The 288358-nt window shown below is 38.2% G+C and overlaps 4 protein-coding genes and 1 long non-coding RNA gene across 9 annotated transcripts in view; 1 reads left to right on the top strand and 4 right to left on the bottom strand.

Moving 5' to 3' along the window:
* Nucleotides 1-113548: 113548 nt before the first annotated feature.
* LOC113970944 lies at nucleotides 113549-118635 on the bottom strand. The gene is made up of 3 exons (XR_003535392.1): nucleotides 118621-118635; nucleotides 116733-116735; nucleotides 113549-115432 (listed from the first exon to the last, which is right to left on the bottom strand). It is a non-coding gene; the product is annotated as an uncharacterized LOC113970944 (long non-coding RNA).
* A 25486-nt stretch (nucleotides 118636-144121) lies between these two features.
* Nucleotides 144122-221504, bottom strand: EIPR1 (EARP complex and GARP complex interacting protein 1). The gene is made up of 9 exons (XM_027690380.1): nucleotides 221373-221504; nucleotides 211474-211557; nucleotides 207002-207134; nucleotides 183933-184089; nucleotides 168998-169097; nucleotides 158470-158606; nucleotides 154961-155128; nucleotides 153582-153749; nucleotides 144122-146405 (listed from the first exon to the last, which is right to left on the bottom strand). Exons 1-9 carry the CDS (start codon nucleotides 221412-221414, stop codon nucleotides 146231-146233), a joined length of 1164 nt encoding a protein of 387 aa, XP_027546181.1. The 5' UTR covers nucleotides 221415-221504; the 3' UTR covers nucleotides 144122-146230.
* Nucleotides 221493-269865, top strand: TRAPPC12 (trafficking protein particle complex 12). Of its 3 annotated transcripts, none has more exons than XM_027690378.1 (12): nucleotides 221493-221576; nucleotides 222379-223595; nucleotides 226790-226906; nucleotides 233974-234087; nucleotides 234930-235068; nucleotides 244904-245016; nucleotides 251653-251725; nucleotides 255441-255514; nucleotides 261804-261902; nucleotides 267132-267232; nucleotides 268016-268103; nucleotides 269501-269865. In XM_027690378.1, the coding sequence occupies exons 2-12, from the start codon at nucleotides 222384-222386 to the stop codon at nucleotides 269741-269743; spliced, it is 2373 nt and encodes a 790-aa protein (XP_027546179.1). In that variant the 5' UTR covers nucleotides 221493-221576; nucleotides 222379-222383; the 3' UTR covers nucleotides 269744-269865. The 3 variants fall into 3 exon arrangements, with proteins under 3 accessions (XP_027546179.1, XP_027546178.1, XP_027546180.1); XM_027690377.1 differs by having other exon boundaries at nucleotides 221576-221606; XM_027690379.1 differs by lacking the exon at nucleotides 221493-221576 and adding an exon at nucleotides 221929-221948.
* An 8805-nt stretch (nucleotides 269866-278670) lies between these two features.
* ADI1 (acireductone dioxygenase 1) lies at nucleotides 278671-284069 on the bottom strand. 2 transcript variants are annotated; one of them, XM_027690384.1, is made up of 4 exons: nucleotides 283888-284059; nucleotides 283519-283638; nucleotides 281806-281985; nucleotides 278671-280105 (listed from the first exon to the last, which is right to left on the bottom strand). In XM_027690384.1, exons 1-4 carry the CDS (start codon nucleotides 284005-284007, stop codon nucleotides 279983-279985), a joined length of 543 nt encoding a protein of 180 aa, XP_027546185.1. In that variant the 5' UTR covers nucleotides 284008-284059; the 3' UTR covers nucleotides 278671-279982. The 2 variants fall into 2 exon arrangements, with proteins under 2 accessions (XP_027546185.1, XP_027546187.1); XM_027690386.1 differs by having other exon boundaries at nucleotides 279996-280105; nucleotides 281763-281985; nucleotides 283888-284069.
* A 3019-nt stretch (nucleotides 284070-287088) lies between these two features.
* Nucleotides 287089-288358, bottom strand: part of RNASEH1 (ribonuclease H1) — a 7578-nt gene continuing 6308 nt past the window's right edge. Inside the window, exons 8-9 of one of the 2 annotated variants that reach the window (XR_003535390.1) lie at nucleotides 287671-287800; nucleotides 287429-287545 (exon numbers count right to left, since the gene is read on the bottom strand). Coding sequence is in view for 1 of the 2 variants with exons in the window: in XM_027690382.1 (XP_027546183.1) it covers nucleotides 287459-287545 (87 nt within the window). In the remaining variant the exon portion in view is untranslated. Of the gene's footprint in view, nucleotides 287546-287670; nucleotides 287801-288358 lie in introns of both variants that reach the window. The other variant, XM_027690382.1, reaches the window with a different exon arrangement.

The raw sequence follows: 288358 nt of genomic DNA, 5'->3' as shown, positions 1-288358 counted from the left end.
CAACGCTGCCTCCGTACAATCCTAAACATCCACTGGTCTGATTATGTGACCAATACATCTGTTCTTGAACAGGCAGCAATCACAAGTATTGAGGCCATGTTGCTGAGAACACAGCTGCGTTGGGCAGGGCACGTCTCTAGGATGAAGGACCACCGCCTCCCTAAGATCCTGCTTTACGGTGAACTTGCCACTGGCTGCCGCAAGAGAGGAGCCCCGAAGAAAAGATACAAGGACTCCCTGAAGCAACAACTCAGCCTTGGCCATATTGATCAGCATAGCTGGTCTACTCTGGCCTCCAATCGGGAAGCCTGGAGACAGACCATTTATAACGCTGCTGATGCTTTTGAGAAAGCACGCAGGATCACTCTTGAGGAGAAAAGACAACGCAGAAAGAATCGTGCCTTGCAGAGTATACCATCTAAGGAGTCTTTCTGCTGTGTCTTTTGCAACCGGACATGCCTTTCTCGTATTGGCCTTTTTAGCCACCAACGCGCTTGCAAGAAACGTGGGTAGAGCCCTTCCCAAATCTTCGTTCGCGAAGCCTAGCCATGACTAAAATTGGTAGGGTTAGAGTAAATTAATCTATAGGGTTGTGGCACAAAATTGAAAAAGGAGCACCAGACTATCAGAATATTGCTCACATGATGTGGTTCTGACAAACAGAGACAATCTAGAACTGAAGTCTTCACCCAAATCAGTCATGCTGTTATAATCTCACACCTGTAGGAAAGATCAGCACCCCATTTTCTGTGCCATGCTGTGCTGCCAGTGTAACAGCAAGGATTGCTGTGCAGCAGCAAGCACTGGGATGTATTCAGCACTTCTGACCTAGGAAGGAGCTTTTTGGGTTTTAAAATGGTTGAAGACTGGAAGTTCTGGGAAGGTTTTGGGCCTTCAGTAAATGAGTTGTTTTAGATGCATATAATTTAAAGATGTGGAGACTTTTTTTTTCCTTATCTGAAGACACCTAAGCTATTCAGAATTTTTCACACCTCCAGATGGATACCAAAAGTTCAAAAGATGGACAGCAATTCTTGGTTTATTGTAAAAGGCCTCAAAAGAAACTAATTTGTGGAATAAGAGATTTTTGAGGACTGTAGAAAAGAACATGTTTTATGCTTCATCTTTATGGCCCTGATATACGGATTGTATTCTCCTAAGGGCATGAAAGTAGATACAAAAGGAAGGTGAGTTAATTGCCAATATAGGCAGGATGCTTTGAGGCCTGGAGAACTCCTAACAGTCCTTCGAACACTCGATTATCATAAGTGTTGTAATTATTTGGGAAGGGAAAAGAATACTTAATCTGCAAACAAAGAAATGTTGGTTACGTATTGTGATTGCCTTAAAAACCGTTTTTGTTTCTAGACCTCTATGTTCCAGCCACTGAAGAGCTGGCAATGGGAAATTCAGAAGCAATGAAATCAATTTATCAAAATTATTGATCTATATATATAGTGATCAGAATATTTTGAAAACAAACACATAGATCAGTAAGTGCTTATTTTCCAAATATTTTATCTCAGTCTCTGTTCTTTTGTCTTATTCCATTGATCTTGAAACCATGATAATCAATATCTCTACTTTTAAAAACATTCTGTATGAGGAAAATGACTTCCATTTACTTTAGATGAGTAGTTTTGCCAATGGGGAATCCTCTGGCATTGAATTGCCAGTATTAGTAATACACTCCAGCATAGACCAAGGGTTAATGAAGAAAAGAATATGCAACCAAATCCAGGAAATAGCAGAGCAATAATTTCAAAGTAGCAAGGTGGAATATTAAATCTCATCCCAATTCTTTGAATCCGAGGGTGGAATTATTAACACCCTGGGGGTTGTTAAAGCATCTGGAGAAATGATCAACATGAAGCAGGAGTATGCAGTATATCTATATGCAGTATATAGATCTGTGGAGTGAAATGTTTTGCTTCTGTAGCAGATCTTAAAAAAAACCTCATTTTTTCCTTTACAAATAGTTTCAGGCTTATAGTCACCTTGAATTGTGCAGGTTCTGAGACTGTTTTCCAAATCAGATGCAATAACATACTGTAACTAGAGTCTCTGTTTTTTGACTTGCAGTAATCAGAACATAAGACAAACAAGAGATCAATGGTCCATCAGGAATGCTCACATCCAAAACCTAATTTAAGACACTTGTTCATGAACTAGATTCAGAGACCCCTCTCTTTGCCACTCCCATTGGGTGTAGAGTTGCCTTTTCATTGAATTGGTGGAACCCTATATTCAGCTGCTGTATATCACCTCCCAGAGAACTGAATTGTCTCAACCTTGGGGTGTTCGGCACTTAATTCAGCATGTTGAATTTCATGATTAGAGGCGGATGTTCAAAAGTTATTGGTGAGCAAGCTCAATGTTGTCATTCATCTCCTTGCTTCTGCGTTATCTCTGAGGTCTTCCCAAAATGAAGAAGTCCTCTAAATTTCAATACATGTGACACAAAGATATATCCTGTCATTGGAAATTATGCAAAATTATACTCTTGTAACATAAAATACACTGCTATACAAGTCCTTTTGCATTAATGAAATATCAGTCACAAGAGTACAGGTAAAGGACAAAGGGTTACAGCTTCCATATGCTCTGGAAAGCTGGAGATACAGGTTTCCTGTATTCTCAGGACTGTTTTTATTCACCTTAATGTTTTTATGTGACACAAGTAGGTACATCATCTAAAAAGACCTATTCATGAGTGTAGCCCTAAAAAGAGGTGGGAGCTGCTGGAGAATATTTCAATAAATTACTTCACTATATTGTTAGTTTTATTTTTAATAAATTTTATTGAATAAATTATTACCTAAGTAGCAGTGCCTAACAGAGAATCTTGATTCAGACCTTGAGTTCTTAATTGCAGAAAAGTGTCACTGCCTTGACAATTTTGTTATGTCATCAGGTTTGAATGAATTATAAAATCATAGAATCATAGAATATCCCAAGTTGGAAGGGACCCACGAGGGTCATTGAGTTCAGCTCCTGGTTCTGCAAAGGACAGCCCCAAGAGTCACGCCATGTGCCTGAGAGCATTATCCAAACACTTCTTGAACTCCGTCAGGGTAAGTTTTCACATTAGTTTCCACAAAAGTTCTATAATTTTCCTATATTGTAAACGCTGCTATGATTTCCTCTTGCTGATGAGGTCTGCAAGATTTTAATCAAAATCTCTTGACAAAGATTACAAATTAGAAATCATTCTGGACAACACTTCTGTAGTCAAGCTTTCAAAGCAAATTCCACCTTAAAGACAGAGTAGCTTCTTTGGGTCTGTGAAGATACTTGTTCATCTTTCAGTTGAGAAATTTTGGTAGTTAAAGGCTGTCATCAGAATTTCTTGGGATTTAAACACTGGGATAGACTAAGCTCCATTTCCTTTAGCTCTCTTACTTTTTAGAGGTATAGCTTGAATTTTCACATACAGGTGTTCTCAACTATTCAGCCTGTACTGATCCTAGCTAATACTTCAAGAATCAAAAGAACTTGAAAAACAAATGTAAAGTCCTTCAACTGGATAATCATGTGATTTTTTTTCTATCTCATATTTGCATCAGTGGTGACTTTTTCTTTTATGTAACTGTACGTAATTTTTTAATCCTCTTTTGTTCTTTCTTCTCTTCTTGTATGCTGAAGCCATGTGCAGACAAGTTCCACAGGTAGTGGCATAACTGTGTCCTTTGTTCATTTTTCACTTTATCCCTATCAATTTTGCTAGTAGACACTTTTTAACTTTGTTCTTATGAAATAAAGGCTAAACAGCAGTACTCAATTTACTTTATATCACAGTTAAGATGCCATTGAGATTAATAGGAACAATTCATATCCTTTTGGAAGTATTTTATCTCAATCTCCAGGGATTTGTTCAAATGACACAACATTCTGTTCCTGTTAGTAACCACAAAAATGAGAAATTTAGATTTAAGTGACAGTTAAGATTTTGCATAATTTTCTTTTTCCTGAGTTAGGAGAGAGATTTGTCAGACAAATAAGACAAAAATGTGGGGGGTCATACAGGTAATCACAGCATTATAGACATACAGTCATACTTAAGACAGCTATGTTTTGATATAACCTTGGGTATCAAAATTCCTAGCTTAGACAAAAGGAAAACCAACCAATTTTAATAATCTCTTGAAACAAACTGTCTAATACTTCAGGATTAGGTTCTTTTACTTCTGAAAAACTTCCAGTTAAAAAATGAAAGTGTGACAAAAAAATCATTCTCAGTTGAAACATCTGGTTTCTACCTATTCCTGCCAAGGACCTTACCCACTCTCTTATCAAAGTCTTCCTGTTAATCAAAAATTCAAAATCATTCTGAAAGAATGAAAATATTTAAAGAAAGATTACTAATGGAAGCTCCCTTATCAATGTTGTCCCTTAAAAATATTAGATGGCAAAATAAAAGTTGTATACTAAAAGCCTACTATACATGAGACAGAGAAGTTTTTTTGTGATGAAAAATTAATGCTTTTGCACTTGATAGAAGTAATGCATTTGTTTATGATGGGAGAAGTGTAAGGATTTATTATATTAATTTCTTTGGTTTTCAGTTCTTAGCTTTTGTAAAAGGTGTGATACATGCATAATCAGTCAGCAGTTTCATGTGCTTTCAATTAAAATTTGTTGTTTGTTTTTATAATTTACTGAAGATTTGAAAAGCAGAAATACAAAACTTAGCAAAAGCTAACAGCATTTCTTCTCTTTTAGCAGGCAAGCAAGGAAAGGGGGACATTCTTGCTACATTGAATTCAAGGGCAAATTTCCTGGCAGTTTCAAAAGAGCTACAATTTCACCCATGGTGTCCTGCAGTGATGTGCTCTACTGCAGCTATTTGCACATACATTTCCCCTTCTCAGTAGTTTTCCTGGACTTATGGTTCTTGCAGTACCATAGTGGTCTCCACCATCTAATGCAGGTTTCACTCTCCAACTGCCCATTCCCTACCTCCATGCTCAATAGCTCCCACCCTGACTGCAAATCCTGCCCTCAGTCAGCACCTGGCCCACATCTCCTGCCCAGCCTCTCACCTGTGTGAGATCTTCACGAATGTATAAAACTATATAAAGCACATGAATATTGCAATAATGGTATAACATTATATAGAACATTTACTGCATCATCAAAGTTATAGTTACCTGTTAGGATATAATAATTATAGTTACAGGGAACTAACATAAAATGTGTTATATTCAGCCAGTTAAGTGGCCTGTCACAGAACACTGGATTTCTTGAGCTTTGCCCATTTTGTTAGTGCAAGGTTTCTCCAGTTTGCACAGCACTGGGGCTACTATTGGTCCTAGTCCAATTTGCTTGCCTGCTTTTTTTCCAAAGACAAGGGATATAAAAATAGGTATAGATGTGGATCCTTTTTTTCTATCCTTTTCCTGAAAGCTGAAAATAATGGTCCAGCTGCCTGTCCCTTTTCCTACTTCATATCCTAAACTCTCACTGAGATTTCCAGGCACTCATGGGGACTGCTATCATTTCGCCCCTTAGGGACTTGTGATCAAAGTGAACAACCTTCACATAAATCTAAGAAATGAATCTACATTCTTCACTTAGAACCACAAGAAAAATGCAAAGTTGTTAAGATGTTTCAATCCATACTTCACTGAAAATGACTCAAATCAATGTCAAGAATATAGGCTAAACAGAGCAAGATAGGTGTAAGCCCAACTAACTGTCAGCCTGGGAATATCAAGGTGAAGTAAAGCCTGTCAATGAAATGTTTGCTGTTTTTTGCAGATATGTTGGAAATTGTTAGCGGGGAAAGAAATTATGGGTACATGATTATTCACCTTCAGTTATGGCCAGCTCAAGTTTCAAATTTTAATTTATTCAATAGCTCACAGTAAACCATCTCACTTTCAACTGTTGTATTTAGGTAAAGTGAATTGGATCCAAATAATCCAGCTGGAGACCATATCTTCCAGGAAGTGATTCTCAGCAAAGTAAGAGGAGTAGCTCAGAACAGGTACAACATGATGGGGGTTTGAGCATTGTGGGAGGTCAGTTGAAACTGATTGATTTCCTTCACTTGACTTAACTCTGGGTCTTTCAGAGTTCTTCTGCACGAATGAGGTATCCCACAACACCCATTAGGATGGAATTTTTTTCATTTTTTTTTAATCATCAATCCCAGAATTGAAAAATTGATGATATGACCCCAACCTTCCCCTAGTTTTCCACCTGCAAGTCCATTGAAATTCTCCATCTTTGTTCCTTGTGCTTGGAAAGTTTCAGGTTAAATGTTCTCCATTGTTTTTAGTCTAGTGAATAAGTCTTTCTTACATTTTTAATTTATTCTGAGACATCTTCTACTATAAATAGGAACACTTCCTTGATATTAGTATGTAAAAAGTGAATGAAAAAATGCCCCAAATCCTCCCATCAGGCACAACCCATTTCTATTACCAACTAATCATACAAGACATAAAATTTCCCTCCGTCCCCTTTTTTTATCTTTGTGATCACATCTCCTGTTTACTTTAGCAAGCTCTGCTTTGCCTCCACTACAGGTCTCCTGAATGACCAGTCCCAAAATCTTTCTTAAACTTGCTGCTACTGGTGCCTTTGCAGGTAGAGTCTAAGAAGTCACATTCACCATCCTTCCAGAAAATTCTGCAGGAGTAGCAATTGTTCAGCTGGGTTTCTCTGGTGCAGGCCATCCTCTTCTTATTCTAGAGCATGAATGAATCCAGATCTCTCCCTTTTCCAGACTTAGGTGAGAGATGGGAGCAGCTGGACAGTAAGAGTGGAGGCAGGGTAGACAGTACATGGAGTTTTTGCCAGGAGACAGATTCAAGTACGGCTGTAGGCAGATGCAGTGAAGGGTACAGTGTACATCTGTGAATCTTGAAAGTGTGTGTGCAGCAAGGAGAGAATAAGAGAGGATAAAGCCCTGAACTTCAATTCTTCCTTCTTAGCTTCTGCTCTGAAAGTCAGTCGCTGCCCTGTGGTTTCCCAGTCTACTTTTCCCTTCCTCTCCTAAACCCTGTTGACTTCTACTCTGTTTTGCTAAGTCCACAAAACAAGTTCCACTAACTTGGAAGAGAATTAAGTTTTATTCACAATGCTGGGATGACTCTGATGGGATCTAGACACTGGTGTGAAAAAGGGCAGGATTTAGCCTTTTGCCATTATCATTCAGAATCAAAAAAATATAAATATCATCTGTCATGCTACGACAGCTGTTTGCTGCCTTATTGCCCTCTATGCTTATTGTTTGAAAATTTAGAGGGAAAGCTCTGAACATATTATCGCTGGAAAGAACCCCAAGGCCTTGTGCTGCACTGAGCTCCCATAGGCAGGCTCCTTCAGCCTCTCTATAAAGTTTAAGCACACAATACCAGGCACTGCCCATTGTTAACTTCCTGGATAGAGCTCTTGCTTCAAGCATTCATACTTGACGTTATTTTTCCTTCTATTGACTTTTCCTTTGCTATTTTGTTTTCCAAGAGGAAAACCCTTTTTATTTTGCAAGAATTGATGATAGTTCTCCCTTCTCTCCTCTCGTTACTCAGACTTTGAGGCTCTGGAGATAACTGTTCTTATACCTGTTACTGCTGTCTATGGTTCACTGTTGTTACCAGAGAGTAATTTGAGAGAGTTAAGCTTATGTGAAGCTTTTCCCATTTGCTGTTATTCCGCCATGTGATTCACTACCATTCCACCCCACCCTGCTAATGTGAAAGAGTGCTCCTAAAAGATTCTTCGTATTTCACTTAACCATACTGTTAAACTTTTCTTTTTCTTGCAACCCAGCAGAGAAAAATGGGAGAGTATCAATTAATTAATATCTAGCCATAAAATTTCACAAAGCTGGACTCTTCAGGATCTCTGTCAGGTCTGGTTGAGGGATTCAGAAACTTTTGGTAAGACAGGGAGAGATGGATATTTGCAATACAATTGCTTTGTTTCTCCCTTCAAGGTAATCAAATTCATTAGACTTAGTTTAAATATTAGGTCTTTGCTAACCTAGCTTATTTTGACTGAAGTGGGAGAGTTTCACAAGTAAGCTCCACCAGCAGATTGGAAGTTGCAATATCCAAAAGAGTGGCAGTGAGAATAAGCTAAAGACAAAGAATTCAAGGCAGCATAGCTGCAGCTATGAAAAGATACATGTCCACAGTCAAATATAAAAATATATCATGAAACACACACTACACTGAAAGGGATAGATACACACTATTCTGAGACATTTGAGATACTACATTTTCAGAAAATCACAGAATATGATGCCAAATTGGAAGGGACCCACAAGGATTATCAAGTCCATCCCTTAGCCTTGCATCAGACTATTCCCAAGAGTCACACCATGTGCCTGAGAATATCATCCAAATGCTTCTTCAAGTCTGTCAGGCTTGGGGCTTTGACCCCTTTCCTGGGGAGCCTGTTCCAGTGCCCAACCAGGGTGAAGAACCTTTTTTCTAATAGTCAACCTTATCCTCCCCTGACACAACTTCAGGCCATTCCCTCAGTTTCTGTTCAACACAGAGAAGAGATCAGTACCTGTCCCTCTTCTTCCACTCACAAGGAAGTTGTAACTGCAATGAGGTCTCCCCTCAGTCTCCTCTTCTCCAGGCTGAATTGACCAAGTGACCTCAGTCGATCCTCATATGGCTTCCCCTCAAGGCCCTTCACCATCTTTGTTGCCCTCCTTTGGATACTCTCTAACGCCTTAATATCTTTCTGATATTGTGGTGCCCAAAACTGCACACAATATTCAAGGTGAGGCTGCCCCAGAGCACAGCAGAGCAGGACAATCCCCTCCCTCGACCGGCTGGTGATGCTTTGCCTGATGCCCCCCAGGACAGGGTTGGCCCTCCTGGCTGCCAGGGCACTGCTGACTCATATTCAACTTACCATTGACCAGGACCCCCAGGTCCCTTTCCATGGTACTGCTTTCCAGCATCTCATTCCCCAGTCTGTACGTACATCCAGGGTTGCCCCATTCCAGGTGCAGAATCCAGCACTTCCCCTTGCTGAACTTCATGTGGTTGATGATTGCCCAGTCCTCTAATTTGCTGAGGTCTCTCCGCAGGGCTTTCCTGCCTTCAAGGGAGTCAACAGCTCCTCCCAGTTTTGTGTCATCTGCAAATCTGTTTAGTATCTCTTCCAGTCCTGTGTCCAAGTCATTTATGAAGATGTTGAAGAGCACAGGGCCTAAGATGGAGCCCTGTGGGACCCCACTAGTGACAGGTCTCTAGTATGATGTTCCCCCATTCACTATTACCCTCTGTGCCTGACCCATGAGCCAATTGCTCACCCACTGCATGATGGGTTTTCCTCTAAACTGAAAAATTTTTATTCTCTGTGTGTATGTTTGAATATAAAGCGATTAGGCAAACAATTTGACCCATATGGTTATAATATGATTACCATTTGGCTGGGAGCCCACCTGGCTGATGATTTCTCTTTCTGTTTTGTAAAGTAAAATAACAAAATTCCTAACCCTTTGAAGGCATTTGCCTTTTTCTTAATTTTAATAATCACCTATTTATTTTCTTATCGGGGCAAGCACCCAAACTCTGATCTAGTTTTCAAATACTGACTAATAAGGGCAAATAAACGTGTGCTTTTATTCTGGCAGAACTTTAATGGATAACAGAATATTAAGTAAATAAGGTCCCAATACTGTCATGTAGAATAAATGCTTTATCATTAAAAGAAATGACACTATTTGTTAAAAGAAATAATATTCAAAGTGCACATCTGACAGATTCTGTTTCAACATGACAAAAATGAAATACAAGTTAATATTTCAACATATATTTTACAAAGGGTTGCACGAATTTTCTATGAGAAAATCCTAACCAGAGAAACATGCTGAAAGGAAAAGCTTTGGCATTACTAGCGAACTGAGTTAATGACTAGTGAGTTTTAATCAAGAAGATGGACTGAAATCAGTCTCTGAAAAGTTGTGTATGAACATCTAAATTACTTACTAAAATTCTGACTATGCAGGTACCTATAGCCAAATATCAAAGCGTATGGAAGGTGTCTGAAAATTACTAGCATACTCTGAGCTGCTGATTGCAATCAAGTTCTGTATAACCTTTTAAAAGCAAACACTTATCAAAATTCAGTTCATCTTTTGGTGCTATCTAATGTTTCTGTCTTCTTAAATGAATATAACCTGAAGGCAGCCACTCTGCACCAAGAACAGGATCCAGGCCAAGGTGCAACTGATTTCATTGGTAATATGCTCAGCACCTACAGAATAACTTGGGAAAAATGTTTATTGTAATTTTTGTGCCAAGATCCCAGTTTGCATGCTGTCTACTTTCCTGCTGTTTGGCTTTTCTTAAACCTTATCAGGGATGTTCTCATTTCCCTCAAAATTCCCATCTACTATAGACTCGCTTTTTTCACTCACCTTTGAGGTTGATTCCTGATCCTTTCTTATTCTGTTTGAGTCAGAGTCTGGCAGCTTTTGACACTCACTACTACATCTAATTAAAACTATCTCTATTGATCCAGCTCAATCCTTCAAGTTCTTTCTAATCAAAGACCTGGTAGCCCAAGCCAGACTTTGCAGCAGCATGTTATCCTACAATTATGCCTATGAAGGGAGGCTGCCTATAGAGGACAATGCAGAGCTACATCTGTGGAACAGTTATTGTCCACATAGAGCCATTTTCTGCCTACAAAGAAAACCTGAAGATTTTTGTGGTGAAATGGTAGCTTTTTATGGTCAGCTCTTTCTTTTTCCTATATGAGCTTCCTATTAAAATCTGCTGAATCCAAATGTCTATGGCTATCTAAATGAGCACTGTCAAGCAATATAGTTAAAATAATATGCTGTACATAAAACCATATCTTTTTATTCAATTGAACCACTTCCCTGCCTACATATTCAGAAAATACATAGGAATGGACTGGGAAGACCAACTGGCCCGTGCGTTCAAATTGAAGCAAACAGATAATAAACAGATAATAAACAGATAATAAACTGTTATCAACACAGTAAGGCAGGCTCTGATTTTGTTTATAGCCCACCAATGTCAATGTGAGCAACATAGCTATAAAACGTGAATTTAGGATATGGACAGCACTATTTACTTGTTGGTTTCACAGCATCTCCTTCACTAACTTACCACTTTTAAGATTTGCACCTTCCAGAGACAAGAGCCTTGTGTTTACCTTTAGGCAGAACCAGTGTCTGTGTATGTCTGTGTGTCTGCTATTTAGGTAACAGGTGGATTTTGTTCCTAGCAGCTTTTAATTTGACGCTTTCCTTGTAAGGTTAGTTGCCTCTCTTCAGACACAGATAAACGTGGATTTTTGGAAATATCCAGTAGATCTCTTGAATTATCATGCTTTTTAATCAGCCACCATCCTGATTCTGCAGCACATTATCACAGAAGCAGTTGAAGAGGTAAGTAATCTCAAACTTCTCCCCTCCTGCAGCACATCCCCCGAGGCACATCAATCCATGTCCACAGGTAGACAAAATAACCTGTCTGCTGCTGATCTGGGGCTGATGAAATAACCTGGAGGTAGGAAGGCACTGCCTGGAGCTGCTTTTTCTTCCCAGACGTCCCCCTGATTGCTGCTGTTCTCTCAGTACCTCCTGTCCTTCCAGACAGGCCTGCCTGCACTGGCTAAGTGAGCTGAGTGAGGTGGGCTGGCTTAAAATCAAAATAACTATACTATGAAAAGGTGGGTTTGTTTGCTTTTTAACTGTGTCAACGAATCCAGACTGTGCAGACAAGCAAACCGATAGAAACAAGAGTGCAGATATCTCCTAGAAAGCAGTCAGAGGGGCAGACCTGTGGGTCTGCTGTAAATGATGCTCCAAGTACATGTGCTTTAAGCACCAAGAACATGAAGGAAGAGCTCAGGTCATCATGACCCCAGAACCCATGGTGCAGTCACTCCCTACACATCAGTGACTGACTCTAAGAGGGCTGAGATAGCCACAAAAATGCAGTAATATGGAAGATTGCTTCTTTCCTCCCCACTACCAGTTTGTATGCAGGCCCCACATAACTGCTGTGATGTGCAGGAAAGCCAGCACACTGGCTGCAGCATCACATCCATTAGCATCCCAGCTAGCATGTACCTATGCATGATGCAGCCATCTCTCAGGTTGACCCAGCAAGTACCTTCTTCTTTGACTCAGGAGAGGTTTTGATGACTGCCCGTTACACGGAGTAAAACCTGTCATTCTGCACTCAGCCCAATGCCAGCTAGAGCTATCCTCAGGATGATTGAATTCAATCACTAATGGCCCATTAACTTGAAGGAGGTCATTCTGCAACTCAAAAAGATATCTTCCCTTCAATGAGATGATTTTGCCAGGGAATATCTCGATAGCTCCTTTTCTCTTGATACGCAGTAAGAAAAAGTAATTTCTAGCACTGAGACTAAGCAAGCTTACATAGCCCTCTACTTAAGTGTTACATAGTGTCTGGCCACATCGTTACATATTTTAAGTAACTGCAACTGCTATCAGCATTTTCTCATTAATGTTAACAAGACAATGAAAGCCCATGACTTTTCTTCTATTTGCTGCTTTCTAGATTGTTCTACAATAAGAATTCTGCAGTTTGTCAGTCCATTTTCTCTCTCCCTTCTCTTCACTTGCATGTTGGTTTATTTATATGTTGTCATCTCATTTCCAGAACAGAAGCTTCTTATATTAACTGATAACCTTTTCATAACTTCATACAGGATCTGGTGTTCTAGAAGGCAGTCCTGACCCTTAGAGGCTTCTGCATGCTTGAACAGTTTGCATTCCTGGTCTGAGTTAATCCTGCTGGATTCAGATGGATTGGGAACCACCTGAAACTAAACCCCTTCTTTTCTGACTTTTAGGGCCAGCAGCAGATAACACAGGGCAATAACATTTCAACCACTGCGGGCAGTATCTATTTGACCATGGCATAAGACACCCCTCTGGTTTTTGTGCTTTTGAAAATTTCTAGCTTAAATTTTACTCCAGACTGCTGTACGAAAGCTTTCTATAAAGTGATCCCTCACAAGGCCAGGTGCAGATATAGATTGAAAGGGAACAGGGGAGAAAAAAGGAGAAAAAGCAATTCAGTAAAAAGTAAGGAATGGGGGCAGAGAAAACAGTTCAGTAGTTAAGTCACTGATGGGAGGTAGAAATTGCTGTGCCCTTCCCAGAATGACTTCTATATTTTTGCAGGAAGGGAACTACATTAGAAGTTATGTATCAACAGGCAATGAAATGTAAAGTGACCCCTTCTGCAAGCCAAGTAAATTTCTTGCCTATGAGATGGGTAATTCTTGCTTACCCTTAGAATCTTCCTTCTTCAATCTCTACAGCTGGTGCAGCCCTGATGAGCAGGGAAACACCTGCCAGGCAGCTGGAGTACTTTTTTTGGGGGGGGGGGGAGAAGTGACCCTCAGCTTCTAGCTCTCTGGGTAAATGTTGTAGCTAAGAGGCTACTGGACAGGAAGCGCAGCATTGCACCTTGCTCTGCTGCTCTGGCGCTGGAACAACACAAAGCCCCCGCTTGGCACCAGCCACAGCCCAGAGCCCCAAGGACACGAAGCAGAAATAAAATCCATGCTCACAGCTCTGGGAGGGGGAGGATGGGAGGAAGGATTAAAGATTAGACTCTATCTCTAATTTCAGGAATCTGATTTTTTTTTTAGGAACTTGCACCTACTAAATAACCTGTGATTAGTGCTAGTACGCTAGAAAACAACATACTAAAGCAAAATCTAAGAGTTATCTCATGGCAAACTGTGATCTGAAATATTCTGAAGTCTTGCCTGCACAAAAAGCATTACTACAGGGTTTCCCACATGGCAACAGAAATAGCTTTACTTCCTCCTCCCCTCCCCCCAGTAAAAATAAATAAATAAATAAACACATTCCCTGGGTATCTGACAGCTTGACTAATTGCAAACAAGTTTTCAAATGAGGAACAAAACAGCAAGATTTTCAATCAAGTCTCTCCCCAGTATATCATTTTAATTTGAAATTTATTGGAAATAAATTAATGTAATTATCCCCTGAATCTAGCATTCATTGACAGTGAGAGAGATTTTAGGCCAAATAATTAAAATTTAGTCTTTTAGAACACAACACTTCCTGTTCAAAGCTGTAAAATAAGTGAATTTACATTAACAATCAATAGTGGCCTTGGGTTTAAGCAGCTAATGTTCCTAGGATCCCTCACTACACACGTACATGACTTGTTGTTTGGCCACAGCCTTGATCTCAAACGCATTGACCTTTTAGATATCTAACCTAATAGTCATGGTTGCAGCCTGGGGCTAAGATTAAATCCTGCTTTGCAGCCGCCTCTGTCTGAGAAGCCCAGCCTCAGCCCTTCTACCTGGTTTGTGAACCAGCTGCAGTCCCCATAACATTTGCATGACATCTGGGAGTGATAAATACATGTGAAAAACATTACTAATGTATCAGCCAGCACATTAGGAGCTGATGAGGCACTGAAACTAAATAATGACGGTAGATCACAGCTTTCAGCAAGTTGCCGAGCAGCAACATGTTCCACACCACCTAAATTAAAGCTAGTAGCTCAGGTCAGACAAAACAGGTCCTTAAGAGATAAGAGTGAGGGGAGAGGGGGTCAGGCTGCAGAGGTCTGAGGTCTGTTCAAGAGGAGCCTGGTAGATACAGATGCAAACCAGTCCTGCTTCTGCCTGGTAAATCGTGCATTAGCCTCATTCACAAAGCAATTGGGACTGAATCTGGTCTCTCCACATGCATTAAAAATTTCCAGTGAAACCCAAGACGACAGAAGACACCCGTGACTCAGAAGGTGACATTCTCCTTTCTGAGTCAGAGCTGAGCAGACACAGAAGCATCACGCTGGAGGACATTGCTGCTGGACAAGAAGCACTGACAATCCCATGCTGCAGTTTTAGGAGACTGTTTGCTCAGCTATCCTCAGCTATCCTCACACTTCAACCAGAAATTTACATCCTGCAGACCAAAGTCCCCCTTGCAGTTCTGCTGCAAATGACATTTGTCATAATGTTCTCTCTAAAAATTTATATAGCAATGCTAAATCTTTGCTGTGTTTCAGTCTAAAGATGACTGCAACTCTGCAGAGAGTGAAGCAATTCCTGTATGTTTTTTCAGAGCTTTGGGGACCCCTAAAAGGTGAAAGAAGCTATACTGTTAAAATTTTATTCTATTATTCCTAGAAACTAACAGAGAAATCATATTCTGCAATAAGTTTGATGATGATAAGATCTTTAAACAGACAACAACTGATAGTAGCACTTCATCTCAGGGTAACATTTACCTTTAAAAGCTTTGGACTCTTGCATGGCCAAGGAGTGATGTAAAACTTATTATTGGAGGGTCGTTGGTGGTATCAAAAAAACAGATGGGATTAGGGACCCTTTTCCTCTCTTCTTGACATTCTGGATACCTGGATATTCTCCCCTGTGGAGCTTACTTTCTAAAACCAGCCACTATGCAGTGGGCAGAGGAGAGAGCAGAACTGGGAGGGCCAAATGAGTGTCACAAATTGAGTAAATACCCTGTTAGTTTTCTGATACATTTGATTTGAGATTTTGGAGGTTAGGCTTAGATAAGAGAAGCTAAACTAATATAAATTCTTAGTTTCCCCCAAGAGGACAAATAAGCCCACAGGCACTAGCGCTGGCCCTTCCAGTGCTCTCGGCTTTAGTGCGGAGCACTTGGTATGTGACGGACAAAACACTGACAGAAGCAAACTTGCAGCCCAGACTTTCCAGCCTCCAGCACTAGCAAACATCCACCTCCAAAACCCCCTATGCTCTCTGACATCACATTCCATTATATGGCTCTTCAAGTGCAGTACTTGTTTTGCACAGACATACACCAATTAACTTTTCTCATGATCTGTGGATTTTCGGGTTGAAAGAGTAACCTTTGCAATATCTGCTGTGGTAAGGACTCCCATCTTCCAGCAGAATAAATGGGAATTCTTGCTGCAAAGTCACCGAGAGAAGGGTATGACAATGGGGTGACACCAGAAAGAGGCTTCTGTGTGTCCCAGCAGACAATGGGAAATTAAAGAGCGGCACAGCAAAGGGATGTGCCAGCTACAAAGTTTGCATTGAAGATGCCTCCAGGAATTGCATAAACTCTGAAATTACTGCAGATCTGGAGCATATATCCTATTGTAAATGAAAGAAGAATTAGAGTCTTTAATAGAGAATGCCAGAAATGAAGATAGGGCAAAGGAAGTGTTTGTTTACAAAACAACTAAGGGAAATGGGTGAGCACAGTTAAAATGAGACCTCTGCTGAATCAGAAATGGCATATCTAGCTTTCTCAGTTGCTCAAGACAGAGAGAAATCAGGTGGGAAAACTACAGAGGACAACAGAAGCAACTGCTATTTGTTAAGGAAGATGAAAGGCATCACGGAAATCAAGTTTCAACTTAGCTGAGAGGTGGGTGGAATAGGAGCAATATGTAAACCTCAAAGAAGCTCATGATTCAGAAAACAGGCCAAATCCCTCTATGAATTCTTTCCAGACAACAACCTAAACGCAAAAAAGAAAGTGGGTTTTTATGTAATCTGATAAGAGCTTGGTCCTTGTCTTTTTCTAACGAAATATAAGCCCAAACTACTATTCTTCTCAGTATCACAGTTAAATTGCTAATGTTTCTTACATAAATATTTGCTTGGAAGATTTAAGCTCTCGCATCAGAGATGCCATCCCATCCTGAGGACGTGGAATGAATACTAAAGGCAGTTAAACTGATTGTAGTCCAGTGTAGTGTGTTGTCAATGAGGAATGAGGGCTCCAGGACTCTGCTCAGAGCTCCATCTCCTTCATATCCAGGTTTAAATTTGTGTGTGACTCAGCATGTCCATGTAAATGTATTCAGTAAAATTACTGCATACTCTAGCTACTTTGTAAAGTGTTCACTACATTTATGATGAAAGTGCATAATACAGAAAGGACAAGTCATTGTCAAGAGAAAATAAGCACAAAATATTTTTTTCTCCCAAATTTACGAAAAATCAGCTATAGTGTTAAATGCGGCCGGCAGATCATGTACAACGAATATCAATACTTCACCATAACATTATGTTCCTGTTCATCCATGACTTGTAGTTCACAGTTGAAAGTGGATTATTTTTAAAGTGATGTTGCTGTGGGGTTTTTTCCATTTACAAAAAAAACAAACAAACCAAAAACAAACCAAAAAAAGAACAAAAGGTTATTATACAAAAACCCAGAAAATTTTTGTTTTGATCATTATGTCTTGTGCCTATAATGGGCAAAATTTATAGGATCTCTTGATTGCAGAAAAATGACCATATGACTTTGAAAATAATTATGTATGGTGTTTTGGACACTTTGTTTTTAAATAGCAGACTGTCGATGCTTGGATGTCAAGCCAATGATGGAGAACTCCGCTGTTGAAAGAACTGACCTGCCATGAGGCAAGAATTAACTGACATACTAAAACATTATGAAAACCAGTAGTCATTGCTACAAAATCATTATGCAGAACTTCTCAGGATTTTTAATGAATCCACCAACCTTAGAGAAATGCAAGCCGGAGACAATATTTCCCATGAGTAATGTAGAGGATCTCAGGGTACTTTGCAAATCAGATGCATGCTCATTGTAGAAGCACCAGTGCTTCTACTGTTGAAAATATTCTGTGAAAAAGTCTGCCGCTTAAAAACACGCCACACATTACACAGACATTTTGGGCAGGAAATTAAAAATACATCCTATGAGACTGCTAAGGCTAACCAGTTAAACTTAATATAAATGCACTACTCAATCAGGCTTTGCTCTGGCTTCCAGAGAAAATCCTATTTCTTTTGAAAAAAGTGTTTTATTAACAAAATAAAATGCAGACTCACAATTTTAGTTCAGTCATTCATCTTCTTCATGATATGTGCAGCTTAGAGCCTCAGAGACCTGTGTCAACTTGCGGGATCCCCATCAGGAGAACATACAGTAGTAGCACAGAGGTGGAAACAGCACATCTGACTGCTTCCAGCTGCCATCTCCCCAGTCTTTTTGAACCTGCCAGGACCCACTGAACCATCCTGAAAGCAGCTGAATAAGTCACCATTAAGCAGCTTGAGGCATGGGGAGTTGCTGGGGTAGCAGAGTAGCCCAGGGCTCTCCACCCTCTGCTACTCAGGCCAGGCCCCTGGACAACCAGATTGCAGTAATGCTCTTGAGGAGGGGTCAGTGTAGAGGTTATTATTACCAGGAGGAGGAGAAGGAACAGAAACTACAGCAAGTTTTACCCTGAACTGTTTGTAAGTAGCAGGGACAGCAAGTGTCATTCTTTAGTGTCCTCCCCAGCATCCCAGCTCAGTCTCATCCCTCTACCTCTCCTTTTCCCATGGCAGCAGATAGTTCTCAGAATGAACAGGACATGCCTATTTGCATATGTCCATTAAAAAGACTTTGGCAAATGTCTCTGTAGCATCTATACTCACATTTATTTTTATGTTATGACATAACTACATGGTCAGTTGTGTGCTTACCTGACATGATTCACTTTGTGAGCAGTGGTTGTACTCTCCCACCAGCACTATTCTAACTCTCTAGCCTGAGTGCAATGAAGCAGGCAAAGGTGTAAAGGCAAGCACCAGAGCTCCCATGTTCTAATCTAACAGATGCGTGTGGAAGGATTTTGGACACCTCTTTCAATTTTTTAACTCAAGCTAACAATAAATAAACCTACTTTATTGTGGAATATGAACCAACAGTGATAAATCTAATCCACTTATGTTGCAGAATAAAAATAATTGCTGTAATGTCTTTGCTTCCACTGCTTAAGGAAAAAAATTCATTACTTTAAATAGCTGGTGTAGCAGAGGCTTAAGGTCTGTTAATAATTTATATTTCATAGTGAGAGAAAATTGATAACAGATTTTATATGGGTCACGAGGGTATGATCTGATTCTGGCAGTCAGGGTACAGAATGTGAAAATCATGCAGAACCACATTAGCTAGGAAAGGATGGCTCATGGTGGGAAGCAAAGTGCACTGCTTAAGAGCTAGAGAAACAGCCAGTGGTGGGAAAGAGACAATATCCCCTGAACAACAGTCAAAGCTAAACAGTCTGTATGAACAAATATTTCTCTATGAAAGTGTTAAAGTAATTCCTTCCTGACACATCAGTGAACTCTGGGAACAGCTGGAACTTGGTATTTAAAGGATAAAGAAAGATTTTCTTAGTAAACAAAGGACATTGCAGGGTTGACTATGGTTTTGGGTTTTTTTTCTAGAAATTCAAGATATTCATAGCCTAGTTGGAGAGAAAAGCAGAAGACGAGATTCATTAAATGAGATGTGCAACATTAATTAGGGAGAGGGTTGTTGCATAAGCCATCCATTTTGGGTTACTATCACTATGTATTTTGTGTTCTTAGTGGACATCCTACTTGCATTTGTGATTATATCAAAAGAAGTCAGTATCTTCGAGCACTCAAATTCAGTCCTGGCAAAGCAATGTAGTAGGAATGCTAAGCCTTGATGCCCATTTCATAATTGTGTCTAAGCAACAGTCAACACAGTGCAAGGACACCTAAGCTAGCTCCATATCAGAAGAAATATATTGATGGCAACTCAGAGCTTCCTCTCAACAATATTGCCAGGCCAGAAACCTCTCAGCATCTCCACACTGCAGCAGTGGTTTGCTATAACCATGACCTCCCTGAGATGAAGGATGAGCAGAGGAAGGAGTCAGGAAAGTCCGAATCCCATGAATGCAAAGAAGAGTCTTACAGAGAAGAAAGTGAGTTGGATGGATCAAGTGGCATCTGGAATACAGCTACACATTTTGGCATCCATATCCTTCCTTGTGTGCACTCAAATAAAGTGAATAGCATTCTTACTGGTTGACATGTTAATCACACATGTAAATTTAACACAAAGCATTACACCTTTGTGCTTCAGGTCTATTTCTATGCATATTCATGATGCCAGGGAAGTCAAATTCCTAATGATATCAGCACAAAGACACCAGTGATACAATTCAGAAATTCAGCCTTATATACCAGCAAACCCCTATGTCCTGTCCTACCACTACACACAGTGGTGTTTTGAAACACACTTCCTACATAAGGAAGACAGGTGGTTAGCATCAATTATGTTTAGATCACCATTGTTTGAGAGATGGACAGACAGTTTTGCCCCTACCAGGTGAACATATAGTGCCTATACTGGATTAAACAGATATGTTGGAAGACTCTAGCAAAAAGCAACTCATGACCTAAATCAGCTCACCCGTTTAAAAGTACAATATTTTGCTACCTGCAGCGTAACCTCTATTAGCAGAACACAATGCTACAGCTATTGTGCCTCAGTTTCCCTTGATGGACTTGCCAGCTAGACTAATAATTTATAATGGAAACGTCACATAAGACCACTAAAAAGATCAAATCTCTGCCAACATCATAAAGAGACATAGTCAAACTCAAGGTAAGAGTTCCTCTGGGTCAGGTGGGCTAGGCTTTCATATTCTGGAGTGATTTATATCGCTGCTATATTGTTTCATTACTTTGATCCCATTTTTTCCCTTCCAGTCCTGGTGCGGCTCTGAGCAGTTCTTGACAGCAGCCCCAAGCATGAATACTTCACCAGCATCCCTGGCACTCCCAGTCCCAAAGCACCTTCTGGCCACTCTGTTTCCACAGCCCTGACACTCACAGGCTCAACAGGCAAAGCCAACAGTGCTTGCCACACGCCATTAACTCAAAAAGCATGTACAAAATTGGTGACAAAACCAGGCCTTTGTGTGAAATGGAAAAATGAATCTCTGCAACCACTTGAGGTGACTAGATATGGTGGTGGAAAGCAGCAGATAAGCATCTAGAAAATATTGCAGTTACATAGCAAAAAGTGGTGTGTAAGTGGAGAAAAATGCACTGCTTTGGGATTTGGGTTAGGGTCTTCATTGTAACAGTATATTTGTGCTCTAGGTATTTCCAGCTTACATTCAGTCGGCCCTAGACAAATGTGATGTTGCAGACCTGGAGCCTCACTGGTAAGTGTGATTACAGCTTGAGCCATGTCACACAATTCCCTGTTGCCCTGAACTAAAAAATTAACCCTGTTACAGCAAGCCTGCAAGGGGTCAAAGTGCCAGCACTAGAACAGTAACACCATTATTAAAACACTGAGAGCAGGAAGTGTTTATGAGGTATCTTAGTGCAGGACTACATATATCTAAGTTAATCTAACACTACTCAAAATGGAAAAGTCGAAAAAGAAAGAAAAAGAAAAAGAAAAAGAAAAAGAAAAAGAAAAAGAAAAAGAAAAAGTCTGCTTGAAATAAACATTGTTAATTTGCTCAAGAGACCAGAGGAGAAAGTGGATCAGCCAACACATTTTGGGTTTTGTGAGATTTTATAAAACTCCTGTTAAAAATCTGTTTCTAAGGACAATTTTTAAATCTGACATTTGTCAATATTAAGATGCTTTCATTTGAAGAGACTGAAATAATGCAGATTTTTCTGAAGAGATATCTTCCTTTTTCTGTTGTTTTGTTCAACAATGGCTTATCAAACCCAACAGAATTTGTAAATATTTTTGGTTTAAATCATTTTCTGGTCAGTAATATTTTTGAGGGAAGGGGGATGTTTGGTTCTACCTTAGAGCTTAGCACTTGACAGGCCTTCTGCATTTGTATCCAAACTGAAGGTTTGCAGAGCCCTAAAAAAACATCTACCAGGAAGACATGCCAGGATGATTTTAGCAACATTCTGAAAAGACGTGGGTTTATTACATATCAAAGGAGACCAGGAAATAAGAAAACACGGACCTAAGAACTCAGTTCTAGACACAACATAGATAAGGTCTGGTCTTTATTTCATCAGCTTCCTCTTCTACCCACCTCCTTGTCTTACCTCTGCCTATATTTTGCTAGAGTTTTAATTCAGAAGGCAGTTGAATGCCTTCCAGAAGTGCAAAGCTCAAAACAGCCATAACTCCAGTCATCATCGTTCAGCTGCCTTGCTGATACCTTCTTGGATAGAATTAACTCTTGTTCCAACTTTCTCACCCACTACCAATGCAAATAAGACTGCATTCATAAAAAAAAATAAAAACAAACAAAAAAAGAACCCCAAAGATAAAAGCCCCACATGGTTCATAAATGCTTTGTCATATCACAAAATTTCATTCCAGCTCAGTGTGGATAAGAATAGTTTATAAAGTGCCCTAAATAGGCCATTATTTGGCAGTCTAGAAACTTATTTGTTATTTGTATTTTCTGTAAGTTCAATACAAATTGACTTCTCCAAGAGTGACAGCTACTACTGGGTCTCTGTGCACAGACTTGGTGAGAGTGGCAGCTTTCCTATGAGGTTTCCTCTTGATAAATGCAACACAGTGGGTGGCCAGTAGCTTTGGATTCTGTGACCTATAATATTTTCTGTCAGGGCACATGTTATGAGATCAGTTAGCACTTACTTCCTTTGGTGGTCCTGACATATGTATAAAATAAGTACAAATCAGCTAAGTCTGACTGCATGCAAAAAAAAAAAAATTAACAAGCACTGATGTTAGATTTCTACCACAACCTGTGAAATATGCTACTGCTTTGAATAACTTGAATAACTCTCTATTTCTTTGACTGGAATGGAAAAAAAAAGACAGTCTTTCTTTTGTTATTTTTGACATTTAATATTACTGTTAATATCACTGGCAACATGGGATTATCACACTGAAATTCTCAACCACATTCCAGCTCTGTTTCTGAAGAATATCAAAAGGCAGCTCAGAACATCTGAAGATTTACACAGACAGGAGGGAACTAAAGGGCTCTATTCTTCCTTCAGTGTTCACGTTAACTGTGCACAGAAATCCCACATGTATCACCAAGGGCCTTCTGAAAGCTCTAAACGAGTGTAAGAAATTTAGATACCATGCTTCAGAAAATACATAATAGAACTCAGGGAGGCCCAAAATGCTGCTGTGCTGAAAACATTTTATCCAGTTGCTTGTGTTATCCTGATATTTATCTTATTTAGGTTAAATATTTTTCATGTTATCAACTGAAGCAATGCAAAATTTCGTGACCAATCCAAATGGCTGGGGAAAACTCTGTAGTTAAACATGTTCCTGTGTTTTTGCACAGCCTTACAAATCTCTTATTAGTGTCAAATTTAAGGCAGTCTTTGGGGAAGAGGGAAGACTAGTGTAGTAGCCACATTGTAGGAAAATCCCGGGATAGATGCTAAATTGTAGCAGATTGATGTAGCTAATGCAAAGTGCACACAACTAAAGATGTTATTTTAATAGTGTGTCTGTATAATTAACAACTTCTCCTGATGACAATTCAGGGTGTGACCTTCACTCATGTTGTGCTCTGAATTGCCCTTTGAAGGCAACTTTCTTCTCCATTACCTATGTAGAGAATCTAGGGATTCCAGTATTTAACCTGGTGACCTAAATAAGGTTGCTAAAGTTAGGTATTGCTGAGCTCTCATACAGAAACTACAGCCATCCTGTCTTTGATGGACATTTCCGAGACTGCTTATGTTTTCTTTCCTGTTACCCTAGGACTGCAGCATCTCTGAGACTTTGTGCAACCCTACATGGGTCAGATTGATAATTCCACCCTTGTTTTACAGACGTGGGTCTGAGTTACTGAGAAGTAAATATTTGCCTGAATTAACCACGGGTTCTAGGAAGAGCATTGCCAGCAGGTCAAGGGAGGTGATCCTGCCACTCTACTCAGCCCCAGAGAGGCTGCATCTGAAGTGTCCAGTTTGGGCTCCTCAGTACAAGAGAGACCTGGAGCTCTTGGATTGGGTCCAGTGGAGGGCTACAAAGATGATTAAGACACTGGAACATCTCTCTTACAAGGAAAGGCTGAGGGAGCTGGGCCTGTTACGCCTTGAGAAAAGGCAACTGAGAGGGGACACAATGAATGTATACAAGTATCTGAATGGAAGGTCTCAAGAAGATGGAGCCAGGCTCTTCTTGGTGGTGCCAAGAATAGGACAAGAGGCAATGGACAGAAACTCATGCACAGGAAATTCCATATGAATATGAAGAAGAACTTCTTTACTGTGCAGGCAACCATGCACTGGAACAGATTGGCCAGAGAGGTTGTGGAGTCTCCCTCATTGGAGATATTTAAGAACTTTCTGGATGCAATTCTCTGCAATGTGTTCTAGGATCACCCTGCTTGAACAGGGAGGTTGAACCAGGTGACCCACTGTGGTCCCTTCCAACCTCACCCATTCTGTGATTCTGTGATCCTACTACTGTCTTTCATGTCGCACCCTAATAATACAGGCAAATATTCAAGCCCACATGGTCATTACTAGAGCTGTCCAAGCTCTTTTGTCCTGTGTATGTGTTCATAAGAGACTACTTGCACAGGTGAGCATTTAAGATATCTCAGCCTAATTACTTTCATATACACTCAGTTTAGAGCCTCCTTGATAAAAAGAGTAGAAGATTTATTTATCCCAAAGGTGATAAGGAATTATTCAGTGAGTGTGTTTGATGTGGTATCAGGAGGGGGGAGTGCACAAGTAAATATGAATTAAAATAATAATTGCATTTAATTAAAAAGTCAAGACATAACTACAGTTTAAGCACAATGTCTGATCTTCAGAAAAACAGGAGCTTTCAAAGAGAAAGCTCCATGATACTTTGTATTAGCCTTTCTCATAGTCATCACCAGGCTGCTTCCTGCACATCTTTTTATGCCTCTTCCTCTTATATGTCAATAAAAATGGATACACAACTAGCCCTGTCTTCAACCCCATTTCTGTTAATTACTATCTGTCCATGGAATTTCACGAAGTGCAGAGTAAAGAATGTCATACTTTCAGAAGGAATCAGCAAATTTCTGATCACTACACATAATAAATTCTGGTTTATTCAGTTCAAAGTCTTAGGCACTGTCAGTTTACCCAAGACTCTTCCACCTTCAAAACCAGAACCTGAATCTTCAAAACAGATTTAGGCAACTTCAGAGAGCAACTAAGCACATAAATCTGAGGCTGTGGACAAAATGCATCTTCTTGACACAGAACTTGAGAGCACTTGACTATATAATGCACAATGGGGCACTGCCCTTATTCAAACCAGAAACAGCATAAATACAGCCAACATCAGGGCTGATTGACTCAGCATCATACCATCTGCACTACATGGCTTTCAACCATCTTCTAGGACTGGCAGAAAAAGCCAATGTTTACCTCCAAATTTTTGTGTAGGTATATCATATACTTTTCCCATTTAGGTAGCAGCAATGCTAAGCTGACATGTCTGTTTACAAATTTCTGTTTTCTTTCTCCAAGCGACTATTTCTCTTCTAATTCTTATCTTCCATAAACAGGAGTGAAAACCAGAAGGATCTTTTTCATTCACTGATGGGTCTTATTTTCCTGGAAATCAACATTTACAGGGTAAGGCTATTTTACATGAGGGACTATTCTACCAAATAAGACTTTCTGGCAGTAATTTTTCTTTACCTAAATTTAGAATACATGAAATTTTGAATACGTCTGAATTGTTAGGGAATTCAAACATCCATGTACAGGTAATTTTTTACACAAAATTGTGAAACAGAGCCTTAATGAAACACCTGAAATATAATTCACTTCTAATATAGGCTGGTGTCTAAAACTGAAGCAGAGAGCCCAGACAGAGAATAATGATGGCAAAACAGTGTTTACAGAAGTTGTACTGCCTTCATGGAGATATCCACGTGGGGTACTGACTTTCTATTTGTCCTTCCATGAGATGGGAAAAAAAAAGAATTCTGAGCTGCTTTTCTCTTGTTCTGGGCACATTTGGTGTAAAGACAGATAGCTACCACACAGAATGGAGAGGAAGGTCTTACTTTATTATTACCAAGAGTACTGATCCTGCATTGTATTGCTACTGTCTCAGACTGTCTCCTCATTTTACTTGTTCTTACTTGATGCTCAAAGAGGTTTCACTTTGACTCTGATGGAAGTTTTCATATGATCAGATTTTTCACTGCATGAATATACATGAACATACATAGCTGAAGTATATGCCCAACATAGGTTAGTCTTTGATTCACATGACCTTCCTGTTTTAAATAACCCACATATATGCTTATTCAGCATGACTCTAACCATAATTCCATATTAAGAACAATCTTACAAAAAGCAATGGAAAAAATAAGACAAAATAAATAGAGATACAGGTAGGCAAAGAAGACATATGGCCAGATAAGGTGAATCAATAATCAGAAGCAAACCTCAGTAAATAATTTACCTCCCACAAATACATAAAAGTTATAATTGTAAATTTTTAGCTATCTTATATTTCTCACGTTATAAGCAAAAAATCTTCTAGTGTAGCGTAACATTCTCCTTACCATTCAGCTTTAGTGCTTTTCTGACCCAAAATACTCCATTCTGCAGGTTTGTATTGGCAATCATTCCTTGTTGGTACATTGATTAGCCTCGAGAAGACATTATGAAGCCTCTTCTCCTCTCCTCTTTAGGTCAGGTACATTCTGAAAAACAGAGTATAAATCTGTGACATCACCAAGAATTTTAGTGCCTCTAACTAAGCAATTAGACTTTGGCAACTGCTGATTGTGTAAATGGAAATGACACAGGCATATGGAAAAAGGTATATCTTCAAGTGAAGTACCCAGGATTTGTGATCATTCAACACAGATTTTGTGTTCTCACTCATTACACCTGCCAATTAAATAAACTTTAAAGTTACTGAAACAGTTGAAGGAGGAAGAGGGAAAGTAGCATAGAAAAGATAATTAATGCATAGGAGAAGGGTTTTTCTGTGAGATTTCATAAAACAATATCACATTTAAATTATTTTCTTATGTAAATTATTCTAAATCATATGGCTAAATGAGAAGGTAATTGCAAATAAGAAAATAGCATTTCATATTGCACATTGTATACATATATACACACAAACATAATAGATTTACATCTGAAGTTAAATACAGGACACTGAAACATTTTAGGAATCCGAAAAATGGGCTTCCCTAAACTCATGTGTAAATCTAAACAACTCCTACAGATTTCTTTTATGCATGTTTCAGCCATCCTACCTTTTTGATGGGCAATACTTAGTTTATACACATGCAAAGAAGGCAGCCAAAGTGATCTCAATTATCTTCATTAAAATCTAGTTAAGTTTAATAGAAAAGACATAACAACCTTTTTCCTGGAGAAGCTGTGGATGCCCCATCCCTGGAATTGCTTAAGGCCAGGTTGGATGGGGCTCTGACCAACCTAGTCTAGTGAAAGGTGTCCCTGTCCATGTCAGGAGAGTTGGAACTAGATATTTTTTAAGGTCCCTTCCAACCCAGACCATTCTATGATTCTGTGATGTGATGATTCTCATTAAACACTACCATCAATTATTCATTGCTAAGTAAATGCAAACAAAATGTAAAATCAAGCAAGTTTCAAACCATATCCAAGTTCATATCACAGCTCAAGTACAGATTTGATGTCTGATGTCTTCTGGTAATAGGAACATCATCCTTCATCCAAATGCTAGGTGTTGAATTTGGAACTGTCTCTCACCCCCCTTCACCTGCTTGACAGTATCCCAATGAAGATGTGACTTTTCTGTTTTGTGAGTTTATCTCTTCATGAAAATGTGACATAATATAACAGTAAGTTCTGCATTTAAAACACTCCTACTTTCCTATTTAAGTCAGTAAAGGTCTGAACAAAAGCCATAAATTATCATTGATTTATTTCCTTCAGGTTTCTCCCTCCATGCAAATTGTATTTGTGGATTATCTTGCTCTTGATCTCAAGAATAAATTCAGCGCCCATTGTCACATGAAAATGGGAGATTTCTTCGACCCTTAGTGTTTGATTTGTCTGTCAGTGCCGCAGGAAAGCCGAGACCCTCATGCCTGACCAGTCTGTCAGTGTCCCGTTACGGGGACCCGTCACCGAACAGTCCCACTGGATCGGAGGCGATTTGACTGCCCTTGTCAGGGGACTCCCTTATGCCAACAGCATAACAGAGACCCCTCAGTGGGTCTTCCTACTTTATTTGAGTGTGTTACCCTCTGCTGCCCAGGAAGGACCACCAATAACACTCTTTATTAATATAAAATTGTGACAGGTTCAAGGGTTGCTGGTGATAGTATCTGACTGCAAAAGCATATTCAAGGCAGAACAGAGACAAGCTCTAATCCCAGTAAAAGTATTCAGCATGCGTAGAGTACAGTTCTTACCCAAGAGGTGACCCTATGGAGGAGAAGATAGGTTCAGCCCATTGAAGGATCCCAGCAGTTACTATGGAGTCTTCCCTCACTTTCCCCCCATTCTTGGCCTACTTTTATACTATTTCTTTACGTTTAAGTAGAACTTGAGTGACTCTAGTGATAAATACCTTTGTTACTGATTGGTGTAAAAATTCTCTCGCTTCACTTTTAAAGATACAGTCAAAAAAATATAGAGCACATGCCCAGTGGAAGGTGGTCACACCTTGGAGGCAGGAAACTTTGGGATGGAGGTGTGTGTTAATATTACAGTTAGGCTTCAATGAACCAAGTTCATCTGAGGAGAATGATTTCACCACCATTGCTGGCTCAGAAGCAGGACATCTCCTATTTCCCTTGGTTGACAGGTACTGTGCAGTTTATCAGTTGCAAAGTACCATTGACTTCCCCTCCCTGTAAGGATTTCCACAGAGCCTGGCTGCTGTGTCTCCATTCCAATCCACCCTCTGTTCCATCCCCCTAAGCAGGTGCTTTGCTATTGTATGGGGAATGATCATGGAGCTGCCAACCGCATTCCATCCAGGGAGTAGTAGCTGCATTTTACCCTAAAATTTCTGTACCGTTATAACTTCTGTTAGGATGTGAATACAACTTCTCAATTTCCTCTAATTTTTACCCCAGCCATATTCCCTCACCCATACTATCTACTATGAAAATGTTTTTGTCTGTTTTCTGCTTTTTCTGTTCTCTGACCAGTCCCAAAATCTGGTTTCTTTGTTCTCCTGCTGGAGTGGAACATCCTTAAAGTATCAATTATTACCATTTATCAATGGTAAACAGGTCAGGTTTGTTATTTTCCACTAAGCTAAATACTAGACAGGTAAACAAATGAGGGATTCTAAAATATGGCAATTGAACAGCAAACCTGAAACTTTTTTAGAATATGTAGCTAGAATGTAAAATTCCCAAGTCACCAGCATCTAACTAAACACAAAACCATTAAAGTTTAGATGAAGGAGAAACACAAGGGACTTTTTAAAAAGGAATTATAGCTTTATTGACTAGGATGGACAGGATAAGTTAGGATAGGATAGGTCCAGTTGGAGAGGACCCACAACAATCCTCTAGTCCAACTGTGACACCAGTTTGGGCTTATCAGAGCTAATAGTAAAAGCATGTTATTAAGGGCATGCTCCAAATGCCTTTCAAACACTGGCCGGCTCCTCTCTAGGAAGCCTGTTCCAGTGTTTGACCACCCTTGCTCTAAAGAAGTGCTTCCTAATGTCAAGCCTGAACCCCTTCCGATGCAGCTTTGAACCATTCCCACACATCCTGTCACTTAATACAAAGGAGAAGAGATCATCACCTCCCTCTCCAGTTCCCCTCCTCAGGAAGCTTTAGAGAGCAATGAGGTCACTTCTCTCCAAACTAGACAAATACAAGGTCCTCAGCCACTCCCTACAGGACACACCTTCCAGCCCTTTCACCAGCTTTGTTGTCCTCCTCTGGATGCACTCAGGTTCCTTCACATCCTCCTTAAATGGTGGGGCCCAAAACTGCTATATCCAACAATTCCTCCATTCACTAGACAGGTGACCTTATCATAGAAAGATGTCAAAGGAGTTAAACATTTTGTTCTCAGATATACAGACAAGAGCTGATTCTGGAATTTGAATTAATTTCATTTAAGGGGTACAGAAATTATGCAATCACAGTTGTACTTGAGTGCCTCTGGAGTAGGACTAGAAACCAAACTCAAAAGAGAGCAGAAGGCAGGGGTGAATACATGTAGTTCAGTAGACTAGTGGCTCAGTTTTATCTCTTTTTTGATTCCCCTGGCAATAATACTACATAATTATCACAATGCACAGTGTTATTGGACATAATCAGTGGCATGTCTGATTAATGCATATCTTCTGGACATGTATCTGAACTTGATGCGATTGAAATGGCAACGCATCCATTTTTCCTACTGGTTTGATCCACTTGCTAATCAACTACTGTGATAATACTGTGCCTCATTTCCCATTTTAACCTGCGTGGTTTAAATTTTCAGTCAGTCAAACTAAAGAGTCTTTAATATCTAATATTTCTTCCCTATGGTGGCACTTATCCCTAAGGATCAAGTCACTTCTCATTCATTGTTGCACTAATGGAGCCTGGGTAGTGACAAACTGTGCCTTAAACTGAAGCCAGGTCATCCTCTGTGGAGTTCAAAGGAGTTCTGCTGTTCAAACAAAACCAAAAATATCCTTAGGTGAGAGCAGATGATCTGCAAAAAATATAGGAGCCACTTATGTGACCCGTTCAACAGCACCAAACCTAACAAGAGAATGATATTTTGAACTTTCAGAGAGGTTTTGACTCTCTACCACTCTGCCAGAATAAACCCACTCTTACCCAAATTAAGTAAGATTAGTGTAATTCAGTCAAGAACTGGCCCCTCCTGATATCCTCATACTCCATGAAGTACAAGGACAGATGAGCATCTCTTTCTGCTTTATCCTAGCTGGTAGCACTACGTGTCTCCCAGGAGCAGTTCACGGAGATCCTTCGTCCCCTTGTAAATAACCACTTCCGAGAGCTCAAAGGAGTCATTCTCCATAATTAAGACCTAATTCAATACCCACTGAAATCAATGGAAGTTTTTCCACTGACTTCAGTGTGCTTCAGCCTGAGCCCTGAAACCAACAATCATCTGGTGACATTTGTGTTATATTAACCCAGCCTTTAGGAACTATATTGAGGTCTCCAACTTATTTCACATGAGCCACCAAACAGTAATAATTTTCAGACAGTGTCAACCTGACCCAGATTTGAACTGGCAATCTGGAGCTAGAAAGAACTATAATCCATTACTAGCCCTGTGAACCATCTGGTCACAATATCTCAAGCAACTTATATGGTACTTAGTAGCTGAGTAGCTCACTGAGACTTGTACAATAAAAATCAGAATTTGTCTATGCACATACATGTATGCACTTAAATATAATTAAGAATTTTCTCTCATCAATATAAATACTGATAACAGACACTGATTTTCTGTTCACTAGTGAGTATTAAACTAATTAATTTACAGTATTTGTATTGGAGTGACAATCAGCAGGAAAAACATAAGGACCTAGGGTAAAATCCTAATAAAGGCATTGTGATGCCCTAGTCAGGCACATAGATGTTTTTGCAAGAAATCTCCAGCACTACATGTCTGTGTTTCTTCTGAGTACATAAACACTTAGCCAGATACATTGCTTCTTATGATTATAGAAAGAGCTTGTTTTGCTTTTACAAACGTGCCCACTAAGAATTGAGCTTGCTGCTTACACCCGGAATACACTAATTTCTGCCACCATCTCATGTTTATATTTCACAGAGAAGACAAGGGATGCAGTTTTCCTGTGTTTTGTACCTTAAACTCTCATCTGTATTTAAGTGAAATGAGTGTCAAGGGCTTCTAGGTTAAGTGATGCCATTTTAAATCCATTTTGCAGATGTGGGAATGACTAAAAGATGCAAGAAAAAAGAAGATAAAATAAAAGCTCCAAAGGGAGTTTTGTACACCTTGGACCATAAGTTTCCTCATTAAAGGTCATCTTTCAGACAAAAAGTATTTGGTCTTGAAATATTAGCAAGAAAGATATTCATATGATTCAATGTATATACCTTAATATTTTAATAATCTGCCTGGTCTCAAAGCCACACTTCATTTAAGCTACACTTTACAGTAGCAGTCAGGGTCAATTTATAGAAGAAAACTCATTAACAAAGTGATAGACATATGAATATAAATGCACCACTCAGACTAGAAAAGGCAGTATATTTACTGAAGTCTTGTATTTATACTGACCGTTATAAACTTATTTTACTAGTGTTATGATAACAGTTTAAAATTAAAGGCCGATGCTGCTTGGCACTCAGAGGGTGAACATATACCTGCATATTTTACTACAGAAATTTTAAATAAAGCATACGAATTTCCGTCTTATATAAAAGAAGATCTTAACATCTGTCCAAGGTCCTACATTAGCCCTCTTGAGTCCTTCACGGTAATGCCACAGTAAACTGCAAGCATGTTATCCACAAATACACAATATGCTGTGTCTGACTTACAAAATAGTTCCAGTGTTAATATACTAATATTTCTATTCATTGTTCCTGGAAAAAAAAAAGGAGAGGCAGGAATAAATCTCTTCATTTACCCCTTTACCACTTGTAAATTCTCTTTGTGGCTAATCAGAGGTATTTGATATTCATCTGCTTAATTCTGCAAATACTATCCACGGCAGCCATCTCTCTCCATTCATTTCCCATCCATCTGCTGATGACAAAAAGACCCAGTACAAACCAAGCAAGGTGAAATCTGTAGAGAGAAAAGAAATAACACTGTAACTAGAATAAATTATGGCAACGGGAAACATTTTTGCTGACAAGTCATTCTTCAGGGCTTACTGAAGGAAAGAAGCAAGTGAAGACTCAGATTCAAGACCTGACTCTTAGGTGGCAGAAGGGTAACAACTTTGTGTTACACCTCAAATACCTGCTCATAAAAAGCAAAAAAAAAAAAATTATATGTTAGAAAAGATTTAAACACATCTTGGCCTCAAAAATAGAATGTCATTAGAATGTTTACCTGCTTCCTGGTCAGATCTCATTCTTAACAATATTTGAAAGCATTATACACAGTCATAGTGAAACTAAGAAGGCACCAAATAAAATAACCATGCACTGGGATACAGTGGAAAACAAAAAAACCCCACATCTTATTAGATAATTTCTGAAATAAAAATTCTGCTTCAAGACTCTAAGAGAGTGGTTGATATAGGGAAGCCTCATATTTGAAGCCTCAAAGATTGCTAATATGCCTCAATCAGCCTTAGTGTGTTTAATTCTGTGATAAGATTTGGTAAGATATTAAATAGCATCCCTTTATATTACAGCTTTAAAAATATTTCAAAAATCAAAAGAGGGAGAAAATTAGCATCTTCCTTTTCTTAGGGTTTGTCATTGTTTTAGTACATACACAGAAATTTCAATACAGCATTGGGCAAGAACCAAGTTATTTTTCACTATCACATGCTGTAGTATTTGGTTTTATCTCCATTTTTATTATAAAGGCAAGAATAAGGCACTTTTAATGTAAGGTAAGGATAAGAATTATTCAAAGATAGAACACCTGTATTCTACAGATCAGCAAATGCTTTACAAATTTTAATGAATTAAGTTTCAAATCTATTTTACAGCAAAAAAAGAGGCAGAACAATCTGAGATGTCTCACTAAAGTTCACCTCACCCACCATGCCAATGCCCTAGCCAGAAATAAAGGCTCTAGGTAACCTGACTTCCAGTTATTTATGCTAATCACTAGGCAAAATTCTGCCAAGAGATTCAGAGAACCAGTGAGAGCCATGAGCTTAGCAGACATGCCACCTACTAAGGCCTGACTTCTGTGGCATTGCTGAGTCAGTCAGAGTTGCATCCCTGAAGCTATACCACCTGGACCTGTAGCCTTGGAAGAGAGCAGCACAGCTAGTCATTTGGTATGCTTTGGTAAAGGAAGATAGCTTTGCCATTTTGGTACCAAACATGACTTTGCTCATGTAGCTCTCTTTACTTTCAAAACACCTTTTTTGGTTGTAGTGGGTTGACCTTGGCTGGCCTCCAGACACCCATCAAGCCACTCTATCACTCCCCTCAACAGGTTCAACTTCATTTATAACTCTTCTACTCCTACACGAAGGAGAGATGGGTAATGGGAGTTATGGTCAGTTCATACACTTGTCTCTGAAGGTCTTTCCTCCTCGCACTCTTCCCCTGCTCCAGTGTGGAGTCCTTCCCATGGGAGACAGTCCTTCATGAACTTCTCCAACATGGGTCTTTCCCATGGGCTGCAGTTCTTCAAGAACTGCTCCAGTGTGGGTCATTTCCATTGGGTATAATCCCTCAGGAATGGGCTGTTAGGGTGTAGGTCCCCTGCAGGCCACAGATCCTGCCAGAACACCTGCTGCTGTGTGGGCTCTTCTCCATGGGCTGAAATTCCTGGCAAGAGCTTATTCCAGTATGGGGTCTTCATGGGCTGTGGCTTCTTTCAGGGCACATCCGTCTGCTCTGGCATGGGGTGTTTGTTCCAAGTGCTGCAGGGTGGATATCTGCCCCATCATGGACTTCTGTGGGCTGTGTCTGTAAAGATCCATTTTCATGAATGAATCCTGAACTTGTTTGATTGATAGTATGCTAACTGTTAAGATTTTTCTATCCTTCAGTTACCTTGACCTACAATTAAAAATCAGGTATGAAGGGTATTCTGTATCTTTTATTTAAGATGACATATATCAGTAATACCTGTCTATCTATACAGATATATGGAATCATTCAGGGTAGGCTTTGACCTGCCAGAATTAAGCACACAATATAGCAGTTCAAGGTACATCTACAGAAGGGGCTGCCAATGGTCACACTTTCACTCTGTCCCATTTCAGACCCTTCCAGATACAAACCAGTTCACATCAAAGTACCAGCTATGTGTTAAAAGCACATAGTTACAGCACTAATTAGCCAAGCTTAGACAATGATTTGACAGTCTGAGGTCTGCATAGCGCTTCTTTTGAAGACATTTAATTATTCTTCACTGGTTTCCTCCCCAAGCTTTGTCTCTTGAACTACTCTGGACACTTACCAGTATGAAAACCTAGACTCCTCTGAAATGCATTTGAATTTTGACACTGATATTGTTCAATAGAAAACAAACAAACCCCAAAACCCAAAACAAACAAACAAAAACCCAACAAAACACAAACCAAACAAAACACAGACAAAATGGAAAGGAGGAGAGCGAGGACAAAAGCTGTCTGAAAAACTCAAGATGCCAGTTTTTGTAAGTTTTCAGATGTAAGCCTGAACAAATTACACAAACATCAGTATAGTTAGTTGATTCTGAGTTCTGGTACCAAGATCTCTACATCTCTTAAACAGCTGAGGGAGGGGATTGCCCCACCCTGCTCTGCACTGGGGCAGCCTCACCTTGAATATTGTGTGCAGTTTTGGGCACCACAATATCAGAAAGATATTAAGGCGTTAGAGAGTGTCCAAAAGAGGGCAACAAAGATGGTGAAGGGCTTTGAGCGGAAGCCATATGAGGAGCAACTGAGGTCACTTGGTCTGTTCAGCCTGGAGGAGACTGAAGAGAGACATTGCACTCTACAACTTCCTTGTGAGGGGAAGAAGAGGAGCAGGCACCGATCTCTTCTCTGTGGTGTCCAGCGACAGGGCCTGGGGGAATGGCCTGAAGTTGTGTCGGCAGAGGTTTAGGTTGGATATTAGAAAAAGGTTCTTCACACAGAGGGTGGTTGGGCAGTGGAACACGCTCCCCAGGGCAGTGGTCACAGCCCCAAGCCTGACAGAGTTCAAGAAGCACAGGCACATGATGTGACTCTTGGGGATGGTCCTGTGCAGGGCTAAGAGTTGGACTTGATGATTCTTGTGGGTCCTTTCCAACTAAGCATATTCTGTGATTCTGAATTGTCACACTGGGACCTCTGAGATAGACCTGAGGTAGTGCCCCAAGACTGAGCTCAAAACTGGATTGGACAACAGACACTAGTCCTACAAAATTCACTGCAGATACTACCGAACAAGAAAACAGGACACCTGAACAAGTCCAGAAGGACCGAAGTAAGGTGGAAATCTAAATGGGTCACTGTAAACAGCATTCTGCATCCACACGTAATGCTGGCAAGTGAGAGAGGTTGAAAAATTGGAAAAGTTTTTGATTAGAGGTTAGATGATCACAGTAGTCCTCTCCGGCTTTAATCTTTGACTCTATGAATAAACAATGAGAGTATTTAGAGTGCAGAGGGAAACAGGGAAACCTTACCAGCAGGTGCTCAGTTGGGTTCTCAATAATATTCACTGCTGGATACCCTTGCTGGTTGGGGTCCACTATTAATTGGATGGTGCTGAGAACACAAAGATGGGCAAGAAATGATCACATTTCCCTTGAAAGCCTGTGGAGGGCTATCACCCATTGCAACTGGGGCATCAGGAAATTTTCAGCAGAGTTTGCAGCCAGAGCTCTCAGTTGACAGCTTCGGTGTTTTTGGGAAGATTAGTGGAGATAGGCATGTGCTTTTTTTGGGTCTGAGGGAAAAAGGTGAATAGTACTACTGGGAAAGCTGTGTGAAATGTTTTTTGCTGCCGATGCTTATTATGCTTGTGATTGCAGTACATGCTCCTATTTATTAAGATTAAGCGAACTGCATAGCTATAGAAATATTAGGCAAAGGTCATTGCACGGGGGATGACTTTTAGGATCTATGAACACCAAAATGCAAAACCACTTAAGTGTTCACTTATTTTCACAGTGATCTTTGTTCTCCTTGATGATGAACTAAAAAATTTCATTTTTATAAAGGTGCAGCTCTCTTGTATGTCCAGCCTTTGCACTGGAATCACAGTAATGGTGAAAGAAATGTGCAGTAGGAGGGAAAGATGTTTGTCCTATATTTTCCCTATACAATGTCAGTCTTGCACAAGAAAATGACATAGAGAAACCCCATACCAATACTATCTGCTTAAAGATATACTATATATTACTTTAAAAAGTACATGCAAACAGAGGCAACTTTTTGGAACAAAGAGATGGGTTAAAACAAAAATGAAGTGTATTAACCATCTTTTTGGCATAAGACTGCACCCAGACTGACTCTGAGTAACTATATTTCAAAAAGCCTCCTGCATTATTGGCCTAAGTGTCCTCTGAACTAGGATATGTACAACATGTAGAGAAAGAGCAGCATCTGCTTAGCTTTCTTATCATCCCTCATCACAATAATTTAAAAAGTTATTTTCAAAGATTAAAGGCTTTATTACAAATAACAGTATTAATGAACAAGATACAGTTTGGTTCTTCCATCATCATTTCTACAAAAGTACATACCCAAATGAGGTGAAACACTTCCCTTTGATTCTATCAAAGCCTTTTCTTAGTGTCCTATTAACCACTTTATCTTGGATTTTACACATCACACTAGCTGAGATTTAGCTTTCACAGCCAAGCATTTTAATACCTTTATGAGCTTGTCTATAAACAAATGACTGGGCACCTTCAGTTGTTAAGGTCAACTTTATGATTGATGAACATAAAAATACTCCCAGGAAACATACTATCTAATTTTGGAACTGAACATTAAAGGACCACTGTATACAGAGTGTTAACGGAAAAGGAAAAAAATGCTGCCATCAAGTGCTGCTAGCTGCCTTTTTTTCTTCTTTAACTCACCAACTCAGTCAGGGGGAATAACCCTCTGTGTGAAAATAAGGTAGATACAATATAGCACAAATTTAAGTAGCTTTAGCTTGAGGATTACCCATAGCCTGTTTCCTACAAATGTGTTGAATCACAGGTCTGAGTTTTATTAAGCAATACATCACTTATAAGTTCCAATTTATTAAGAAGTAATACATCAAAATATAATAAAAACAACTATGGGATTGCTCAGCTACTTACTGTAGGGGATACTTGATTTTATGCATATATGTAATCGTAGGTAGAGCTAGTCAACTCAGCCAAAAATACCAACGTATTGAAATTGCAACTTTCCACAGAAGTCTACTAGTTCAGATGAAACTTTCATTGAGAAAAGTTCTTGCTGTAGGACATAATTTCTGATCAAAATGAAAGAGAGAGGAAAGAGAATAGCCTTGTGGTTATAACAACCACAGGAATCCAAGATCCCTTAGAAAGACCCACATCAAGAGTCTGATTCTCTTGCGGTCCAGGTTCCCCACTGGATTACTCTAATACCGTATCCCCTCTTTCATCTTCAAAAAGTTGTGGCTTTATCTTGTGAAATAAGTAAAGTTTTTAAGCTTCACCAAACTGGAAAGTTGTTTCCTACATTATCCTCTTGTTTCCATAGCATTTCGTAAAAAAATCTTTGTAAAATGAGTCCTGAGATCAACAAGGAGTTCGGCTAAAAATAGTTTCATGTATGAATTTAACTAACCAGTTACTAAAATAGCTATTTAGTTGTCAGATAACGATCTATCATAGCCATGCATTCTTCAATACATGTCTAACTGTGGTACCCAGTTTTCTTATGTTTTCTACTTGCCCAATATTAATTTACACACAAAACATTATCTAATTAAAAAGAAAACTCCTATATTAAGATGTATTATTCCTGTGACAGATAACAGAGTTTAAGCAAAATTATTCTTTTTCTCCATTGGGCTACATGTAGAAAACTCATGACGACTTTCTGATTTCACATCTTCATAAAAATTGTGTTTCCCATTACATGTTTTAATTATTATATTAATATAAAGCTTAATTCTATAGTTTAGTACAAGGGAATTTAAAAAAGAACAGATTATTTTCCTTTTTCAAACTTACTGGGAGTTTGCTGCTAGTAGAACAATAGAAGCTTGGGGAGAAGAGGCAAGCAGAGACCTGCCATTTCCTATCTGAAGCCTACAATGGAAATTGACACTCTATGCTGGAGAACTGCTAACAAAATGTATTATTCAGTATGTACAGGTTCTTAAAATAAAACAATAAAAAAATCAAAAAGAAAAAAGAATGCAAACAAATATACATTGACACAAAAATAACTTCTCTTTGATTTACATAATCTGCTGGTACAACACTATCACTGCCTTTCACCATACAATTATGAAATTATGACTAATGTTATCAGTAAAAATTACTGAATTGGAACAGACCCTTCAGGATCATTGAGTCCAACTCCTTCGAGTAAAGGACAAGGTGTATCAAAGGAAAGCAGAAATATGTTTTGGCCAGAAAACTGGGAGAGGTAGGGGGTAGGACTGGGAGCCTAGGTGACATCAATTATTTTTCTGTTCCTATTCCAACTTCAAATTCAGCTAGTCAATAAAATAGCTCTAACTGCAGAAGCTCATCTCTACATTGAAGACCAGATGTCCATAGTGTGTCTCAGGCATGACTCTAGCTTTTCCCTCTTTGCAGTACCAAATTTACTACTGGGCTTAGTATACTCTTCTAGATACAAACACTTTATCTCTTTTATCCTGTTGACATGTTGAAGACAGACAGTCTTAACTTTTTTCTTTGTCTTGAATAATTAACAATGCTGGTACAATTTCCAAAAGCATCTTTCAAAACAAAACTATATTCTCTGTGATGGTGCAATTACTAGCCATCAATAAAGAATCTATAAGAAAACTATATAAAATATTTAAATTGGAATTAAAATTGAAAGAGTAGGCTAGGTACATATTTAGGCTTCTGCTTCAATAATTTATTATAATTGCAGTAATGTAACAGGGGAACTGCTGTGGCAAACATAGCTGTAGAATTACTAGTAGAAAGTAGCAAGAGTTTATGTAATAAATATGTTTCTTAAATACAAATGAAGCAAAAGAAATTGTAAATGTTATTTATAGTTTCATTGCAAGCCATGCAACTGAAATCAGATGGTGCAAATGAAAGATGGTGACTGTTTTTCCTTTCAGAGAAATGTCATTTATCTCATGATTTTGGCTGAGGCCTCTGCTTGCAGATTCCTCAGGAGCTGGTCAAAGTCCAGAGAAAGGCAGGATGAAGTGGCTGCACACTCTGGCCGGGAGGAAACCCACCTGCAGTTCTGTGACACCGCCCAAAATATTCCTGCTATCCCTGCACCGCAGCAGACACACATGTGCACCCGGGGCTGCAGACAGAGCTGTGGCAGAGCTGTGGCTGCCTGCCTCCCTCTGCAGGGAACTGCCACTGCAGGAACAGAGATGATCCAGAAAGAAGGAAAGCAAAAGAAGGGAAAGATGGGAGGACAGAACAGGTGTCAAAGGACAGTCAGTAAAACAAAAGCAAAGGCCAGAAAACAGAGCTTAGCTCTTCTATTTAGCATAACAAAACAAGAGCAAAGCTGAATTACCTTTCTCTTTTCTCCAGCACAGTCAGAAAATCAGGTGGAAAATAGAACCGTGCTACGATGACACAAATTTTCTGGGCAAACAAAACAGGAAAGGTCGCACAACTCTTCACTGAAAAAGCTCTGCTTTTTATCTCATGTAATGAATCCACACTACTTGTCTTCAGGTAAAAACATAACAATGGTACAGTACTCCAGTTTTAAACACAAACTATATCCAAATCACACACACACACAGCTGTGGTGTAACTAAATGGACCCTGAGATCTTCCTCAGATGGCATCACCCTGAAGCTGCACAGCTATCACAGGGATAAAATGCATTACACAAGGAACCCGAGAAAGTCTGTATTTAGGCTGATTTCTGTGTCAAATCCACCGAAATTCACAGAGGCCACTTGGTCACTCTGGAGGAGGAAGAGCGAGGACTTGAGATGTCAGCAGCCAGTGATTTCAGTGTTCAATGAGACATCCACCACTGGAGACTGGCTCATCTTTATCCAGCCTCTCACTTCCATCACCAGAGTAATTACTAAAATAAAAGATGTTCTCCAATTTATAGCTATGCATCAGAGATCAGAATTTTGCCCAAAGAATCTATGATAATTTAGAGCACAATCCAGCTTCCACTGAATCCAATGGTCTTCCAATTCTCACAAGCACTTCCATACTGTTCAGAGGAATCTAAATAAAGTCTGTAGCCCTTTCTGAAATCATGGAGAAGGTAACTCACTCAGCTGGCTTCTTGCAAGTGCCAAACTGAAGGACCGAAAACTTAAAAAAATATATCTTGCAAAATAGCTGCCTTCAAAGTAATCCCAACTGCCAAACATTTTTAAAACAAAGTAAATTAGCTTGCAGACCAGGAAGCCATCATCAGCTCATTCTTACTCTGCAATGGGGTGATGGGCGGTGCTGAGAACACACTCCAAAAGAAAGGTCTGTAGACCCAAGGTAAGGAGAGCAGCAGGGGAAGAAAGGGCTCTCTGAAGCATCCTGGTTTCAACTTGGTTTGAAGTGACTGTGAGACAGCACCAGGACAGAGATTAAGATGGAAAGAGGGAGTATTAGTTTTCCTTTGGGAGCTCATACTCAGACATTCCATTTGGGACTGGAAAGTACTTGATTTCAACTGGTCTTAGAATCACAGAATCATTTAGGCTGGAAAAGACTAAGATCATTGAGTCCAACCATTAACCCAGCACTGCCAATTCCACCACTAAACCATGTCCCTAAATGCCACATCTACACATCTTTTAAATACCTTCAGGGATGGTGACTCCTCCACTTTCCTGTTCTAATGCTTGACAATCTTTTCGGTGGAAAAAATTTTCTAATATCCAAACTAAACCTCCCCTGGTGCAACTTGAGGCCATTTCCCCTTGTCCTATCCCTTGTTACCTGGGAGAAGAGACCAACCCTCACCTTGCTACAACCTCCTTTCAGTTAGTTGGAGAGCAATAGTGTCACACCGAGCCTCCTTTTCTCCAGGCTAAAGACCCCCAACCTGCCTCAGCTGCTTCTCATAAGACTTGTGTTCCAGATCCTTCTAAGGAAACAAAGTTTACCTAGTTCGCATATCTGAGTTCCACCTCCCTTCAGTAACTTGTGAATCATTGTGCGCATTTTAGCTATCAGTAATGCAGTGTTGGAGGTATGAAGGATGTAAATTCTTGCAAGCATCACAAAAGTCCACAGCCAGGTGGGGACTGGCAGGAGCTCAGGTGTCATTTGCACACCAAAACCATCAACAAGACAAAGCTTTTAGAAGTGCTTCAGCCATAGGGAAGTTCAGCGCTTGTTTCTCCTATTAGCTATCCAACCACATCCAAGGCAAATCCAAGGCAAAACCAAACTGAGCACCACACTACATATTTTTTGCCATTGCAAAAGTGTGGTTGTTTTCCCCAGAAAGCCCTTTGAAGCCTTAGAGCTGGTAGTCTTCCCTGGCATGTAAATCTAATGAAACACCTTGCAAATTCTATAGGACATAATACTTTATTTTCTCCAGTTGGTTGTTCCAGAGCAGGAATTGAAATTAAATGCACACATTTCAAAAATTCACATTAGGCAATCCTAATCTCTATGTATTTACACAAAACATAATGAGTTTCACATCCCCAAGGGTTACATACTCTACAAATTTAGTTCCAGTAATTATTTATATTAAGAAGGTAACTTCACAGCCAGAAGAACTAGAAGTAACTTAGGTTCTGTTCAAAACTTTCTAACTGCTAGAAAACAGATTCATGACCCTAAAATAAAAAAAAAAATTAAAAGTACAAATACGTAAATAAAAATCCTTACAGTTTCAGATATTAGTTTAAATGACATTACACTGAAATCTGTAACTTCTCCCAAAACTTCAGCAGTGCTTCTCCCAGCACAAGCAATAGTGACTGCATTTTAAAGTACTGTACTTTTTCCAAATTATGGCTTAAATAAGAAATTCAACATGAAATTACAAGTTTATTACAAGACATCTTACCTGGACATATTTAGGGCAAGCAATAGAAAAGAACAGCTATTTTTTTTCTTACTACTTTATATGGTATTATGCAAGAACAATTTCCCTAGATTATCATAATTAAGCAATAGAGATTGTACTTTTGCTTCAGCAATAAATATTTTCACATTTCCATTTGCACCAATAAGTAGCTCAAGAAATATTTACATTCTTTGCACTATGCCATGTAAAAGCCATAATGAGAGTAAAACAAATTGCTGGATCACTTTTTAGAGCCATAAAAGCTGACAATATTATTAAACAAAAAGTACAATTTTCTAGTAGCACTCACAGAAATCTGGACCAGAATTTCGAAATGTCACTCTGGGGTTTGGGTGCCCAATTTGCACAATTGTAAAGAGACATGAACTGGTGGTTTCACATTTTACAAATGCACATTTATTAAACAGATATCTCAGCTCTACACATCCAAAAATGGTTATTACAAAACAGTGGTATGCTGTGCATTACTTGTACTTAACACTCTAATGTAGAAAAAACCAAGTCTTTCTGGTATATTTTATTTATTTCACTGATAGGCAAAATTTGTCATCCCTTTTGCTTAGAACTATTTTTGGCTTTTATTTTTTACTTAAGTAGATGATGGTTTCCTGTGCTGTTTTAATCACCTGTTCTAAGATGTGATTTTTTTTGTTGGGATCATTAACATAATGTAAAGACTGTAGCACAGGTATACCCCTTACCAAATTAATACTTTCCACCTGATATTCTAAGGCATAATTATGGTTTTCCTCCTGAAAATGTACTTGCTCACCTAACAACAGTTAAACATCCTTCAAAAAGGCAATTGAGTTACTTGTACTTTCTTATCTTTTCCCTTTTGCCTTTTTTTTCTTCACTGATCACCTTAGAAAGTGGTAGAAAGTGTTACTTCTTTTTGCACAAATGGTCAAGCAAAATATGCAGATTTCCAAGAGAAGCAGTTGATAATAAAATTGGGCATTATTCTTTATTTACAGAAAATCCACCCCTTTTCCATAACAAAATTAATGCCAAAATAGCAGAGAGATTTTTTCTTGACATAGAGATTCAGGTCTTTTGAGGCAACCTCTTGCCAAAAGCTTTTTTTTTTTTTTTTTAGTTCCTCAAGACCACACTGGAAGAGCTTTCTCTCTGTGCTCCTGTTGTGCTTAGCTGTCTCGCTGTCTCACGCAAAGCCTTGTCTCTGTATTTTTTACAAAATCCTTGAAGAAAAACATGCAACTGAATGGTCTGGCTCATTTTCCAGATTTCTGTGTGGGTTATGGTTTTCCGTTATTTACCAAAACAGCATTTCATTTTTCCTGGTTTTCAAAAGGTCGTTCAGTGCATCTTCATCCTCTCTCCTCCTCCCCAAATATCAATTTTATCCTTTGCCTTCACAGAAACGAAAATACCAATTTCCCCTATTGTGTGATGAGAAAGAAAGCAATGATTTCCATGTGATACAACGTAAATATGGATATAATTGCATGGGGTTTTTTACATCAGGGCATTTTTACCTCAGCCCAAATTGTTTTTGTGGCTATCCAAGCCTGCCTCACTGCTTCCCATCCAATTTGCCTTCAACCACCCAGGACAGGCATCTTTCACTGAGCCCCCAAGGAATGTCTGTTGGTGCTGTGAATTCTGCTGACTGAGACAGGTCTTACTGATTTAGTTCTAATGGAAAATTCATCTCTGTCACAGGAGTACCCTGCCATCAGTCTGCGCCGAGAACTCGCATCGACATCAATGGGAGCTTTGCACGTATTGTGCAGGTAGGGTATCATCATCGTTATTTATTAAACACTAATGGAGTCCCAGACCCAGATCATTAAAAGTTACAGCTGAGATGCAGTCAGTATAAGACTGGTGATTCTTTAGGAGTGGTGGTATTTTCTTTTATTCTCTGTTTCTTTGCTGTGTTTCCACTATATTTAACATGGCAAGTGAGTGGTTTTTTGCTTCAACGTTAGTCTTATGTGTGACAGTGAACTACTGAAACTGTAGGTGCAAACAACTATAAAAGTGTATTATAATGAGTCTTCTAGAAGAAAACCTGCATTAAAGGCAGATTCAAGTTAGTCCTGTGTTGATAGCTGTACATGTTTGATAGTGATCAAAATGTATAACTTTTCTTGTATATCTCATATTTACCTCTCCTAGGATTATGTTGACTTCTGAACAAACCACAAAAGTCTTCCAAGTCAACCAGGCTAAATGAGATATCCAACATTTATTTTATTAATCTTATAAAAGTTACCCACCTCGCCATCTTGTACAAATAATTTTTTTTCTTATTTTATTTCCTTCCATTTAAAAACCAAATCAGTCTGTGAAGCTCCTGATTTGTTCTCAGTTTTCTGAGCTTAACTTCAGCTGCCTCGGTGATCACAGGACTTGACTAAGGTGAAAATGGCAGCATGTGGAATTATTTCAGTGACTGTTTAGCCCAGAAATTAGTCTCCTGAAACACCAAGCGGTTTCATTCTTAGCACATTGCATTTGATCCAGCCAGACCTCCTTTTTCTTTTCCTGTTATTAATGAGGAAAACCAGACCTGAAGCCTTATTTTGTGCTATTGATCACGTTTTGCCCCACAAATCACTCCTCCTGCACAATCCTTCAGATGCCTCCTGTGAGGAATTCAGCAAGTACAGAGTGAATTTCTAATCAGCTGCGACTGTTCAGCACTAGGGTTGGCAATTATGCTCCCAGTGCCTGTATCTGCAAGTGTTATACATTTGTATTTGCTTCTTGCTGAGATCACACAGTTGGGAAAGCAATCATGCTCCATTACTTCTGGTTTTGACTCCTGGCCCATATGGCTGCTTGCGGACAGTCTTTCAGCGCTTTGCTTCATTTATAGCTAACATGGTTAATGACTCTTTGCTTTCTGCAAGCCCTGATCTGTTGAAATTTGCACCTGCTCTTTGTTAGTGGGGAAAGCTTTCCCTCTCTTACATTGCAGATTTCTGCTCTACCTAATGACAACTCTTTTTTGGAATGTGAGGAAAGGAAAGATGAAGCAAGTGGTTGCCCTTTTACTACCAGCAATTTTATCCAGGAATGGTTTATATGAGAGGTTTCAGTCTGGCTTCAGGGAGTACCACAGTCCTGGGATTGCTTTACTTAAGGTCACAAATGATTTATCACCAGCTGCTGATTCAAGTTAAATTACAGTACTCCTGCTGATGGATCTTTCCGCTGCCTTCGATACAGTAGATCTTGGAACTTTGTGGAACTGTTGAAGCAATTGTTTAGATCGTGAAGCACCATCCCTGATCGGTATCATTCAGAACGGATGGTGCATTATCAGGTTGTAACCTGGCAATTGTGGATCAAATTCTGCCTCACTGGTCACATTGGTCCTCAGAATATAATATCCTATAATCCTCTCTCTTTGGTATTCGCTCCAGATGTATTTGTCTTTTACAGTTTAGCTTCTTGCTGGAGTTTGGACTGCACTGGTTTGTTTTACCAAAGCATGATCTTGGATAGTCACAAATGGTTTGAAACCACACTGAGATAAAATATAATTGCTTTTGGCAAACCCTCACTGTCTCCTAGGTAAAGTACGCATGTGGAGCTGGTCAGAACATTTTCATTAAATGAAATCTCATCAAAATATGCTGCTTTTGGAGCCAAAACATTTTGCAGAAAATGTGACTGTTTAGATGAAGCTTTAATCATAAAGGTATTCAAGATTCAAGGCTATTGCTAACTTCTGAAGGCAAAAACAGGGAAAGCATACAGTCCAGTTTGAAAACCCAAGATTTCTCATCTCAAAGCAATTATTTCTGAAAAACTTCCAGGAGGTTCTGGTTTTGTTCCCATGTGAACTGAAAACAATGTTGACACCACAAAAGCTGCCATGAAACAACTACCACCCTCTGAAATGGATGCTCACAAAAGCTGTACCTGGACCATCTCTTCAGCTGCATGGTCCATCTGCACAGAGCACCACATGTAGTTTATGTTGACTTCAGAAGCTGAAGGACTGGAACAGCGTACAGCTCTGTCGTGGTAATTGGCAGTTCACCAGTGGTCTTTCACTGCCTGGGAAATTGTAACCAACAGAAACATCTGCTTTGTGATGAGAGATTACAGGAAAAAAAACACTTTCCATCCCTGAAAAATTAATTCCTAGATAGAGAAAAGATAAAAATTCAAAATCTAATATTTTTCAGAAACTAAGATGAAGGAAAATTATGTGGTCAATTAACATGCACAAGTATGTAAATATTTTGAATATGTTTTTGATATTTCAGGAGTTTTAATTGCTCAATTGAAGTTTTAAAATTTGTTGATATAAACTCTTAAATGAGAGAAATACGCATATAAAAATGATTAATCTCTCAAAATCTCTACCAAACTTTATAATTTGCCATCCTTTAGCATTTACTCTTATAGGGTTTTCTGTTTCCTAATCCTAAGTGTAAGCCCAGCTGAATTCTCTCAAAGAGAAGACACTTGTTTCCAGGAGAGGGGTCTAGCCATAGGTCATTTACCCAAGCTCTGGACAAATGGGAGTCTTCAGAGACATTTCTCTTTCTGCTGTTCTTCATGGAGCCCAGCTTGGTGATCGAAGGGCACTTCACCCTCCCCAGATCCTGCAGTCGCAAACATGGACCCTGTAAATCCATGTGCTGGGGCCAGGCACCACCGGGTGCTGGGGCTGTGCAGCTCTGCAGTGCTTTGGGAGCTGCAGCTCCATGTCTGGAAACACAGCACCATCTGTTTCAATAGAGCTCTGAGACCTTCAGGTCAAGTGCTCACCTTCAAGCAAAGGAGGAGGACGTCTGTTTCCAAGTGTTTTAAGTAGATTTATCTCCTTTAGAAATGGCAGGGAGTGCTTTTAGCAAGGCCACTTGAAGATTAAACAGTGAACAAGAGAACTGTGCAGCAGACAAGGGTGGACGCACTCGCAGTTTGAATGGCAGAGCTGATTGCTTCCCCAGGCCAGTGCATGGTCTTCAGACAGGGACATACAAGATGTCCCTTTTACCCCCACACTGGGTCAGTTCCCTGAGGTGTTTTCCTTGTGGGACGGAAGGATATGTTGAGAGAAGGGCAGGAAAACCTATTAATCCCCATCCTGCTCCTTCTCTGGGTTGAGTAGAAAGTGTGTAGGTGATTTGCTTTGTTGTAAACAGTTTGGTAACAAAAATAACCATATATCAGATTAAATCATGTAAATAATTGCCATTTGGTGTGTGCCACACAGCAATAGGCTGCTAGGACAAACAGCTCTCAATTATTTCATAATGCAAAAATTGCAGAGGCATGTTCCAGTGCCCTCTGTCTTCACTGTTTGTTGCCTTGCTCTGGTTTTACACTCTATTTTTCTATTTCTGTTATTGCATTTGCCTAAAACTACTGCAGAGAGAGCAATATTCTCAGTTCCAATGCTTCATCATTACAAAGTTTCCTATTGGAATATATAGACAGGATTTTTCAGAAGCATTTAACATTACAGTATCTTTGGCATCATAATTCGAAAAATTAATAATCTTAGCTATGTACTTATGGGCATGAATTGATCAAATCTGATTTTTGTCTTTTGTCTTGCATTTTGATACTCCAGTTAGGTTCTCTGCTGATAATGGCTTGACGTGCTTATTTATACAAATGACTTCTTACAAATTTCTCAAAGCCATTTACAAAGGCATCAGGCATTATCATGGTCTCTGTAGATGTGGAAAGGAGCTGGTAAGAGCTGACTTTGTTGCGCAGTGCCTGAGTAGGAGACTCCAATGCTAGTGCCAGTCCAGTACTTTAAAAACTTTTGATCCTAATTTGAAAAGGCCTTCCCAGCATTTGAGTATGTTGAGAAAAACAGAAATTCTCCAGTTTGAGAAGAATATATCCAGTTTATTTTTGGGAGGGCTATGTGAGCAAAGTAATTTTCTAGAAAAAAACTAATCATTGAAAAGCCCAGTGGAAATAAAGTCCACATAGGATGTGTGAAATTATTTTTAAAACCCCATACAATTAAGACTTACATTATAACCGTAGCTGTTCCTCTGAAAAAAATTCTCAAACATCAGAGTTTACAAATCTTTGAGAAAAATTCTAGAAGCAAAAGAATCAAATTCCTAGTCTACTACTAGTCAAACTTCTCCTGCTAAATCTTCCCTTTACACCCTGTTTAAACCTAACTGTTTTATAAGTTTTGGGGAATGGTCTTTGGTTCCGGAGTTGGAGTTTTGTTTTGCTTTTAGTGTTGTGTTCGAGGTTGTAATGCAGGGGGTTTTGTCTATTTGGACCAAGCCAGATTCTCACTGAAACTCTCTCCACACTATATGTGATGAAGTTACTTAAGCCACTCACCCAACTGCTCTTCTGAGATTTGTTTCAGGTTGCAAAATTACTTGCTATATGTAACAGAGCTCTTCATCCTGGAACTGGTCAAGCAACTCAATAGGACAAACTGCAAATCTATCAGCGGTGGGTTGAGAGCCAGTCTAGGTCATCAACCCCAAATCAACATACTGGTAGTGGGGCAAAGATGTAGCAGATAAGCTGCTAAACTAATCTGGAGACATGTGACCGACAGTTAATCACTTTATACTATAGAAGTCCAGTCCACTTTCATACGATCAGATTCTTCTAACATACTCTTCTTGGAGTGTGTGAAGAGTCTCCCTTGTAGTGGGATGCCCCTTCAAGGATACTCCTCAAGGTTAAAAGAAAGAGGTCTGTCCACAAGTGTTGGTATGATGAGTTACATCAAATCTCTACTTAATATCTCTTAATTATCTCTTTTAGTAGCTTTAATATAATTGCTTTGATATAATTGCTTTAATATAGTGCACTATACTATACAGTACTAGTAGTTCTTAGCTTTTATATTGAATAGTAAATAGTTCTGATTAAGATCTTTTGTCTGATAATTTGTAATACTAAATAATTCATTCTATATAAATATTCCCCGTTTGCCATCTTTAACCCTGTGGAACAAAGTTGTACTTAAAATTTTGTTGACAAAGTCTAGGCCTAAGATTGGATGCAGCCACACCTAGACTCCTCTCTGAGAAGGAGTTTAGAAAGCAAGGGTGTCCTTTCTGCACCTCATGACTCAACAGGAGGGCTTCTCCAATAAACTTTGTCTAAAGCCCCACTCCCACCCATGTGTACCAGTCTTTTTTGCTCCACGTCATTCGTGCTCTCATCAATTTGCTTCTGACAGTTGGATGTTTCAGCACCCCAGCTGCTGCAATGGCACGTGGAGTTGCTTAGAGAGAGGTTGGGGTGCTGTGTAGGAACCCAGCGAGCCCTGGCATAGCTGTATGGATTTATAGATTGTGGATCTGTGAGTGCTCTGGCAGAGATCTAGGACCTACTGTTATCACCATCCAAAAGCACTGAGGGGAAACACTAATTTGTGACTCAGTGCATCCAGGTTTGTGACTTGACCTGCCTCGTGGGTACCCAGGGCTGAATGGCCCTTCGGGAAATCACCACATGCCTGGCTTGGAAACCAGCAGCCCTGCAGCACTGGCAGAGACAGCACAGCATTAACAGCTTCATTCTCAGAGATTAGGGCCGCTGAAGATCACTTGATCTGAACTCCTGGGACTTCAAGACTGTAATTAGCCTGATTTGCTACCTTAACCTTCCTCCCTGCATATTCCCAGCTAGTGAGCCTAATTAAACCTCCTGAAGACAGGAAGTTTCAGACTGGCCTGCAATGCCTACTGCAGCTTTCCTGTACCTATCAAGCCCTAGAAACACTGGGGTAAGAGAAGACACATATGGGAAGACCCAACCCTCCTCTCATCTCAGCAGGGCTGGCAGCAGATTGTCCCCCCTCCAGCTCATTTAAACATGACAGAATGGAGATGAAAAGCACAGCAGGAATGAGACCTACAAGGAAGCAACACAACTGCCAAAATGTGCAGTACTGGGATTGGAGGGGATCATTTAGTTGTATTTTGCTTGATATACACTTGCTTGAAACGGGACATGTTCTGTCCATTTTTTGCAAGTGTGTGGTCAAGTGAAGAGAGGAAGGCAGTAACTGTTGTACCCATCTGCCACTATGGGCCTATATGGCTCATCCAGCTGCAACAGGTTAGGCGTCACTGTCCTACACAAAAGGCACAGGAAAAACCCATCTGACAAGCAGTTTTCCATACTCTTTCCAGTACTGCTTAGTAAAAATAATTACAGGAGAAGCATAAGACCTGAAACTAAGCAGCACTTCACTCCTTTCTCCTAGATACTTTCCCCTTTGGGATCTTGACTTAAAGCCCAAAGCAGCACAGGGCACACATTGCTTTAGGGCAATTCTAGTATTGTAATAGCACTAACAGCTTGGAAATGAATAGCATATGCCTGTCTGGATCAGGCTGGCCAAACAGCTTTGAACATTGGACTACACGACCCTTGACACAAGACAGGTTGATTTATTACACTGTTAGCCCTCCTGACAACAGGCACTGTGGGCTTGGCACTGTCTGGTCATTTTTCAAGCTCTTTGCACATTACTGGCACCCATATCCTCTAACATATTACATCAGACAGCTCAGCTACAGAATACTAAAAGCTCCTCTCTCCTGCATCACTCCTTTCCTCTCTCTCTTTTTTTCTCAGGTAGTGGATGAATATGTGAATCAAATGCAAAATAGGAGGGTAGTATTTGTATCAGCAGAAAGAATAAATATGTACGATGTAGGTAAAGTCAAAAGGATGGAGTGAAGGGTGTTATGATATTAATGCGTTTGCAATGATTCTTATTAAGTGATGTCCAATTACCCATAAACATGTTTACTGATCCAGAAAAGCATTCTCATAAAAAGTTCTACCTTTTCTCTGCCAGGGAATAATCCAAGCCAGGAGACAATCCTAGAACAGAATTCAGAATAGAAGAGTCAAAATATCCTCTAAATTTCAAAGGGTTAAAAACTGCTACTGTTCTGTAGTAGAAAGGAACTATATTTCTTCAATGCCCACAGCCAGAAGCATCAAGTTTGTAGACCCTAAGGACAATCAGGCTTACCTCTACAGCAAAGATACATAGCTTATAGTTCTTGAACTACATGCAGCTTGTGAATGTAGTTTCAGCATTCATCATATGCACCATGTTCATGTGTTACATCACATGCAGGGCTGGCATGGGGACTGCTAAAGAATATCAATGCACAGCAGTGGGAGGAAATAAGTCAGATGCACTGTTAAGACAACTATCATTGGACCATCTTTCAAGGATGACCAGGAAAATTGCACACCACAACAGAGTCATTCCTTGTGTAACCACCGTTTGGGCAATAAACCAGTCCAGAGGTCATTTCCTGTCCTCGCTCTCTGAAGCAGAGTTTGTAACAGTCATCTGACCAAACACTGTCATCAACTGAAATTCTGGCCAATGCTTGCTACAAAAAAGACATAAATCTTATTGTGGTCCTGGACAAGGCATACAACTCAGCTTAGGGAGTCACTGCCCAAGATTTATTGTATAATACCAGGGTGAACTTCAGCATCCTTATAAGAGTGAAAAAGAAAATAACTACCCTCAGTCGAACAGCATTGAGATTAGAAATAGGGAATTGCATAGAAATAAAGAAGTCCACTGAAGGCAAAAAAAAATTAAGCAGCTAAAGGATAAAAGGCTTGTAAATGGCAAAGAGGAGTGTTTTAAGACATCACAGTGAAGGCACACTAAAAATCACGAAGATTGGTAAAGACTTTTCCCCTCAGCCCCAACATGTACAATCACAGACGGGAGGTGAGAAGACAACCTGCTGAAAATAGAAGCTTTGTCTGAATACGGAAATAAGGAAAATGGGAAATAGAATAAACTAGAAATGTAAATGTAGAACAGCCATAAAGACAGTCAAAATGATCAAGGATGCAACCAGTTAATGGCATAAAGAGCATGAAAAAACACCTCCTTCCTAACAGGGAAGTAGTATCCTTGTCGGTGGTTACTGTCAGAGACTGAAATGGTTAATGATTTATGCATTCCAGGAGTTTGCAGGCTTTTGACTTTTGCATTATACCTCTGATGGGCAGTTGGGCCTGCCCCTCCCTCCAGTGAAGAGCGGAGCTTGCAGGCTTTTGACTTTTGCCTTACACCTCTGATGGGCAATTGGGCCCATCCCCCCCTCTGCCAATCTTGAAAGGCGGGAACCAGCCCAGACTCAAAAAAACTCTGCGCAGGCCCAGGGAGAGCTTGGAGGCTCGAGACATGGCCCGTGACACTAACCATGGATATAATAACTCATAACTTCTTGGAGTGTGAGGGCTTCCCTCCTTCACCCCCAGCAGATCAAGGCCACCACTTCAACCGACAGACATGGAAGCGGCAACTACCAAGTGTCATCGCTGGACCCCGTGGGCGGTGACTATATGCATCTTTCCACTCCCATATTTTCTTTCCCTTACTCTCCCTTACCCTTACCCTGTCTTTCCTTTCTCTCCCTTATGCATTTTCCCCCCCGAAGTTATCCCTATGCCATATTGCAATAAATGATATAGATGACAACACCCAAAATGGTAACATACCTGTTGAAACAAAATTGTTAAAATGAACCCTACCTATATATGTTTAAAATAAACCTTACCAATATATGTTTTCAGACACCGATTATTCAGTGTCGTTTCACTCTAATCCACCCCAAGGGAATTATTGATAAAAACCTGGGTTACCCCCCCCCTCCCCTTTTCCTAGGGCAGGTCGTAACAGTTACCCAGTGGTCACCAAAGTGCCAGGGCAAGTTGAAAGAAGACAAGACCAGACTAGTTAGATGAGTGGTTCATATTACTGCTGATTATACAAAATGTTTTCATCTTTCAGCCCTTCTCTGCAGGGGGAATAAGCTAAAGAATCACTTCAAGGAGGAGCATCAGCAGAGGGAGTCCCAGAAGAGACCAGCTCAGACGATACTCATTCATGCTTTCTTCAAAATATGGATACTGAGTTGTAATTTAATATCTACATTAGCTTTGGCACCAAACCATGATGCTAATTTTTTTAGAGCTCTCAGAGGAACTGGAAACTACACATACAAATTTTCATGCCAGGTAAAGTGGTTACACTGAGAAGAAAGCAAAGAATTAGAACACATGTTCAAATACGATATAATGGGTAAGTGTCTAATTGACTTTTGTACTAAGAGTCATGTCTCACAGAACAGTTAAAGTTGTTTGAAGGGACAATGAGCAGATGGAGCAAGATGATACAAAAGGACCAGAAGACACCCGTCTGCAGAGTCTCTTAAAGAAACTAAACTGTCACACATTACAAGGGAATGTTCTCACATACATAAATTATTTTTTAAATTATGGGTGAAAACAATTAGGAATAAAAGGTCAGTTACACATGGACAAATTTCAGTAAGACAGTCTCCCTGGGAGCTACAATAGGGGCTGCACTGCTCAATATACATGTAAATGGCCTATATATATATATATAGTGACAAAGGTTCAGGATGAGATAGGATAACTAACCCTACAGCAAAGGCTTTCAAAAGGTCTCCAGTCTTCAGCAAATGGGTTGTCAGCTGAACTCAACACTGACAAACGCAAAATCAGCATGGGAAAACCAGCACTAACACATTAAAGGGTTATGTATTAACTACTGTTGCTCAGGAACAAGGCATAACAAGAGCCTTTCCGAGCCAGGTCCACCCAGCATGAAGTTCTGCCTGACTGAGGCCAATACCAAAAGTTTAGAGAGAAGATTGAAAAGGCAGCTAATGGTCCTTTCCCAGCATACTCTCACATCTTCTGACAATCTGTGATGCCTGAACATCCTGAACCGGCAACATTCCCTCAATTGTTTAATAGCCATTGATTAATTTTTCTTTCACGGATTTCTTTAATTATTTTTTTTTAATCCATGTAAATTTGTGGTATTTGCACTATGCTGTAGCAACAAGTTCCTCACTGAAATACTGCATTTTATGAAAAGAAATTATGACAGTTCTCTGAAAATTACAGTTCAGTGGCCTGCAGTCATCAAATGAAGAAGCTGCTACCAAAAAGGGAATTCATTGGAAAGGTGTAGCAAGCAAAACAGGAAACATGATAAAGCCACTGTGCTGATATGTGGTATGCCTGCATTTTGATCACTGGACCCTGTACTGGTCATCCCAAGGAAGGTAAGTTGGAGTCTGTAAAAGAAGAATGTAGGGCAACAGAAAGATTACCGTATGGGAACTCTTTTATAGGGGGATGTTTTAAATAAAATAAGATACTCTAGATTGTAAAGAAATAAGGAAAGAATATATCAGAGCAGTTTGAAAAGGAAGAATTCAAATGTAGGAGTGTGAAACATCTCTGGTTTCTGTAAGTTTTCAGTTTTCACTTCTCCTAGGTAACATCCATAGAGATTAGATTTTTTTTTTAGATTTTTCAAGAAGAGCTAGAATAAGAGGAAGACAAAGCTGCAAGTAGTTGCCCTTGACATTTCAGGTTTTACTGCAGGTGTGGTGGGGCATCCCTGCCCCCCAGCCCCAGGCTGCACTTTGATCTGAGAAATGCTCTTTAGGTTTTGGCCTTGACAGCACCCAGTCTGAGCTCCTCCCAGCTTATCAGAAACACTGTCCGTTTCCAGGAGTTAAGTGTGGTCTGATGAGTTTCTTGCTTTTTTCATGAACAGCCTTGGAAACTTTTTTTTTTTGTCTGAATAACAATCCAAGTGGAGCAATATTTTTTGTTCTCACACTTTCAAAGTGTGAGAACAAAAAAGTGCAGCCGAGATGAAAGGTTATTATGATTAAAGCCCACTCTCTTGTGACCCTATAAACAGCAGTCCAAGCAAGACCAGTTGAGCTCTCCTGGGCTGCAGTGGGCTGCAACCACAATCTCCCCCTTAGTGAGGCACCTCTGAGAGTTAGCGACTCTCATGTTCTCTATCTCTCGGAGGACCCAGACTGACGAATCCTGGGCTGACATCTCACTCCTCAAGACTCAATCCTTTGCCCATTGAGAAGAATGCAAAAATATTCCAAGTGAGTATTTCATGGAACTTGAGAGAAATTTTTCATAGCTACCTTGTACAGACTCTTTATGTCTGTGTGCATATGCTACAACAAATGTGCTAGGGATTCTGGTTTCCTAAATTCTTAAGTACTTTAGATTTATAAGTAAGTTACTGCTACAGTATAGGAAATCATACATGGATCCTTTGTTAAGTGTTGCCAGGCCTTTTTGTCCTTACCCTTTCTATGCTTTTGTCTTTCCTTCCTCTCCCCCCATCCCCAGACTCCACATAGATGGTCTTGTGTTTATTTTGGTTCAGACTGATATTGATTTTAGATTTCTGAGTGGGTTTTTTTTGTATATTTTAACTGTCTAGTAAGTAGTAGAGTGAACCTTGCCAAGAACTCTGTCACGCTGTTGCTTTTATTTAAACCTGCTTTTGCTGATACCTTTGCTGGTGATTTTTTGAGCGACCTTAAAACACTCATTTCATGACAGCAGGAATTGGGAAAAATGGAAAGAAATACCAGCTGTAGCTTCTGTTATTCCAGGAAGTTCACAGTGAGACACCTTCTGTGGCCTTAACAGCATTTGAGACAGGCAACTGTACTCTTTAAGTTATTACATCCTGCCTGAGCAGGGAGGTTGGACCTGATGACCCATTGTGGTCCCTTCCAAGCTGACTCATTCTGTGATTCTGTGATTTTGTTAAACCGATGTAATCTGCATTTTTTATGTGGCAGTTTATTTCAAAGAATTTGTACAGAGCTCAATTCTGCAACAGAGTATGTGCTGCCCTTGTTTTTTAGAGAACACCCTCTTGATCCTTTAGGAAGAGAAAGGGGGTTGGGAAGTGGAAAATGAAATACCCATATAGAACTGTGCTATGAAATAAGGACTTTCTGAAACATCTCTATAATCCATCTGTCCTCTAAACAAACAAATGTTCAGAGAAGAATTACCTAAAGAATACTGTAGCATTAGTGTGATGTAGCAAGAGAAATGCTTATATATTTGAAGAATTTTTTTCAGTGTAAATTTAGTATTAAAGAGGTGTGTTTCTGATTCATTGCAATATTGCAAGCTCGAAGCACTTGTGTGTAAACAAAAGGGTTTTTTCTGCCCTTGCTAATTTAAATTGCAAATGCATTTAGAATCTCTCTATAAGAGTGCAATATGGTCAGTAAAATACATAAGGAAACATTTGATCAGGATGTGACTTGAAGATGTATATGATGTGAACGTTATGTATCATTTCTGATGTGTATCGTGTGTGATGTATGACTGCGACTCTTCTCCAAAAGCTTACTCCAGTAAGTGTTACTTACTCCAGTCTCATGATGCTTTTCAAAATGATAAAGATTTGTGTTCAACAAAGAATTTGATTTTTTTATTAAGCAACTACCAATTGGCTGAAGGTCCTTTTCATGTTTGTAAAGGTTAGATTCTCCCCATATGTGTGTTGCGAGTTACAACCTATTTTTTTGTTTCACTTTTAACCTGCTGTTACTTGGGAACTGAAAGAAAAAAACTCTGCTGCAGATGAGCCACAAATGGCAGCTTTGAACACCGGCTGTCATTGAACAAGCTATTCATGTGCTAACATTATAGCAAAGCAAGTAAGAAGAGTACAAAGAGAATTTATAATGCCCAATTTCCATTAACTAAATCTTAAACTTTCTATACAAGTCTAAAACACAATCCTAAACTATGGCGACTCAGCACGCCTCTGAACCCTTCTCTATACTACTTCATCCTGACAGTGTGTGTTAGGATGGGGATGGTCACCATCCCTCTGCATGCCTTGACAGAAACACAGGTGTCTAAGTTGGAAGCAACCTGTGGTCCACCAAGGAAAGATCCACCGATCCAGTAGGATTGCAGGACACACATTCCACAATCCTTGAAGAGCTGGCTGATGTAATCACAAAACCTCTCTCAATGACTTTTGAGCAGTCTCGGGAATCCAGAAAGGTTCCAGCTGACTGGAAGCTGGCAAATGTGCCCAAAGGGTAAGAAGGAGGACCCCAGAAACTACAGGCCTGTCAGTCTCACTTCAGGAATGCCTGGTAAAATTATGGAGAAGATTATTCTGGAAAGTACTGAAAAACACCTGAAAGACAACACAGTCATTGGTCACTGTCAGAATGGCCTCATGAGAGGACAGTTCTGCTTATCAACCCACCTAGTTGATCAAGGGAAGCCAGTTTATGTAATCTCTCTGGATTTCAGTAAAGCTTTCTCTACTGACTCTCACAGTATCCTTCCGGAAAAAATATCCAGCATAGAGCTGGATAAACACATCATGTGGTGGGTGAGCAATTGGCTCACAGGTCAGGCACAGAGGGTAATAGCGAATGGGGGAACATCAGACTGGAGACCTGTCACTAGTGGGGTCCCACAGGGCTCCATCTTAGGCCCTGTGCTCTTCAACATCTTCATAAATGACTTGGACGCAGGACTGGAAGGGATACTAAGCAAGTTTGCAGATGACACAAAACTGGGAGGAGCTGTTGACTCCCTTGAAGGCAGGAAAGCCCTGCAGAGAGACCTCAGCAAATTAGAGGACTGGGCAATCATCAACCACATGAAGTTCAACAAGGGAAAGTGCTGGATTCTGCACCTGGAATGGGGCAACCGTGGATGTACGTACAGACTGGGGAATGAGAGGCTGGAAAGCAATGCCATAGAAAGGGACCTGGGGGTCCTGGTCAATGGTAAGTTGAATATGAGTCAGCAGTGCCCTGGCAGCCAGGAGGGCCAACCCTGTCCTGGGGGGCATCAGGCAAAGCATCGCCAGCCGGTCGAGGGAGGGGATTGTCCTGCTCTGCTGTGCTCTGGGGCAGCCTCACCTTGAATATTGTGTGCAGTTTTAGGCACCACAATATCAGAAAGATATTAAGGCGTTAGAGAGTATCCAAAGGAGGGCAACAAAGATGGTGAAGGGCCTTGAGGGGAAGCCATATGAGGAGTGGCTGAGGTCACTTGGCCTGTTCAGCCTGGAGAAGAGGAGACTGAGGGGAGACCTCATTGCACTCTACAGCTTCCTTGTGAGTGGAAGAGGGACAGGCACTGATCTCTTCTCTGTGGTGAACAGAACCTGAGGGAACGGCCTGAAGTTGTGTCAGGGGAGGATAAGGTTGACTATTAGAAAACAGGTTCTTCACCCAGAGGGTGGTAGAGCACTGGAACAGGCTCCCCAGGAAAGGGGTCACAGCCCCAAGCCTGACAGAGTTCAAGAAATATTTGGATGATACTCTCAGGCACATGATGTAACTTGTGATGGTCCTGTGCACGGCTTAAGGGTTGGACTTGATAATCCTTGTGGGTCCTTTCCAACTCAGCATATTCTGTGATTCTGCATATCTAGCAGACGCCAGAGAGAGGCGGAGATAACCAACCCCCTGAAGTTATTTCTACATAACAATTACTATGAAAAAAAAAGTAGAAAAGAGTCAAGACTTTGGAAATCTGGAAAGTCTGAAGTTCCATCATATAGGGAGCCTACAAGAAAGATGGAGAGAGACTATTTACAAGAGCATGTAGTGACAGAGTAAGGGGAATGGCTTCAAACTGAAAGAGAGTAGGTTTAGATTAGATATTAGAACAAAATTCTTTACTGTGAGAGTGGTGAGGCACTGGAACAGGTTGCCCAGAGAAGTTTTGGATACCCTATCCCTACAAGTGCTCAAGGCCAGGTTGGATGGAGCGCTGAGCAACCTGGTCTAGTAGAAGGTAACCCTGCCCATGGCAGGAGGGTTGGAACTAGATGATCTTTAAGGTTCCTTCCAACCCAAGCCATTCTATGATTTTCTTCTATGATATTAGTGCTTATGGTAATGATAGTAGTGCTTATGGTACTAAGCATTAGAACAGATATTGCTGTAAATTGTACTAAATGATATCAAATATTTAAAGAACTGACCCATAGAGACATTAGCATTTCCTTCTGAAACTTTTTTTAGTGATTTCTCACATTATATAGCAATCTCTGTTTCTCTCACCCCCAGCCAACCTTTAAAAAGAAATCACTAGTTATATTTATCCTTCCTGTCACATAAAAAGACTAGTCAAATTACGATGGTCAAACAGGGTATCAAGACAATATTCCATTAAGTCGCCAACAAAGAAATAGATAGAAAAGTAATGATGATTGGAATGAAGCCTACTATTTTTCAAAATAATTACAATGTTTTTGTTTTCAAGTAAAGTAGAAACAGTCATCTAACATATATGGACTTCAGTATCATGTGGGAATTTTTTCTAGAAATTGAAATATGTATGTATGGATTGCTGTGAAGTCTGTAAAGTTGGTCAACACAATGATTTTACTTCACCTGCATTTTCTCCTAGGTTCATTTGAAAGGGATGCTACCAAGCTTCAAAGAGAGAGGGAACAGAATTCGCTAAGGGTAAATGTATTTTAATAAGAGAGATCCTATTTATTATATTCATAAATGGCTTTTACAGGAGAAAAAAAAAGGAAGATAGTGATCATCAAATTTGGTGATTAAACAAAGGTAACAGACACCATGGAGCAGAAGAGGACAAGGAGTGATGGTGGCTGGCATAGTAAAAAAGTATAACAAAATGTAGAAGACTAATAACAATTTTTGCCATTAGCCCATCAGATGGATGCAGCAAAGAAAGAGCAGGGTAGTGACATACTGACTGATCACAGAAGTATGAACCATCAGACGATGCATTTCCATCACCTGCAATCTACAGCCATATTATCTCTAGGCCTGATGTCCACCTTCCTTCTCATCCCACACAAGCCCTGCTAACTGCAAACCCAGTGGAAGAGCATGGAGAGACCACACAGGTACTGCACCATGTTACTTAGCACTCTTCAGAGACAGAAAGAGATATGGGACATAAATTCTCTCATCCAAGCTAAAACTGAAACCAAGGCTTCATTTCCTTGGCAAGTTCCACATCTGTAAGGCTCCTGCTCATAGAGGGTGAGGAGGGCAAAGTATCTGAAAAGCATCTTTGTAGATATTTTTTCTCAGGCAAGGACTAAGACCTGTCAATAGCAGCACAAGATGTGAACGGGCCCATCCATCCTGTGTTTTGCTGCATTTGGCCTTTCACATCATCTCGGATGCTGAGTGACATGAAGGTACAGAAGCAGTCTCTGTGCTGAACAGTGCCTGCAGCAGTATACCCTCCCAGCACCTACCTCATGGGACTGTGATATGGGCATCCAATTAGTCAATAGGAATCATTGAGTGCAGGAAGAACTATCATTTCAAGCTCAATTCTATCAATGGCAGACCTAAGCTGGCAGTATACAGATGTATTCAGAGGATTCTCTCTGCTGTATGGTCCACAGTACCTGTAACATCCAATTTATACCAGTTCACAGAATAACCTCCTCATTACCAGAGATAACAGAGATTGATGATCCTTGTGGGTCCCTTCAACTCAGAATATTCTGCGAAATTTCTGTGATGGTATTGTTCAAAGGACATCAAACAGGTTTTGAACTTACTGAGAAGTTGAAAAGAATGAGCATGGCAAAATTTGATACACGTGATGTTAGGATATTATTTATTTCTACAGTATTGCACAGCTTTCCTTACCAAATTTTGGAGAGCTTATTTATTCCTGGTTTACAACATACCAGAAAAAACCCGCATCTTTTAGTGTATTTGATGACATTTATTTGACTGATGAACTGATAGCTGGATTGTAGTTTTTAATACCAAAATAATTTTAAAAATCTATAATTTCTAGTTTATCTAAAATGGGAAATATAGAGCTCATATTTCATTTGATAATCTAACTGTCTACTGCAGTCACTGTACAGAAACAGCATGTGTTCCAAAAAAGAACAGTGAGCATCCATTCGAGGTCTCTGCAAAGGAGATGCAAAAGGTGTAATTCAAACTGTTATAAACCACTGAGATTGCTTTTCAAGAGGAAACTTCTTGTTCAAGGCTTTGCTTTCAACCTTAGTTTTTGTAAAGTGTTGAGATTCCTAAGTAGCTAAAGAGAATCCTGGCCCTTCTATCCAAAAATGTGTCCTCAGGGGTCACAGTCTCTAAAGATGCATAAAACCCCAATGATTACACTTCAAGCTGTTTTAGGACACACGGATGCCAGATTAACAAAGACACACCAACTTCTATTCACAGGGATTCACAGCTGATAATGTGGTTTGGTATTAAAAATAATGGACCTCTATGACAGTGTGTCAGATCATTTTACATGCATATTGAGCAAGGAGATTAAAGAGAGTTCCCACCTAACTAACCAGTTTTGAAACTCCTCTTTAAGGCTGTAGGTTTCACAACCCATAACAATACTCCAGCACATGTAACTCTTACATTAAGTAAAGCTCATGGGAACTTTTTTTTCTCTTTTGTCTTGATGTAGAGGGAGAAAAAAAAAGCAGATTTGTCAAACCTGGAACATTTTGCAGAAATCTTTCATTCTATTAAAAAAATTCTTGGCCTGAGGATAGACTTTCTGTCCTTGTGGCCCAGAACATTCCCTTCTGAATGGCATGGGCACTCAAACACCACAAGTTTCATGGAGTCCCACATCCAAGTCCCTGTGCTATCAGATCATCCCTAACTGAACTTTTTGAACATAAAATATGAAGTTACTAATTTAAAGCTAAACAGGACTGACAAGAAAGATTTGGAAATTATACATGGAAAAAACAGAGACACTTCAGAGGAATGTTCCTCTGTGGAAATATTATTCTAATTATCTCATAGCGAGGTGGCAAACACAGACCAATTTTTAAATGTGTATTTTATTCCACTTCAGCACCAGTGATAGAGTGGGCGATTAGATTAGGCTAGATTTTTAACCAGTAGCCATCTTACTGATGAGATGTCAGTCTTAGGTAGTGGGATTTTTACTCAGTTTGGAATATACTATTTACTTTGACAGTTAGTTTTAGATGTCACTCAAATGCTAGACTGGGAGTGGTAGTAGAAATTTAATTTATTTTTGAGGTATGCCACAGCTACCCTTATCAGAGAAAATTTAAGTCAGAATCACTTGTTTTTGTTTAGAAACAGAAGTCTGGTTAACTCTTTTAGGTTTTAGGCAGAATAGCTTCCACTGACACCATTTAGTCTGTTTTTAAACCATAATAGGGTTTCATTTAAACCATTTCACCATCATAACCTTACATTGTAATGGCTTCATAATGGCACTGTCAAAAAGGCCCTTATAGACTTGCTGTGAAATAGTTTTCCCATAATAACTTCATATCTCTGACTTCATTGTAATGATTTCATCATGAGGTCATGGACTAGCAATGAACCCCTTTTGCCACTGAAATCTTATCGGTTCCTCATTATAGCCTCAGTCACCACAGCATTGTCATAGGGCTCCAGTGGATAACAATGAAACCATTTCCTTGTGATACATTAGGCTTAAATAACATTACCACCCTAATGATACAGTCAGAGGTTAGGAAAGAGTGAGCCATCCCCCTGCTCATTTCAGAGTTTCAGTTCAGCTTTTGATTCCAGGGGCTGAAGGTGTGCAGTGTGGCTACTGAACTGCCACCCCTTCTCTGTAATTAATGTGAATGGTGGCTACACACCCTGCAGGAGTAGCCAATTTTAAAAGAATGAAAATAGTAAAAGAGCTTCTTTACTTCTTCTGGGCCCCAATTCAGCAAACACTTAAGTTCATTCCTCTTGAACAACAAGTCTAAGTATGTGATTAATTTTAAACCTGAATTCAAATCTCCTTAACTCCAGTGAGATCTAAATACTTGGGCAGGTGCTTTCTAGTATGAAGAGAATGGCAATGTGAACATCGCCTGCAGCACTGAGCTCAAGTTCTCACATGTCAGACTTCTTGACCTAGCTGGTGCAAAACAAATGCTGAAAAGGGATGCAGGTTACCAGGTTCAGTGGAACTATCAAACCCTACAGATGTGAGTTTACAGGGAGTGCCCTGCAAAAGCCTCAGCTCTCCCACCAAATTCACAGCCCCCCAGTCCCACAGCTCTCCAGGTCTACAGAAATTTGTACCTACTCTGTTTATTCAGATTTTTTATGGCAGAATGAATACTCCTGGCACAACTTTAATCAAACTGACCTAATGAAGCAGACTATTCCCTCTGGCCTCTGTTCTGCCAGAACAGGCTATGTTCAGGCTATGTTCTGCCAGACTCCTGAAATCCTCACTGTCATTTTCCCTTCCTTGTGGACTTGGAATAGTATGTTCTTGACAGACTTGCACTTTAGGCTACTGAAACCTTGAGTTACAACGATTCTGCAATGGTTCTACCACAATTCTACACTGATTGATGTTCCTTGTGCTGCCAACTGCCATTGCCCAAAAATCCTCCTACCTTCACATTACTTGCTAATGCTGACTACCCTTAAAAGACTAGGAAAACCAATTTCCAAGTTAAAACAGAAGTTATCCATGTTATCTGCTCCCTCAGAGAATAAGAAAGTAACCTAGGGGAAAGCTCCTTAGAGCTAAGAAGGAAAATTGGAACAATGTCATTGCCTTAACATATCCTCAGCTTCTTTAAAACTGATGACATGGAAGCTGGGCAATGAGGACAAGCACAAGCTCAGCCATTCTTGACATTGCCTCTTTCAGTTTGACACAGATGTACTATTAATGGAAACTATAATGGTAAATATAGGCTAGATGTTTTTTCTTTTATTATTGCAGCCATTTCAAATGTTATTTTTCTAGATGTATACATGACTATGTGAATATGTCCAGAATAACTGTGTAAACTTGTGAATGTCTTTACACCTGGCATCTGCTAAGAAGTGATAATCTGCAGAAAACAGGTGAATAGGAAACTTTTTAGTTAATTACAAATTGAAAAATAAAACAGACTCAAATCAACTTAAACTTTCTTTTTTTTTTTTAACTGCAAACCCTTACTCAACATTTTTCTTAAAAAAAAGATAAAGTGGATATCCTACCAAATATCCTTATTGTCCCTTTTGCAAGTTGCAAACTTCCTGAAAAAAACAAATTCATTTGCCAAAGACAGTGAGTCATACGTACCTTCCAGAATAAAAGAAGAAGCAAGAAAATTAATATTTTTCTTGCGGTTTACTGTGATCTACTGGCCCACTTATAAAAAGATTATTTTAAATAAATTGTATGTAAATCCATAAAATAAACAAAGCTTCTTTTCATGAGCTCCAGTCAAATAATCTGAAAATAATCCCATGAAGATTTTATTTAGAAAGCTGAGCACCTCTCTGAAAAAAACCACATACTGATACAGACAAGTGACTTTTAGTTACAAGGGTGTATCTATATGGTTTTAATATTTATATTGACTCTATAGACAACAAACTTAACTCTACCCTAATATTCAATAACAATAGCCAATACTCTTCATCACCACATGAAAATGGTCTTCCTGAGCCAATATCTACTTAATATAAGCTCTTATTAAACCCAGTTACATTTGGCTGCATAGCTTTAAATATATATGGTTTAAATCTTCTCCACTATAATTTAGAGTCAAGTCAAAATGGCTATTACAGAATTGTTATCAGCAATGCCGAAAAAATTGGACAAATGAAGTCTGAAGCACAAAATCCTTCTGATTTAAGTGAAAAGCACTTTCTCTTTTTAACTGTACACAGTTGTATTAACTCAGGTGTTAGCATTCTTCACCTCTGCCATTTTTATGGTTCTATATATTTTTGAACAACAACAAAAAGAATATAGCCCCAGCTGAAAAAAATCTGGAATGTTAAGGTTCAAAATAATGCAAGAGGTCCAAAATCTGGAAGAGGTAAAATGCGTTTAAAATGGGGACTACAAATTCTGTAATATTTCCACATCTAGAGAGAATATAATACACTGCTAGACAACAGCATCACCCAAAGAATATTACACAAATGACTTTACGGATAAAGCATCTGCATTGAGGCTTCATACCCGCCTTTTCTACCCACCCCATGGTATTAGCAAATTGTGGGGGGGAGCAGGGGGACAGGAGAGGAGAAATGACCTGTAGGCCAGAGTACGGGAATAACTAGATAAAGAATAGTTAGATAAGCAAGACATCTTTAAATAAGCTGCATTTCTGCAGCATGTTTAGGAAATTCCAGTGCCTTCCTTAGACTACCTGCAGGGAATATCACTTATGTGTAATTTTCCTTGAGTGTTTACTATCTCTGAGCAAAGCACGCAAGACTTACGAGCATCTCCAGGTTACTAATTTCTCAACCAGCGGAAGTTGCCACTGGGAAGTGCCCTTTGATACCACCAAGCAATGCTCTGAAAAAGCACATTCCAGAAACAGAAAATATTGGAGATGGTGTCAGTAGCTGACATTATAGTCCTGGAGGAATGATATACCAAAGCCCTGCTTCAATTTGAGCTAAGCTACCAGTGAATCCAATATAAAGAATCCAATATAAACAGGCATATCAAACATGCTTTAGCAGCCTAGAAGCACAAACTTCTCAGTTTTTCAGGGACAGTATATATCTTAAATCATGCAGTGCTTTTAAAAATCTCAACTAAATAGACTTCCTAGAGGTTTATATTGAGGTTAGATTTGTTGGTTTTGTTTTGGTTTTGTGCTTGCATTTTGTGGGGTTTTTTTCAAGCATAGACCAAAGAAAGAACTGTTTTCTTAAATACAAACCCAAAAATGTTTTGTGCTTTTCCACTCTTCTGTCCATATATGTGTACTTCAGCACATTGAGAGTGGTCCTTTACTGCAAAATCGAAAGAACTGTGTCTAAAGTCATACCACAATGAATTGGAAGTGAGTTCACTGACCATATAAAAGTAGCTTATGGGGGGGAAATGACAGTGTTGCAGGGATTTTGAGCTCTATATTGCATGTATGCACAGCCACCCTTAATTCTGCACCTTTTACTGAGAATACTGTGATACTTCACAGGGAGGAACAGACACCGCAAACCAAACCCTCCATATCTCCCTTTAAGCTTAAGTAAAGACATGAATTTACTTTACAAAATTCACATCTAAGCAGCTCCAGTTCTGGCAGGTTCTTCTATTCCATGATGGCTCAGCTATTCCCTTTCTTCACCTCTGATTTCAGCACCCACTGGGATGAGATGTAGTGGACATGAGCAGAGGTTGCAAGGGCAAAGTATGCTGTGTATGAGAAAATTAAAAATATTCTCTCCTGTCTTTTCTACCCCAAACAATCCTCAACCTCCCTTTTACAGACACTCAGTAACTATCTCTGCTCTGCTCGAAAAGATGGTTCAATGTGTCCCTGCTGGGTGACCAAATGTGGTGCTATCTCACACAACCGAGAAGAAGCAACTTGAGGCATACATACCTTTCTCCTGTTTTAGGAAGCAAAAAAAGCTGGAGGGAAAAAAGTGAAAAATCTCCCTGGGCTGAAATTGCAGATCAGATCCCTTACCTGTACTAAGTATACCATGTGAATGCAAATCATTTCTAGTAAAAGAGTGATCACCAAAAAAATCCCACCCCACCATAATATCTTAAGAAAAAATATAAATATTAGACAGAGTTGCCAAATGCCCAGTGACATGTGGCTTTGCAATTTCTGCGAAGTCATGAAGTTTACCTTCTGGAAGGTAAGTGTTAATTATAGTATGCAGACAAAAAATAATGACTGGTTTTGGAGTTAATATTCCATTTGAAAAGGATTGCTGTTGTTATCAACCACATCAAGCAATTAATGGCACCCATAATGCTTAAAAAATTAACAGTGGCAGCATAGTTGAATGACTATTTTGAAAAACTGGTCATTCCTTGGATATTAATGAGCAATTTTCTGTCAGAGTGCAGGATGCACTCTGGTAGAAAACTGACAAAAGAGGCACCATCCTCAGGGGATTATTTTTAACAATCCATTTTGTTGCACATATTTAAAAGGAAATTTGGTAGATATCGCTGCCATTCCAGAAGTATATTCTCATTTATTTTTCCCTTTAAACATTATAAGCCAATATATGACAAGTTACACTGGACTGGATATCTAGAATCTAAACCAACTAATTACAGGGGAATAACCAGCAAGGTTAAACAACTGCATAAGGATTTTTTTCCAACTGCTTTCATTTAGGTTTGTTAGACAAATAAGTATCAGCTTTGTAGGCAATCAGATTTCACTTAAATCAGTCACAATTGATTAATGTGAACTGTTTCACTATTTTTGCTTAAGTGTCTCTAAGCTGGTACTCTGTTTTAAAGTAAAAAGTTTCAGAAGAGACGTGTCTAATTAAACAAATTTAATTAGAACTATAATGAGTGTGATTATTACCAGGAAGTTGAAGTGTGATTTTTAATAACATCCATATATTCTATCCGTAAAGAATTGCCCTACCTTAAATATTTCATTTTTTCTAAACCAAAACTTAGCCAAGATTCTATTTTGTTTTCCCATTTATCAATTTGGTCATTGACTTACACCTGTACAGAGTAAGACTGATCAGGTGTGTAGTACCCAATAGACTTAGCAAAAACTATAGAATGGGCTAGCAGTTCCCAACTATCCCAGTTCACATTGATATTTCATATGAAAAAGCTGGCTGTGTACCACAGCTTGTGGGCTTAGAGTTCAGGTCCAGGTCTGAGTCTCTTTTTTTGCCTGAGGGCTGCTCCTGCTCCTACCTTATTTCTCTCACACAGCTCAGCGAGTTCACCAGCTACAGCTCTCCAGTCCACTTCTAATAAAATTATACATTACCACCAAGGGCATCCTCTGTGGACCTGGAAGAGACTGGCATATATAACCAGTTTATAGGTAGGAGGGAAAAAGTTTCAGAGAGAAAATATTGTAGATTGATTTGTGTTGCACAGAAGTCTGCACAAACTAAGCTTCACTTCCAGAGGCTGCAGAATTGTTACAGCTGTCCATGATGTACCCCTGAGCAGATCCCATCCTGCCAATGAGCCCAGATGACAGGTGAAACAGTAAAGAACTCGCTTCTGGAGAAAGGGGAGCAAGGGTGGAAAAGGTGAAAAAAAGAAGTCAGGAGTCGTTCCCTCAGATAAAATTCTGCAGTGGTCTAAGCATTCCTGAGAGTCATCAGAAAGGTGAAAAAAATTAAAGCATATGGGAGTCAGCTAAGTTTTAACAAGGATGTTCAGGGCATCTTGGGTAAATGATTTTCCTTTCAAAGGACCTTTCTGAAAACAAGTAATTTTTCCTTCTTTCATTCAGAATTTACACATTGCAGTCTCTAAAAGTAACCAAGTGCAGGGTCCCTGACAGCGTGTTTCTGAATAGGCTCCCTCCACCCCTCGTCTTGGCTGCCATGGCTTTAGCTGCAAGGCTTGGCAGTGGTCCACAGCTTTGTCCCAGTGTTCTGCCAGGTGTTCTCCAGCATATGGTCTATTCATTTTTTCCCCAGCTGTTACTCAACCAGGGAGACTGTGCTCTCTCCCAGCTACAGAACAGGGAATCAATTTTTTCCTTATTAAAGGGGCATGAGGAGCAGAGGGGAAGTTGGCAGGTATTCACATCAACCTTACACATCCTAAGCTGAGTGGTGGTACAGAAGCTCGGACTCACTGAATAGTCAGTCAAGCCTTCAGAGGGTGATTCAGACTCTTTGGTGTGGAGCCCTGTTTAGGAGTATGTGGCAATCAACCTCTTTCTCTCCCTACTATTTTTCCAACTCATTTATCCTTCACATTTTTCTTTCTTCAGGTTGTTCTGGAGGCTCCAATGACTCTTCTGGAGCTTAGATTCCTTATACATTAAATTACATGGTGCCTATGCCAAAATGTGTGCTCCTGGTAGAACTTAAAGTAAAGGGAGTTTTTGTGTCTTTCAGTAGTGGGCAAGGTCAAATGACCAGAAACAAAAAATTGCTCACCTCTCCTTGAATTGGTGGGATGTGATTTGACTAAATAGTCAAGCTCAAGCCATGCAGAAATAGTGTTGCAATTTTATCAGACCTTACCTATGCATTGCCTTAAGTTCTCTGCAAATAAGGACCAACTAGTTAAAATGCATAAGACCATTTGACATGTGGAAAAGGTGCATTAAAAGACTGTCACTGATCCACATCTCAGAAAACAAATGGAATAAAACTCCAAGGAAGAAAAGACTGGGGATGAGTTGAAGAAGAAGAAAAGGCTGGTGCAGCAGAGAAACCAGATCAAGTCTGGAGTAAAGGCGATTTTTACAAACTCCCATTAAGGAAACAATTATCTACGTGGAAGGGAGATATTTCAAGGCTTACACACTTGGCAGCTTGCTGCCCAATGACCAAGACTAGTAGATACTGGAGTTGTTGGTGCCTTTTTCCAACCAAGAACCTTATTGTTTGTTTTCAGTTCCTTCTAAATAAAATAAAACAAAATGTGATCAAACACAAATAGCCAAATTAAAAAAAAAAAAAGGTAAAATTTGCACACAGAGATGAATAGGGTGCTGAACTAAGGAAGAAAACTTACAAGCAAAAGAACAAATCTCCTTCCTCTCTCAGCCAAATAGGCAGAAAACAGAGGGTTCTAAAGTACGAAAAACATCAAGAGACATTTTCATTTAGCACAGTTTCCATGTCTTTTTTGTCTGGGACAGTGTCTTAAGCATAACAGCATAAAAGTCTGCTCAAATAAAAGATTTATGACCAAAAAAATGCAAAGGAAATGGATCACAATCTTCACAACCAGTTCATATGTAGCTGGAGTAAACTTGTTTGAGTAAATTGAGTAAACTCAATTTTTTCACATGTGTAAATCTGTCTTGGGTTGTACATGGCAGAGGTTGAATGGGAGTCAAAGGAAACCCGTAGTATCTCCCTGCAATTCCAGCTGAGACGGCCCAGAATTTAACAGTACAATAGTTTTTCTAGCACTTCTTATACTAATTACTATCTTGGAAATGTTCCCACTCTTGCTGCTGTTGCTTCCATAACAGTCACAAAGATAGTGGCAGTCTGTGACTTTGATTCTGCTGCTTCTTTCTACCATATATTAACCTTCAGTAGGTCCTCAGTATCTTGCCCAGCATAACTTCCAGGTCATCAGATCATATTGGGTATTTTTCTTTTTCCTTCCTCCTTCTGTTACAGGATTCACCAATTCTGACTCCAGACTTTCAACTGAAAGATGGAGCGGCCCCAAAGTTTGTGGATGGGGTTCATGGAACACTAAGGAACAACTGCAAACTCTTGCTGGATGGTGAATTGCCAGACTGCCCCTTTGCCTCAGTTTTCAGAATTTACACCAACCCCTATCTCTTTTGTCCTGAACTAAATTGAAGCCCCTTTACCATCCACATACATTTGTGTGCTCTCACTGAATACATGCATTACCATGACACTAGGCTTTGCTTTGAGAGTTCAGAGAGATAAAACAAAAATATAAGGATAAGAGAACAGGACAGGTCTGTGTGAGTTGAAGCGGCAGTGAATAAAGCAATAACTCCAGATCTGAGCGCGTGCTCTGAAAGGACACTTTGCTCTAGTTTTCGTTATTACAAGACAGCAAGATGAGAAGAGCAGTGACCAGTAGAAAGTCAGTGGGGAGGAAAAAAATCCTCTCCTTGGAGTGGCAGAATACTTTATATTGCAAGAACCACATCAGGGTCATGATTCAATAGATAAGGGGTTGCTAATTAAAAGTGTGCTGGCCTTTTCAGAGGTGTCTTGAAACCCTTGGCAGAATGCACAGGGACAAATTTTGCCCAGGTCCCTACTTACTGAATTAGGAATCATGGCCTCATATTCAAGACGGTCCAGAGGACAACCCAAAACATTTTGCTATGAAATACTCTGTGGAAGTAAATCACATCACTTACTTTAATCAAAAAGTCCTTTCTTTCCCCCTGTCCTCTCTGTCACTCTTTTTCTTTTCTTCCCTCCTCTGCCTCATTTGCTGCTCATGTTCTTCTGGACTTTCTACTCGAGAACTCAGGCTTCCAACTCAGCTTTCTAAATTAGATGGCATAGATAAGATACTTCAGTATATGCTTATGTGTGCCTAGTGCTCAGACCAATTTTATCTTTCCTTCAGAGGTGAAAAAATTCATTCCCATCCTCTACCTATGAATATTATCATGACTGACTTAACAGTGTTCTGGTCAGCAATCACCAACTATAAACAGATTTTTTTCTTTTTAAATTTCTGGGCTGAGACAGATTCTGCTGGTCAGATACGAGGCAGAGCATCTGAAATGAGGATTTAAATGGTAACCATACACAAACACATATGCATGTAGTCTCTGGTGCAGGAGGAAGGAAAAGGGTGAGAAATTCTCAGATATAAAATAGAATTGGGGAAACAAGATGAGTTTCACTCACATGCTCACTACAAAGTAGACAGGCTAGAACTGTTCTTAAGGCACAGCACAGACTTTATCCTATAGCTATGTCTGACCAAATATGCCAATTTTCAGTGGACAAACAGGCAAGGATTTAAGGGGATGTGAATAGCAGGGTGGGATTTGGGGTAAATCTCAGATAAGAATGAGAGAGATTTCTCCCCTGCTGTACTTTGTTATGGCTCCACTCGTTTTCAAACACGATTAAATCTAACTACCCAAAGGGGACCAAGACAATGGAAGTCTCATTGAAATGAGTCAAGACTTTCTCAAGTAATTCCACTGGTCTTAGTGAATCTGTCTGCAGGAGCACGTGTTTGTTAGCAAGAAAAGGGATTTCATAATCTGAACTCTACTTATTGAAAATCAATCTGCTGCCAGGATTATTAGAATCCCTGCACTGAGGATCCAGCACAACATTGGACCCTAGAAAATCCATTTCAGTTACAGAAACAACAAATATGCAAGTTCACAGGAGATATATGAACCAACACAAAGGTTTGTTTGACCTCTTTCAGACCCAACCACTGTAGTGGTTCAAAACTTTCAAACTTGTGTATCTACAATTTGGGGGTATATTTCCTGATTTTTCCCTTGTAAGCTAATCAATTAAATCTATTATCACCTCTTTAACCTTCTCCTTGTATATCCAGAAATCCCAATAGTAAATATACACAAATGATCTGGAATTCTGATTCATGTCCAGCAGAGTCCATCATATCTATGAATCCCGTATATGTCTACTGAGGTATTAAATATCTGGGTAGGAATACATATTCAGCAACATTGCTTGCTTTCATGCTCTACTTACAACTACAGTTTGCCATGGCCTGTCTATTTGCTGAGGTTTGCTGCTAGAGATATTCTAGATTAGGAATCTCTGACATACCCTTGTTTTACTGTGCACCATAATAGTATGCTACTATATCAGATCCCTCCCCTAGTTCTACCATTCCAACCCAATCCCTTGGGCTTTAAAACAACTCATTGAAGACCATCTTGCTCATACTCCTCTGGAGAGATTGCACTTAACAGATTGCTTCTCAGTTTTATCAGAATGAGTACAAATACAGGCTATCTCAACCCAGCAGCCTAGGTGTTCCTTAAAGTACTGAATTATCTCTGCTGTCCACTGTATCAGCAGACTGAGAGATAGCAGCCCTGAGAAAATGAGTCCATCTTGGTATAACTTGTTTCCATGAACTCTTGGCTCCTTGTATTTTGAATTAAATTAAAATACACTGATTGATACTGGCATACTGGAAAAAATCAATATTTGACCCACATACCTTCAACAGTAACATGTTCAAGTGTTACAGTGATTTCCTCTTGAGAGAACAGATTAGATTTTGTATTCATTTAGTCCAGAAATGACAATATTAATGGAATATAAATGTTAAGAGTTGAACCCACAAACGACAGGTAGATCAGAAATAAAGTTCATGTCCTTGCTTTCTGTCAGATGTTAGAGTCTGAGAGCATGTAACCACAAACCAACAAGCACGGTGTTCAGTACAACTCACAAGCAATAATTGGTCTACCAAGTGAACTGGGAGAAGATATAGAAGTACTTCTTGGGCTAAACAAGTAAATTATCGTAGAACGATCCCTCCCTGACTGCCACATCATGTTGAAGATACAGGAGGAAACAAACACATCACAAGAGAGGGAGGATGGAGGTACAGAGGACCACAGTGTGGCGAGACAGAAACAAATCCATCCTTCAGTAAGGCTCTACAAAAGTCCTTCACCTCCTTTGCCTTGCTCTCCATGCTGTTTTGTCTTTGTTAGGAATTGTCGTCCTTTTCCTGGTGCTGTTCTTCCTCTTTTTTTCCCTTTCTGCCAAAGCACACAGTCTAACAAACTCCACACACGTGAATATGGAGTTTGGAGCACATATTTTTCTTCTACTGCTTTTGCATATTCAAAAAAAGGAGCTGAGTTTGGAGCTTGGGGTTTTGAGTATTCAGCCCAAGTGGAATATGCATTCACATAGCATGTGATAGATCTACAATTTACATCCTTTCTCTGCCTCATACAGTCTCTCTCTCTGAAGCCTCATCATGGCTAGGCTACGCGAACGAAGATTTGGGAAGGGCTCTACCCACGTTTGTTACAAGCGCGTTGGTGGCTAAAAAGGCCAATACGAGATAGACTAAAAAGGCCAATACTATGTATTCTATCACAGCTTTGATAGAAGATAGGAAGATAGTGAGGGAAGCATGGTCTGCAATAGGAGCAGTTGCATTATTAGGGCTCTTGTTTTACCCAATGCGCATATCTAACTCAACCCAGAGACCAAGACAGTCCCAGTCATCACTTTTCACACTCACAAGTTGAAATATTTTTAAATTTTGATTTAGATAAAGAACGTAATTTTCATTTTTTAAAGAAATTAAAAAATTAATGACCAGCTCTATTCACAGGAAGAACAGAAAGGTAAATTAACTGTTGCTTTTTGGAATCTTGTCTGTTAGAGAAAAGATTAGTATAGATATCAACCCCAATGTTGTTTTTTTTCCCTAAAAATCCTCTGTGATTGGCTGGTGTGCTAGAGAATTGAGAACATCAGCCCATTATAAAGAGATAAAGTGGTCTTGAAGCAATAGTCTATCACACTGGTTTTGTTATCAGAATTACTTCACTAAATGTAAGTGATTACTTTACAAGTGGTTAGTAAACTTTTCTAACATAATTAAATAAAGTCAAGTTTCTTAAAAAGTTTAAGTTCTTCAAATCAAAGGTAGGCACAGACATCTTGTGAACTTCTACCCAGGCTGCTTCACTGAGGATTTCCACAGAATCTAAACACTATGTGTGTGTGTCTGTGTGTGTATATATATATATATATATATATATATATATACAAATGATTGCATATAAACAGTAACATACATTACTACACATTCTATACATTACTACATATATAGTATGGTAATGTATAAGTATGTATATTTGTAACCTTTATGCCTTCTAAAACGTTAGGTTTGCTCACATACTTATGCTCTGTTCAAGAACCATCCTATCTGTGGTATCATCCAGCAAACACACATTAGTTTGTGTCCCCTATAAAATGCATCACTGAACACTTCTTTCTTTTACAGAGTGTTAGTGACACAAGAGCTATTATGCATTTGCCTTTCTTTGGGATTCAAAGCCTGGCTACGCTGTGATCTGTTAAGTGAGCTTGGTCAATTCATCTCAGCTCTCTGTGCCACTGAAAAAGAGGAGAACGGCATCTTCCTGTACAAACCATTTGATCAAAGCGGTGTACAACAATGGGAATTTGAAAGTCATTATCATTGGAAAATAAATAAGCAAATTCCACTTAAATATTCATTTCCTTTCACAAGAGCTGCTCCTCACCCTTTCATATAATGGCATGAGGTTGAGTCAGGGGACATTTAGGTCGGATATCAGGAAAAGATTTTTCACCCATAAAGTGGTTGGGCACTGGAACAGGTTCCCCAGGGAAGGAGTCACAGTACCAAGCCTGACAGAGTTTGAGAAGCATTTGGACAATATTCTCAGGACAATATTCTCAGGCAAATTCTCAGGCAGGACTCTTGGGATGTCCTGCACAGGGGCAGGAGTTGGACTTGATGATCCTGATGGGTTCCTTCCAATTCAGCATACTCTATGATTCTATGATATTTTGGACTGTATTGTAGTAGTGCAATCTTTGACACAACTCAGATGGTTTTCCAAAACTCTTGAAGGCTTCTCTTCCCTACTGCTGGGGTGATTCTATCTGCTTCTTCGCATTGTTTTGTCACCCTGCCCATTGCAGTTCATGATGATAGAAAGCCTAGAGCAGTGGCATATAAATGCTATTGGTGAATAGATCCCACCAATATGCTTAAGTGCATCAGTAGATCAATGCCAAAGTATCAGCATCGTGGGGGATCACATTCAGTGGGCTTTAATAATGCAGGAATACTGGAAGCCCATGGTGCAACTGATAACAGGAATGCCTTCACTGACTTATAAAACAGACACTTCTGCACCATAGAAAGCAAAGGGAAAGTTTTTGTTGTGTCTAGAACTGTCCTCTGAGCAGTGCATTACTGAGCTTCCTTGTTTTTCTGAAAGTCTTTATTCTTTAGGTCACTGCTGCTTCTGATGCATGACAAGTAATGAGTGATCAGCAACCTATCATTTGTATATCTGTGTGAGAAATAACATCTGCCTCTTGATAACTTCAGGATTTCAAGAACTGTTCTGCATTTTAGGGACCTTTATTTTTTCCTTATTTTTCTATGTACTCCTTCATCGCTAACAGGCCAGTGATTTAAGGGGATCACAAACTGAAAAGGGAGGGACACCAATACTTTGTGTCCTCAAGGAGATCTGGAACCTGCTATGAGTGTAGCTCAGCATTCACACATGTGCCACTATTCTGAACAAAGAAGAACGCAAAAGACCTACTTGCACGTTTGAAATCTTATGGTATCAATAAAGTGTAAGGATCTCTACAGTTCTAATGCAATAATATTGCAAGCAGCACTTGTATTGTTTTTGTGCAATGTCAGTTTTTTGGATATTCCTGTAGTGCTGCTGTTCTTGCAGCAACAGGCAATATAACTTCCTCTTTAGGAGTTTCTGAGCAAAAAGATATTAATAGCACCAGTCTGGCTCAAAAGTACAAGGTCATTCAGATTTTTTCCAAATATATTCTTCACCAAGGGCAACCACTACTAGAAGCAACCCCTTAGGTTGTTAAAACAGTAGTTCATCCCTCATGATATGTTAGAGCTATAGACATTTGTAGGAGGAAAAAACAAAAAAAGACAACCTTATTATATTTACTTGCATGAAAATCACAAGTCTTTCCTTTATGCTTCTAACAGATATTTTTTCAATTTGATTAAAGGAATTGCATATAGCATCTGCATATTTATCAGCTCTTGTCTGTTGTCCCGTTTTAGAGACAAGGTAAGTACTCAGGGTTACTCCTAATAGTCCATGGAATCTTTGCTACCACCTCACAAAATTATGAAAACAAACTATGAAATAGTATTATGAATGCTAATTATGAAAAAAACACCTCTTACCTTGTTTTAAGCAAGTTTGGGAATCAACAATAGTCCTTCTTTACTTTAGTTCTTCTATCTGTAAAACAGAAAAATGAAAACGACATCCTTTAACACAGGAACTCAATGAAGTTATGTTAATAAGCAGCCAAGAAGCACTAGGACACTTGGCAAAACTACCATAGAAAGTATTTCTACACTGACAATGCCAGTATTTCTACATTCAGGATTAGGCTTGAATCTTGCAAAAGGAACAAAAGGGAAGGTCATGTCTCAAACAAAGAAAACTAAAGTAAATATCAAATTACTACTCATTTTCTAGGTACCAACCATTCAGGTGTTAAATTAGGCAGGGACTGTGACAAAAATTATGTGAGATCTTGTCATTAAAGGCACTTTTGAATTGCATACAGTGAACGGGGTCACATTAAGATTGCAAAAACTTCTAGCATTTTCTATCATTTATGGTTTTGATTTTGCATCCAAAAGAAATCTTTCATAATGCTAAAGGATTGTTTTATTCTACTTTTATAATTTATTTCAGAGTCCAACACAGTCAACTTTTTTCCACTGATGGGGATCCCAACTCTTCACAGGAAGTTTCTATGCTCTTACATCTCAAAGTTAGTTGAGAGTATTTTGATATTCTTTATTGCATGCTCATCATGTTTTTGTCATAGAACTGAAACAACTCTGAATCAACAGGTATAAATATATTCCATCATACCATGAATAATGCCAGCCAAATTGGGCTTTTGTACTCTATTAAACAAGTAAATATACTAATGACAAAAGAGGTACAAAGAGTAATTTAGTGGAAAATGAAACTCTATAGTCTATATTCTCAAAAACATTCTAGTTTCTACTTCTCAATGGAATAGTTTTGCAGGGGTTTTGCACCTGAATAACTTGGAAATTTTCTGCCTTTAAACTTTTGTTTTTATTTTGCATTTTATTTTTGAATGAGTAACTCAGACTGTGAGTCAGGAAGAGGATGTTTGAGAGGTAACATACTATTTTCTGTATGCTGTGAAATCAACATGTGATCAAATATCCTTTTTGTTTACCATAAACTTTCTGGAAGGACAGAGGGGAGAGGAAAACAACTAGTCTTGTAAATAAATACCAAATTTATTTTGCAATAAATTGCAAAATACCTTTAGAGGACAGAGGGAATTAGTTGCCTAGCACATATGGCAATCGGTTATTTCCTGAAGGATGGTGTTTCATACATTGCCAAGAAATAAAATAGTATTGGTGGTAAAATTATCTATCCTTGTTACTCATACTGGTTCTTTACCAGGCTAATCCTTTCAACAAAAACGGTCTAATACATTCACAAATATTTTAAAATTCAAGTTTCTTTTGCACCACTACTATCTGTCAATGTTCTGTTATTTTAACCATGGCTTACGTCAGTAGTTGAGGGTCTTGCAATCTTCTGTTTCTAACTTCCAAGAGATAAAAATATTTCAACTTTATAGACCAGCAACAAAATATATTGAGAAGATTAGAGGGGCAAAAGAGTTAGGTGCCCTACTACTCATGGAAAATCATAGACCAAAGTTTGGCACTAGGCTTCTAAACAATGCATGGAAAGTGCCTTTGTTCCCATGCTGGGATTTGTTGGGCCAATGTTGTAGTCAGGACTCACTTTGAGCTAGCAGAGGTTTGGCAAGCCCTGATGACTGCATGTCATGGTCCCTTTGCCTTCTCCTAGAGTAAAATCAGCCTTTTCTCAAAAATTCAGTCAGAAGAGAGGCGTACAGCGTCTTCTGCCTCCCTTACTCCAATGTCGGTGGTTAAAGCACTCTGCTGGCCTGTGAGAACATACCTGTAGTTCCATTCTCTAATTGTGAGGAACTTGCAATTCTCAGTTAATTATTTTACTACTAGGCTGCCTACTGTTGAAATTGTGACTTTTTGATTGGCAAAATACAGAAGGAAATCGTAAGCATGAGCATGGCTGGTTAGGTGCAATCATAGGAGGAAAAGCTATGAACCATTTTCTGCTCCTCTGAACACTTAATACGCGAGACTTAAACATTAATTGAATTCAGATAATATTTACTTAAGCCATTAGTCAATATTTTCCTCATTAAGGATGGCAGGATTTGACCCATTTCACAATCAATCCAGTGGCACCATGTAAATAACATAGTTTTTAACTCACATTTTTCATACAGAAGGTTTCCTTAAGCAAATGGAATGAAATTTACAGATACAGCACACATAATATTTAGATGTAATATTAGCTCTATCAGGAAGAAAAAATCCTGAAAGTTAACAAAAATTGATTGATGTTCCCAGACTGGAAGTGTCTGTAATTTTTTGCACGATAGCAATATGGAATGTGTTAACTCCATGAACACCAGTGTCTCATTTACAACTGCTGTTGCTATTCTAACCACATTATCAACCTCACACATGTTTACCTCAGGGATATTTAGCCAGCCATAATTGACTTTTGCACAAAAACAAAGCTGCAGGCAAGGTTTAATCCTTTTGGGCTTGCCTTCTCACTAAAATAAACAAGTATCTAAGAGAATTGTCACTAGATCAAGTATAAAATCAGAGCATGGGGTGAACCTGTTCAGTCTTTTTCAATTTTATAATTCTTAAAATTTTAATAATTGAGATTCTGGAAATTAACAATATCTTCTCATGTAAGATATTACAAGTAAACAGAGAACTCAGCATTTCCACTTCCAATAACAGCAATTTCTCAATAATTAAATTGGTTATTTAACCATGTCAGATTCCTTCATGAAGGTGGAGTTTAAAAAAGCCTCAGTGCTGTACTAATATCACACTAAACTTCAACTGATAAGGTTAGTGCCAGGTAGTACTGATTGCACATAAACTCTGGGTGAGATTAATCCTGCTGCATAGGGTAGTTGGTGTCATGGTTTAACCCCAGCTGTCAGCTCAGCCCCACACAGCCATCCACTCCCTCTCCTGCCCAGGAGGATGGTAGAGAGAATCAGTGGGGCAAAAGTGAGAAAAAGCATGGGTTAAGATAAAGAGAGTTCAGTTGGTAAAGAAAAGCTGTGTATGCAAGCAAAGGCAAGAATTCATTCAGCACTTCCCATGCTCAGGCAGGTGTTCAGCCTGCCAGGAAACCAGGGCCCCATCACACGTAACAGTGACTTGGGAAGAAAAATGCCATCACTACAAATGTCCTCCTCTTCCTTCTCTTTCCCCCAGCTCATATGGCTCCCCCAGTTCATATGGTGAACATGACTCCATATGGTCTGGGATATCCCTTGGGTCAGTGGGGGTCAGCTGTCCCAGCTGTGTTCCCTCCTAACTCCTCACTAGTGGGTTGGGGTGAACAGCAGAAAAGCTTTTGAGTGTGTGTAGGTACTGCTCATCAGTAACAAAATCATCCCTGAATTATCAACACTATTTTGGTCACAAATCCAAAACACAGCCCCATACCAGCTACTGTGAAGAAAATTAACTCTGTTCCAGACAAAACCAGCACAGGCGGCTTAGACTGGTGTTCAGGAGATCCTTTCACCTGATGCTACTGTGGAAAGAAAGCAGGCCTGCCCTGCTTTTACTCACACTCCCTATTCCCAGTCCTGCACATATTTCTCTCTTGTGCTAATACCTACATTTGTATGAATATATGGTAAATTGTTCAGGGAGCTGATCTGGCTGAAAACCAGCCCTTTTCCCCTGAACTTAGTTTTTGCACAGATCCACTCAGCACACAGTGCATTCTCACACTTGGTGATGAATACATGAAGAGGGGGAAAGACTCCAAGACTGCTTCTTCTGACAGCAGGGCCAGCTTAAACTAATAATTCATCTTTGTCCTCAGATAGTTGGAAAGAAGATTATTCTGGAGTTGCATCTCTTTTCTTCACTGACAGCAAAAGAAGCTCAAAAAACTAGCTTGAGCTTAAATTTTTAATTGCAGATAGTTGAAGTGAGAGGGATCTCATCCATGAGCACAGCAATCCATACTAGGATAAAAATCTAAAACAAAGTCAGGTCAATCATCTCAAGTGTAGGTAAAGGCAATCAGCCCTAAGCTATGCAATAGATAAGAAGGTAGGACACTTGGGATAAGATTGTTGCTTCATAAAAATGAACAGCAAAACTTCCTGTTGATGGAGAGCGCATAAGAATTTTATCCTCCTGTCCTATGTTTGAGCCTGTTTTTATCCATTTCTTGGCTCTTAACAAATCAATTAATATATCTCTCCTTTCTCCAGCTGCAAAATGGACATTGCTGGGACTGTATGTAAAATGATTTCTAATAATATGTATGAAGGAATTATTTAAGTGTTGAGTATATTATTATCTACTGACAAGTCACCTGCTCTGCTAGGAGAGCAATTACAGAAAATGTTCTATATATTTATATGCAGATAAATCTAGATTTAAGTGAAAAGGTTGAAGGGGGGAAAGAGTGATTTCCTTAATTTACCCTTTCATATTTAAAACTTTGTATAAAAGCTTTTGTAAACAGTCTCTGACCTATGTTACAAATTCTATTCCCCGCAAGAAAAAAAAAGAAACACTTAACTCAGGCCATAAGCTTACTTAGGTATATGGATAACTTTCATCACTACAGTCAAGTAACTGGTCCAACTGAATGCATATGTGGAAACAAGCAGCAGGTTTTAACCAAAGAATGATATCCTACACTTAAAGTGATAGAGTTTGATTTTCCAACTATAGCAATTTCAGGTGTTCCTAATTTTTTCAGGTGTTCCTAATTATATACAAATGTGTGTGTGTGTTGGGAGGTGGTGTAATGAGTCAAGCATGATATCACTGTTTTACTCAAAAAACAACAATCATGGTATGAAAGCCTATAAAGAGTTCATAGATACTGTGGCCTTTTCCTATTTCACTTGTTTTCCTCTGAAAATCTATGAAGATGTCATTGATTATAAGATCTTTGAACTGGACGCCTTAAAGTATTACTGTAGCTTTGAAAAATGAAGCACAACTTTGCTTTATCATTAGTACATTGCAGTCACAGACAGTGTTAGAGCAACTGAGTAGTCTTGGGAGAGAGAGCAAAATGCCAGTCTCATGAGAAGTCCATGACAAAACTCTGCCTCCCTTTAAGGAATTCAAACACTACTCAAAGCAAGACAGGAAAGGGTCACAAACATTTGGATATGTAAGGCTGGAGATGACTGAAACTAAGATGGAAGCAATAAGAAGGGCAATAACAACTGCACTGTGGTTCAGAAATAGAAATCTTTTCTAAAGGATGTAAAGACATATAAGAAATCCAAAACGTGTAGAAAAAGAGTTCAAAAAACAGTATTCTGTGAGTACAGAAATCCATAAGAATGTCAGGTTTAATAAAATGTGCACCTTCAATATGTAGTTAGAGCTGAAAGCTCAAAAAAGTACAAAGCTGAGTCTGGTTACATGTTAGAAGAAAATCCATGTTTCTCTCACTGACTGTATTCTGTAGCAATGAGAATCTCAAACAACCATATTTGATGAATAAAAATAAGTGTTCTGTGAAACGTATATCCACGCACATTGTAATTTCTGTCATCAAAGTAATTAGAGGACAGAATGGTTGGGGTTGGAAGGGACCTCTGGAGGTCATGTGGCCCAACCTTCCATTCACGAAGGGTGACCTAGAGCTGTTTGCCCTTGACCATGTCCAGATGGCTTTTGAGCATCTCTGAGGACAGAGCAGGGAATTTAATACCACAGCTCCATATCTGTCTCTACAGATACATTGTCATACCACAGAAAGATGAGGAGGACTTCTGAAATTTCCTCAAAATCTTCTTATAGACCTCAGAAAAATCTGGAGCATATTAAACCACCAGGTTAAATGGTGTTGGGATAAGTTCTTTCATTAAGGGTGCAGCAACCCCTTCTGCAGACGATGAGTCTGGAAATAGAATGCTGTAGGACATATGTCAGAAATGTGAATATATCTCAGTTCAAACTCTTGTATAAAAATTAGACTAGGTGTATTGAAACTAGAGAGATTGAAAATACATAAAGTTGAGCCTGCTTTGAAACAAACACTTCATAGAAAATATAAAGAGTATATAAATACATGCATTAAAGTTAAAGACATTATTATTCATCACCAATTTTAAATACATCGAGATTTTTCTCATATACTTCTGTAGTTTCAGACAACTAGAAACACCTTTTGCTCAAATTCTTAAAAGACAGATTACTCCTATGTTGGAGTGTTATAGGCCATCACCAGGTTAAAATCATTAAGAGGTGGTCACCTGTTTCATCATATTGTTTCTAAAGCAGCCCAGAGTACTTGCAAAGCTAAAATTTGTTTTCTTGCATATGAAAACAAAAAAATCTTTTCACTGTATTTTAAATCACATGTGAAGTCAAATTACATTTTGAGAATATTAAATCAAGTCACGATTGGTTGTACAAGTTCTCATTCACTACTGTTAATTAGGAATGAAAATGCAGAAAGCAGCAATTTAACTAAGTAACATATAAGATGCTTTGGGTTTCGGAACAATTCTGCAGGTCAGTAGGTTAGTAAATTAGGGCCATTTTCAATGTAAGTTTCTAAACAACATCAGAAATTCGTGCTGGTTGTAGCACACAGTGGCAAGCAATGTAATGGAGTGGAGTACTCATTCTACTCAGCATCCTCCAGCAGAGTAAGCCAGGACACAATAGCATCTAGAACATCCTCTGGAGCAATCCACAAGGCTTCCTCAATACTCTACTAAAGTCTGTCTGCTGCCATGCCCATCAGTTTATTAATAGCATTGAAACTGAGGACAGCATGGCAGCCAGTTATTTCATTTCTTAGGGAAATACACTTTTTAATGAGTAAATTCTTCCCTCTCCAAACCTTCCCACTTCAATTATAACATTCATATTTTGATCTTACATACCCTATTTTCCATGTAGGTTGTAAAATGTCTAGTCCATTGGGAACTATTCAGTGTATGAATAAATAATCAATTTTCTGTATGCTACAATGTATGTCTGTTAATGACACCACAAATATATTAATCTCAACCATCTACTTATCAAAATGGTTGTCTATATCAACATGTCTGTAAAAAACTGCAATGGACAATGGCTGGCCAACCATTTAGGACAGAGCAAGGAGAAACCTGTAATTCAAGATTGTACCAGAATTTGTATAACTACAAGCTTCACAAAGAGGTAAGTCTCCTGTCTCTGCTTCTCTTTTAAATTTCTGCCATGTAGCATGATCAGGAGGTTATGCATCTGGTTTCCAGTTTTCCCATATGCTAGCCAGAGTTTATCCATTTTTTTTCTGGGGTTGCTGCTGGCCTTTCCCTCCCCATGTCCTTTATTCTACTTCCAGCTGCCCTGAACTCTGATTAGTAAGTTACCAGTCTATGCTGCAATCAGTTTCCTTGCTCATTTCTACTCCTACCAAAAAAAAAAAAATTCTTATTATTTTTAAATTTTTTATTACCCATATCAATACAATCAGAGTTCTGCATCTGTCTCACCTCCACTCACCAGAGCCAGCCAGTGTGGGGACCAGCTAGTTTCTCAGTAATGTTCCTCAGTAATGTTCATGCCAAGAGAGTGACTTTTTTCCCCCCACACTAAGTTCATCTTAATGACTTCCTCTGAGATGCCAGGGGTAGCCTTCCTTCCCTTTGCCACAACTCTGTCTCTGTCCTGCTTTATAAAATTATGCCTTCCAATTTTAGGCCCATATTTTTTCCCACAAGTAGTGAATGCTCTGTTAATCCCTAGGAATGAGCCTCCCAAGAAGGCTGTAACTTCTATTTTAAGGAAGATTTCAGTCTGGGTGAATGAGTTTTATGACCGCAGTTAGTACTATTTCTAATCTGCCTTTGTTATCTAAGGTTTGGTAGAAGGTCATGGAGGTTTGAATTCTGGACCACCTTGCTAGAAATCATCTGCCTGAGGAGTTTTCAACTGCCCATCCTGTTAGAGAGCTGACCCTGCATTACTCTGGGTGTTTTCTGGGTTTACAGAAGTCCTCATATCAGTAAGAGAATTTTCTGTTAATATTTCATGTATTCGTCAGACTTGACATACTTCCTTCATCTCCATGTGTTTAGAAGAGCTAGTTTTTCATGACTCCAATACAAGAGTCTGCCTAATACACGACAACAACTGAGAAATATACTTCTAGGCATTCAACCCAATATGTACACTGCTTTTATTAGGGAAACTGTAGAACTATAAAACCAGCTGAAAAGAATCCATGGTGCTTCTACTGAAAATATTCTGGAACAAAATCTCCTCTTCCTCTCTTCCAAAGAATCCTAATATTCAAAGAATCCTAATATTAAGACTGGGAAAAATTATTTAAGTGTTAAAGGCATGTCTCAACGAACAGTAAAATAATCAAATAAAATAAGTTTCATTTTTGTTAAACCATTGTCAAGATTACTTCCACTAATATGAAAACCAAGTTCTGAAATTAGAGTTGAAATTTAATCAGGAATAGAGAGTATCATTTTCCCTGGGAAAAACCATGAATTTTTAGTCCACACTAAGGAAGGGAGGAAGTAAAGTTAAGATATCTACAAATTAAAAGGAATCCTCTTTGAAACAGGATCCTGGATTTGTAGAATCACCACAGTTTCTTAAAATTCGAGTCTGATTTTTCCCAGCATCAGCTTATTCAATGAATTATAATTCCTTTCCTGTATAGTACATTTAAAATCACTTGATCTGAAAAATTCATTAAAATAATATTTTTAAAAATGTTGGTGTTAATATGCCAATAACATATCAAACATATTTTGTATGTTTTTGCTTGCTGTATTCCCAGATTGACCATAAGGCTATAAAGAGTAAATAGCTCATTTAATGTTCAGCTTTTCTTGTTTAAACTTGATGAGATTTGAATTATATTTTAAGGAAACTCATTGGAAACCCTACAACTATCTTAAAAAAAATAAAGTACAATTCAATGTGTAATAAAAGGCAGAGCACTATTTCAAGTTTAGGAGATTAAATCTACTGGACATCTGAATCTAACCCAGTATTTACATGATTAAAATGGATACCCTGAAAAAACAAGCAATAATTTAGGTACATAACTTTAGGTAGCAAAGTTTGAAAAATTACCTAAAAATCTATGCAAAAGGATGAAAAAAACTCCAATCAGTATGCATAAACCATGGCTGCCTCTGATAGATGACTACGATAAAATAAAGGCACCAAGTCAGGAGAGTATTTTTGCCCTGAGCTGCCCACTACCAAACTGAAAGCCCAGGGGGTAGCTTGAGGATCAGGAGGACAATTTTTTTCCATGCTAAATGCAATTATATATTGTACAGGTATTCTCGTATATGTTAATCTTGGATTAAAAAGTAATTGATTTTGAGATAAAAAGGGGACAGTTACCTCTAGAGTAGCACAAGATCATTGTTTACTGCATGTCACTGTGAGCACAGGTAAACACAATTCAAAAAATTACTCTTCCAAAATCACCTAGAATCAATCTTTGAAATCATGTCACAGGAAAAAAATTTCTCACGAGAAACTAGACAGAATTTCCTCTGAGATTTATGTAATGAAAAGCAACAACTATACCTATCTTCACAAAAGTGTATGTCACCATACAGGAGAAACCCACATCTAATTATTCACCAGAAAACGGCTTCTCTGACATAAACAGGGAAAATTGTTTCATAAATCAATTTTGCACTAACCTTCTAAACAAAAATGCACCACACATTTGAGATGCAATTATTTTGCCTTGTACATCACAGGATAAGGTGACTTGCTATTCAAGGGAAGGAGAGGTGAGAGTTGCTCTTTGTTCCCTGCATTGTACGTGATAATCTATTATCAGAGAAATTATAAACATTCACAACAAATACATGGTCCTCGACCCTCACGCACAGGCTCATCTGCAACCCCTCCATGCAGCATTTCTTCACACCAGGGTCAGTGACAAGCTCAGCACCATCCCACAGCAGCAACTGTTGTCTGTGCCTTGTTTATCCCCCTCCCACTGAGCACACCACATAAATAATTTAGACCCAGCCTTTTTTGTTGTATATGGGGTTAGTGGACATTTACATCTGCTTTCCAGAAGCTTCTGGAGTGAGGAGTACTTAAGTCAGAAGCCCTGATTTTTACTATTTTATTAATATTTTTATATTATATCATCTTCTTCAAATAGGAAAATAATCATAAGGATGAATCAGTGCGTGCTTCTAAAGAAAGAATGATGCAAGCACTACTATTTATACTGTCCTAATACTGCTGCACTATTTTTCCCACTTCCTAAGATTGCATTAGGGAGTTTACAAAGAGTTACTAAATAAAAAGCTCTTGCCTGGATTTCAGGGAGTAGTATGAAAAGACAACCATGAATGGGAGGTGGTAAGTCAAGATGGTTTTGGTTGAGAGAATTAATTTTCTTCATAGTAGTTAGTATGGGGCTGTGTTTTGTATTTGTGACCAAAACACTGTTGATAAAAGAGATTTTTTTAGATATTGTTGAGCAGTGCTTGCACAGGGTCAAGGCCTTTTCTGCTCCTCATGCCACGCCCCCCCAGTGAGGAGGCTGGGGTTGCACAAGGAATTGGGAGGTGACACAGCCAGGACAGCTGACCCTAATTAACCAAAGGGATATTCCACACAATATGGCATTTAAACCTAGAGGAAAGTAGGAGAAAGGTGGGAGATATTTGGAGTGATGGTATTTGACTTCCCAAGTCACCATTACACATGATGGATCCCTGCTAGGGATAGGTGAACACTTGCCCATGGGAAGTGGTGAATAAATTTCTTTTTTTGCTTTGCTTGTGAATGTGGCATTTGCTTTACCTATTGAACTGTCATTAGCTCAACCCACAAATTTTCTCACTTTTACCCTTCTGATTCTCTCCCCCATCCCATCGGGGGAGTGAGTGAGTGGCTGTATGGGCCTGGGGTTAAATCATGACACAAGCTAATGGCTTGTGGCAATCACACCCTTCAAATTCAAAGGGGTCTGTAATGCTCCTACTTCTACATGTTCAGTTCAGACACATTTGTTTTCTGTGAGTGTGCTCTAGCCATCAGTATTAATTTTGCCCCTTTACTGTACTCGTTTCTTTACATCATACAGAAATTTTCTTGGCTTGGCCACTGCCCATGACAGGGATGATTTGGCTGAGGTTATTTAAAACCTGATTTTCTCTCACAGTACCAAGAGCACGCAAGAGCAAATTCTTGAGCTATCCATGAACCCAAGCACAGCAAGTCCAAAGATGCCTCAGGAAGAGGCTGCTTTTTATCAACATCTTTTAGTCAACAGAAGTGAAATAAGCTGCAAGGAAGTGTTTTCTTGATGAGACAACTGTAAATCAATAAATAAGGGATTAGAGGGATATTCAAAATGAAGGTGTCAACATGGGAACACACAGACAAGTCAGCATGAATGAAGGAAGCTAGTGGTTTTACCAGAGATGAGACCATTTGAATAATACATCAGTTTATACTTTCATAAGGATAAACATAAAGATGAAAATGTATTTGCTTAAATCTGAGCTCATTAAATAGTAAATATCAAATTATTAATAGTTATCTTAGGCAATCTTTGTGGGGGAGGGAATAAATTTACAAAATTACTCGGCTTCGCCCTGCCAAATCTGACACCGACACACTAACTAATAACTTCTTTACTTCATTACTAATTTTGGTTTTAAATCCTGAGGCCATGGTTTCTTTAGTGCAGTGTTGTGAAAAATTCACCACTGATTTAAAATATACAAATCTGCATTTGACTATAATATTTACAAGTTATAATATTAATACTTTAAACGCTGACGATAAATTAATAAATACCATTGCTGGCATGAAATACGTGAATGACAAGGGTCAAAATATACAAATTGTGGCCACTGCATCATCTCATGTCAAATCAAAAAGCATTATGCTTTTCTCCATCACATCATCCTATTCCACTTTCGTCTTCATATATATTATGTCCGCTTTTTTTTGGCACGTGACAGGCATTCAATTAAGTAATAGCACTCCAGATTTGGTAAGTGGTCTGCTCTAGTTTTACATCGCAGCACAATGTGCCACATATTAGCAAACTAGACAATGATCTGATTTACAATGTGTATTACTCTAAATGTAAAAACACTGCTCATAAATTGTTGGGGTTTTTTCCTATCACTTAGTCTTCTACCACTATTACCTGACTTTAAAAACTGTAGCAATTACACAGTGAAAACAACTTGAAAGTTCACAGCATCCTGCAGGAGATGAGACATTGTAGTGCGCATCCTCAATTATTTGCAGGATTCAGCAGACTGCAAATCTGTCAGGGCAGAGTCTGTGGGGAAACTGTACTTTTCTCTGTTGTATATAATCCACATAATACAATGCAATAAGATATAAAATTGTCAGATGAGTCCAGAGTTGCTCTTTGTTTAAAGTAATATGTGCAAAGACAGGAAGACTAAAATAGAATTTGTATGTTTTTGGAGCTGAAATTATATTGACAACATGATGTATCATACATTTTAAATCATCAGCTGTCATGGCTAATCTTATGCAGGTGCTGAACAGTAAGTATTTCTGCTAAAATAACAACAGATTGTATATCACCTCTGGTAAGTGTTGGTCCGTGCTTTTATCTAGACACAGTAAACAGAAATAAATAAAAAAATATACAGTATTGTGAACACTCACATGTAGATACAACTTTAAATAAATGCTTGAAAATAAGATCTTAACAATACTGACTCCAGTAAATCAACAAAGAACTTTACAGATCCTGGGCAGATGGTATTGTCCTACAATATTTCTTCAGAAAGTACACCAGCACAGCAACATCTCCAGATTTTGGCAAATGCGCATTGTGACAGCATCATCAGTCCGGCTGCAATTCAGATTTCCCTCCTTTCCCAACTTCCGCCCAAAATCCCTATCTTAAGTTTTTTTTGGTGGGATCATCTCTCACGCTCCTTGGAAACCTGTCAAACATGAAAGCCCACAGAACAGCTACCCTTTTGTACAGTGGGAAGACAGCTGGGGGTAACAATTAAAGGAAACTGAGAAGTTATATTCATATTCTAATAGAAGTTATAATGGTAAGGACATTTTAGGGTAAAATGCAGCTGCTACTCCCTGATGGAATGCGGTTGGCAGCTCCACAATGATTCTTATACAACAGCAAGCACCTGCTAAAGGGGGGTGGAACAGAGGGTGTATTGGAGTGGAGGCACAGCAGCCAGGCTCTGTGGAAATCCTTACAGGGAGGGAAACTCAATGGTACTTTGCAACTGATAAACTGCACAGCATCTGTCAGCCAAGGGAGACAGGAGATGTCCTGCTTCTGAGCCAGCAGTGGTGGTGAAATCATTCTCCTCAGATGAACTTGGTTCATTAAAGCCTAACTGTAATATTAACGTGCACCTCCATCCCAAAGTTACCTGCCTCCTCTGTCAGAAAAAGAACTTAAACCTTGAAATAATGGGAACCACATGACTAAATAGATCATTAGAGGTAACCAACTTGTTGACAGGTGATACGGCTGGGGGAGATATGTGTAAAACACACATAGAGAACGGTGACAGTGCGTTGGTTTTAGTGGAGTTAGCATATGTTGCACTTCAAATAATGAGACAGAAAAAATTAGGATTATATTGAGAATTTAATTAAAGCAAGAGTATGCTCTTTAAAAATGTATTCTTATCTAATCACGACCATGCTCCAGTGCAGAGGCTTTTCAACTTCTTTTTAACATTGCTGAACAACAGAACTTCTATGTATTTATAGCTTGACAGATGTAAACTTTTAATTTGATGACTTCACATTTTTGGTCATTATTTGAGGGCTAAAAGTGCAGAGGCCAAAAGGTGACAACTTCTTTTATGTGGTTATTACCTGCAGCTCATGCTGAGAAAGAGGCTCCAGAAACGTGAACTTCAGGGCCACACTTCACACCTGACCATAGGATAGCTGCTACTGCTCCCTCCCACAGAAATTTCTCATGCCATTAGTACCATACATGATTTATAACATTGGAACCAAAGGAAAATCTCTACTTCTCACTCTTTCCTTTTAAATGTTTAATAGTGAATTCAGTGCTTGTCAAAATTACTGGAATCACAGCCCTTGTCCTGGCTGCAGGACTCGCAGAAACCAGGAGCTTCCACACTCTACCCCAGTCACTTTGACGAGGTGTAAGGAATGGCCACAGGAGTAGTTGCTTTTCAGGCTGGTCCAGGATAAGTGTTTATATTCCCTGCACTGAGCACCTTTGCCTTGTTGCAGGTCAAGGAATTACAAACTCTCTCATCATTTAAGAACTAACCTCTGATTTCACAGAAAGCAATGATTATTTGGCTGCTCTTGTAATAGGACCAAGGTTTAGTCTTAATAGATTAAGCCACAATCATTAACTCACTGACATCCATAACAGAAAAAACCAAAGGATGGTAAGGCCAAGTGGGTGATTTCTTACTTTGATTTATTCCCTGGAAATAGGTTGGAGCTATTACAAGAGCGAAGGAAGCAGATTTGTATTTGTAGATCCCCATCAATCCCAGTGCAGATGAAGCTGTGCTGGCTGCACAGGTGGCTGATCCCAGCCCCACCTGCCAGTCCCACTGCTGCAGCCCACCAGCTCCTCCAGCCTGCTGGCAGAAAGGTTTGGATGGCCATCTCCCCACCATTCCTGGCAGATCCAGCCAGATTAGCCGATACTCTTAGGTTATTTGGCTCATTTTAACCAAGATGTGTTTGGGAGCAACTACACCAGCAACTCGGCAGCAGGCCTGTGGCAGAGGCAGCCCTCACATCAGCAAAGGGAGGGTTACAGGTAGCTGGGGCTGCCTAGGGTCATCACCTCCTCAACTGGCTCCAGAGCACCTGGAAAAGGGTGCACAGACACCAGGTGAGTCTCACTGGGGGAGCCCAGTTCAAACTTATTACTTCACAAGCAATCAAATAATCATCAGCTGATAACTACTTTTGGATATCATGGATCTGACTGATTCAGATGAGAGACCAGAGCTGAAACTCTCTGTAGTTGATAATCAAAGCTCTGAGCCAGCTAATTCCCTTCTGTTAACACTGCCTACACTTGCACACATGTAATGTTTTCTCTCTTTTCCCTTTGTCTGCCACCCTGAGCTGTAGCTGCAGATCTGAGACAGGGCAGGCTGAGCATTCTGCAATCACTCTGACATGCAGTGAGACCCACCTCTAGCTATTAGGCCCTCGAACATCACTAATGGTAGCAAAGTAAAAAGGTTGATGTTATATTTGTTGACCCAGGCAAGGCAAAAGTGCTTTTACAGTAAAAACCCTTACAATATATAGCATCAATGAGCATAATATATATTATATTGGTAGGCTTATTCTGTTAAGATACAAGCACAGGGGCTCTTGTGTGTGTTCACAAAGCAGAGTGCTTAGCATAAAAAGATTCTGTTCTGTTTGTGCATGAAGAAATGAGCCATTTTTTACTTTCCTGTGGCATTACAAATTCCAGCCCTAACTGTCTACCCCTTTTGGGTAGTAAATCACTGCTTCTTTAGCAAAGATTCAGATCCACAAGCTTTTGCAGCTCCCTTTTAAACTTTCAACAGCATATTTAGACTTATAACAAAAGTTACATCATGTGGTAGCACACAAGTAACAATGGTATTACTTCTACGTACCCAAAAGTTTTAGAAAAAAAATTATTTCTTTTAGAAGGATCCAAAATTCAGTCGCAAAAGTGAACAGCAGCCAAGAGCTCCCATAAGAAAAGAGGGGGCCTAGATGATGACTGTTGAAGTCTCAGTTGTAGACAGTGTAGGTAACAAGTATAGAGCTTCAACTGCTAGGAAAAATTCAGGCACCTCTCCAAAGAATTTAATAAGGTAATCCACTCCCAATTAAATTAAATTTAAACTTGTACATGTGAGGAATCCAGATTCAATACCTTAATAGTAGCAAACTCTTGATTTTTCCAGCTTCAGCTGAAGTTAATCAGAAAGCACTCAAGACTTGGGTCCCAAGTCTCTTGACCTGCAGACACCAGCTAGAATGCCAGAAAAGCTTTCAGCCAGGAACGCAGGAAAATAGAGAGTATCTTTTCAGCTATGCTAACAGGGCAAGCCCTATCATCAGTTTAAACCCAAGGAATATCAGCTTGCATCATGGTTGCAGTTGTAGAAAAGAACAGAGGAATCCATGAGGTCACTCCCAAATCAAAGTCATTTTATCTGTGCAAGCTTAAATTTACTTTGAGCCTGTGACTCACATATGCATGTGCCTATAGCTTTGCAGGAGGAAGGGCAACAAGTGTGATTCTCCTTGATTAAAAGTAACATACAGATTTATATAGACTTGTACAGGAATAAGGTAGTCCTAAATTAGTAAATCAGACATTAAAATACTTGCAAAAGTGAAAGAAAAACACTCATTTTTCAAGGAAACAGCTAAAATAGCTATAAAAATAGATCAAAAGTTACCAGCAGTTTTGTTAAATAGGAAGCATTTTTTGTGTAAGTATGGATGCGCCCGCTTCCTGCAACATTTCCAAAAGCATTTAAGTGACTCAGGAACTTCAGGTCATTACATGTTTTTGAAAAACTTCTTATTCTAAATCAGATTGCCTAAAAATGTGAGAAAGTTTTAAGGAATAGACAGAGAGACAGACATCCAAATGGGTTTCTTTTCTGCATTCCTTGCATGCAGCTTCTCCCTCTGTTAGCTACCTTTTTTACTCTCACTTTTTTTGTGAAATTAAAAAAAAAAGAAAAAAGCAGTACTCAGACATGCAGCCTCGTTCAAAGCTCTGGTGGGTAGCAGGGAAATACTTTAGAGATCAGGTGAAATGAATTCAAGATGAGTGAAAATGGTCTTTGGTTCTGCTCTGCTACCTTTTACTGAAGATTCACTGCAGAGACGTGAATCATCTCCATCCATGCTGTGCTTCGCTTCTTGCAGGCATTTTTCACAGATCCCTCCTGCTTCTTTTGTCTCCTAGTGTCAGACACCGTGATTTACCATTGGTCACTGTGGCATTAAGGGTTTACTACCCCTTAAACAAGTGTAAAGGAAAAGGAACCTGCTGCAAAATAAATAAATAACATAATGGCAGACACTTTGCAATAACGAATAACAATTAGGTAATAAAAGGGAAAAAATGGGAAAGCACAGCTTCTGTTCACTTGGCTTACAGCTAAAAACCAACATTTTTTTACTTCAGATCAACTAAAATCTCTGCTTAAAGTAAACTGAGAATACAATTACATTCAGGCAACTGGGCTCTTTGTCTTTTTAGAAACAAAACTCCTTCCCAGATAGAATGAACAATGAAATAGAAATAGGGTAAAAAAAATATATTTTATGAACCCATTAATAATCAAAAAGATGTAATTGTACAAGACACTAATAGAAACCATTGTTCAGGGAAGAACACAAACAGCTGACGATAAAATGCTGGGTTTTTAAAGTATATGAAACTTCAGCTCACTTATCCAAGTTACCCTCTCAAAAATAAATAAAAATCATTTATTGAATATAGTAACTGTGATTCTATTTAGAAAATCTAAATCACCGTTTTTTAGAGAATTTGGAAAACCTAGGAGTGGTACCTGCATTCCTTAATTTTACTCCTTCCTTCAGGGACTGTAACTAGTTTTTGTGTTTATGATAAAATAGATGGCAGAAAAAATGAGGAATATACGGGAGAAATATGCATATTTTGAAGTTATGTACTTTACCTGAAAAGGAGTTTTGTCTTCTTCATCTATGTGTAACAGCCCAGATATCCCCTACATGTTATTAAATTTTAATGCTAACAGTATGCTAAGAAAAGTGTGTACCACTGTTACTATAGACACTACGGTAGAGAATTAAAGTCATATTTGAAGATCTCCCCATTTTGTCCCAACACTTTGTAGCTGTGTTAAAACTCTAGGATGTGTCTCTGAAATCTTTTAAACTCTCCAAAAAGACTGCAGCCAAACATGGAATGCACAACGGTCTAAAAGGAGCATTGAGTAAAATAAAATTAAAAGAAAAAAATTAAAAAACCCAAAACCAAAAAGAATATAGACAATTATTTCTGAGACTTTTTTTTTAAATTCTGTTGGACAATAAAACTAAAACTACAGATGATAGTAGGTTTAGTTCTGACAAATATCATCACATTAGTGGACTTTGTGATAGTGTTTAAAACTTTTTCTGATGTTTCAAGGAAGCATATAAGTAACAAGAGCCAGTGCTCATTTGTCATTAATAAGATGGCTGTTATTTTCAGGGTAGTCATTGTGCCTGTTATGGTTTTGAAGTATATTTCCTCAGAGACAATCTCCATAATGTCAAGTGAAGAAACGTTGAATGTATGAAAGCAGCCTTGTCTCCCTAGAACTTTTGCCACTCATGGTTTGGGCTCTTTAATAAGCATGAATGACCCAAAGATTTAGTTTATTCTCTACCTAAATTAGGGGAAGAGAAAACCCTTTTATTATATAATTCCAAGGGATCTCTGAGAAGAGATGTTGCACTGAAAGTCAGTAACTTTTGTTGCTATCAGACCTATCCTTGGCATACTTTAGCACAGGCATGATTCAAGAGAGCATCACCCAGCTAGGAATTTTTGAGGCAGCCTCTCTGTTTCAGAGCATGAGACTTATTCCTTTTTTCCTCTTTTTTTTTTTTTATATCAGCATGGACACAAGCTGCTACGGGCAGATGCTCTCACGACCAAAGAACAGTCCTAGGCATATCCACTTTAGTAGTACAGCCATGGCCAGAGGCTCGTACACACCACAGCCAAGCCTTTCCTCTGAGACATCCTTCCTGGGAAGAGGTTGTGCTGTTCCTCCCAATAACCACTCATTTCTTCTTTTTCTGTGGACTACAGGAACTATTGCTGAAGGCTACCACTGAAGGTTCTGCTGTGGAGACAGATCTGAGCCTGTTGATCAGCCATTGAATATACTGTTCCTATTTTAGGTAATTTTCAAATTATTTCTGAACAGCAGGAAAAGAAGAAGATGGAGACTGCAACACATGGCACGTGTATATCCACTTTCAGTCCCCAGGACCCCCTTTGCAAATGAGATCTTGTACTTTATAGAGCATTGTTTTCCCAGTAGTAAACTATTTAAATGGATAACCACATTTAAGCTACTCCTGGGGAAGAGCCAATTTAAGAAAAACCATCCAGGAATTCACTGCAAATGAGATGCTGCCTCTCCAAAGACTCTCTTCCTTACCATCACAGTGACAGGCTTGGGATTGGCTTCTAACGGAGAATACTAGAAAGTTGGGAATTTGCCCATTATAACTTAAAATTAAGACGGTTGGAACAATATAGTCAGAAGGGGGCTTCCCTCCAGCCTCCCCCTCTCCCCCTCAAAAAAAACCCCTATGTATCTTTCAGAGCAAATAAAAACCAGTAACTATATTATAAATAAAGTAGTGAAAGTTAGTACAGTCTTTCCTTATAAAATGGAACCATGTGACTAAGGTGGAATTCTTTGGAGCAGCTACCTGTAAGGGATTCTTACAGATTCCATACTGCATTTCAGTCACAGAGAAGTGGTTGGTGCCCCAAGCCAGTCAGTGTTTCAGAGGCATTTGGATACCGCCCTTAACATGTTTAACTGTTGGTCAGCCCTGAAGCCATCATGCAGTTGGACTAAATGATCATTGTAGATCCCTTTCAACTGAAATATTCTATCCTACATTTAGCTTTCAGGTTTATTTTTTAATATTTTTTTATTAGACAAGCAATTGTAATGTTGTTATTATCATTATATATATTTATACTGCAATTGAAGCCACCCCTACAACTGCTATTGATTCAGTATCTGGAATTCTGGGATATCAGCTTTAAGATGTGGTGTGCATCCACAGTGGCATCTATTTGCAGCTCTTCTAAAGGCATTGAAACTCCTCATTCCACTGCATAACAAAAAGTAGACCCGGTGTTCACAAAATTTTTAAAGGGCACTAATTAGTCTGGCCAGGATCTGTCCATTCAGCTGTTTGAATCATTACAATACAGAGGAAAATGCCATTTAACAGAATCCAAAAAATAGTTCCAAGGAGTAACTTGGCTTCTTGTCTTCAGAGAACAGATGTAATGCTCATGGTGCAGTACCTAGAAACAACCAATATGTGCTTATGCACAGAAAAGTTTCTCTCAGTGGTCATGCACACCCACAGTTGCAAAATGTATTTAGCCTGGAAGTGAACTGATGCATAAATATCTCTCAAGAACTTATAGAAAACTCTCTGTTACATGATGGTTTTCATCACCTCTGTAGGTCTTGCCCATTCACTCCAGTTTCCTCTTACTAAGTGTGCACAGGCGTTATGTTACACAAGAAATGAGAATACTCCAGGGGTGAGATGCCTCAAATTTGCCCAATGGCTTAACTTTCTGTTCTGGTTGTTTTAAATTCAAAAGTCAGCCACAATGAATGTGTTTATTTTTGATGGATTCAGTAGTCATTACCATTGCATTCATCAATTTGAGGTATTTCAAGGGCACTGAAGTGTATTAATTGCAACAAGTTAAATCAGCAGTAATCTCTGGAATTATTTCTTTTCATTTTCTTTCTTGAACTAGCTGGCCTTGATGTCTTCAATTAAATCACTTGAATAGTATTTTATTGGTATTTTTAATTTATGCCACTATTGTGCTAGCATCCACCCATAAATGATCAGGGCTAATTTCCATCTGTGGACATTTGAGAAACTCCTTTATTCTTTACTGTTTGCTCTCCAAAGAATGAAGGTGCTTTTGTAACAGTTTGCTAGCTCTGGAAGCTTGCCAGCCTTACTGCAATTTTCAACACCATTCATGTGAAGAAGAGTTGAGTACAGTGAATAACTGTATGTGAAACTGGCTACAGGTCTATTCAGGAGATACACTGAGATTAAAGAAACTTGTAGGTCAAATGTAAGTAGTTCAAAGAGTCCTTAATTTTTTGCACTTTTGAGGTTTTGATTACAGCTCCCTTATCTACCAAACTGAAACTCCACTTGGTACAAGAAGAACTTCAAAAAGCAGAGCTCCTACTTGGCATAGATATTACATTTTTACTTTCCTGGGCAACTACTGACCTGCTGGCCCTAGTGAAGAAATATTAATTATATTCCCACTTCCAATCACATCAAGCGGAAGGTCAAAACTTAAACAGTACTATGAACAGCTTTACACAAATCAAAGCCTCTGTCTTTTAGAATCTGTTAAAAATCTTGAGTAGCAAATTCACAAAATCTATTTTATTGTGGTGGGAACTCAGGAATGTTGCTATATCATGGCATGTTATTTAAAAATCAAAAGAACATAATTTTACATATGGAGTGGAGTGCTTGTCTACTGGTATACCATGACAATTAGCTAAGGATTCACCAGCCTGGCCAAAGTCAAGAGCCATCCTTGGAATTTAAGAACCTTTTTGATGTTGCCATTTGACTGACCTTTCTTGTCTTCTTAATGTCATGCAAGCCAGTGAACTGAAGAGTAAAGTTCAGCTAAATCCAAAACTGTGCTAAGAGCACTACACACGCGCTTCCTTCAATTTGCTTTTCTTCTTGTGGAGCATGACGAATTACTAGAGCACTCTGAAGTTTACTGATGCAAAGCATTCACTTGGATTCTCTTCCAAATTCAAATGAAAGTATTCTTCTCTAGATCTTGATAACACTTCTAAGAAATTATGAAATTGCCACCCTCCTGGTTTCTCTGAAATAAAGGTGAAACCAATTCAGAAATACACTTTTCAGTTCTCTATGCTAAAGCCATTCAGTCTCTCCTGCCAATCACTGAGATTAAAACTTATTTCAAGACCTCCCACGTCACATATATTATAATCACAGCTTATTCTTTGTATGATATGGCATTGGCAGAGAGATATAGACTGGTAGAAACAACCCTTCTATATGTACCTCCCTGGCTGGACACAAACCAACGTGAGTACAGAAACTGTCAACCTAGTTGTCAGCATCACATTATGCCCAGACCAGTAAACCTTGTAGAGAAAACACTGCTTTTTTTTGCTGATCATGTCTTCTGAAGTATCCTTCAGAGGATAAAGCCAATACAATTGAGTAAGACTAGAGAAATTAGACAGTTGGCTACTCTTTCATTGGGACATAACAGCCAGATATTGGATTAAGCTATGCAAAACCCTAAAAATGAATTCTCAGTCTGCAATATTTTTGCTGATACTCTTCTGATTCAGACATTTTAGGAGTTCTGCAGCATGAAAACTGGTTTGTTTGTTTTTTATTTTTGCCTTTAACAGGCGGGCTCACAGATGTGATACATGGAAAATGTGATCAAACTTACTGACTATCCCATGGGAATCTGTTCTTTTGACAGTTCAGCCAAGGCTAAAGTTTACAATCACCAAAGCTGCAAAAGGCTTTACTCAAAGCTCGTAGGCCATGTTTTAAAAAATATGGTCAACACTTAGTACTTTGTATGTTTCTTTCCCTGCAGAAGTCTAAGTCTTAAATACCACCAGATACACAAGTGTGCTAAATCTGCAATTGTCCACCAATAGCAAGGGAATCAATCTTGCAACTCTGCTTTTATTCAAGCTTGTTCAGCTTGCGGTCCACCAAGACCTGCAGGTCTCTTTACCAGAGCTGTCCCCCAGCCTGTGCTGGAGGTGTTCTTACTTTCCAGGTACAGGGCTTTGCATTTGTCTTCATTGAGCTTCAAAAGGTTCCCATCAATAAGACCACCGAAAGTTCCAAAAAACTCCCTAATTCATGAAAACTAGTCCACATTTTTTTTCCTTCCTTCTAGTTAAGCTCTTGCTAATGTTGCACGTTTTTTCAGTTTTCATAATTATAAATTCTTAATTTTGAAAAAAAAAACCATCAAACTTTAAAATAAGAACAATCACCTGTTATTCCAAAACAGTATTTCAAATAAAACCAGTTCTATATTTATAAACTTGCTCACAGCTATTGTGACCTTATGCTAAGACTCCTGTTTAAGGGGGAAACTTAAACTACCTGTACACAAAGAAGGGTAATACCAAATATATTACGGTTCTTATTGTGGATATTTAAATTATTTCATTATAAGGAAAATAAACAGTCAGAAACTTTTCCCCTTTACGTCTCAGTTCTGCTGCAGCAATTTAAATAACAGTAAGTTAAAACAGGAGACAAAGGATCACCAAAAGGTTCCATCATAAAATTACATTTTCACTTGTTTGGGGCTTTAGTAAATCCATCCAAAATGTCACTGTTTTATTTATGCTTTATCTGTCTATACTTGGGTATTTGGACTTAAAACTGAGTTCTTTTGTGAGGTTGGAGAAAACAGGGCATGGGATGATTCAGTCAAGAGCATTGGTCAGATATTTTGTTCCAGCTAAAGAACGTCTGTTATACAGGAGCTATAATACAGTGAAATATTAATGTCAGCACATGAATATTCTGATATTTAAGTGAAAGACTCACATTCCATCTTCTCTTCCACCCTCAAAGGAGTTTAACTCCCTGCCTGCCCCCCCAAAAAAAACAAACAAAAAATACCCAGCCCCAAACTCTTATGCATGAAAATGTAACCATTTTAACAGGAGTTAGTAAGATGTTCCAGCTCCAACATAATTTGCTGGTAGGGTAGAGATAATCCCCAATATATCAGATAGGTTTGCAAACCCTCAGAAAGAACAAAAATAGGAGCCCGTGTCTCAGCCTAGGTGGGAATTGTAACTGATAGCATACTGGATAAGAAAAGAGGTGTTAACTATTCCTCCCCTCTTTGAAAGATAGTATCTGTCACCTTCAGAAAGCATATACACTACCTGTGTTTCCAGGGGAGAATTCATGATTCAGAATAACAAAGTCCATTTCGGATTTAGGTTTTGTCAGTAATCGCAGTTCTGGGCCAGTATTGGATATCTCAAGTACAGGTCACAGAGCAGTCTGTGTCCTTGCTGATCCCAGACAATAAGGAGAAGCCATCCAGAGGAAGAGCTGCACAGAAGTCAGTGGGCTTCAGTAGTATTGTAGTTGACTCAAATACCAAGTTGTAGACAACTCAGATTGGATGCTCAAAATTAGCAACTTTAATGTCAACCATTTATCTCTATTTCTCTTTATAGAACGATAACAGCAGCAACCTTTCACATATGAAAAGACATTCACTCTTATTTGAAAGACACATGAAACCCAACAGTGATAAATACCACTGAAAAGACCCAGTGGAATTAACAATTCTCTCTCCATAGCAAGACTTGTCTATCCAGCAATGAGTGAGGCCTAAGAACATGTAACAGGAAAAGTTTTCAACAGCTACAGGACCGGTGGTTCTCACTGACTGAGAAAAAAATGGCCACGACTACGTAATTAAACACTCTTATCAGGATGGACATACACACTGAAACAGATTTAGAACTGCACAGGCAACCTTAATTATGAGTTTTCTTGACTTTGAAATGATAAATGGAGAACTAGATGAGCAGCTTAGTGTGCCTAAACTGGTTGCTTAGGGGCTACATCAAGCTTGCATGCTGCTTCCATGCAAGCTGATGTAGAAAAGATGTTAGAGAGAATAACAGGACCCCGATGTTAAAAAATATCTTCTCCTGCATATACAACCTATGCACCAAAGCCTATATACTTTCCAGCTCAAAGCACCAATGCTAAGGGGAACCAGGTGAGTGGAGTCAGAGGCTCCTGTATCTGCCCGGAGTCCAGCTGAACGTGGTCAGCGTGGCCTATAAGGAGTCTCTAATGCTAGCAAAACTGGGAAAACAGGACCACTGTGGAGAATATGTACACAACCAAAATGTGGTGTGAGCTTTATGACGTACTTTGTTGAAGTTCAACAAGACACCCCCCTCTGTTAGGCTTTTATAACTACACATTAGTGATGTGGATCATGCTTTCCAGATCAAATTCCCTCTATCTGTATCTTTAAATACTTATTTCAGAATTACCCTGGTTAAAGCAACTAGTAGATATCAGTCATGAAATTGTTTCTACAAAGAATCTACTATTTGGATATTTTTTTAGCTGTAGTCTTCCCAAAGCTTTCCTGGCACCTCCTAGAACAGAGTATTTCATGTCACCGGGTGACACAGATCCTCCTTCATGTCTCTCTAATGTCCTAATGATTTTAGAAACTTTTCTTTTAGACAGTTTAGTTTATTCTATGACATTATGAACCATGCTATTCTTTCCCATACTGAACCTGATTCTCTATCAGCAAGATTAAACAGCTGTATAAACATCTCATTTTTCAAAGCTGTTTATTACCTTTATTCATTCTTATTTGATTTAGAAACTGGAACTACTTCACCTGAATACTTTGGAGCAGGGTAACCACCTACTGATGGTCAAGCTTCAAACAAGTCTTGGTCACCAGTCTGTTCTTGGGGCACACTATGCTAAGGTAGCCTTTAAAGACCTGCAGTTTTTATTAGCTTCATATCTCACAAATTAATCATTTCATGCAGTCTTTTACATCACCTAGCTACCCTTACTCATTATCTAACTATGTGTGTTAACCAGCATTTCTTATATGAAATAAAAACATGTTATTCTGACACTGTGGTTACTGTCTCCTAGCAACAAAACTTCTTAATAAGGCACTTATTGTCTTCAGGGGTCTGTCATGAATACGTTAAATAGCCTTAATTTTCTGTATAGATTCCCTAACTTAATCAATCATTTTCTTTATAAGTTTGATGACCTATGAAAGTGTTTTATTATTACCATAATACCACAATAACTTGATCTCTAAAATACAAATCTCTTTGTACTAATGTTTCATTTCAACACTGTACTTAAACTAAGTGGAAGAAAGTTATTTCTCACATTAACAGGGATTTCTGTTTTGCCAGTTTTATACCCATGAGTACAGGTTCTCTTAAGCATCTCTGTAAATTATTACAGTAGATCACAAATAAGCATATCCTAAAAAGACAAGAGAGATTCATGTTGTACTAGTTATTTTCAAATAAAAACAATGATCTTTCTGACTTTGATCAAAACAAAAAACCTGGATGATTAAAGTGACAGCAGAAAAAAAAGGAAAGCAAAATTCTGAAAAAATAACAGGAAAAGCCCGACTGAAATTAGCTAGCAGTTTGTTTTAAATTTACCAGATATCTAGATTGCAAGGCTAAAGTAACAGAACACAATATAATTGGTATCTGATGGATTATTTCTCTCTTGTAAACTTTTCGTTTTCTCGTCAATCTTATAAAATTATACCTTCTCAGGGTAATTCGGGAAATCATGCAGAAATAAATACAGTGCAATTTTACTTCTAAAGACAAATCATCCATTTGTGAGAAATGAGTTTGGAAAAAAAATAATGAAGGTATTTATTACTTCCATAATTTTCAAAATTGGTCAAGGTGTTCTAATGTTCATATTTTGGTGACAACGTAGACATCATTGCAATTGTTGCCTGCCTGAGTATGCATCTTAAAGTTATGTATTTCACTAACGTACCAAGCTCCAGTGTCAATTTGCAGGCCGTCTGAACTGAAAGTGTATCTTCACAGATGGACCTAAGGTACGTCACTATCCCGAATGAGTCATCTGAAGAGACGGAAAAAGCAACTGGAGGAAAGAACTGAACTACAGTCTAGGTCAAAACGCGCTGACCTCCCACAAGGTTGTGAGAGCCTGCTTGTGGAGAGAAGGCTCCAGGGGAGCTGAACAGGCAGGACATTTCACAGCCAGGACAGTTTTCTTCGTTCTAGTAGTGAAAGAGAAAAGATGATAAAGAGGGATTTCTCTGGCAGTAGCCTCCTTTGGTCGCCTCTGACACCTTACCAACCTGTGTTCCACTGATCCAGGGGACCTTAGGCTGTTGGAGGGGAATATCTGGAAAGTTATGTCATGAATGTCCCTTTTCCCTCAAGAACAAGGAATTTGCTAAATCTGTAAGGCTAGCTGTGGCTGAGCAAAAACGTCAGTGTGGGACTGAGAGGTAGGATTTTGGGTTGTGAAGTACTGAAAAGTCTTTAATGGTAGAGGGAGTTTTATGCTTCACTTGGCCTCACCCTTGTAAAATCTCACTCTCCAAAGTAATAAACATGACTGGGTAGCCAGAAAGGTTTTTCATTCAATAGACTAATTATGGCACAAACACTCTGTCATGTAAGCTTAGTTTCACAACATAAATACAACAACACTGAACTCTTCAAAGAACATATTTTAAAAAAAATATTTCCCAGCAATGAACATTATCTGCTTAAGTAACAGGCAAGAAAAATTGAAGATACTCATACATAGAGGAAAAAAACCCAAAGTATTGGAAATATAACTGAAACCCAATGGAATGAATCATAATACTAAGACAGTGGAATTCAAGCTTACCAGTGACACAGTACATCACTGTGTCTAGATCATCCTTTCAACAGATAATGTAGAATTTAGGAACTATGGCACACAAAAGCAAAGACGGGATACTGGGGATCATCCATTCCACACCTTTCAAATAGCAAGTATAACTTTTAAAACAGCAAACAGTAATTTGTTTAGTGAGCATGTGCAGCAGCCAACAGACGTAATGCAATACTGACTTTCAGTGACAGAAGTGTTAAAACCTAACATAAAAACTTAGTGGATGAATTGAAAACCAGTTATTATGTCACGTTTATTTTCTTCAAATAGCATTTGGTAAAGAAAACACTAAAGAAAACACTTTACAATAAGAGCTTGTAAAAGGGCCAGTTTCCCAAAAATTGAAGCATCTATCATCATAACTGTATTTTGGGAGCACAGAAGTATCAGAGAAGTATTAAGGAAACTAGGAACAAATTACACATTCATTACTAGAGACCTCAAAAAAGGCAATATTTCAGGCATGACTAAGATAATGATACTTAAATAATACTTATTACGGTTATTATTATTATTAAAATTGCTTTGAAAGGACTGATGAAAGCCACAAATATATAAAGGAGAAAGGAAAGATAATGACAATACAATCTACTATTTTTAAAGGATACAGGGCTTTTCCAAATGTTGTTAATTATTGATAAATCTCTTGAAAAAACAGATGATTTCTACACGATTAAAAAAAGTAAATTTGGTTCCATAGTTAGAAGTCTGTAGAAAAAAAAAAAAAGTGGAGATGGTGCTGATAAGGATTTAAAGTCTGAGTAACCTGATATGGCTCCTAAGATATCTAAATAGATAATCCAAAAATAAAGACTATCAACATGAAAAAAAAGTAAAAAAAAAAAAAACCAACTATTTCAGACAACAAGTTCCATGGTAACTAGGTCTTTTCAATTGAATCACTAACCTTTTCTGACAGGATATGAGTTTGGATGTTAATAACATTTCTGTTGATAAAATATTTGGATTAAAAAAATTAAATTATTTAGTACTACATGACATCTTGATTTTAAAATCCTACTGTTTTTAAAATGACAGTATAAGGAAGTAGCAACATCCAACATCCACTGAGGCTATTAAAAATGGGTATTACAAGCACATCTGAAAATAAAGTGACTAGGAAGACATTAATGAATTGGGCAACTAAATAGTGAGGTTCCTTAAAGATCATTTTTGGTCTAATTCTCATCAATATTTTTAATTGATGATTTGAGGATATTTTTGATGAAGGAGAATCTTTGGCAGTTAAACTCTTTAGTTGACAGAGATTCATGGAGTGGTAGGTAATGAAGGAGCTGGTTACTGTTACAAACAATCTGAATCACTTGCTTAAATGGACACAATTCATGAAAATGCTTTAAATAGATCCTAACGCGCATGCACACAAAAAAATTCCTCCACAGAGGAACAGCACAGGTTACACTTAATGGGCTGGATTTTCTCAGTTCACTCCTTTTACTGAGCAGAAAACAGAGAGGATCTGGTTTTACAGGGGTTTTTAATCTCATTTTAAAAAACAATCTGCTTCTAAGGAGATTACATTTAGACAGACAAGGACAAAACAACCCTCAGTAACTTAAATCTGAAGGGAGAGAAATAATAACTTAATAGTCCCTGATTTACAATGCTGTTTTGTGAGCTTCCCATCTTCCTGAGTCTGGTGATGTTCTGAATACTTTGCCTTTTTTTGGGGTGAGGGAGGCTGAGAGGTGGGGTGGCAGTAAGTAAATTGGGATTCTTCCACTAAAACATTGGTTACCTATTGCTATATTTTTGTCTCCTGCAGAAGAACCAGGAGCTCTTCAGCTGAGAACATGACTCTGCACAGACTTCCCATTCAATGACATGTGCTGTAACCAGCCAGTCTTCAGCCTGAGACACAAGCTGAGAGTAGTCCAAACATGAACGCACAAGAGCCCACCACCACTAAAAGCATGCCACAGCAAGGACAGGATTTATGGAGGCTGAACACAAAAGCTCAGTCACAGAATCACAGAACAGTTTTGGTTTAGAAGGGACATTTAAGATCACCTAGTTCAAACCTCCCTGACATGGGCAGGGATGCTCAAGAGCAAAAAAAAACCCTACAAGAGCAGTAGGCCCAGATGCCTGAAGTACCAAGTGGCTGGGAAACAGTATACTTAAAATATTAACTCTGCCGTATTGTCTAAATAATTGCAAAGACACAAAATAATCATATAGTGCATGCTCGCTTCAGTACTGTTCTTAAAATATGTTTGGAAAGCAGAGAAGAAATTTAATTATGTTGAGAGACTTGAGAAAGTGGCTTCCTATATATTTGAATGAGAAATTCACATTCTAAGTCAGTTTGCAAGGTCTAATCATGTTCCTAAGCTTAACAAACGTAAAAGTAGTATCAACTGCGATAATATTTGGCAGCTTCCGTAAGCTGTCATCAGCTTTGAAATCTTCAAATGAGAAAGAAATAGAAAGAAACCATAAAGCCTAACCAAGTTCACCAACAAAATTACTGGAAGGCATGTCTACAACGTGTCTTAAACATCCAAGCAAGTGCCTAACCATGCTCATTTACTTACTTTGCACAGCATCACAGAGGTGAACTAACCCTGGTCCAAAAGCGTTAGTGCAGCACTTCTCTTCAGCTAATAGACCTCCTCAGGCAGAGCTCAGTAGCTCAGGTGCAGAGCCCACTGACATGCCTATTTCACTTCCACCTCTGGTGCTACCTCAGATTTTGTTACCCTGGGTGTCTTTGCACTGTAGGAGATTTATTGACTTGATCAAGAGGTGCTGTGACTTACACTATTAAGCACTGGCTGTGAAGGAGAAGGATGTGTTTCTAGTCCTCAACCTAAAACCTAAATCTGATTTCCTGTCTTTTTGTGAGCATTGCAAGAAAAAGCAGAGCTGTGCTACACCCATGTAACTAATATAATCCACTGGGAAACACAACATAGGCGCTGATGGAAGCAGCCATCATTAGCTGAGCCTGAAACATTGTTCCTTTTGAATTAATGACAATGTCCAACTTCATTCCTATATTTCTTTCTTTATCTGCCTCAAAACCAAAATGAAACAACACCGCAGATGTGAGAAGTTGGAGGCAATGTGGAAAAATCTAGTAATTAGTTCATTAATACGAATTTGCCAAATAAGTATGTTACACTATAAATTTCTCTACTCTGGATGCGAATCATTGTCATGTCATTGAGCCAGTGGAAGCTTTCTCCACTGACAACAGTGAGACCTGTTTAACTCAGAATGTCTGTTAATCACATGGACCGAGTAAGGTTTATCGCATCTTTAATTTCTCACTTTTTAAGAGTTTGGGATTAGTTTTTGAGGACGACACTCAATTTAGGGAAGACTGTTACTTAGCAACCATAATCTGTTTTAAAACAAAGCTGTAGCCTGTGTTGTTTTTTTTTCAGCGAGGAAATAATAGAACCCTGTCCTTACATGCTTTTAACCAAATTAATAGCTAGAGCAAATACTTAGACTGAACACCAGGGGAAGGACACAAGCAAGCTACTTGTCAAAGCACTATCCTTACATAGTTTGATCCTTTCCTCAATTTTGCACTCATGGCAGAGAAAGTCTCAGTTCTTAAAAAAAACCAAAAAAATTATTTGAGAAAAATTTCCTCCAGACACCAGCTGCTGGCTGATACAGAGCAGTCACATCCATGGATATGGGAAAAATTATGCTTTTGAAAACAAATGGGAAAAATAGATACCTGGTGGGCTTCATTCTCTGCAATAAAAATCCAGAAGCTAGCAAGAAAAATCAGGGAATATGGAGTACCTAACCCTCAAAATCAAGTGTCAGACCAGAACAGCTTTCTTACTACGCCCATTTAAGACTCAAGCCAAGACTCTACAAAGCTGCCAAGTATACTGGAGCTAAGCTGGCCCCAGTTGTATACTCTGAAAGATTTTGGTGCTCATAATCATTGTACATAACATGCTGAGCTACCCAAAGGCTTCAAGAAAAGGACAAGGCAACAACATATGGCCTAAACAGACTGTTCATGTCTTCTCCTAAACAAGGCACAGCTTCACCTTAGACTGACCTTGCAATTACAGGCTACTGGGAGCAGTTATGCACTTGAAAATAGTCAGCACAACAAATGGCAGAGATAGGGAAAGACTCGGAAATACTGAATGCAGAGAGCCCTCAATAGGTAAGCTTTGTGTCCTGGCCACAGGGCCTGAGACAATCCTGCTCCATTCAGGCCATTTGCTATCAGAATCTTCAAAAGCAAAAGAATCCTTTATACTATCACTTTCTATGCAGATGAAACAATGATAAAAGCTCCTCCAGAGGTGAGCTTTTACCAATTTGAGGCCAAGGTTCTGAAAAAATCCTCCCCAAAATAATAAATTTAAATAACTGCAAAGTAAGCAAAGTGGGTTAATGTACCAGCTTCCTCCAGCAGCGAGAGCAGAATCTGAACAGTTTTCCAGAGCAGTTATTAAGTAGCTAGGGAAAAATTGCAATGCCACCTCAAATAACTCATGTCTATATGACTCAGTTCAGGAATATTAATAAAATCCACACATCCAGAGCCTGTGCTGATTAGACTTTAGGAGATACTGGATTCTGAGCAATAACCTACCAAGTTTACCATAACTATTCTGTACCTAGTGTCATTTGAGTGGGGTAAATATAACTTGTCGACTCTTGAAAAACCCCTAAATCTTAGAAATATGCTATTTTGAACTGTGGATTTGCTTTGGCTTTCTTAACCAGCCTTGAGTACAAAAGCTTAAGGATAACAATGTATCGTTCTTAAACCAGAAATAGTAGTTGATATATGATTTCCTTTAAAAATGCAAACGCTAACATACATGTATTTCATGGGCATCAAAAATAAACATAATAATTATCTATAAATATGTCAAAATCCAGATTAATCTTGTAATTTAGTGGGAAAAAATTATATACACAGATCAATCTACAGGACTACAACTAGCAACAAGTATTACGAGTAATTTGCATTTTTTGTCAGAAAACCAATACCCTTCTTTTACCCACTCTAAATCAGAAGTGGCTTTATATCAAGGTACTGGAGCTTACGAGAGCTAAAACATGTTTTCCTCTGTCTTATCCTTGTGTTTCATCGTGAAAGGGTTATTTCTCCCAGGAACATATGAACAGCTGCTGGCTCTTTCCTCCATGATTTCACATGACACATTTCTCACTGGAGCTCTCAGCAATTTATTCTTAATGCCTTACTGCTTTGACTAAGTTTTTTTTTACAAGTTTAGTGTTGTATATATAAAAATTAGATATGATGAGCAGGCAAAAAATCCCTTTAATTCAACAGACTGCATGAAATGCATTTATGTCTGACGATGCTAAAGCCATGGCTGAGTTTTGGTGCAAGGAGAGCATTTATTTATTTCATTTTTTAAAGGTGCAATACGTGCCAGACACAGGGTTCATGTAGAGACTAGTGATTTTAAAAGTGCCATTCAGTTTTCCACCTCCATCAGATCAGGTCAAGAATCTTGGAGAATTTATCTCAAAGAGCCAGGAAAGAGGTCACCCCATGGGGGAAAGAAAGCCCTTAAGAAAGATTGCTACACAACTGCACCACTGTGTCAGAGCACACTGCTGCTAACAGAGGCCATTAGCCAGGGTTTGCTTAAATTAGTATGGCTAAAAAACAAGGGGATAAAATTCAATCACTGACACAGTACCCTGATTTAACTTTCATGGGTTTCTGACTCTAAAAAACATCGTGTTCAGGTTTTTTCATCCTAAAATTAAAATTACATCAATGCATTACAGCTTCAACTTTGAGGACTCTGAGCTGTCACAGCCAAGACAAGAAAGGAACTCCCAGGAGGCCATTCAACCCTTACTTGTTCATTCAGAACATGAACACTAAATCTCATTGATCTTCTGATCACTACAAATTATTGGTAAGCTCTGCATTAAACCAGACTGCTGTAAATTGGAGTTGACAGTATTATCACTGAAAGAAATGCATGAACTCTTGTGTTTGCCAAAGTGTGACCTCCTGGACTAGTGGTGTAGCACTGTATCACAGCAAGGACTGAGATTTCTAATCCAACTGCCTTTCTCAAGCAAATTATTTCAATCACACTATTAACTTTGCTTAAGAATATTTCTTCAAGCTAGACATGCACTGTGACTTAACAAATAAAAAACCCAAAAGGATATTGGTGCAACATTCTCATCTTCAGCTGCAGGTTCACAAGACTCACCTGCATTAGGACACTAATGCCCTTCCAGACAGCCTTCTTTCAGTGAAACCATCCTCAGCATTCTCACAGTAGTTTGCATGGCAGCAGGACAAAAATTTGAAAGAATGAACCCAGAAATTAAATGTGGGTGTTAACACCAGAGAAGAAACTCTACTAACAAGGTTAGCAACAAGCATTTTCATATGAGGCAAAGAGATTACAGAACATAACTGGCAACTGATTTGGGAAGCTGGCATGATTGCTGGGTTTGCTAACCAACTCTGTATGAAGACCTTTGGTTTTTGTTTTGGGGTTGTTTTTTGTATTCTTGAAGATGACACATGCATATTGTTCCTTAGTCAGGGTCTTTGCCATCACCTCAATGGTAAAGAATTACTGATGAAAGTTAAGAAACAAAGGAGACAAAAGGAAAGAGTTACTTAATCCTTTGAAGGTTATTTGTTTACATGAACCAATGGTGACATTTAATGTGGGGCAAAAAATTATAAACAAAGAAAATTGCTTTGACAACCAAAGCTTTTATAGCAATGTGGGAACTGGCATATCATGTCTGAAAGGCAGGCAGGTACCTGGGAAGAAACTGAGGACACCTAGAGGAGTTCCAATTGCAGAAATTTGCCAGTTTTGTATATTATTTTCCTCTTAAAACAGCTAATGGAAATGATGTGGCATACTTACATACAAACATGTTCATATGATCAGTGACATGTTTATGTTACATTATCTTATAATCAAAATAGTTTACTTGAGTTTGAAAAGCCAGAAGAAATTCTCTTGACAAGTAGCCTCAAGAAATATTTACAAAAGAACTGAAGAATATTGTCTTTCATTTATAATTAAGGGATAGACCCAATAAATGCCTTGGGAGTCTGAAAATTGGCACTGCAATACCTAGTTATCTTAGGCACCTGTGTTACAAAGTAGAGCCGGGAACCTTGCCCTGGCCACACCTCCCTCCCTTCCTGAAGGATACCCTGAGCATAGCCTACTACTAATCCCAAATGACACCCAGTGGCACTTGTGCAAAAATTATTCATCTTTTTGGGCCACAAACAGAGCAGTCAGGAAAGAGGACATGAATCTGCAGGCACAGAGTAAGAGGCAAGGTCTTATCTTCTGGCTCCTGCTGATTTGGGTTAGACTAAAAACCCCCCTGGTTTAATAACCTGTTTCCTGCTAGGTCCAATAGGCCATAATTAGAGGAATATATAAGAAATGAGATGAGAATAAAGTGATCCTTCCTGGCCATACAGTGTTGATTGCCCCAAATAAAAAGGGAAAGGGCTTTCTGAGTCAAAGGTTGCAACCATGGCAACTTTTAACAGCCAAAGTACTCTTCATGAATTCTTCATTAATCCCATTATTTTGGCTCTCAGACCATACTATATCACCAAGTTCCACAATTTCATCTGTGCACAGTAACTTTTTTTAAATTTGGTTGTCTCTCCATTCTTCAAGCATGAATAGTGGACAGTAACCATTTCCCCCTTCCATGTTTTTTTGTAGGAACAATCTTGAGCACAGTAGCAGTTCCTTAACTCTTTATTACCCTTCTCTAGTTTGTGTTACTTCTCTTTTGAAGTAGGGAGACGAAAGGTGAGTGCAGCATTCCAGATATGATGCATTGCAGATTTATACAGTGGAATAACAAGGGTTTTTGTTTTGCTCTTCACTCCCAGCTGAATATTTCATAATGTTCTTCTTTTTAAGCTTTTCTGAGCAGTACGATCAGTTCTTGGGGGGAAGGGGGAAGCCCAAAATTCCCTTTTCTGTGCTCTCTTTGCCACACCCCCCCTTTACATTCAGAAAACAGTGCTAGAATGAAAAAAAAAAAATAAATCGAATATTATCGTCATCCTCAAGTCCAAAAACTCGTTACTCAAATAATTAGCCCCCAAAGTCAGGAAAGCAAGTAGTTCTGATAATTCCTCTTTGTCAAACTAAGGAGCAATTTAAAGTGATAGTCAGATATTGTCTGATAGAGCACTTTTATGTAGTAAATGAAAACTCAACGTTCAATTTCCTGAGGAAAACAAAACATGGGGAGGTGACCCAACTTCCACTTCTGCAGCTCCCCAGCAGCCCATCCAGCAAAAGACCTAAAGGACAACACAAAGTTACTCCACATTTTCAGTGACACTGGGTCAAAAAACTTCAGAAAATACCCAGTTTAGATACTTCCCTGATTTGAAAAGAATAATTTTTAAAAAAAACCCTCCTCCTTGTTGAAACTCTGCAGATCAATCTTGGGATTTGGGTTACAAGAACAAGTTTTTAGAAATACCAAGGTTACATCAGGCAGCTTGACTGATTCCTTTAAGATGCTACAGGGGAAAGTCAAGCTTGAGCTCGACTCACACTTGCACCTACAGTCAGGAAGCCATTTGGAGCACAACAACTATCGACTCGGCACGTTTCTGGACAATGCCGCGTATATGCCACATGCGTCAGTAGATGGCACTCTCTATATTTACTATCTGTGTTTTGCACACTTGTCGAAAAATGCTTCTCACAGAACAGCAGTAGTAGAACAAAGGTCCTTAGACAGCTTCCCCTAGAGGGGAGCTCTGTGCTTTACCTACTCTTTAGTGCAGATTTCAGTTTTTCCTGGGCTCACAACTGGTCAAGTTTGTTGATTAGGACCCGTAAACCCATGGGAACATGAACTGCACATATGATCTGTACTTTATGCACTTAATGGACAATCCACTCTCCCATCCACAGTGTAATAAGCCTCAAAACTGGCCCTTTCTACAAAGGCCAAAAAAGGTTCAGCATTAACAAAGCACCTGCATATGGCACCAAAATGAGGTCTATGTTAAAACAGAGCCCTCTTCGTTTACCCGGTCAGCTCACCATCCATTTAGAGTCCTATCAACTTCATTTAGTTGTTTGTCCTTTGTATTTGAACAGCCAGCAGAGTCACGGGAAGGCAGACCAAGTGCCTCCTCTGTGCACAACATGTACACTAAGTTCCTTTAAGTTAAAATTACTAAAGTTTTATTTACAAAAAGAACAATAACTAGTTTGAGGTAAAAGCTAACAGTTTCACATGATGAACTACAATCCAAAACCAGTTCAGAAGATATCTTGAGCTGACTGCTTGCCAGGACGCCTGGGGAAGGGAGGCAGGTACAGATTCCCCATGCACCACCACCCTGCTGTGCAGAGCACTACTCTTAAGATCTGGTCAGGACTGCAGGTATCACACTGTTGAAAGAGTGCGAGCACTTGGTTTCTATCAAAGCCCACCTCATGCAGCAAGCTAAGACTCATGAATACTAATCAAATCTAAACCCTTGTTTAGCCTCAGAGATCAGATGAGATAACAAAGGAAGATGAGAATAAAACACATTTCTTTTTTATTGTGCACTATTACAGTAAGCCCAATGGTATGAACACTTAACACCAGTATAGTCCTTTAATACTTCCTTTTTTGAAAACGTTTCTAAACTATAATAATATATTATATTTAATAAATACAATTACTACCAACATTTAACTGATTCTTTATTAGAATCAATTATATTTCTGAAACAATCAAGCATCCTACAATTAAAAATAATTGTTTCATTAGCACACCCCTACTAGACAATTACACAAATGCATTATTTATGTAATTAGATACATTTACAGTTCATTATTCCACTTTTTATTCTATTGTTGCAAAGCTACACATGTAAAGCCTTATTTCATAATCTTCCTTGCTTTCTATTGACGTGGAGATTGCATTTAATTTATTTACTCAATTTCAACTTAAAAATCAAAACATGAAAGAGATTCAATCCCTACAAAAACAATAATTAAAACTCATTTATTTGTCATATGGGTGAAAAGTAAAGGTAACAAAGTATTTTCTAGGGAAAACCACAGAAAAAAACAGCTGTACAAACCAGATTTTTAGAGGTTTCAGAAATACAAATTAAAATTTCTACATGCCAGGCTCTTAAATGAGAATTTGAGGGTGAGCATGAAAAAGAAGTTAGTGAAAAATTACTGTCATTAGAACTGCTTCCAAGACCATGTAATTGTCTATTATGGCATCAAAACCAGTTCAGAAGTTTTGACAGTCATGACCATGAATTAAGGACCTGATTTTCAGATGTTCCAGTTCTCCACATATTTTACCACCCTCACTTACGGCTGTGATTGTCTAGGCTTGCTAAGAAAACACAATAAAATCTACCAACCAAACACCACCAAAACACCACTGCCACACCTGGTCAGACCAAAGAAGAAAGGACAGATGTGTGAGAACTCAAAGGGGCACCTCTGGCCTGAGAAACAGAGGACAAGGCATGCTGAAAGCTCACCAAGCAAGGCATGGTGGCCTGTCTGCTAACTGATGAGAATACTGCAATAATTCAGAAGAGAAAACAAGTGAATATAGAAAAATGCAAAGACTTTTCCCCTCTATCAGCACACTAACAATGGCCTCACAGACTCCAGAAAACAAGTCTGTCAGACCTGTTCCCATAGGGCTCTGAAACAATGGCTATTAAGGCCTCCCTTCTGATCCCTCTGGTCTAAATATGGGGTGGCTGCCACACAATTTCAAACCTGGGACTCCTGAAGCAGTGACCAAATGAAAAACCCAAGCAAAAAAAGTCTGCAAACTTCTACGCTTAAGTTGCAGCAAAACTCATTTTTCAACAGCATTACACTTTACTTTCACTTACTTCATACAAATTTTTGTAATATTTAGATCATTGCTTGTTGTACACACATTTACTTTTTTTTTAAGATTAGAAGAGTGAGTTCATCTAGCTGTTGCTGGTTTTAGCTTTCTTAATGAAAGCTACATTATAAAGCTTACAGGGTTAATGGAGAAAAAATTACTTTTTAGGTAGAGTTCCCAGGCAAAGCTCTTCTCCCATCTTCCATGGCCCTGGTGCATTTCTCAAAGGAGCTCAAAGAGGCTTCCACTCTCATTCACTGAACAAATGAGGACAGAGCAGAAGGATAAGACGTTCAATAATTGCTTATGCTTGCATTCTTTAAAGTTAGATACTGGGAATGGCAGGGAGTGTAAGGAAATAAGTGACTGTTGCTCCATCCATTGACACAGTTAAAGATGTAGCACCACTGCAGTTACCTCAGGTGCCATCACAAGTGCTTCTTTCTAACTTTTAAGATGCTTCCTTCAAGCCTGGGTGAAAGATCTAGAACTTCGGTGTCCTGTGTGTTTCTTGTTTTATGACACAAGTTGGCTGGCCATAGTCAGAAGCAGACACTTGGAGAAAAAGAGCAGCAGAACAAAAGGTGAAGAGGAAAAAACTGTGATGATAACTTAACTTATTGTTCTTCAGCAGTCTTGGTGTTGAAAGATATGCCCCTACTCAGCCTGACAGCCAAACATGACAACTATCATGGCAATGAGAATCCCACCAACTGTATTTCATTAATAACAATAACAGATCACCTCTCAGATCCTGGGAAATGGATAAGCTACTTGAAAACATTTGACGACTGGCCAGCTACATGCAGCAGAATCTGTCCATATATTACATCCTTATCAGGCACTGCAACTCCAAAATAGTTGAGGTCAGGAAGGCAATTGAGAAAATCCTCAGGCAGAAGATTTCATGGGAAATCAGCTGCCCACATTATAAAGCAATCACCGACCAACAAAAGAAACCCCAAACAAATACTTTTAAATGATCATGCATTCACCCCTGAGTTTTCTGCATTGAATTTGACTGAAATGGACAGTTATACTGGATTTATGTTGATATGCGTCCAGCTTTCCTGATTGATTTGTCTCCTAATTTTTTGCAAGTTTAAAAACTTCTCTTATTTAAAGTTATTAAAGGGTATCAAGCAAAGGAAGAAAACTATCTACCTCACTGCAACCTTGCTTTAAACCTAGTGTTTATACTGAGTAGAAAATCTTAAGCTCCACTGTGGTTCAGAGTTACACAGCTCCAATGAAATTAAAACACACTGGTCTACCTCGCAGTCCAATGTTATTCCTCATTGCATCTGGCCTCACTTACAAAACACTTCAAACTTCATTTGCAAAGAAGCATGGCTGCCATCAAAGTCATTAAGTCTTAAAATCAGAAGAAAGTTCTTCCAAGCGTGTTTATTTAATCCAAAACATTAACATGCTGACAGCTGTTGAGCTGCTTCATTTAGCTGTCACAACAGACCACGGAGCACCATAGTGAAATGGACACTTCTGTGTATGACATCTGCCACTCTTCTATTAACTGCTGCTTCACCACAAACATTTTACTGAATAATTGATTTGGCTAGGTGTATGCAACAGAGTATCTTTTTTTTATGCATTAAAACATCTGAGGTTTTGCACTACAAGGTTCTGCCTAAAGTTATTAAGTCCAAATAGAAGATTTTTAAACTGCCATTTTTTGGCTATGACATGAGAAGGACGCCCATAGAGAGGTAACATGCCTCATCTGCTTAGGAAAGCATACCTACTGTAACAGAAGTTGAAAAGTGTTACTAAAAATGTTCACATTGAAGGTTTTAATAGAAATAAAAATTCTTAGGAAAGCTTCATCCTGACAGTGCTGTTCTTGAATCCAAAGTCTCTGCAACTCAGTGGGAAACGCAGCTCATACAAAAGCAATTTATATTGTGCCACAGCAGAGGTAGAATAGGGTAGCTTTAATACCAAGAGGGGAAAAATCATCACAGTAGACACCTTTCCAAAATTTAATAAAGAGAAATGTAGAGTACTTGTGACTCTCAGAAGTCTGTAAGAATGCTTGAGAATCAACAGTTCTCAAAAACAGGCTTTAAGTCTGGAATTCTCCTACTATCAAAAACCTGAAGTCTGGGTTTGGAACTGACTGAAATTATTATGACAAAGTCTCCTTGAACCAAATTTGCGAAAACTGCAAGGTAAATCACAATGCCACTGAAATACTCACAAGTAGTATCTGCAAACCATAAGACTGCATAGCGAGAAATAGCCTTTTTCTTTCACCTGGAGATGGCAAAAAAAAAAAGGGTTCTGTGTTTTTTCCCAGCTTTGTAGAAAGTATAACTGTCTCCCTAGATTTAGTTGAGTATCTGAAATTAAAGTATTGCCCTTTAAAGACAAAAATACAATAGGTTGAAGGAATAAGTTCTCTGTTATTGTCATTTGTTATGCAATGGAGATGTGAAATACTGGTTCTGGCCTTATCCAAATGCCTGTCATTGGTCTCCAAGATAACAACCTTGCTTGGAAACAGAAACCTTTATACCTTTTACAGAAATGTTTAAATCCAAAATGAAATGAAAAACAATGAAAAGCATTCTTTCACAAGAAAGCAAAATATACATAGCTGGCAATATCTCTGGAGGGCAATCCTCAAACACTGCTACATGATACCCCAAAGATGCAGCACCTGATTAGACTACTGGAATTGTATCCTTTGAGTTTGCAATCAGCTCAGATGGTAATTCCAAAATGGGAACTCTGCAGAATATGATTTACTGTTATAAGATGGGAGGAAAAAAAGACAAAAAAATAATGAAGGCTGGGATTGCTGACTTGTACATCCAACAAATGACAACTTTTTTGCTCATTTTGGAGATGTTCAACGTGCCACTGGACCTGAGCAATCTCATCTACCTTTGAAGCTGGATCTGGTCTGGGTGGGAGGTTAGGGCAGATGACCTCCAGAGCTCCCTTCTGAGGAGCATATCACAACAGGTACCAGAGCTTGAGTTCTCCAAATAGGGAAGTAATTTGAGTTACAATAATACTTAAGTCTTATCGAAGTGCTGCTCTAGATCTAGAGTCATGCATCCTTTTAAATAATTTATGAGAAATAAGCATAGCAATACTGGGATCAACGCACTCCTGCATGTAGGTAGATTGGACTATTCCTTGATTACTGACAGCTTCCCACTACAATATGAATATTTTCACCCTTTTTCATAGGCTGAGATGATTGCCTAAGTTTACTCTAGTATCTAGAAACAAGTACTTTCACAGGGCAATTCATCAGCATCCTAAGACAGATGGGATGGTTTGCTCTGTCCAACTGGCCCTTCCTCTCCAATGACTACAGAAGGTAGAGATGACTACTTTAGTCCAGAAGTCTGGCTTTTAGACAGATCAAATTCAACTACACAAATCCTTTAAGTTACTGGCCAGGGAGGAACCAGTAACTACTCACTGGGATAAGGTTTTCCATCCCTCTCGTTTACACAGCTCTGAAGGTGGCAAGAGAAACATAAGTCCAGCCCAAGAGCCATAACTAGTCTCTTCATTATCCAAAGGAGGAAGGAAGAAAGATGACTGTTGTGGATTCAACTCCTGAAGTGCTAAGGGTGAGTACATTATAAGGCCAAACCATTCATAACTACAATATGCACATCTTCCTTATGTGCCTTGAAAGTGATTTTCAGGGTTAAATTCACCAGTGATACTAGTAGAAGCAACCATGAGCATACCCTTGATATCTCCTTAGACTGTTAGTCCTTGTTATTCTTTAATTTCAATTTTCCTCAGAAGAATTGCAGCAGAGATATGTTTGGTGCATTATGTTTATCAATTATATTACCACTGCAATGTTTTATCTTAACAATTTAATGCAAAACCGAATTACAGTGACTTAGAATGAACTTTGAAAATCTTCCTAAGCAATTTATAAGGGGAAGCTCCAGAAGAAAAAAAAAAATTAGGTTTGTTTCTTAATTTACTGCAGAAAGGCAGTGCAGGTGTTGCACAAATCTCTGTATCTACCAACATAAGTGAAACCCCTCTTATTTTAGTGTTGTGATATGGTTTGAAGCTGGCTCCCTGCCAAGTCTCCAAACCTTACCACAAGACTCTCCGCCTCCCAAACCAAGGGAGAAAAGAAAAAAAAAAACAAGAGAATCGAAACGAGAGAGAGGCAGTTAAAGCAATATATATAAATATATTTACACTTATATTACAGTTATATACAATTGAAAATACATATACAATTTCAAAAGGGAAAGGGAAGGGGGAAGGGAAAAAAGGAACACAAACAAAATAAAATATACACGATCAATAGCCCAAGATCTAGCAACTAAAAGAATTAGCAAAAGAATATCTTACTACTCTCCTTGGGACAACGGAAAGTTGCGCTGGAATGACCGCCGGCAACCTCCGTCTCCCAAGGTTGGCAAGGCCTTACCAGGCCTCACTGTCCAACCTGACAGACTCAACAGCAGGGAAACCCACACCTCCAAAGTCGCCGGAAGGAAAGAGGGTGAAGGCCTTTCCTCCTTTCTTCTTATACCCCGGCTTACGTAAAAATTGTAGGGAATACCGGGTAAATTTGGGCACTTCCCTGGTTACAAACTGGTCACCAAGGAAGGCCTAGACTGAACTACCACATGCTGTTATATCATCTGCTTTACTACAGTCTTACTACACTTGTTACTGCCGCTCAGGGACATTACAGGCCTAAGTTAAACACAGCATGGCAGGCTGCCTGATGCAAAGTGGACATCTTATCTTTCTTAACCCTACCCTTCCCATAAATCCACACCCATTTCAATGAACAAAACCACTGTTTCATGTGCATTGATGAAAACTCTTCAGTCAGCATGGAAATAATTCTAGTTTTATACAGGAACACATTAGGGTAGAATCTGTTCCAATGTTTGAATTTCAAAGATTCACAAAGCTGAGCTCTGCATTCACACATTTTCAAGGCTCTTCCTAGAGCGGGGGTTTTCAGCAGCTGCACAGTGCTGCAAGTTGGCGTAAGTTCTTGTTATACTGCCATGGGCTAAATTCAAAATCCTGGTCTAACACTGATGGCAAACTACAATTAGTACTGTTCCTACATTAAAAAAAAAAGAAGTAATTCATGGAATCCATCATTTTCATAGCCACATAAAATTTTACCAGTAAAATGTTAAGCTTTTCTGACTTCTGTTCACTCCTGCTAATTTCTTTCTCTGGATTTTGTATGAACTGCTGCATTTTACAAAAAGGAAAAAAAACAGCCAGAAAAATAAATTAGTGGGGACAAAACTTTCATAATTTCCAATTCCTCTACCCATTCATGGAAATGTCAAACAAAATATACAGTCTATCATTCCAAATGACAACTAAGGTTCATGTAATTAAATATTCTGTCCTGGACATAAGCTATCACCAGACATTCAGAGAACAATACAACGAATCTATAAATTGTAAATATATGTTTTAGTCGTTTGTCTCCTGACATAAGAGAAGGAATTTATCCAATGCAAATGTTCCTGTTATTCCTACAAAAAATTAATACACTTCTGACCCCTGCTTCAATATCTTCCTGCAATGAGTTACATTACTAATATAAATATATTAAAAAAATAAATCACAGCAGTATAATATTTTATCTTATTTTTCTAAATTTGCCTCAGGTTATCTTGAGTACTCTCTAAATTCTTGGTAATTTGCCAAATAATCTTACACTTCACCACAACAGTGAAGCTAAAGTATTTTCAAAAGAAAAGAGTTTACACTGTAAAAGCCTTTTAAGTGTTGCTTGAGTGTCTCTTAATAATTGAGGTGAAGTTCCTTATCATGTAATGCATTCTAGGTCTAAATATGTTCTTCTATGCTTGGAAATTCTTTTCCAAGATTACAAAGGAACATTCAGGACATAGTCTAATGATATATCATTTTAAGTCCTCTATGTCCTTCTTCACTGATACAGTCAGATCTTCTTTTCCAGTTTCTTGTTTCTTCTTGGAAATAAATACAGGTAGGGTTCAGCATAACACGGCTGCGTGTTTGGAGGAGGAAAGGTGGGAAATTCATTAGTTTGCAACTAACACTAACTTATTATTAGTTTCCATAGCCTGATGTGTTAGAGCAATAAATGGAAGAAATTCCTGAGGGGACATAAAGAACAATGAATAAATGCTATAATGCACAGAAGTGCAGTGACCACCCTAGTCAGCTATTTGTTCAGTGTTCTACCTGCAGCTGTGAGCCATGCCCAGCAATATCAACACCTTTCCCGTAGCCCTGAATTTAGTTGAAAGAATACATCTACATTTGCCCTCCAATAAAGGCTTGGAAGGAGACATCTGATTCAATGATACCTGCCGGCATAAGGAATTAAGAAGGAGAGCTGAAGAATATGGTCAAGAAGACCAAGAAGATGTGATCAAGAAGATCTGTGATCAAGAAGATGCCGAAGGACACAAAGGCCATTATAACAAACCACTTGAACAGCTATACAGGACCCAGCTGTAAAGATTAACCCAACAACTACATAGGAAAGGAGCTGGTTGCTAGTATCATCTGAAGGCCAGGCAATGTTACAACCAGAAGTCATGAGTTTAAGAGCAAGTACTCTATCCTAGAGAAAGGTGGGACTGAACCCTATGAATGTATCTGACCTTTCATCCTTGAGATCAGGCATTAATGCCATTCTCAATGCACAAAAAACCCAGTAAAATAAGAGTTGGAGCATGGGAGAGAACTAATAACTGAGGACACAAATGCTGCCCATTTCCATGTAGAAGGACAGAGGTGTTGTAAGAGACTTGCCTTGCTAAATCATGACTTCCCTGACTTCCTCATTGACCTCAAACACAGGAAAGCAGCTTACCAACTAGGTCAGATCACTAAAGAAGAGCATAAAAGAATGGCGCAAGCAGCTGGAGCACAAGGAAAGATGTCAAGACACAAAACATGATCATAAGAAACAAAGGAACCCTATGATCACAGCTGAGCAGAGACCAGGTCAGGCATCCTTCTAAAGCTGATCTGCCCATAGCCTGCCGTTAAAGTCAGTGCTCCAGAACACCAAAGTACTTACAATATCTAAACATGAAGTAGAAGAATAGATTTTTTTTAAAGAGGAAAGTCTCAGGTTGGTCAAATAAGACAGATATAAAAAGCTTTGAAAACAAAGTTACTTTCTCCCTACCATATGTTTACATTTTTCCTTTTTAGTTTTGTTCTAATCCAGCAGCCACTATGTCCCTCCTAGATGTATAAACACTCCAGTTTGCTTCTGGTCCCTGTGTCTCTATTACCTGCCTGTCTCCCAAGGCCCTCTCTCCTCATTTGATCTGTTTCAAAACCAAGATGCCAGTCTACTTTCCAGAAACGTGTCACTCGTGAGCATGCTCTCAGGAAAGGACCAACCTCCCTCTCCAAAGATTTCCATATAGTTCCAAGTTCAAGCAACCTCAAGAAGAGAACTATGCAAGCTATTAAACACAACATAAAGTATCTATGCAGTAAGCTGTGAACAAATAAAAAAAAGGCAGATATCAGCTTTTACAACTAGAAAGACAACTATTCAGAAAGAATGTAGAGAAGACACAGAGAAAGCCAGAGGGCTTAACGACTTCTTGCATTAGTCTACACGAAGAAGATGTATTGGTACCAAGCAGAGTTACAGCAACAACAATCAGAGCTCAAATAGAACAGAGATTATTAATTACATTTTTCAAATTTAGTTGGCCTGACAAATATCAGTGAAGATATATAAAAAATAGTTGAACTGACATGAGAACTGATAGCACCTCTGTGATATCTCATGGAAGACAGGTGAAAGGGCAAAGTGTATTGCCTGCACTTAGAATAGCAGGAAAGAGGAGCTGAGAAATCATAGACAACTCAAGGTGGACTTCAGATTCAAGAACATTTCTGGATGAACCATTGTGTGCAGCTGTATGGTAACACAGACAGAAGTGACAACCAATATGAATTTGTTAAGAACAAACTGACAGAACAAACCAATTTCTTCCTGTGTGTGGCTAAAAGGCCTTTTTAGTAGAAGAGGAGTGATTGTCATACATCTTGACTTCAGTAAGTCACGTTGAAATCTGAAAACAGAAATTAGATAATTGTACCCAAAGAGGACCAATATTTCACTGTCAAATAGAAAGACGTATTGCATGGTGCTTCAAAGGGTCTGTCCGGGGCTGGCCTTTTTCAGCTTTTCTCTTAACAACCTAGATGATAGATAGAAAAAAAGATTCCTGACAGTAAGAGAGATTGCCAGTATGTTGGAGGACTGGCAAAGGATTCAAATGTTTTAACAAGCTGAAGAAACAGTGATTATTCAATCACAAATATAAGACAAAAATAAGCTAGTTAGTAACAGTTCTGTTAAAAGAAGGGTATGGGGGTGTCACCTGTGGGTTATTTCTAATGAATCACAAGCATAACACTGAACAATGATTTTGAATATTTAAGGAATATGTGCATTAACAGGAGACATTTGAAAGAAGATCAACAAGAACTATTAGAGGTGAGAAATCTAAGGCACAAAAGAGGGAAAAAAAGGAAGAAAATAATCTGTTCTCCATACCAGTGATGGACAGGACAAGTAATAATGGGCTCAAATGCCAACCAGAAAGATCCAGAGCACATTTTAGGAAAACCACTCATTTGGAATAATAATGAAATACTAGAATAAATTGTCAAGGGTAGCTATGGATTTTCCACCACTGATGATCTACAAAATAGAACTGACAATCTGATTCTGCTTGCGGCACAAGGAGAGCTTCTCCAAGTCTCTTCCAAAGCAGTTTTCCAAAACAATAAACTACTGTCTCCTCTCTTAAGGGCATCCTGTTACACATCTAAATTTCCTTTATATAAATACAATTTATTGTACAATGGACACAGTTTCAACATTTCTTGTTCTAAATCAGTCTAAATGTGCTAGTCACAAATATGAGAAAATGCTGTTGGCATCTTTGGAAGCTAAAGTCAGAAAAAAACCTCCCAAGTCAAAAAAAAAATACCCTCCAGGAGACATGTTTCAATTTTGATCTCCCATCCATTTTTCCCTTTCTAAGAATGTGTTTTCTAGTAAGGGTTTGGTTCTAACTGCTAAGTGTGAATCTCCAATAAGATTCAAAGTTTCCAGCCATAAGACAGGGATCGTTAATAGACTTTACCCCAGATTTTTCCCTGATGATCGGTTGGTATGGAAGTCAAACTCTAGAGCAAAACTGTAAGGAAGAAGTACTATACCATTAATCACACCACTAATACAGCCCTAATAAACTGAGGTTCATAACCTGTGAATGCTGATGGAATCAGATAAACCTGCTCTGCCCCAATGTTTTAATCAACTCCAATGTTTGCTGAAGGCCATGGTAGTGTAGCTTATAAATATACAGGTGCTTTATTCACTTTACAAGTGAAAACACAAAATAAGAACTGAACAGACTCAATAGAGAAACTTAACTTCAACCCTTGGAATGTATCAAAACCAAAGGACTTAGACAATCATAAGATGTTCCGGCAAAGCTGCTTTATTTCTTTAAAATTGTTCTGAAATAATTTCCAAGTATCAGTACCATTCCTTGTTAAGCCTCAAGACTTCTTTTGCAAAAATTTCATCGTGTATGTCCAATTAAATTAATTTGGTTGAAGTTCAGTACATCATTCTTCATTGTGGCACCCCTGGTGAGTATGTCACAAACAAGCAACACCATGGCAGTTCAAAATAATGCAAGATAAGAATAGAAAGGAAGGCGAAAAATGAGTTACAAAGAAGACATGACAGGTGGAGCCCAACCTCCAGACAGAGATTCTCAAAACAATCCCATTCCATTATTCACCCACCACCAATTACCTGCTGAAGAGCATAAGAGTCCTAAGGTAAAAGAATTGCCACTCAACACTTTGCTTATGTATCAGACTAGAACATGCCCTGTCAAAAGCACACAGATATTCTCATACTAGTTTTCCCTCCCAGCACTGGTCTGACAGCAAGCTTCCTTCTGAAAACCTTATCATTAGACAGACACCAAGTTTTTTGCTTTATGTTTTGGTGATGACAACTGAATTCCCTCTGGTTATTCTCTGTTTTGGTTTAAAAAAGAGAACAACTTTTTTTTTTTTTCCGAAGTCAAAGTCATAATTATGAAATCTCTTGTTCAACTTACTGAAATAGAGAAGTAGTTATAACAAGCCTTTAGTCACAAAAAAAGCTTTTCATTCACAGTAACTGCCAGCTTCAGTGGATGTTATGTATTATTGACAATCCTGAAAACTATTAAGATACAGTTTTCACTGTAGGGAGAGTGTCAAGAGGATGGAGCCAGACTCTTCTCGGTGGTGCCAAGGAATAGGACAAGAGGCAACAGGCAGAAACTGACGCACAGAAAGTTCCACCTGAATATGAAGAAGAACTTCTTTACTGTATGGGTGACCGAGCACTGGAACAGACTGGTCACAGAGGTTGTGGAGTCTCCTTCACTGGAGATATTCAAGAACCATTCAGACATAATCCTGTGCAATGTGCTCTAGAATGACCCTGCTTGAGCAGGGAGGTTGGACCAGATGACCCACCGTGGTTCTTTCCAACATGACCCATTCTGTGATTTACTCCACCAAACAACCAAAACTGAAAAAACCAAACCAAAACAAAAACCAATCAACCAACCAAAAAACCTCATCCAGTAGGCTATGTTTTCATACTGCAAGCTTTCTTTCTCAATCATCCCTAGCCTGAGAGAGTAATCTTTGATACAGATGTGTTAAGAATAACAAAGATGATGTGATTATACAGTATTTATAAACAGTTAATAAATGACCAGGAAACTATTTCTCCTAGTCATTTTCCAGAGTAAAATTGCCAGATAACTGCTACCAGAATTGTAACAAAATAAAAACATACATTAGAAAGAGTCCAGCTCTTTTCCATAGCTATATAAATCTGGCACAATTGAAAATGACAAAAAAATTATTATTTATCAAGCTAAAGAAGTGTAAACCTAAATACACAACAAACAAAAGGAACAGGTCTATAAGCAGCTCTGTATGATGCCTTTTTCATCAAGAGGTATAGTCCAAAGTATTGTATAATTCCAAAAATGTAGCTATACAGCTTTTCCATCTTAATTTTTTTATTAAGCACGCTTGTTTACGGAACTAAAGATTCTTTTAAATCCCTATCTCCTGTTTCAATCTATTTTTTTACTTAAATGCTGTTAGTTGGAATTCCTAACACTGCACTCAATTGAAGTCTTCTCTGAGCTTGCCTCTGAGGCCTCTGAGGAACGGAGGTTTTTAATTTCAGTTAATTTACTAGATTCTGATCACAGGACAGAAGTAATCTCAGTTGCTCACCTATCCTATGTCTGGTGAAAAACAAGGCCATGACGGAAAGATATTTATCTATACTGGGGTAACAGGAAAGAAGCTAACTTCCAAATTTCCCAATTTCCCCATATTTACTCCTGGCTGCATTTAGGAACAGAAGGAAGAAGCAAACTTAAGATGTCAAGTAATGCAGCTCTAATTCCCAAGCACCCAAGGAGAATTTTGCTGGGCTGAATATGGTCTCTCCAGGTCTCACAGCAATATTAAACTGATCAAACAGCACAAGGAGTCTAACTATTCAACTTATTTTGTATTCAGTGTACACTCTCCTAATTGTTTCCAATTACTGCATTTTTTTTTCCTGGAAACAGATAGTGCTTGTCTGTGCTTGGAACCTATTAACATTGCTGCCTCAGTCACTGGAAAGATAGTAGCTACATTTCTGTGGATGTATCTGGATGCAAGACCTGATTGCATTAAAAATATGCTTGAGTTGCCCAAAACTCGCAGTTTTGTTCTACCCAGTGAATGGACCCGGTTCATTTTTCCAGGTGACAAAGAATCACCCTCTCTCATTTTTCAGTGGCATGATGGAACTTTTCTCAAAAGCTGGTGGATGTTTTGAGTTTGCTAATCATGTCTAACGCCTAACCAGAAATTCTTATTTGCTCAGGACACTGGCATCAAAGAGCACTTTTCAGATGTTAGTTATTTACACATTCATCATTCTCCTAAAACAGTCATTCTTAATCTGCATGTTAAAACACACCTGTGGAATAAGTAAAGAAACTTAAACCAACACAATATCAAAAGATCAGTCTTCAAACTACTGTCTATAACTTCACTCAGCATCATACTTAAGAGATGTGATTAGGAGATGTGATATTACACTTAGTTATATTGTATTTTTATGGAATTATAATTTCTTTCCCTTTCTTAGTTGGATGCATTTCAACAAACTTTTGAGTATATTGTGCTGCTACGCTAAGTAGAACAAGTTTGCTTATTAAGTTTAGAAGGTAATCTGATTGATGCCTGAAAGCAGGTATTAGAGAGATCTGGATATAAAAAGTCACCATCTCATTTTGTTCATTTTCTCTTGGATAAAATCAATCATATTTCAGTCAATGTCTACTTGGGACTTCTGGAGAAACCTTTGCTCCCACGTATGGATTTGATTCACTTTAGCTTGTTCTTATAAACAATATAAATTTTTGTTAAGCAAAAGCAGTCTATACAATTTTAACAACAGATAATGGGTTTATACATTCGTAGAATCGTTAAGGTTGGAAAAAACCTTTAAGATCACCGAGGTCAGTCTGACAGGCCTGTAATTGCCCAGATCCTCCTTCTGACCCTTCTTGTAGCTGGGCATCACACTTGCTAATTTCCAGTCACCTGGGACCTGCCCAGTTAACCAGGACTGCTGATAAATGACAGAAAGTGGCTCAGTGAGCAGTTCTGCCAGCTCCCTCAGTACCTTTGGGTGGATCCCATCTGGCCTCATACACTTGTGGTTGTGTAAGTGGTGTAACAGATCAATAACATTTGCTTCAAATACGTACCTTCTGATGAAAAGCTATAGTCTTTAGCAATATGTACTGCTTGCTAAGAGATCCAAATGCACTAACAAAGAATTGAGAACAGCAACTCGTGCCTTGCTTTTCTATCTGAAAGTGATGCCTCTATTTTAAACAACTCATCTTGGCATCAAGATTGATTTATGGTGATTTAGAATAGAAGTTAAATGGTGGGGTTTTTAATTAATTTCAAGACATTTAAAATAATAATAAAAAAAAATTGCCTCACCAATACTCCTAATTTAACATACCTCAGATGCATAAGTACTCACTATACAGAACCCATAGATAATGTCACCTGTAAACCACAAGACCTTTGGCTTCTCCTGCACTGTCAGACATGCCAGATAGCTTTCACATACATATTGTGCAGCAAGGTTGAAAAATAGATTACAATGACACAGTACAAATCACCATAGAGTAGCACAGTGGTCAGAGCAGTAATAAATGTGCAATTGCTTTCACTGTAACTTTGATAGCCAAGAGAGCAGAGGCTGGGGAAAAGGGGGAAAAGTCTCTATTACCTAGAGAGTCTCAGCTTGCTAAACAAGCAAACGTTACTTCTTCGGTTTGCTTTGCCCAGTATGGGACCTCAAGATATAATTACACTTTCACTAAAGAAACCAAATGAAGCCTAGTTGGACTACTAACATCATTAGGAGATTATTCCTAATTCCCACACTTTCTCATGTAAATTCAGCATCTACTTATTTACTACTGACGTATTTACAAACAAGCAACTAATGCTCTGAAGCGTGAGTGCTGTCTAAGAGGTGGGGAGCTCTGTGCTTTTCAGTAATGCAGTGTGTGCCAATACCTCACATAATTTGTTCTTTACTATCAATATTATTTTTTCACCATCTCTTGCAAGTAAAATAGCTGCACTTTTAACATTAGCAGGAGCCACTGCCTGACACATAGACAAGACCTAACTGCTCAGCTGATTTCAAAACAAACAGCAGCTCCCCATTCCAAGTCCCTGCCAAGAAGGAGCAGCCATCTCATATAGGAGCAAGCTAGAACATTGCCTTTGCACAGGAAAGTACTCCTCAACCTGACATCGCACCTCTTCTGCGCTTGTTCCATCTTTAGCATGTAACAGATCACACATATTAACTTTCGGAGGAGCAAAACTTGCAGATACTGAACAGAATATGAAGAACTTGTTTATAAGCCTTTATTATTTAAGATGCATGGCTTCCTGCTCATCTCACCCCAGATTACAATGAAAACATCTACAGTCATCCATGGAATCACATACCTTATAGGTAATCTCCAGATTCTTCTCAGAATTTTTTCTTCCATACTCTTTACACCCCATTTTCACCACATGATTGTTCGCATTCCCAGCGAGATCTTAGAAAAGTTCCTCACTTAAACATTTTAGTTTCATATTTCATCTTAGATATTAAATACTTCTTTGAACATAATGCCCAGTTTAAGCAGGGCAGAGTTTTATTTCCAACATAAGGCCAAGTGCTTCTATATTCCAAAAGAGTACTTGTGATATATAGTAATATATTCTTTCTCTCCTCTGTTAATTGTTAGGGAAAAAAGAATATGAAAATACAATGGTAACATTATTTATCGAGTCAGAGCAAGAAAGCTTTGGGCATCCAATGAAAAAGGGCTTCACTGATACATATATGTTTTACCACACAAACTGGATGCCACACCAAAGCAATTGTCAAAAGTGCATCTTCTCTTAAAATATAAAAGCGCAAAAATATAAATAAAAATATAAATACAGCAAAAGTACTCCCTACTAATTCAGCCAGTCCACAATGACAGACTTTATTTGCATTTCTAAGAAAAAGGAAAATTAGTTATAGCCCCCAGAACTGGGAATTGCACAAGGAGAAATCAACATAAATTCAACCCGTTGACAACAGGAACGCATATAAAAGACATTATAAACCCTTATATAAAGGGTATATTTTTAAAACTGAAAAAGAAATACAGAAAAATATAAGCCAGATTGTTTCTACATACTGGCATGATAGAAATTGACATGAAAGAAAAAGTTAAGCAGCCCTTTTTAAAGTGAAAACTTCCCTATGCATTGTCTCATAAGCAAATTCACAACTGGTGAGTTAACATCTCCTTTAAGACCAAGAGTTGTAGACTTGGTATATCCCAGTTTGACCTGGATGATTTGGGCTTCAGCTTCTTTGCTAAGCATTGGAATGAAAGTTTATTCATGACATTAGAAGTTCAGGCATGCCTCTTCTCAGCATCATAGAGCAACTCATCAAAGCAGTTGACATGTCCCACCTTAGGGGTATTTCCATCCCTAGTAGAATGAAACAGACTGGGAAATGGTAGACTTGGCTCTGTCTCCCACAGCAACACCCTCAGACCTGGAGTAGAATCAGCTACAATGGGAGCAGGCTGATATTGCAAATGCAGGGTAGTGAGGAACAGCAGTGAACTGAGTTTTCCTTCCCAGTCCTGAGATGCTGGTTACTGACAGCTCCTACTGTGAGGCAAGAAGGACAGGAGAACAAAGAGCTAATGGAAATGAGGGCCAAAAGCCCTAATGTGTCAGGACAAGGAACAAAAGCCCTTGTTGCTCTGCTCCCTGATGGAAGGCCAACCACTCTACTTTGGGCAACACTGGACTTCCTCCTCTTAGTGCTAATGGCCTTGCCTCAACTCAGCTTCTGTTATTGAGATGAGATGCAGCAAGTCTGGGTCCCAAGACTACACAAAGCTGCCAGCCCTGCTAAGCTGTTTCACCACCCTCGGCAAACATCTGCCCCAGGCATTGCCTCAACACTTTTGTCTAGAGCCAAGCCCTGGCTCAGGGCTACAGGAAAGCACTGGAGTTCAGATTTCAGCAGTCAGGTGCTGGAAGTGCAAACCAAAGGATTACACCAAAAGGATTATACCCCTGTAGCCAGATACAGCATCTGTAAACTTTTAAAGCTCAAATTGGAAGTGAGGGCTTAATGTGAGCTAGTGTGAATCCTTCATTATAGTTAGGGTGTAATTATATAATTCTGCTCAACAATGTGACATAGAGGGGGCAATGAAATATCCATTTCACAGTGAGGCCAGAATGACATGGCTACTATGGATGGTTAGGCTACTTAATTTATGTCTCAGAACTCCTCTGAATTCATTAAGCATTGTCTACTATATTCAGTCTTGCTACAGATAGCTGCTTATAAATGCTATAAGAAATAAACACTTTAGGCATGGGCAATTTATTTCTTCCTGCAACCTATCTTTTGTGAAATTGCATGCTATAGACAAATAACCACAATATCTAATTTATAGAAGGCACAAAAACCAAAGACTTCAAACTGTTGCAGAATGGTAGAGAGATGCAAATACATTAGAGGAAGAACAAAAACAAACAAACAAAAAGAAAACACTTAAGGCACTGAAGATGCCCCAAACAGTGAAGATTAATGTTTTACAATGTTTACGTATCTTTCAAGAAAGCCACTTACCACTTTCTGTGCTTTCTGCATTTGAAAAATAATTAACCATGGGGTGGTATTTTTAAAGAAGAAAACAAGGCAAACATTTCCTGATTTCTTGCAAAGTGAGAAGGTAAACATGTGAAGACTTGACTGGAACGAAATAGAATCCCTCAACTCTGAATGCACTGTTTGCTGTCCTTTAAAAGCAGGCTAACCCAGTGTGCACTTCATTAGTATTCTAATTGTCAAGTAGTGCTCAGTGGTTGTCTCAGGCTGTCTGATTAAAAATTAAACAAAATTAATTTTTTTCCATTGCCAGATGCATTGAAGGATTTTTTTCTTTTTTTTTTTAATTAAACTCCCTTTCCAACACTTAAGATCACATGCTATCATAGCAGAACAGTAACTGACCATACTTTGCAGGAGTAGATCATGGTTTATTTAAATTCTGAACTACAATGCAGAGGTTTTGTTCGTATAATGCACCACTGCTGTTCTGTGATCTTTGTGTTCTCCAAGTGTGAAAGAAAATCTTATGGGACTGACCTACAACCAGCTATGGTGCACATAAGACAGCTTGTTTTAATCTCTAAATAGACACTATGCTTTGGTAAGGACATTTTTGTGGATATGATCTTGGCTATTGAACAGACGCAGGCATTTAAAAGTAAGATCTGGACACTAGCTGTCAAACTACTGCCTTTCAATTATTCATTTATCTAACACAAAACTGTACCAACAGGTGTTTTCCTTAATCATTATGGCATTAATAAATATCAACAAAATGCAGTATTTCAATAATGCTAAAAAGGATGACCTAAAAAGTGAGTTTCTGGAAACAACCTCAAGACCCTGGTGTACATTTTCAGGCATATCCACAGATATCTTCTCTTCAATTTAATCCAATAAATCACTTAAATCATTTTGTGCCTTTGTTTCCTATAATTACAATAGGGATCCTTCTTTCTCTCTCAAAGTTGGATATTATGTAAACAAAATTAATTGTGTTATGTGTACAGACATCGTAGTTGTAGAGGACAAAACTGATTCTATATTCAGAATACCGAGATTAACAGGACCCAGAGCGTTCCCAAGACACAAGAAAAATACACAGTTATTATTTTAAGCTACAGCCAGCTAGAATAACATGCCAATCAGTTTGATCAAGAACAAGAGAAGAGTCATGTTAGACTCAGGGTTTACTGAAAATTAGACTATGGCCCCTTGTTTCACTCCTGTTAAGTATGCTGTCAGTGACACTAACTATGGTATTTGTAAAAGACCAGGAAAAGTAGTGAACTTGCTAAAAAAGCTGTAGTGAACACACTAAGGTTGCATTAACAAATGTATCAAAACCTTGAAAAAAACAAACCTAAATGAACCTATGCCAGTCTCTAGCAAGACAGATTTTCCTTTGTAACCAGGCTCTCTTGTGCTGGTAACAACACACAAAGGCAAATACAGATAATATGACCAAGTCAGTTCTTTTTATATTTTGGAATTTTGATGGTTAAAAATTATTTTTGGCAAGAAAACACAGCTGAAGAACCACAGAATTCTTTTTAATACAACTCACTTTACACTCTCCTTCATAAATCTTTGAGGGTTGTCAGGTATTGCTGTGATATTCAACTTTCCTGCAATATTTCCATGTGGCTTCTTTACTATCTTAAGTCCAAGCAGGTAACACAGCCAGAGACACTAGAGCTGAGTTCACTACAATTTTTTGGGTAAGACTGAACTGAATTCTTCTTGCCCCAAGGAGATGTTAGTCTCATTTGCAAGATAATCCATAAATATTAAGGACAAAAACTAGGAAATAAATTAAATCCCAAATTTGTTCCCTTGCAACAGGGGTCATATTCATATGAGAAGTAAATATGTTATATGCAGTGGTGAACTGAAGCAGATTGAGGGGAAAGCAAGTGAAAGATTTAAAAGAAACAGGGCAACTCATTTAAAATTATTGAATCTAGGTAGGTAGACATCAGATGGGGCCAAGAGTCTGGGTTAGCATGTATTTTCTTAAAATCAATTTATTATCCTTTTAGAGTTGAACTGAACACTGTCAGACCTTTCATATTTTATACTTGATTGTTCAAGTCCTTTCTGTTTGAACACTGGAAGTGTTCAATTCCCAAATGCTTCAACTATTGCCCAGTTAATACAGTATTAAAAGGGATTGTATTATGCAACTATTATCAGCAATTCACACAGGATATAGTGGCAGTTAATACTTGTACTCTTACAAAATGCCTTAAGCATGAAAAGTTGTACTAAGGTAAATGTCAGAGTTTGGAGTTAAACAGTCCTACAAGTTTTCATATCCAAATTTAAAATATCTACTATAACTAAAATTCTGCAGGTTTTAAACTAAAAGGATTCTTTTCTGCAATGAAATAAGTCTTGGCACAATAAAATAAAGTTCAGTAGCTTTAAACATCCCCAGTGTCACCTACTGTGCTTTAACATTGTATAATCAACAGCTGAGTAATCAAAAAAACAGAATCCAACCATGCCAAAACTTAAACTTCACGCCCGTGTGACTTCACTCCCCAGGCTGTGACTTTGCACATTCTTTTTCAGGAGGTGAACTAAAGCGAACAGTGCTGGATTTGTAGTAAAGGGCACCTCTCTAGCATTACCATTTTTCACCAGAAACACCTACAGCTTCCCATTCCACCTATAAAGGAAACTGCCTACACTGTGGAGGAAGAACCAAGAAATATTGGCCTGCCCTGATGTTAAATCATTATGGCTATGACAGGCATTCCTACACATGATGCATGTGCAGCTGCAAATAAGGTCACAGTGTTGTTCTCCTTGGCAGTTAACACTATGTGCTGAACATCTCTGCTTCCATTTTAGATTTCCACTAGCTTCGCTCCCTTAAAGATTAGACAAAAAATTTGCAAAGTAATTAGATTTCTATGTCTAATTAGAGAAGACTTAATTCACCACTGATATATTCCACCTTTCTCTGAGCTAGTTTAGCAATGACTTTCACATATTCTGAGTTTACCATACTGCTGAGCTCCAAACAAATTTACTTTGGATATTATTATGTGCTGTGATAATAAATAACAGAACCTCCAGATTTAGCAGTATGTTAGATCCAGACTCCCCTTAAAACAGCCACATTTTCAGACAAAAATCAGAGCTGCTGGACTCGCCACAGTCACAGTATGTCACATCTGCAGAGAGTCCTATATTTCTAACAGAACACAGGCTGCATCAACAGCTTGGCACAGGTAACATCTAAGTGCTTCCTAACCATTATAATTACTACGAAACCACAAAACATTTTTGTCACCAATTAGAGTAAATCAGTATGGCACTGATAAAAATCAATGACAATGGTGTTATTTAAAACAGAGGTCTTGTCTTGAAGAGCCTACCTTTACCAAGCACTGCTGTACTTTCTAAAAGAATCTCGTTAATACTAGCTTAGCATTAGTTTGGCTACATTTGGAAAATTAGGATTCAATTCACTTGCTTATTGCAGTAGTACAGCCTAGCAAAGACAGGACTCACTAAGAACTACTGTCGAAAACAGCTTAGTGAGAATATGCTGATAAAAAATATTATTAAAATAATCTCATTACAAGACAGCATCTCTCATCATGGATGCTGGCCAAGTGCTTCCAATATTTTGTGAGTTAGTGCAGCCAGAGGCAAAAACAAACCCAATAGTCACCAGGAGGATTTGTGGGGCTTCCCCTGGTAGCTTCCCATCCAAGTACGATGCATGCTTTCTGAGATCTGATACTAAATGTGGCAGGGCTGCTGCTAAGAGGGTCACCATGGGATTATTTTAATGTTCACTGAAATGGAAGCAATTTATTACATACTGCAGTAGCATCGCTTTCATTCAAATTATAAGAGGTTGCAAGTAGCCTTTTAAATCTGCTTTGCCTTTCCCTCCGGTACCAGCTTACCTTCAAGCTTCTTGGAAGGATGATGCTCTGCGAAGCAGGCTTTGGAGGCTATGCTAAGAACAGAGGGTTCAGCAAGTACGCTGTTGACCTCCCAGAGCATGCAGGGCTAGAAACATATATCTGCATGCCTAAATTCAGTTTCCCCAATGGCCTGAGAATGGGATGCATCTGTGGAACAAGTTTTGCACTTACTTGAATATTATCATAAAACATTTACATGATTTAATTAGATTATGTAAATGCTTTACTCCAATTTGAAGCTCTGAAAATCATAATGTCATGCTCTAAATTATGCAAATATTGAAAATGCTTTTCACAGCAGCAGAAGCAAAAACACAAGTGAGACAGTCCTGCACATGCCATTCTGTTGCTCTCCACTCACCAAAGACCACACAGAATGCATTACTGTAATCCTGACTTTTTCTATTAACATTTTTTGCAGAGAATGTAGTTATTTCGTGCCCTCATTTTATGCTCAGCCCCAAATCCAAATTTGATTTGGAAAACATTCTGTGGTTTATATTCATATCCTGACTAAGCAGCAGATTTTTCACAATGTCCTCCCCCCTTCTCTGACACAGCATGCACTTCATGGCAAGGAGAACTCAGCAAGGAGATGCAGTAAGAGTTACTCTCTGAACCATCTTCCTAACTGCTGAGCAGTAAAAAAGGGAAGTATGTAAAACCTTAGCAAATGTTTTCCTTTTAAGTTAACTTACTTCTGCTGTACTTCTGGATAGAACAGTGCTGCCACAATATTGAGCACATGATACTAAGAGATCCTGCACCCCATAGGATGTTCTTTAAACTAGACAGAACAGGCATTTATATCATCCACAGAAATAAGCTACAGCAGGTAGGGATGGTACTAAATTATCTGTAGACAAAAGGAACAATCATTAGTGTCAAAAGAATCATCATGAACGAACTGCAGGAATTAACATGTACACCAAAGTTGGGCAGCTGAATTTTAGCAGGACTTTGTTATTCAGAATATCACTTATTTTACAATACAAACTGAGTGTACCAGCTTCTTCCATACAGCAGCTCACTGTGTCTGAAACACCGAAGCCTGATCTACCCCATCACACAGATTGCCATACTGAGCCTTAAAGCATACACCACTCTAGAGTCACAAATCTTTCCACACACTCAAAACACCTCACCCCCAAATCCTACTGGTCCTCTGATATTCTGAACATCCCCCTCTCTCCAAACTGATGATCATGACAAGAATAAAAAAAGGAAAAGAAAATAAAGTTTAAGTTTATGAAAAATCCTAAAATGTTTGAGTTCCAAGGCAAGGGAACTTTGAGAATAACAGGTCAGAGCAAGAGATATTTCTTGCTGTGCAAGTGTATGGCTTTTTTTCACCATGTGGTTAAAGTATCTACCCCATAGTTCTACAGCCATGGATGACCAGAGAACAGTTCACATGCAGGCCAGGTTATGTCATATGATTGTTGGTATAATCATGCTGATACAACTATCTGGGCTAACACATATCTCTTGTAGCAGCCTACATTCCTGGCTCACAAAAGAATAAACCTGTCCATTTTTATCTTACACAGATTAGGACTCTTGGGAAAGCTGCTCCCTCAGCAACCTCTGTCATCCATGGCATGCTGCCTAGCTATGTTATGACTGCTCAGAAAGCTGATGGGTTCTGAGAAAAGGAATGTCTATGGGGAAAAGCCACACAGGATAAACATAAAATCACAGAAAGAGGTAATCCTGTTGCAGAAGGAAACATTAGCTGCTGAAGGATTCAATAGGGAAAAGACACCAAAACGCAAATGTCTAAAATCCCAATGGAATAAATGACGCTGGAAAATGGCAATCCTACAACTCTGTTCCAAGCAGCACAAAGGACAATATCTTCCTAGCCAGGAAAATTCACTTCAGGTGTCTTACCAGACACGAGGAATACACTAGTGCTTGACTCAGCAGCCTGCTAGATTTTTCCCTGTATCCTACTTGCAGAGTCTCTTTGCACATTTCAAAAGATACCTGAACTGACTAACACGGAGATCGCCACATGCCACTGCCTTTTCACACATACCCTCCCCTGCCTGCAGCTCTCAGATTATCATCAATATCTTGTCCATGACAACAGGAAAATACTTCTCTGTAACATGCTTGACCTGTTCCCTTGCTCTGCTTGCTAGGCTTTCCCATTCTCTGCTGATCTCAGCCAGTCTTCACAACACTGTAAACCACTCACCTTCCGGTTTTACAGTGCCCTTTACATTCAATATTCTTTCTAGGACAATCCACCTGAAATGTAATTTTTTTTCAACTATGTGGGAAAGTTACAGCAGACAAATGATAAACTTGTAGGGACAAATTTATATTTAAAAGTTTCATATAACAATTTCAGAGATGCATGGGTGCTTCCTTTGCTGCAAGGATAGAACTGATGCTGATCACTACTTCAGAAATAAAATCAGAAGTGAAACACTGCATAAAAATGAAAATAATTTGCTACAAACAAATGTAAAGAAGAATGCCCTTGCAACTGAACAGTAAAGTGGTTTTCAAACACAAAACTCTTGCTACCCTTCCCAGCAGACATCCCACAATGCATTAACCAGATCTCACTCAGTCTCCATCATGGGCAATACCAGAAGAGCTCAAGGTACTTACTCTTCAGTTCTGATGGGTTCTAAGGCAGCTCATAAGGCTGTCATACAGGCCTGGCAGCAAAATTGAGTTCTTATTCCAGGTCCAACAATGTTTTCCTTTGATAGGAATCCTTGAAATAAAACTCCCTATCCAAAATTGCACCCTCCTGTGGTTATCAGACAAAATAAATTGAGCACAGCTGACTGAAATTATTCTGATTCAATTATTTTATGAACACTTCAACTAACCACATTTATCAGCCTGCTAAACTCATAAATCATAGCAATCTCTGTTGGGAAATTCAAAATTGATGTGGCCCTGCCTGAATCAGAGAAGGCAGTAGGCATCTGACAGCCTTGAGGAGCAGCCTTGTGTGAGTTGATTGGAATTTCTAGCAGTATTAATCTTAATAACCTCAGGTAGCTTCCTCCCAGCAGCCAATGTCTTTCCACACAAGCAGTGAGGGAGGGAGCACTGCAACAATTACCCCTCATTCTCTCCAGGTGACTCTCTTTTCTGATGAATATGAACACGTCAGTCATAATCAGACTTCATCCATACCCCTTCCCAGCTCTCAGTAATGACCAGCCCAAAGCCTGTAGAATTTAAATTGTGATTTGAGCCTTGAGGTATAGGACACAGAAACAGAAACCAGAATACCTCCTGATAAAGCAGCATGAAGATTTAAAAACAAAAGCAGCTTTTTCCTCTGCCTTAGAAGAAGTGTCTGTGAACTGCAATAGAAAAATGTACAGCCTTCATCCAAGTCATTCACACAATAGATTGAAGATATTCAAATTGTATTAACACTGAAAATAGATGATTAAAACATAGATCAGAAATATGCATCCATCTAGGAAACTGAATCCAAGTAACTGTCACTCACAACTGACAGCATGGTCAGAACAGTTGTCGAAGCTCTCTGGTGTTTGCTTTGCGACAGATTAAACAGCTTCCACTGTGACGACGCTTTCATTTGTCCTTTCCGTAACAGACTTTCCAATATTAATACGTACCAGATTTCTCCCATTTCACCCAGATTGACTTCTAAGGAAAAAAAAAGGCAACATCAAAGCATCTATGGCTCCATCCACCTACCAGCTGCTACTGGCAGACATGTACCCACCCAAGCCTAACTCTTTTGTAGTTGGAAATAAATGTGTTATACAGCAACTCTCATGACAATAAGGAAACATTCTTAAGAAGGTGCTTTCCTGTTTGTGCTGGTATATCATTATCCTGAGCAACATAATCCTTTTTTTTGGAAGCAATTTTAGATAGGTAACTTCTGCTCAAAATGCTGATATGTATATACTGAGACATGGCTGGAAGTACTCAAATGAGTGCTTTACTCCACAAACTGCATGCTGGAAAACAGATCATTCTTATTCACCACCTTTGCAAAGTCAAGTCCCAGGCATTCTTCCCACCTACTATTTTCCAGGCCGAGACAAAATTGGTTCATTACTTGCTTTAACAGAAACTCTTTCCAATGATGAAAAACACTTGCAGGTTTTTTTCTTCAAGTGTGTTTGAAGACAAGTTCAATTTACCATTCTATATGATATTCCACCCATCCTCTTTGGAAAACAGAACACTGTAAGGAAATTATACAAACTGTTGGGCTATAATTCTGGCTATTCTGTGTAATAAAATGGGTAATCCACACTGTTGCATGAATGGGATCATGTAAGTTCTGATATTTGCTAGTATTTTGACTGACGTTTATAAAAAAAGCTCACTTAAAACCAAACAAATAAAACATTCATAATTTGGCTAAAATTTCCTCACTCTGAAACACATTTCCTTATCCAGCTCCATGCACTGCTGTTCCACATAACTCCAAATATCAGTACCATTTCTGCTATTTGCCAGTCTTTCTTGTCTTCTCAATCCTTCACAAATTTTTAGAAACTGGCAGTGGCTCAGTGAATTTGTCTGCCAAGTCTATTGCCACCCCAGGATTCAGCTCATCTAGATTTACCAATTAGGATGTGGTATCTTTGGGTTTTGGAAGGTTTTCTACATTCTCCTCAATTCATTCTGTTTAGGAGTTTTCCCATAGCTCCTCATGCCAAAATCTTGAACTCAGGGCAGCATTGGAATAAATGGACAATTTGCTGAGAAGGTACATTACAGGTCTTCCCTGCTCAGCCCAGCTGCTTGGCAGCTGTTGCTCTAGCTCCAGGGCAACAGCAACCACTTGCCACACATATCCACACTGGGAGCTTGACTCCTGGATTTAGTAAGACTCATTCATCTCTTTCTCCCCAGAGCTATCTTCTGTGCTGGAGCACTAAAACCCCTTTACGAAGTTCGAGCTGCCACAGCACGAAAAGCTGTTGTGTCAAAACAGGTTTTCTCAAGAACAGTTTAGAATTCTGTAAGGTAAGTTAGTGTGGGCCTCAGATACTTTATTAATCACATCCGATATCTTGAGATGTTCTGACTACGACACTCCCTTGAAGTCATAAACAGGGGGATAAACAGTGTCTGTCATAAACAGATGCTTCTGCAGATTTAACTAGTGTGACTCAAGATTAACAGCCTACTCAAAATTTTCTTCCTGCCTCTCGGGTTACTGCTCTCTCAGGTTAATTACCCCATCTGACAACTGCACTGAAAGGGACAACAACTGCTCATGTGTGCAGTTGCAATCTGATCTCTGCTAAAAATCCTAATCCCCTAAAACATACATGTTCGGACTAATAACTTATGGATCAACAACTAACCCATATGAACCATCTTCAACATGAGAACTAAAATGCTGCAACATAAAATGTCAATTCTCTAACACTTAAATCAGTTAACACAGAAAATTAACATGGCAGAAATTCAAGGACCTTTAATATCACAGCCAAAAGAAGCAAATAATATTGTTGGGGTTTTTTTACTCCTTACCCCTGTACCCTTTTCTTTACTTCACTTACTGCCAATTTCTTCCATCTTTTTCTCTTTTCCAAGTGATCCAAATTTCCCTGATCCTTTTTCAATTCACTTTTCACTCTGTATTTGTCAGTCTTTCTTTTACTTTCTTGTCTCCTTTGTCATTTACTCCAGATCTCTGTGTGTCATTTTCTTCTCACTTCACTAGCTTCTCACTGACCAAAGTGGCAGGTGGAATGAGAAGAAGCAATGTGCAAATTGTTTTGGAGAGTATCCACGGCTTCGCACCTTGCAGCTCCCCTTTACGGTAAGGCCAGGCTTCATTAAAAACTGATTTGCAGTTTTCTCTCGGTCACTTCACAGGCTTTCTGCAGCCTCAGAATGACATTTATACCTCAGGTACCAGAACAAAACTCTATGCACTTTCTTCATATCCTCTAGAAAAAAAAAATACCCTGGACATCCTCTGTGAAGCCAAATGGAAGCTCTATAGCATTACGAACTCATGTCCAAATGCTGATCTTAATTATCGTTACCTACTTCTCACTGCTTCACAGCTATGTCAAAAACGTACCTACCCAGTGGTGTCCTACTACGCTAGACTACAGGCAGACAATACTGTTGAAGTCTATCTTAAACTAGCTGCAGAATTTCAGTCTCAAACACTGCAAGAGGTACCAGGCTGAAAGATTAAGAAATTCCAAATGAAGAGAAAAATACAGAACTAATGCTATCTGTTGTCTGTTGGAAAACAAAATGTTCTGAAAGCTTCATTCTTTACAAAGCACTGCTTTCAAATAATTTTAGTTTTGTACGTGATCCAGATCACATGGCTTCTTCTTTCCATTCAACTTTGTGAATCAAAAAGGTACAGGATAAGGACAACTGGTTTAGAGCAAACATCACGTCTATCGAAGCCATCCAATACATGTTCTTCATTCATTCTAATGTTGACAAGCTATTCATTAACTTCATGGGCTTCAGTATAGGTCAAGCTAATTTTAGCACTAACACCACAGGCAAAGTTCAGGTCCATATTGAGAGGTGTTGTTTTTTGGCATTTGGTGGTGGGTTGGGTTTTTGTTAAGTTTTTTAAATTTTAAATTAGTACCATTTTAGTTCAAGTAAAACAGATTGTTACTTAAAGCTTCTCATTAAATGGCCAAGACTCATATTGACTTGGATCAGTTTCACTTATATCATGCTCAAAACCTTTAAAAAATATTATCAATTCTTTTCTTCTTCAATAATTCACTTTCTGTGAAATAAAAATACCACATTTCAAGCATTTTTGTAATTCCACGCCAGACACATATATTAAATTGGTGACAAAGAAAAGATTTCCAGCACTTGGAATAAAACAAATTTTTAGATGGCAAGACTGACAATATGACATTTTTAAGAAATACTGTAACTCACTTTTTCAAAATCAATATCTATTAAAGCTTCTTACCTGGACACAGTCTGTAAAGAAAGAAAAGTAATTTAAGAGGTGTTTGAAAACACAACAATTTTGTGCTTACCAATGCTGATACGTGACTGTATAAACAGCATTCTCTGATACACTGAAACAACCCACAGCTGTGAGATAAATCAGACCATGATTTCAACTTCCAAAGCAGTGATGGACTCCTTGCTGTACAGAAATCTGCTTGCCTTCACAGTCTTATCGCCAAGGAGTATTTTGCAACAAGATGGTTTCCAAAAACAACACTGGGATTCTGTAAGAAATTCACCTGAGATATGAGTGTTTTCTGAAATTCCCTAAAACACACCTTACAACAGAAGTAAACATGCAGAGAGAAACATGCAGGAGCAATGTAAGAGACTAGATTATTATTGTTAACTTCTTTTTTCCACCTCTACTGGCAAATAGCCCATGTCCAGGGAGGTAATTAAAGACTGGACAAGCACACAGGGATTCTCTGCCAGTACTCTTTGTAGTGTCCAGCAATTGACGGTTCAAAAAGATCTTCTAAGCCAGAGATGCTGCCTTTATATTTAGCAACCTTTAATGGATTCATCTTTCAAGTACTGGTTCAGTTACTTTCAAGTCATGTAAACTTCAACATTAATGAGATTTTTTTTTCTCTTTGTGCAGGTTTTTTTTTTTTTTGCAGGGGGAAGGGATTGTTAAAGAGGAGTGCCAGAGCTCACCTTCATGCCTGTGGAGACCACCTTATTTTGTATGCTTTGAGCCACCACATGCAGATTACATTCAATAACCTCTAGTTCTGGTATCAGGAGAGACACTGAACAATCACTCCTATTCATCCTCTCCCTCTGCCACTTGTGATTTTATGGACTTTTATCATTCCCTCTCAACCATCTGCCTTTCAGTCTATTCAGTTATCCTCATAGAGGTGTTGCATGCTATTCATCATTCCTGTCACTCTTTAAAATCTTTTGCAGTTTTACTACATTGGGTTTGAGATGGAAGAACCCAGAACTACACACAGCATTCAAGATGCACATACACCACAGATGTATAAATATATATATTATTTGGGGGGATTAATAATGTTTTATTTTCTTTACTTGCTTGCTAGTAATTCCCAACATTTTAATTAAAATTTTAACCTCTATTAATCTGATGTTTTAGAAGATCTATAAAACCTCCAAGATCTTACTTCCAAGTAACAGCCATATATTGGTGATCCACAGTATGTAAAATAACTGTTCTCCCATATTAGTTACTTCACATTTCCTGCACTGAATTTTATCTACCATTTTTTTTATCATCCAGCCACTCCACAAAGTAAGGCCTTTTCATAATTCTTCAGTCACATTTACTACTCTGAACAGTCTCTGCAAACTTTGCCATATTTCTATGCAGTCCTTTTTCCAAAAGGTCATGTGAAACACATGCCTAGTCACAGATCCTTGTGGACTTCATCAGTAAATTTTTTTTTCCAGGAAATGTAATTTCTTCCTGCTTCCTATTTCCTATCTTTTAATCAGTTATTTAACCATCTTAGAACCCTTTTTTCTATCCTAAGCAGCTTGCTTGCTCTAACAGCCTGGGATGAAACCTTGTCAAAAGCCTTTCCTCTCTGAAGGTCATTTCCATATTACTGCCAGTGTTGTACGTGTAGCTCAGATCCCACTTTACAGACAACTGAAAATGATTAAAAATTGACCCTTCCTGCTCTCTTGATTCTACTGTAATGTATTTTCATTCAAATTTGACCTGCTAGTTCCTTCCTTTAGAGTGTTCATCCTCTCTCGTCTTCCCTATTGAGTGATATACACATTTAACAAAATTAAAACAAATAAAAACATTTCTCGGTATTATTTGTTTAGAGAGCTTTTCAGCTCATATAAGCTTACAATATTAAAGGAAATAAAGCCACATAAAAATTAGTCTGAAATCTATCCTGCATTTATTACATGTTAAAAATCAAGTCAAATCCCACGCAGGGTTATGCAATTTCCCTGTCACCTTCACATTGCAAGCCATATACATTGCTAGACAATAAAGTTTCAACAGATCTTTATTGCTAATGTGAAGAAAACTTTTAAAGAATTCCCCTGCATACCAAAGGTGTACTGCAGAGGTATATGTTTTTTTTCCTGGAGTGGGTGGGGTGGAGAGGGTGGCACACAGGTGGGACAGACACGACACCCAACAAGGCTTTGTGTCTGAAGATGAAAAGCTCCGCATATAAAGCAGCCCAACCAAGGATTTTGATATTCAGACAACTGAAGCAATACCGATTTGGAAATGTAGTTTTTCTTACAGTATACAAGTGAATAGCTCATGCCTAATTATGTATTCAAACAATTCAAAATAGCACAAGTTTAAAATCTTAACACAGAAAATCAGACCATCAGAATTTCCAATGAAGCATTCATTCTGGAGCAAACAGGCAACATCATAACACAGTTACAAACAATAATACAAATGATTTAATTGGATTACTCCACTCCTATGAATTCTTCCAAGTAAGCTCTTTAAGAAAGCCAGAAATAGAATTCAACAGTCATCTTTTCTGGATGTTTTGGACTATACCAGTCAGTCATACTCTCGAAGCATGATCTCACTGAAGCAGCTGTGTATACACAACAAATCACATTTGGACATGTTTCAATCCAAGAGTGGGTAAGGACAAACAGAGGTGAGCAGCAGGCTGTCCCTCAACACTAACACCAACAGTTGCCATAGCAACAGAAGGAATCACTGTAAGAGGCTGGTATCGATCTTTCCATCCCATGTTCATTGCCATTTTTTCAGAGTGGTCTTACACAATGGTACCACAACCAACACCATTGCACATACCCAGGTTCTGAAGTCAAAGGGAAGTAATAGTGGTGAAAAGGCAATAGGGAATAATTAGTGCTGCAGTTAGGCTGGGGACACAAAGAGCAAGCAGCAGAATTTCCATCTGAGTGCAAGCTATGCCAGGGGAGGGGGGGTGTCAGTATGTACAGGCGTTTCACTGTGCCTTCCATCTACATTTCAAATTTCCTGTGTGATCTCCTACAGTGCAGCATCTGCCTGTTCTCAGCATTTGTAACAAGACAGTGACCAATGTCTCGGTCACATATTGCAACGAGTAGGATATAGCAAAGGATATTTTGTGCTTAGTTGCAAGCCTGCTACATCATGTCAGCATATTGCAGATTGGCACAGAGCCAGAAGGATCAAAAAGAAAGTCTAAGTAGACAAATATTAAAGAGATTTTTAAGGGTAAAAAAGGCATAGCTCCAGAACCCCTCACAGCACAACTAAATCTATAAATATGGGATAACACATTACATGAGCATATCACAGATTTTGGTAAAGACAAACCTCGTTTCCAGTAACCAGACATAACAGAATTGCATTTAGTTCATAAATTACAGGATGGTACTTTGTTGATACTACCATAAGGCTTAAATGAAAAATATATTCTAAAAAGTTTCACTTTCACAAAAAACATTTCTTCTGAAGACATGCAAAAATGGAAGATTATTAGACTGTGTTAAGAAAGCCTTTTAAGACCATTCCTAACTGTATTTGTGGCCAGAACAGTTAACAGAATGTAGCCCTAGCTAAGAGCAGAAGCCTGCTTATATAAGAAATATAAAATATCATTCTTGTAAACAAGTAGATCACTTCTGCTACATGCACTCTACATTGTCCCAGTCCTCTATCAGCATAACATTTCTGTAATTCATTATATTTGCATAAAGCTGATGTAATGAAGCAATAGTAGGAAAAGTACCCAGCATCTCCAGAAACTTTATAGTTCACAAAGTGATTAACCTCTCAAAAAAAATCATCTACGTAGCACAGCCTTCAGAAAATGCACCATAGTTTCCCCAGGGCAAATACAAAAAACAAATTAGAAGTGTCTATATTAGTACAGACATTCTTAACAAAATTTTAACATCTATACTTAATAAAAATAGATCCTGAAAAAAACCCTAAACAATACCTACCAGTTGTGTACATCAAGATAACAACTCCATCATAATCCAAACAAATTATAACAGTATGTGATATTTAAGAGCTCTGGGAACCCTGTTAATAACAAGTCTCCCATCATAACTTAAAGAGGCAAATAGCCACGGGTCTGCTGAGGACCATTCAACTGCATATACGCTATCTTCATGTTCTTCATAGGTAGCTATTACACTGTCCTGAAGGGGCTCTTTAATCCTAAAATTAAAACAAAACAAACAAACAAAAATAGTAAGGATTTGTGAACACACTCCATTTTAAAAGCAATATCAAGTGTCACTAACATCTAAATATGTAAAATCCCATTTAAAGTATAAGAATGCAGTAGTAGGTTCTAGGGAAATGTTTTATACCATATGTTTGCATGTACTTATGTTTTAGATAGCACAAAAGAGTCAAGTCAATGCTAAAGACCCCATTTGCAGGGACAAAGTAGTTCTTACTCTCAACTTCAGTGAATTTCCAAGTCTCTCAGAACCTACACTAAGCATCTCTCTCACTCTCTAAAGCAAGTTAAACTACACTACATGATCTAAATGCACTTAAACACACCTTTTTACCAACATCTTTTTTCTCATCATGCTCCACCCCTTCCTCTACCCCTTCACTGTTAAATGAATTCTTAAGATAATATACAGTCTTAGAGATGTGTGGATAGGTAAGAAGTTGCAGTCCCTAACATCAGTCTCTCCTGCGCTGCCATCCTGGACCCATTCCCTCGAGAGTAATGGAACAGGGATGGAGGTACCCCTCTGAACACTTTGAATTTTATCTCCCATTGCTAGATTTATACTAGCACTGGATTATCATCTACTATTGCATATCTCACCCTCTCACTGCAAAACCCAGGCTCCTGGTCACCTACATCACCGAAGACAGACATATTCCCTTTTGCATTGCAAATACTTACGAACAGATTCAGGCAACTCTCTGAAGTCCAAACCACCCAAGAGTCATTGATTGTGCTCTGCTAACTGAGCACAGCCCTTCTTCCCTCCATTCACAAAGCAAATCCCTCCTCTCAGAACACCACTACAGCACATTATTCTGTAGCTACAGGGTAGGTGACTTTTCAGAGGATGACCTTAGAGCTCCTTCACCCACAGAGAATCGTCTCTGTCTGACAGGAATCAGTTAGCTCTTCAGTAGCATCCCTCCACCTCCTAGAAACAGCCTTGTACTACAGCTGTAATACTCCTCACAGAAGCAAAGCCAAAGAGCCTTGTGAATGCCATTCAATCATTTAAACAGATGCTACTACTAGAGAAATGAGGTGTTGTTATTGCTGTCTTTGCCCTTTACTGCTGGTGTTTGAAAGCAGTTCTGCAATCATAAAGACTCCATGGTAACACAGTCAAATTGCTTGCAGGATATCCCTGCTCCACCTAGCCAGCCGAGCCAGTTGTGAATCTAACATTGCAATTAAAATCCAATTGGATTTAATGAAGAAACCAAAAGCAGTCTCATACTGCAGAATAGCTTCAGATATGTAGTTTCAAGAATTTTTATCATTTACTTGTGCTACGTTAAAGGTCAACTAACCAAAAAAGGTCATAGCACAACCAACATGCATCCCCTGGTTAATTGCAATGAGCAAGCTTGTTTTGAAATTCTCCTGAATACCTACTTTGATGCAAACCATCTAACAACAGAGAGCTAACAAACACACACAGACACTTCACAGCCTGCAATGTGTTTTTCTAAGTTCCTGTTAACTGACATGCCCTGTTAAGCGAAAGTTGGTCATGTCCCCAGACAGCAATGTGCTTCACGCGGTGCTCACCCACTTACCCACAACTCCATTATTCTGAAGGTTTCAGATGTCTCTCCGGATAAGCAGGGGAGTAATGCACAGTGCACATGGCCGTCAGGGGATGCGACCGACTTTCAGTTAACCAGGAGTCTCAGTTAACCAAAGGTTGGAAAAACAAGGACAAATAACCTTCTAGATCATACTATTTTCTGTATGCTCAGAGTTGTTTCAGTGCTTCATTTAAATAACACAGCTCATCTAATTCAATTTACAGAAGTCATAGGGGAATGAGTATTCAGGAAAGAAGCCCATAGATGAACCTCTGTTTGGCATTTCCATTTATAACTATAGTTTTTAACTGTCTTTTGTTTATACATTGAATTTTTTCTTGGGTACGAAAGTATATTTTGTGCCTTCCCAGAAAAAGAAAGCATGTTATTCCATGTCATTCTTCAGGCCACATGAGTTCAGTTTTTGGTGTTGCTTTTTTGTTTTAAATAGTACAGATCTGTGGTAATATTATGTTTTTACATAAAAGCCTCAGGCTATAGGTATAACAATAGCTATGTATATATAGCATGCCTATATGTGTACAAAACAGCTATGTATAGCATGTATAGCTATGCTATAGCTAGTTCAGTGTACCACAGGTGTAGGTGCTTGGCCTATTGATCCCTTGATAGAACAATCTGTGTAGACTGTATTTGATAAGCATACTTGGTAATCACTTGTTATGCCTGTTAAGCTCAGTAAGCTATTTTCTTCCTTGCCCTACACCTTATTGCCCTTTAAAAAGCTTCTCTAGTTTCTTCTTTTCCCATACTATTTTAAAGATTTTATTCTGACCAGAATTCCTTTTCTTTTCTTATATATATTCTTCTATTGCACTGACAGGGCATTACACTCCTATGCCACTAAGAATTCACAGTATGAAATGTGCAATCTCTACCTACATTATGCATAAATTTTAGACCTGTGCCCACAGAGAGCTGAAACTGGACTGCGTTCTCTTTGTAAACTTATTCAAATAGCACGACCCTGACCACCTTCTATGAAAAGAGAGAAGCTTTTATTTTACCAGATAACTTTGAGGTTAATTGTGCTACAGATTTGAGAAAGAAGCCTGTTCGGCCTTGGATAATTATTTTCATGTAGAGAGCTGTTATTTCCAATTACTTCTCATGCTAACAACCACTTAAGTTTGCAGTGCTTGCAATTCTGTTTTGTCACCACAATATTCAATAAAATATGGTTTTCAGTCAGCAAAAATCATTAATTCCTTATCACCATCAAAATTAAATTCTCTTTAATCTAAAAATCACTATGAAATAGAAGTGAATCAATAGAGCAGCAACAGGTACTGCAGCATCCAAAAATGAATCCTGAAGAGCATGGCACTGGATTCCAGAATAAACCTTGTGGACGCCCTTTCCCTTTAACTTCAGGAGAAAATTGTTTCTCGTAAGATTAGACACACTACTTGCTTCTTCACTCTCTTAAGAAAAACTGAATTCAAGTATGTTTATACTTGAACACAATTTTTATAGATAATAATTGGCCATTCATACCATTCCAAGGATTATAATTTTTTAACTCAAAAAAGAGCTTTCTGAACTGCTTCTACAGGAAAACATGATCTTTAAAAACAGGAAAAGTGTATTTTTCTGTAACAGGTTTCACAGATGTCCTAATATGCAAAATAAATTAAGGAAGGTATACCTACTCATGAGGGTTAAAGAAAGAAATAGTACAGAAAAACTACAAGCTTTTAAAGCAAAATAGTCCAGAAACTGAAAAGTGCTGCTGCACTAAATTTGGCCCAGGTTTTTACACATCCAATGAAGTAAAGTCCTGAATCCTAGCATTCCCCAAAACAGAAACTATTTAAGCTGTTTTAATTAATTGACTCTCTTGGTTGATTCCATAGCATAATCCTATGACTTCTAGATTTCTCCAAGACATAAATGCCACAAGCAAAATGGCATAAAAATTAACACTATTGACAGCTGTGTGAAAATATCCTGAAAGCCTGCCTCAGCATGTTTGGCAAATCCTTTTCAAAATATCAACGCTGACAAATATCTCTCCTGAAGTCACAGATGCATATACAAAGGTGTTATGTTAGATTACACAGTTCATATGTATTATCATGAAACCAAATAATTTATTATTCAAAAAGCTCCAAACTACATTCCTATCACAAAAAGTAGAAACCACCAACTCCTTTAGTTGGAACTTGACTGCAGTCTCTTTCAATGGAGAGGCCAGCCACCATTTTTTCTCTGGTCCATTCTGACTGCTGAAAATGGTTCTAATTTTAATTAAGAATAATTCTAATTCTAATTAAGATTTTAATGAGAAATCTCATTAAAACCTTTACAATCTCAAGCGAGATACTCTGTACTGGAAGGACTAATCCTTTACATCTCTCAGCTTTAAATATATAATGGTGAGAAGCGCTTGTGTTAGATCTTGTTCTGTTTGTATCAAAGGACATTGTGGCTAACATCTACGGCGAAAAAGATGGAAACATAAGCCTTCAGGAAAAACTCTAAAACTGCATTTCCTAACATGAAATTTCTGGTACAATCTTCAAAAGATAACAAAGACAAGGATCATCTTAGAACATATTGTCAAAAAATGTAGCATAAGGGAGAAGGCAGCATACTGACCCTAGTAATCAGTTCTGCTAGTGAAACAGCAGACATCTTAAGCTCCTAAACCCCAAAGAAAGCTAAGGGAGCTGGTAGCTCCTACTGCTGAATTAAAGTTTAAGGATGGCTTCCTTGCTGGGACTGATGTATAAGCTCAAAATGTTATTGACCATATAAATCTTTTCATTGTTATGGATACAGAATAGGCTTTCTCAATTAAAGAGCAACTCCTCCATTATCAGTTGAGCCTTGTCACAAAGTTCTGGCCACAGAAGTCATGAAGTATGAAAACACTGTTGTAGATGCAGCATATACCTTGCTGCTGGTGCTCCTAAGACAGCAAATAGTCTTCTCATGCTGCACATTTCCAGTATGCCAAACAGAAACCTAAATAGTTCAAAATTCAAACCTAGAAGGCAAATAAATATGTTGCAATAACAGAAGAAAAGGAATGATGACCGGTGAGTAAAGATGACCACACTAAACTGCAAGAACTTAGTAGCTTTTTTTAATTGTAGAATTAAAATGAATATCAGACTAGTTTAATACAACAATATATAGACTGACTTACTAACATCAGGAGTTTGGATGACCACAGACTGAAGAAAGGATATAAGAGAGTCACTATCTCCCTTTAGAGGAAGACAGTTCCCAGAGCTCTGCAAGTGTCTTACAGGCACTGACAGACATCTTCAGGAGATTTAGAATTCAGTCAAGTTCAGTGTTGCAGGGAGAAAGCAACAGCAGAGTGCAAAACCATTAAAGAAAGAGGTCAAGGAGAAGCCTGACTTAACCAACTGCATTCATAGATGTGGAACGATCCCATGTTTTAAATGTTTTGTTCCAATGCAGGCACTGAAAAGCACTCCCTGTGTTCTTTTCCAGGCATATTAGCTTTGCTTGGGGAATGAAATCTAAATGCATCCCAAGTACTCACACTCATCTGTTCTATTTTCATTTATTTTGTACACTTTTTTCTATCTCTGGATCAAGGTGCTAGAAATTAAGCTAGTACAGCATTTAATTCCCCATTTTTCAGCTGATTTTTTTCCCCATATTTGAACTGTGCATTAAATAATCCAGGGTGGGGACTTGACCAGCACACAGCACAGCTGTCCTTTGGCCACATGCCTATAGCTCTTCTCTGTGGACAGCTTGATCCTCATTTTCTACTACCTACTTTCAACAGAGGCTTTGGGCTTCCCAAACAGAAAGCACTGAAGCCTTTCCTTATTCAGTGCAAGAAAACAAACACAGTTAGCATATTACTTCTAGACACATTTGCACAGCTAACATGTTTTGGAGCAAACAAAAACACAGCTAGTGAGAACAGATAAACTCAAGAATATGACTGATGACAAAAGAAAATCCTACATGGAAGAATCAAAGTCTCCAAAGATGACTCAGAAAGCACCAAATGTCCCTGAGTGGCAAATAGTCCAGAGCTATGAGGATATACAGGAAAAGTACATCTCCTTTTCCTGTTTTTATAATCTGTGCTCCTGCCTACTATGAGACACATGATAAATGCTAGGGAGACCTTTGATATGATAGAGGCAGACTTCCTGCGCTTACATGTCTGTGATTGATAAGAGAAACAACAGCAGCAGCAGTTAAAAAGTAGAGAGAAGGCAGCAAACTAGTTGCTTTGATCTGAATCAGCAGTTAAGAGAAACTGAAGGTAGCTTGATTGCAACAAGAGACAGATGTTCATGCAATAGTCCTAGTTATATTGCTTATGAAAGCATGTTCTGGTCTCCAAGACGGGAGCATATAAAGTCCCAAGATGTCAACACATACACAGACAAACTGAAAGGAGAACCCACTAACAACAAATCCTTAGGAAGAACAGAATACAGCAACTTTTAGTTTGTCTATTCATTATGCACTGAACTTGAATTATTTTCCTTAGAAAAAAGTTATCTCCAAATAATTATTTCTCAGTTGTGAACTTTAAAATGTAGGCAGTTGCTGCAGCAAATCTGGCAAGAATAAATGAGTGGGTAGACTCATGCATAGTTCTACATGGTCGAACCAGGAAGGGTTAAACAGACATACTACTTGCTTTTGTCTCCAGGCAAAAATACAATAAAAATTAGGAAATTTACTCTCAAATATATTAAAAATTAACCTAAGTCTTAAAGATCTCAGGAAGGAGTCTTAACTGTGTGGAACAGTATTACAATTCAATGTTTTTAAAATTTTTAAATTTTTAAAAAACAACAAACCCTTGAAGATACAACTGGTACATACTCTTCATTTTTATATTTAATACAAGGAGTATTTTTACAAGTTATTGTATTCAGGACATGAAAAATAGGTAGTCCATGAGGAAAAAGACTTTTCCCTTCTTTCCACTTGATATTTCAACCCTCTTTTGAGAGAGATTTGGCCACTCAGTCTGAAGGTGACTGGCTGGAGACACTAGTTGTACAGACACATGCTCTTTCTGGTGTATTTCAAGATACACCTGAAAAAGACATTCTCTTTTTCAACATTTGTGTGCTGTTTAATAGCAAATCAGATGTGCTCCAAAACAGGATAAAAATCAACCTCATTTTTTCATTAGACTGGTAACATTTCCTAAAGGTTACAACATATACATAGAAAACACAAAAGCATATTTTCAAATTCTCACTTAACCCAGATTATTCTATGTGCTTGACTTGATCCAGAGCTCCCTTAAAGTGAATCTTTTCACTGATCCAGTGGACTTTAGAACTGGTCCTCAGCGTCACCAACCCCTGTGAACACCACAACCCCCACTGAACATAGAGTGACTGTGCCAATCAGATTTAAAGAGTGTGTTCTACCCAAGACTCTGAGTAAAGAATGAAGTGGGAATTAAAACTACTTACCTGAAAGGCCTGTATACAAAAATCCTAGTCAGCAAAAAAATAGTATGTAAAACATTACAATGAAAAGACAAATTATAAGAATCTGCATAAAACTCAGGAAATTTCATACTTCTCTTCTTGATGCTGGTCCTCTTGGTCACTGAGTTCATCATCATCTACCATATGTCCAAATGGTTCAGAAGAAATTGATACCATATTAGACAGGATAACTCTGCTATCACTGCTTCCTGTAAGGATCAGCTGATCATGAGAATGATTGTATCTGACATTCCAGACCCTAAAAAAGTTAAAGCAGAAAGAACAACATTCTTGGTAGGTAGTGCATCAGTGTTAAACACTTTTTTTAAGAGCGGCACTAAAATTGATCTTTAAACATTGTAAGTATACATAGAAGTAACAGGCCTCATTTCAAAGACTGTTTTTTGCCATCTTCATTTGGTTTTTAAGTTTTCATATAATCTGTTTTCTATGAGGTATGTTTAAAATTCAACAAATAAGTTAACCCCCCCCAAAATAACAAAACATACCATTCAATGATATCATTCCTTGAGGGTACATGCCAATTCATTGTTGAATAAGTCAGATAAATATTTAAGTTCTATATATAAAAATTTCCCCAAAGCAAAATATGGATTAAAATTAGCCTGTTAATCAAAAATCTCACAACATTCTTATAGTGAAGTTTAAAATAGATCCTAAAAGAAAAATAGGATTATATTTCTCTTCAAATTTTACATACCAAGTTAACACAAACATCTTAAGGTTCTTGTTTTATTCTTTTTCTTTGAATATTTTGGGAAAAAAAAAAGTATAAATTCTGCTTCTGTTAATTCACATCTTCATTCCCTTCAAAGAAGCTTCAGGGTCCAGATTTATTTTTTCAACAATTACTCCAACCCAAATTTTATACAATATTAACTGTTCATCTTTTCTTAACCACTGAAGAGTGCACATGTCAGACAACAGTCTCTCCTTACTCCAGCCACGGGCCAGAGCAGCAGATACAGACTCTAAATGTTCTCTCAGAGAATAAAATTACTCACTTGCATATTCTGACTTAAGGACTTTGAAGAGCACGAAAAAAACGGATCTGAATTACCAAATGTTTTTAACCATTTGACAACAGAACGATGGACGACAGCTGCTCTACTGCACATCAGGTGCATCAGATCAGCCTCCATTTGGGAAGGCACACCTGTGTCCCAGCTGCCCTTATCAGCCAAGTTCTGTGCTGTGCTGTGCTTCTCAAAGGTGTATCCCAAATCCCAACCATGTTAACAACACTTTCTTGCCAATTAGACTAACATTTTCTTAACTCACAATTACGCAAGGAACACTGACATGTTGAAACTTTTCCTCTATGCAAAAAAATGATTATTCACAATAGCACAAACATAGTTTGCATTGTTCCTAAATGGTAAAATAATTAGCTGAATAAATTACATAAGCCATCCACCCACAAAACAGCATGCAGATAATTTGTTCTACCAGTGGGAATGCTCCTCTAGTGTCTTCACTGGTTCAGTGACATTTCTTGTGTCCCAGAATTTCACCTTGCAGTCATCTCCACAGCTAGCCAGGTAGTACTGTTTATTGGGATTAAAGTCCAGGTCTCGTACCAGCTGTCCATGTGCATTTTCTATGCAATATATCTGTCTGTAAAACACATTAAAAAAATTAAATGGTCTATAAAGAGCTAACTGCACTCCACTGACAGGAATCTGTTTCCCTGGAAACTTACATAATCCCCTTAACATCCGTAGACCTAGAGTTCCCACTGCTAGTGCACAGTTTGGGGAAATCCCAGCTGTTAACAACAGTGACTTGTATAGATTTCTCAGCTTCCTCTGAAGCTCTGCTCTTTCCATGTTTGCATTAGGATCATTTGGAGTCAAAAGAAAACAGTAGTTCCAGATGATTCTAGCACAGCTGTGTAACAATTGTTATAAAATGTCTGCTACTAAACCACAATATTTTCAGATAAGAGCTTCTCCACTCCTAAGTAGTTACACTAATTCTCTATCTATGACATCTACTCCTCCCTATATGAAAAGTGGAGATGCAAGGGATGCAAGAGATATGAACAACAGCTTTTTATTACTGCTCTATAGTGAACTTACCTTCTTGACCTGTGGCACCTATCACTAATTTACCTGTGGCCCTTAAACTACTCAGCCATGTGCATACTCATCCATCTGGACCCCTTGAGAGAACATTTGTAGCACTGCTAACAACCCAGAATCTCTACTCAAGCATCATGTTCCATTAGATTGTTTCCCTATCTCGCCTCTTCAACTTGGTTTGTTTTTTTGGTTTGTTTTTTTTTTTCCCCACAATTGCATTATCAGTTTTCACAAACACCATCTACCATCTAAAGTTCTGCTTAGACTTGACAGTCTCCTACAATTTTCCCTAGAACTTGTCAACACTTTGTGAGCTTCTTCCTTTCTTTAAAAGAAAATGTTTCTCTTCAGAAAACATACTAAAATTTCATATTTCTTGTGAAAATTTCATATTCTTATTGTCTTCTGTCAAGATGAAACAGTCTCTTGCTGTTAATGCCTACAAAGCAAAATAGCTCCATAAGGAGAGATTCAAAGTATACCAGGCTTCTACTAAGCCCTATCCTGACATCTATGGCAGTCACGAGTGAAGTTACCTCAATATTCATCAAGAACACTCTTCTCTGAGTTTGAGAGGTTAAGGATATCCTTCAGGTATGCCTTTCTACCAGGTATTCTGGGAATCAAATTCAAACTTCCTCTTAATTTCTTAAAATATATCTATGGGAAAAAGTTTGAGTCTCAAGCATGCTTGTAGCAGTAAAACACTTCTTTATTGCACCTTTTTTTTTTCTTACATTGCTCATAGCGTGTAAGGGCTTAAAAAGAAATATCAAAGTCCACTGTGTATTCAGCACTGCTCACCATGAAAGCCTTTGTTCCAACTTAACTGTTATTTTGACCACTTAATCTCTTTCTTTCCCAAATATGAATATTCTTTTCTTCAGCCTATCATCCTACCTACAGCAATAATACATGCACTGAATTTCCCACTTATACATCCTAAGATTAATGCCAGACCACATATACATTTTCTCCAGCTATTGGCTTCACCTTCTCATATTATTCTTTGCCCATATTTTTTAGAATTTATTCTTGGAGTTTGAATTTTCCTCAAAATTCTCTCCCTAAATCGATTCAGCCTAGTGTTTGTCTCCCCTGCTTCACAAGCTCTTCTCTGAATAAGACCGCTTCTTAGCCTAGTCTAGGAGTCTTCTTAACAATCTTTCTTTCCTCTCCTTCTTTGATATCTCCAAAATTATGTACTCCACCTATCTCACAGCTATCATAACCACACTCTGCAGAAGTAGCTATTCTGGTTACTTCTACAGTATCTCTCCTCTCTTTGCTGGTATAGCAGTTTTTGGCCCTTGATTCCTCCCTCCCCCCCTCATTTTTTGCATCTTATACTGCCACAGTTTATACTGCCCTGACTTTAAGCTCCTACTTCTAGCCTAACTAATCATTATCAAATATTCACAGAATTATAGACATATTACAGTGTAATTGCAGATGAGACTTATTCTTGCATATATTTTTTAAGTATACTGAGAACAGCTCTTTGGCATTGCCTAGTACTTAAACTGGTTTAAGGACTATCTAACCTGAGCTTCACTTAAAGTAATCAGAATTGTGGGGTTTGTTTGTGTTAACCAAGCTACACCTTTCATTGAGGATCTTATTAATATCTGGACTATCTACCTTCATAGAAGTTACTCAGAGAACTCATTTAATGCAAGACAGAGGTGCTTTTTCTAATGAGATAGAGCATGAAGCAGACCTCACAATATTTAACATTTTCTCTTTGAAACACAGGCTTTATTTTTAAGGTCTGCATGCTATATGTTAAAAATAGGATGATTATAAAATATCACCAAAAACGTAAATTTAATAAAACCCTTCTCCTTTGACCTCTCCTTCCGCTTCTGTACACTTCATTTAAAAGAGTCATTATAAACCAAAATATCCACATAAAGTTAGATTTTTATGTATCATTTCACAAGGCAAAGACCAGGACTTTCAAACCTGATGACAAACATACAGGAAGTATGTTAATTTATTTATTTAATTATTGTATTTGTATTTTTACCTTTCCTTTCCTTAATTAAATAAACCTTTTTGGTAAAAACACACAAAGCTGGCAAACACAGGGATTTATTACTACACCTCTGAGATGGCAGGAACCACAGAACTAAATTTAAAGTCATCCCCCTTTAAGGCAACAAAAGTTATTACAAGACATCAGTCTTCTCGTTTTAGTGATAAATTACTATGTGCTAAAGGGATAAAGTGTATTTTAAAAAAGCTTGCACAGGCTTTAGTAGTCATGGCAACAGATGTGCACAACATCACTCCTTTGCTTATCAAAATCATAACTGAGCAGGGCAGAAAACACCTTATTAGGTATATTCAAAGCTTTTATTTGGTTATGATTTTGATAGATTCAGTGGTTTCTTAAACTAGCATGCTACAATCTTTAATATAGTACAGAACTCCATTTGTTAAAATCACAAAAGTAAAGAGTTAACCTGTGAATTGCCTTCAAAGATTGAAATCACCTTTAAATAGTATGCTATGAAGAAAGTTCATCACATGGTCAGGACTGTTGTTAAATCATTTTCAAGTTGAATTACAGAACAGCTTCATTAAGGTAATCCCTATGTATTAAACAAATCATCTTGAGATTGATACATAGTTCGGTAAAACTCATATATATATAAGTTAGAATTGAAGCTGAGGGGGAAAACCAGAGAAAACCCTTTACTAAATCATAAATATATTAGCTACGCAAGCACAACTACTCCTTTTATAAATTATAGGTTTGCCACATTCATTATCTAAAAAAAAATAAAATGTTAGGAGCAACGAAAAAAAAAAATCTATCTCCAAAGAAGAATGTCTTCTCTAGAGAACACGAGTGCAATTTCTCATTACCTCATGCTTCGTGTATCCCATCCTCGAACAGTGGTATCGTTGGCTGTTGCTATCTGTGTACAATTGTGGTGTGGACTCCATCTTCCAGAAGTAAATTTTAATTGTCCTTTCCCTTCCAAGGCTGCAGAACTAGAGAGCTAAAACAACGAAACAAAGCTGGAAATATTTCCAAATGTAACATTACAATGAAATTAATTCCTCTGAAGACAAAAACTGCTCAATAGCCTACTGCTCCAAGTGCAGACTACCATCTCCTAGGATAAAAAAGTAAAAAGAGAAAAAAATTAAAAGCTAGAGCTAATATTCTCTCTTAGAGTAATTTTTACAAAGGCTCATGCACTGTAATGTATTCAGAAATATTAGAAGTACTGTACTACTGTATAAATTAAAAAAACAGCTTTAGATCATTTGTTGAAACAGTAGATAGACAATATGGGCACATTGCAGAAATTCGTAGCTGCCTCACACACACACACGCATTTAGCTTTGTTAACAGTCTGACGAGACTTTTTCAATGTCAAAAAGCCAAATTTTATCTGTAAGAATGGAATTATGGTGTCAAAGATCCTTGGATAAATGTATAGCAGCTTTTAAAAATTTAAAAAAATAAAAAATAAGAAATATCAAGGCCCAGGTGCCCACATCCATTGAAATAACAGTAGATACTGGATCACAAATCTACTATCTGTGATAATCAAAGGTTTCAGTTCCAAAATTGGGCTTACATCTCATTGAGCAGGCAGCTCTGCATCTCCATAGTTAATGAAAAGAAGGTCCAAAGCAACCAACTTTCTCTTTGAAGTTGTACAGCAAGTTATCCCCCAATTCCATGTGCACATGAGGGGAAACTGCAAATTACTTTTACTTCTTATCACTTCCTGAAACTGTTTAATATCTACAAGGGTGGAAGAAAACCAAAGTACTTGCACTTAATCAGATATTAAATTTATACAAATTTTGAGCAGTTAGGCAGATAGCATGACTTTGGTCATCTTTCACACAACTTCCATATTTCAAAACATTTCACTATGAGGTATTTCATGAAAGCTCTGCTGGATCTTGTTGGATCCTAATATAACATAAATATTCTATTAAATACTAGATTTCTCAGCAGAAATATTACACTTTGGTGGATGGAAAAGACTAAAACATACAAAGTGCTTAAATAAACTTTAACTGACATCAACAGAAAAATATGCTGTCAGTACAAGACTGCTTAAACCTATTTGTATATTGTGCCAATGTCCATTTATGTATTTTGTTAACTTTTTACTACTACAGCTCCACCAAGAATATCATATCTCTTTAGCATTACCATTAAAAATCTAGAAATTACAACTCTTCTAATCATTGAAGTCTACCTAATGCTACCTAAAATGTGTTGTCCTCCAAAAATTTTTCTGCCTTTTTTTTTTTAAAGAATATGTAACTCCCAGCACACAAGATCATATATTGCTCGTGTGTTAATGAACAATGTAATAACACTGTGGCCAAACCTACTCCTCTAGCACCATTCCTCCTCCAGAGCAGATAGTGTCTGAAGGCCTTTCTACAACTTGTAGGTTACTTATTGAAATAAAAGACACTGCACAGGACACTGGATGCAGGATAATAAAATGCACTGTTGATTTTTTGACAAATACTAGATTCCAGGCACAAGAGAATATGCATGGCTTGTGCAGATCATTTAGAATATTATATTAAGTTTCTTTAGTTAGCAGTCTTGTCCGTACAAAGAACAGACTGGGAGGAGGGAAGGAAGCAAATGTTAACACTGATAGTAAGATAGTACCAACAAAAAGAGTATCTCCTATCAGGTATTTCCAAAATCTGTTCTTGAGATGGAAAGCATCACAGATCCAAAATATGACTCAGGGAAGAGGGTCTTTGTCAGCAGTAGACAATACATTCTCCACCATTCCAGACATAATTTTTAAGTCTTTCCATTTCAATTTTTATAATATAAACTATTATAACAAGATCAAAGTTTTCTTTTCAGTCAAAAGTTTAGGGTTGAGGCCAGCAGACATACCCTGCTATTCCTTAACAGCATATGAAACAAATCACACATGTTAGATGGGCCAACTCATCCTAGCCTTCCCAAGCAATTCTTAAGTACTTGCAGGAATTAAATTACATTTTTCCCTGTATGGATGTCCAACTACATATACTGCCAAGTTCTCAATCAACTCTATGTTCTTTTACATGTCTTCTATGAACCTGAAAGTAACTGCATGGATTTAAAGGACAACTAAGGGACAAGGGAGGGAAATTTTCATACCTAAGAAGGAATCCTTCTGTAACAGAAGGAGGTCTACAAGTCTCCTTACTGGAAATACAAGAAAGAAAGGAAGCAAAATTGGTAGTTCAGAATCACAAATGCAGGTTCAAAAAAAACCCCTAGCTTTAATTTTAATTGATACCTAAATATACGGACAGGTAAGCAAGCTTTCTTTTTATCTTGAACTCTTTCCTCCCCTTCTTTAAAGGCAGAAAAGTTGACCACAAAAGGAAAGGAAAACATGACAAAGGTGTATTTTAGATATTATTCTCACGTGAAGATTTGGATCTATGCTGCCCAGAAGATTAAGACATGCAGGTCTGAGGGCCTCACTGGATACTGAAGGAAAACGATTTATGGTATTATTTTACATACACAAAATGTGACTTACATTAAGGAAAAATGAAAGGAACAGAGTAAGATTGAATGTTTACTTTTAGACAATAAAATTAGGTATTGCTCTTGCAATGTGCAAGGATCACACACTGACTTCAGAAAAAACGTCTGGAGGAAATGCTGAACGGTGTAAAATGGTTATCAGAGTATGGGTGGATTTAACTCTGTTCTTAAATGGTTAAGTGGAACAGTGAAAATATCAATTACTCCAACTTATATTCATCAAAACATCGGTAAGGAATGAGATGGTTCTTTTTCTCCTTCAAAATTTGATCTCACAAGGCTGCCTTGGAAAGAGGAAAGGATAGGCAATATCCTTCAAAAAAACCCAAAAGCCAATATATATTAAACTATAAAGAGTACAGAGATTATGTAGAAAAACCACAAGCAGCATGGAGACAGTGAACCAATTGTTCATGCTCTCTTTCAAGAAAAGATCTGTGGGCCATTGAAGGAAGCCTGTACAAGTCAGATTCAACAGGAAACGAAAGTGGTTCTTTACGCAATGGACTCCTTGACAAGAGATACATGGATACATAAAGCTTACTTATGTCCAAGAACAGAACAGGAAAGTACTTGGAAGAAAGATATATTAAGGGCTACAATAAGTAGACAAACCCAAGCAGACTATTTTGAAATTGATATTAAGAAGGCATGAGTGTTTTTCTGGTTTGTTATTGACAGAAACACTAATGTTGACGAGGACTTTAAATTCATTGAGTTCAGTTCCTCCCATTGCAGGCAACCATGCCACATAGTCCTTTCATAACTGTTCTTGCGTCCTGAACCATCTTGCAACTATTTGCCTTTTCAAATAGCCTTATCATACTGGCAGTTCAGGGCTATTCTCACAATAGCTTAAGTAACAGAAGCCAGTTATTTTTAAGTGCTGAGTTTCTATGTCACAGCAAGAAAATATTTTTATTCCTCAAAGAGAAGTTTTCTGCTTTATACTACAAAAATTAAACTAAAGATCAAGTTCATTCCCTGAAATATATTGTTATTTCTATATACTGATGATTCATCCCAAGTTCTGTCAGCAATAATTTTCATTATTTCACTCCTACTTCTATTCCATCGTTAAGGAGATCATTAAATAAAATTGATTCCAACTCTTTAAGAGCTGGTTTCTATCCTCTTTCTGATCCAGTAATTTCCCTTTTATTTTTCTTCTGACAGTTTTTTGCCCTCCTATAATTAATCTATGTTTATGCTAGTTGCAGTAATTATGGGGCACTCTAAAAAAATTCTCCACTGAACTCCACAAGGTATTTCCTGCCTTGAGAAACAGCAGCAATCTTGCCAAGAAAGCATCTCATGCTTATTCCTAACATCCTCCTATATTTGGACACATCACTTTTATCCAGATAGCCTGTGAAATCCTCCCCACAATATATTCTGCCTTGCCTGGAATGCCAGTGCCAGATACTATCTGTTGTTCTGAATGAAGACCACCTATATCTTAATGCTGCTAAAGAATCCAGAAGGGACAAGAAATCCAGAAGGAATCTAATTAGTAACTTGGATTAAAATTACCAAAACCACACTTCTATTCATCCCTTCATGAAAACATATGAAAACCAGAAAAATATCTAGATTTTAATATCTCCATTTCATTTTGTTGCACTTATCTGCCATGCCAAACATATTGCATTTTCCCAAGGAAGAGTTCTAGTGATTTGGCCACATCTGACCTTAAGTGTATACACAGAAATATTAACTGTCATCTTCTCAGCAGACTCAACCCACACCTTGTGGATTGGTTGGGCTTCTCTTGGGTCCAGTTAATGATTATAAATGGCAAAGAACAGCTAATTTAATTGCAAAAGGTAATGATGCAGTGAGTATAAGATTAGTTTCACCTCAGAAGGTAACGTCCTCAAAACAAAAATAAAGGGAGTGATGAAAAGGAAAGGAGAAGCTTGTCTTATTGCAAACACAGGCAAATATTCCTGTATTAAATACTGTAATGAGGAAACATGTTAGCAAAAAAACATTGAAAGGAAATAAAAACCCAGCCAAAACAAAAGCAGAAAATACTCCAAACAAATCCAGCAAACTGTATAGTAAGTTATGATAAGAAAATGTTTTTATAGCAAACTGACCAAATAATTCAGAGAACAAACATACCAACGATTCTACTACAAAGAAGCTCTGAACATATTGGGAACCCTAAAATTCTAATTCTAATGAAACAATGCGACTTGTAAACTTGCAAACAGGCAGATACAGAAGATACACCAAATAAGACTCAGAAGGTTTGATCAGTGTAGACAAGTAGAAATTTTGGCCTACGCAAAATTTTCAAGACATATTTTCAGTTTTTCACCTGTTATACCTGAATTTTAAACAAACTTGTTCATAAACATGAAAAGTCCTTAAAGAGTAGCATTTGGTTTACCGCTTATCATTAAAATGTATATTGCCTATAATATATAGCTATCCAAAAAGGAAGCAATTGAAGCAGCCCTGCAGCGTTTAACATCCTGCTTTGCAGATGATGCTGAGCTCTTTGGGCTGGAAGTCAGCTTAAAGAAGACAGAAGTTCTCCATCAACCTGCACCTCAGGAAGTCCCCCACCATTCCCACATCACCATCGGCCAATCAGAGCTCAAATCAGTCCAACAGTTTAATTACCTAGGCAGCCTCATCTCCTCGGATGGTAAGACTGATGGGGAGATAGACAACAGGTTAGCAAAGGCATATAGTGCTTTTGGAAAACTCCATAAAAGAGTATGGTGTAATAAGCACTTGAAGAAAAGCACAAAGATCAGTGTTTACAGAGCCATAGTGCTGTCTACTCTTTTATATGGTTCCGAATCATGGGTCATCTACCGCCACCACCTGCATCTCCTAGAACGCTTCCATCAACGCTGCCTCCGTACAGTCCTAAACATCCACTAGTCAGATTATGTGACCAATACATCTGTTCTTGAACAGGCAGCAATCACAAGTATTGAGGCCATGCTACTGAGAACGCAGCTGTGTTGGGCAGGGCACGTCTCCAGGATGAAGGACCACCGCCTCCCTAAGATCCTGCTTTATGGTGAACTTGCCACCGGCTGCCGCAAGAGAGGAGCCCCGAAGAAAAGATACAAGGACTCCCTGAAGCAACAACTCAGTCTCGGGCATATTGATCACCATAACTGGTCCACTCTGACCTCCAATCGGGAGGCCTGGAGACAGACCATCTATAATGCTGCTGATGCTTTTGAGAAAGCACACAGGATCACCCTTGAGGAGAAAAGACAACGCAGAAAGAATCGAGCCTTGCAGAATATACCATCTAAGGAGTCCTTCTGCTGTGTCTTTTGCAACCGGACTTGCCTTTCTCGTATTGGCCTTTTTAGCCACCAACGCGCTTGCAAGAAACGTGGGTAGAGCCCTTCCCAAATCTTCGTTCGCGAAGCCTAGCCATGATGATGATAGCTATCCAAAAAGGAAGCAATTGAAATGTTATTAAAACAGAAAGACCAGTTCTGCACCAATGTAATGAGTACCTCCTTATCCCTACTATCTGATACAGATACAGTGGACCAGATTTTACTTTTAGTTAACAATGATGATGTTAATCAACTTGAGCACCATCATGTCTTTTACAAAATGGGGAAAAAAATCCAACATGCGGACATTTTTATTATCTTAATCCTAGGCTCTTGATTTATTCAGTTCTAATAATATATATACACACAAAGGTACATTGTTATTTCACTTGTAAGTCTATAGCAACACATATACTTTGTAAAGACACTCTCCCCTCAACAGTCCCTACAGAATACATGTTTACTAGTGTTGGGGAAAACATTAAATGGAGGTAGCTTGGTGTGCAGCTGCAGTGCCAGCTGCACATTGAGCTCTGGGTGGTGGGAAATGATGGGAGCCTGAGGCAGGAGGCTGGGAACAGGCACTGACCCTTTGCACAACAAAGGGTAGATGGACCTGTGTAGCCCGCCACGTGACTGGACACTCAGAGACACAGCAGGAGCTCTCAGACTTCCAAAGCACAGACTGTGAGGGTAAAAAAGCTCAGTTTCCTTTTTTCGGGGTCCCTCCTTGCCATCAGCTCCAGCTGTTATTTTGTTGTTCAACCCTGATTAAGTTACTAAATGGAACCAGAGGTCTGAGCCTCTGCTCTGAGAAACCTGGGGTTGATCGGATAGGGAAGTCTCCTCTGACTCTGTGACTGCGGGATGTGTGGGGAGTCAAGCAGGGACCCGTCAGCTCAGTGGAGCCGCCCACTGGGGAGGGAGCTTCGGTCCCAGCAGGGAAAGTCTCTGGCAGTGAGAGTGTGACTGTGGGGGTGACTCCTGGACAGCCAGACAAGGAAGTTTCCTCAGTATGAGCTACTTACTACGTAGTCACTGCTTGAACCAAACAGCATGATAGGTGATGAGACATCAAGTGGCTAAGAGTTGCCAAAAATGGACAACTTTTTATCTTAATGAACAATAAGCACAATGTTTCTTGTCATTTACATAATCTCTCTGTGTATCTTAATATAAAGCAAATGTGGTTTTGCTAATTTGTTTTAACATGCCTCTTTTTTAAATGTGGCAAGACATGATTTTTTTTGCTGTAGGTGTTCTGTATCAGTTTTCTAGGCCCCAAAAAGCTCTTTTTACTAATATTCAAGAAAAGTCTTTTCATATTCTGATCAAAAAGCATTAAAATACAAATCACATGTTTTTCAGAGTTGTGATATATTATGCATTCAACAATCCCTTATAAACAGGATACTCACAGAAAGAAATCACTATTTCACCAACAGCTCATTGGTTACAAATACTCCTTGTGCATGGTGATAACCAAATGGAAAATATATTTACTGCTTACCCCTACCAATGTTATCTGTTTTCTAACCAACCTGTTCTCACAGATTTCTCTCATATTCTAAATACTATAGCAGCTAAGTAGGGGGTAGAGTGTTAATTTTTGGTGGAGGGTTTTAATTATTTTTTCTTTTAAAGAGAAAGCCATGTCTGTAATAAAACCTGGCTTATTTTTCTTCATTGCTCCCTGTAACTATCAGTCCTATAGAATTTTTTGCAAATATAAAATGCTACATGGCTACAGAATAAGAGTTACTGTTTTTCAGGCTTATATGGATTTTAATCGGGAGTTAATCTCTTAGGAAGGAGATGATCTTCAAAGATTTCAGAAATATACTGCAGTTGATTCTAGTCCTGAAAAAGCCTACGATACTGGACTTCAGCTTGTCTTCATTTGAATTACTAGAAAGTCTATAGCAGGCATTTTAAAGAGATGTTCAATGCTTTCCTCAGTCTTGTTCAGCTGGACTCCAGTTAGGAACCCACAGACATGTCTGAGACAAATTTGCTGCAGAAAAAATTTCCATAGAATTGCAACAGTCCCAGTCATCTCAGAAGAGATTTACTTGGCTTAAGATTTTGATGTGTGGAGATATGTCTGAGAGTCAAGTTTCCATGGACTTCACTTTATAAGCATTATATACTGACTTAGTATTGAAGCAAATATCATCTAAGAGCAATTCAAAATTGCTGGAGCAGAAGAGTGATTATGGTAAACAGTTACTTTCAGGTAAAAAATTTTAATCACAAATAATTCTCATTTACAGTGCACTCTCATGAGATACCAGATTATTTTAGATGGAAATACAGAGAATCAGTCAAATTCTATATCAAGTCTCCTGAGAGCCTGACTTTAAAATCTAAATAACATTCTTAACTTTTGCAAACAAAAGTTGTTAACAAACATTTCAAAATGCTCCTATGTCAACATGTTGGCCAAGGGTTGATATCTACTTTCATAGTCTTAGCTTTCATGACTAGAAGCAGGGTTTTTTTTGATTCAGAATTTCACATTTGGTTTTACTTGTTTCCTTTTATCAAATATAAGCATATAACAAATGTCACAGGTTTAATCCCCATAGTTCCTTTATCACTTACTTTGCCTTCTGGAGTCCTTTTGTGACAACAATATTTGATGCAGTACAGGCATATTTTAAAATTAACAATAAAAAAATATTCTACATAAGGAACACTACTTGAAATATTGAAAGGATCAGCAAGCTGAATACTTCTTTGAGGACAGAAATATTGATTCCCAAAATCATGCTGAAATTACATAATTTGTTGAAGAGTCTACTCCTCTCCAAAATTATGCAGAGCAGAATGCTAGCAATGGAAGGGAAAAGAAAATGGAAATCATAGTTATGTGCACAAATATTTGTGTGATGGAGTGAGAGGTTAGTTTTGAGAAAAGGAGTAGTATAAGGAAGAGACAAAATACCAAATTCTAGTAAATAAATCCCAAGCAAAATAAAATGAGGAATTAAAAAGGAATTTGGCATTCATTACAAGATTCCCACACAGAGAAACTGATAAACACACTAGACAGCATCCCAAAGGAAATAACATAGAATCATAGAATAGTCTGGGTTTGGTGGGGCCTTAAAGATCATCTAGTTCCAACACCCTGCCATCGGCAGAGCCATTTCAGAGAGGTTAGGATTAGGAAGAAAATTGAGACAGTTATGCGAAAGTGGTTGGAACACTGAAAATACTAATTAGCATTAAAAAGAATTATAGCAAGAGAGGACAGAACTGCCCAAAGAGTGAAAGTAGGAGAAGGGGAAAATGCTAAATTGTCTAGTAGTCCCAGTACTTCAAAGAGACATGAAGAGGTGTAGCATGAAGCAATATCACCCTCAAAGTAGTTTTTCAACATTCTAAAAGAGTTTGTGTATTATGCAGGCATTAGAAAAGAAATACTAACTAAATGCAGGTGTAAAGCAAATCCAGTGGATACAATGCCACAGACAAGCTCCTGGAGGCAAGCTGTCAGAAACTCTCAACATCAGTTTGATAAAAACAAACACTAATTTGAAGAAGCGTTGGAAGGCAATGTAACACCAATTGAAGTTGCAGGTGAAAAAAAAAGCTGAAGTTTTCTCATCTAGTGAAGGAACCCAAAGGGCTTAATTATGAACATAAAGGATTAAACTATATTACATTACATTGATACTATGTGAAATCTAGCAAAATAATAACTCAATAACTGTGTGCATTTCTTTGCACACAGTCAGATAGTACCAACAAAGAACAGCTTATGGACACAAAAAAACCTGATATTGAGCATTCAGGAAGAAAAATTAACCCTGACTTTAGGAGTTAAATCTAGAAATGGCAACATATAAATCGAATAATAATAATATCCTTGACATAATCAGTTTCCATTTTTAAGCACAGACACTGACCTAAATGATTCTATACAGAAACATTCAAAGTTTTCTATATACAATCAATGAATGACATGGCATAATCAGACAAAAATCTGTCAATGACACTTTTTTTATTATATGTTCCTGAACAAGAAGCTTTTACCAATAACTGAAATAATCAGAATAAACAGTATAGTACTAAATAACACTTATATTCAGAATTCCAAAACAGCACATAGCAAATAGAGAATTTTATATTATGCCTATACATACAGGGGTTGTAAATTAAAGGGCTGCATGCTATTAACCGACATGAGTTAATATACCTTTGGCTTTGCTGATCACCATTTTTCCCTTGCACACATTCACCAAACGTGTACATTATTTTAGATTACTCACAGCAAAACCAGTAGGAAAGGGCAAGTCTAGAACAAGGAAAATATTTACCCACTAGCAAGAGCTACAAAATACTACTCTTAAACACTCATATTCAAGACAACTGATAGAATATTCATTTCCCCACACACACATTAAAGGCAACAAGATATTTCTGAAGCAAGTTAAAAATATCAGCAAATTCTAGGCTACTGAATATTGTTGTTTGCACTACATTCGAGTAGATAATGTTCTATTAAAAAAAAATTTCTTACCACAGCTTTGGCTGAACTTTCCTGCAAATCCCAGAATAATATGTTGTTATCAGCCAGTGAAATAATCTTTTTACCATCCCCCATTGGTTCCCACATAACACTGTAAAACAGAAACAGATAAACAAAAAAACAATCCAACATTAAAACCAATCAGAATTTGAACCAGAAAGCCATTTTAATTCTGTGGATCTAATCCATTCCAGAACATATCAAACCATATTTCTTCTGGTTTCCTTGAGCTGAAAGCCATCCCATATTTTAAGTGCAAAATCTGGCATTAACTCGTAATTTGTAGTAGTCATTCTGCATAGACACACAGAAAAAACAACCAGAGACCTTGACATCCACTAACTTTTGAATGCTTCAGCCTGACTCTTCGAAGTTCTTGATATGTAATGTCATGCACCCTTTTTGAAGGTGCAACAAAAATCATAAGCCTCAGAGTTTTAATCAAATCTCTTCCAGTTCAGCAGCTGTCATCATGACTTAATCAACAGATACTTCTAACCTGTGATTCGTTTCATGATATACATGAAAGAATGCAAGGAATCAGTCTACCTCTCTTGTTCCACCCGTGAGAAGCAACATATTTAAGCCAGTTGGTATGGGCAGCACAGCTAAATATATGCACTATAACCCTAATAAATTTGCTGGAGATAACAAATTAAAAGAGACGCTTCCATACCCAACACTTTTGTAACAAAGTTGTGCAACCTCCCAATCATTTTACAGTAACAATATAGCTGAAGGTGGAGATCAAAACTTTAGTATCAATATTTTAATGTAGAAACTTCTTCCCATCTGCAGACTAAAACTTGAGCTATTTAAACGTGTTTGAAATGTTGTTCTCATCTTCAGTGTATACTTGAAGTACCATCTCTCAAAATTTGTCAAAACTCCATGACTAGACACAAATTTTTTGTCTAGTCATTTTTTTTTTTGCTTTTCACATGAATCAGTTCAGTATCTGGATGGAACAGATAAAAGAAGGTTGCACAAGTAGATGCAGCCTTGGACAAGAGAGCCTAACATTAGGCAGCCACTACCTTCCTAACTCTGTGCTGCACACTATGCATGCTTCTATTTTATCCCAGATTTTGCATTACTCCTATCTTCCTAAGATGGTGGATATAACCAGGCTGGGTTCAGATCTAAAGTGATGCAACTCCATCTAATCTTATGGTACAAAACACAAGGAAAAGAAAACAGAAAGTGGCAGGTAGTGGAAAGAAGGGACACTGTCATTTTTTCACACCATAAATAAACCACATTTATTCTCAACTAATATGTTCTTCTCAAATTCCTCTTGCTCCTTTCTGTAAACAGTTTCACTGCTTTTTACACTGCACTTTTAGTAAAACAAACATTAGATATACAGGCAGATGACCGCACCTGTTTGCTGTTATAGAGAAGCCAGACTATGCAGAGAACATAGAACTATGTCAAAAAGAAAATTAACACCAAGTAAACGAAAAAGCTGGAACTAAAGGGGTGCATTGGCTGACTCCTCACCCACTGAACTTTTCCCTAAGGCAACACAGCAAATTAAAGAAAGGACTAGCTTCTCTGTCTATCTTCTGCTGGAACCATGATCTGCATCCTTATTATGTTGTCAATTCATGGAAATTACCTACTTATAAAAGTCCATTTGTAGTGAGCTGTCTTGAATTAGGACAAAACCACTCCATGTTGCACATTAAGCTACCGTCATGTTTTTAAATGTTTTAACAAGAACACGAAACTAGAACGATTCTACAATTTGCTTTACATTGGGCTGTTTTGTCTATAGCATTGATAATGTTATTTAAAAATAAACACTTTTGAAAAGTTGTATGGTACAGCTTGGAAAAAACTTACAAGCAATTGAAAATGAGTGTTGATAATAAAAATGATGAGATGCAGTTTCAGTTACATGTTCAACCACATTTTGCCCGTGATAATGGCACTGCCATGTGTATTTCAGAATTTCATGTGCTGCACAGATACATCAAATATCTCTGATCCTTCAAATAGATTAAAATATTTTATGAACACATATAACAGGATAAAAAAATTAATGCACTGTAACCTGTATGTGATCACAGCTAACCTGCCACAATCCAGTTTTTCAGTGTGAAATCAAAAGACATCAGGATCATCACGCAGCTAAACAGGCAACTAAGAAATGTTCAAGTTGATTCTGATCACATTTACTTAAGTCCATCATTTTACTCACATATTGCTGAAAATATAATTGGGATTTGGTGTTGATACATGTAGGTATATTTTAAGTATAGACAATGAAATCTAGTTTGACCGATTAACTCTTTACGAGCTCTTCCAGCCTGAGACCAGTATTTTTCATGCTTGTTGACATACCTGCCCCTTTCCTTCACCAATCACTGAACTTACAGTTGTAAAAGCTAGACTGGAAACAATTTCTTTGATGTTTTCAAAGGTAGGAAGAAATTTCACATCTTTGAGTGTCACGGACCTTCAAGGTGAAAGAATTTTTATAGCTGAATACAGTGTGCTAACTAGAGCCAGTTATATCCCAGCTGATATACCTTGGAATGAAAAGGTCTCCCCATTCACTCCATCCTTGTGAAATGTACATTTTATTTATGTTTAATTTTTATTTTATGAAAGTTCGTTGTTTTATGAGTGTGGTTGTAGTGATCATTCAGAGTTTATAATCTTAAGCAAAGGTTACTCAAAATACCCTTTGTAACATGTTCAGTTGTATTCTGTACTCTTGACTGAATCTTAAACATGAAACACCATGGAGAAGGGGGGGCGGGAAATACTGGGGAGTGAAAAGAAAAAATTACTTTTGAAGCAAGATACAAATTTTAGAAAAACTGAAGTTTTCATTTAGAACAGTTTTCAACACAGCAGAAGTGGTGATAATGGCTAAAACAGAAAACAGATAAACCAGGTAATACCATTTTCCTGAGTGGGCCAACAGTTGCCAACAGTTTCCAGCAATGGACAAGATAATCGTCAAATTCATAGCTGCCACTCAGAAACTCAGTGTCAACTTCAGGGCTGCTCTTTAGATAATCTATAAACAGCAGACAAGCAATTATATTTGTTTCATTTTACCCTATTTTGTAATCATCTGACTCACGATGCTTCAATTAAGCTCGTAGTTAATAGTTTTTCATATTAAAAAATTAAATGCTACAGAGAACACTTCCCTAGCAAAGAAATAAGAGAATTTAAAATATTCACTCAAATGCACACATGAAAGGACTCTATTATCTGTGTTTTATGCTGAAAAGATAGTTAACACCTTCATTAATAAAAGCACTGAGCTTTTACAAATGAGCAATTCAAAGTCCTCCATTATGGACTAAAGAAGAAAAAAGCAACATGCAAAAACTTTCATAGATGCGAACTGCAGTCAGCCACAAGTGTTGGACAAAGCAAGCATTAACTGCTACTTAACTGTAATTACAGAAGTGACAACCATTTATTTCTATAAAACGAAAAATTTTGCTAGACTGAAAACTCTCATGCACTGCAAAACAGAAAACACACCCACACACTTGGTAAGTCAGCAGACCATCCTCCAGCCTCAGTGTAGCCCATCACAAAAATTCATGCATTATAAACTCAAATATCCTGCCTTCTTTGCATTACAACAATTCCAATTTAAAGGTGACTCTTGCTTATCAGGTGATCAGGACATGATTCTAAGAGGAAGGAGATCAGACCAAGGACAACCCGGAACCTCATTCCCTATCCAAGCGCTCTACAAAGCGGCCACATTTCTGAATGGAATCAGTTATGGCTATTTCATAGTTTTTCAAGTCCATGCTGCAGGAATGCTTTGTCTCAAAATTCTCAGCCATTGAGATCTAATCTGGAGTCCAACTTCTCAAGATACAGTAAAACAAGAACCACAGCTTCCTAAAAACCTGTAAGGTAAGGTGAACTTTTTAGCTAAAATGCTGCTGAGAAATGAAAATTGAGAAATGAAGTTAAGGATTATTTTGGACAAGACCCCCAAAGACAGATGGGCTTTATTCTGGCTCTTAAATTATTTTTACATTCATAAAAATAAAACTGCTTTACAAATAAATACAAGAGTATGCCAACAAGGAGGTGACACAGAAAAATTACTTACCTCTGTAATATTTTTTTCCTTAAGTTATCATACTAGAGTATTGACAACATTATAAAGTCTTTTTGAGAAATCATAAAGCAGAACGATGAATAAACACGGGTCATCCTTGACATTTATGTTTACTTCACTGCATCTCCTTGCCTACTGCAGCTGCAATTAAACATGGTTTCTAGTGAGAAAAAAAATTGTGATTCCTGCTTTATGGGCCCAAGTAATTTCAGCATTGAAAAGGTATTCATGTTCATGTATACATAATAAAGACAATCTGAATCCTAGGAGCTCACAATCTAACAGTAAGCATGGTAGCGAATTTGTTACAAGAAAGCAAGATATAGGACTCACTCATTTTAAATAGGTGCTCCTAAATATCCATTTTGTAGAAAAAACTATTACATTCTTTTTGAGCTGTTCAATGATAGAGGTCTCATCAGCTCATGGGTGAGGCTGATTCTGTGCTCAGAGAGAGAATCCATATGAATAAGAGTAAGAAACCCATGAGTAGCACTAATTAGAATCCAGGCTACAAAGTAGTTTTGTAGTATGATCTTATTAAGGTCATCGGAGTTCCTCATGTTCATTTCGTATCACAGATAGGTCCTTACAGTAGATTAACAATATTAGGAGGCTTATTTTGCCTGTTTGTTGTCATATGTATTTATTCAAGCCAGATTAGGAATATTAGTTCATCTTTCCAGAAAAAACTCTACTTTCAAAGATATAAAAGGTGTACTAGATTTTTTAGGACACTGCTTTCTCCTCTAAGGTCTGCCTCTTGCTAACATACCTGGCATATTAGATATCCTGGATTTCTGTTTAACTTCATACTTGTTGAGATAGACTGGTTTTGAGCTTGGAGGAGGTGATCTTTAAATACAAACCAGCTTTTTTTTGATTTTTCCTTTTAGATACTTTTCTTTTCTTTTGGATCCTTCTTTTCTCTGGGGTACCTATCACATTGAACTTACTCAAGAAGATCGCTGAAGAGGCCTAAGGCTGTTCTGAAGGAGAGAACGTTGTGTTCACAAGGGTTGTGAACTTGGATTTTTCCCTGCTCCGTTCTACCAGGATCCTGAACTCCACCATCTCATGGTCATTACAGGCAATGCTGGCTTTGGCCTTCCCATTCACAACCAGCTCAAAAAGTTATCGATGCTCTCCAGGAACTCCCTGGATTGTTTGTGCCCTGCTGTGTTGTCCCTCCAGCAGATACCAGGTTGAAGTTCCCCACCAGGACCTGGTCCTGCAAATATAAGGCTGCTTCTGGTTGTCTATAGAAGGCCTCATCCAATTGTTCTTCCTGATGAGGGAACAGACATCCATTACTGTGTCACCTGTAGTGATCTGCTCTTTAATCCTTACTCACATGCTCTCATTTGGCTTATCCATTCCTCCCCAGGCAGAGCTCTGTGAACTTCAACAGCTCTCACAGAGAGGACATATCTCCTCATCATCATCCCAGCCTGTCCTTCCTAAAAAGCCTCAGGAGTCTTCTTAGTCTTTCTGCAGCTGTTTTGTCCATCCAATCTGAGAAACTGACAAATGAATTATCACATACAGACAGCACATTTCCTAGACTTTTAAACGCTGTTAAATACATTTATAACAATATCAGGATATAAGAAGAGAATATGACGCCAGCTTCCCCCCTTCTGGTGACTTCCATCAGGCTCAAATTTAAAGCACTAGTTTAGTTTGACCACATTAATACTGTTAAAGACTCATGTCCTTCAATTAAGATCAAAAATGTACTGCCACAGGATATTTTCATAACTTCTCTACTATATAAAAGATAGTTTACCAGCAGATCTCACCATTTTTGGTGGTTTTTTTTTTTTTTTGCTTCTGGGTTTGTTGTTTTGCCTTTTTTTTTTTTTTATTGGGGGGCTCTTCTCCCTTATTGTCTTTTCAAGAGAGAGAAAAGGGGTGTGTGTGTGTGTATAATTAAAAAAGTTATACACTGTTTCTGACATTTTATGAAACATCAAATACAGTCTAAAGAATACAATAGATTAATATAGTTAGTATTTCCTCAAAGTAACAAATATTGGATTGCTTACAACAAAAAAACATAAATATTTTGACAGAAACATCCACAGATAATCCTTTAAGGCAAATATTCAAATCCCTTTATTATGTTTTATCTATCCCTTTCCATATTATTTAAGTGCTAAATACACATTTACGTATAGGATAGCTCTTGCAGAAGTTTTGTTAAGTTTCTCTCATGCTATCATAATGAATATTTTACAGTAGTATTTTAATTATTCTACTGTTACTGATGCCTGAAATACCTTAGGACTCAATGGCTATTTTAAAGCATTTTGGAAGTCCTTTTTTCTATATGCTAGTGTTTCAGAACAGCTCCATGGGAGATCTGTGTACTGAGACAGCAGAATGCATTACAGCTGTAGGGTTTTTTTTGGTGACATCTACAATAACAAAAGGCCTAAAGTATATGCAGTTAAATTTCTGTAGGAATTTAGTGTTTTGACAGCATAGTTGAACCATACCATAGTACCAGTTGAACTCTATATCCCATGCCAGAAAAAGCACTTTATTAAGCATAAAGCTGTGTATCTGATTGGAGGATTTGCAGATGCTATTACACAGACAAATCTATTTCACAGTTTTTCAGGAAAAATTCACTGATGAGCTGAAATCTATTTATTAATACGAAAAAGACTCAATGACAACATGCTTTGTAGCAGAAATGTAGCCAAAGGGTGCAGAAAGAACTGTTTCAAAAAGTATGTACAGTTTAAAGACCTATTAAAACTTGTTTTTACCTTGTCTCTTAACAGTAACAGGAAAATACCTTCAAAGCAAGGAGTAACACATTTCACATAAGCAGACAGTAATTGTTTACTGTCACCCAGAGTTAACCACTGCATACAATGAAGAGCATGGGCAGAAGAAAAGAACACCCAGCACATACATGGGATTCTTCAAAGAAATTGAAGGAGTGTGAGAAAACTGTGTGTACAGTTAGGATTCATTTTCAAAGCAGGTGGACAGAAGTCACATAACCTCTACCATTCTACAACATACTGCTCACAGAGCAGCTACTGCCACAGACACCACTTCCATTCTGTTGCTCGAACAGGGCTCAAAAAACCCTGAAGTGACTATTATGGATATGTGACATGTCAGGAAAGAAACATATAACTGGTCTGTCTGTCAACGATCAGACAAGTGGTCAACCCAGGAAAAACTTCAGTAGGATGAATATCTGGCAGGAAAGCACAGAGAGACCTGTCAGGTGAAAGTCCTGCCCAGCCTCTGAAGGTCATAGGATGTCAATAGTTTTTTCCATGTCCTTACAAACAAACTGATTTGTGAAACAGTTGGAGTGGGCAAAAGCAATCTCTGTAGACTCATTTTCAAGGAAACACGTATCTACTTTTAAGAGGGACAATTTGAATATTTTCATATGGGATTTTTCAAAGGATGGCAATATGGATATAGCATATCCTTACTAATTTATTGCTGTTTGTAACAAACTCCATGGTTGGTCAGGGTAATAAAACCCAACAAAACACAGTATTCCTCTGAGTATGTTTCTCCAGTGATTTGAAACGTGCCTAAGAAGAAAATTACGAATGCCTAGGATCTGCATTGATTATTGAGGAAAATCACCACTCCTGTTCAGAAGAGCAGCAAACCCAAGAATGATAAAGGTGTACACAGGCCTGGCACAGATGTACTCTCTAACATCTCTAATCCAGCAGCTGTGGGTTCTCAGGGAATTGGAGGTAAAGAGACTGCAGGAAGTGGACTGTCACTACTGTGGTCTCGCTGATCTACCTCTCCATCACCGCAGCCCTAGACTGAGCACTGCGATGCATGGGCTGTGTGAGGCCGCAGGGCTCCCCTTCAGGTCTCACATACATTTTACCATATAGAGGCACTTAATCACAAACGTACAAGGGTCACTTTTTTCATCCAATAGACATCCAAAAAACATTTCAAAGCCCTGAATTTTCAACTACCATGTAAGCAAGTGTCAGCAATATTGCTACATCTATAGTCATCCCAGAATATTGTGCTAGGAAAGAATTCTACTCAGAGGAATAAATATTCTAAATAATAAATGCTTAGTGGGGTTTTGGAGACCAAATTAGAGTCCGACATCAAGAAAACAGGGGCACCTGTTCAAAGCTAGTTCCTCATGAACATATAAAATTCTCCTGCACAACTGATTTTTCCACCATTTTTTTTAACATTCCTCACTAACATTTTAAGCAATTCAATTAGAAGTGAAAATAAAAACCATCCAGTGTCTATTTAACCTGCAAAATCAGATGATGCAAACTTCAGCCCTCACATTTTAGTGCTAAGAATAGCTAAAGTGACATTATAAAAAGAAAAAAAAAACCTTTTAAAAATAGATCGATTTTTTTTCAGTGGGGGAAAATCTCAACTAATTTGTCAGTAAAAGTAGGCAATACAACAGCATGATGAGAATAGAAGCAAAAAACTACATTCAAGTTGGGAAGGAGAGGTAAAATAGTACTCTACAAGCTCATTATTTTTTACTTGTAGAGTAACACGATTTCTGCACTATTTTCTGTATCATGATTTATGAATCCAAAAAACTAAAAAGACTTCATCAAAACTAATTTTAATTTTAAGCATATGAAATCTGTTGAAATTATCAGAAGTGATCATAAGTTCATAGAATCATAGAATCTTCTGAGTTAGAAGGGTCCTACAAGGATCATCAAGTCCAACTCTTAGGTGAATGGCCCATATAGGGATCAAATGTACATTTGGCACTTGGCATTATTAGCACCGTACTGCAATCAATTGAACTTATCTCCTAAAGTTTAACTAATACTTTTGTAAGTTCACATAAATAAATAAATAAATATTTTTTTCTTTAGTATTTGCTTCAATGTCAGATTTTACCTTTATTAAGTTTTCCTCAGCTTTAAAAGACTAGAGTCAAATAAATTCTAATCAAAAATTAACATAATAAACTGGGCACATCACACAATGTATTACTATTTTGGTATCCAATTAATGTATCGCATTTACTCCCTAGTAAATGTGATTACATTGAACAGCATAAAGTTTTAAACTTGCACAATACTAATCACTCAAAATTACCAAAAACATCAAAGGGAATGAAAAAGAGAGAATTAGTGTTATAAATTACTGTGCTGGTTCCAGACATATTTGAGAGGATGATAAAAGGGGAAAAAAGGAGAAAAAATGTGAGAAAGACAACTAATGGTTGAACATTGAACATTTGGATTTATTTACAATAAAGAATAATCAAAGATTCAAGAGAGCAAAATCCTGTGAAAAAATCAGGATCACACAGAATTAAGAAGAGAGCAGTGAGAGAAGTGGAACATATGATACAGTTTAAATTTTTATCATTTTAGAAAGGATCAAAATATAAGGGGTATTATCAGTACTGATAAGCAGCTGTTAAAATACACTCTCAGTGAAAACACTTATACAGTAAGTTTTTCAAAAGAAAAAAAGTTTCTCTATACTTCATTGTTGTAATATCAGAGGTGGCTGATGGAGAATATAAATGTATGGAATGAGCCAAGTGTGGAAGAATTATTCTTAAATGCTGACAATTTCAGGTAGCTCTGAAATTTTGTGCATTATGTGAAGATACAATTAGTATCTGCTGGACAACTGTTACAAAAAAACCTAAAAAATCCCAGAGTTCAGTTCATATGCCAACATATGGAATTGGCAGTCCTGACACTCTCAAAGAAACCTCTATACAAATATCAGAGGCATCTTTGCCCTCATAATTATTTTTCTGATACTGGGACATGTGAAGTGTTAAAATAAAATTTAAAAAGTTATGATTGCATTTATTACATGTCTTTGCTATAAAACATATATAACAGTTACTATGCCATATATTCAAGACAATATGATCATTCTAAAAGTAGTGCTACTTTCAGGTTTATATTCATTAGGTACAGACTATTAAATTGTTCTGGATTTCTTTTTTTCTTTTTAATGAAACACTAAACTAGAATTTTAATGTATATATCTTGATGCCTAACAGCTGGCAGAGAAGACAAAACGTCACCAACATCATGACAAGAAACGGAATTGTTACCAGAATATCATGTGAAAGCTATTAAAAATCATGTGAGCTATTAAAAACACCATTTTCACTTTTCTTTAGAGTTTCAGATTCTCTTACCTCTTGACCTTTTTACCTGAAAATGTTTTGAGGTGGCTTGTTGTTTGAGGGGTTTTGTTTTTTTAATACTATTTAAAGACCAAAAAAAGTAAGTAAAACACTTCTGGATTGCACTCACCTGTCCTCAGGGCATCAATTACAAATGTTCTTAACTTTGATCAGGTGCATTAACAGAATGAACATGAGGAAACTGAAGCAATAAAATGTTATGTATAGGACCTTATTTATCTTAAGTAAATCTCTACTCAAGTTGAAAGGACTATTACAGCAAATTTGTACTTCTGTAGGAAGCCAACCTTAATGAAGTTGCTTTGTACTGTGCAATCACGCAGCCAAGGAAGAGATAATACTTCACAGTACTCTATTTGGAGACCTTCAATGAAATACCAAATAAAATCTCAGTACTTAAAGTCTGTAGAAATAGCTCATTTGTAGTAACTTTCTCCTTTGTGAATTGAAAGTTCTAGCTTAATATTTTAGTGATAAACATCCCAGAGTTCTTGAAACATCTGCAACTTTAAAAAATTTATAATTTGCCTTCCCCTCTAAGTTCTCTTAGATGTGGTAATATTTGCACATCCATGTTTAGGATTGATTGAGTGGGATACACAAAAGAAAAAAAAATGAACTTCAGCTAGTAGAGAAGCTTAATGAAGTCATCTATCATTACTCCTAACATATTCATCCCTTTCCAAATTATTAGCAGCTGACGATTGTTTTCCATACAAAACATGAATTCTTCATTCCTCATCTTTTGGGCTTCCACTTCTATTGCCTCTGTAATCTCCATTGATTTTCCCTTTACAGCTCTATTTCATCGTCCATATAACACTTCCTCCTTATTTATTTCCCTTATATTTTATTCTAAATTTATTCCACGGACCACCATCCAACTTACTTCACTCGTTCCCCTCTCTTTTGAAGTACACAGCTTGCTACCAGGCAGAATCTACCCTTTTTTATACCTGCCACATTTAGAAAGCAAAAAGTAGGAAGTTAAGGAGATACAGGCAAGCCTGTTTCCAGCAGGTACAAGAGGAGAAACTCCCTGCTGTGTTCCGAATTCAAGATCCCACATATTACGCTTTCTCTCATGGCCTGCAGTATCCTCCTTCTCCAAGGACTATCCTGTCAAGTCTACTACCAACTCTCCAAAACCGAGGAAGAAGTAGAACAGTAGGTTACTGCTGAAACGTAAGTCTTCAGGGTTCCAGTAGACACAATTCTCGGGATTCCTCCAAGCTGCACTCAGAGGAGTAATGAAAATGTCATTAACTGCTGTCCTATCCTGTTTCCTTGGCCTCTCCTATGTAGACTGTGCCTTGGACTGTTCCTTGCAAGATATTCAATGGCAAATTCCTTTAACTGAATCTTAAAACACTGCATAGAGCAATATACCTACGGTTATGTGTGTTTAGCACTGTCTGAATACATATATTTATCTACAGAATGAATTTTTTGAAAATGCTTTTTTTTTTTTAAAACACACAAATGTCCATGTGTATGTGGGGTTTTTCACACAAAGTAACTCATTTGGAAATTTTGCACTTGAAGTCTTTCCACTTTGGTTTATACGAAGAACAGTAGGCAAAGGATGAAAAAAAACCTCTTAGGCTTGACCCAAACAGAGCAATTAAAAGGCCTATTTGTTTGCCTAATTTAAGCATCTGCTTAATTTTCTGAACTCTCTTTATGCCATACAAGAGTTTGAGTAAAAATTCTGATGAGTCCCAAATTCAAAGCTTAGAGGCAAGTAAACAATCTCACTAACCAAAACCAAATTGTTATGCTTAATTTTTAAACACAGTAACTCATGCAATCCAGAAAAAATGGAACTGTAGAAAAGCGATTTTCTTTTTTCACTTGCTTGTAATGTCTTGGAGATCAGACTTTTGCCAAAAGTTCTGTCAAGACTAAAAAATTATTTCAATAGATCTTGAGCAGGAAGAACACAATGTTCAGTCACATGTGAGCAAAGTTTAGGATTTTAGTCACAATTGATTGAAAATGCTCTTTTGGTCTTGGTTCACAAAAGAGAACTGGTATTAAATATGTCTCTCCTGTTTTTTAATAAGAAATTTCAGAGACATTGAGCACAGCATACCATAAAAGAGATGAGATAAAGGTAAAGAAACACAGTATCAGTTCTTAACATCAGTGAAGACTTGAACAAAACCAGTACCTGACACACCAGACCTGGAAAAAATCCCCTCTCGTGTTTCCTAGTGCATGATACTTGAAACAGAAAAATCTGTTTGGTAATTTTCAAGTATAAGGTTTTTTAATAGAAGAGAAAAACAATGCAAGAAGATAAACCTTAAAGAAAATATGTTAAGAAATAAAGAAAAGCAGGGAAAACAAGGAAAAAACTACAAGGAAATAAAGCCCTGAGGCAGGTGGTAGCTGCCAGAGTACATAACCAGTTCCATTTTAAAGATAGTTTTGCTTTTTTTTCCTCTTAATTACAGTCAAATCTCAATTACTTATGATCTGCAACCAGATCCATGGATATCATGAAGCATCTATGCTGTGGAATCAGTGTCACAAAGGCTGAGGCCAACATTATACTCTGCACCTTTAAACTGTATTGACTACTCTGCCACTCTTCTGGGCCAAGCACATTAAAATATGATAAAAGCCCAGGTTTTTATCTGATTTTTTTTTAGCATGCATTCTGACTAAAAATATTCAAAATTAACTTTAAAAAATTAAGTCTGTATCAAATCATTAGTGGTTGTGGTACACTGCTCTATTGCACCCTGTGAATAAAACAACCTCCTTAAAGTGCACATGGTCATGGGTTCAGTGTTCAGCCTGTGCTTTCTGAGTAAAATTTAGAGGGTATGCTCTAATGACAATGCAAATGAGAAAGTAAGAAGCATTGCCCGTCTTACTGCCAGCATGTGATGCCAGACCATCACTGACCTCATACTGATTGTGGACACCAGAAATCTGGTCTTACATTGAGGTTTGAAAAGTATTTATACTTTGCATTGAGGAAAATTGCTTCTCTGATTTATGTTCGGTTCTAACAACAATTGTACCAAGTTTAAAGTAGTTTCAGGTTTTTCTAAACATCCAAAAAGTGCAATAGAAAAGAACATTTAAGTTGCTATTCATAGCCAACATATCACTCAGTGGGACATGGCCTGTTAAGTGAGACACACTTAGCACAAAAGGCCTAATTTACTCATTTATGTGAGCTGTTTCCAAAATGATTGCGACAGGAATAGAAAAGCCTGCTCTAGAACAAGATTCTCTAACTCAACTGTGCTTGCATGAGATGATGTGAGGCGTACTAATGCCAAGTATTCTGTTTACACCTTTTATCCCTCTGTAACACTGGACATTTTCAAATATTTATGCATACATATATATATACACATGCACATAGATAATGGGCATTAAATGGTAGCAGAGCATTAAGTGAGCACTAAGTACTGAACAAAATCAGACAGCACGTGACAGAAAATAGCACATGAAGCTGTAATTAGAGGGAAAAGTTATGTTGGATATTCACATAAATTCACAGCCTGATATAAAGCAGCTATACGCTCCCTATTCCTCCTTTAGTGATCAGGCTACCATACAGAGTTCTGGTATTCCAGCATTAGATAGAAACAGATTATAGAAAATTAAAATACAAAAAGGACAAATCTCAAGGTGTAAAAGATAAAGATTAAAACAAACAAAATTCACTTTCCAATATATTTGGGAATATTATTTATCAAAAAGTGAATTAAAAGTGAATTAAAATAATAGAAGAGTTACAAAGAGGAGTATTCATATGAAAATGTGTAGCAAAGAATTAAAACATATTACAATGGAGAAATTTAACATTCAGGAAGCCTATATTTTAGAAAAAAGTATTCTACACAATACACTTCTGAATGCACTGATATGTCCTATCTTGTTCAAGAACAACCTATATAAATATTACCTTCTATTTACCTTTTCTTTTTTTCAGTGGAAATTTAAGATACAAGGGTCAAACTAGGAATCTGTGGCTAGAAATGGATACTTAAAACTTATGATATGCCCTGCATCTGTTCAGGAAGCAGTGGGAACATGTCACATATATGTCCAAGCAAAGAACTTGCAAATGGACAAATTTAACTGTCTTTTAAATATCAGAAAGGAAAGGGAAGGGAAACAAACCCCTGTCAATAACCTCTGCAGTATGGCAGCTCTCCTTGTCCTGTCTTAGGCAACAGATAAAGAGTAGTTACACAGGCTCCATGTAATACAACGAATTCTTATCCTTAACAAAGAATAAATTACTCACACTTATGCCAATCAGTTGAGTGAAGACTAAAAAAGAAAGACTGAAGTGTAACATCAAATTTATATTCCATAAAAAGATTGAAATTTTACCTTTGTGCAACGGTTTTAGATGGGGGCAGGTAGGGGAAAACACATTAAACCAGTATACAGGCTGTTACTCCATGTGTTTTTGCAGGATGTTAATAAATGTTTTTAATCTATGAAACATCTGGGACTAAAAATACAATTTGTACCTTTGTTTTAAAGATGGAATAGTTTTAAAGTGCATAGCATAGCTTCTACAAAAATCTGCACAAAACTAACAGCATGGGTCTGTCCTTTAGGCTTTTTCTAGGAGTATAAAATATGCAGAATCCTACCAGGCCATATTGCCATGGGCTGTGTTGTCAAGGTGACAGAGTAGCTCCAGGGTTTGAGTGTTGCTTGATGAATCATCAGGGGATTCATGACTGCCTGATTCCAATTCCTTCGGCATCCTCCAAACAGCAGCACATGTCATGACTTTAGTGTCTGAAGCTAAGCAACAGAGAATAATGTCAACAGATCATTGTATGGGGGACGTATTTTGTATACACTGCATCAACATTTACACAAATCTATAAGCAATGCACATCTGCTGTTTGAAATATTTAAAAATATTATACCAAGATGAATTCAATGAACGCAGCACGTGGCTACAGACACAGACCTCAAGTTAGCAGTCAAGTTGCTGCAAAACTCATAATTAGCACACATTTAATGTGCTTCTCCCTGAATAAAGGCAAAATTAAATGCTCATGAAAACTCTTTGGGAGGCAATTTTTCCATGCTTCATTCCCCATACCAGTGTTAATGAAAAACACCCACAAGTTATATTGCACGATTCCTTAACAGTAAGAACGTAGACATCATTTAAACATTTTTCTTTTTCTTCAGTTCAATCCAGAGCCTCATCTCATATCCTTTACTACCAATAACTGTTTACTACAAATTAGGTTTCCCATGTAAGTATATGCCTCTAATCCTAGCAAATAAAAACAGCTGAAGAATAAAGACAATCTGAACTTACATGCATATAGCAAAATATTACAATGTATAAAGAACAGGCCACTGTAGATGGAGGAGAAAATACCATACGCTCTATGCACATATGGCATTGCCCATCACCCAATACAGCACTTTGTAGCAGTGGAGAATGGGAGGAGACCAGAGCAGCACTGCACATGTTCCTGCTGCTCCAGCCACTGGTCCGGGGTTCGCCTAAAATGAACAGGTCGGGATTATCCCCTACAGCAGAAACAAAGACACCAGCCACAGCTACATAACCAAAAGCAGGGGGAGCGACCGCCTGCTGAAGGATGTGTTAAATGAGAAGTCCAGAGTGGAAGCAGCAACGAACAACATGTTTTCTGTTCTGAGGTCATTTCACCTGCCTCCTTCTCAAAGTTCTACCTCCAAGAACATTTTAGATGATCTTAGTCAAGAGTGTCCCATTATAGAGCCATGAGCAAACGTGACCAACTTCCATCAGTGGAAAGGAAAACAAGAACAATTGTAATTACAGTGTTTTCTAGAGGAAGGAAGGAGACTGAAAAAGTCTTCCTAGTCTAAAATGGCATCAACAGGGGGAAAAAAGGTGTCTCTTATAAAGGTCACCGATCAGGCTATTCAAAGTGGAAAAAAAGGCACTCAACACAGAATAGGACAAAAAGGGATTGATACATAGTAAATAGTCCCAAATGCAAGAATGTAGGCATGTTTAAAAAGCAGGCACATGAAATAAATTAGAAAAAAGGTAGTTAGGTCAAACCTGTGAGAAGGAAACAGTTATAGGAGGATGACTTTATATGAATTCAGAACACACAAGCACTGGGTATTTGATTTGACCAAAATGAATATAAAATATATGTACGATGCACATAACTATTCTACAGTAATATGGATATACAAATTGAATACAGTATCAAGAGACCATACATCTAAAGATGATGGATAATCCCCTATTCATTAACACTTAATTGAACCTTTATAACTATAGAGCATGGTAACTAAACAGCTATTTCCAAATCATTTCAGGCAAATCGTTTACTCTAAATCCATGTGCTACGGAAGAAGAGGAGGAAGCAGCAGCAGATGGCTGTCTTCCCTTAGCAAAGGGCTAATCCATGCTGTGTATGTCATGCAAATAATAAATAACCTAAACTCAAAGTGCAATATAGTTAAAGAAGGTGAGATTTACCAAATGTTTCGCCTCAATATGTGACAGAACATTAATGAACACTGCAGAGAAGCTCCTGGTAGATTATAATTACTGAAAGGCCTGTGCCATGCATATAAAGCATAAGCGTTTCCAGTATCATCAAGATCTATGAAGAGAACCACGAAAGCAAACCATGGAAAACAAACTAGATGTTCCTCAAGCCATCCTTCTTCTTGGCACAGCACCACAAGTCTTAATATTGGTTCAAAATGTCACGAAGAAACTTAATATTCAGGAAACTAGGATTTTAGGAAAAAAAAGTAGCCTAGACAACACTTTCGAATACACTGACAGGTCCAATCTTCTCCAAGAACCACCTAATAAATACCTTCCATTTACCCTTTTCCTTCTTAGTTGAAATTTAACCTACAAGCCTCCAACTAGTAATCAGCAGCTAGAAACAGATCTGTAAAACTTGCAATACAATGTACGACATAACTGAAAATAAAAAAAAAAAATCAAGAATTAACTATCATTTCTAAATATTTTTTATCAGCTAGATAATAAATAGAAATTTTTATGCAAAAGATTTTGAAAAGAACTGAGACTGGTTTTAAGTATTGTTCCCTTTTGATATAATTTTAAATTACCCCTACTAGAATATATCTAAGTATAATGAGATTATGATGGACACCTTACACAGCAGGTGTCTGAATACAGAAATCAAAGAAGTCCTTTCCACTCCCAGGTATGACATTTACAGCAATATCTGGCACTGATGTTGCATTATCCTTGTTCAGTTTCAGATCAGACTTGTAATTTCATTTACAAAAATCTGCTGTGTTATTCCACATTTTTTTCCTTAAAACTCTCTTATAACTGTGAAATGGCCTTTAAAGCTTGCATAATAACCTTCTATTCCATATTTTTTCTGACAAATTACAGCAGACCACATTCTTATAGTTTCAACTTTTTCTTCTAGTAGATGGGTCAGGTGGTCCCAAAATTACATCAAACAACACTGTAGTTGGTAAAACGTGGAGTGAATGTATTGACATTTCTTTGCCCTGCATCTGTTCAAAAAGCAGTGGGAAAATGTCATATACACACAGCCCATAAAGCAATGAACTTGCAAATACACAATGGACAAATTTAACTTTCTTTTGAATAACACAAAAGAAGGGGAAACAAACTCCTGTAATTACCTCTGCAGTACTGCAGCTCTCCTTGTCTTGTCTTAGGCAACAGAAAAGAGTAGTTACACAAGTACCCTGTAACATAATGAATTCTTAACCTTAACAAACAATAAATTACTTGCACTTACGCCAAATCAGTTGAGTGAAGACTGAAGTGCAACATCAAATTTAAATTCCACAAAAAGATTGAAATGCTAAGTATTTTACCTTTGTGCAATGAAAGTTTTAGATGAGGGCACGTAGGGAGAAACATTGTCAAACCATCTTTCCTCTTAACACAGCACCACAACCTTAAGAAAAGGCTTTGAAATGACATTTTAACTTCTTAAAACTGGAACATTAGTTTCTTGCACAATCAGATTTCCAGATTAAAAACTCTAAAACAACTAAATAAGAACTATTTGGAAGACTGAGGGAGGCCAAAGCATTTGCTTGTATGTATGTATATGTACCTATAGAAATCCCCTTGACACTTGATGCGACCCAGGCTCCTATAACATTTTGGTGGTTTGAAAATTGAAGTACAGGTTGGTGCAGAATTTCATATGCATAATTTTGTACCATTCCATGCCTGTTTCACTTCACTGGGACTAGTGCTGAGGGATAAAATTAATTGCACATCAGGAAGGGATAACATTAAAAGCCAACACGCACAAAACATTGACACTTGGCACAGACATCATCCTCCGCTTTTAGCTGGATTTGATTATGCTCAGGGAAAGTGACAGACCACTTTCCAGCTGTTGAATGACCATCCATCATGAACAACTGTATGTGCATTGCAAATATTCCAATTTTAATTTTAAACTAAGGATAAATGCTGGAATTAGTTACATGGCTGAAATATGTAGAACAAAGACTTCATTCAGAGCACTACTAATTTCTCCTTTGACTTTTTATGTACTTATCTACAGTTCTGACACTTTATTAATTCCCAGATGTGTGAAACCAAAATGGAATTGCCACAGCCACCCAAAGAAGTAATTTTAGATATGACTGGCCTTAAGGTAGGCTTAATTTCCCTTTATATATTGAACTTTTAAAATATACCATTTTCTCCCTTGTAAAAGAGAGGGCAAATGTAAGTGCTGAGTGAAAGTATCACTCTTATGACAGATGAAGTAGAGCTTTTGCTGGGTCACAATTCCTCTTAATCAAATAACCACTGACTACAAACCTACAGAAACACAAACAAAAGCACTAACTCTCACTACATCGAAATCAAAGTCTTACAACAAACTTCTCACAGTCATATGACAAGTTTACTAACAGTATGTAGTATCTGTGGCATTACACACATAGCTTTATTTCCCAAGTGTTCATATTAAAATTTGAAAATTCAGTGCTACTAGGTAATTTCACTACCACCTCTGTAGTGTCATTGCTTATCTAGAATGCCTACAGGCAAAGAGAAACTCCAGGTTTCCCCATTTTTTACTATATTCACATCACACTACTGCACATATGCATACAAAATGACAATGTTTTTATCTACCAGTTCTCATTCCTTAAAAATGTTGAGACCAATATGAAAGTAATATTTAAATGACAATGCCAGCTATTCTGCAAAAGAAAGAAAAACAAGCTAAACACAGTGTCTCTACATCATGCTTCTATGCCTTCCTTAGAACTATTAACATAGTTGGAAACCACTTTTGCATCCCCACTTCATATTGAAACCAGAATTTTTATTAGTTACAGCACCAATGCAGAAGAGAATAGACAAGTTTAAGCTAGATTCTGTTGCAGGCTTATCACTGAGTGTATTAGGAAAAATGTTATTGGGTTAAACTAAGCACTATTGAACTTTCAGAGAGAATAAGTGAAAGGTTTGCAGAAGGGTGTCCCATTGTATTCCTCAAGCTTTGTTCACATAAAACAATCCAGGAATGAGACAACAAACTGTTGAATCATTGTCACATTTGTTCCTCCTCATTCAAGAGGAATTCCTTGTCTAATTCATCATGCAACTTCAGTATACCTTTTGTTAGGTATTGCTAAGAATGGAGCTCGATGTACTGTTCCAACAGCAACAACCCCCCGCTAAGCACCATTTCCACAAATCCATCAATACTATCTCCTGGGCAGAGGATACCATCTGCTAGAGTGACTGTACACATATACCTGGTTCTGTTGCAATGATCCAGGCTTACAACCAAGCAAAACAGAATTTAAAGAATAAACAAGTAATCCCACACTTTGACAGTAGTGAACTAGGAACTAACTACACATGATGCTGGTAGCAATAAGGGTACAGTAACCAACTGTAGGAAACAAACTTTGGTGAGTTCAGCCAAAGCCTAAGAGAGAGAATCATGGCTACAGAGCATGAGGCCATCTTTTGATGCCTCCTTTACAAGTCAAGCAAGTGAGAAAACCCTCTGCATGCAGAGTGTACAATTTGCAAAGGGTCACAACTTGGTCAAATCAATACCAATTTTCACTGCAGCATTCAAAAGGACTTCTCAATGAGGACTATTTCCATGACAATTTTCAGCTTTCTACTACCACCTGGTTCCAAAACAGAAAAAAAATGGGGAAGTTGTAGACAGGTGGAACATCCTGTTTATCTTCCTCCAAACACTACCCCCGTTGGAGAACTGCTCCAACTTGAAGTCAGAGCCTCTGAGAAGGAAATAAGTGTGGGAAATATATCTGTCTGAAAGGTAAACATAAAAGGAAGTCACTAATGAGAGTTTAAAAAGAAACACATATGCTATGCTAACTACAAGTACTCGTTACTCCTTTATAGAGTTACGTGTCACATCACCCATCAATTCACTGTACTGTTGCTGCTGGAGCACAGTAGCCAGCAGACATTCCTTAACAACTATACAATTATCTCTGGACTAGATGCAAAAAGGAAAAAATGTGGATATAAGAACACAGACTGCTGACTCCAGATGCAATACATTTGTTCAGGACATTGGAAGTCATTCCTGCCATTGGGGAAAATTACAACTTTTTTATGAATTTGCAGTTTTTTAAGCTAGAAGGGATGGTCTATGCACTTCACAAAACCCTTGATTTTACATCAGCAATTTCTACAGTTGAAGACTTACATAATGAAAGAAGTGAGCTCTGTCATGTTTCCAGATTTAAAGAGAAGAACCTGAAATTTCAAGTAATTCAGAATTATTATAAAGATTCCTTCAGAAAATGCCACAGACTGCAAAACTACAAAGAATGCAACTGAACATCAGGTGTCAAAATCTGTTCATACAGACTCCCTAATTTATCCTCTCTAATAAATAACAGTTTTTAAAAGGACTTTACTTGCAACATACTAAGTAAACATACTAAGAAACTAGCTGATATCTGGTTGACTTACATAATAAATCAGAATAGATGAACAAGACACAGTCTAGTTTCTCATCATAGAGAGTAAGTGTTCTCACTTAGACCTCTATTTGTTTTTATATTATTAAGAACAAAATGTCATACTTATTATGTTGGAACTGTGATTTTCCAATTACAAACAACCCAGCAATTTCATTTTCTCATGCTTTATTCAAATGTTCCCTCCTCAAATATGTTTTTTGTAAGGAACCGAGAGAAAGAAATTATTCTACTAAAAGTTTAGTGGTTTGAGTTTTAACAACAACAACACCCAAAACAAAAACAAAAGGCAAAAAAACCCACCTGAAACTACTTTGGAGACACTTTTGTCAAATATTACTAAAACAAATAGAAATACAAAACATCCAAAAAGAATATATGGAATATAAAAACCAAACCCTCAACAGAAGTATGGATACTAACCAAGACCCCACAGTTTCAGCAAACAAGAGATCTGAGTACATGCAGAAACACATCAACTCTGTTTGCTTTCCTCTTTCAGCTGTGGATTGACGCACATGCAGAACTTGTTAAAAGTCAGTATTATGGCTTATCCATGTTCTGCCTGCCAACAGTTCACTCAATGGAGTCACTTCTCCAAAAGTGAATCTATTATCTTTTGCAGGCAGTAAATGTATACATTATGAAAAATAAAGGAAAAACTTACTTTAAGAAGACTGGTTAAAAACAGTATCAACCTTTGTTATGTGATACGGAAGTTTAAAACAGTATTTTAAGATGTTAATTCCCCTCTTAAACAAGCTGTTAAGTAGGTGTTACAATAACATAAGGAGAGAAGCGTAAGAATAGAGTTAAATGGACATACAGGAAGCTCTACCATCTGCCCTTTCCACCCCCTCACTCTCATCCAGCATACTCAAGTGGATCTTGATCCCAATTATACAGGTCCACATCAGCCAACGTTACAGTTCACTACTGTTCAATCATTCACCTTTCATTCTTCTGGCGACACTTGCTGAAAAAAACTCACCATACCACTGCAGTCCTGACCTGACAGATGCTTACATCAGACCAGATATAGGTCTGCTTAGTCCTCCATAATCATATCATTTTACAAAGCATTTTAATCTTTGTGTTCAAGCATTCCTTATGGTCTTTCTTAATTAAACACCTATGATAAATCATCCTTGACTGTTTTTCCTTCTCTCAAAATTCAAACCAATTATTGCAAGCCGCTCTCTTTTTGAGTAATTCCAAAAGATGTTTTATACATACACTAGTAATTCAGTATTTTAAAATTAACTCTCTATCATCAATAGCTATACACATCTGATTGTAGTATCTACAGGAACAATGTTTTCATTTTATTTTCTGCTGCCATTCTACTTCATTCCCCTGTGTTTAACCTTGAAACCTAAATGACAATGCTTCCCACATCACTGCTTGCAGACATTCACACTGAAGCTGGAGGAGCTGAAGTATCAGTGCCTGACAGGGTTTGCTATTTGATCAGCTTAGGTGGTGCAAAGCCAGCTAGCTGCAGTTATTCTGTTGCCCAGGGAACAACAACTGAAGTGTATTCTTCCAAAATCTGCACAAGAGGCCCTTCCACAGCATTGCCACAGCAGCTCGTGCTGAGCAAGGCTGAAGTGGTGAAGCTGCTATAGCTACAGCCCAGCTGGTGCCCATTAATGCTCTCGGTATGACAGGAACAAGCTCATGTTCAGAACCCTCCTTCTTTCCATTGACAAACATTTATCACTCTTCCTTATAAATCAATGTAAACATCCTTCTCTGAGCATAATAAAATGAAGAAAAAAACAAATTACTCAGATATACATATTATTTTTTAAAAAAGAATAACCTTGTAGCCTTTTCAGTCAGTTCATAAAAAGATAAACTGTATTCTATTTATCTGACAACATGCCCTTCACAGGCAAAAGACGAGGGAAACAACGCATGATTCTTTTTCTGGGTTAATAATTTCATCTTTTGTCCTAAAAGCCTGTGTAGTCTTTGATTTTACATTTTTCTGAAATATATGGGGTGAGATATATGTAAGAATAAAGAGTTATAGGTGGTTTAACTTTTCTTTGCATTGCTTAAATGCACTTTTTTAGCTACCAAAAGACAGCCTTTGATTTTAAAAAAAAACATAGATATATAGCAGCTCACTTTTTATCCCAATAGAAGTATGTTTTCATTGGAGATGAAAGTAGAAATTATTAGTAGAAAAACAGTAACATGCCACAGTCCACATATATTCATCACAGATCATCTTCCGTACTTGGCTGTTGCCTCATATTACTCCAACCTGTGGAAAGCACTGCATAAGCTGCAGCCTTCTTGTTATCATGCAGACCACAGATAACCATTAATTCACATTTACTGCACACCAATACAACACAGATACAGGCTTAAGTCTCTAGACAACAGCCTCTCATGTTTGCATTGTATATACAGATACCTAAGGGGTTCTAAAAACCTCACCAGCTGCAAACTAACATAGATAGAATGATCTAAAGGTGTGTGAAGGTGTGGGGTATGACATGGAGAGATGGCTAAACCCATCATTTTCTATGGAAGAACAGAAGACACAATGTGCAGAAAGTAGGTAGTCAAACTGGATAAGGCATATATTGCATTTTTTTTTATAATCTGATGCTTCTTATGCTATCCCAAGGTGATTTGAGACAACACTCCAGCACAGACCTTTTTTGATTATATACTCTGCAGATATACATCTATTTGAGGGAGCTCAAAATTTACTGAGTGCCCTTCTGGAACTGTGACATGAGGACAGCCCAAGCAAAGAACTGCAACCATCACTATAGTGATGAGCTGAATACTGCTTCTCAGGCAGAATTTGGCTGCTCAGCAGCACCAACAGGTATGCTTTCTTTTGGACATTTCACATGACCAGATCTCATAACTCACAGCAATGACTTATGGATATATCCCTCTATGTATTTTAACACAGCAGAAAAGAATAGAGAAACCACCACTACGTGCTTTGGTTTGTTTGCAATGATCTTTCTCATATTGTTACCACCAGCACACCATAATGCAACAGTGGGAGACATACAAGCAGCAAGGAGATGGCTGGCCATATAAAAGTCATTTGTGAGATTTAATTTTCTGCTGAGGAGAGCTGCACAATACCCCAATACAAGTTAATGAACCATATTTACATGTTGGCTTCCATCATCACTAAGATGAGTGAAGCTGAACAGCATTGTCCATATTGATACTTTAACACACACAAAAAGGACTCTCATGGAGGCAACTCGTTTTCATCACCAACAAAGCCATGGCAGCTGTCAGTGAAGTCAGGTGAGATGACATCAATGCACTAAGGTTCCCACTCAATGTTTCATAAGGTATTAAAACACTATACTCCTTAACAAGTTACTGGGAACTGTAGATCACTTATCCCGCCATTGAATCAGGCACCTTAATAGAGAGAGGCATAGTCAAAGTTTTATCTAAATAACTTTAAGCATCCCCATTCTATTCCGTAGGAGTTCCAAAGACAAAAAGAATGACAGTTCATAGAAATCTATCTCAAGCAGGACAAATGCCACTACATCCAACATGAGCAGTTTACATGGCTGCCTCAAGCTTGATGGACCAAGTTCTAAACACTAATTTGATTTGAAAATAAGTTCATTACCCCTCATACCACCCTTTCACAGTCTCCCCTTGGTACTTCTCCTCAACAGAAACCCAGATGTGTGGCCTCAAACTTTCTTCCAGCAATAACTTGGGATTCAAAGCTTAGATCTCAGAATCACAATCTGCTTATATCTTCACGTTAACTAGCCAATTTGGGTAGCTAGAGTCCAGATGTGCTTACACATGAAGCAAAAGTAATTCATGGAAGAAAATAATTATAAACAAGTGTTAGCTAGATGCACTATTTTGAGATACGCGCAATATGCTGTTCATTAAGGCAGTTACAAATGCTACAATTTAACAAAAAAGCTACTTTTACTAATACAAGAACAACGTATCTCGTTGTTTGGGTTTCTTCTTAGTTGAATTTCACTTACCTGAAATCTCAAGGTATCAACAAGCAAAATATTATATAAAATATGAAATATTATATATTTTTAAATTATAAAAGTAGAGAAAATATAATATAGAAATTAAAAATATTCAATTGACTTTGAATGGTCATGGTGATGGAGAGAGGTTCCTGAGGACTTTGAGAAAGTAAATGGCATTCCTATATTTAAGATGGGCAAGAAGAAGGATCTACACTAATGTTGAAAACTATCACCTAAAATTAGGGAAAAAAACCTCGAAGTATAATAGTCCTCAAAACATTTTAATGCAGTTTCATATGAGGACATGGATATAATAGAATACACTATGATTTGATGTCATCAGATAACCAGACTAACTCCAGATTTGCTACTTCAGGAAAAAAATTATCAATTAGCTAAATATTTAAGATATGGCTAGTACTCGAATCGTGATGTTGATATAAGCCAGCAAGAGGAAAAAATAAAAAAGAAAGAAAGAAGAACAAAAATCTTTACCACTCTCTTAAGAGTAAGCAAGATGACACTCTTTCAGCCTTTTAAGCTTTCCAAGAAAGATGGAATATCAGGAAGCTAAAGCAGGCTATCCTTCTATGGTATAAAGTAGGCCACAAAAAAAGGAATGCAAAAAAAAGGTGAGATTGCAAAACATCTTAATATTTACTGGAAGGAACTTGCATAGTATACTTGGTTTCACTTGCATGACTCTGGAATAACTCTGAAGTCTAATACAAACCAGAAAAAAGCAAGGCTCTAGCCTATTTAGCAAACTAGTTGGATAAGAATGCCTAAACACATACTGTAAGACTTTATGTGCATCTGCAAAATGCTTTTTACTGCAACAATAGCATTGACTGGAGATGACGAAAGAACACATTTTCTTTGTTTATTATACCAGTTCAGTTCAATATTTGAAAATTGAGTTAAAAAGCTATTTGAAACTAGAGACAGAAAACCACTTCTTTTGTTCTAAGTCAAACAAAAACCAAAACAAAAACAACCCCAAAACAAACAAAACCAAAACCAAACAAATAAAACCAAAACAAAAAACACAAACCCAAACAAAAAAAGGGGGAGGAGAATGAAACCTTCTAACACTGAAGTATAGAGTAGCCTGACAATTCAAGGGATTATCTTCAGTGACAGTTCTAATTCAAAAACATTTTTCCACTTTCTGTATTTAAAGCAATCTTTTCAATATCATGACCATCCTGTAATACTTGCATTTCAGTAATTTTCTCTCCTCCCTCTTCTTTATGATATTAGTTCTACTTTGCTTCGTACTACAAATGTTACAATTATCCTGATAATCGCTGTCAAATAGAGATGAAATCCTAAATCAAGGGATAACAAGGACCTGTGTTTTAAGTTAGTTATATTACATATGGTCACCCAGTTCTTACACTTTTCACTATGTATCTGTTACACAGATACTGTTACACAGTGGCTGAGACAGTACTGAGCTTGACTCCTGCAACAGTCTTACATATGAATAAGATTATAGCAGAGACTATGATATGACAGCTACATTACCTGTCATTTGGACAGAAGTCACTACACATCTGTGCACAGAGGCCTTCAAATTTGAACAGAAATTAACATGGAACAACTTCTCAAACTGTTTACCACTTGTGTAGTATTTTTTTTTAATCACACAGATCAGAAAGTCAACCATTTCACTGAAAAACTTACTGAAAGTTACTTGTAAAGGAACACTACAAATCACATGTAACAGCTAGAATTCCTAGAGAAAGAATAGGTACAAGCTAAGAACATTAGGAGAACACCAAGCACATTTATTTCTTCCCTCAAACTATGGGAAAAAACTTTCTTCTGTACATCCCATCACTACTGCTGAGAAGTGCAATGGGGAATATTAAAAGATGCATTCAAATTCCCTCCCCATTTTAATGACTGTAGCATATCCCACAGCCATACCAATGATTTCCCTACACGGAGTGTTTCTACTACAGCAGAGGAAAAGTGTCACCTGCTGTCTTCAATACTAAGCAGTTGAAGCATCACCAGTAGCATTATTTCCAGCATCCTTACTGATGAATTTTCTCTGCAGAAAGGCACCAGAGAGCCATAACTCATAGCAGATTTAATGTTTTGAAATAACAGATTTTAAATGCAAACTTTATTTTACTTTTCAACAAAATTAAGCACCAGTTTTGTGTTTGCATGCCTATATGTCCTGGATCTACAAACCCAAGCTATTTACATCGAGTCTTCCTAACTGCTGCACCAGGGCACCTATCTTATTTGGAAAAATAAAACTGAAAAATGAGACGTGTGAGTGCATACATGCCTGCCTGCACACGGAAAGTTGCAGATAACAGCCTTCTCCATTAGCACTTCCTTTTGCCCTCTGGTGGCTTTCTGTGTCCCTACACATAATGGAAGTCCAGACTCTATTTTTGTAAAAGTTTCAAAATCCATTTACACTAGGAAAATAAATCTGTGTCCCCATATATTTCCATGGATTTGAATAAGATATTGAATTCTTAAAGAGAAGCAGGGGCAAGCACAAACACAAAAGATGACAGCAACACAGAAAATTATTATTATGCTTGATAGAGATTCTGCTTTTAAATGTAGTTTTTCCTCTTCCTAGTGAAAGGAATTCATCCAGTTTTATGCCATGGATTTAAAACAAAGACTTATCTCAACGGCTAAAGGTAAAACCAGAGGAGGCATTCCACTGTGAGCTCCCCAAACAGCATTATTAGTGTCATGGTGTCAATTCCTAGTCTTACAGAGCTGACACACTACACTTGGTAATTCTACTGCATGCCAAAGGTGAGAACAACTGAAGGACTCAAAGAACCTTGGTGGTCAAAAAAGTAAAAGATGAGCTTCTCTGTTTATGAAAGTTTGTTGATGTACGTAGAGAGAAATAATTGAAGCCACCCCCACATGATGCTGCATTCTGAACTGGTTACAACTCAGGGAAAAGCTCTTTGTATCAAGACTGACAGTTCTCTGAGCCTCATTTGCAGCAGTAGCTATGGAAGTCAGCAAAGCATTGGGTATCTTTACAAAGGGCACTGAGAATAAAAGAGAAGTGATTGTTTCAGAGCCCCATGAAAACTTTATAAGCCCATATCTCAGACAGAGAATGCAATTCTAGAATTTGCATCTAAAGAAGGGCATAGCAGAGTCGGAGAAGGGCGACATAAATCAGACCACAGAGCAACTGCCGTATCAGATGTCCTACAGGTTAGGACTACTTAACTTGGAAGGAAAACACCTTGGGAAGAACATTACCTAAGGTTACAAAAACAGAAAAGCCATGGCAAGGTGAAAGAATTGGTATTATAGGCCAAATCTTGAAATCTTAGAACTAAGTGACACTAACAGAAATAGTACAAGTCTTAAAAGAAAAGGTGTGGAGTTTGGCCAGTGAGTAGCTGACAGGAAATTGATGTTACAAAAGTTTGTGGCACAAGGCAGTCTCAAAGAGAGACTAGAACCTCATCTGTAGTTCTGTTTATGCTGTTCTACATATCTGCGGGTACTGCTGCAGGAGTCACAATACTGATACAGATGAACCAGTCATTGGTCTGATCAACAGGCTGGTACTATTTCCTTTGGAAGGAAAACTTAAGGGTAGTTCTTATGTACTTACAAGGTTAACGCTCATGGAGACAGCAGCTTGAATGTAAAATGACTTGCTCCACCTCACCACCTACTCCGTAAAGAGAATAATTCACACTAACAAATGAAATCATTGTATCATTCCTTACTTTTCCCCATCTCTGGGGAACTGATAGTTATGTCCAAGAAAATTTATACACTCAAAGGTTATACTGATAATCAGACAGGACACCTAGGTTCCCCTTCCTCCTGACCAATTTTTGAGATAAACAGGAGTGATATCTCAGGATTTCTTCCTCTGTTCAGATAGCAGTGGACATTTTAAACATTTTAGGGCTTAATCTCTGGTTCATACTTTTCTTTTTTTTTTTTTTTTTTTTTTACACATTGTTGAAGCATTTCCTTCATGAGCTACTTGTAGCAGCCTTTCAGTACCTAAAGGGGTCTATAAAAAAGCTGGAGAGGGACATTTTATGGTACGGTAATATGACATGAGGTAATGGTTTCAAACTTAAAGAGGACAGGTTTAGATTAGATATTAGCAAGAAATCCTTTATTGTGAGGGTGGTGAGGCTGTGGAACAGGCTGTCCAAAGAAGCAGTGGAAGTGTTAAAGGCCACATTGGATGGGGCTTTGTGCAATCTGGTCTTGTGGAAGGTGTCCTTGCCCATGGCAGGAGGGGTGGAACTAGATGACCTTCCTAATGTTTTAAAGACCTGTGAATGTCATATTATTACAAAAAAAAAAAATCTACGCAGAAGACAAATTCATATTTTTCTTTCCGGCCTTGCACTTTCATGTGTTGTTGTATATAACATGTCTCTCATGCTCTGTTCCCACAGGAATTTTTAAGAAGACAACCCTATGAGAAATAACTGATGAGCAAATTTCTTCAAACAGCACAGGATAAAGAATTGTGAAGAACTTCCTTGCTTCAAAATAGCTGTAATTTTTTCAATTGTCCTTACTAAGACTGCATTCACACATATCAAGGATGACAGAAGTACCAGACAGCATGTGACATTAGGATCTTTCCTCAGGACTGCCTATGGTCTCAGTGTCATCAAAAAAGAACAATTTCTCTTTAAGTTCTACTGAAGATCACTCTGATGAAAAGCATGAGTGAAAAAAATATCACAAGCAACTCCTGAAACAATTCTTTAGAATATTCTATATGATAGTATATTCTATATGACTTATTAACATTATTTAAGAGTTTGAATTATTCCCTTTTAATTAGTCAAAACATGAACATTTGTTAAACCTCAACTTGGAACCTTTCTATAAACTCAAAAATCACCAAGCTGGCAAACAACTCTGGTCCATCATCTGATTCAGCATTTGGTACCTGAAAGCAGCTAGGGAAAAAAAAAGTACCCTCTTCAGGAGCAAGAGCTGTACAAATTAGCCAATTATCATCGTTAGGATTTATTTTGCCTCAATGAATGTGTGCACCTAATACCCCGTAATTAAACATTCCCTTCAAATTGAGAAGGATGAAGCTTTCACTTTAATTCATCAACATTCTTTAAGACATACCTGCACAATACCTTATGATTCTATCACAACACAACCACCCCATAGCACTAGATGTTGTATAAATGCTGTACAAAAAAGCATACCTCTATCAAAATATCTTCTTCTCTAGAAAGATGAAATTTTCTCTAAAATGATTACTCTTTATTTTGTGGAATAAGCTGCACAAGAGAACATGATATCATTGAGATTAGCAGAACAGAAATTCTCGACCAGATCTTCATACATTAACCTATTTCATATACATATTTATTACATCTTTTGTCTAATTTCTGAAGCACTTGTACCTTTCCTTGCAATGCATTCTCCAAAACAATCAATCTGTGTATTTTATGTAAGTATGCAATGAAGAACCATGACAGGTACTATTTTTTTAGGCAACTTACTTAAAATAAAGTCAAGTACAGGTCTCCAGCCCTGAGACGAGCTAGCACAGTTAAGTTCAAATTTTTACAGGGCAAGTTGAAAGAAGGAGGCTACACTCCAACTATTCCTAACTTTCTTGGACTACCTCTGAGCATCATTGTCTGAGAGTGCTAAGTGGCCCACACCGAAACTGCTCAGGGAGCATGCTCACAGTTTAATAGCAGGACCTACTGCAAGTCAGTCCTTAATTCAATGCCATGGCCCTGTTCAAGTTATTGGAATACATATATAACCTTAAAATAGTCTAATATCCTGATCCCATTTATTTTACTCTGTGGGTTAAAATTTCCAGCAAAAACTATCACTACAGCAATACTGCTGTAAAAAAAAAAAAAAACACATCACAAAAAACCCAAACCAAAACACTCCCCCCAATAACCCACAAGAGCAGCCAGCTGACTCATTTCAAAACCTGATTACTCAACATTAAGACTTTTACAGTGAGCAGGTTCTATCCCTCACAAGCTACGAGCTAGTAGGTAGGGGTTGTTTTCTTCTTAGATTGTTTTCAGTGTTGATATAGCTCACACATGCAGTTTCCACACCTGCTTGACAACATTAAAGTAAATTATTGCAAACATAAGACTATAATGCTGTTATTTTAGTGGCCTATATTGTCACATGCTAATTTTCAAGTTTTCAATTACATAAACGTACTCTGGTGGCTGTGAAAATATCCTTGCAACTCAATTCACAATTGCATAGACAATCAGCATAATAATTTTGTTTAGTTTGCTAGCACAGTTTGAAACAGTTAAAAGAGAAGCTGAAGTCTCCAGACCACTGTTCATCTTATGGCAGCATCAAAACTAAAGGTTCAATTCAACAGTTTAAAACTCAGCAAATTATTTCACTGATCATTTCCATAAATGGCTTGTAAGGGAAGAAAAACAAGGTCTCAGGAAAATACGTGGAGTTGCGTGAAAGACTGAAATGTTATAGTTAATGGCTAAAACATTGTCAAAATCACCAGACTTTTGTCCACTGTAGCAAACTGCTCCTTTGTGACCACTGAAGCCCACTCCTCCACAAATATGCCTCCTGACAGGAACTGGACTCTGAGTTAAGCCACCTGACAGGATCTTGATATAAGATAAAGGTGGTACTATTGGCCAAATATCTCAGGTCTGAGGAGAAGTAAACAAGTCTGGGGAGCAAAGAATGTATCCACAACAAAACCCATTCTCAGCAGCTGTGTTGACAATCAGCTCTGGCTGGGTTCAGCAGCGGAGGCCATAACCCACAGACTCATCTGAATGACTCAAAACACTGGCCCTTTTGTGAAGGCACCAAGGTGCTTTGCTGAGGCCACGTTTGCACCCCCAGAAGGACAGGCTACCCTGCAGAGATGGGATGGTGCTTTGTATCATGGTAATTGTCCTCTGTTCAGCTGGAAAACTTCCTCGCCCCTGCACCTCCCAAGAGAAGGTTTGATGGGGCTCAACAGCACTGAAGTGACAGGCAGCTGAGAAAGGGTCATAAACAGTCAAAGACCCCCAAAGCACCCACCAGACCCATTCCTGAGGCTTTCCACCAGAGGACTGCACGTGATCCAAAACTGCTGCAACAGATCCAGAGTCTGCTGCAAGAGACAGTGTAAATTCCCCTCCCCACCTCCGCAGAGGGGTTGCTTGGGTGTTCCCACCTGGCCTGAACGTGTAGCAATCCACTGAACTCTGTCTCGTGGGCTTCTTTTCTCACCCCCAAAGGATCGAGACCATCACTTCAACCAACGGACAACTAAATTGCAACGATCAAGTCTCATCTTAGATCCACAGCTGGTGAATATGAACTCTTATCCCCTCTTTATGCTTTCATATTGCTATATTACCATAGATAATAATAAACAAAATGGCTACATACCTGCTTTCCATCACAACCAAACTGTTCTAAAATAAAACCTGCATATATATATTTACAAACATTGATCATTCACTCCAATCTGCCCCAAGGGACATATTAACAAGAACCTGGGTTACCCTCACATTGTGGGGTGCTTGTAACCAGTTGCCAAAGAGAAAGAAGAAACAAAATGCAAATGAAAAAACACCAATTAAAAAAAACAACAAAACAGGCAGACATTTAGCCACAGTAACAGATTTTTCTATTGAGACACTAAATGGTACAGAAAACCTCTAAAATGCTAACACCTAAGGGCTATATCTCACCACTGTAACATTTCTCTACCCTTCCCTAGAACTGATGCCTAAAGGCTACATTACCACCTCATACCTTCTTGTGTTCTCACAAGTGGTTGCAGCCACACACTCACCCTTTATGTGATATATCCCTTAGTTGTTTTTGAGATCTCCTTCCTCAAGATCTCCTTATTTCTCCAACTATACTAGTGCCTTAATTTCCTCACTTTGCCTTTCAGTAAACATCTTCCTCATCAGACCTGTGACACTTAACAGTACAATTGTCTACAATTATGCTTTTGAGACACGGTCATTCACTTTTGTCCCCCCAAGCACATCCTTCCCCTGTAGACAGGAGACAGGCTGAAGTAGCTGCACACAATCACGTCCTGAAAACTAACCTTTACAGTAATGGAGTCTGCTACCTAGATCCAATTAGAGCTTCAGCAGGTGAACTGCATTTTCCACTAATGCAGTCTGGATCATTTCTCCATTTCCTCCTCTGTATTTCCCCATCACTTCCTTTGCAGCAGTTTGCCTCACCCCTCAACTTCTCAAACAATTGTCTGTAGAACATCTACCAGAACACTAACTATCCAAGTAACTAGCCATTACACAGTATCAAAATTCAAACAAAACTAATTTCTTGCTGATATGCTAAATAGATCAATCTGTATCTCAGAGCAATGCATAAATCTGAGTTTTTATTCTGCCTTATAGGATATAATGAAAGCTATATTCAGGTTTTGCAAAGAATAAAGTAGAAACTTATCAGATTAAGAGTTCCCTTTATATTTCTAAAAATTATTTTAGAGTGACAGTTTATCCTCAAACATATCACCATGATCATTCACCCTCTCTAGTTAGTACTCTGTTCCACAGAGACCAAACCCAAGACTCACTCTGAAAGAAGCCATCCATTGCTGACAAATTGGCATTGCTGCAGAACTCTTTAAAGTCTTACCGAAAAATCCCTTTGCATTCCCCATTCCTTTAATGATGTAGCTGAAATCTACTTTATTAGTCCACAGAAAATAGTCTGCCTCCATTTTAACAGTATCCTAGAATAGCAGGTGAGAGAAGGGGCGGGATGTATAAACAAGACAACAGATTAAGAAGTTCTATATGAAACAAAGCATATGCAAGGCACACACGCACACAAACCCCACATACAACCTGTACCTACCGCTGTGCATCCACCTAACTCAGAAATTTTCCAAACACCTAAAGACAGTGTATTATAAGCTGGAATGACAAAAAGGGCATCATCAACATATTTCCAAGTATTACCCAACATTATATTAATCACAATATTAATCCAGGGTCCCAATTTTTTTCAGCCAACCCTAGAGCTCAGGCTTCCATCACCTACTTTACATACAAAAATTGTATTAGACACACTCTGGCCTGTTGCCTGTTGGTATTTCTCTGTGCCTCAGAACACTATTAAAAGTCCATTCAAATGGCTTTCTGATTTCTCCTCCTGTAGCTTGAAACTTAAGCAATACTGAGACTGTACATGGATCATATTCCAATGGGGTCTAGGGCTTTGCCAGGGTCTTCATTATTCTAGTTCCCAAGTGACTCCTCTCTAGTGCGATCTGCAGGGTTTTGGTATTTCACCTCTTTACAATGAAAGTGTATCCTATAGTAGGCTAGGATGCTCTTTTGAATACCAAAGAAAGCTTTGTTCAAACTTTAAGTAGTAATACACATGTGAAACAGTTTCCCCCTTAACAGTTGAAGAGAGCTCTTGGATAGCTACCAATTTCTTGAAGACTAATTTATCTTCATTTCTAAACTTATATTTAGTGTATCATTATTCTCATTGGTTCATATCACTATTTGCAGGGTACATTCTTGACCCCCACCTCATCATTCTTCTTTTCTGACATTAGAAAGTGCATTTCTACTAAGAAATGCTATAATCTCCTTAATTACTTTGTCACCTCTCTTATTCACTTTTTACAAGTGTCACTCTTGTCACATTTTAATTTAAAGAAAGTAAAAAAAAGAATAGTCGAATGACTACAGCTAGTCAGAAAAGCAAAAAAAAAAGGGAAGGTGTAACATTCCTAGAATTGTTCTGACAGGGATTTTCCACTAAATACAGCATTCTCCATTTTAATTCTGGGCTACTGTAGAGCAAATTATTTGATTTCTGCTTTGCTGAACATACCTTTAGGATATTAATAAATATCAGAGGCAAATAACCACATGTAAATTTTCAGAGATTAGGCATTAAACCAATTAAAATGCAACTGTGGCACTCTAGCTTATTGCCACTTATTATCATCACCCAAACCCCTCTGAAAATTGTGTCATTCTCTCAAGAATTCATACTTTTAGATTTTTTAATCCTAACCTGTATTATATTGAATTTAAACAATCTAATTTAACTTCTAAAGCTAGAAGACTACTAAACTCATTTCCCCCTTAATTTTTACCTACTTTAAAGCTGTCAGTAGCAATCTTGTCCTGTTCAAGAGGGGAAAAAAACCCCGACACCCCTATTTTAATTCAGTTGAGTTGCCATAGTAGAGGAGAAAAATGATGCATCAGCATGTCACAACTAACTAATAGTGCATGTGTTCATCTAGATATCTCAAGTATTAATTTTACAAAGCCTTCTTCCTCTGTCCCCAAGATATTTAGACTTTAATCCTTCTTTTCTCCTCTTATACCTTGCTTCTTCCACATATTTATACACTTTTCTCCCTTCAGTTAAGGAATCTGGGATAAAATAAAACATCCCTAATTTTCATGACATCAAATAGCTGCCAAATGCATTTGGAAAAACAAAAGTTACTTCTCAGTGTCTTCTCAAAACACATCTTATCTATCAGCAATGCCAGTTACACAGGAATGGTCTTAATATATTTCTAGCACAAATATTGCTGAGTATGTTAGAAATATGCAGTATAGGCAAGTGCTGTGCCTCCAGCATAGTAAATTCATGATCTTTTCTGAAGGTTAGGCAAGAGTATACATAACCAGTAAGCCTATCAATTGATAATAAAATTATCTTCCTATAACACCCGTAGTAATGGTATAAAATTGCATAAGCAATATATCCATGATTGGTGAGAGGGGGGACCACTATAATCAAGACAGAAACTGAGCCAAGTAAGTTCTCCCTTTGTAATTAAGTCAGTATTTTTAAGATGTGTGCATGAGGAGGGGTAGAGAAATAGTTCCACAATTTTTTGATTTGTATAAAAACAAAATGTCCTAGAAAACGGAATTTCTGGTTAATATACAAAGATACAATTGTTCCAATGCTACTGGAACCATTATTATTATAGTTAATGTCACAATTGAGAATGAAAAGATACAAGGGTTTATTAATGATGCAATGCCAAAACTAGACAAAGAAGTAAATACTTGTGCTAGCAAGGAAGAGTTTTCCTTAATTTTTACTCGAGAGTCAGGAAGTTATTTTCCTTATAAAAACTTAGTTGTATATTGATAGCCTAGTAAAGTATCTTCAACAAAGAATACAGAGCAGCATTTAACTGAATTCTTCTCAGACACACAGAGATGGCTTAAACTTTCCATTTGATTCTTGACCCCACAAATAACCAGCTGTTACCAGCTCAATATGCATGTCCATTTCCCTCATACAATTCTTAGCACTCAGCAGAGATTAACTAAAAGCTTTGCCTATTACACTGTTTTGCTAAGTTTTATCCCTACAAGAGAAAGGAGAAGCAAACTACATCAGATCATCTGTATTTCAAAACATACAGCAAGATTGCTAGTGTTGTCTGTGACTTTGGGGCAGCAGAATTAACTGTCAAGTCATTAAGAAAGAAATAAACAAGAGTCTAAATGTCTTGATAACATTACAGAGAATGATAACAACTGTATACTATGGAAAGATATCACTGCATTTTAATTTTTTTATATTCCCCAAATTTGCTATATAAAAGGCAAGTTCCTCTTAACAAAAAACAAAGACGAGCTGTGAAAAAGTGCTCTTCTGTTTGCATCTACTGTATCTTCTTTCCATATAGTAACATAAGACCTAACTATCTGTAAGTGTGAGAAAGTAAAAGAAAATTCAGTGTCTTCCTCAATACAAAGGGGGAAATTTCAAAGTTTTTTCAAGAGCATTTCACCCTATTCCATTAGCTTATTTAGTGAGTTAGGAAACGCAAAATGTACATAATTCCACTTCTCTCAATGCCACCTCTTTAAGAGCTCTTTAAGCAATTTTAAGACCTCTTTAAGCAATTTCAAAAAACAGCTATTAATAATGTGCAGTTTTGGCTACCACAATATAAGAAAGAGATTAAGCCATTACAGAGCATCCAAAGAAGGGCAACGAAAATGGTGAAGGGCCTTGAGGGGAAGCCGTATGAGGACCGACTGAAGTCAATTGGTCTGTTCAGCCTGGAGAAGAGGAGACTGAGGGGAGATCTCATTGTAGTTACAACTTCCTTGTGAGAGGAAGAGGAGGGGCAGACACCGATCTCTTCTCTGTGGTGACCAGTGACGACCTGAGGGAATGGCCCAAATCTGTATCAGGGGAGGTTTAGGTTGGATATCAGGAAAAGGTTCTTCACCCAAAGGCGGTTGGGCACTGGAACAGGCTCCCCAGGGAATTGGTCGCAGCACCAAGCCTGACAGAATTCAAGAGGAGTTTGGATGATTCTCTCAGGTATGAGGTGTGACTCTTGGGGATGGTCTTGTGCAGGGTAAAGGGTTGGACTTGATGATCCTTGAGGGATCTTTCCAACTCAGCATATTCTGTGATTCCTTAGGGAAGCATAAGGTTTATTTTTCTGCTTTCCTTAATATGAATGCAAAAGTTGACTTCTAACCAAGGTAACCTAAGGATATGACACAAATGAGGTATAGGTAAAAGTACAGTAGATTTGTTGAAAAATGCCTGTGTTGATAATTCCAATATAAAGTGCTTCCATATAGCTAGATGTTCAAACTTTGCACATCCCAAAATATCAAAACACCTTAACAAGTTGAACATGTTTAAAAAGGACTTACTTTTATTGTAGCAGGTTGCTAGTACACCTTTATCTGCAGGACTGGTACTAATGTGCCAAATTTCACCCACTTGATGAAGGAGAACGTTTTTGTTTATAATGTTATTTTCATCATCAAAATCGATTATGTGAATCTGCAAATACAATAAAAGAGAACATCGGGGTTTCAAATGTTTTCCTGTGGGTCTTAATTATACGTGATGACTACATGGAGCAATTTAATGAGATTTTTATAACCGATATCTATTTTAATTAATTGTTATACCAACAATTTACTATATCACTGATTTCATGCAGGATTAACTTTTCTAGGACAACACAAGCAATTTCCCTGTTTGAGGAAATACTATGCTTATTCTCAATTTTCAACTTCAATCTTGAAGGTGATTTTTCATTTTATGGCTAACAGTCAATAAGCCATTCGTATTACAATTCAACAATTCTCAATAGCAATAAACAAAAATGACATTACAATCCGTAGTCTAATTGTCTGCACCAATTCTGTACCCATATCATGGAATTCAAACCAACTACAAAGAAAGAAGGAGAGAGAGGGAAAGAATTCTTCTTTCAAACAAATACTCTAAACTCAGTAAGAAATTTTTTGAGAGTTCACCTCAGCAGTTACATATCTCTAACAAGATACAAATTTGTAATCTTTTTATACTATATGAAAACATAAAATATTGAACTGAAAGAAGAAGAAAACCAACAATATTTAAATAAATAGGTAATATTTTTAAAAGACGGAACTAAGTTTGATTTTTATTATTTTCATTTTTGTTTTTTGCTGGTTTGTTTGCTGTATTTTTTAAATAGGTCTACATTACTATAATTTTTTCCTCCCTATTTTTAGTTAATTGTTTTTCTACAGTTGCCTCAAAAATACAAGAAATTGAGGAAGATTCTAGCCTGCATAACCCCCAGAAGTAAGTTTACTCAAGGGACTAATTCCCCCAACCTCAATAGTGAACAAATAAATTTTAAAAGACTCACAAATTTTAGAGAACTGTATCCTCATTAAAAATTCATTTTCAAAGTTGGTGAAAAATGAAGAGGGAAAAAAGCCAAGAGATATCCTATCATCATGGCTGAATTAAGTCTACTTATTTAAGTACTGAATCACTGCAAAAATCTTAGCTATGCAGAATTACACAAGATTTCCTTAAAATAAAGAAGCTACTAAATACGTCTCAATCTAAAGTGGTAATATTAAACACTATTATTTTTAAGGGGGTGAGTTTACATGTTATCTTTTTCTTTATTGTCCAAACAGTTATCAGCAACTCCTCCTTCAAATATAATCCTGGAACCTCATCACCTGTATTATTCTTCCATTCTGTCATCCAAGGCATGTAAGAACATCTGCAGTTGATTAGCAAGTTGCCTTTTCAAACTTCATTTCTTGCCTTGAATCCAGGAATCAGGACACTATCCATCTACCCCAACAACTGCATATCCCTCTTAAAGCGTGGCCCTTCTGCCTTTCAAAAAAAGATCAGTTTAACCTTATCTCTTCTTTTTCTTTGGAGCCTCCTTTGGCAGCTCAACCTAAGTCCCTCACTGAGGGAATGAGGCCATTTCCTCTTCCTAGTCCTGTCACTTGTTACCTGGGAGAACAGATCAATTCCTACGTGGCTACAACCTCCTTTCAGGTGGTTATAGAGAGCTATAAGGTCTCCCTTGAGCCTCCTTTTCTCCAGACTAAACAAGCCCAGCTCCCTCAGTTGCTCCTTGTTGGACTTGTGCTCCAGACCCTTCACCAGCTCTGTTGCCCTTCTCTGGACCTGCTCCAGCACCTCAGTGTCTTTCTAGCAGTGAGGGGCCCAGAACTGAACACAGGATTCAAGGTTTGGCCTCACCAGTGCATTATATAAATCATGGAAATTAGAGATGAGAAAAGAGTAAGTGACATACTTTGGTATTTCCAATGCATACACTGAATGCAATAAATTTAGCAACAATGAAAGTAATGGGGACAAAAGTTCTAAAACTACACCCTGTAGAACACAGTACATCAGAGAAACTACTTAAACCACTCCCAGCAAGTTATAAGAACCAAATGCCAAGTACCACACACTATTAATATGTCAAATATTGAGAGAGAATATAAAATCTTATAAACATTTTCCTTGCCTTTGAAATATTACTGTTAATAGGAAAATATTTTCACCTAAAATATATTCTCCTATGAATACCTAAAATTGCTTCATACAACAATAAACCTCAACAAGGCAAAAGTTATCATGCCAGCTGTACAATCACTGGTCTTTCAGTTGCACTATACCTGCCCATGACTAGAAGGGAAGAAATATTCTGCACATGATAAAACTTCTCACTGTGGAGTACTTGGTAAGTTCTAAAGGTTGTAAGCCAGCTCATAAATTTGGTCAGGTAACTAGAAAAAATTTTAAGCAAATCTAAAGAACCTAGTGCTGAATTAAGCAATAATGAGCTGAGGCCTAGGGCACTTCTTGGGGATTAGCAACTAGATGAGAGGAAATGATGGCCTGAGGCACAGCTAAAGGCCAATAACCTCCAAACATTTGTTAATACACTAGGAATGGTCCTGCACTTCTATTGTTAATGTTATTCACTGGAAAAAGAAAAGCATACTCAAAGTTGTAATATATGTAAACATTTCTAAAATACATAGTATATGCCCAATAAACTTACCTAAATCAAAACATCTAAATTATTGAAGATCTGCTGGATATCAACTGATAAGTGAGAACCATTCTTTAACTAGAATTTTGTATCAGGATTTAATTAGTTGACCCAGGTAATAAAACCACCACAGAAATCACAGTAGAAAGACACATTATAACCAATATTTGAAGAGCATCAGAGACAGCACAATAAAATATATAATTGAGTATACATACTTAGTTAACTAAGTTTGTCTGCCTTTTCTTTTGTTACTGTTCTCATAAGTATTACCTGAAATGTAAAGAAACTGAATACTCCATCCCCCTTATGCCTTGGAATAATTTTTCCTTGAGTCTCACTCAGTATTACCATTAAGTAACGAACTCAAAATTTCACTGGGAATTGACAGCTCACTTCTCCCAGAGCTACGGGAATGCAGCCCATTACAGACCATTTTCAGAAGAATTGGTCACTCTATCCAATTCTAGGGACTTCTGTGGTGTGTTAGGCTTGGCTAACAGTTAGACTCCCACCCAGATACCTGATCCTCCCAAGTACAACAGGGGGAGAAACCAGGAAGAACAGGAGTGAGAAAGCTATGTGTCAAGATGAAGACAGGGAGCTCACTTACTAATTACTGTTCCAGGAAAAACAGACTTGACTTGGGTGAATTAATTAATCTACTGCCTCTTAAAATACACAAGTATCTTCTTTCTGTCCTTTCCCAGGCTTAACTGCACCCTAGACCCCTGTGATCCCCTTCAAATGGGGGAGGGGGGTCTGGGGCAGTGGTGGTTATGGGCAGTACATACTGTTTTCTGTGTGACACTCTTTGCATCTCACTCATTTCCTCTGCTTCAGCATGGGACCTCCATGGGAAACAGTTCCTTCAGGAATATCCACCTGCTCTGGCACAGGTGCTCCAGAGGCTGCAGTGGATACCTGCTAAGCATGAAGCATCTTCTGTTTCTCCTCAACTTGGTCTTACCTCTGTCGTTTCCTCTACTGCTCCTCCTCTTTCTATCCAGCATTTTCTCCCCTCTCTTAAACATTTTCACAGAGATGCCACCACACTGACTGACTCAACTGTGTCCTGCAGCAGATTCACTGGGACCAGCCATGCCTGGCACAGGCAACCGCTGGCCTTTTCTCAGAGGCCACCACTGCAGCCCTTCTGCTACCCAAGCCTTGCCATCTGCATTCAGTACAGCTTTCTAATTCTTCTAGCCTCAAGAACTTGTTTCACTATGAATTTTAATTTTACAAAAATTAAAATTGCTGTACAATTAGAAGTCTTGTACTCCTAACTGCAGAAGAGACAGCCCAATAGAAATCGAGCCATGAAAGTCACTCAAATTTTAGTTTGAATTGTTAAACTTATGACCAGAAAGGACACAGCTTATTGTCAATAACTAATGATGAAAAATTCAGTTTATGAAGCTTCACATACACTTAACTGTGCATGCAGCAGTAGTCTCATTACAGGCAATTAAGGCTTAAAGACTTTTGTTTTACTTTTCTTCTCTTCTGTGGTTTAAAGATATCTCCAGAGAATCCATAGATCTAATGTAACAAAAATATTTTCTTCACTAAACCAATCTGATTTAGTCATAAAATTTAGAAAAGCAACTTAATTTTCAGAAAACACACAGAGCTTTCGTTCGACAATATATCTTACCAATATCTTTACATTTTACTCACAGAAGTCTTCAACTTGGCTATCACAATGTTCATATTCAACGGGGGGAGAAAAGAAGAATGATATTGGAACAACATTTAAAAAAAGAGGGAAAAATTACAACCGACACTTGACAGAAAAATTACCTGATTATCATATCTAAGAGACTGTGTTCCAACCAAAAATCTTATTGCATCTGTTTCTGCTGTTTGAGGTGTTAAAGCTCGTGCCTAGGGAAGAAGAAACCCATTAGAAAAGTTCAATTAATACAATCCATTAATTTCAGCAAAAATCTTGAAGCTTATATATCAATTATCATTTTAAGCATTCACATTCTTACAAACTGCAGATTTTCCTGCCCTTTATGTCCATTTTGCTTAATACACTTTTTGTGCAATTTCTCACATTTGTGAGGTGTGGAGAACATGTTGGTGCTAAATAAATTACCTGGCCTTCATTATAACAGTGATAATATTCAATACAGCAGTTCTTCTAAACTAATTCTCCTTTATCAACTGAAAAAACTCCATAGAACAGTGGACAATTCTTAAATATGCTATCTACAATATCCAAGAAAGAGGTTGTTCTTTTAGAATTTTTCATACCACTCAGGTTGAAGATGCCTTCATTAAAAAAAAAAATCATTAACCACCAAATTTAGAAAAAAGTTAAAAACCAAACCCCTTCTTTCCCACTCCAGACCATTACAGATAAGAATTGTCTGAATGATGGGAGAAATAATTTGTTATTTACATATCAAAATTTTGTAATAATCTTATTACTTTGTTGTATTATGTTAATGGGAATCTGAGACTCTCTGCCTTGCATCTTCAACTTGCACCAACTGCAGTCTTGGAAGAAGCAAAACAAACCAGTTAAGGGCCACAGGAGACACTGAGAAATAAGGTATAGGCTGAACTAAACCCAGAATTGCTAGTTGGTACTAGTCATTTGCAGAGACTCTCTTGGCTAATTTTGAGTTAATGGGAGGTAAACTAACACTCAAAGGCACTTTTAGCAACCATAAGTTAACTATGAGGAATATCCACTACTTCTCCATGCAAAAGATATCCTGCAAAAGATATCCTAACAATATCGTTCAATATGATTTTTTTTTATCCAAACAGAAAAATTAACTGTTACAAATCACATCCTATTTGACATAAAATACTTCAGATCTCTTCAGACACTAAAGCCTGTATTGCAAGCAAATATTTCAGAAGGATTCAGGTAAACTGTTGAATGGTCCTTCTTATTGCCATCCTTTTTGCCATGACATGCAGCTTAGTTACATTTTGGATTCAGGAACACTTCAATATAGTCCTATTTGAAACTTGTTGTTAAATTAATGTCAAAAAGCTGCCTAGGAGCTGGGAAGGGACTATCTGGAACACATTATATCATAATACCTAAATTTAGAGCAATTTAATTCTAGAATGGCAACTTGAAGTTATTTGACTTCACTTAAATAAAGCAAAGCCATCCAACTCATTATCTGGCTATAACAGTAAGAAACAACTAATTTTTCAGAATCATCTCTGGACTCCTACAAAGCAGATCCTTCTTTTCTGGCATCTGCAATGTGTGATTCAGACAACATAATATTTTGCATAAGATGAAGCATAAAAACTTTAAAAATGCAATAAATTTAGTAAGTATAGGCTAATAGCCTATGCTTGCATTTATACATTTATAAAGGAAAAAAAGCACTCCAGAACATAATTCAATGAGTAGTTTGTGTTCAAAACACTCAAATGCAGATCAGAGATCAGTGTGAATCCAAACCAATTTGTCTGTACTCTCCTATTTATGCAGCTCTTACTTACAAGAAGCTTAGTTGTTTCTGTCAATCAGAAACACGGTCTAAAGTCCACCAAGATGATTGCAGAGAAGCTTTTATTTTGTCTTGAACGGAATTTACATTTGCAGATCTTTGGCAAAGAGTTCCTTTTCACTCAAAAGGCCTGTCTTCACTTATTTTGAAGAAAACACTAGAAATAAGCCAACAGCTATGTACCTCTTTCAATCAAACAAGCTTCTGTTGTTTCTGTAAGTCAAAGAGAAGACCTCCAGGATGTTTAATAAAATAAAATAAAATGGGTTGTCACCCCTTTTAAAGCTTTTCAAGTAAGTCTTATCATGCTGCTTTCAAAAATGCAACAAGTTGGACACCAAGTGCCCAAAATAATGTAAATATATAGTAACATTTATGCATCAGCTTCTCTAGCTCTTCCTTAACACATTTTTAAGTTATTTCCCATTTTGCAGGGTGGGAGGAGGTGGGGAGAGGGAAATCAAAGGCCTGAGAAAAGTATTTAAACACATTTCACAACAGGAAACACACTATTGTTTATTCCCCAACATAAAAAACTACAACATGCCTACATACAATACAAGGTTCAAACTCATGAAGTGTTCATAAATCAGGAAGATCTGATTCATAAGAGCAATATCAGTACAGTGGACTTCCATTTGTCTCCTGCACAAAGATACGGATAATTTTGTCTATTCTGAGTTACTTTTAGAGAACAGGAAGTTATTTCAACTTGACATCAAGTAATCGTTGTGACAAACAACATAACTGAATTTGGAGTGCTGTCAGGATCAAGGAAAGTGCCTTAAGTTTGTCATCTTGTACTCCAACATGTCAGAGCAGGTTGCAAATTACGTCTTCCACAAAGCTTCCTGCCTCATGACTGCAGCTACTACATAGAAAATAAGCAAAAAGCATAATATAATGAATATGCATTAATTTAAACCAATAGAAATTATTGGTTTTAAAAGTCTGCACCTACAGAACACTAAATTGCATATAGCCCAAAAAGAGTTTACTACGAGGTTTTCAAATAGGCTGGAGAGGGACTTTTCACAAGGGCACATAATGATAGGAAAGATGCAAACAGCGAGAAAACAAGTAATCCTTACACACACTGCCACAGCAAAATCCCATCTAACTGATAGTGCCAGATAATGCAACAACATACACAGTTAGATTATTTCATCTTTAAAGAAGGCCTAAGACCAGGAAAAAAATACTAGCAAGCAAAAACATCATGAACAACAAAGAACTTTTTGGCTCCATGTCCAAATTTCATATTTATCAACAGCCCTATGAGGAAATGTGCCTGGTTCAAAGCAGGCAGTTTTATAAAACAGGACAAAGACCTAACTGCAAGTCCACTACAAAAACAGGTATGCAAAGGACATGCAAAAGCCTAGATTACAAGCGTGAGAGGCAGCAGCAGAAAGATAAAGCAGGAGAAACAACAATCATTGTACTAGAATTCAGGTAAGACTAATTGGAGACTGGGCATCATATCCATGCCTACACCATGCTCAGTTTGATGTCAGACAGACACCACCTTCTACCTTGCCCTTGACCATTTAGGCCACTTCTAGAATAATAAAAACCTCTGAGAGAAAAAACAGAACAGAGTCTGCAAAGTGAAAGGTCCTTGACAACAGCAACAGATGATCTGGAGGAACACAATGAGAAACTTCAAAAGTGTAAAGAAGGCTGGTTTAAAATAAGTGCATTATGGAACTGCAATGCACTAATTCTCTACACTTCATTCATAAGTTCTTCTGAAACTTTCCCTTCTCAACATCTTTTGCAATACCAGCCAAATGCACAAAGTTTTGGTGGGTTTTTTTGGTTTAGTTTGGGTTTTGGTTTGATTTTTGTTTTTGTTTTTTTTTTTTTACTTATTATTTAGGGCAGTAATAGGCAAAGAAAAAAAAAGAATCAGTACTTCTCCAACACAATTTTTCTCTTGCTGATGTATTGAACTGGTTTGGTATCAACAAACTAGAAAACAGACCCCAACATTTAAATATTTGTATTACTTTTAATACAAGCAAAATAATTCTGCAACACACGTATCATTTGAAATTCATACAATCAATCTGTACTAACAAACTGTGAACTTGCAATACAAAATGTAAGGACACAGTATTTGCAGTCCCTGAATCTGAAGTTAAAGTTATTTGACTATCTGCTTATGCTGAAAACCAGAACTAGAATACTGCTACTTGGGGGATGGTGGAGGGGAGCTGGATTTGCTGATGCCTCATACTAGAGGCAAAATACAAGTTCCCTGACCTCCCAGACAAGCCCAGTCTGCTAATGTCAGGAATGTTATTTTTCCCTTCTGGCATAATTTCAATTTTCAAGTAAGTATACTTGGATTTTACTTAGGTAAGACAGTCTTGTTTCTCCCACCACAGTAGGAGACCCTCTCTCAGAGTCTGTACTAAGCTGCAGTGACTCTATTGATGAAAGTGAAGAGGTTGGCAGCACACATGCCCAGGTGACCTTCAATGCTCTCAGACAGCTGCTTTCTCCAAGTCTTTCACAGCACAAGAATTCCCACCACTGACATATTTAGCGCACTGACCCTATTCAAAGACTGACAGATTCTGTAAACCCTCACAGTAACAAATGCAACCCTCACATAAAGCCTCGCATAGCACAGTCACCCTCACAATACCCATTCATTTATCATGAACTATAAAAGTAACAATCATTATTTAAGAGTTCCTTCTAGTTCACATAACTGTATCTTCATATTGCCACTAGTCTGTACCATACCTAACATTAGCAAGATCTACTAATTGCTTGAGGGTCCTAAAAGAAATACTTTTCACCTGATCTACTTCATGCATTATGAAGATCTTTGGGGGATTAGTTAAGAGAGCTTTGCCACTTAGCTACTTTTGTTCCTCTAGTAAAACTTGAAACCCAAAAGCTTCAAAATATAGAGGATTGGCACTCATGAGATAAGTAATTTTAGAGAAGAAAGAGAACTGACACAAAAGGCAGGAATTTCATTAAGACATTATCATATAGTTTCTTGAACTATTTTAATTTTCAAGATAAATCCTCCAAAGACAATGCTAAAGCTGTGGCAAAATCGTTATGTACATTCTGTTTAGGCCGCTCTCTCTGAATCCACAGGAGACCACAAAAGCTCTCCCAGGGAAGAGAACACCCCCGCCAATAGGAGCTATAGGCTCCCACATTGGGAACACAGCCAGCACAGGTTTCCCTGGATAACTTTTAAGTGACACGCATTTTGTTAGGAAGTCCCCTTTTACCCCCTCTTTCAATAAATCTATACCTGCCTTCTACTCGATCACAGGTAGGTCAGCTGAGCTATTCTCAATACATACTGATGACATAAGTATACACACGTTGTAGGAGACCCGTGGCCAATATATTTTAGTTGGTATTTTGCACTGCTTGAAGTTTCTTATTTTAGAAAATCACATTTAGCTTTAGGGAAATTAGGTTTCACCTTACTCCTGCAAACAGGCAAGTCCTAAAAATCAATAGTCTGTATTCAGATTCATAAAACCTGTTAACAACTAACAGACAATATAATACAGGGCAAGTGTTGCTTATTCAAAGAGCAGGACAAGACCACAATGCATTACACAAACTCCGACAAAGCATTACTGCACTTTTTCCAAGCCTGCTTCAGCCAGAGCCCATCTCAGGGTGCTGCTGGAGCTCTCTTTATGCAGTACAGCCCTGTGCTCTGCTGTCCTTGCCTCCTGCTCATTATCCTTCTCCCTTGCAATCTATGTGCTTTTGACATTTAACACACAATAGCAGTGTCTGGCATGCTGAAATTCAGCTCAGTGTTGTGGTATCCCCAAAATCCATGACATGTGCCAAACACATGCTCCATAATTATCACTCTCTGGCATAAGCAATGTTCCTCTTCCCTCACCCATGCTTTTAAGCAAGAAAGATGTAGTCTTGAGCCACATACCTATCCCCAAAAGCACCTCTACACATTGCTCATTTCAGGCCTATAAGCATCATCCAGTCAACCTTAAACTAAGGCAAATACAGTATTTTGAGACATTCAGTATGCTTACACACCTGCTCAAAACATCACTGTTTAAATCCTCAATAATAACATGGGGAAAATTGTGACTCCCTGAAAATGAAAGCCAATTCAACACAGGGTAGACATACCAGATACTCCAGGTTAGACAGTAAAACCTACATCAACTTTACACTGGACAAGAAGCACACAATTTCAGTGACAAAACATAGCACTTAGCGATATTCCTGGGACCTCATTCATCACATTTTTATAACTGAGAATATTGATGAATACTACCAAGGTTCATTTTTAGAAGAAAACCTTTTGCTATTCTTCAGCATCTTCATAAATTAGTTGGACACAGGACTGGAAGGGATACTAAGCAAGTTTGCAGATGACACAAAACTGGGAGGAGCTGTTGACTCCCTTGAAGGCAGGAAAGCCCTGCAGAGAGACCTCAACAAATTAAGAGGACTGGGCAATCATTAACCACATGAAGTTAAACAAGGGAAAGTGCCAGATTCTAAACCTGGGATGAGGCAATCCTGGATGTAGATACAGACTGGGGAATGAGAGGCTGGAAAGCAGTGCCATGGAAAGGGACCTGGGGGTCCTGGTCAGTGGCAAGTTGAATGAGTCAGCAGTGCCCTGGCAGCCAGGAGGGCCAACCCTGTCCTGGGGGGCATCAGGCAAAGCATCGCCGGCCAGTTGAGGGAGGGGATTGTCCCGCTCTGCTCTGCACTGGGGCAGCCTCAGCTTGAATATTGTGTGAAGTTTTGGGCACTGCAACACAAGAAAAATATTAAGGTATTAGAAAGTGTCCAAAGGAGGGCAATGAAGATGGTGAAGAGCCTTGAGGGGAAGCCACATGAGTTGCTGCTGAGGTCATTTGGTCTGTTCAGCATTCAGCATGGAGGAGACTGAAGGGAAAACTCATTGCAGTTACAACTTCCTTGTGAGGGGAAGAGGAGGGGCAGGCACTGATCTCTTCTCTGTGGTGACCAGTGACAGGACCCAAGGGAATGGCCTGAAGTTGTGTCGTGGACGTTTAGGTTGGATATTAGAAAAAAGATTCTTCACCCAGAGGGTGGCTGGGTGCTGGAACAGCCTCCCCAGGGAAGGGCTCACAGCATCAAGCCTGACAGAGTTCAAGAAGTGTTTAGATGACACTCTCAGGCACATGGTGTGACTCTTGGGGATGGTTGTGTGCTGGGCTAAGCACTGGAATTGATGATCCTTGTGGGTCATCCAAATCGGCATATTCTGTGATTCTGTGAAATGTTCTGCAGCTACTCTTGTTGCTCTGTATTCATCATCACGAGCCACAGTCACATCATTCGGTCCTCAATTCAAGTAGCAACTCACATTTTCATTCACCATCCATCTGTAATTTTCTCATTTTCACTACGGTCAGATGATCGGAGGAAATATGGTGGGATATTGTCTTTAAAAAAGTCACAAAAAGAACCACACACCCTGAAGTTCACATATAATTTGTATTGTCTGTACAATGTTCATATAGCTCACAGACACACTCAAGAGAGGAAAAAAACACTCCTAAAACCTATGTTTTTGGGGTTATATGAACATTCAAAACAGCACAAAAAGAAGTTCCAGATGTCTAGTAAAACAGGAGGAACTAACCAGGTCGAAAATTTAACTAATCATTTAACTAATCACTAGTTTTACTCTTGTTTTGCTGTCAGATGTTTAGCTTCCCCCTTACCTCCACCCCAGACAAAAGCAAACTAAAATTGTTTCTCACTGTTACTTGGTAAAACTTTTTCCACAATAGTTACACTTGGTAAGTAGTGAAAAACAGTTGTATAACTGCTCAGAATATCTTTACTTTTCATTCTCGAGTGTTAGAACTTTCTGTGAGTGACATGGCTCTAAGACTCCCCTGTTCCACTAAATCTTTTTTGATGAACACTGGATTAAAAAAAAGGAGAAAAATGTATTTATTCATTACTCTAAGTTACCTTACTTATGCCACTACATCAGAACACATTCTGCACATGGAAACGAACAGAAATAATTTTAAGTTAATTGGTGGATAGCACCCTAGTAGGAATCAGCTTTAAGTTCTTATAAACCCAGCCACATCGGATCAGATGAAAAGCATATCTGCAAACTACACTTTGTCAGAGGCCAAAGAGAGATTCTTCTTGACTGCTGGAGACACACGTTGCTTCTCAGTCCACAATCTTTCTTGTAGTTTCTACATGTCACTGTTTAGTGAAATATAATTTTTATTTGCAACAAGAGTAAGAAGATCCCTTCCTCCTTTTAATTACTTTGTAATTTCAAAGTCGACTTTGAATAAGCTTGTCATAGAGCTGAAGTAAAGACTGGAAATTTTTTAAAAAACACAAACAAATCCCAACCTAACCATAAGAAACAAAGACAAAATTTTTTAAACTTGGCTGAAAAATTAGTCTGAAGAGATGCTTTCAGACAAGAAGCAGTAATTGTGATGATGCAGCTAACCATTATTAGCAACACAGAAGAAAAGAGGCTTAAAAAAAGAAATTATCTTTCTTATTAGACCTGGAGACACAAGTTAGAAAGACCAGACTAGTTTTAGGTTTAAGTCTCTCCATTAAAATCTCTCCATTTTCAGAAAGTACAGGGATGTGATTTGTTTTAAAGCTACACTGGGAGTTAATGGAGATCAGAAATAGAATCTTCACGTCTATGCTCCTTTTCCAGCTTACCCATAAACCATCTCTTCTTTCCTCACCTTCTCTCCAAGTGATCTGTACTAACAGTAATTTCCTTTTATTATGGCCACTTTCTTCATCCATTTTCTTTAATCCTCCTGCCAGACAACCCTGTTTACATACCTGGCAGAAGAGAAGAGGTCTCTAGGAGATACATGGTTTGGTGGGGGGATGGGGTGGGGGAAGCACAGGTCCGTGGAGGTTCCAGACAATACACAGACTAGCCTTCCAAAATTTCTGGAAGACTTGCTATATATGACTTACTAGAAAGGAGCTACGAATTTTATTAAGTACAGGATATATATTCTATACTGAAATCTCTTTTGCAGAATAAGTTTTATTAATTTTGAAGTAAGAGTTACAGCTATCTGTAGACAATCAGAAAATGATAGCATATCATCAGACTTCAGTACATTCAACATTCAGAACAGGTGAATTTTACATACCAGCTCCTATACAAGAGGAAACCAAGCAAATACACAATTTGCTAAGGAGATCTATTGGTGTAGTCTGGACTACAGAGTACATGGCTCAGTAGCCAGGACACCTGTTACAAAGAACCTTCGTGTACTACTTTCCACAAGCACTTTAGTAAAGGTGCCTAAAAAAAAGTGCTTGTGTAGATATTTACATTATTACATCTAATGTAGAATGAATTGTTCTGTTAGGAGGTGCTGTGTTTTTTCTGCAGCTATTACTCTATACTGGCAACGATGATAAGCCAGCTGTTGCCAAAGAGAACATGTAACAGCTGAGTAAAGCCCTTATTGGGGGAATCATGAATTAGGGTCCCGCTCACCCATCCAGTTACCTTCCTGTTTATTTTCCCAGAACTTGTAGGAACCTTATTAAACACCTGTGTTCCTCTAAGGAAATGACCAATAAACTCCTAAGCTAGACAGTTCCATTTCCTTATAGCCATAACCACTACCATGATGGACAGATTTGTTCCATGGGACAAATGCACAGATACGGAACTCACAGCAAGAGATGGCACAAAGATCATGTAACTTTACAGCAGGATGTAACCAACTAAAATTCTTAACTTACTGGAAACAGTTTCATGCTCTCTCCTTACAAAAGCGGTTTTAATTATTTTTTTCTTTCTGACAAGGCAGAATGAACTACAGAGATCTCTTCGAGACTGATGGTGTTTTCGTGCCATCCCAGAGCCCGGCAAAGGCTTCTCCAGCGGCGGACCAGGGGCGGTGACAGGGCAGGATTCCCCCCAGCGCCCTAGAGGGAACGAGCCCTGCCCTGGCCCCGCAAACAGCGGGTTCTGGAGCGGGGACTGGCTCCCGCCCCCTGCTCAGCCACATTTAAAATACCCAAAGTAGCCTCCAGGAGCCCGCGGTGCCCGCGATGCCGCTCGAGGGAGCGAGGGGACGCCCTGCCCCACCACACACACGCGACCCCGCAGCCACCCCCTTCCGCGAGGCAGGACCGGCACTGCCAGTCCTCCCTCATCCTCCCGTCCACGCTCACCTGGAACTCCAGCCCGTAAATCACCGGCGCGTCGTCCTCCATCGCGACCCCTCAGCCCCGCCGCTCACGCCCTCCCCCGCCCGATGCTTTCTGGCCCTCGGCGCAGCCCGTTGCCAGCCGCTTCCGGGAGCTGCGCGCGGCCCGGACCTCGCGCAGGCGCCGTGAGGGGGGAGCGGCGCCGGGGGAGGTGGCGACGGCGCCGAGGTGACGGAATGGGGTGGAATGGGATGGGATGTATGGGATGGAATAGGACATATGGGATGGAATGGGACGGGGGCGGTCGCGCGGCTCCCATGCTGCTAGAGGGCCGTCCGGGTGGGCGGGTGTCACTGGAGCTGCTCCGGGTAGAGGCCGCGCCCCCGCCCCCGCGGGGTGGCCGGGCCAGGGCACCCGCGGTGGCACCGGAGGCAGCGCCGAGCCCAGCCCAGCCCGGGGCTGCGGCAGCTCCACCGGGCGCTGGTCCCGCTTGTCCAGCCCCGCGCTGGGGACAGCGCTTGAGACTGCGCTGCCTTTCGCTGGAACGGGGACCGAGCTGGGCTTGCGAGCGTTGAAGCAAATATGGAGGCCCTGGAACAGGTTGTCCAGGGAAGTTGTAGATCCCTATCCGTGGAGAGGTTCAAGGCCATGCTGGATGGGGCTCTGAGCAACCCGGTCTAGCTGAAGGTGTCCCTGCCCACGGCAGGGAGGTTGGAACAAGATGATCTTCAAAGTCTCCTTCCAACCAAAGCATTCTGTTAAATTGTTTTGCCTGTGTTCAGTGGGAGGCCTTTGCTTTTCAATCCCAGTATTGTTGCGATGTGCAGAAAGGATGGAGAGAATATATTTTCACAATTAATTTATTCTGTGGTTAGATGTTAAATGAGAGATGTCATATAGTGAAATTACTATATTTTTAAAGCAAGAATTTCAGCGTTTATATGATTTTTAGGAGTTTCACTGTGACACCTGACCAACACCAGAGAAACAAAACTAATTCTTTTTTTGGTGGGGACTTTTCCCTTTTCAGTTACCATGGAGAATAATGAAAGTAATGCTAAGGATGCAAAGAGCACCTCAGATGAAGATGATAACGGAGACATAGTTCAGCAGAAAACTCAGGAGGAAATTCTCTTTCATGAGGAAACCATTGATCTTGGTGGAGATGAATTTGAGTCTGAAGGGAACGAAACTGTATCAGAAGATTCAAATAATTTTGTAGACAAACTTAATGAGCAAATGATGGAGAGTGTCATTATTTCAGATTCACCAAACAATAGTGAAGATGACACAGGTGAACTTGGTTGTCTCCAGGAGATTGTAGAACAAATGGAAGCTAAAGATAATCAAAAAACAGAAGCAGAAGTGGATAAAGAAGAGTTTTTAAGTAATGAGAGTGAAACTGAACATGAAGAAACACCCAAAGACATTTCTGAGATTGGAACAGATGATCAGGCATCTTTGAAGGAAGAATCAATTCAGGAAGCAGTGAAGGAGGAACCAAAGATGGAAAACAACGTTCCTGTTGATAAAAAACCAAATAATGTTGATGAAAGCAAACCTGAGGACCAAATATCGTCCCCCAGTACTAGCAAACCATCTTCTGAGGCTGAGCCTATTCCTGTGTGCACCATCTTTAGCCAAGCAAACAACGTTAGTACCCAGCCGCAGTTGTTCCTACCTGATGGTTTTGAACCTCAGATGGTAAAATCTCCCAGTTTTAGTAGTATAATTGAGACTCCAGTGAAGTCTAATCCACAGGTGGTTCAGCCAAGTCCTAGTCTGAGCAAGTTCTTTGGTGACACTGTTAACACTAATACTTTAGCTTCTGATTTTTTTGATTCATTTACCACATCCAATTTTATTTCTGTTAGTAATCCCAATGCAAGCTCTTCAGTTCCAGAACAAATATCCTCTCTTGCTAACGGTGGAGATGGTTCTTGTGCTTCATCTAACCCTACTTTCCCTGTGCGCAATGGGAGACCTGAAGCAGGTGGTCCTCCGTCATCTCTAGAAATAACTCAATCCCCCAAGCCATTCTCACAAATCCAAGCTGTTTTTGCTGGGAGTGATGACCCATTTGCCACAGCCTTAAATATGAGTGAACTAGATAGAAGAAATGATGCTTGGCTTCCTAGTGAAGAAACAAGGAATGTTCTCATTTCAGTTGCCACACAACAATACAGCACCGTGTTCATAGATAAAGAGAATCTTACCATGCCTGGATTAAAATTTGATAATATCCAGGTAAGAGTCTGTTATTGCATCTTGGTCTATGATTATATTTTAGAAATACTGTGTAAGAGCTATCCGATAATGTGTATATCCTAGTGCTTCATATTACTGATGATCGCCTTGTGTGTATTACTTCAAACCTAATAAAAGTCAGCGTCACTGCCTACTCATATGTAAAAGGAATAAAACCAGATCTAATTTATTCATAGTGACATTTGTTGGGTACATTGAAAACCAGTGTTGACAATTTCCTTGGAATCCAAAGCTGGTTGTATTTTTAAGTACTTTGTTTCTGGTCCTCCTAGTTAGTAAGATAATGCTCGAATTTGGAATATATACAAAATCTCTATGCTGTACTCCAGTCTGAAAGCAAACAACTTTGTTTGTTTGTGTAATTCACTGTTACAACCAAGTGGGAAATAAGATTTTTTCACTCATGTTCACAGTGTTCTGAATAATGTTAACACTGACTGAAGTTGCATCTTTTCTGTCTTCCCTAAGCAGTGGAAAGGTATAACCTGTAAGAAAGATTGAGTGCTGCAGCAAGGTAGTGGGAAGGGATAACCCCAAAACTAAAGGGAAAACTCCAAATGAGATCATGAAGCAAAAAACATAGTAGTGAAAACTCAATTTTTTGCTTTTATCAGAGTTTCCAACTGCTGAGAAGGCATAAAGCTTTTTTTTCAGAATTTGAGAAATTTCACTCAGATCTATTCAGGATTTCTAATGAAGCAATTTTATCCTGGCCAAGACTAACTATCGTAATGTTTTGGGGTTTTTTCTTGAAATAGGCTAATCCTACTCTTTGATATCTATGTCTCTGGATAATAGAATTGTTGTTTAGATAGATGGTGTTGAGGGTTTGAATACTTTAATCCTTAATTGTGCGTAACAAAGATTATCAGTCAATAGTCTAATGCAAAGCAGAGGATAGTCTGCAGTAACTTCCTAATCTGCAGGAGCTATCAGAAAAGTTTCTGGAATTAATCAGGTCCAGATTTGTGGCTGAATTAACTGGCAAATCTTAGTTTTCTGTCACAATCAATAAATTATACCAGTTTTAGACATATGCCATGCTGCTGCTGCTTCTTGGGTTAATTTTATCTTAAAATGTTTGTTTGTGTCACAGAGCCTGAAAAGTAGCATGAATGAAAACGTTGTAATAGGAAGCCGCTACTCCTCCTGTCCTTCCCACCTTGCCCAAAATATCCCTTAGACCTTGATGAGTTATTCAAGAGTGTGTACTATGTCTCTCCTGACAGCTAATGGGATGGACAGAAGGAATGATCCCTTCCACAGGCTCCAAGGATGAGGTCCTCCTTATTGCAGGCCTTCTCTTTCACAATAGTTCTTGCTCACTTTCTTCAGTCCAATCATCAATTAAAGGCTTGTTTGTGCTGATGATTCCCTAAACCTGGCCATGTGCATATATGCAGATGTACCGTTTAGTACATAATTTAAAAGAAGATGTTTGGCAATATCCATGTGATTTATTTCTACAATAAGACCTGATGTAAAATCATCAATGGAATTAAGGGGCATTCCTGCTGCTTTCTTCGTTGATTATAATTTATAAGTAGTCTCATAGATATGTCAGCAGGGACAAGTTTTGAAGTGCTTTATGTTTAGGCAACTTTCCTCACTTTCAGTTACTGCTTTTCAATGGCCTGATTGCATGACTTGACTGACTTGACATCCCCTACTTTGGTACATTGTTCCATACCCTACTAGTATGCAAACTGTGTATTTAACTGAAACTATTATTGTAGAGTACTTGAAATGTCAACTGAAACATTGTGGGAGGCATGTTTTCAATGTTAAAGCAGCTTCCAACAATAGTCATTATGGCTTTGATATGAATAGTTTGCTAATGTAAATGTTAATCCAAGATGTTAAACCAGGCTGCACGCAGTGGACAGAGAAGTTGGTTGCAAAGTGCATTTACATTGAGTGAACTGCAAATGTGCTTCAGGGAAGGACTGAAATTTTGCATGATGTGTATCGAAGAGCTTAATCCTTTACTCTTTTCCCTGCTTGCTCAGAAAGTGTTTGCATGACAAGTCTATTGTCTGAAAATTTTTTCAGATAAGTTTTATGTGGATAAATCATACCAAGAAAAATACTGAATTTTTTTTTTATTTCATTTGCTTTTGGTGATCATTCAAGAAACATTATTTTTTAAATTATCTTGGATTGTGAATGGTACAGATTGTCTGCACTTGTGTTCTTCGAGTGTCGGAACGAGTCTGAGTGCAGCTTTTTATGCTCTCTCCATTATGCCTTTTTTCATGAATTGCTGTCCTTTGTTTCATTATGTTCATTTTTACTGTTTCATTCTCCAAAATACTTTTGAGTCCAAAATGTTGGGGGAGATTAGGAATTCTTCTGTATTCATATAATTTTGCACACAGTCTTTTCTTAATCCTTTGGACTCTTCTGTCCGAAAGATGGATATCTTATTTATTCATAGGATAAGTGACAGCATTAGAGGTAAAGGATTTCCATGTAGTGAAAGAGTAGTTGCAGTCTCATTACTTAAACACAAATATATTTCCCATCATTGTCCATGGGGAAAGTGCCAATATTTATTATCAATTGTCTTTATATAGCTGTATTTTATTAATTTCATCTTTATTTTAAGCAAAAAGCTGTTGAGCTCAGGTAGCCCAGTTTCTCTGACTGATTCTTGCAGTTAGTTCCTTTGAAATTAAGAACACTTATTGAAGGATTGCTGTTTACTTTGTTCTGTGATTTCTCAAGTTTATTTTCTGTGGGTATATAAGGCTAGCTTATCGTGTACATGTTTATCTTTGATCAGTAGCTTGCACCTTTCAATGTTAATAGACGTTGTGAAAACCCATAAAACTGATTGTGTTTCATAAGATCTTTGAGGAATGTTTTGTAAGATCTGTGAGCGATAATAATATGAGAAGCAAATAAATCTGAATGTGTCAATGCTAACAGAAACCAGTTAGAATATACCAAGAATGTACCAAGTTATGTGGAGTAAATGTAGAAATTTTCATTACAATGCTGTAAATACATGTGCAGTTATATTTATTTCGCACAGAAAGTACTGGAAAATAAGTGTATCTCTAGAGGAAAGAACTGTGTTGCTCAGCTTTAATTCTACATCTTATTTTGCAGAAGTAATGTTTAAAAGAGTCTTGTTATGTGTCTTCTTTTTCTGTTCCATGAACACCAAGGGAGATGCAGTAAAAGAGTTAATGCTTCGCTTCTTGGGGGAGCAAGCTGCAGTGAAGAGACAAGTTTTGAACACCAGCTCTGTGGAGCAGTCATTTGTGGGCTTGAAACAGCTAATTGTAAGTAACAATCTTTGTAATTTAATATGTATTAAATACTATGCTTCCCTGAAGATAATTGGGAATTACTGACTGTGAGGAGAAACTGGGGAAAAAAATCTACAAATCAGTCTATCCATGATCCTGCAATATTACTCACCAAACTACAATAATTTTTAAAGGGAATGACACTGGGGTTTAAATATTTGGTTTTAAATCATGCAGTAAACATTTTTTTAATATGCAAAAGTTAGAAAAAAGGTTATCTTAAGTGACTGTAATTTTTTTTTGTGTTGTAAATGGTTGTAAAGCAGATTTTAATCTCTTTGTTGTTTATCTGCATACGTATTTATGTTTTCACCTGAGTGTTTTACAAAAGGCAAGACGTACAAGTTCTAAATGGTAATGCCTAATTTTTTACTTCAGTGCAGGAAAACTAAAGTAAATTGCTTCCAAAGGAAAGCTTAATTTAATCCTTTCATTAATGTAAATATTTCTGTCCTGTAAATAGTTGCATCTGGCAGCCTCATGAACCTTCCTTCTACCATTGTGTTCCTGTTTGAAACTCATTACTATTACATAATTGAGCCTTACCTAATCTGGTGATATGACAAGGTATTTTTGACTCGTTTTATTTTTGAACAAAATGGATGAAAAATTACTGAGGAAAAGCTGTGAGGAATTACAAGTGTTAGGACAGTCTGTGTTTGATATTTAACATCTTTTAATCTAAGTGTGTGACTTGACTTGTAAAGCTTCAAAAGAGACAACTTTTTTGTCATGTTAGGAATACTCTGGGAGGTTTCGGTAAGCACTGTTAAAGGAATTCAGCGGTGATTTTGGAAACTAAAGCTGAAAAACAGATTGTGATCTCCATCCTAAAGACAGATATTTTTCAATTTGTCTCAATGTTTTGCTTAGCTTGAGAGTTTGGAGGGAAAAACAAAATCTTATGGGGAAATCTTGTACCCATCAGTGTCTAAGTAGGACAGGTGTTTTTTCTGCACTTTCTTTCCCTCTTCAGAAGGGGAATGGGGAACATTTTTCTGTTTAGCCTGGTAGTTGGCACCTATACAAGATGTTCTTCTATGCTGCAGACAACCTTGTAGCTTAAATACAGTGCTGATGCTGATACTGTTTTAGTTTTGAACATGCTCTTAAGCTCCAGAAGAGCTGTGTTAAGGTTCTTATGCTCAAGACAGCGAAGCTAAGGAGGCAGTATGCAGCTGTAGGATCTTTTGCTACCTGTAGATCATTTTTATTCAAAAACTTGTCTTATTAGAAGGGTCGGGGTTTTTATAAAATTGCAGCCATTCAGCTAGAAGTCAGAATGTTCTTCAATTTTCAAGGCTTTCAATCAGTAGCTGTTAATTATTTTTATGATACCATATAACTATTTCTCAGTTTCATTTGCAGAACTTTGTTTCTTTTTATGATGATAATTAGTTGGTCAATTTTTTCCCTTGCAAACATTGCTGTTTTTTTCTGAAATTCTAAATGTAGAACATTTATTTCTGATTGACAACAGTCTTTAATGTTTGAAAGAGATTTCAGACTTAGAAACATTAAAATCCCGTGCTAGATGTTACTAATTAAAAATATATATACTTTTTAATACATAGACCAGAATGACATATAATAAGTATTCTGTTACCAGTCACCAACTTTACTTTGTTTATGAGTGAATTCCTGACCAAATATGTGCAGTGAATAAATCTTTTGATGCAAAGGACCACTTACAGGACATATTTTCATTTGAGATCTGGTTAAAGGCTGGTGAACATTGGCAATATTGTTTCCATAACATTACAATTTTTTTCCTTAGGAATTTATTTGGTATCCTTGAACTACACACGAACATGAGAATTAGTGAGATTGTTTATCACTCAATTCAATCCCTTGCAGCAACTCAAAAGACTGTATTTCACATGGGTCCACAGTACAGAAGAGAAATGCTTGGAATTAGGATAGACTTCAGCTTCAGACTGATACCTGTTATTTAGGAGTTTACCTGTGAGCTGATGTCTGAACTCTGAAGTCCATAGAGGTCTAATAATACAGTCACTGATCACATCTAAATTTAGATGGGATCCCATCTAAAAGTCTCAAGAATTGTCATATGTTGTAGGAAGACACCAGTGGCATGTGAAACAAAAAGTGAATGTTAGGTTCTGTTCTGAAAAACTTGTTAGGTTAGAATTCTCAGATGATCTTGGGTGGACTCCATTGTATTATGGAATGGAAAAAATTTAGAAAAAAAGAAGCTATTCCAGGCTTGTCTGCTTCAGAGGAAACCGCTTCATTAGTATCTGGTTACTGTTTTAATCCTGTGTGGGTGGGAAAAACATACTAAATGGCTCACTAGTATCCCAAATCTTCATACCAAAGGTCCTCAGCTGCAATTCTGAAGCTTCTCTATTTTACCATACAATTGCTTCTGTTTTCCTATTTGTCTATTTTAACAAATAAACAAAAAAACACTGCTGCTACTTTCAAAGGCTATTCCAGAACTTCATTCCTTTGCTTGCTAATCAAAGGAATTCTAATCAGTCCTCTCTCAAAATCTTTCTTTCTAATCAAAGCTAAAGTTGTTTACAACAATTTAAGTGTTTTGGTCTCATGTTGCTTTTTAAGTAATTTTCTTTTCTCAGTATTTGCTTCCTCTCCCCTGCTACTTTGTATGGGTAAACAGCAGTGGCAATTCCAAAAATAACCCATCTCTAGTAATCTAGTCATGGATGCCTTCACAAACATCTTAGGAGCTCTTCTGAGAATCTCTTCCAATTGAAGCCAACATCTTTTTGTTATCGCTGCCCAGAGCTACGCACATTACATTGTAAGTTACATGACTTTGCAGGTTAAAGATCTCGTATGCTGACACTGTAAATCATCTTATCCCTCTTTGGTGATGTGGTCCTTACATGTAGTGAAAGTACTTCCTAGATTACATCTACAAATGCAGATACCAGCTCTTTTCGCCAGGGTCACAAAACAGTATCTTAAATTTGATTGATTCCAGTGTACCTCCTAGAGTAATAACTTTTCACATCCATTTAAGTTAAAAACAATTCTGTGGGTAAGATGAAATTTATGCTTGCAGCAAAGAATGTTGGAGACTGATGTCCTTTTGGGGCAATCATAGTGCAAAGTCTGCAAAAGTTTCCTGAAGTACAATTAGTTGTCAGAAAACAAAAGTTACCAAGAAGTTAGTAAGCTGAGCTTCCAGAGGTGCACCTTTTCTGATGAAACCACCAACAGCAGCATCATGCCTAAGACAAATACTTGTTCAGCAGGAACTGAACTAAGGTTGTTAAACTTGGCTAACAAAATTGTTTTGGTCTGTAGTTGTTTTGAGTGAGATTTGTACCAGTAAACCAAAGATAGTTTATTGAACAACTGTACTTTCGCATTTTGAATTTCTGCTATCAAATGGGTAACAGTGAATTAGAAATGTTTTACTGGTAGGGTAATGGTGTGAATTGGTGTAGTTGAATTAGTTTTACAACTTTGGGGCTTGTAAGAGATACAGGAGTGCTGGAGCAGTTCAGCAAAATAATTCTGTAATAACTAGTGAATAGAGTTATACATCTGTACAGGGAAGGTTTTTATATTTTTCAACTGAAAGCAGAATATCTTGAGTTTTCAGTTTCTAAAAAGTTTTATCAGTCTAGCATAGGAACATGCATTTACGTCTAGAGCAAATAAATGTAAGCAAGAGCTTGTCTTCACAACGTTGCTTTGTTTTACAGCAGCAAATACAAGGTGCAAGCTGCAATTTTGTTAGTTCCTGTTATTCCATATTTTAGATTAATTGTTTACACTCATTTTAAGAAATAGCACAGTCTGTCTTAATAGAGACCCCTCTGATGTTTTGAGTTGTAAGCCATAAGAAAAGTCTGTCTTAGATAGTTATTATACCTAAGAAAAGACTGCTATATCTTGCCACTATAAATACATAGTGTTTGCTCTAAATATACAATCATTTCTTCAAGCTGCTAGGCCAGGAAAGGGTTACTAACTACATTTTCTTAACTGATGTGGAAGTGCTCTACCAATGTAATTTACAGGGGAGAAGCATGTCATAGCTAGTGGAGGAGGACATTTTAATCACTTTAATGGTGTTACATGTAGAGTTAATGACTCCCTTTGAGTGTATTTAAAAAAAGTCATATACTGCTACTTTTGCACGTGATTAATGTTGTGCTTTTGCATATATTTTCAAATATAATAAATCTGGATACAGTGGTATGGCATACATACTCACTTTAATAAGTTAAAAATTATCCTTGAAAATAGGGGAGGGGATTGTTCTTTTGTTTCTAAATCAGTGAGCAATTTCTCATGTCGCTGATTTGAGAGAAGATGGAAGATACAAGTAGCACAAATAGTAGCTGGGTGCTTGTGGGAAAAGGCTGCATTTCTACTTACTGGATAGAATTTCAGTGCTTTTCCTGAGAGACTGAATAATGTTATAAATTGTGTATCAGTGGAGTTCCCTTTTTATCACTGAACACGTTTTCCACAGACATCCAGTCTTCATGACTTGCTTTGCTAGACAGAAGAATTGCATTTGAAACCTGTTTTACTATGCAGTCTCCCTGTCTGTATGTAAACCTCCCCCAGGACTTCTGAGTTTTTGAAGAACAGAGAAGATCTGCAGGGAATAGTGCATTGTCTGGTGGGTGGCTGCTCTGCTTGGCCCAACTTTGGTGTGTGTACAGCAGTCAGTACTGAAATGTTTTTTTTTTCTTCTTTTAATTTTTGGTTATGTATATGGACCAAAAAACTCCTTTCACAAGATAAATATCTGGACTAACAGTGCTCAAAAAGTACAGAAATCATACAAATTGGTGGCTTTCATTAAAAGAACAACTTCATATTTCTGGGGGAGGGGTGGGGCAGAAAAAGATAACTCTAATGTCGTGTGGAGAGAAGTTCTCTGCTGCCGGCTGCCACTGTGTTAGTGACCTGGTTGGCAATAATATTTGGTTGACAGTATTTTTTCTTGGAGAAATTAATGTTTGTACACAATAGCAGATAGATGACCGTGTCCTGATCATCACAGAATAATTATTTTTGTCTTTGAAGATATTCTTCAGTATTTTTGATGCTATATCTGAAGCTGTAGTGTCCCTACTTACTTTAGGCCTCAACTTAGGACTTACAAACAAAATTCAAGAACAAGGGACCCAGGCTATTAGGACCGTGTGCTTGTAGACCATAGGAAGTGTGAAAGTGACTGACCTGCCGGGTTTTGAGGGGTGTTTGAAGTAACTGGAGAAAGATTTCTGCTGGACTGGCAAGTCTAAGTTTGGTACAATTTCCCAGAGAAAATAGTGTCCAGTTTGTTTCAAATTAAGTTGTACTACCAGGAGCCTTCTATTAAGCTTCCACAGAGAATTATGCTTCATGATCAGCAGGGAGCTCTAATTTTGAAATCTTGATGAATATTATGTTTCATTTTCCAGCAAAGACTGTTTTCACAATGACTGTCAGACTTGCTTTTCCTGGCTGTCTTGTTCTATAAAGAAAAAGTATTTTTTGTCCATGCCCAAAATAGAATTTAAAAAATTGTAGCAACTAAGTTTGTCATAAATGATCCATTATTATTTTTGGATCCTAACTCTCATTTGGGAAGAAAAGTTGTGCAGTTTTGAGTCTGTGTTTGCTTCTTTTTTAAGGATAATAAGAATTAAATTTGTCTCTCCAGAAGCGGAATGAATTTCAGGTAATCCATGTCAGTATCTTTCTGCTTTTCGAAGTTGATACAGGTAGATGTTGAAGGATGTTGTAAAGGCATTATCAGTTCCTGCTCTTCCATAAGAGTGTAGGTGTCTCAGATTCTGCCATGCTGTTTCGTGGTCTTGCTGTCTTGCTTCTGCATTTCTAGTGGAACTCAGCTTTTAATCTGGCATTTGACATTGCAGGGGAGAGAGATGAGGTGGTTAGTGCATGATGGTCTCTGTAGTGGCCCTTTGAACTGTATGGCTGCAAAATGGAGGCCAGAAAGTATGAAAACTCTTCAGTTGTTACTACTAATTTTTGATGTAACTGTTTGCTGTATCGACATGTTTTCTAAAACATTGGAGAGGATTTAATAAAATACCAGTTTGAAGTTAGTATCTGAACTTGCAAGCACCAATATAAATATATTTTCTTTCTTACCATTTCATCAGACAACATGACAATTTCTATTACCTTTTTTTTAATGTATTTAAGAAACTATTTGAAAGAAATATTACTTTCAGGAATAAGATGTATTTATTTCAGAATGACCTGCTGGATACATGTCTCTTGAAAAACTCTTCTGTATGATAGAAAAGTATGACAGCTTAAAACTTGTGAAACATTAGTCTGTGTGTTAAGGTCTTGGTATGCTGCATCAGGCTATACAGGCTATACATTAATGGAATGGCAGTGTAACAGGACTGTTAACTAAGCATGGTTTTGTTTTATGAATAAAAAAATAAATTTAACATTTTGAAATTAGTCATGAAATGGAAATTCAGATGTTTACATTGTATAGGTGAAACAGTTGTTATTGTTCTGAATTTATCATTTTATGCATTGTATTGTTTCTTGTCCTTTGTTCCTGATTGCTAGGAATGTTCTGGGCAATGTTAGGAAAGTTTATTTTCATTAAATGAACTACACTAGGGGTTATAATCTGAAATACTGAAGTCAGTGAGATAAGAATAGACATTGACTACTTAATAGTAGAGTAATTTGACTGTGATTATTGATAATATATGGCTGGGAATTTTTTTCTCCTTTTGATGAGAAAACAAAATTGTGGATATTATAGTATATTCATTTATATTATCAAATATTATATAGCTTTAATTTTAGAATTCTGTATGGGTTTGTATATTCTTTTGGTTTAGTGATCTGATAATATTAATGCTTGATTTCACTTTTTGCCTAATTAGATGTGCAGCTTTGACAAATGACATTCTGCTTCTCACTGGCCAGTTCTCCTGACCTTGTCATTATTACTGATGGGTACATGTTGCTGCTTCAGGCAAAATAAGCAGTTGTGCATTTTAGGGGCTTTATGATTTTGCTACTTACTCTTTTCTTCTTCCCAGAGCAGTAAAAACTGGAGGGCAGCAGTTGACTTGTGTGGGCGGCTTCTAACTGCCCATGGTCAAGGCTATAAAAAAAGTGGACAGCCTGCTAACCATACAACAGATTCTTTACAGGTATGTTTACAGATACACCCTTGTCACTGTTTTCCAACAATATTCACAGTGGCATTTTTTTTAACATGATCAACTTCTTTTCCTAATTGTAATCTAAAAACTGAGCTTACTTAAGCATTGTAGAAGTCACTTTCTCTGTTTGCTTAAGGAAAGTAGGTCTTCATTTAAAACAAACATATTTTTTTAAGTAGAATTCGATCTTGATTATATGCTTTTAAAGGTAATCACACTAGCAAAATGAAATGTTTTGCTGTCTTGAAAGACTCGCTGTGCTAGAGTTCGTAAAACTATCTAGACTGTGAACTTTGTAGTAAGATTTCAAATGGGAGAATGTGTTTCATGTTGATAAGAAAATAAGAACCCAATTTAATAAAATATTACAAGTGGTTCACATGTAACCCAGATGAGAACTCATGTTTTTGGCCCTAGTAACCATAAAGCTCATGGAATTTCACCAAAATCCTAAGAGATTTTAAGAATAGCATAAAATTGGAAAAACAATTAATATATCAGATTGATAATTCATACATGCTGACTCAGGTTAAAGAGAGATGTTCTAATTTTGAAGCAGGCTAGTTTTTAAACTTCATCTTCAAAATCTCACTATCTTTACAAACAATTAAACCATCAGTCCTCTGTGTTTTGTTTTAATGATCTGATGAAAAGTATTTTGTGAAAGAGCATGTAAATATAAATCCCTATTCTTTTCAGTGAGTAACATAGAAACTCTTTACTCAGCTTTTATCAGAAGAACTTAGAAAGTTGAAATTGTATTTGGATGTGGCTTGTGATTGAAGCTAATAACAGACTTTCCCCTTTTTTTTATATGTATTAATTTTTAGCTGTGGTTTGTGAGACTAGCACTGCTGGTAAAACTGAATCTATTCCAAAATGCAGAAATGGAATTTGAACAATTTGGAAATTTAGACCAGCCTGATCTTTATTATGAATATTACCCTCACGTATACCCTGGACGAAAAGGTAAAACACTTGATTTATAAAATGCTTTTTATTTTTGCTGATTTTACTGGTCATTATAAAATATTAGTTGGATTCAGTTTTTTTTAATCCTAAAGCATTGGTGAACTTTGGATTATGTTGATTTTGTTTTGTTTGTTTTTCCCAGAGGAACATGATTGATTACTACATTAAAGTATTGTTCGCATTATAGAGGTTGCAATAAGGAGTAACGAGAAGTAAAACAGTATAGGTAGGCAGAGTATTTCATGATTCTGCTACAGAGGAATGTTTTTGACAAGTAAATATAATAGTTTAGATCTATGGTATTGAAATTAAAACCCACCAAACTTAAATATTATGTTTTAGCCAGAAACAGGCTGTGAAAGGTGATGAGAGAGTTTATGGAAACAGAATCCTCTTACCCTCATCTAGGTACTATCAGTATGCTATTTTTAACCCTTGCATGCCCATGCAGGCAGGTCCTAATGCAGATGTTATTTCCTAGTTCCTAAGATTAAAAGAAGAAATTTAGAGCTAATTTAATAATTCTCCTTAATTTAAGAAATGGTTGAATGTAATATTATTTGCTTCATAATTGAAAGTAAATAAAAACAAAAGTTTACTATGTATCTCACTGTTGAAGAGGAAAAAACCGCCACCAGGCTCAATTCTTTATAAGCAGTTTATCTCAAGTTACAGATGCACTACTTCCCACTACTCCAAATAGCCCATAGATTAACCACATAGTTCCTCTACTCAGGGTATCCTAGTCCTCTAGAAGCCTGGGTTTGAAAAATTGCAAGTTTTAAGAGCAATTTCGCTCCTGTTCAGGCTATTTTTAAGTTTTATTTTTTCTAAATCTGTTACTTAGAAAAAATAACTCTTTGGTACAAGTACACTGTTGAGTGTTCTTAATGTTCTCTGGCTTTCGTATTTGAACCACAGTGTATAATAAAACATTTGTAAGAAACAGTTGTTAGAGGCAGTGCCACTCTGAAAAATTATAGTCCATTTTACATGAGATGCTGGTAGTCTTGATGGGGTAATATAGAAGGTACTGAGATTTTGGGGTTGCTGAGGAAGGGAAGTTGGTGTCAGAAAGTTTGGGATTTTTTTACAGAAGGTAAATAATGCAAAGGATCAGTTGTGGCCCATCAAGGCCAATGTGGACTGCCTAGAACAGGTCCCTCTGACGTAACTCATCGTCTTTCAAGCAATCACTGGCAATCCACTGAGAAGGAACTGTGTAATTTTCAAGAGTGCGAGAGGTCTTAGTCATCAGGTTGCACAGCTCCTTGAATCTGGTTATCTTTGGGCAATTCTGCACTTGATGCAGTGCTGCACAGGATTAGTCTTCCCCAGACCATATGTATGTTTCCACATCTTTTTCAGTATTAAAAATAAGTTCTTTTTGTCAAAGAAAAATCCTGGCAGGTCATGTCAATATCTGAGGCACTTGAGTCCTCATGCCACAGATCATACAAATAGCAACAGCTCTGGATAGTCTGGCTGGCTGCTACAGGCACCCGTTCTGGGACTGAGCTTTGAATCCAAACTGTTCTTGCAGCAACCACAGCCACTGTGGCTATTTCATACCAATTATGAGGGCATCGATGAGGTATTCGTGGGGATGTAGGAGAAAACAAGCACTTCTTTTCTGGCTGACATTAAACTACACTATACTGGATTATGGATAAAGAAATCTGGTATAAATGCATCATTAACTGGCTAATTTAAATAAAAAATATAGATAAATAATTCATAAATCTATTAGTATGAATCCACAATCCACTGCTGTTTGGTAATTTTGCATATCATTTTGTGGTGTAACAAGCATAAAAGAAAAGGTTTTGTTTCAACATTTTAGTTTTGATTTATGGTATATAAATGGAGTAAGCACTTAAAAGTCAATTTAAGAAATGAAAGTATAGATATAAATAATGTACACATTAATTGTAATACATACAATATTTTGCATAATTTCTTTGTATTCAAAATATAATAAAAAATGTAATAGATTAGAAAGTTTTCTGGGTTTTATGCTTGAAGTAGGGAAAGCTTTGAACTTCTTACAGCGGTGAGAATAGTCCCTTATCCATTAATCTTGGAGAAATATACCTCAAAGAATTTAAGTTACAAGTAACTCTATGAGGAGCGGAAGATATTTTCCATTAATTTTACTTAACGTGGCCAACACATTGCTCTTAATTTCCTTCTAAAGTTCTTTCCCTTTTTGCTGTGCTACTAATCTCCGTTTCATCCTCATATTTTGTATGGCATTTGCAGCCATGCTGTACATGGATCCCATTACCGTTGTTTTCTTCATGGCTGTAAAATCTAGTCTTTCTGAATTCTTCCTTTCCTGGCTTCTATGTGCTCTTTCTTCAGTCATCTCCATTGCTTGTAGGTGTACAACCTGTCGGGGAGTGTAGTCTGGGATCCTCGAATCACTCAGTGGAATAAGTTAAGTCAGTCTTAGATCATTCCTGTTTGATATGGGGCAGAGAGCAAACCGTTTCCATTTTCTAGTAAAATCTTAAAATTATTCAGTTATAGATCTATTTCTTTTAAATTCGTCTGTGTAAAGAAGCTAAAAAGTATGATTTTGTATATAATTTTTTTGGTTTTTAATAGATAGGTCCTTAGGTCAGGAACTCTGTTCCAGATTGCTTCCTGCACATCTCATTGTACTCTGTGGGGTATATAAGGCTGAATTTTTGTCATTGTTCTCATGACTAATGAATTTCAGGATTTTTTTTTTAGGGTTTTCACTTTGTGTTTTCACAGTCTGACCCACTTCTATTTATATAGTTTGTTTCTGTGTTCCTCGTGATATTTAATGAACTCTCATATGATAGATTTCCTAACCTGAGATAGCCTTTCACTTGGTAATGCCTATGTATTTCTGAACAAGTGAGAGCCAACAATTAAAATGGAACATTAAAATGCTATTTCATGCTTATATGAGATAATTTGATCTTGTTTCTGGTTAGTAGACCAGGAAGTTACAGAAAAGTTAGTGCTACCAAAACCAGTGTTCTAAAGTTACAAAACTTGAGAACAATTTATTTTGTATTACAAAGAAAAGAAACTTGCAAAAGTAAAAATTGGACTTTCATTCCCCTGACCAGAGGTTTATATAACATGGGGTGGATTTTATTTTTCCTTTCTTGTTTTCATTCTCCCTGTGAAGAAAGAGCATCATCTGTGTTCCTCTGAATGAAAGCAGTCTCTGTTCCCTGGTGGAAATTGCCTAAATGAGGAACATGTCATTAAATATCTAGTTGTATGTGTTCTAGAAACTGATTTCATACTCTACACCTTCCCATGAACTCTGCTACTAATTCTAGGACAAGTTTTTTTGAAGTGTGGCTGTGTTGCAACTCTAGGGATACACTAGTGTGTGCTACAATAGGCTGACACTTTTGGATGGATAGTGACAGTTTAAAAAATAATATATAATATATAAAAATATATATATTTCTATCAAAATAGTGTGACTCTAGACATCATAACTACTGCTTTAGCATATTTTACTAGGTCTCTGTTACTTTTATGACTTTACTACTACCCCCGTAGTTAGATGTTTTATCAGAAATACATGAAAAAATGGATTGAAAAATAGTTATCGTAAGATTTCATTTTTTATGTGTCCTTATTTACTCAAGTAGTGCTCTTAATTTGTTTCTTTTATTCAGTTTTGAAATTCAGATCCTTCTAAAGGAGTCGTATCATATGTGGTCTAGAACTGTCATTCAAGCCCATATTGTAAGCAAGTTTTCAGTGCTGACGTCTAAGGTGAACTGTAATAAATTGTTATTACATTTAATAACCTTATGAAACAGCAAAATATATAATGAGAAACTTGTTTTATGTCTAACACAGAGATACTGTGTTAACAAGGGAAACACACAGAATTATTTCTCTAGTACCCACAAAAGACATTTTACAGACACCTGCACTGTGTGTAGTGCAGAGGACTGTGTACAGCTCCAAGGTCTACCTGCTCTCAGAAACTTGGTCCTGTTTCTGAATGTCAGCCTATGCCATAAGTAAGGACAGACTTGGACTGGGAAAATTATCTGCTTTATATGAGGCCTCTGTGGTGCTGTCTGGCCATTTTGAGTTTACTGTCTTCCTTTCTTCTTCTCTCCTGCTTGTCTATGCTAGTAGGAGGCAGCCTGGCTGAAGCTTCCTTTTTTTTTTTTAATCCATGAGGTTTGATGATGCTATAAGTGAAATACCCTTTTTTTCAACCATATCAAGTTTTGGTTAGTGGCAGAACTGTAGCAGAATGGGAAGTGGTGTGGGGAAAAAAGAAGAATAATTGTGGTAGGTGAAGAGACAAAAGGGAATAATCTATGTAAAAACAAAGATAAGAGGAGAAATGCACAGACTAAAGAAACTATGGCATATAGAGTGCTCCTGTCCATTAATAATTTTTTGCCCTTCACTTCCTTCTTCCATTTATCATTGCAGACCTTAAAATTTTGCAGGAAAGCAGAAGAAAAAAGTTACTCCAATCACTGTTACATGTGGCACTAGTTTTCTCATGTGTTACCACAAATGGTGCCTGACATTAACACTCTCACATCAGACTGATTCAGTCTTGGCAGTTGCTTGGGAGAGTTCTTCATTCAGGCTCATTTTGGCAGTAAAAAAACATATTAAAGCCTCTAGTGGAACTGGTTTGCCCATTATTTTCTTTACATTACTGTGTATATCTCTGTTGTGTCTTTAAATACACTCTCCGTTCATTTGCCTCAGAGCTACCTTCTATCTGTGAAATCAGCTGATAGGACTTGAATAAATACCACTAAAGTGTTGTGATTCTAGTTGGTTATTCAGACTACTCAGATGTGCAAATACAAATTTTTCAGAAATAACATAGATATTTTAGTTAAGAAACGTATGTATAATTTTAAGGGGGGGTAGAGTGCTGATGAAGTACTTAGTTGAGCTTTCTTTCCCAAGGCTACATAGTCTCACTGTAGACAGTACCAGCTTAATATAGGATTTCTTAATACTATGAGTAAGTAAGTAATTTGTAAATTCTGCCTTACTACAGCTACAGCAGATAAGATTTAGCATGATCTCTTTGAGGTAGGGCAGTTGTAGGGTTTTTCTTTATTCTTTCTCTTATGTTTTTCTTGCTTCAGTGCAAGTAACTCCAAATTACTGAAAAAGTAATTTAGAAATCTTTCAAAACCAGATCTAGATTCAGAGTATCTGTGTTCTTAGGTCACTTGCAGTTAAATTGTAAAAAATACGCAAGCATGAAAGTTCAGATAAAATTTTCAAAACGTTTTCCTCAAGTGGTTACAAATGTTTAGGCTCCTATCTCTTCTTCAGTCTCTCTGGATTGAAAATAATAAACAAAAACTTGGAAACTAGTCTGGAAACTAGTGGATTTTTAAGTATACTTCTACTTGCTAGTCAGCAAGGCTAGGATTCAAACTTACTACATTATCCCTCTTGAAAGTCTTATAAATTATACACATACGCTGTTGGTAAATATATGTGTGCATATAAAGGCAAGGATATACATCTCTGTATGTATATATAAAGCAGAATATTTTTCTGAAACTAGATTTTCTGTATTTCTCTTTTACCCAATGAAGGAAGGATTTTTCTTTTTTTTTCTTTTGTTACTGTCATAAGATCCCACTTTATACTTGTAGTAATTGGTAATCTGCCCTTCTGCTGCTCTTTAGTATTTAAGATTTGTTGAATAAGCTGTAGAAGTCAGATCAGAAAGCATTTCTGGTTACTGGGTTTGCAACAATAAAATACAAAGATACAATGGCTGGCCATTGGAATCCTCTCTTTTCTGCTCTAAAAAGGCTGCAGATGAGGGCTGCATTTTGAATTTGATTGACATGGGGTGATGTTTGTGTTTTGACAGTTATGAAAATGTGCAGCTGTTCATAAAGAAATAGAAATTGAAATCTGTGGTCTTAGAAAATTAACCTGATCTTACTATTTATTCCATCTGTTCCCATGCTTTCAGAGTATCCATTTTCCTTTCAGCAGACCTTTTTTTACTTTTTAGTTTTGCCTTTTGTATGCTGATAATACATATATGTATACGAATGAGTAATTCATACAAAAGTGACAATCAAAAATTATATTCTTGGAAAAAAATTCTTCAGTGTATTTAAAAGTGATGGCTAAGAAAATTGTCTTAAAATTAAACCATTTTCCATTATAAATTTTTTGTAGCTTATTATGAAACCCCTGAAGAGGAGCAACAGAGGTCAACTGTAAAACATCAAGCTAGAATAAGACCTATTTAACTTAAAATTTCAATACATGCCTGTAATTGTAGGGCTTTACCTTTTGTTGAAATTACCTTAGCTTAGCTGACATGGTTTTACTGCGTAAGAGGGCATTATTGTAGAAATCTGAAGCATGAAGTAGAGAGCAAAATGCATTCTCCTGTGCTCATAAGCAAACATTTTAATCACAGGATATACTATTTGTTTTAAATACTTCCTTGACATGTTGCCCTGTTAAATTCGGTCCTGAGTGAAATATAATAGAGTGTGTGGGTTTAATTCCAAATAGTTTTGCAAAAGACAGCATGTGATTACTTCAGAGTTTGTATAAAATTTTCTTATCCCTAGTATAGGAACCTGTTACAAATAAATATGTCTTGCCCTCTGTGCTTTAAGTATGTGGCCTAACAGTAAGTGAACAGACAATGTAATGTAATTCTTAGTCTAACAAGCTTGTATATTTCTGTTACAGCTGAGTGTTAATGTAGTTAATTTTACTTTTTTGTTTTGTCCCCCCCCCAGTGTAACCGTGTTCATTGAGGGAAGTATAGTTTTTTCCTCTACTAATCTGTTTTTATCATTAAGTTTTGTACTCCAAATTCTGCAACCTGCCTTTCAGACCTTCCTTACACTATTATTATTGATCTACTAGAGTCAACAGATGTCATTTACCTCCTCCCAGTTGTTTTCTTGTTAACCTAAACAATGTAAAATGAATATTACAGTGTTTTCCAAAATCCCAGGCACATCTTTTTAAAGTCTCAACTCTTGCCAGTTTTTACACAGCTGTTAATCAGGAGTTACAGAATTATTCTTGTGAACAGATCTCTTCACGTGCGTTTTCAATACTGCCATGTAGGTCTTTCTGAGAAGTGTATGTAAAATGTATTAGCACTTTATATAAGTAGCACTCATTGAAAACTTCACCAAATCTAAATAAATTTATGGCCATTTTTTTATCCAGAAAGTCAGTTTATTAGTGAAGGAAATTAATTAGATATATTATGCACACCTCATGTCATTTAACTAAAGAGAAGTTACTTGTAGATAGGAACATATTTTTTATAAGCACAGTATTTAAGGTCTGTATTTGGAAGAGTGGCTTGAATAAGTACTGCTGGTTTTTTATGACCAATTTGCTCATCTGATTTGACCTACAGTTACACAATGCTGTTTACATGGACTGGTAAGAAAGTTTGTAGGAGAGCATGTGTGTAGTTTTGTGCTTTCTTCCAAAAAAAGAAAAATCTCTTATTCAGAAGGATTCCAAGGAAACTGAGGAAGAGGGCAGAAACAGTATTTCTGATATTTTAAATGAAGTTAGCAGCCTGTTTAATAAACAGTAAGTAACAGAAATCCACTGGATGGATTTGCTGGATATTTACAGTAAAATTTCTTCTATTTATGTCATGAGTTTTGAAAAGAAATATAAGAAATAGATGCTAGAGTTTTAGATCCTCCTGCGTGAAATTGTAGTACAAATTCTGGTTTGACAAGTCTTTCCTCTGACTAGCCTTACACCCTGGGCCAGCTTCCATCTAGTTTTGTTTGAGAGATCGGTCATCAGACTTGATATAACACTGAGGATCACACTGGAATGTTTTTGGTCACGAACCATGAAGGAAATGCTAAGTGGTTGAGAAATAATACATCAGTAGAGTATATTTTGAAGTAATATAGTTCTAAATGCCTGTTACAACTGAGGTCTTAGTTGTGATAGGAAATAAATCAGATTCTTATGGAGTCTAAGTTGACCTGGAGTCACATTCATCATTCTGACATCCTCTGACACCACTTCTGATGATGTAGATTGGTAACGGGTTTTCTTTCCCCTGACATGGATCTTAGTAGCATGGCTTCATTCAGCAATACATAAGATCAACACTTTACAAAATATGCAATCCCAAAAAAGTGTTTTACAAAACATTGTATAAATTTTATAAAAGTCTGTAATGTGAGATGTTTCATCTCTGTTTCATGAAATACCTGTCATGTACCTGTACACTGAGCTGTTCTGGTACCAATCCAGATTCTCTGTCTGATTGTTCATTGACTTGACCTTTTGCTGTAGAGGTACAACCGGTTGGAGTTCACATTTGGTGAACTAGGTTTGCAGTACAGCTCACAACGTGTCTACAAAGCAATTTTTCTGTGGTGTTCTGGCACGGAACTTACTCTTAAATTATTTTCACCTTGCTTTTCATTGTTGTTCATCCCCTACATTGACTGTGTATCTTCACTTGTGGCGTCTTAGGTACCAGTCAGGATATACATAAAATATTTCATATCTTTTGTTACTGATTGAATAAACTTTTACACTTCTCTTAATAGAATTTTAAAAGCAGTTTTGTTTTCCTAATGTCTATTCCACGTATGATGATGCGTGAAGCTGATGTGTATGTCCATTACAGGAACACAGCAGTCACGGAAGCCATGGGGAATAGTTAGCATTGGGAAAAGAGAATTTATGTAGGTGTAAGTGGCTTACTCTGAAGGTCATAATTAGTGAATTTTGTGATTAAAATTTTGTCAACCTTTAAAAAAATGTCTAGAGGCAGTGACTCATTCTATATAGCATTTACCTCTTTGACATACAAGCCTGTTAAGAACAGGTGCAAAAATGTTTTTAGAAAGCGCCTGAGTCCTGTTTTTGAGAAAAGATGAGGCAAGAGGTGACTTCAAAGGGAAATCCCCTTAGAATATGTCTAAAGTAAGCAAATGTATATATTAAAATATTAGAACTGTAGCACAGTATTTTGCAAGGCCTACTTCTCCTTTTTCCGGGTCTGATTTGGTTTCAATAGTTTAGTTTATGTTCATTATAGTTGTCTGTGTATCAGGATTATGCACTTATCTGAAAGCAAGGTGTTGCACACTAGAGTTCCGTTAAGCTCCTCAAACTGCCCTTGAAGTCAGCCAGGATGCTGATAAACTCAGAAAATTGGGTCTTTGGTAAATGTTGTAATAATAATAAAGATAAAAGTAAGCTAATGTGAAAATGAAGACATTTTTCTCCCCACATATTGCTTAAATTTCTTTCCCTATTCTTTGATGTTTTGAATGAACCAGAAAATACACAAAAATATGCCAAGTGGTTTTGTATGCCCTGATTATATAACTCATTCACAAGCATACTTTTAAGGCTAGTAATTTTGTATTATTTCTTTTGCATTGATTGTAAAATATGTATAACTATTAAATGTTAGTAGTAATGTTGAGTAAACTTCATTTTTGTTTATCCTTTGTTTTAATTAGTTTATAAAAATCTTTAATGAAACATTATACTTCCATGCACAGCCTTGTTTTTGGAAATCTGAAGTAGGTGCACCTTCTTCTTGCCTTCGTGATTATGGTTACATTTGTTTGCCTATTAAAAACATTTTACAACATGTCACATAGTATGAGAAAAAGTTTCCTATTTTCTCATCTTTCACATCTTTCATCAGGAGAAGAAAAAGATTGATAGGCAAAATGGACTTTATGAGATACACTAGTGAGAAATACCTTGTTTAATGTAGGCAAATCACTAACTGATCATTATAACAAACACAGTTAACAAAAATCAATTGTGTTTTTAGGTTCCATGGTTCCTTTCTCCATGCGGATTTTACATGCTGAACTTCCTCAGTACCTTGGTAATCCTCAAGAATCACTTGACAGACTTCATAGTATGAAGATAATCTGCGCCAAGGTAACAGCATCTCTATGCGCTACCATTTCTTAATGTTTAAGAAATGAATTTTATTGTCCTTAAAAAGAACATTGTTTCAATGATGACTTGTTTTACTCCCATCTTGATGCAAGTATGGAGCTCGCTATTAAAAGTAATGAAGTGCCTCTTTCCTTTTAGGAGACATCCTTCTCTACTCTGTGGTAGCTCTGACTCAAATTAGTAGAACAGGGGACAACTTTTGTACTTTTGCCAGACAAGATATGGAGGACAGTGAGCAGGTGTGTTAAAGGGCGAGTAGAGGAGATTTCTTTCCTTCACTCTGCTGCATCCAGCTGAAAACAGTTGTTAATGACCTTGATCCTTTGGAAATAGTCTTGATTTTTCAGAAGTAGTCCAAATAGCTGGATTTGGAAACAACAGTCATTTGGGAATATAAGTACAACCAGCTGAGTTTGTTTTGGGGGGTTTGTTTTGTTTTGTCAAGTAGTATAATACAAAATTATGGCCTGAATTATAACATGGGATTTGTCAGTGCTGGAATTGGAGTCATGGGATTGTGCACTAACTTTTTCCTCTAAAACCAACATGCTGACAGTAAGCATTTGTCCTTAAATGTTTTTTACATCTTTTCCAGGCAGTCTAACTCACCAGTGATTATGAATTGTTACCATGTGATAAAGTCTAGAGGAAATGCAACATTATTGCTTTATCTGTGACACTTGAAAGTTCAAAACTATATAAGATAAATATTTTCAGTATTCCGTGGAAGTTTCCTATATTTACTCCTTAAATAACTTGGATAAGAGAAGTGAAGGGAAATGATAATTGCCAATTGTGTAGCTATATGGCCTTACATATATGAAATCAACTTGCTTCTAGCCCAGCAATGGCTAGGATAACCAAATGTTTACAGTAAAAAGTCCAGTTCTTTGTATTATGAGGGGGAAAATGAATGGTTCAGGTAAAAATAAGTGAATGTGGCATTTGTTACAAAGTTGGAAAGAATTGATTTGGAAATGACTGTATCTAATTTGGCCAAGAAGTGCTACTTCTTAGCACTTCACAAATACGGTTACCTGTTGATGACCATCTCATCTAATAATATTCCTGGCAGACTGTTCACTCCAGCCCTTTTCTTTATAAACAGTCCTCAGTTTGAAGTAATTCTGTTCTTCTAGGAAATGCTGTATGCCACTGTTGCAGGATATCATGGTGCTTCTACTAACATTTGCATATCCTGGTCTGGAGCAGATCAGCTGTTTCATATCTTTGTTATATGCGATCTGGTATTAAGTGCTGTGTTATCTGCCCTCGGTCATGAAGGTGCCACTAGATTCCAAAAACTGAACTTGTTTCTAGGTTCCTTCATCTTGTAACAAAGAGAGAAAACTGTAAGAATGTGAATGAGGGAGCAACTGCTGAGCAAAGGTGTTCATCAGCCATCTGGCAAACTTTATTAAAATGACCACATCTCAGTTACAGTGATCAGCCATGATTCTCCGTAGATTAGAGATTGTTGGTAAATAGAGAAGTGAAAGGAAAGGAAATTAACTCTCTCCCTCCTCCCCCCCACTCCTTTATAAGACCTTTAAGTCATCTACAACCTTGCGGTGTCTGCCTCTGCTCTTTTCCTTTAAGTGCATATCCTTAGAACCTATCCAGTGTACCAAGGAAGCTTTTAAACTATAATACAAGATTTTGTTTAAATATGAACTAGGCTGATTATTTGTTTAAGTAAGGGAAATTAGATATGCTGGAGAAGATGAAATAGAAATAAAAACAAATTACAAATTATTATATACATATTTCCCTCCCTGCTAAGTTCTTGAAGACAGATCTGTTTACTCTTGTTCTCGCTCCATCAACTGCTAGTTACCTAGGTCACTACAAATTATCCCTTTTGCCCTTGAAGGAAGCTTTTTGAGTCTGACTATATGTCTTCAGCAAGCTCTTCTGAGTAGTCAGTCCCCTGTTCTCTGCACTTGATGTTGGTTCATAGACTGTCACCTCTTTGTCTCTGCCCTCCTGTGTCTGAGTTTGCAAGGTTTCTCCCAGGGTGGTGTGTTCAATTGCAGCAAGAAAAAGAATGATCTCCCTTTGGTTCTTACGCGTTCCACTAGAGTTAGGATACAGTAGCCAGGACAAGCCATTGTCTCTGCTGATGGATGCTCCTTTTTAAAGTGCAGTACACAACTACAAAAAAATAAAACATATCATCCTTCTCAGAGAAATACTTCTGATCTGTTATTCTAGACACCTCATTGCAGATTACTTCATTTGTTTGCATTCAATTAAATACCTTGTCTTTTGGAGCAATTCAAAGACAAAAAGAGTATGAAAAAGGGCAGCCTATATACCTAACTCTGTTTTTAAAAGACAGTTGTAGATTGGTGATAATTTAACCATTTGAAGTTGGCTGACCAAAAAAGTTGTTTATATACGTTTTGATTTTTGTCTGGAACGCTGTTTGTCCAACAATCTCAATCTCAATTGGACCATTCAAGAATAACGTTTATAATACTTATAAAAACCCAAGACAAAACCAAGAAAATAACATAAAGGATGTACACTCATTAGTCTTAATATTTCTATGTGACACTTGGGAACCATTTGGGTTATAACAGAATTAATTGGGGAGCTTTCAACCAAAAGCCTCTAGTGTTTTACTTCCCTATTTTAAAAAATGGAAAAATAATCTTTGGTCATCCGTATTTACAGAAGGGCATACGAATAGTCATTATGTAAATGAAATGAACTTGGAGTCATAAAAGCTAGAAGAAAGAAAAGACCTATTAGCTCACCTAGTCTGTCTCTTTGCAGTGCAAGGTTGTTTTCTAGTTTTTAATGAGCCAGCCTCTGGAGCTGAGGCCACATCCCCTGGGAGGCTATTCCAGGGTAATGCTAATGCATTCTGATCATAAGAAAATTTGTCTTTATATTTCGTGTCTATTCCTTAATGTAACTGTGGGATTTCTTCCTATCCAATACTTGCTTTTAATCTGCTTAATTCCTTCCTGCTTTTTGTTGTATATATTCTACAGACACTTGTCAACTTTAGATTAGCTATTCCAGTTAAAGATGTAATCATATTTATTTTGGTTACTTGGTCATTTCAGCCCCTATCTACTTACATACTTCTGGTACCTGAAAGCAGGATTGGGGGTTAGGTGCAAATCATTTTCCATGTATATATTTTTCCACATATCTGTATATGTTTTCCTGCAATGATGTTTTTACCTTTTCCAGTATTCCTGCAAATTTCTAGATCTGGTTAGATATTTTACATCTTTGTCTATAGGTACGACATTTGGGAAAGAAATTATCTGTAGTGCCAAATGGGTGTTATAGCTTGGGGGAGGAATCCCATGAGATTGTTACTGCCTCCGTGTTATTGCTGGTCTTCTCAACATGAATTGCCTCAATGAGTTGTTGCCTCTTGTAAGTCTGCATTGAAATAAATGGTCTCTGAACAGGCAGGCAGTAAGATTAACAATAGCAATTTAAATCACAAAAGGGTTTGTTCTTTTCAAGTGTTCATTTAAAAACATAGGCATGATCACTTTAGTGCTAATAATACTGAGGTCGTGCTACAAAATGCTTACCTGGAGACCAAAATGTGAAAAGAACAACAGTTGGGCTTAACCTAAACTCTTCCCTTGTTTGTGCTACGCTTCCTAGATGTTTGAGGGAGAGCTCCTGGAAATGCTCACATCTCATAGTATAATGTATTTCACTTTTAAACTGTAATCCTTCAAGTGTCAGAGCCGTACTGGGCTCTTCTACCAGGTGGGTGGAGCAGTGGCAGATGGGTTAAAAGTCCTGCTTCCTAAAAAAGCCTCTGCCAATTGTTACCTCTGCAAAACTTGTCAAAAATACTTTGTGCTATTTGTCCATCAACTCTGTAGTTCCACCACTTTCATTCATGAGGAGTTATGTTCCTCCCTGGCCCTTCCATACACACTCTTCATATCTCCTAATCTTCTGTTTTACTTCCAAATCAGTGAACTTTCAGTCTCTTAGCTACTGATTATTTTGGGGTTTCATTTTCATTCAGCTTCCAGTTCTGGCTCAGTTTCTTAGGTGACATAAGTATTCTGTTTGTCGTATGTTATTTAAGTCTAGAGGGTATTTGTCTTGACACTTTGTTTGCTAAGTTTGTAGAAATGACAGTGATCTTTGTACCAGTCTGAGTACCCAAAAAGCCGGAATTCCAGAAGCACCAAATAAGGCTATTTTGACTAAAAAGCTAGTGCTGATGAAAAGTAGTGGAAGAAGGAATAAGGTATTAACAAGAGATACATAAGAACAGCACACTAGGGATGCAAATGGTGGTATGAATAGATTAGTAATTCCAGCATACAGGCGATGGATAGGGAATGAAACAGAGGACTCAATGAAGTTATAGTAGCCAGTGAAACTAATGATTGTGCATTTATAAATATTCAAACAAGAAAAAGCATAGGTCGTATAACTGATGAAGTAAATTATAGAAGTGTTCAATCATATTTTTGTTTATAATAGGAACATGGATATGATATTGCTGTAATATAGTTTACCAGCTAAATATTTCATATCAAACTAACCGCAATAGCTTACACAGAAGAACTGTTGGAATCATTAATGTTACTATTAAGCAATTCTTGGAAAACTGGGGAAATGCCCAGATACTGGAAAACTGCAGATGATGTTCTTATACTTAAGAAGGGCAAAAGAGATAAACCCAGGGAATAAAACAATTAGCCTCAAATCATCACCAAGCTCTGTTTTAATTATGTTAAGTTGAGGTGAGGGCTAGATATCCCCAAGTAATGTCACAGAATGGTTAATGCAATACTCTAATTTTATGCTAATATCTAATTCTTTCCTTTTTGGTTATGTTAGTGAGTACGTTTTCAGAGAAACTTGTCTTTTTAAACAGGACAGCCTGTCTCCTTGATGAAGGCCCTTTGTTATGTTTATACCATTTCAAGGGTAGGAACTTTGAGCCTTATTGAGACTGAGAAACAATCTCTAAATATTTTGTAGGGGAGGAGAAAGATCGTGGGGTTTAGACCACAGAAAATAGATTATAAAGTGGTTTGGATTTGTGGGAGAGAAGAAATTTTTTTCTCTGACAAGGTACCTTATTGTACACTAGGCATTTAACACTGAAATGTGACCCTTTTGTTTCTAAGTGATTTCTGGGTGACTACACTGCTTTTGAAAGTGGGACTGAGAGTCAGTCTTGCAGCCATGCCACTGCCATCTCATAAATTGCCTCCTATCAGCTAAGCTGCAGTATCTAATGGTATATGCTCATAGTCTCTCAAAATCTGAGATAAGGCAGTTCAGTCAGCCCTTTGTGAACAAAGTTTACAATAAATCATACTACCTTGTGTTTGTCATGGGCCAACAATTCTTATTAGCCTGGCTAAGCTGGCAGGTGGTAACTGCTCTGCTTTCATTGTATGTCTCTTCTTGCTCCTTAGTTCCTTGTAGCTAAATTTATGGCATCTAACTTCAAGATTTCATTCTAGTCTGTGAAAAGAGCTTGGTATCTCATAGGGCAATTTCTTCCAACTTTAAGATGTCTAATATTGGTGGCATGAGCTGGCATTCTGGTGGTACTGATTATCATCATTGGCGGTAGAAGGCACCAACACACTTTCTGAGACCAGATTAATTCTACCTGCCTTTGTTTTGGAGGATTTCCTGCAATGATTTTTAAGTGTTCCCTTATGAAGCACTGAGCACAATAGGAAAGCTTTGTTGGTGTAGAAAAAGACAATTACTTTTTATACTGACAGAAGCTGAAAGCTCTCTGTCTGGAAGTGCAGTCAGTCCCCAGAAGAGGCAGTACCCTGTATTTCCCTCACTGGCACACCACAGCAGCTGCTTAAAGAACGAGTGACCTTAATGTTTTTTGAAGGAAATCTCAAGCATTGTTTTACAACCAAAGTTATAAATCTGTAACAGGAAAAGTGGGGTGATCTGTGGGAACTGTAAAACAAATTTGGAGAAACTGTAATGGCATTAGGAAAAGCAAAGTTGACTTGAATTTCAAGTAGAGCCTTGCATGCATATTTTGAAAGTACTTAAGACACAAGCTTCATTAAATATACGTTTTCATTCTTCCAGTGAAACAACAAATGTTTCATTCACTCAACAATTTACATGATTTAAAATCTATGAAAAATAAAAAGAAGCAATAAACCCCAAAGTTTGAGGAGGAAATTGCAGTAAAAACTAAGAGTAATACTTCAGTAAAGACAAAAATATGGAACTAGAGCCCATACTTAGGGTGGGGGAGTCAGTAGGCAGTGGCTTTCTGTGAAAAAATCAGTTTGACTTGTGTTGTGGTCATTAACATCCATTCTCTGGTGAAGCATATTTCGTATTTTACTTAACAAAATGTGAATGTCCCTAGAGTGTGCTGACATTTAATGTTTTGTAAGTATCATAAGCCCAAATTCTAACATCCTTCTACTGTACAATGGCTTTCTTACTTTGTGCACTTGATCTTGCTATGGTAATAACCAGTAATCTTGAACTGTACCTAGGTGAAACATTCCTGCATGAATTGGTTTACATGTAGTCTGTCAATTGTAGATAATTTGTATTAAATATATAGTGCTGTTTAAACTCTTGTCGGTTACTTTAAAACATTTACTACAGATATTAGAAAATTTGGAACAAGGCTTAGCTGAAGATGGAAGTATGACTAACATTACACAGGAGAACAGACAAGGTAGGTATTCTTTAAACATTTTTTTCACAGGCAGTGTGTTTTTATTTCTTGCCTAACTATGCCAGAAATTTTCACAAGACTGCCCCAGAGTGGTTAGAACAGTATTTTTGTTAATCTCATAGTCTACTCAGCCCCCAAAATGATACACTTTGTACTTTTATTTGCTGGAATTAATTTTACAGTTTTGCCCTTGATTGAACTGATGCACTAAATCAATTCTTTTTCCTACTTAGAAGAAACAAAGAACATGTCTGCCATCCTTTAGTGATGAATATATAAGTGTATTGCTGTTGCAGCTAGATGGATGTTTCATCTTAAGCCTTGGCTAACAAACTCCTCTCAATCCTTATGTCTGACATCCACTCAATTTTTTCAGATTGAACTGCCATCATACAATGGCTACGCTGGCCTAGTTTCACTGTAGCTGCATGGTGCTTAGACTCCTGAAGTCACTAGAAAACACCTAAGGCACTAGAAAAATATTTAGATTATGTTGAGCTACATCATAATTTTCATGATTTTGTGTCCAATTATGTTTTCTCCTATTCCTTCTATCTTATTTGCGTAGCTTCAATAGTATGGGGTACATTACTGCATAAAAAAGGGTGATCAGGACAAAGTAGTTGTCCTGTTTTTTTTTTTTCAACGGAAGAAGTCATTTGAGTATACTTGACAATAGGACAAGAGGTGACATTTCAGGCATTGCTATGGATTATATGGACCCCTCATAGTGCCTGGCAAGTTCAAAACATCACACCAGAAAAACAAAAACCTTTTAGCTTCAGCTAGCACTCTAAGGAATGTTACCGACTTCTTTCCAGGATAACATTCACCTGGAGCCTGTGGGAAGTAACAGTCTGGCTCTGAGATAAGAAGAAGCCAAGCAGAGTTAGTACCAGAGTAAAAAAATTATTATAAAAAATTCCTTAAAACAGTGTATCTATAGAAGGGTGCAGACCTGTGTAAACTGTTCTTCTGACTGGTCTTCATTTTGACTGGATGTAAAAACAGCTTGAATGTTTTACTGTACTTGACTTAATACACCTTCTATATGTCCTAAGAATATTAACACGTGAGTAGCATATAGTACAAAAATGTTTGCAGATACAGTTGAATACATTTACTACTCTTCTCAAAAGGGTTAGAAAAAAGGGGAAGAATCTGACATTGAAGATTTATCCACAGCTCTTCAGGAGTCTGTGTTCTTCTGTCTTGTATCTACAATTCTTTTTGCCTCTGTTCTACTTACTTTTCCCTGTTAGCCCTTTCTACCAGATTTTTGTCCTTATCCCCATATCTTTTCCTTTTTACCACTTTAAAACCAGGATGTTGGTCTCCCATTAAGATACAAGGACTTTTTCCTATCTGTGTCATAATCCTGTGTCCTGCAGTCTGCCTCACTCATCAGTTTCTGGCTCCTTGCTTTTCCTCTCTGCTGCTGCTTCAGAGCTCAGATGGCCTCAGGAGGAGGCATAGTTAGAAAAGCAGCAGCTGGTAGTTACCAAGGGACATGGCTGCAGAAAATTTGGAGGGATCTTTGCATGTCTACTGTGCTGCTGCCTGTAGGTTTAAGACTGCCAAAAAGCCCATGGGACTTTTGCAGAGACTGTTGACTGCTACTGTCTGTAGAGGTCAGCCGGGTCTGCTCCCTCTCTACTTCCTTGCTACATTTGTAGCTCCAGGAGGCTGATAATGGGTTTGCTTTCTTTCGTCTGAGACTAGCTGAAGCAAACCTTATTAACTTTATGCGAAGACAGCCCTAATTCATTATAGGGATTATGCTTAGCCTGTAATTTCCATGCTGCGGATGTAAGAAGGTGCAACACCAATCAACTTACCATGTACATCTCCTCTAGTCTGGAACAGAACACCTCATTTGCCAGCTTTTCAGCAGGCAGAGAGATTTAGCATTGCACCACTTGCCTGGTAACACATTCTATAAGATGCCAATTTTGCAACTTCACAGTGCACAGGACACCTATTGAAATGAATGGCAGTGTGGAATACAGATGAATAACAAGGAAAAGGAAGTGCTTAGAGTGGAAACATGACTGCATGGACTTGCAGAGAGGGTTTCAGGCATCTCAGTAACATACAGTGATCTGCTGTTGGGTTTTTGGTTTTGTTTATTGCTTTGCAGGTTTTCTTTAACCCCTTTCTGCCAGTGCTAAGAAGCCTCATCACACAGGGCTACACAGGAATTTCCAGACAAGGTTCTGTTCAGTTTATATCACAGACTGAAGACATCTGGCCTGCCTGCTTTGAGGTCCTTTTTTGAGAACTGTAGCTGGTGCTATCTGATTGTTAACAGGAAACCTAGATGTCTCCAGTGTAGGAATCAACATGTAACTTGTCACCTAAGTCCTAAAAAGCTGAGTGTGGTTACCAAACTATGAGGACATGCAAAAAAGGAGGTATTTGCTTAAGTGAAGTAATAAAGGGGAGTTATTTAATTATGTCCAGGTTTTACACACACTCACAAGGAAAGAAAAAAGGAAACGTGTCGTAAAGTATTTGCTCATGGTTTACAGCATCCTCTCCATTAGTAGCACTAGCAATGCGTGGTCAAGGGGGAATTTCTAAAACAAAAAGCTAGGAGTAATGAATGATTTTAAGTTTCAGTGGATGGAATACTGGATTCAGTGTTGAGCCCCACGATACCCCTCTTTTGACAAAGATAATTTGAGAATATTCATGAGTTGGGTTTTTTTGTTTTATTGTTGGAGAGAATTGGAGGAGTTTTCTTTTTTAGGAAGGAGAGTAGACATTTCACCAAGCTCTTCTTATTGTAATAACATTTTTGTGTGCTGAAAGAATTATCTGTGTAACCTGCCATGCTTTCATCAGAGACTACATTAATGATACAAATGAGTGGTCTCAGTTCTCACAATTTCATTGAAATAGCCTCTTCTCCCTTCCCCCCACCCACTTTCAAATCATTACAGTGACCTTGACAGCTGATTGACTGAGACACATTTCTTTTTCAAATGTTCTAAATTAATAGTCCTGGTGTTTATTTTTGAGGATTAGAGGAATATTTCTAGCATTGATCTAGGGTACTGTAACACAAGAGAAAATAAGGATCTGTGTGAACCGTTCTCTTACAACATCAGGAGTCTGTCTGCAAAGCGAGAGGGAGAAATCTGCTGCTGCAGCTTTTAATGCCTGCAAGCTCCAGGAGCATGGGGAAAGCAGACAGGCTTGGCAGATTTTTTCCAGCATATCTCTAAGCCAGAGGCAAGCACAAACAGTCCCGCACTCAGACATTTCTCACTCTGCATGTTTTGGCTCTGAAATTACATTCTAGCTGTGTTTAATTTTTGAATTTATCACATTTAATGCTGTAGATTAGGTGTTTTTAAACTGATGCTCATTATCACTTGGATCCTTTTATGCACCTTTTGTTCTGATGTTGGAAAATGCGTGGCTTATTTTGGTGTTTAATATTTGGCCTGAGCTGAAAGCTGAGTGGCTGTCTATTGCTCTGCATTGTTGCATCGTGCTTGTTACCCAGAGCTGCTTGAGCAATTCCCTCAGAGAGATGCAGAATTCTCTGATGCCGCAGCATGGCTGGAAATTAAAAATTCTAGGCTAAAACCCAGTGGTGTTAACGAGAGGGACCTTTCAAAATCGTAATTCATAGGACCAGTAATTGATGGCAAGAAAGAACCTCTAATTTATTTGTGCAAATTCACAAGCTGCTCTTATTTTGCAGCCTCTGTTCAGCTGTGGAGGTCACGTCTGGGCCGGGTGATGTACTCCATGGCAAACTGTCTGCTAATGATGAAGGTACGTGGGTGGCAGAACTGCAGAGGTACCGTATATTCCAGAAGAGGATGTCACAGAAAGTGCAAGTGAATTACTGGTGCAGAGATAAGGGAAGACTACCTGACAGTACATGAAGGTTTTGCTGAGTGAAGTATTAATTAGACTTAATAATGTCTTATTTAATAGAAAGCTATTTGCAGTAATGTTCTTTGGGAACATATCTGTACTTATTTCTCCCCAAATCATCCTAGAGAACATTGCAATAACAATACAGAATTTGCATTTTTAAATTGAATTTTTCAAACACTTAACTAAATGCTCCAATTAAAAGCAATTATGTGCTCTATCTTTTTCAAACTGCATTAGGAATGTGGCTCTGTTTGTGAGGATTAATAACATTGTAGCCTTTGTAGCTGATGAAGATCCAGAACATCTAAATACATCCTCCCCTGTCAACCGATCTCAGTTGTAATATATCATCTTTCAAGTTTAAATCCTCACTAGTGGATAGAGGTGGAATAGAAAGGAATAAAAGCAAAAGTGACTAGCCTCCACTGATGGTTTTTTTTCCTTTGATTCCTCCTTACTTTTTTCCCAATTCTACTCCATTTGGTACCATACACTTAGCTTTCTCCTTGTATTCAGGAAGTAGAAATAAAACAACTTCTGCCAATCCCCTTGTGGTCAGGGAAGCAGGGCTATGGTCATTCTTGCAGCAAACTGCTGTTACCCTGAGCTTAACTGTACTTCACAAATCTGTTAGCAGCAACAGCCTCAGAGCAGGGCTGTCAGCAGTATAATCTTCACAGGCCAAGACTTGCACTCCTGGCTCCCTGTTCTTCAACTGCCCAAGGTCATGCCAGATGTGATCCTTCGATGTTTACTAAGCTACTTCCCAAAGAGGGCTGCAGTCTTAATATTATAATAGCTCAAAAAGTATGCTTTTCTTTTAAATATAAGAGCCATTTATCCAGCTTTACATGAAATGGAATATCCTTGTTATGAGAATTAGGGAAAACATACATTTGTTTTCATAATTATATTGCAATAAAAATATTTCTGTCTTGAATAGAAATAATTGTCCATTAAACTATGAGATATTTTTAAGAATTAGCAAACATTTGTGTTTTGAGGTAGGTACATGACACAGGTTCATTTTTTAAAGAACTTCCTTTTTCAAAAAACAAGTGAAGAAAAGCATGACTTGCCATCCCAAAGTAGAATATATAAACAAGAAAATGCTGATATATATATTTTCAAGAAGTTCACTTTTCACTGTGAATTGTTTTTAACTCTTTCAGTGTTTTTCTTGCCGTGTACACACAAATCCACATGCATGCACACTTTTCACCTCCCTCTGGTTTGGTCTAGTTAGTGTTATTTTCTTTGAGTAATAGAAATGTATTTCTGAGTACCGATTACCATCTTTTTGAAAATGATACTTCAGAAATACTGCAGCTCAGATACTTCTTAAGACCAGTTGTATTCAGGGCGTATCTCACAGCTGTTAAATTGTAGTCCCATGGTAACATCTAGATTATCCACAACTGCATGTTGCATTTCAGTGCATTGGCTATAGAGTAGTTGTGAGTCTTTCAATTTTCAGAAATATCCCCAGATGATTCTAACATGCAGCAGTGCTGTAATCATCTTCTCCACTTTGCAGAGTATTCAGCAAGAAACTATTTCTTCAAATAATTTTTAAACACACTTTTCTAAGTTCTCCCATGAACAATTATATTAATTGAACAGAGTTCCACCTTTTTTTTTGCTGTTCTGTAATATACTTTAAAAACTGCATTTGTTTTTATTCAAGTATTTCAAGTGTATGTAATTTAAGAAAAAAAAACAATTTCATTTTCTCCAAGTCAGTGCCATCTATTGCCATCTAGTGACCACTCACAATATTGCAACAGGGTTATGCTTGATCCCCAGGTACTGTTCGGTGATAGAATACTTTGTGCTAGTAGTAGATTAATAGTAATAATTTATTAAAGTAAAACTATGTGACAACAGTATGAAAAAAAAAATTTGCTATCTTTCTTTCAGTAAACTCTTTGGCCAAAAAAACTACATTTAGTAGTTTTTAATCTTGTCAGGGCTGATGCTTGAAAATTAAAAAAAAAAAAAGCTTCGATTAGATACTGGCATTATAACTATTTAAATCTACTTTAATTATCCTCAACTCTAATTAGGTTTATTTCATGTCATGTCTCTTCTGCATTACTTATCTGAATTAAGGAGTTCTGTTCATATAGCACAATGATTTTTGCCTTTTTAAATATGGCATCATTGGTTTCATAGTTAAACATCTCACTAAATTATTGAGATGGTATATTATTTTGAAGGTAGTGAGTGAAGCGCAAGGAAGTGATTCACCCAGACTTGTGCAGGAAACCTGCAGTGGAACAGGAAATCAGTCATGTCTCCTTTATCCTGGGACTATCTGTCCAAGGTACTGAATTCTGCCTGCTGCGTCCCTTTATCTGTGTGACCAGTGATAGTTCAGTAGAAATTTAAGGCAGTCTTAATATACCTTTTTTTCCTGATCATCCTCCTTTCTTTGTACAACCTTTCTTAAATGGATTCCAGCTTCCTTCCGTGCACCACTATTGGACCTAACCAAATGATGAAGAAATGGTGGATCTCAGTCATATCAACTGATATCAAATGGCTTTCCCATTTCCTGTGAACAAAGGGCAGCTTAAGGAAGGATGTGGAAATACAGCAGGAAGAGAAGAGGAGACCATGTAACCTGTCACTGTAGACTTCCATTTATAAGAACTGTGGGCTTAAGTCAGTATGAAACCATATCCTGAATATAGCAGCCTGAGGAATATTCATTTAAAATGCAGCTGATGATGTGCATTGCTTCATTTCAACTCTAATTGCAAAACGTCTGTCTCTTTACTAAATCACCATGGAAGTGTCTTGAAAACTTTTAAAGTTCTTTTCATCTGAGCTAAAATCGCTTTTGACATTATCTTACCAGACTTTTATCTCTCTAAGGAATAAATACTTAAGTATTTTCCATATATATTATAAATGCACTCTAATTAAAGGCACATTTTGTGCTTTTTAGTTTTTTTCAGTGTTGTCTTAGCTTTTGTAAAACTTGCCCTTTGTAAAACAAAAGCATTAGAATTGATTTTAATTTGGGTCTAATACAATTAAAACTGTACCAAGAAGAAGTAACAGCTTGTGCTAGTAACACAAGGAACTGGTGCCGAAGGACTTTGGTTCCTCTATGATTTAAAGGAGAATGACTGTATGAATCATCGTGTCTTTTGCCTAACTGTGCTGCAGTACAGCTCTTTGGATTCACAGCACTATGAATCTCTGCTTTCATAACCTTTCCACAAATACACTAGATAGAGAGGAAGGGTAAGGTATCCTTGTCCTCTTTCACCTAAATAAAGTATTTATGAACTGTACGCTTTGTATAACTAAAGCTGATTTTTAATCTAGGGTTTATTGAACCTACTCTCAGAATTCTACGCATTGTGGTCATTTATGCTTATTTCTAAATATTTCATAATTAATATTTTAAGTAGTTAAGGTGGTGATGAGGGAAACATGAAAATGTATAATGCAGTGACCACGAAGGGAAGTACTGCAGTACTTGAAAGGAAAAACATAACCCCAGCTGAAATTTTTGTGCAAGTAGGTCCAGTGAATTACTAGAACTATTTTGGATTAGTATAGGTAATGTTAGCCCCAAATTTTTATAATAAAAGAGGTATTGTATTATAAAACAATAGGCCAACTTTCATTCATATCCTGAATTGCGCAACTTCAGTCCTTCTTTTGGGATTTTTTTTATGAAGGTGTGGAAAGTCTGAAGGCTCTTAATCTTTAGAAATTAAATACCATGATAATACATCAGCCCTACCTTTAAGTCTTAGGATCACAAGATGTAGTCATTGGGATTTTTACTGGCAATACTTAATGTGTTTTACTCCTCACAACTATGCCTTGTATCAATCAAGACTTAACTCCTCTGAGGCACTGTGTATTTATCATTCTATCAGACAATTTCTGTTGTATTAAGTCACATTAGCAAAACTGTGAATGACAACAGTCTTTAGTAAGTGAGATTAAATATCACCTATTTTTACATTATGCCCCATCAGAAGGAACTGCCAGATAAGATGCCTCTGTAACTCGCCACAGAATAGTATAATTCTGTATCCATTACCAATAATAAGTGTGAATATGTCATGGCACATTAGATTTGGAATAAACTCTAAATGTTAATAATTAATTGTTCAGAATTAATGATTATACCCACAATATACAAGTTGTTTGCAAGATCCTGCAGAGTGTTTCCTGGGCTATTTAAGTCAGTTTCTACAATTCTAGGACATATAATTCCTCTCATATACAGATCACACTCCAAAGACTTGTCTTGATTTTTGATTATAAGAGATAATTAATATGTTCCGCATAGAACATATGTGTTTGGGTTGGAACAGACCTCTAAAGGTCATCTAGTCAAACCTCCCCCTGCCATGTGCTGGGACATCTTGAACTGGATTGGGTTGCTCAGAGCCCCAGCCAGTCTGACCTGGAATGTTTCCAGGGATGGGGCATCCACCACCTTTCTGGGCAATCTGTTCCAGTGTTTCATCACCCTCACTGTAAAAAGTTTCTTCCTTATATCTAGTCTAAATGGACCCTTTTTTAATATAAAACCATTACCCCTTGTCCTATCACAACAGGCCCTGATAAAAAGTTTGTCCCCATCTTTCTTATAATCCTGTTTCAAGTACTGAAAGGCTGCAAGGAGGTCTCCCCAGAGGCTTCTCTTCTCCGGGCTTAAGAACCCCAGCTCTCTCAGCCTTTCCTTATTGAGAGGTGTTCCAGCTCTCTGATCATATTTGTGGCCCCTCCTCTGGACCTGCTCTAGCAGGTTCATATTTTTCCTATGCTGAGGACTCCAGAGTTGGATACAGGGTTTAGTACTTTGAAGTGCATCCTTAGGAAAAGAAATTCATTACACCTGGGGAACATTGCTTCCTCAGACTAAGCAGGAGATGAAGAAAAACCACCTTTGCTAGTAGCTGTATTCACATTAGGGAAAAGTTAAATGAGTACTATATTTTGACCAAGAAAAATGGTAGGGTAGAGAGTATTCTGATGTCCGTGTAGTTTTGAAAAATTGTTCTTTGTTGTCTTTTGCTTCCTAACATCCACCACAAAGTCATGTGTTAAGTTGAAGGGCAGGACTGTCAGGAAGCACCTGGCCTGGCATAGCCTGGCCTCTATAAGCAAAGGCAGGCACTTTCTGCCTCTGCTCGCAGCCTCTCCAAGGAGCTGTAGCTGAGGCTGGCACAGCCCTGTGCCCTGTGAGTGTACCCACAGCATGTCCTCAGTCAGCACAGAGTACATGCAGTGTTTCTTACGTGTGCCTGCCAAACCCTGTGTAGCCAGGCTCTGAAAGTCAGGTACTGCCCAGATCATGGAATTACTGTAGTTTAACCGTGAAACAGCTGGACTGCAGGAACCAGTCACAAGGCCATTTCTTTCCTGTGGGAAGTGGGACCATGGTTTTGTTAATATTCTGTCACTGGTTGTTAGCTGGAGGGTACGGTGGCACTGCATCTTGAGTAGGTGGATCTCAGAGCTGCCCCTTGCCAGCACAGCCTTCATGCAGATGGGGAGTGGTGTCACTTGCAAAGCTTTCTGGAAATCAGACCCAGCCCACCCCTCGCTTAGTTTTAGCCCAAGTCAGTTTTCTATATAGATTACCTGCTTTTATGCAGTATGGTAGAAAAAATCAGCAATTTGGGTAGAGAGATGGAAAATGTCTTGTTTCCCTTGGCAGTAGTGCTAGTTTGTGATCTGAATATGTGCAGAACTGCATTTTGTGTCGTGCAGTGTTGTTCACAAGTCTGTGCACAGGCAGTTCCTAAAGCTTCAGAATATAGTTTGTTAAACCATATAAATTATACATATATTTGAAACATGTGACACTTCTCAAGTATGTATACTCCCAGTCACACAGAAGGTGCTTGACTTTTATCCTAAATTGTAATCTAAGCTGAAGAGTAAATGTTTCGGTTTTTGGCGTTTATCTACTGAAAGAATATGATCCAGTTAAAAAAAAGGGAAAAAAAGATCCCCTGTCTATGCAGTTCCCATATAACTGAGAAAAGACCAATATAATCAGCTACTAGTGCCTACAGTGATTGATAAAAATTTTGTACCTCTGACAAGTTGCAATTACTTCAATTCTGTTTGAGTAAGTCCACATAAAGGGTGAAGAATGCTGATCTTAAATACCTGATTGTGTGCTTTTTACCCTTAGGACTATGTGCTTGCTGTAGATGCTTACCACACCGTCATCAAATATTACCCACAGCAAGAGCCTCAGTTGCTGAGTGGAATTGGAAGGATTTTCCTTCAGGTATGCATGTTATTCTAAATTTGCTAGGTAATATTGCTGTTGATAGCTATGTAGAGAATAATTGTCGCATTTAAAACTATAGCTGTTTTTATAGGGCACATGTCAAATTGTAGAGGCAGTGGTCAAAACAAAACTCTTCTACCATGTGATATTAGATAAAACCAGGAAATATGAAGCACCTCTAGTATTAAAAGTGTATTAGCAAACAAAGAACATGCTGTGGAAAATCATACTGGTAATTTAATCAAAAAGTAACATTCTGCGTTCTCTAAAACTAATGGTAAAGCTCCATTGATGTCAGTGAGCCAGAATTTCACTAAAAATCTCATGTCTCACTGCCTCAAACTGCATGCAGCTCTCAATCACACTGTGTAACTGCCATCTTCATACTGAAAAAATCTTGAGTGTCCTTCTTTTGTCCAGATTATATCCCTGAGAACACAGGAGAGGGCACATTAAAAGAAAAAAATAGGACAGTACAAGTATAATAAATGTCCGTGTAACCATACTTAATGATTATAAGTAAAAATAGATGTCTTTTTGTTTTTCATAGAATTATTCATATAAATAGCTATCTGATTGTTTTAACTCTTAGTATCTCGCAAGTTCTTTGCAGTTCTTCCATATTTCTGATACTGATATTTCAAACTTTTTATCTGCTTACTTTTTATTATTAGTGATAAATCTAATTTTGAGTTGTCAAGTATTTACAAATGATCTTATTTGTGACATTCATGTTCTAAAATTATATTGAAATGGAGTAATTTTCTCTTGGTAGATAATTGTTAATATTGTTTGCTTGAAATCATAGAATGTCATTCAAATTCAATTAGGGATTTGTGGTTCTCAGCAGGAACATGCTTTCACAGTGTGGTAGGCATGTCTGTCTTTAAAAGTATCTAGTTTAAAGTGGATCTGCATCACTATAGAACAATTTTATAATATTGGCTGCATGCATTAATTATTATCTAAATAGGCAACCTAGTAATTATGCATATTAATGAACAGTACTGTAAATATGCATAATACTATTGGAAATGGAAGTTATTAATAGTTTTGGTCTTACTGAGAAAATGACTAGGTATGTTACTGGTACTGCCTTGCTGACGAGAGCGTCTGCCCTAGTGTCACACTCTCCAGTCTGTTTGTAGCTCCATTTGCTATAGAAATAGAAAAATTGTCACTCCCAGGAGGAAAGTGTCTCCTGACTTAGAGTCATTTGAAGGCATTGACCTCCTTGGTTCTAGCTGTGACAACAGGGCTTTAGGGCTCAGTGGTTCTACTGTCAGAACTGGACATAGCAAAAGGGGATATGAGGAGTCCTGGATATTTTCCTGTGATCTAGATAGAAGTTAAAAAGAATCATTTCTGAATGCAAAGGTTTTCCTTTCTTCTAGCACCTTAAGGAGATAAGGTTTCATTGTTTGGCTTGTTGTCTTTTTCTGTGACACAATCTTCAGCTCTCTCTGGGTGGTACTGTTGCAACAGGTGCAAGATTTTGTTATATTAAGAGGAATAGGCAGTGTGCAGGTAAAGAAAAGCCAAGAAGTTCAAATTAAAGAAAGACAAATGTGTTGCAGGCCTGGGCACCATCATTTTGGTAAGATCACTCTGTGGTGTGTGTGCACGGTTGACAAGGCACTCTCTGGAAAACAAATAATATATCTTGCAGGTAAAATGGGAAAGCAATTTTCTCGTATTCAAATGTTACAGCTTCTCAAAAACAGGTACTGATTCCCAAGTAACCACAGATTGTGCTGATAACTTTGAAGTTTTTCCAAGAGAGGCGTAAGGGAGCCAGATTCTTATCAGCAACAGATACTGTTTGACAATAGACATCACAGATATGAAACAAAACAGTCATGTAGAATGAAGTATAATTCAGGAGTTGAACAGAAAAAATTATAATCTTTTTCAACATGTAAAACTTTATGTGTGATTTACTTTTTCTTAATTAAATTGAGCTTACTAGTTTAAGGCATCATATCTTCTTTATCTTCACATGTAAGTGGAGCATAAAGAGGTCTAAATCTGATGTACGGCCTTTAGCTGTTGCCTTAAGTAAGTGGGAAATGAGGATGAGAGAAGTGAAGAATGCAGGAAAAGACAGAGACTGTCACAGAGAAATTTTCAGAAGCACTGTAATTCTGTCAGCAATCACCTGCCCAGTAAAACAGAAATTCACATTAAATGAGGAAACACATTTTAGTCTCTAGGATTACATTGTGTCTTGCTAATACACTCTGCTCATTGACCAACCTATCCAAGTTTGCCGTTTAGATAACTACATTAAAGAATTTAGAAAGTAGAAAACTGCCTGACCCTACCCTCTGTAACAGATTGCTGCAAAACAGAGTCAAAAGCAATAAATACATCCTAGGAGTATGTAAGAAAAATAACCTCAGTTTTCAGACAAACAACAAACTTAAACACATAATGTATTAGAGGATCCTTGGTAGAGGATATGATTCTTAGAGGTTAACAATGGAATTTTCATTTTTATTTGATATGCTAATTATGATTAGATACTGAAATCACACTTTCTGAACTAAGTTAAATAAAATTAAGTGATGTAGACCACTTTAAACTTTAACATTGTAATGACTAATGAAAACTAATTATTTCTTTTACTGATCTTCCCCCCCCCAAAAAAAGTAAACTGTTTCGCCTCTGTGGGAAAAATGAGAATGAAGAGTTTGACATGTTTGTTGAGAAGACACAAGATGCTGCTAAGAAATGAGAACTCTTCATGATCACAAATAATGTGTGATTAGTCTGAAAGCATATTAAATTTGGACTCATCAAGCTCCCAGTGGAGCAGACTGGTAGCTTGCTTTAGAAATTGATTATTCTCATGGTTAAGGAATTCCTTCTAATTTCTAAGCTAAAAATACTCAAGGACAGATTCATTTACACTTGTGCCAGCATTATCCTCTAGTTAAATGTAATTATTTTCTTGGTGATTTACATCTTTAGTGTTATTTATAGAGGGAAATTGTATCCTTTGACGTTATAACTGAATGGATAAGATTTTAGAATGAATGTTTGTTTTGTTTGAGTCCAATTACATTACACCTGGGAGAAATGCATCTGTTTCATGAGATAAGACTATTAATGGCTATTCCAGAAATGCTTGGTAGATGGACAGTTGCATCTTTAACTGCAGTGTTCAACTGAATCATCTCTTAAGTGTAAGGAAGAATAATTTTTCTTTATGTTGACAAGGGAGAACTCTTGTGTTTAGAGGAAAACTAGTATCTGTTTGATATTAGTGGTGTTAGTAGGGCTTTGGATACTTGCCACTATGATATTTCCATAATCAAATTGGGAAGAAATCTAGATGAAACCTTCGGGTGGATGTTTGCTGTCTCTGAAAAGTGTAGTTGGAAAGGCATTCACTGATGACTAGAAGGACTTCCTAGATGATCTTTTCCACAAGGATGTTCGTAGTGCTTGTATTTTTTGGTTAGGTACTTGTATGATGAAATGAGAAGCGTGTTTGTAAAAAGTACAGATGATGCCAAACTCGGAGTGGTACAGACACTAAGAAGGGCATGATCAGAATGCAAAATAATCTTGACAAGTTGATAAACTGAAATGTTAAATTGGCTCTGATTCAAACAGCAAAAGGCAAAATGCTTCCAAAGGCTGGGAGTAATGTACAAAATGGGAAGCCACAACAAGGTACTGTTCTGTAGAAAGGAATTAGGTTAAGGGTAGGAAAATACACATGGGTAAACCAGTTGGACTTCAAAATACCTGGTGTAAAAGCAAACTCCATATTCACATGTGAAATGTAATATGATTCTTCCATTCTCACTGCTGGAGAGAGATCAGTCGGACTGTTGTGACCTCTTAGGTAGACCCTTGGGGAGGATGTGAAGTAACAGGAGAGAGTTTAGGGAATAACATCAAGAATTATCAGAGAAACCAGAAAGCATTATCTATGAGAAAGGAGTGAACCCTGATTTGCTTGAAAATGGATTCTTATTCTAGAAGGAAAAAGTAAAAATTTTCAGGTATGTAAAAGGCTGTTAAAAAAGAGGACTTGTACCATTCTCCCTGACCGCTATGGACAGGACAAAAAGTTGAGGTAAAAACTGCAGTTAAGATAGAGTGTATTTTGTAATACTAAGGCAATTTAAGAACTCTGGATAAGTTTCCTAGTAAGACTCAGATGTGTAATACTTACTGTCTGAGAACTTTAAGGAAACTTTAACACATTTGTCACAAACATTTTCGTAGTGTTGTCCTGTTCTTGAACAAACAGGTGATCTCTTAAGGGCTCCTGGAATCTCCCCACCTGAGGGCTGCCTGGTTTCCATGGCTGTATACTTCTGAAGTAATTTAGTTTTACTCCTTTTGATAGATTCTGATGGATTTATTTTACTCAGTACTAAGTTGTCATCTTCTTCCATCTTTCCAGCCTGAAAAGTACGCTGCTAATTTATTTTCCAAGGGGACCTTCTTCAAATATTTTTTTTCGTCTCAAATAGCAATGTATGTGACATACTCTTAGGTGAAATACCCCATCCTTTCTAGAAATCCCCTTGCTCATCCCCTCCTCCCATAAAATCTGTACTTCTTTATGCTAGCTTTCAAATCTCTCATTCTTTCAGCCTGCTCGACCCACTCCCCAATGTTTTTTAGTCTGCAGATGGACTGTCTCCCCAATAACCTCAGTGGCCCATTGCATTGGGGTTGTTTTCTGACGTGTTGTGGTGTGTGGCCCCTGGCTGTGACCCAGAGGTTGTGGGTTAACCAGGTGTGGGTCCTGTGCTAACTACAAGGCTACTGTATTCCAGTTCTCCTGCCTTATTGACAGCTTCTGCCTGTGTCTGTCTTCCTGCAGAGTAACGCCCAATCTGGCAGGGGCTCTGACCTTGTCTCATTTTCAGCTACTTTATGAACTATGGAGTTGGTTACAACAAAAAAGCCAAACGAGGATTGTGGGCCCTCCCTGCGCTACAGTCCACGAGTGCTCCACAACCCCCAGCTGAGGCCTTAGGCAAAGTGCATGTGACTTTGGGATGCTTTCTGTGGCCTTAATATGGCTCTTCAAATACATTGTTTGATAACAGGTGTTACCCCGTCGTCTTGGTGCCAAACAATTGATAATGGACTTTGATATGTTTGATATGTTTTGTATCTTACATCTTTCTTTGTGAAAGATATAATCAGGATGTATCTCTTTTCTTCTGGTAACTTTCTTATGATTTTTCTGTCTAGATTGGAGACATAAAAACTGCAGAGAAATATTTTCAAGATGTTGAGAAAGTGACTCACAAATTGGATGGACTGCAGAGCCAAATTATGGTTTTAATGAACAGGTAGATAATTTAATAGCTAAATAAAACATTTTAAAATACAGTTTTGCAAAGTATGCAAGGTGATCATTAAACCACCCTTGAGACAATCCTGTTCTCTTTCTGTCTTTTTTGTGACTACATCTGTCATAAGTGAGACTGAATGGCATACAGACCCAGGAGATCTGTATTACTTGGTACAGTCATATTATCCTGCATTGAAATTGTGATCCTTCAGTTGATTTTACAAAGCTTTTTCTCATTCTTCCAGGCATTGCATATTTTCACTCTGCTTTTCTAATATACATTTGCATAAGTAACTCTTAGGAGAGAAGATATTTTGGGCCGTTATCCTACAATCAGATATGCCAGGAAAGTTACCGCCTGGTAGCTTCAAAGCATGCTTGAATACATTGTAGTAAATGGAGCTGCTTGATGGGGGACTCAGTTTGCAGTGGTTAGCACATGGGCTTAATATATTTAGAAGATGCTATTCAAAAGTGCTCTGAAAATGATATGGCTAATTTCATGAAGAGAATAATTCCAGGAAGAGAGTATCTGCATTTAAAGTACTAAAAACACAATGAAGACTGTTGCTTTGGTAGGCAGAATATATAATAGCTGAGTGATCCAAGTTGTCATTCCATTTGTCTGTAAATCAGTGTCTCCTTCACACCGTGAAGAACAAATGTCAGAAACTCTCACATCTAGAACAAGAAAAATAAAAAATGGTGTGCATTCTTTTTTAAATGTATTATTACCTTGGGTTTTTGAGGAAGACTCATTTATGTGTCACTTACTTTCTAGAGCATTTCTCCACCTCGGTCAGAATAATTTCTCAGAAGCTCATCGATTTTTCACAGAAATTTTAAGGATCGACTCATCAAATGCTGTGGTAAATCTCCAAATTGCTACGTTTATAATGAACACCTAAATTATTCTCGTAATACTTCATGCATGGATTTAATTAGTACCCAGAGTATGCTCAGAGCTTTACAGAAAAATTGGACGTGGCATGTGTACCAAAGGGTTTTCAGTATACATAAGGATAAGATTAGAAATGGGATGAGAAATTAAGAACCAGTCTGTATGAAGGGCATGAATACTTAGGGATGCACGTAGAAAGTCTGAGACGCTCTGTTTTATGGGATCTTCGCAAAAGCACTTTTTCTTTTGCAGTCACTGTTTTTAGTGTAGACATGCATGTCAGGAAAAGAAATGGCAGCTTTCAACATGTATAAGATTACCTTGATTTCACACAACATTTAAGGGATATTTTAATTTCAAACATGACATTTCTAACACATTACATATCAGAGCCTTGGGCTCCCATCACAAGTGGACATCAAAGAAGAGCTATTTATTTACCTCTGGGTTTTCTACACCTGGCAGTTTTCAGTGCCTGGTCATGTAAGAGTATTTCTAAGAAGTCAGACAGCTTACCTCCAATAGTCTGATCCAAGGCCATTTAAAGACTGAGGGGACTGATTTTAAGAAGCACATGAATTGCATCATTTGGCAGGCTGTAAAATAGTGTCTATTATAAATCACACAAGATGTGTAAGGTTTCCTGAAGGGAGAGAAAAATATTTCTTTTAAAAGGCCGTGTTCTTCCTTTATCTCCAGCTTTCAGAAAGTGTGAAAGTTTCTGCTGCTAAACATGTTATATGACTTCGTACTGTTAAAATCTTTCAGTAACTCATAAAACCTGTTTTGTGTGGTAAGGAAAATGGAACCTGACTTGATCATTTATGATGTATTTAGACTGCCCTATCTGCTGGATTTACTTGAAGTCAGTTGTAGATGCCTTTGTGATAAGATAATATCTTCCTGTTGCTTATGTCGATCTTCTATATGTAAGCCAGAGAGAAAAACACTTCTGAAGATATAGTGAAGTCATTAAAAAAACCCCTATGAAAATGACAGTATGCAGAGGCTCATGTAGTTTCTGAAATCTATTTCACTTGGCTTTCAAAATTAACTGATGTCCTATACTATTTATATTTAAATTTAGACTCTGTCTTCTAGAGTTTCTGCTCTTAGAACTCAGCAGGTCCTAACTGGCATAGGGTGGATCTTGAGAATAACAAGAAGAAAAGACTGCATTGTGTAATAGATAATGTATTTTAATTTTTGCACACACACAAAAAAATAGTAATTCTTAGCATACAGTAAATCTGTTGTAAATCCAGATGTTAGACTTTTTTTCTTTCTCTCTCATTGCTTGTGAATACATACATACATATATATATATCCACACACATTATTTATGTACAATATATTTTTCTCTAGGCAAACAACAATGCTGCTGTTTGTCTTCTTTACCTGGGAAAACTGAAGGATTCCCTCCGGCAACTGGAAGGAATGGTTCAGCAGGACCCTAAACACTACCTACATGAGAGTGTTCTCTTCAACTTGACCACTATGTATGAACTCGAGTCATCTCGCAGTATGCAGAAGAAGCAGGCACTTCTAGAGGCTGTAGCTATCAAAGAGGGTGATAGCTTTAATACTCAGTGTCTCAAGTTAGGGTAGATCATTTCCAACTAATTTTTTCCAGCAAAGAAAAAATTTAATTTTTTTTAAATGGTATATACTCTTGCTGATGTGTAAATGTGAAATAAAGTCTATTCAATTATGAATATTCAGTGGCATTAGTACAGAATCTGTTGGCTCTATAGAGGCCTGTCATTGTGAAGACTTTGTGGTGACCTAGAGCCCGCTTCATCCCTACAAGTCTATTACTGTTCAGTTATATGTATATACACACAGTCAGCTACTCAGATTCTTTTGTAAGAAAAACTAAATTTGACCTTGTATTGTCTTGATGATTTTTAGTAGTAAGTGAGCAAATCACATGAGCTAATTTAATCAGCTAAGAGTTACTGACAGAATATCAGTATGTGTATTACAGAAAGGAAATTCTGAATGCACTTCACTTGCTTATACTGTGTGTGTCTCTTTTGTCCCCATGAGACTCCTGCGCATTGCACCTTTGTGTGTCCAAGGCTGAGGAGGTTGCTCAATAACCACCATCCAGTCACAGCATGGCTGAGGTTGGTAGGAACTGCTGAAGGTTAGCTTGTCCAAGCCCTCAGTGGCAGGGTTGCCCAGGACCATGTCCGGAGAGCATGTGAGGGAGTCGTACAGTCCCACACAGTATCAGTTTCCCACAATATGAGGGATTATACTAAGTGGTCTCCCTGGGTTTTGAGTTGCAATTAAATCTTTCAGATTAAAACATTTGGATTCTGGAAAGCTGCTGCACTCTGGCATTCTGCTGGATAGAGAAAGGAGCACTGTCAGTTAAAGCAGAAACTCAACCCCTTTCAACGCAGTTCCTCTCCTTTCCTGTAATCAAACAAATACACTGTGCACAAAGTATTTCCCAGGGAAAATGATGCGGAGTCTGAGGCAGAGGTATCTACAAGTTAGGCCACACAGAGTGGAAGCAGATGGGGTGCAGGACACAAGGCAGTTATCAGTGAGGCAACAGTATACGCATACACCGATTTTGACATCCCTTGGAATACAGATTTTTTAGGAATCACAGTACCACTGTGGTATCAGTGTATTTCACATCTCTGCCCGTGTTTCTCCCTTCATCTCTATTGTAATGATTCAATGCAAATACTCCCACTCTTTGTACATGAATACAATATATACATCTGTTCATTTGGGGGTTTTATTGTTTTGAGATTTAATGTTTAGCAGTTGGAGTAGCTTCTTATCATAAATCACTGCCATGGGACAATTCTGTAAGTGCGTTATATTTTTTAAGACCACATCCATCAATTAATACTGACTCTCTTTAAATACACTCACTTGTATTTTTAAGTAACCAATAACTCATTTTTATGCTTGTCCATCTGGAGATACTGTACGGGGGCCAAAGAGTTGTCCTCAAAAATCAGGTTGTTTGAAAACTTCTGCAATCTAGACATGCATAGAAATAAGATTTGATCATGTCAAAAGACATAACTTGCTCAATTTTTACAGGATATTTATGTTTTACAGGTCAAATTTGTACACTGAAACGACAGCTAGTTATGTACCAATCAACTGAAAAAAATATTCAGTCGGTTGTTATTTCTGTTTCTGGCTTGGCCTACAGATTCCACAGCTGGATCTGAGCTGTGCAGCACCTGGGTAGACTCATCCTAAGGTACTACTACTAAACTAAAAAATGAAATATTCAGCACCACCTGCTTCAGCTGGGTTTAAACACCATTTACATAACTTCAGTGAGTATTAAAATAGCAAATTAAAAGTAGTTACATTTGCATTATTATTTATGACGGTTTACATTTGTTTTAAATACTGTTATGATTTTAGACAAAGTTTACCAGTAATTGGACAAATTCTCCATTTATGTTGTTACAAGTGAGTAGAAATCACTGTAGTTTTCATTTGTTACAGCTGTTAATGTGATCTGGTATGTTACTCACTGTATTCATTGTTAAGTTATTTTAGTAGTGCGTTTCCTCCAGCATAGGTCACTTTTCTTGGGCATGGGGTTTCTTAGGAGATAAAAAGAAATCCTAGTATGTGACCACCATTGTTCTCAAAGGCTTTGAGACCCCTGACAATTTGCCAGGGCATGTATTGATAGGACAACAGTTTTAAACTAAAAGAGGGAGGTTTAAATTGGACATAAGGAAATTATTCTTCATGATAAGGTTGGTGCAGCACTGGAATAGGTTGCCCAGAGAGGTTGTAGACTCCTCATCCCTGGAGGTGTTCAAGACCAGGCTGGATGGAGCTTTGAGCAACCTGGTCTAGTGGAAGGTGTCTTTGCCCATGGGAGGGGGTTGGACTAGATGATCTTCAAAGGTCCTTTCCAACCCAAACTATCTTGTGACTCCAGTTAAAAATTTTTACAGTGACATGTAAAATAATACAACAGAGATTCACATGCCTTTAGCTGTTGTACTATCTTCTACACTTTCAGGAAGCTTCATTTGTTTGTTCCAATACTAAGGGAAAGTAGCATGATCCGTCATCATGCAGCATGCTGAAGCCACTTGCCTCTGTACAGTCAAGGAGTTAAATGCTTCCTTTTTTGATTCAGTAGTGCCTGATACTGCACATGTAAATGACAGCCTGTGTTCTGATCGGCAGAGAATAAAAAGTTATTATCCTAGTCAGAGTCAAATAACCATTAAAAAGAAACACTCTGAAAATATAATCCCCTGTTCTCCAAGTTTCTCTAAATTCTAATTCATGTGTATTACTACATAGGTCTCACTTCAGTATGTTTGCTGTGTTCTTATTAGTAGGAGCTTTTACTCAGATAAAAATGCCACTAAAGGAGACTTGGACTGGGTGACCTCTAAGCTCAGTGAGCCATTAAACAAGTGACATCCTGGTAGACTTGCAGAATAATTAAAATTTAAATGCAAAGGCATATTGTCACTGCTGGATGTATGCAAATTGTTAACTGTTTATGAAATGCAGAAAAGGCTGTCAGTGTCACTTTATGGTTTGGATTTAACATATATACAAGTTAGGTGTTTGAATTCCCTATATTCTTCCAGTAACACATCTAAATGCTCTCTCTATATGATGTTAAAGCATTAAAGCTAAGGACAAAATTTGTCCTCAAAACATTAATTACACCAGGCAATTCTGTTAAATTCAATGAATTCAGCTGAATTTAATGAGGGTTCCTGGTGTAAATGAGGGCAGAGCTCAGTTCTAAAACACAGCATGCATGTGTCATCTGGCTAAGTGAGAAAAGCAGTGGAAAGCAGAGCCTGAATGAGCTGATTGTTGTATTCAAGTCTTAAAGCTTAATGTGCTTTAACAGAAGTTTTGCATTTAAATTTCTACTTTTATTAAAAGAGGAGCAAAGAAACTGTACTTCAGACATTCAGATAATTGCATTATGCACAGAGACCCTGATCCTCAGAAGGATTTGAGCATCTATCTGCCATTTCTAATACCTAACTGCAGTTCAGGTGATGATGGCATCCCCTAACCAGCTGGTCATTTACATTTTCCTGGTGCCTCAGTTTTTGGACTGGACCCATTAAATGTTCCCCAAAAGGCATGTGCTGATGTGCCTGAGACTCCACAATAGACTTCGGCTAGTGTACTGGAAAGGATGATGATTCCTCCACCTACACCATCCTTCATGTCAGCAAGAGCACTCGTGCACAAGCTGGATGAGTTCACTGACCCGATGGAAAAACTCACCAAGCCAACAAACACCCTCTTCAGATTCATCTTCATCCTGAGGCTTTCAACAAAAGGATGTGCTCAGAATTGTCACCCTGCCTGGGTAGGCTCCTGTTTTTTCTGCACTATAGGCCTAACACGAAGGAGACAGACAACCCTTCTCTGAAGCCTTTGTTGCAGCTGTTCTGCAAATCTGAGAGGGGGATAAGCTGAGTATAATCTGTGTGCACAGCTAAGCTATGTCTCTCTTATTTGTACATCAGCTGATGCTCTTCATGGACCACATGCGTTGTAGGCGTCCAAAAGAAGACTGCAGGATGGGTGGTACTGCCATGGCCAGTTATATCTGGCTGTAGTGAGAAATATACATTCCCTCTCTTGCTTCAACTTGCAACCGAGAAATGTGTGAAAACAGGACTGAAGCATCAAATACAGATTTAAATGTATTTCAAGTAGGCAAGAACCACAGCAGCCAGGGCCAACTGCTCTGAGGTTGCTCACGTAGCGACCTGTATTGCTGCTGTCCTGAGCAGAGGCCAAGGAGACTAAAGATGTTAGAACAAGGTGAGTTTTATCCATTAGCTCATACCTATAATATGAGTTCAAAGGAAGATGCCATTCACCCCTTCCACCCTGCTTTCTATCCACCTAATAAAGCATTGGGGAAAAAAAGTATCTTACCAGTAAGGTACCTTACAAGGTAGGAACCTGCACAGTTTCTGGCATTGGAACAGCAATTCTGTAGTGCTGAATACAAACAAGCTCCAGCACTAACTTTCAGACAATGATAGCGGAAAGCTGCTTTCCCACTTAGTTCTCCCAGTGAGTTTGAGAATTACAAATTTAAGGAGTCTCGTTCAAGAGGTGTGAAAGATGGTCACAACCCTGGTGTCAGGGAGGAAGAGGAAAGTGTGGGTGGGAGAAGGACCTAGGTGCCACCTTTCCAAACTGTTCTGGATCAACACCTGATCTTGTCCTACATTTGGCAGTCATCTGCAGATGTTTATTATCTATGAGAGTCATTAAAATGAATCCACCTGAAAGCCAGCAATAATGGCTTATAATTTTCCTACAAAGAGAGAAAAAATTGGATGTTACTTGTTTGCGGCACGGAAGGAAGGAGGGAGAAGGTTGCTGTTTGGCTTTGAAAAACTATCAAGACTATTAGTGCTAAATTGAAAATACTGAAGTAAAAAGCTGCAGAATAGAATTACTAGAGCTGTTTATTAATAAACAAACAAAAATCCAACAACAACAACAAAAAAACCCAAACAAACAAAAACCCCAAAACCAAAACCAAACCAAAACAAAAGAACAGAAAAAACCCACACAACACAACCCCCCAAAACAAGTCCAAAAAACAAACACTATTTGCAAGGCAAGGTGTGTGAGCAATTACTCCGGATTCTGGGACACACTCCGGTGGCAGGCAGCAGGATTGAGCCCCAGCCCTGTGGTAGCAGCCTGTGCATAACCCGGCCACAACTTTGTATCCCCTTGTTACAGCATCACCAAGGACAACTTGCCTCTTTCCCATGAATAGCAGGTCAGTTTTAAGTTGCCTGAATCATTTGGTGGAAAAAAAAGCCTGAGGGTGAACCCAAATCAAATTCTCCCAGCTCAGATGCCTGTGATCACAGGGGAAACTAGATCCCAGAGCTCAGCTTGGCTGCTCTGGGCTGTGTCCGTGACCAAAGGCAATCCCAGAGCATACCCAACCCAATTTTCTACCAGCCAATATGGCTCATTGACAGGCACAACAGTTATTAATTGGCACCCTGAGAAGCAGCACAGACAATGAAACAAAATTAGTGCAGGTATCCCAGAGAGAACTGCAGCAGGGGAAGACAGAATTGAAAGAGATTGACAATCCTTTAACTGCTGAATCTTTCCCCAAGCACTCTGTTTTGTCAAATTTTGCTTCTTTGCCTTATCTGAGTATTTATACAATTAATAAATAATGAGAACTAGTGACTCATTCACATAAAAACCAGATTTTTCAAATTGCAGGTATAGCAGAGGAGTATCTTTTTGCAAACACACAAAATGTTTGGGGAATCAAGCTGTAAAATCACAATGCATGCAGCAAATCAGATCAAATCTGGATCTTTGAGCCAGGAATATTTAAATTGTAACACTAATTCATCCCCCAATGAGTTGATATGTTTATTTGGCTTGAGGAAATAGAAGACAACTGGCAGTGATGCTATTCAGGGGAGAGGGGAGGGAATCTTGAGAATTTCTATCATTTTCACAGGGAAGACTCTCAAACAGATGATGTCACTTTTGAGAAGAGCACAGGTCAGGTCCACAGCCTCTGCCTGGCCAAATATCTAAATCCATGATTTGGCTAAAAAGGGATATTCTTTCAAGCACTGCTCAGTTTGCACCTCAGTCTTTATGTGCACTGCTGTCTGCCAGCTGATATTAAATGATAGCCTTTGTTGGGAAACTGTCCCTTCTCATAAGTTCCCAGTACAAGCTAAATCCTGGAGCCAGAAACCAGGCAGGAGAGTGTCTGTTCTGCCAGTAGGACCCAATGCTCTGAGCGCATGAAGATTTATACTTGTCAAGTCCAGCAACCAGGACAGGCAGCTCCCAGCTTCCGCAGCTGCAAGAAGCAGCACAGCTCCTGCTCCCAGCAGCCCAGGGCAAGACACCCATCACCAGCAGCATTTCCCTTCACCTATTTTTAGGCAGCCCCAAGTGTCTGATATGGGTGTTACTAGTTAACCACCAACTGGCTGTGAAATGTCTTTTCATTAAAAAATCCAGCCCAAGAAACTTGCCCCAGGACATACAACAAGGGAGGGCATTGTCACAGATTTTGCAGCCATTTGCCCACCTAAATTATTAAAAATCCTACTGTCCATCCACAGTTTGCATTGAGTCCACTCCAGAAAAGCCTCTCAAGATGTTCATGAGAAAATGGGGTAGGTGCCACTTTGGAAAAGTTTGGATTAAAGCAGAAAATAATACCTAGGTATCAAAAAAGCTATCTTCAAATCTCTGAACTCAGTACCTTTTCTCCTAATTTTTTTTCAACTCTAATCCTGGAGGAGTTGAAATATTCCCCTTGCCTGAGTTAATGTTGCCAACATGATGCTGCTAGAACTACTTACATAAATTTTCATACTACATCAATATACCAAGATTTTCCACTACTTGTAAATCAGACTGATGTTTTTGGAACAAAAATCAATTTCACTTTGCACTTTTAGGTATGTGGGGGGGGGGAAAAAGAAAGAAAAAAAAACAAACACAAAAATTGCCATGAAAATAAGCTGCATTTTCCATCTGAAGGAATGGCATGCTCTCCCTCCCACCTCTCCGCGTTCTGGAGTGTTTTCCATTAATGTTTTTTTTCTGCCCAGCTGTTTCCTCCCTCTGTAATCTCTCATGTAATCTTTTTGCAGGTGTGGAATCTTTATACCAGCACCAAATTGCTTTTTTCCTGGCTGACAAAAAACACTTTCAGAGAGCAAAGCTTTCACCCTTTCAAAGACACCTCTAGCACTAAAGGGCATGGACTCAAAAGTGTTGACAGTAAGATCCCACAGCCCCCGCCACCTCTCAGCAGCAGAATGCACTGTGCTGTGAAAATGATGAACGATCTTCAGCAGGGTGATCGTGTGTTATTTTGACATCCAGGAGATGGAAGCTGTACCAGGTGTATATATTTCTCCAGAGAGGCAACAAAACAAGGTGGTTCAGTCCTGCTTCCCAGGTCACATCCTACATCAGCGAGCTGTTGAAAGCAATTGCTGTGGGCAGTGGCTTTACTGTTCGTCCCTCATCACTGCTCCAAACAGTAAATCTCCGAGGAGAATGCATTACCTGGTCTCTCTTCCTGGTCACTCCTCCAGTCTGTTAGAGGATGGTTGTGCTGTAAGGGGGGAGTCATGAGAGCCCATCCTGCTGCCTCCACTTCTTCTTTGGCAGAGAGATCAAAATGGAAAGGCCCATAGGAGGAAAAAACAGTCTCATATTGGCTTCTGTTAAAAAAAAAAAGAAACAAAAGCAGAAGGGGGATGAATTAGATTGGATACCAGGGACTGATACCAGCACCAGGAGAAAGCTGTCATTTTACTTTACATTCAGAAACACAATTTTCTGTGGCATATAAATCAAAGGAATAAAACCTGCTGCAGGCAGTAACTGTCATTTATTCCTGTAGCTGTACCTTGAAAAATCCCCAAAGTTTGTTCTGGGACCAGGAAGCCCCAGTGTGCTGTACAAGAGAACACTCAAGTGCTCCCTCTAGACAAGTGGCACACAAATCCCTGAGCCAATGGGGCCCATGTCACAGCACACCACAGCATCCATGCAAGCCTACCTGATGTGTGTGACTACAGCTAAACTTCCTGTTTGCTAGTAACACTGATTTTTCAGACAGGCTTATGGACCACCACACAAAAGCCAGCACGGGCTGAATGGAACACTAGGTGGCCTTGCATTTTGCAAGAATGCATTGTGCCTGCACCCCCTCTCACAAACTGAGCCCCCACTGGCAGGCTGAAGGTCAGCTGTGTCCCTGCATCTCATCTAGCTTATAACACAAGACCCTAAAACAGGAAACATATGGCTTTTTTATTCACCCTTTCCAACTTTTAAGATAAAGCTTAGCACAATTTCACTTCAAAATTGCAACTTCACTTCCAGAAACAGTTAAAGAAATAAAACACCTAGAAATGGTTAATAGTAATGCTGCTACAAAGTGAGGAAAACACTTGCCTACTGAAGAATGACTGTGTACACGTTCACAGGGGAGAACGGTGGGAAAGTTCAATTATCTATCATCTGCTACATTGGGAAAATCCAGGTAGGCCCAAGTATCAACCTATTTCTAGAGTCAAGTTTATTCAGGAGACTGCAAGGCAGGAGCTTGTATTTTATCTGTCTGAATTCACCACAGAGGCTGCAGTCAGCTCATCATCCATTAAGAGCTGGAGCAAGCAGCACATCTTCCCAGCTGACATAATTTGTCATTGAGAAGAGCAAATTCATCCCAAAATACTTCAATGACCATTGCTGAGGAGCTACATGTCCTGTGTAACCACAAGGAATTTACTGAAAATCAGCTCTGTGTGCCTAAGTCTACTCTTCTCCCCCTCACAGCTCAAGAAACTGAGGCACACAGTCAGTGATTTATCCCGTGTTACAGAACAAGTCAGTGTCAGCACAAAGAATAAAAACCGATTAACAATTCCAGTAACACTGTTGTTCATTGTGTCCTCAATATCAGCAAAAGGAAGAAAAAAAAAACGCACAAAACCAACATATGCAGGTCAAAGTAATTTTATTAATAACTCACAAAGAGCAAATTGCAACATTTTACTGAGAAAACCACAGCTTTTTGTACCAGGGCAGAACTTGGGAAGCTGCATACTAAAATGCCGATTATGCAAATTTGTCTTATGAACATTTTTAGACAAGAATGAAGCAGGGTTTATTTTCTTTAATTAAAACCAGAATCCTACATAGTTCATTAGCATGGATTCAGAGCAAAATGAATATTAATGTAGCCCACCTCTCCCAATTCTACCTGCCAGAAATATCAAGGAAAAAAAAAGGTTAGAAAACGGATTCCTGAGCAACTGTAAATGCAACTAGCTAATGTCACTGCAAGGCTGCTGGCATCTTTGGAAGGTCACAGAGATCAGGAAAAAGGCAAATAATCCTGCCACCTTCAAAAAGGCTAGAAGACCTGGGGAATCGCAGGCTTTTCAGCCTCACTTCAGTCCCCAGGAATGTTACAGAATAAGGCATTGTGGAAGCTGTTCCAGGTACAAGAAATACCAGACGATGGGGAGCAACCAGTCAATGCCAAATCACCAAGGGTGCATTTTGCCTGACCCCTCAACTGACTCTGTGGCAGAGGGGAGGCAGCAGGTGCCATTTACCTTGACACCAGCAAGGCTTCCACTAGCATGTCTCACAGCAGCCTTGTAGCCAGACTGAGGATACAAACTACAAGGTGGGTGAAAAACTTCTAGGCCACTGGGCTCAAAACAGTCAGTGGTTCAAGCTTAACTGTCGGGTGGTGACAAGTGACACTCCTCAGCAGTCAGAACTAGGACAAAATGGACTGAACATCTTACTTAATGGAAGGGAGCCCAGCCAAGGGCACTGGTTTGTCCAGCCTGGAGAAGGGAACGCTTAGAGGAGACCTAACTACAGTTTCCCACTAGAGCAGGGACCATGGAGAAGACGGAGCCAGACTCTTCTCAGGCATTAAATGAAAGGGCAAGAGACCATAACTGCAAACTGCCACCAGGGAGTTGGCCGTGAAGAAAAAATGCTTGGCCATTGGAGAAGCTAAGTGCTGAAATGGGCACCCAGACAGCTGTGGAACCTTCACGACCAGGTTTGGAAACCTCAGGGTCTTGAGCAACTTGGTCTAGCTTTAAAACTTGCATAGTACTTCACAGGATTGGATTAAATGATTTCCAAATAATTCGTCAATCTAAATTTTTCTATGATTCTGTGATTTCAGTTGCCTGTGTAAATAGAAGTTTAATCAGTGAAAAGCCACTAGGCACATTTATTCTGACAGGGCTTCAGGCTGTTCCACCTGTCAGGTCTCAGACACCATTACTGTGCTTCATCAGCCAAAAATTTCATATACTGTTTCCGAGCAGGGAAGTCATCAGCCGGCCTGTTGTACGCTGTCCAGACGGGTTCTCCAACAAACAGCCTCATTGCCTTCACATAGTTCTGTCAAAGAACAAAAAGTGACAAGTAATTTCAGAGTCCTTTTCAAGGGATCTTCATTCTGAAGTTAAGGTTTTGCTTGCACTTCTGCAGAAATTTTTGAAACCATTTTATGATGGACTGAAAGCTTCATACATTCCAGAAAATTATACCACTACACTGCTGTTCCTGCTCCCATGTACTGCTGTGATATATTGTGTCATGACCAGTGCCTCCAGTTCAGGCAGGGACAGTACTTCTCCCTGTTTCAAAGAAACCAAAAAAATCCTGTCTTATGCAAACCTTTTGCAGAGGATCCACAATACTGAGCAATGCAGCATCTAAATCCTACTTGCTTAGATAAACAGCAGCAATCAGAATACCCAAGACGGATACACAGTGCTTTTGGGGAATACCAGAAGCTTTGAAGTCAGACCCATAAAAACTGAATGGAGTCAAAAATTAATGCTTACAGGAAGTGAAAAATTCTCCTGATTCCAACAGGAAAAGCAACAGTCTCTACCACCAGCTAACCAAAAGTATGCCTGGTGCAAGGTACAGCTGTGGCAGCAGAAAATGGGATTTTATATCCTGAAGAAGTGCTCCAACCATAGAGTTATGGGGAACCCTCCTCTTCTGTCCTCAGTGCTACCCATTTAGACTCTACCTGTTTTGTAAAATTGATAAATGCTTATCTTGCATCCAGGTGCTCAGCAATGGCAAAAATAAAGTTAGATACCAAAAGAACTTAGCTGCAAAATGCAAGGCTCTAGAAGCACTTAAAGAATTTACTTTGAAGATGTCACTTCTGTACTAAAGCTGCTGGAGTGAACAAACATGTAACACTTCTTGTGGATTCAACCATAACCCCTGACATTTTGTCTATGTAAAGAAAAAGTCTAAAAATAGTAAATGTAGCTGATTCACTGTGGATCTCAAGCTGCAGATGGGAAAAAATCAGGTTTTTCATAAAAGCAGCATCTCTCTTTTTTTACATGTATGATAACTGCTATCTGGACAGCTGATTAAAAATAATACCATTTTCAAGACTTCGCCAGAGATGGGATTTTGCCAAGCAGAAGACAGCACACGTTTCCCCATTTTGCAGGGACAATTCTGAGGTTACAGACAAGTTTATAAAAGCCCACAAGAACAGAAACACATATCAGGACTACATGCGCCACTCTCATGCTCCCACTGCCAAAAATACCTTCCCAAAGCAGGTCACCTGCTGTGAAGCCAGCATCCACTTTAGCACACAGTAGCTGCAAGTAGTGGCTCTGGATCCTTAAATCCTTCTTTCCCTGAAGGTGAATGTAACCCTCATGAAAAGTGCCACTGCTGGACACAGATATGCTTTTCTATTCCCTCAAAAACACGCAACAAGGCAACACAGAAAGATCCATCTACACCATCTCCACCTCGACCAACAGCAGGGGCAATTGTGGGAGGGACAGCTGCAGGGCTTGGCCGCTGTCACGCCAGATATGCTACAGATGTCACGTGGCAATGACTTGCAGTTACAGCTGACTAGAAGCAGCTGGATTTGTGACCTGGAGATGAAAGGTTCAGATGCTGTAAATTATTTAGTATTTTCCACACTCCTACTTCATATTTAATATGTTTTCCTAATGAACTGCAAGTCTCAGGGCATGTAGTTATTAATGTGATATATATTCACATGGATTTGTCATCAAAATTTACAGTAATCTACAACAACATACGTTCTCATCCAGTGTAAATCGGTGATATATGCCGGCAGGGAGGGTTATCATGTCTCCTTTCTCCATGGAAATCCGGATCCATTTGTCATCCTTGTCTCGAACATCAAAATAGCCAGATCCATCTAAGATGTAGCGAATTTCATCGTCTAGGTGTAAATGTTCTTCATAAAATGTTTTTATCTAGGAATAGCAAGTATTTCTTAAAACTACTGAATGCAGGAAAACCGCAAAGAAATCTGCTAGAAACACACAGCAGAGCAGAGAAAGGCTTTCGAAGGGTAACTGTATTTTAACTAACAGAGGAAACCAACATTGTTAACACGGCCAAGCCAGACAGACAGACACTCTCAGGACACTTCTAAGCAGGCTGCTGCATTTCCTTTGGAAGACAGGAATTTCTGACATAAAACAGCAGCTCTAGCTGCACATAACTATTCTCTGAATAACAGTAATGCTGATACCTGTTTCAGAGAGAGATGGGTAAAACTTCTCACTGCAGGATTTGGTCTTTCCACTTGTTCAGTTTGGTAATTTTGTGCCTTTTTATTCCCAACATGCAAAACAAAAACAAAGCTACAGACTATCCCCCCTCTTTTACACTTGCGTAGGGCTGAATTAGCTGCATGGAGTACTACAGCTGTCTGTGAAAATGCAGTTATTGCCAAACATGGCCCATCTACAGCAATCTGATGTAAACAGTATGTCACACCTGCCCACACACAGTGAGCCCCATCTCCAGGCACTCTCCTCGCAGGCAGCAGCAGCAACATTCTCATTTTCTCTGGTGAATTCTTTGTACATACACAGAATACAAAACATGTTTTAAGGGTTCAATTAACAGAAACCTGAGTGGGTTAGTGCAGAAAGCAGTGCAATGCCAGGTACCATCACCCACTCCTCAGGTCTGCATGATATTTAGCCACACTTGTACAGGTGTCCTTGAGCCAGAACTGATCCAGCATGGCAAGATGAGCAGAAGTCCCTGTGTCCAGTAAATAACGGCCCATCTTTGTGTCAGGTAATGCCTTCCCAGCAATCTGAGTTACTACCTGACTCACCTTCTCATCAGTTAAAAACCAGTAGTACACAAGGGGCTTAAAACAAACTGGTAAATGGAAATTTAATAAAAATATTGAAGTGTCACTGGGTTGCTGTCCTCAGGTCAGAACAACAAGCCAGCACTACTAGGAGGCTCACCTGAGAGGTTGGCACCCTTTGCATTCAGCTGAATATGAAATATGAATATGAAATAGTCAACGTACCAGCTTCCCAAGGTAAAAAATCTTCTTGTACAGGGAATGTATCCCTCCAATTTCACAGGGCTGACATTTACTTTATAAAGACATGTTATGCAAAAAGCCATTAGGATGTTTTAGCCTTCAAAGTCTATGCCCAGATGGCAACACTTGCCTTCATCCCCGACAGGCTCTCTGAGGACAGGTCAGCACTGGGGAGAGGGGGGGTCCCCTAAGTAGGAATCTTAGTTTTCAAATGAGTGATGGAAACGATCCTTAAAAGGCAATCTACAGAAGCTATCTTTGTATAATATCAAAAGTGCTTTGTTAACGTAAAGGACTTGGGTACAGGATGTGTTTTAGCCCTGGAAGTGTCATCCCAGCGCCCCGCTGGGGTGTGCCGGTGTCAGAAGTCAGCTGCACACTCCAGCAGCAGACGCAGCGAGAAAACCCGCACTGAAAGCGAACACCCGCGTACCTTTTCCTCGTAATTTGGAAGCTTGTCTTTATGTATGGTCACTATATCCATCCAAGAATAATTTTCTGCTCTCCGGATCTCTTTCAGGCATGGATCAGTCTCATAGTTATCAGCATCCAACTGAAAACCAGGCGGGGGGGGGCATGAAAGACACAAAAACAAACATTGGTCCGCCATTGCTCAAAACCCTATTCAGGGCACTGGCAGGAACCCCTGATCGCCTGTCGCCCTAGGGCGGAGCTGCCCCAGGGACACTGGGTACCCAGCCCCGGGCCTCCCCTCCGCCGGGCGACACGTCCCGGCGGCCGCGTTCGCTGCCCGGTCCTCGCCGGGCCAGCCCCGATCCCCTCGGGCTCTCCCCGCCCGTACCCGGCGGTACACGACGCCGAGGCGGCGCAGCTGCTCCAGGCTGACGGCGCGGTTCGGCTGCTGCCGGTGGGGCGCCCGCTGGTCCTCCTGGGACTCATCCATGTACCAGGCCTGCACCATCCCGCCGGCGGAGCACTCCGCCGGGCCGCGCCGGGACAGGGAAGAGCCCGCCCCGCGGGGCTCCAAGGCCGGGCAGGGAGCGGGACGGGCCCGCCCCGCGGCCTGTGGGAGAGCCTTAAAGGTCACCCTTGGCAGCTCAAAACACGTGGAATAGGGTGCACTGCGTAGCGTGCAGCTTTCGTTTTGGTGAACAGCTTCAGGAAGGGGCAGAAGAGGTCTCCCCGAGCGAGGAGGCTTCTCACCCGCACCAGCCCCACGGGGTAACGTGCTGGTTGCAGCCCCGACCGAACGGCGACCGTGTTTGCATCTTGTCTGCTCTGGCTGCAATGTTCTGATTGAACTTACTGGTAAGACTCAAAGACCTGTATTGCAACCCCACAACATGGAAAAATAAAAAATTAATTAGGGGGAAAAAAAGGAAAAAATGGTAAATAAACCAACAGCCAGCAAAACGTGATATAAGGATGGACAAACAACTGAAAAACAATCCCTCCTTAGTATTTTTCTTCCTAAAACGAGTTTTATACTTACAAAGTGTCTTAACCATTACTATTCAGATTCTTATTAAAGGTACCAGATCCTTTTAATGTATAGTATTCATGTTTAAGCACTGTAAGTTATCAAGCAGGTCCTCCTAGAAGATGTGCTATGGCACATGGAGGACAGGGAAGTGATTTGAGACAGCCAGCATGGCTTTGACCAAGGCAAGTCCTGCCTGACTAACCCAGTGGCCTCCTATAGGGGGGTGACTACATCAGTGTACAAACTACAGATGCCATCTATCTGAATTCTGTAAAGCCTTTGACATGATCCTCCAAAACCTTCTTTCTAAATTGGTGAGAGATGGATTTGAGTGGTGGACTGTTATATGGATAAGGAATTAGTTGGATGGTTGCATCCAGAGTAGTGGTCAATGGCTCAGAGTCCTGATTGACATCAGTGACAAGTAATGTCCCTCAGAGGTCCATATTGGGACTGGTGTTATTTAATATCTTCATTAATTACATGCACAAAGGGATCAAGTGCATCTTCAGCAAATTTGCAGATGACACCAAGCTGAGTGGTGCAGTTGACACACCTGAAGAACGGGAGGTCATCCAGAGGGACCTGGACAAGTTCCAGAATTGGGCCCATGGGAATATCCTGAAGTTCAACAAGATCAAGTGCAAGGTGGTGCACCTGGGTGAGGGTAACCCCCAGTATCAATCTTCAAAACTGAGAGTAGGTTTAGATTAGACACTAGGAAGAAATTCTTTACTGTGAGGGTGGTAAGGCACTGGAACAGGTTGCCCAGAGAATGTGTGGATTCTCCATCCCTGGTAGTGCTCAAGGCCAGGTTGGCTGGGGCTCTGAGCAGCCTGGTCTAGTGGAGGTTGTCCCTGCCCATGGCAGGGGGGCAGGAACTATATGATGTTTAAGGTCTCTTCTAATCCAAACCATTCTATGACTCTAGCAATTCTGGAATAAATTTGATTGCAAGTCCCGTAACACTACAGATAAGCTGATCTAATGCTGGTATTCCCAACATTTTTAGAAGCACATACAAATCCAGCCAGTTCAGTGTCAATCCACTGAATGTCATGGCTGCTAGCTGCCAATACCCTACTGAAGTTCTAGTGCCCTGAAAAGAATATCTTGAACGTCCGACATCCTCTGTGGGCCCTCAAGCCCCTGTTAAGAAGTACCGTTTGCTTTCTATCCTTTAATCAGCCTAAATCTTGTAACTTTCTGCTTGGCTTTCTTCTATCCTGAATTTCCAGAGTAAGAAAAATAAACGTTGGCATCAAATTAATATAAAACTCTTTCCTATTAAATTTTCTATTAGAATCTGCCTATTAGATTCAGGTAATCAAGTTGCTTGAATTCAGTATTACACAGTTGTAATGACTTACCAACCACTACCTACATTTTTTCCAAAGCTTCTCCCTCAAAAAAATAGATTTCCATAAAGCACACAGGATGTACATGTTTAGCTAAAGATGTATGACAGGCAGGTTATTAGATCCCACCCCTTCAGTACACTGCTTGTCACATTGTTCTGCCTTGAGATCTAGTATGGGGTAACAGGGTATTTTCCTTCAAGCCAAACTTTTCAAGTAAATGAACACGTGATTGTGTGCATACACACGAAAGAAGCAGAAGGGAAAATCTAATCAGTGACCTCCTTACCCCTAGATGAGCTTTACTGTGCAGGTTTGGATGAGAGAAAAAAAGTAAAAATCCTCACTGATCTCCTAACTACTAGCTAGCCAGTTTCTGCCTTCTACCACAAGCTGTGTGACTGAACACATAAGACCTCATACTTTGCCTCAATGGTTCTCTTGCATTATCTTTACTAAGTAACAAGCTTCTGCAGCTCTAACCATTCTGTATAGCAATTAACAAATACAAAAGCACTTCAGCAACTTCAAGCTTTAAGCCCTACTATTTAATGGTACAAAGGTACCATACAGAGAAGTTGACACAGATAACACACCAAACCTGTTTGCTCTTCCTTCTATACTTGCACAGAAAAGAAAACTATGTTGATTACTGGTAATGACTCTCCCGTTCAAGTGTACATTAGCCATTCCATTAATCTCAGCATTGACTGGAAAAAATGAAGTCAAACACTTGACATCTGGTAGATCTGGAGAAGCTGATCATCTTCTAGTTCTATTTCAGATAAAATGGCCAATTATTACCTTTGGAACAACACTGAAGAGGAACTAACAATGCTAATAAGAATCAGTATGCATAAAAAAACCTACTTAATGGAAACAGGAAGCCAGAGACAAAGAGCTTGGACATGAAGCAAGTAGAGAGAGGAGAACAGTAAAAATTCATTGTCCAAGTTTTCTCGTGACCGCTTTTTACTTTGTTCATTCTATCTTGCAAAGTAACATGACAAAGAAATCTACAGGTTCTGTAACTGATATTACTGTGAGGCACACAAAGGTGAGCGTTACAAGCCCATCTGTGAGGCAGATGCTGCCACACCAGAATGACAAAGTGGATCAGTGGGCATTGCTGTGTTAGGTGACCTCTTACCAAATCAACCAAAGTCCCCCCACCCCCAGCTATTTTGGGCTGCAATATATATGTCTGTACAAAAAAATAATTTATTTCACTAAAAGAAAAATACAGAGCGCTTCCATTTAATATTACTCCTTTAGAAGTCTGTCTTCATGGTGAATTCATAAGTCTACAAGAACACTGACCCCACAGCCCTTTCCATAAAATGAAAAAAAACCCAAATATTCAATATCAACTAAATATTGTCTCAATTGTAAAACAAATGCAATAGAAGAAAATGCGTGATTTTCTTCCCAGAAGTTGGTATATATTTAGTGCTTCAGGCCAGAATAAAGTACAGTTCAAAGTTCAATTCCGAAACAATTACAGCAGCTCAAGCTGTTGCTGTCATTTGAGGCCTTTCTCTCCCACTCCAACAGTCTCTAGTCCCAGTACATCAGCACTTTTGTTTATAAGCTCCTTCTCTTGCTAGTCTATCAGCTTCTTCATTTCCTTGGAAGCCAGCATGGCCAGGAATATGCATCTGTCAGGACAAAAGTATAGGAGTATTAGATATGCAAGAAACCAAGCAGAAAGTATATACATGAAATTTGATCACACAACACCCTTTCATTCATAGTACAGCACCACCTCCTCAGAGGCCCTCACCTCACATTTAGCCCTTAGGTGTTCTTCCCAGGGATTTCCATAGTTTCTCTTCCTGAAGGAAAGTCTTGCCAAATTTTGAAGATCATCTTTATGAGAAGTAGTGAATTGGATAAGGACCACCTAACCTAGCCTTTAAGAAATGCAGACGACAGCTGCAACTCAAAATTCCCAGTTTTGGAGAAGAGAGAAAAACCTATCAGCATTCAGTACTTAAACTGAGTTAATCTTCCCCCAAAAGCCAGGAGACCTCTATTCCACTAACAGTGTTGGCGATCAGCACTCACTTAGGATACAGAAACAGGGTATTTAAAAGAATCTCTCAAATTTCAGATGTTTTAACTGTTCATCCTTCAATTAGGAACTCAAAAAACTTTGAAATCTAAGCCCATCCTTGTCAGAACTAAGGGTAGTGGAGGAAGGTGAGGAATTAAAATCAAGCTTGCTTTTTGGCAAGGTCTGAGAGGAGACAAGGATGAAGCGTGAGTGAGATGGTATTAGGTTTACATGGCAATATTTTGGTACCAAGTGGGGGCTGCAGGGGTTGGCTTCTGTGGAAAGACACCTGGGGCTGCCCCTAAAGCACAAAGTCAGATCCAGACAGCTCCAAAATGGACCCACAGTTAGACACAGCTGAGCCCATCTGCAAAGCTGGTGGCTCTTCTGTAATAACATGTTCAAAAAATAGCAA

This window comes from Neopelma chrysocephalum, unplaced genomic scaffold, assembly GCF_003984885.1.
Source record: "Neopelma chrysocephalum unplaced genomic scaffold, ASM398488v2 Primary Assembly neopelma1_80b, whole genome shotgun sequence".
Lineage (NCBI taxonomy): Eukaryota > Metazoa > Chordata > Aves > Passeriformes > Pipridae > Neopelma > Neopelma chrysocephalum.
This window is presented reverse-complemented; position numbering and strand designations above follow the sequence as displayed.

What these genes read in the sequence shown, in the direction of transcription:
- TRAPPC12 (XM_027690377.1), top strand. Translation starts at nt 221,585, where the DNA reads ATGGGGTGGAATGGGATGGGAT. An exon ending in TGGGCTTGAAACAGCTAATT is followed by an intron (nt 226,907 to 233,973) that starts GTAAGTAACAAT and finishes TCTTCTTCCCAG; the next exon opens with AGCAGTAAAAACTGGAGGGC. An exon ending in ATACAACAGATTCTTTACAG is followed by an intron (nt 234,088 to 234,929) that starts GTATGTTTACAG and finishes ATTAATTTTTAG; the next exon opens with CTGTGGTTTGTGAGACTAGC.
- ADI1 (XM_027690384.1), bottom strand. Translation starts at nt 284,007, where the DNA reads ATGGTGCAGGCCTGGTACATGGATGAGTCCCAGGAGGACCAGCGGGCG. An exon ending in TTCCAAATTACGAGGAAAAG is followed by an intron (nt 281,986 to 283,518) that starts GTACGCGGGTGT and finishes TGCTATTCCTAG; the next exon opens with ATAAAAACATTTTATGAAGA. An exon ending in GATTTACACTGGATGAGAAC is followed by an intron (nt 280,106 to 281,805) that starts GTATGTTGTTGT and finishes GTTCTTTGACAG; the next exon opens with AACTATGTGAAGGCAATGAG.
- EIPR1 (XM_027690380.1), bottom strand. Translation starts at nt 221,414, where the DNA reads ATGGAGGACGACGCGCCGGTGATTTACGGGCTGGAGTTCCAG. An exon ending in GCCCATGGCAATATGGCCTG is followed by an intron (nt 169,098 to 183,932) that starts GTAGGATTCTGC and finishes TCTGTTTTACAG; the next exon opens with TGTTATGTGGGAACCAATGG. An exon ending in CTAGAGGAGCATTCCCACTG is followed by an intron (nt 153,750 to 154,960) that starts GTAGAACAAATT and finishes TAACTTTTTTAG; the next exon opens with GGTCTGGAATGTCAGATACA.